The sequence below is a fragment of the Molothrus aeneus genome, chromosome 2, assembly GCF_037042795.1.
Source record: "Molothrus aeneus isolate 106 chromosome 2, BPBGC_Maene_1.0, whole genome shotgun sequence".
Classification (NCBI taxonomy): Eukaryota; Metazoa; Chordata; class Aves; order Passeriformes; family Icteridae; genus Molothrus; species Molothrus aeneus.
The window spans coordinates 25,828,546-26,037,728 of record NC_089647.1 but is presented as its reverse complement, the minus strand read 5'-3'; the positions used below and the strand labels follow the sequence as shown (position 1 = coordinate 26,037,728).

General features: G+C 37.8%; 1 protein-coding gene across 4 annotated transcripts; it reads right to left on the bottom strand.

Annotated features, from left to right (window-relative positions):
- Positions 1-2,875: 2,875 nt before the first annotated feature.
- Positions 2,876-188,036, bottom strand: STXBP5L (syntaxin binding protein 5L). Of its 4 annotated transcripts, XM_066572126.1 has the most exons (28): positions 187,274-188,036; positions 171,293-171,390; positions 120,510-120,591; positions 118,386-118,486; positions 98,078-98,212; positions 87,303-87,366; positions 80,315-80,398; positions 75,474-75,597; positions 73,884-73,962; positions 73,554-73,708; positions 71,886-71,958; positions 70,505-70,652; positions 68,892-68,959; positions 67,700-67,740; positions 64,163-64,380; positions 60,748-60,920; positions 56,290-56,415; positions 52,306-52,457; positions 50,550-50,621; positions 43,785-43,850; positions 36,259-36,309; positions 24,881-25,051; positions 13,153-13,392; positions 11,904-12,264; positions 10,836-11,001; positions 9,047-9,158; positions 8,442-8,662; positions 2,876-7,432 (listed from the first exon to the last, which is right to left on the bottom strand). In XM_066572126.1, the coding sequence occupies exons 1-28, from the start codon at positions 187,460-187,462 to the stop codon at positions 7,391-7,393; spliced, it is 3,612 nt and encodes a 1,203-aa protein (XP_066428223.1). In that variant the 5' UTR covers positions 187,463-188,036; the 3' UTR covers positions 2,876-7,390. The 4 variants fall into 4 exon arrangements, with proteins under 4 accessions (XP_066428223.1, XP_066428225.1, XP_066428226.1 ...); XM_066572128.1 differs by lacking the exon at positions 36,259-36,309; XM_066572129.1 differs by lacking the exon at positions 50,550-50,621.
- Positions 188,037-209,183: the final 21,147 nt, after the last annotated feature.

The following is a 209,183-nucleotide window of genomic DNA, read 5'->3' as shown; positions in this document are numbered from 1 at the left end:
GCCCCACTTAAACCTGCTCAGATTTCCCCCACTCTTTGCCTCAGTGTCTTTGGCCCTGATCCTATGATGAGGCAGAAGGTTTTCCTGGGAGTTTGGGCTTCTCAGGCTGAGCCAGGATCAGATCCCTCAAAAGAAGGGGCAAGGAAGGAGCTTGCAGGGAATTAATCTGCCACTATTTGGCATCACTCTCCCCACTAATGCCTTCTGGTCTGGCTAAATCTCACATCACAAGTTTTCATTTCCCTTCCAGACAGCTGTGATGGTTACACAAGTTCAGCTGCTTTTGTTAACTTCACACAATGCCTGACCTTGAATTCTGTAATTTTCATCGTCTTGCCCTTGTATCTCACAAGAAAGGGAGGACAAGTGCCTCCCCTCATCTTCCTTATGCCTCTAATTATTGTATCCTGTCTTTTTCTGCAGTTCCTCCCTAATGTAATCAATCTCCATCTTTCCATTCTTGCCTCCTGTGAGAAGTTTTCAAGGCCCTAATTATCCTTTCATTTCTGAACTTCTGCTGGCTCCTTTTTGAGCAGTGTACTTTTGAAGTTGCTGTTTCAGCCTGATCTGAGAGGATGCACACTTGGCTTTCAGCAGCCTGAGAGGGGCTCGGCATCGTTAACTTCAAACGCGGCGCTTTGGCAGGGCCCTTATCCTGACATCACCGAGGGCTGCAGAACACAGGGAGTGCTCAGAGATGTTAATGGAGCCTCCTCACAAAGGGCTGCATCCCGGACTCTGATCCACCTTCTGCCTCTTGTGCAGCAAAGCAGACACTGAGCCAGAGCCCCAGGTGAGGCTGCCTTGACTGCCCCTCTCAGCACCGTCTTCTCCTTTGCTGTTCTCTATTCCACCTTACATTGAGGTTTTTTTGTTTTCTTTTCTTCCTGCCTGCTCTATGCCATGGCTTTCTACACCTGTCACCTGATGGCTGAGCTCTTTATCCACAGCATTGTCTTTTTTCTTACTTTATTAAAGCTTTTGTTACTAGCAGATCCCAGCCTCGGCCCCCTGGTGCCTGACCATTTGTGTGCTCTGCCTGTGAAGATGCTGCCTTGGGCTCATTATCAATGCACATGGCCGAATGATTTCCTGTCCTGGGTGTCCTGCAGTGACACACCTGTGCTGCATTCCAGGCCTCTCTGGGGCTGCTGTCATTTGGGCTGCTTGTTCCTTGGCACATTACAGTATTTCCCTCCCACATGCTGCCTTCAGAGTTTCCCAAGGATGGATCTCACACGGATTTCTCAGCAAGCTCTCTCGAAGGGGGCGATGCTAATCAGTAAGGGGATTAACATGTACCCAAACTTATTTTGACTAACAAACTCAATGGGCTCATTTTAATTAAGCAGTAATTTGGAGCAAATGAGAAGATAAGAGGTAGCCACTGTGGCATTTGAGTCGTGTTACAGGGACTGGCTCTGAGCTGTTTTCTGATTGCTGCTATTTACATTTCTCAATTCTCAATTCTGATTAGACTTTAACTGTTAGCAAGACTGAGCAGTGGAACAGAAGAGGGCAAAGTCAGGTAAACAGAGGCACTGTCCAGAACTGCAGAAAAGGGTTTATGTTGTTTTATGAAGGTGTTAAGAAGGAGCCTGGCTGCTCACATTACTTACCTGGTTTTATCTGTGGGCTCCTTTCCTCCCACCTCTGATTGGCTGAGGGCATTTTATTAATTCAGGACCTGATAACCAGGGTGCAGGTGAGTCTCAGTCTGTGTGTAGTCAGGATGGGATGCATCTGGTAGTGTTTGTTCCTCAGCTTGTTTGTTTCTCCCTTCACAGCCCATGCCAGCCTCCTGTCAGCTGGCACAGCCTGGCACAAGGACAGATGAATGCTGCAGAAGGGGTAAGAGTTCTGTTTGTTACAACTTGTTCACAGCCTTGTCCCTTGGTGCACACAGAATTCCTGCTGCAGCCCAGCCCTGCACTGCCCTTGCCTGGCTGCTGCACCAGCAGGGATGTACCTGCCTGCCAAAGGAAACCCAGCTGGGATGCAGTCCTGGCAAACAGCTCTTGTTACTGGGAGTGCCTTGTGTTCATGTGATGGGAACCTGCAGGACTCAGCTCCTCAGAGGGACAGCCTGTGCCCTGGGGCTGCTGAGCAGCCTGGTCTGGTTGGTTCCCATCTCCTTTGTGCTCAGAATGACTCAAATGTGCCTTCAGCTGGCTACTGGTCCGGGGCAGGACTTGCCCAGCCTTGGCAGCAGGAACTCACACCTTTGATGTTTGCTGCAGCCTCTCGGTCCTTTTCCTCACATGCAGACCACAAGCTTGTTTTGCTTTGGCTTTCTGCTGCAGCTTTCCTTTTCTAAAACCCTGGCTACTGGAAGGGGTGACAGGCAGGTGACACATAATGGCACTGGTAATCTGATCTGATTGGGTCCTTTTGCCTTTCTCCCGTGCTGCTTGCATTTCATGGAGAGAGCTGTACATGGCTGACAAGAGGGAGAGGGGAGCTCAGCACCTGTGGCTGACACTTGGAGCTTCTCCTGGCACAGGAATTCAGAGGTGCTGCTGGGAGGAGCCCTTACACTGAGCTCACCCTGCCCTTCCCAGAGCTCACCCTGAAGAGGGAGGGACAGGAAGGGCCCTGGTCCAAGGCTGGTGACATTCCCTGCATGGCAGTCAGGAGCTCCATGTGAGCTCTCTGCCATGGAGCATGGGAACATCAGCTGGGCGTGGGTTCTGTCCTGGCAGGAGCTGCTGGAGGAAGGGAGGTGGCCATCCCCACCCAAGCAACAACCACGACTGCAATTTTTGTATTCCTGAATGAGAAGTGAAAACTCCAACCAAAGGCTTTACACAAACCTTGCACCTTTGAAATACTATAAAGAATGTAGAAGTTGGAAAAAAAAAGAGATTACACCAACTAGTATCAATTCTTTCCTTTATTTTCTTTCCCTCTGTTTTTTTTTTAAATTTATTTTTTGGTTGTTAATGAGGGCTTGAGACAGCCTCGCTGTAAGATGCCTTGGCTTTGTGGTACTGATTTAGGATACCTGTGGAAACAGGACATGGTTAGCACAGGAGTGTGTGGCTCACCCCAGATCAGCCTTCGTTCTGAGACAGGTAATGACTCGTCAACAAACCACACACATACTCAGCCCACATTTCCTTGACACTGAATCTGAATATTTGCTGCTATTTAAAAAAGTACAATGTTTGATTTGTTGATTTAATCACAAAACAAAACACATGAATGGAAACACTCATTTACGTGACTATTGCCTATACACCTAAGAGGAAGAGTTGACTACGAATGTCCACAGCAGTTCCTGCATGAGAGAGAGTGTGTGCTCCTACCAGAGCCTGCCAAGGCAGAGAAACATCCAAGACTGAAATATGCTGTGCTTGGATTCACCTTTGGGCCATGGGAAAAGGTGCATGGGGCTCTTTGAGGGGCATAATTAACCAAAAACTGGGGCTGCAGCACACACAGTTTGTATATGAAGGAGGGCTGAGGCTGGATGCAGCTCTGAAGTGGTTTCTATTGAAAAAAAAAGCAGCTTTCTATGCCCACCTGCATTATGCACACACTGTGGTGTGAAAGGGATTCTGGAAAAGCAGTAGAGACTGTTTTAGAGAAGTATTTATGTGATAATTTTATACAATACATGTAGTAAATAGAGTATTTTTGTTACACATTTTTGTAACAATCCTGGTGCTGTGGGGAATGACTAATTGATGTAGAGAGTTGAACTGTAGAACTGTAAAAAAAACTTAAACCCCCTCCCCCCAGGTAATTACAGAAAACAAAACCTGATTCTCAAAATTTCAATTGTCATGTCTTTTAATTCAAGGTTTGCAACTGAAGTTAAAGCTCTAGGAATAGATTTAATTTTTTTATTAATAAATAAAGTAGCTTGTACTTCATTGAAGACTTGCCAACTCTGCAGACTTATAAATAATCTAATTTAATGCATTTTTTTCTGTCTATCTACAGCACTAGACATAAGATTACAAACATCTGGTCAAACCCAAAGGTGTGTGTGCTGTTGGAAGTTCTGTGTAACTGGTTTTGGATCTGATTGTGACAGAGCTCCTGGAGAGAAGAACATGAGAGAACAAAGTATCTAAATGAACAAACAGCATTTTAAACTGAACTAACACTTCCAGCCAATCTGGCCCGGTGTAGCTGAGGATTGCGAGGCTGAAGAGACATCTAAGCTTGGGATTTTGCTTGAGGTGCTGCTGTCTGAGTGGGAAAGGTGAAAGCACAGAAAGATTTCAACATCCAGTGACAGCCAATGTCCTTGATTTTCCTCCAGCCAGTCCCAGTCCTGCAGTCAGATGCTGTGCTCCTCGCTGGGAATGCTGCAGCTCCTTTGTGCCTGTCACTGACAGCCTTGAGCAGCGTGCAGGGCGAGCCTGGCAGAAATCCCACACTCCCCCTCTTTTCACAATAAATCACCCAGGCAAGAGTTTTTCCTCCCTCATTGAACTTTTTAAGTGATGGTTTTTTTCCACATACATGGTAAATCTTGATAGAAAGCATTTAACAGTGTGCACTAACAAACTTATACAACATATACATTACATATATATATAATATATATAGAATGTTCTATATACAAACATATACAACTTTTTAGATCTCTACAGACTACAAGAAAATTGATAATTATAGTCACAAGTGGTGAACTTAACAGAAATTGTAATTGGTAACTGTCTGGAAATATGTAAAGTATGTAAGAGTGGAAAGCTGTGACCTGATGGAGAGTACTAAAGAAAAGTTGCTTAAAAGTTTAGCATTAAAAATTCTAAGTTTGAGGGCTGCTAAATTCTCATTTCTCTGTTGCATAAAAATGCAAATGGAAATCTACTGGCAGGTTTTTTTTCACCCTGGTGTTAAAGACTGTTGGCAGCCAGAGACAGTTGGACCTTGTGTAAAGACTTGTTGAGGACACTTTTCTCTCTGGGTGAGCTGCAGTGATCAGCAGTCAGAAGTTGCTCTTAAATTTTCTTCAAGGATCCCATGATTCCAATCAGCCTCTGGAGCTGCTTCTGACTGCCACACAGCAGGGCAGAATGGAAAACAAGCTGGCTGCTGGACATTTTGAATGCTGCCCCAAATGATTTTGTTGCCCAGAGACAGTGAGTTTGGATTCCAGGCCAGAGCATGGGCCCAGTGAATGCAGGTTTGGACTGAAGATCAAATTGCCACAATGTTCTCCTTTATTTCTCATTCTCAATGCCTGCTTGGAGCAGTGCTTCCTCACAGGCACAAGTGGTTACTTCTGTGACCCAGCCTCTGGAAGGAATTCCCCAACCCAGTTCCTACTGGCATCAGATTGGCAAGTTTGGCTCATCCTTACACACAGAGAAATCCTCTTGGGTCATGGACAACTCCCAATTCCTGAGCTCTCACCAGAAGCCCAGGCATTGCTCAGGTTTTGTCCTATTTCCCTGCAAGTTTCTACAGTTCTGACAACATGGAGCAGTTTCTCCTGTGCCAGGGAAACTTGTGGAGTCTCATTCCCAGGTGAGTTAGACTTGTCAGGGCCATCATTTTGGTTTCAGCTACAGCAAAATGTAAAAATCCTGTAAATCATGAAATTCTTTTCTGCTACAATGGGAATTTAAAACTTAACACCTCAAATCTCTTCCAACCCTTTAACTTGTGCAGTGGGCCAGTTGTGAGGCCAGACTTGTGGATGGTCCAGCTTCCTGGGCTGTATTTTATTGTAGGTAAAGGAAGAAGAAGGAAAAGATGTCTTTGAGAGGGATCATCTGAACACTGTGATGATACAAACACCAGTGAAATTAAGGTCTAAGTGGGAGTGGGATGGTGCCTGTCTCCATCAGTGTCCATCAGGATTCCTTGAAGAGACAGAAGATGTTACATTTCTTCAAAAAAAAAAAAATTTAAAGGCTGTTTTTCCAGCTTTTCCTCACTTTCTTTTTTCTAATTTGAAATTATGTCCAGACAGACACATGAAAACAAGCCTTCACTGCCTTGTTTCCAAGCCAGTCTTGGAAAAATTTCTAACCTAAGAGTTGACCTGCGTGGCAGTGAGTCTTGTAGGATAGGGTGGAGCACTCCAGCAGGATAGGCAATAAATCCAGCTTACTGTTCTCCTCCATGGCTGCAGGTTGCAGAGTTTCCTGCAGCATTCACTGCAAAAACCAAACAAGCCACTCTGAAGCAGAAGCAAACTACTTTTAGCAGTGTGAGCAGAGTATAAATTGCCACTCACCCATGGTGTCACTTTATATCTGTGTTCCATATATATGTTGGCAATGGTTTTCCATGCTCCCCCCTGGCCCACTCTGTAGTGTTCCTGCTCTAATCTCTCTTTCTGTCACAGGTTTTTGGGGGGGTTTCTGTGCAGGCCTCCTCTCATAATTTCAGCTGAGCACTGAAGCTGCTCCGCAAGCTGCTAAGCAGCCTCTGAGCAGTGCTTGATGGGACTGTGGGTTCCCATCTTGCCTTTCCTAACTTGAAGAAATGCTTTCCAAAGCTGGTTTTCTATTCCTGTTTCTGGGAAATAAGGCAACCAAGTGATACAGACTCCATGGGGATGAAAAGTGGCACGGCCCCCCTTCAAGGACAACAGATGAATCTAGAGCACATTTTAAAAAGTATAGATTAGGATGATGTTTCATGTGCTCTGAATTGCAAATAAACCATCTATGCACATTTCTTAATGATCTTGTTAGCTAGTGCCTGTCCAGCTACCTGCAAAATCGTTAGATTTTGGGGATAGGATTTTAAATTTATTTATTTTTCTGGTAGGAGTTAAAGAGCACTGCCTTGAGCAAGGCTTTTCAAGGGAAATAAATAGCAGATAAGAAAATAATGCAGCTCAACTAATTTTTATGTGGAGAACAGTAGCAAACATGCTTGAAATGTCCTGGCTTTTCATAATGTAACTTTTAAAAAATAAAGATTTTTGTCATTTAAGGTGTTTTTCCTCTTTTTTTTCTTTTTTTTTTTTTTTTCTCAGAGTAGAAATAAATCCCATTTTTCTTCGGTCACAACATGCTTCCTTTTTGTCTTTTTTTTTTTTAAGTTGGCAATTAGTCATGCAAAGTTTTATAAGTGCATTAACATTCGAGTTTGTACAGAATATTTTGAACCAGACGCACTCCCCACAGTTCATACCTACAGCTTCTGAAAAACTACATGCCACAGTGATGGTTGAGTTCCTTTTGGGAAAAAAATTGGCCCCCCCATAAGTCAGCTGTTGGAAAGACCCTCATGATTCCAGCTTCCATCCCACGGTCTGTAAAATTTCTCCTTGACGTCCACTGTGATGAATCCAATAACAGTAACAGGAAAACATCTTCTAGGAGAAAAAACTGTCTCTGGCCAGTGACTGGGAATAAAGGCTGCTTCCCTGAACAGTGTTCTTAATAAAGCCACAAGCAGCTTCTTTGAAAGTCTAAAACTGGTACCACTTTTTGTCCTTGTATTTGAGCATCACCTACAGAGATGGGAAAAAAACCAAACAAATGGCAATCAAACACCACCCTGCATATGAGAGACCACACTTGACCCAGGCCCATCAACTGTCAAACTTTAGAATTAATAAATGCAGAACAATGCAATACTTCACTAACAATGTCAGCAGGTCTTGGGTCCACTGAGATCTCATCATTAATTTCATAGTTATTACATTTAAAAAGTGTTACCTGCTATTGCTGGTTTTAGAAGATTTTCCCTGAGGAACTTTAACTACTTTTCTTCTTCAAAAATTAAAGGAACTTGCTTTCTATAGGAATAAAAAGATACTTCTCTATGGAGCATAGTAGATATGCCCTGACTATATAAACTTGTTGCAATTCAGGGCACATTCTTTCTGCCTCACACTAACAAAAGCCAATAAAAATGTAAAGGTCTTGTCCGGAGATGTGATGCACATGAAATGAAAAACGTGCATTTTGGGAAGTATGCTTTGATGTTTTATCTTCAAGAAAAATCATTTTAGTTTTCCCAGTCTTAACAGCGTGGGATGGAAAAGCTTTCCATTTCCAGCTCCAAGCACAGAAGCTATTCCTATTCCTGGCAAGGCCTATTCTACATAACAGTACCACAGGGCTGTACTAGTAATGTTCTCCTTTTCCCAGTAAGATCTGTAAAGGTTCCTCTGCACTCATCCACCTACCTCTTTTCTGCCCTAGTGCATGGATGTGCTGCATTAAGTGGCTTAAAAAAACAAACCATAACGAATTAGTGAGAAAGGCAAGATGAGAAGTGCCATGTTCTAAATTCAGAGGCTAACAATGGATGCTCATTTCTGGAAACATGAAAGGAAGGGCTGTGTTTATTTTTGGCATTCTGATAATTTGGGAGCAGGAACAATGCCATGCTGACATGAGCACACCTCCAACACCACGACTGGGTGAAGGGAGAGAAGGGCACTTGGCTTTCCCAAAGGGAAGCACACCGGGTTGGCAGTTCCCATTGCAGGGTGGGGGTGCCAGGGCTCCTACCTCGTGTGCATGTTTGGAAAAGGCCTCTGCGCTGGCCATCATGCTGGCAGTCCTTTCATCCAGCTCGCCCAGCTTCTGTCCCCTCTCGTCCAGGGCAATGCGCGCTCGGGTCAGGTCCCCAATGACCCCGCCCGCCGCTCCTCGCACGCCTTCGATCCCGCCCGACCCAGGGATGTGCTGGGCCAGGCTGCGGGAGGCTTTTCCTGCTGTGGCCTCGCCGACTGCACAGGAGAAAAGGACAGGCAGAGAGACGGGGATGAGCTCCTGGCCTGGCTCTGTCAGTGCTGCCCAGTCTCAAGCTGCCTCCCTGCAGCAGTGGCACCATTCCAGGGGCAGGTGGCACATCTGGAAGGTTTTGCTCTGCCACCACCACTGCAGGGCAGTCGTGTGCCCCCCACTCAGCTGATCAAAAGAAGCAAAAGAAGCTGCCAAGGTGAAGGAGTTATGGAATGGCAGACATGGACCCTCCCCTTCCTCCACCAGGTCAACTTTCTCTTTTCATCAGTCATCTAAATCTTGTGTACTGCTCCATTCCTAGATGACAAGGGCAGGAGATCTCAAGAATGAATTGCTGCCCAAAAAACCCCAAGCAATAAATTACTCACAAAGCTCCTCTCTGTCAAAAGCTTGTCCGCTTCCTCCAAAAAGTCCTTTGAGGAAGCCTCTGTTTTGGGCTTCTGGTGTTTCCACAGGAGTAAACAAATCCCCAAGCATGTCCTAGTAAAGCCAGAAAAAGTCCATGTAAAAGGTTAGTGAGGTGAAAGTGATTCTAGGTGTTTTCTTGCTTTTCATTAACAAGCCACATGCACTGGACCTAATCAACTAATTTTAAAAGAGTCTGTTGTGTGACCAGGATGGTGCCGGTAATATTTGTGTACTCTGACAAATGCTTGGGCTAACTAGACTCACTCATGCTTTCAAAGGGACTTGGTTTGTCAGTGCTCAGCCCCATGTTTGTTACCAGAGAAAAAAACCTGCAGCTAATACAGAATGAAAATACCAGTGGTAAGGTCACATTTTGCTTAGAAACAGCAGAAGTGACACTATAATTGAATAAACAATTTGTTGTGTATTACGTATTTTGCTTTTGTGATTGGGGCAGTCACTCTGCTTTCCTTTTATAGCACACCTGAGTTCAACGCTTGCCAGCAATTCAGAGTTTGGTGGTTTGTAGTTTAGTTGATTTTTTCCTTTTTAAACAAAATTCATTACCTTCCTACAACTCTCCCCCACCCCATTAGTGTGCCATCAGCATTGTTAAATAAGCACATCTGCTGAAGGCACTGCTCTGGTGCCACATCTTGGAACAGTCACTCCCAACAATTGTCAGGCTCAGATTGATTTGCAGTAGTATTAGGAAAAGCAGGCTCTCTGGAAAACTGATGGGAAAAGTGTGCAGTGCCATTAGTGTTTGAAACCAGGGGGCTGTGTGTACTGAGAACAGTTCCTGCCCTGTTGCTCAGCTCTGTGTTTGCTCAGCCAAGCCTCAGCAGGCAGATCCAGCTGCTGTGTTGCACACAGCAGGCAGATCCTGGGGGCGAGGACAGCGCTGTGACTCACAGCCACTGCTCCTCTGCACAGTCACCTGCTCTGGGGAGAAAAATTACTGCAGCCCTTGGAGCCTAAGTGGAGCTCTCATGCAGCCCAGCTTTGTTTTCCCAAGTAGCAGGTGACACTGGGTCATCTGCTTTCTGTACACACATAATGACCATGCAAAGCTTTTTTTGCCTAAAAGCCAAGATAAAAGCAGCCATAGTCCAGGAGTACAGAGAAGCAAGGGCCGTGTTTCCCTTTGCTTGGTAGTTGCATGGTGCTGTTAAGGCTGGTAAAAAAACCAATTTAGCTTGTAACAGCCTCTTACTGTAGGTCCATGGTCTAAGATGCATCGGTCAAACCTTTAGATTATTTTAAAATTGGCTCCTTGCAAAAGAATCTCCTCTCTGGTGCACAAAAGCTGGTGTGCAATGCTCGCTCCTCAAAGTGCCTTTTCAGACTTGAGACAGACAGTGCTGTGATGTGAGTTGAGCAGCTCAGCACATGTTATTCCCTAGGGCATAATGAGTGCTGGCAGGACCATTTCTTTTATACTTCCATTCTGGTTCACTGCTAATTATATAACCCAGAACTTATTCCCTCTCTTTTTTTTTCTTTTTTTTTCCCTTTTATTACTCATGTTTCTCCCTGTAACCTCTCACAATTCCTTCTCCTTAGTAAATGACATTTTTATTTGCATTTTCATTGTAAAATGACCAAACCAAACCAAACCAGCCCATCTCTAACATTGTTAAGACTTTTTGCACAGGTGCAGGTCAGAATGCATGAAAAAGCCCAAGGAACAACAGAGCTGCTGACCTCTCTCTGTTGCACGGGCACAGGGTGAGGTGTGAGCCCTACCTGCAGGTTGTCACACATCTCCTGGCTGTAGGTCAGGCGCTGGATCTCTGTGGGAGAGCTCAGGTACAAAGCCTGCCCTTCATTAGTGAAACAAAAGGTCCGTGCTATCCTCATGTCTGTGACAGGCAAATAGTTCATGTCCAGCAGCGGGCGGAGGCTGGGCAAGCTGAGGAGAAGCACATTCCCAGGTTAGCATGGAACACCTGCTCTGTGCCTGCATTTTCAACCAACACTTCGCTTTATGCTCTTCACAACTGCAACAGTTAAAGTACATCTCTAAGCTGAAAAATCCTGCCATAAAAATGCTGCATTCCCATCGGATTTTGTTTGCTTGCATGGAGGGGTTTCAGCTTCTGTCTGGACATGGGATATGCATGGCACGGCTTGTGCCACATGGCTGGGTCGTTTGCAGGGCAAGGCCTGCAGGGACATCTGTAGGAAAGGGCCTGGCAGGGCCCTGCTTCTACCCTGTGGACAAAGGCTCCAGCATCACCTTTGCTGTCCTCCAGCTTCCAGTGGTTTCTGAGCAGTACTTTTTCCAAATTTAAATGGCCTGGCCAGGGAAACAGGGAGCAGCAAGGTGAAGGTACAACTACAGGGCTACTGCACAATCAGCTCCTGGGGGGAAGGGACAAGGAAGGGGAACCAAGTGCTCTGAACAGAAAAGCTACAGAAGTGCCAAGAGTGGGACCTGATACTTCGCAAAGGATAAACAGAACCCATTCTACGGCTGAGTTTTCTACTTCTCTATACCTGACCCACCATAACTGGACAAAATTATCAGGGCTTTCTTTTATCACAGTTAAAAATCACCAGCCATCAACTGTCACAGGTAGGGGACTACTAGAAAACACCAGGAGCTTGCTTTACTGTGCACCTGCCTGCTTTAACTCCCCACGTGGAGACAGCCCAAGGATCAGGTACGGCTGCATCAAGGCAGGGAATTAAACACACCCACCAGGGAGTTAATGCAGAGCATCAGGCACTCTGGAGCAAACACAAGTGGAATATGACAGCACTGTGCCACCTCTTTGCTTAGTTTTGCCCCAAGATTAGTTAGATAAGTACCTCAGTGTCATGATGTGCCCATTAGCACAAAAGCACGCCAGACAGACGCTGTTACAGAGGGTGACCACATCTGCTCGCAATAAAAAGGACGTTTCGGTGATGTTGTGGACATAAAGACATGTTTGGGAAGGCAATGAGAAGACTTTGGCTTGTTTTTCTGAACAAATGACTGCAAATTGATGATCACCCATATCCTGGGAGGAGGAAGGGGAATGCATGACAAGTTTCCTTTTCCTTGCTTTGTCACCGTCATCAGCACTGTGTGGATCCCTCCATACTTCATAGGGCTGATGTGTCAGGGTCCCCATGCAGTCCAAGCACGCGAAGGTCAGCACGGCTCCCTTCAGGGTCAGCACGGTGCCTGCAGAACAGAATTTCCTCTCACTGGCACTGGCACCACAGCCAGGCTGCCTGTCAGCACAGCACAGGTGACACCAGCTTTGGTAAACACAGCACACACATTAATCCAGCCAAGGTGACAAGGCGTGCTTGCTCAGTTCTTTCTGAGCACATGAGAAGGTGAACAAACAGCCTGCCAGTACTGGAAAGGTCTCAGGCAGCTGATATCTATAATGATGGATGGAATACATGCTGTTAAAGATGGCCTGTTGTTTATCTCTACATTATACTAGCAGAATATGTATTCCCCAGCAGTAAAATTGCTCCAAGTCTGGTGACCTTCCAGCATTGTTTTTCTAAACAAACTGGGGGTGGGAAACCTCTGCTTCTGCGCATTCTCATTTTTTGTCCATTTTTTAAGCACATGCTGCCTCTCCTCAGACCTGACCTCTCAGCCCTCTGTTCTCTCTGCTACACCATCTGTCACTCACTCAGCCAAGGATCTCTCCTGGTACAGCAACCTGCCAAAATTTTTGTTTCCTTTCCTGAACTCCCTTCTGCTTCTCTACAGCTTTCTGATACTGAGACAGCCAAACTGCTTGCAGAATCCCAGAGAGAATTGTAAACACGACTGTAATTTCACAATATGAAGGAGCTCTGGTCCTTACAAAAGAACATGTAACTTTGCCTGTAACACAAGGCAATCCTTAGAACTAACACAACCAAAGTGTCTCAGTCCATGAAGCTGTTGGTCCCTCATGAGCATCTTTACCTGTGTGCCCTCCACTCAGTGAGTGACCACTGCTTGATTTTTTGAGACATGTCTGCCCAAAAGGCCATACAAAATCATGCACTTATTGCCCCATAGTACCAAGACAGATAAAAAGCAGGAAAAGAGCTGCACTCTCACCACTTGGAGACACCATGACTGGCTCTGACTGCCGTAAGTCGTCGCTAGCAGGCAGATTGAGGGACAGGATTATGACCATTCCGAGGCCTGTCCCAACCCAGAGGCAGGAGGAAACAGCGGAGTCGTTCTTTCGGGCAAAGGACTCCATGAAGAACAAAGCTGTGATTGCCTCCTTGGAGTCCCTGTCGATGCTGGACACGCTGGAGCTTCGGGAACGGCTGAAGGAGTTTTCCCTATTTTCTGCACAAACAGATACAAGTAAACAGGCATAAATCAGTGCTCCTGGAACAGGCACAAGCCTGCAGCATAATACAAACTCCCTGCAGAGTACAGAAAATAAAGTTTTCTTAACTTGAGCAAACATTGTGACCCTAGCGTGATACCAGCTTGCTGCCAATGTATAAATAAGTGTGGAAAATGCTGTCAGACATCATCAGCTAGATCTGCATTAGAAATAGCTGCCTATTATGGAGATTAGCATGGACTAATTAGAAATTACAACAGCCTTATCTCAAAGGACTTGTTCTAAATAGCACAAAATAATTTTGGACCCATATGTTACCAATGCATTTAGAATTAATCCATGTATCCCATTGCTGCAGGACATGAAGGGAGATGCCATTACCAGCTTCAGAGCATGTGCCCCCTGCTCTGATCTTGTTGCCATCACCAGGACATTCAAGCACTGCGCTCACAACCATCATTTATTGTGAAGGCATTAATAACTGCTCCCTGGGGAAAAGATACCCATTGCTGAACTGAGCCTAGTCTCCAAAACATCTCAGGGTACACATTCATTCTGGCTTCCCAGGGAGTGAAGTGAGAAACCTGCTCTGTGCCCTTGGCAACAACTGCAGAGTGAGCTGGCACAGCCTGAGCCTTAGCAGGCAGCATCGAGAGACAGCTGGAGACAGAGCCGTGCTCTCCCCACTGCAAGAGCCCAGGTACAGAGACTCCCTCTGAGCTTTTCAGAGAGAGGTAACCATGAACAGGCTGAGGAGCTCTGCTTTGCTTTGTCTAGTGCCAGGCAGGAAGCACAAAGCTGTGTGAGGTGGCTCCTGGCATTAGCAAGAACATCAGAGGCTATGATGCACAGAGAGCTAAAAAGTTCCTGAAGAGTCAAGGAGTCAGAGGGAAGATGGGAGTAGGGCTGGCTGCTGCACAGTCCAGTGCTGCCAGTGCTTCTGTTTACCAACCTGTAGTTAAACATGGGATCAGATCCCTGGAAATCCCACATGCTCTTTTGCAACAATAATGACTGGAAGTGGAGAAATAGCTGAAGGTACTGGATCTGAGATAAAGGTCTTGCTCCTGGAACCTATCATTATGAAGCAGATCTGTATCTGGTACAAAACTGTCCTTTTTATAGTTCAGAAGAGTCACCTCCTCAGAGCCAATAGAAGTGTCTAAAAAGAGGAATAGTTTCTGCCATGGTTGAAGAATAAATTTAGAAAATTACTTTGTCACATAGTCCAGCTTAAAACTGAGCTAATCCCCACACTGTATACATGGCTCCTGTGCTCCACCAGAGCAGCAGCTTTGCCAGTGAATCTCTTCCTCAGACAACAAACTGCAGCATTGTGTTCCCCTGCCCAGCTGCCTCAGTGCAAAGTCATCCCTACACTGCAGCTCCCTGGGGAAGACTGGAGAGAACCAGGGTGAAGCACTGCTGGAACCACACCAAGTATTTCTGCATGTGCTTCTGCCTTAAGTGCTGGCACACAGGGTTGGGGCAGATTTTCCTGCACTCTTTCACACTTGGGCCACCTCCTGTCCTTTGAGGGCATTTGTAGCATGTCAAAGGGGAGTTTTACAGGACAGTTGTTCTTGGCACTTCAGTTCCACTCTCATGGAAGAGAATCCTATGCCTACTTGAACTTCCAAGCACTGCCCTCACCCCATTTCCATGTTCATGTAGGCACTGTTGTAGCTCTCTAGCTGTGTCTCAGCACTGCTCCATGTAGGGAGCATAAACTGGGATTGTTGGCACATCTACAGACACAGCTGCTAATACCTTGAGAATTAGTGTCTCCCATAACCCCAAGAACTTTGTGCTGCTCCTGCAGGGAACGAGTTGGCCCAGCTCCTTCCTGAGCACTGACAGCTGCCAGGTAAAGAAAGGAAGACAGTAATTTCAAGGCAGAAATCATCACAAGGCAGAAATCATCAGGGCTCTCTCTCTCTCTCTCTATATGTATATATATATTTTCTTCCAAAGGGTACCTAATCTTTAATAAAAATGCTATTATGTAATTAATCTTCTCTTTAACAGGTGTATTAATATCACAGTCACATAAAATTCAAACCCGGTGGTGCTCAAGCTAAGAAAGATGTTGAAAGGACAAATGCAGTTAGTGTAGGCGACATACACATTACTTTAAATATATGATGTGCCATTTGCATGTGTCATCAAGCTTTCTCCCTCCCTAAATTAACAAGAAATGTTCCTCACTCCTGTGCAGTACAGTTAACTAATACATCTCTGCAAAACTGACACTAACAGATATAATCTTTAGGACACTTTTGGGAACATACTGTGCCATTTTCTATTAAATACACTACTCAAACTGAAATTCTAAAGATCAGCAAGACATATGCCAAAATTTGATGTCATTAAACATATCTGAACAGCAAAGTCTGCAACTGCTATGTGACTTTATTGGCTGGCTCTAAAGCAAGGTAGAAATCTCCGCTCTTTCTAAATTTCAGGATTAAATTAAGTCTTGTTCCCTGGGACTCTTTTCTCAAAAAGATTCTACCCCAAATTCATCATCTAGAAAGCATTCAGTTGTATCCTGGAGAAACACAAAAGCACTTTCCTTGGGAAGTTTTAAAAATTTGCCAAATTATTTGCTAGTATGTTTTCTATGTCTTAAAATGACATCCCATCTTCTCAAAGTTGACTTGCCAGTCTGTAGCAATCCTTAACCCAACCACCATATTCCAGGTTTTATGTTCTATTTCCCTCTTCTTGCTCTGCATGATGGGTGCAGCCAGAATGCTAGCTACATTTTTCTGCAGGAGTCTGAGCTAGGACCACTTCCTTGTGACAGAGGTCAAAGTTGATTTGGATTCTGTGCTGCAGTGAGGGGACAGGACATTCACCTGTGAAAAGCTCCTCAGAAGTTTCTGTTTTCTCCTCTTCTGGAGAACATCCTGCTACATAGCACTGTCTCATAAATGTGCTCCTATCACTAGATTACTTCCTGCTTTGAGGAAGCCCAGTATTCCCTTTTCTCTGAAAGGCACATATCCAGCTCCCAGGATCCATTAGGTCCCACACAGCCCATCAGATCATCACATCCTTGCTCCTCTTCCTCTTGCACACCCAGATTTCTTGGCTTTTCTTTTCTCCTGTATAGGTCTCCAGGCTCCAGAGAGCACCATCAGAGAGGGACCCAGTGGCCCCTGAGTGCTAGAGTAGTGACTGCAATTTGGGAGATGCTGCTGTTGGATGATGAACAGCTCTGAGCTAAAGCATTACTCCCTGCAGTCAGTGCATTCCGTGGATCAAGGCCACACAGAATAAACACCACTGCTGTCCTAAGAGTAGCCTTGCTTACTTCAAAATGTTTTCATTCAGCCCCATCCTATTCACAGTTTGGGTTAATGAGCTGCAGATGGAAACTCAGGAACCAACTTCCTTTGTGACACTGGACTGGTTGTTAAATTTGGGTGATGAGCCAGCAGCATACAAACAGAACCTTTATGACTCAAAAGCAACCAAAACCTCTTTAAGTTGCTTCCCACCTCATGGAAAAACACACAGGACACTTCAGTGCCCAGGCAGGTTAAAAGGAAGATGGTGCTTTGGAGTCCTTTGTTCAACCATGTGTGAGCAGTGCAGTGCCACGCACTGTGTGAGGATGTCCTGATTCCATGGAAGTGCTGGAGCACTGGGAATGCCACCCACTGCCACAAAGGCACATGCATTGCAAAAGGACAGGAATGACTGAGCCAAACATCATCATGACATTTATACAAAAGCAGCCCTGAGTAGTGATTTTCTTTATGAAGTTAGGAATCAGGAAAATAGAAGCATCACTTGTTAAGAGGAATGAAAAAACCTCAACCTACCAGTAACAAAGACCAACATTTTCATAGCAAATATTTACATTCATTACTGAAGAGTTTTGCAATTGATTCTCGGTGTCTTGGATGCTATTTATAGGCCCTTTCCTGGTTTTAAAGTAATGAGTAATTGATCTGTTTATGAAATATATACAAAAGTTGACCTTTTTGACATGGAAATCAATATATTATGGAAAAAAAGAAAGTGGAATGGTTTATGTTCTCCTCACTTGGAGAACTCTAGAAGTTTTAATCCCAAACACCAAACCTAACAGAGGCCAATGGAACTATTTAAAACATTTGCCCATTTAAGACCATCATCTTACATTTTAAGAGAAATCTGTCACTTTCAAAATTAGGTAGTCAGGAAAGCATTCAAAGCTCTGAATGTCAAGGGGAAATATACAGTAAAGGAATTATACTTACAGCATGAATTTGTGCACAGTAACATCACAGAGATACAGAGACCAAACATGGTGCTGATGGCAATGCTTCAGCAACACCGAGGAGAAAGGGGCAGGACAGAACACACATTAAGGTACATTTGCTTGGCTATAAAACCAACATTTTCACAGTACCACTCTGTGCTGCATTCCACATAACACAACTCACTAGAAAGCAGCAGAAGTTGTCCTAAGCACAAATAATGTACTGGAATTTTACTGCCAATGAGTTCCTACAAGATCAATTTATATAAATTACCCTAAAACTATGCTGTGGATATACAGCTTGCAGAGCATTCCAACCACTGGAATGGCTGTGGCTGTGCTCTCATGGAGCTCACAGCTGTGGATGCTTGACCCTCCCTGGAGAAACTTCTGAAATGTATTGCCCTGAAGTTGCTACAATTAAGGCAGTGTAACCTGCAAGGTTTCATGGAATTCCCACTGACACAACACTGACAGAATGGATGGCAAATAAAGGCTTGAAACAGAAAATAGATTCAAGACAGTAGACCTGGATCTTTGGTATTTCCGGAATATAGTAAACTTAAGGCTTATGTTTTAGTTCAGCAACTTTTAAAAACGGAAGGGAACTGTCAAGCCAGAATTATTCTTCACGTTGAAGAAGTAGAAATAATTTCTACAAAAATGCAAAAGATCTTTGCAGTAAGAATCTATCAAACATCCATATTTAATTGTATGAATCACTTCCCTTGACTTATACAAGCAAACTGTCTTTACATTAACCTCACTAAAAGCTCAATTTGGACTCAGTTTATGAGCTTGGACATATGTTCTTTAATTAAAGACATCACAATTCTCTAGAACTGAAACCCCAATCTGAACTATCCATTCTGCTGAAGCATCTTTCATAACACTGATGGTTCAGGAAAGAATAACTTGTATACCTTTTATACATGGAAGTATCCAAGGGTAAGGTGGAGACCAAAGGCACCATGGAAGGTGACGAAGCCATGGCATGGCAACATCCCTGCCTCCACGCCTTTCTCACCTGGGCCACCCATGGTGCTGGGGACCCCAGTCTCATCCCCAGGCTGTCACTGGGGTGAAAGTCCAGAGATCCAAAAATCCTGAACCTCCAGGGGCACTGGAAGTGGCAGAGGCAGGCCAAGGGAAGTGACCATGGATATAGCAAAACACTTTGTGTTGATCTGAAGTGATGGCTAGCAAGGAAAAAAACCTAAATTTGAGTACTCAGGGCATAATCCATCCTCAAATTCAACATGCCTGGAGTACAGTGTGAAATTAGCTTCACCTGGAATCAAATCATTATTTAAATTAAAACTGACTGTAGTGACTGTAAGAGCAACAATATTTTCATTGAGTTGGTTGTTTTAAAAACAAGAAAAATTTGCAGATTCTCATAAGAAATCAAGTCCATCCTAGCAGAACCTAACAGAAAACATAGTCTAAGGAAAGTAAGAAACACACTTTCTAGATCTAGATATAGATCTAGAATATTTCTCTGCAACATTTCCATCTGCTCCTCTGCACAGACAAGAAATATGGTGACAAACATAAATGTTAGTGGGGACTGTGGTTTACCATGGTGTCTCTAATTTTTTTCCTGTTATACAAGTCTTACTAATTAAACTGATGGCAAAGTAACTTCAAATACTAGCAGAATTCAAATGATTTATAGGAAGAATCAACACCATCAGCCCCTCCCTGAGAATTAATTAATTAATTAATCAAGCTAAGGGCTTTTCCACATGCTGTGAAAGTCCAGCTGTGAAAAGTCATGGCACTCAGGGGCCTGGTGAAGCATGGCCCCAGGACTGCTGTGCCAGGGGATCAGGTGAGTGTCAGTCTGGCTTGGCTGCTTGGGCAAGGAAGTTTACCAGCAATGATCCACTCTGTATTGGCAAAGGGAACGTGCTGGAGAACATGAGCTGTTCTGAAAACCTGCCAGAGAAGCAATAACCTCCTCAGAGAATTAATTTCTGCAGTTAACTACCCTTGTGATCAAAATGAATCCCCAACTGTCTTCCTTAAGTCAGGCCTCTGCCTTGGTAATTTATGTCCTGTCCTTTTCTCAAGAGACACAGACAGCTGACTGTTCCCTTCCTCCCTGCAGTACCCAGCCATGCATTTGAATAATTTTGTGCTTTTTTCCCCAATATTTTTCTAGATCAAGCAATCAGGTTCTTTTTCAGTTTCCTTGGAGGCCTAGGAAGCAGTGCCTTAAAAACTATACCAACCATCCATCATTACCTACCTCACATCCACATGTGGGCTTCAGAGACACAAGAGACTCAATAAAAAGAAGAGCCAGTGATAAAAATAGAAACCTCCCTCTTCTATCCCCACCTTGCCACATGGGAAGGAAACCTCATGGCCACATTTACCCATCCAGCGCAAAAAAATCCAATGTGTTATGGATCCAGCACTGCTGGAGACAGCTTAACAGCACAGTCATAACTGACAGGACAAAAATGATATAAATTTTATATAAATTACACAGCAAACACTGCAATGCTCAGCACGACACCAGGTGAATTTGCTTCCTCAGGCAGTGGCCTTTTTCCTAAGATAACTACTCAATATCCTGTTTCTAGATCCCAACTACAGCACACTGAACTTACCTGGAAGTTTCCATCAGGCTACCTAAAAGGCTTTTTTTTAAATGGTAATTTTCACAAATACTTTCAATGACTAAAAAAAAGTTTCAATTATATAGTATATACCAATACTGTGTATTTTCCAAAACAAATTGGGCAGAATCATGTAGATGAGAGAACAACTTATCCCTGAATAACTGTAGTCATCCTATGCATAGTCAGACACAAAAGAAAAACTTCAGGTAGAAAAGTACCCTGGATCAGTTAAAATGGATGCCATAGAATTTTGATAAGGTTATTAAAAATAATAACTACTTGAATGGTTTGTTTTGCCAGCTCATAGTGACATTTCAATTCAAGTGCTCTGTATCAAATTTTAACTACATATAATCAAAAGAGTTAATCCAAAAGCTAAGTGCTGAAACTGAATTGTTTTAAAGGAAAGTGAAAGCAAACTCCAAGTCTTTCTTCTCAGCATTCCTATAAAATTACAAAGCACAGCAAAACCTTGCTGGGATTTCTTGTTCAGAGGCAATTTTGTAACACCAATATGTAACTGGCCTTTACAGAACAAGGTGATTAGGCTGGACTAATTAAAAATTACATAATGGGGAATACAAATAATAGTAAAAAAAGGAAGACAGTTTTCTATCATTGCGGCTGGAAGTAAATGAATTTCCAAACACAACACTTCAAAGGAAAAGCTCCACTCTGTCTTTACTTTCTTCCCATGATGTACAATGGAACCACAGGTGGACATATGTGTGCAGAATGCCCACATTTCTGTATGGATGCAGACAAGGAGGAAAAAAATGGCAGACTCAGCCAACACAAGCCAGAGAGAAACATTTGGAGAATGCAAAATAGCTTTAAAAAGCAGTGTTTGAAAAAACCTCAAACCAATAACCAAGAAGTATCAAATCTGAAAGGCTTCTCATAACACACAAAAGAGAAATCTGTGCCAGCATATGGATCTGTGCACACATCCATGCACCCACCAGCTACACAAGTACAACCACAATGAGCTCCCTCCCACAGCAATTTTATTTTTATTCTTCAATGCCACTGTTTTCTTTAATTCAGGATTTTCTTTAATCTAAAATTGCAATTAAAATTTTTTTAAAAACCGATTTCTTTGTTTTCCTGTGCAGAAAAGAAGCAGATGTTTAGGATCTCTTAATCTGCACTGCAATTCTTTATCAGGCTGGGATTTCTGCAGGGTTAAAAACTATGATGTTAGCTCTTAGGCTGAGATGGACTATTTTGGGTCTGTGCCACAGTACAGAGGGCAAACCAGTCGAGCCACACATTTTCCCCAGGAAGTTTAACAAAAATTTAATCCCTATTTCAGTGTTTCTTCGAAGACCTGCAGAAAAAAAATGGGTGCTAGTCAGAACCCAGAGCTGGAACAGACTGAAACATGAGCAGTGCAAATGGCTACAGCCCTCAAAGAAATCCACTAAGCTTGGAGACAAAACACATTCCCATTCTACACAATGTTATCATGGGTCAGAATCCCTGTAAGGATTTAATTGGCTAAGAATAATTTGCATTCATGTGTATTTTTTATTACTGTTTAAGAGCACAATGTGAAATTGATAATAAAAAAATGTAGTTTATACTCTGTGCAAGAAAGCCTTATCAAAGAAGTATAACCACTAATTCCTGAAATCTCAAAAACTTCTTTTTAAAAGGGATTTGAAGGTCAGCAATGGTGTTTCCTGTATTTGTGGGTTTGTTTACAATGCCCATAAATTCTTATATTATCTCAAGAAATATACTGTTTAATCAAAAGTATTTGAAAACAAAATTGTTTAGAATCAGTGATCATGGGATCATAGAGAAGTTTGGTCTGGAACGAACCTTTAGAGGTCATCTGGTTCCAACCCACCTGCAACAAACAGGGACAGCTTCCACTAGGTCAGGTTGCTCTGAGCCCTGAACAATCTGAACTTGAATGTTTCCAGAGATCACCTCTGTGGGCAACCTGTTCCAATGCTTCACATAAAAAAATCTCTTCCTTATAAATAATAATATACTATTGAGAATTTACAAGGTTCTAATTTTTTGCTAAGATTTGATATAGAATACTGAGGAACTACAGACTTTTTTACTACAGCCATGAGAGTGGTGCATTTCTGAAAGCAGAAGATACTGAGACAACATGCAACATTTCAAAAAGCATAAAAGAGGATGATGAAGAGCCTGGGAAAAACACAGGTTTAGGCAGCAACAGTAATGATGCACCACCCCTCTGCCAGTGCTACTTGGCTTTTGAATTATTCTGCTATTAAAGTGGGAGAAATATCAGCACAGTATGAATCTGAGCAGTTTGCAATATTTCAACCAGCAGACAAAAAGACAACTACCCTGCCCTTCACTCCCCCACCCCCCATTTCCTTCCTATGATTCATCATTGCAAAGACATTCTTCAAAAATGTTTGTCTATATTAGGAGTCCTTGTGCAGAAGTAAAGAGGTGAGAGTCAGCAAAATCTTGACAATCAGCTCACTGGAACAAAGTCAGAAGAATTTATTGTGTGAAAGTTTGTTGAAAATAGACTTGATGAAAATGCTGGGAGTACAGTTCCTATTGTACCAGGAGGTCAGATTTAAGTAAGTAGAGTTTGAAATCCAATGCAAGGGGAGAAGATTCATCTATTATTCTAATATATGTCTTATGATTACTTACCAAAATGTATTATCTTTTTAATCAAATCATATAGAAGAGGTTGTAAAGAACAGGAACTGGAAGCATTATTAAAAAAAATCTCCAAGTATTATCAGTTCCTTGGAGACAGGCTTAAAAAAGGTAAGAACCATTTATCCACACACAAAGGCTTTTTTTTTTCATGTCTAAGAAGTCCTTTTGAGATAGCAAACTAATCAAAATTCTACTCTGGTAGAATAATAAAATCCCACCAAATTCTAACCTGAAATGCTACCTTTCTAGAAAGGATATAAAACATGTATCTTGACCCACCTCATGAGAATATAAAAATAAAGGAAGTAATTTCTTGGGAATACATCTATTTTTTGTTGCACCACATGCTCCTAAGTAGCCAATAAATTCTTAGCAAAGAGGGGATTTTTTTCATTTTATTTTGGAACAGCTCAACCAGAAGGTTTTGATCAAAACCACTTTTACATTAGAGAGAGAATTCTTATTCTCAGCATATTCTGTCTCAAACCTTTTAACTTCTCTTCTTCCTTTTCCCTCACCCAGACTAAGAATCTTTCAAGCATCATACCACCTTCCACCATATTATTTAGTAGAAAAACCTTTAGAAACACATCAAACCACTTGACTAAACTGTGTGTCTAGAAATTCAAGATCCATGAAGAACAGTGGAATGTCAGTCATTCCAGGCAGTTGAGCTAGAACTCAAAAAAGTAATACTGCCTACTGAAAAATAATTTAGACAAGCTGGAGAGAGGGCTTCGCTTTACTGAGAGACTACAGATAATCAGAAAACTATTTTAGTCAACAAACCTACTAAAAGGTGACTTGTACACAAATCCACACAGCCAAGGACAAACTGCAACCATGCCCCATCATGACATGCTGATATAAATGACTCTGGAGATTGCCTGGCTCGCTCTTGCAACAGTCGTTTCACTGACTTTACTGAAAGTTTTAATACTACTTAAGTGATACCTTCAAATAGGAATTTTTAATGTCAATTAATGCAATTTACTTCTCAAGCCTGAAAGCAAGTTAGATTACTATCTCTAAAAGAGATACACGCTTATATTAAACTTGATAGGTATTATAAATAGTGATGAATGACATAAAGTGAATCTTTCATGACACAGGTATGCAGAAAGCACTATGATGCCATTGAAAGTATCACTGTACTGCTAAATGTTTTGTACACAAGAGCCAGTGGGACCTTAGGGGGCTGTTTGTTCTGCCTGCCAGTGACCCTATTTACTCTGGGAGCATCTAAGAAAAAAAGAAGCATAAAAGGATTAGATAATACTGTGGCCTTGGCAGGTACAAGTAGTGCTGATATTGCAGCAATATCAGCATACAAGAATTCCAGAAGAGTTTGGTACTACATAGGATGAACAAAAACACTCAGCAGTAGAAACTACTGTGGCAGTGGTGTATTTTCCATCAGGAGCTGTTATATGACAGTGTAACTTACCATGTTTGTGTAGCAAATAAAGAGAGCTATATGAAAGGCTTATGTTATGTTGATAACCAGTCATTAATGTTGAGGAAAAAATTTGCTACTTTATGTTACCATAAAAATTAAAAAATCAAATCTTCTAGCCATGTGCCACTAATAACAAAGGTATTTGAAACAATTTGCATTTAAAAATACAAAGGTAGAGAATCTGAGGGATATAATTCCCCTTGCTCTGTCTTCATTAACAGGTGTGGAAATCAGGGAGCACTGGTTCCAGCTGTAACTGTGATGCAGATACCCCTGCAGGTGGGTGGCTGAGGATACAAATGCTCCTCACAAGAAGAGGATTAGGACCATGGTGTTGCTGATAGCCTATCACAGTTTAAAGTGTTAGTTAGCTCAAGGCAATAACCCAGACAAGAATCCTGCTGAACTTTTCCCCTTCACACCTGGTGAGAAATTCACAAATAGCTGGCAAAAGAGTCATTGCCACCCACCTTCTGTGGTGACTGGGAGGGAAATCTCCATGCAGGCTGCAGACTGGGCTTTCCTGAAGGGGGGCCTGCCGGGCCCTCGGCGGTTTGCTCTCGACACATCTGCACTGGAAAGGCGTTTGCCTGAACTGCAGCTCTGGGAGGTTGGGCTGGTACAGTGACCATTCACGTGATCTGGAAAGTGAATGCAACAAATGCTAGGTAAAGTGGCAGCTCCCAAGATTCAGAATGGAGGAGAGATGTGCGTTCTGATACTTGAGAATGGGTTAAATCAAATCTTCTGTGAATAACTGCTGATTTGTTTTAGCAACTCATCACACGTATGGAGAAAATAACTCACCATATCCTTAAGGTATAATTTGAAAAAAACCCAAGGGCCACAGAACTGGTACATGTTCTTAGAGATGCAGATCCCACAGCATTTTGCTGACCTATGCACACAGGCAGTTACCAAGGTACTGCAGGTAACACTGGCACCCTGCTGTTTTGTCTCCTAAGAGATTCCAAGTCAATTTGAGTATTTTCTTTCCTCTTTGCTCTCATAAGAACTGCAAGTATAATTTACTCCAGGGTAGAATTCAGAGCTAGACATCTTCCCTGCCTGACTTAAAGCTTCAGGAAACAGGCCACTAGTTGAGATAATTACAAAAATAACCATAATATTGGTAAGTATTTTATTCTTTATATATCACATAGATTTATTTTACTTCTAAGGAAATTGACTGCTGAACAATTGATTTGTCTGCAACAGCTCTATAGAAATGAGGCCATGGTCAATCAGCACAGTGCATGTTGCTGTCTCATGGGGTGGGAAACAAAACATGCCTGCTTCAAACTCTTACTGCATTCATCTGTTCTTGGTCAACAGGTCTTTAAACCACAACATCCATTGATCAGGGTTTGGATCAGAGTTCAGAATTGCACTGGACTGTAAAATATTCATGTCGTATCTTTCTTCCTCTCATGCCGGGCAAGAAAACATAAGGAGAATTACTGACCACAATTTCCCCTTCAACATATGAAAGGATACACACTCAGGTATAAGTGAATTATTTTTGGTCAGCAGGTTATTTTAAGTAAACAGCAGGTAATAAGCAAAACAAAAGTTCAGGTTCATGCAAGCACACTGAGGATTTTGTTCAAAACTGTAAAACCTCAACACTGTAGGTAGGGGTTTAGGTAGGAAATCTTGGGGTTTCTGCCTTAATTTTAAATGTTGGGTTATTTATATCTGAGAAATATCTTAGTCTTCAAGAGTCTGCATTTAAGTATCATATTCAGTCAACTCTGTTTGATTTGTATTGTATCCAAGGAAAAGATGAATGTTCACATACCAAGATAAATTTATTTCTTGGTTACCATGCCACGATAGCACCAGTGTACATTATGAAAAGCTATCTCTACATTCACTGAATATTCTGGTCCTATACTGAATACAGTGTACAGTGTGGTACATGTAGCCTTTGAATGCGCAAGTCACGTCCTTTCCATGTGAAAAAAGTTCACTCTCAATGAACAAAAGTGGAAAAAAATGTTCAGAATTATAGATTAGAAAGCAATTTAGTATTTGTACTGTGTAACAAAATAGCTCTGTAGGAGATACAACTTCCATGATTCCTGTCATTTTTCCTTAATACATGGCTATTAACTGAGCTAACAGCAGATATAAAACTGATATGGATGACTCATTCAATTTTTAGTTAGGAAATTTTCCAAAATTTGCTGGAACTGTTTGTATATTTCAGCAGAAATTCCTTTGAGACTGGGGGCTTTGTTCAAGGACACAGGCTGAGTGTTCAACCTGAGTGCAACAGACACATCCTCATCCAGCTGCTTCCTTTATTCAAAATTCAGTTTGTGGGAAGGTGTTTCAGCATGATATCTAATTATCTCCAGGGAGAATCCTAGGAAGTGGTGAGGAACATAACTGAATGAAAAAAAATCATATTCTATAGAAACATGAAAAACATTTGTGAGTCCTCTCCCCTGAGCATCGTACAGAATGGACACAACACATCCAAACTCCTGCTCACTATGCCTCAGCATAAGAGAAGTGCTGCTATGTTTCTCTAAGTATGCTGGCTTGTCTCAGTTACCTTCAGGAGCCCACATGAAATCATCATTAGGATCTGGGCACCTAAATCCCTTTAGCTGTTTTGACAATGCTTTTTTGAATAAGCAAAGCCAGTTCCTGGGAAGAAAAACAAAAATCAGGCCTCATCCTAGAAGCTGTAGGGGTATACCTTTGAGTACTGAAATTGATGAAATATTAGTGGGTGCTATAACAATGACCAGAAGAGGGATTTTAGTGATCAGCTACAACCTTGTCTGTATTTTAACACTGTTCTGTTCTTCTGATTAGATCCAACTTTTAAAAATGTATACAAGAAGAAATGCAGGTCTTCAAGCCTTAATAAAAACACAGGCATTGTACAACGAGTAAGATAATTATAGGAAACATGACTGCAATTTTGTTTTGGTCGAGAAACTGAAAAGAATCCAGCAGATAAAGACCACTCAATCTATGAGAAAATTCTATGTGTGTATTTAAAAATTCTCTTTTTTTTTTTTAATGCTCTAAGGCCTGTGATACAAAACAATTCTAAAGAAACGTTATGTACTGTTTAAGAAAAGGTTCCTTGCTGCATTGTCTGAAGAAAGATGAAGTGCACAAGAGAAGTGACAAGAAAAAAAAAGTGTACTACTTTCTACAGTGTACTTTCTAAGGGAGAATGAGAATGTTCAAGCTCCCAGCCTTTCAGAATCACTGCAATGATTTACTACCCCTCTGAGGCCTGAGTCACCTGACTCTCCTTTGCCATGACAGATGCATCCCTACCACCCCAAAGAACACCTACAGGAGGCTTGTAAAAACATGGCTTTTTTCCAGCTTTCTTTGATTTGTAAGGAAAAGCAACATTTTCACTTTTGTCCTTGCTGGATTACTGCTTTTGTCACATGGTCACTTGGGCTCTTCTCAGCTCAGAAATATTAATTGATATGGAGCAGTGCTGACATCAGGAACATGAGTGTTGGACTTAAGCAGCAATGCACAGATTGCTTTGTGCTATTTACACAATAGTCCAGCAGCTCCTCACTCTCTCTTCTTCTGAAGGAGGCAGAGAGTTGTTGCTGAAGAAAACACTGCACAAAATATCCCTTTTCTACCACTGCATTTGCCATCATCTCCTACATCCATGGGTCCTGCTGCCTGTGAGGTGAAGGGAATTAGAATTATCCTCCCCAGTGCTCCTGGATCCCTTCAGCCAGTCCCACACTACTGCAATATATTTGGGCACCAGGGTTTAGTGGAGCTTATCCTTGAAGCAGTCTCCAAACTGTGTAAGAACCATCCCACTATGCCAGGGGAGCAGCCTTGTCTACTCCCTGTGGATAGTGAACTAAATGGCCAGGGCTCAGTTTTATAGCTATTCTGAGCATTAATTAAAAAATTTAGGGCTCATGCAAGCCATTGGAAGTAATCATAGGCAATTACCCCTTTAGTCAAGTTATACTAATTTCACTGTATTGGTTTAACAAAGCAGCAAATCATGGTGTGTATATATGATGTATTAAAATATATAACAGTTCATGACATAAAATTCTGTAACACTCTCCATGTGCTGTTTCTACAGTGCAGTTCATGGTTGTATGCCTTTGTCTGGACACATGGAATTAAAACTGCTTACCCATATGAATTAAAAATGCTTTATCTGTCCCTGCTACCAAACACTAGCACCATTCAGTGCCCTGTGCACCCCACAAACTGCTTTAAAAAAGAAAGAGAACTGTGCTAGATGTAAGGCAAGAGTGTCACACAAAATACCGGCAGGATGATGAGATCAAGAGGAACTGAAGAAGTAACAACAATTTCTGTGAACCTGATGGAAGTACTGAGAGATGTGATGAGCAATATGACAGCAGCAAACACACAGGGCAGCCTCAAATTAAACCAAATTTTTTGAGGCATGTTGTGCAGGGAGAATATTCTATATACATATGTGGATTTTAGTTTACATACAGTAACATGTATATCCTACACAACCTGCCTGATTACAAACATAGAAGTTCTAAACAACTTGGTGACTCCTGCAAAAAAGCAAAAGAGACCAACAATTTACCAGTAAAAAGATGGATACTTGTTAAAGTTAAATGTAATAAAAATGTCAGTAAGAAAGAAGCACTCATTTACAGCTAGTGCCTACCAATTTTTTATACTTGACAGAAAAAATCAGGAAAGAATATGAGCAATCAATTCTTTCAGTTCTAACAAAGGAATAAATTCAAACAGAAAAACTAGTTGAAAACATTCTTACTAATGATTTGAGAGAGTCTGAGACAAAAACTATAAATATCCATAATTAGAAGCATTATAATACCATTTTAAGTTGTAAGGAATTAATCAATAAAAGAGAAGATGAGAACCAGAAGAGAACCAGAACAATGCTTTAATATGGAGCAGAAAGAACCTGGGAAATAAGTCTTAGAGAATCTTCTCAACAACTGTTGAAGAATACAATCTTTACTGTTAAAGTGAAGAAAAATCCATCTGTTTCCACAGGGGGATTTTCTGTGTATTACCAGTAAATTAGATTTTGAGTAATGATTATAAGGGTGACTAACCTTTATTTTTACACAGCGAAGAGATACTCATTTGAATTAGGAAAAAAATGTAATCTTAAAACTGTACAAATGGCCCCAAGAGCTGCCTCAGGTTCATCTGTAAATAATCAAAATTAGTGTAATAGTGTGAATATTCATTAGTGAGAACACAGACCGATACCATAACATATAAGAATTTAAAGGAAATTATTAAAAAGAAATTTCCTTTAAAAAGTCAGAAACACAAATTTCCCTTGGTGCAGTTCTGTCAGCCAGGTAGGAGAGAAGGTGAAAGCCCTGGCAGAAGAGCTTACTGCAGATGTATTGCCAACAAAAATGTACCTTTAACATCATGTCTTCATCAGTTTGAAGAGGAAGGCAGAGTTGCCCTAATGACATGCTGGTAGAATATCAAGGTCCACTCTAACACTATAATATGCTGTCATTGTAACATTCTGCCTGTATGATGTAATGGTATTCTGCCTATGGTAACAAAATCCTATCTAACACTTGGTTCCAAATCCGCTATGCTTTTTGAAAGTAGGATGAACAGATGTATTTGTCAGAGAACCAAATTACTGGGAAGAGTAATTACTTCTCCCACTAATACTGGGAAGGCTGAAAACATTAAATGCATTGTCAGATCACTGACAGATTCTCTTTTAAAACTACTAATTTTTGCTTGAAATTATGAAAAAAATGAACTGAAAATAAAAAATAAACACTCTCCAAATGAAAAACATTGAGAATACATTATCATATGTCATACATTATCGATAACATCACCTCTATGTTATCATATCTGAAAAATCAAAACTTTGAAGTGCAAACCTAAAAACAAATCTACCTTTCCTCCCACAGAATAGTGGAAAAATTTTTGACTACTTGGATCTAAGTCTGCTCCTCAGATTCATCTGCTGAATTTCTAGTGATCACACCACACTGCTGGACTGTCTCAAAAAGTACACAGCACTCAAGTGTGCCCCCACAGAATAATCCAACATAAATAGTTGCTATGCTTTGTGCAATATGCAGGAAAACATAAGACAGAAAATTTGATTGAATTCTGAAACATAAGCATGAAATGTGATAAATCCTGGGCTGCGCAGAAGACAACACTGGAACATGTAAGCAGAGTGCATGGACCACAAGATCACCTGGATATCAACAAATTGTCCTGAGCACCCCTTAGTGTAGCACTGCACCTGCATTTTCACCATGGAAAAAACTGGCATTCATTCTCTGGTTTTAAAAGTGAAAAATGTTACAACTGAGAGGTGAACAGAGACTCCAGAATGGAAGAATACCCTGTATGTGTTTGCAGTGCTTGAAAGGAGTGGAAAATGACTTACCTTTGAAGTCCTCAGTAAGGAACTCTTTATGTAAAACCAAAGAACATGGGAACAGTGAGTACCTGTGACACTGGAGCCTAGCCAGTTGCATGTCATTTTGTTATTACCAACTCCTAAACGCATGATGATCTTCACTGCTTGTTTTGTTTTTCCAGCTACCAAATTTCACTGCCTTTCCTTTGTGATGAAATTTAACTGTGTCACTTATAATAATTTCAATTAGGGTATTTTTGTATAGTTTAAGGCGCTTACCTTTCCTTTTAACTACTTGCTTGTAAAATTCCCAAGTAGATCAGCTTGTTGTATTTTTTTTTCTCATCTGGAAACATTAGAAGTTAGAACACAGCCCCTTTCTGCTGTGAAATATAACCACAGAGTATATGTGTACTCTGCTATAGTAACTGAATTATCTTGTTGCTTTTTCAAAATTCTGGTCATTCGGACTGGTAGAGTGCTAATATATCCATTAGATATATAGGTTCTTTTTTAAAAATGTTTGACTATAAACATTCTCCTACTTAAGGAAGGAAAAAACCGGTGCTGTCATACACCTGACCTTCAGAAGATTAAGAGACTTTTGTCTAGTAAGGTCCTCAATACAGAATATCAAAATCCAAGCCTTGAGATGTGAAATAGCCAAAAGACTAAAGTTTTAAAACTATTTCTGTAAAAGTGAAAGACTTTAGTCCACTTCACAATGTTTTGCACCTTCATAGTGATCAAACTTGTAGCAGAAGAGGCAAAGCTCATCCTCCACAGACTCAGCAAGAGCATAAGCAGCTGTTTGAGGGCTGAAATCATTCCCCTGTATTTGGCATTTGCCAGACTGCAGAACAAGTGCTGTGAGACTTGACTGGACACTGTCCTGACCTACCTGGTGTAGCCTGACCTGCTGTGAGCAGGATGAGGGTCTAGACAACCTAGACCTGTGGGGTCTAGAGGTCCCCTCCAAACCTGATTATGCTGTGATTCTGCCTAGAAGCAGAGTTGAGATGATTCCTCAATTCAGGTGGTACTTTCAGACTGAGAAGGGGACAGAAAGTTCCTCTACCCTTCTGGAAGGAGACATACACTGGACAGTCTCTAAAATCCTTATCATGCAAATATACAAATAATTTCCAATGTATACTGCCAAGCATTTAAAGAAAATCATTGGTACAGCTGGATATCTGGGCTGCCTTTTCTACAAAGTCATACCAAGGAGGAAAGCAACTCATAAAGTTTCAAAATTTCTGAAATGTTCTTTAGCCTTGTAAACAGAACTATAGATCCAGGTAAATCAATACAGAATGCTCCATCTAAAATCTACCAGTTTGTCCAATGCAGTAGTAAGCAAAAACAGATTAAAAGCTTAAAAATTGTGTGAGTGCCTAGTGTCTGCTGTAAATACTTTGAAAAATTAAAGCAAGAACTGCTATAATCCTGCTGCTCATTCTTAAAATGGAAATGAGGTTTCATTTATTCAGGTACTGTTTCATAGGCTTAGGAGCATCCAGGAAGTGCTACTTCCCTGTCAATGAAGTGCAAAGGCATCAAATGGTGGATATTTTCATATTATAACTCTATTACCATATACATAAATCAAACAGATTCCACAAACCTCATCCAAAATGGACAAAATGAAGTACAAACCCATAAACCCAGGTCCTTAATTGGATTCTTACAATTATGTTATATGAACTCAATTTTCAGTATTAAAGTTTTTGGGCTCTGATCTTACTGCTTGTAAGTATCTGTAGAAAGCATAGGAAAATATATTACAATTTTGAAGATCACAGCTTAGCAAGAAGAAAAAAAAGACGTCTATTTATATTTGCATTTCCTTTTGTTCTTTCACTAATAAAGTCTAGGTGATGGCATAATTCCTTACAGTCAAACCATCTGTTCATAGTAATTCTAGAAAACTCAACAGTTACTGATTCTCCCCCATCTTTAGCTATGGCTTCTGTCAGGCTCCCTGTGATCAGCTGGAACCTTTAAAAGCTTTTAGCAGAATGAGCAGAAATATTTTATAAAAGGAAAACGCAAGGAGATGCTTGAAGTGGCTGGTGAAGCAATGTTAGAAAGCTCTCATACCAAAGCAGTTCTATGTGTCTGGATATATCTCAGACTCTCCACTTGATTCAATAAAATTAGGATTATCCCCATAATTCATCTCTGTGAAACACTCCAAGGAAATGAAGATGATCTGTTCAGAAGACTTTGAGAAACATTAGGTTTAAAAATAAAGATACTATAATTCAGAGCTGCCTCTGAAGGGTAATAGAGTCTATACAGCAGCATTGCCACATCTCCCTTCTGGTCAACTCAAATAAACATTGGGTTGCTGTGACCTGCAGTAGCAAAAACTATCAAGAAGTTTCAATGTATCCCTTCATGTGCCACATCACTCATTTCTGTGTGGAGATACAGCATCCACAGGTGACAAGTGCTTCAGCAAGGAGAGACAATAATCACCACAGCAAAATAAAAAGAAGCTGAGATCAACTTCATCAGTCATATAAAGGTCAAAATGGAGTCCCAAAGTACCTTTAGGTCATGAAAATCCTATTGAAGTTTAACAAGAACACCCTGAGTCATCAGATCACACATTATTCCCCTAAATGATAGCAAACTACTCCCCAGACAATTTCCAGTACAGGCAACACCTCCACCTGAAATAGATTTAACTTCTACTTAACCTCTACTATTTACAATTCAAAGCAAAGTGAAAGCAAGGACATTCCATGAGGCAGATCACAAGAAGGGAGCAGAACTGTAAGCTGCCAAATGCTAATGTATGTCCCAATTAGCTGCAGCCGCTGCTGAGAGTGGGCGATACATCAGCACTCTCTAAAGAGCCACGAGCCAGAGCCAATGGGATGAATGGACAATATTTTATCATCTCAAAGTGGTGACCTGAATATCTTTACAAGAAATGTGGGCCAAAACTATTGTTAGCCCCTTTATATTCAGACTATGGGGACAGTCTCAGGCAACAGCCAAAGAGTGGATAAATAATCTCCAAGAGCTTTGACAGTGTGGCCAGGACGTTTTGGAGCAGAAGTAACTGAAATGCGGTCATCACCTTTTCCAGGAACTCTCATTTAAATGTAGCTCCTTATGCTGACAAAGAGAGGCTCTTACCAGCCTGTTGTAAACTAAGAAATCTATAATTCAGCACAGTTTTAATGGCTAGAATAATTAACAGGAATATTTTTCCCTTCTAAGACAGTCATGAATTAGAGCTGAAAGTCTGGGGGGTTTTCAGTCCATTTTCTTTTCCTTTTCTAAACTTCTCTCTGCTTGATTATCCATGAGTATCTGCCAGTTTGCACATTGAATGCTTCTTCCACGTGCTTCATCCTTAGCTTCTGGGTAATCTGAGCACAGGATACCTGATTACTGCAGCCCTAACAACAAACAGGATGCTTTAGTGACAATTTGATCACTCCTTTCAGTGTTTATGAACCTTTTGGAACCAATGGCACTCCACTGTTTTCTGCAAGACATTGAACTAGACCTTCTTAGGCTTATTCTAGTTTATACTTAGCTTGTTCTAGACTATTAAAAATAATGAATACAAGCAAATAAAGGAATAATAGAAACATGACTACTCTGAAATCAAAACTACAGGCAAGATTATGCATTCCATTAATCTTCCAAGTTCCCTACATATGTCATACATTTAAAATGGATCATTATGCTTCCAACCCTTTCAGGTTTTCAGGTTGAATTTGTTTAACTTCTGGAGCTTTTTACCCTGCTCCCCTGTCCTTAGGGTTTTCTGGGGATTTTTTTTTGGTGTTTGTTTGGGGTAGTTAAAATATAAATCTGCCTGCAATTTTTCAATATATTCTAGGAAAAGCTTACAATGTCCTGCTCCCAACATGATTACAGGAATATGATAAGGTAGCTTTTTCTCTGATATGCAACATTTTATATTACACAATAAAGCTCTCACCAATTCTAATTACGATGGTATACTTCCTTTTTCAAAATCCTCTAAATACAGTCTTTTGTCCATTAAGTTTGTCTTTTGCTTGTCTTATGCTTCAGGGTTTAAAGTTATTAAATGCTATGTGTCCTTCAAGACAATGTACTTTTAATAATACTAACAAAAAGAAGTTAATCTGTAGAATATGGCTTAGTCTTAAGTTCTATCCTCTGGCTATTTTGATACTGTAAGTAGTCACCTTCCCTCTTAATAGCTACCCATTATTTTAGTGATAAACATGAATTGTACAGGTTTATAGGTGCCTATTTCTTTCACCTTTTTGGACTATTAGGAACATTAAGATTTTCCACTCCAAATTTCGTTTGGGTGTATTTCTCCATTCCTACTTTCTCAAACTTATTTCAACTGAATCATTTTATACTCTGGAGTCTGCACAATTTGGATTGAATTTTCCAGTGATTTTTCAACACTTACTTAATCTTTACAAGGAGCAATTGACAGTTTTCCAAGTTTCTCAGTCATTTATAAGGTGAAAGACATATTTATATCCCTGACTTTTGCCTTGTGGAACAAGTGCTACCTTGGTTAACAGGTGCACATGATTCCCAGTGACACAAATGGAATTCAGCTGTCTTATCCAAGGCCATGATCCAACTTTAATTTTTATCTCTAAAAGGACACTAAGTAATGAGGCATGGCTACTTGGTTTTTTCAGTCATCTTATAAGGGAAACTTCCCAAGAAAGCAAAACTAGAAAGAAGTCCTTGAGACTGAGAATATTTAAAGAACATTTATAAGAATTTTTTGTGTGAACTGCACATTCCAATCCAAATACCAGGAGCAATACCCTTTATGTGGATAGAGTGTTGCACGATCTGCTCCTAGCAGTTTTAGGTTATTCAAGATATAGAAATTTTCATTTTAGCTTTTTAGAGGTGAAATTTGTGCTCTCATTATGCTCTTCCACTGAAATATTAAAGCAGAATTGAGAAAAAATATTACAGTAAACTATGTATTTAACAGCTGGCTGAGGTAAGTCTCAAGGAGAGGACTGAGACAAATGACTGATTTCTGATCTGACTTCTCAGACATTCAAAGACACCATAAAATACAGATGTTCAATTGTCTTATCACTGTGGTAGCACAACTTGTACACCAAATAAAGAAAATAGACCAGCGCATGCATTGGGTATTATAGGCAGAGTTCACCAACAACCAGCTTGGAAAAACTTCTGGAGTTTTTTCAGAATAAAGTATTACACACACAGTGTGTAATGATTGGCAATATATGTCTACATGAAATAAATGAATATTAAACAAGCAAAATGCTGAGAGCTGCCAACAGAACTGTATGGGTTAATAGGTGGTTTTTAGAAAGCCTTTTCAGACAAAGACTCTGAGGTTATTGTGTTATCTCATGAATCAGTTGGTAAAATGTTTTGCCAATGAATGTAAGGAAGTTTAAAGCTGTTGGCTTTCGCCTACCGTACCAAGATCAGTCTTAAGATCTGTTGGCAGACTTAACTTTCTTGATCCTTTAACTGAAACAACAGAAAAAGGAGAAAGGCAGTTGTTAATAAGTAAGAAAGAAAAAGGAGTGAGGGAAAACAACATGCCATCTTCTGGTTAAAACCATGTTGCAAATTTGTAGCACTTTTCTTTTAATCAGCATATAAAGGCAGAATAATGGTTTAAATATTTTCATTTACACCATTCAGCAAAATAAATGCAATTGAACAAAGAAGCACTGGAAAAAAAAATTACTCCAGCTGTCAAGGAGTGAATGATGTTTTACACAGCTTTGGCTGTGGGCTGCAATATCTTACCTTGTGGTGACAGGAATGATAAAAAAAGAAACCACAAATAAGATTAAGGCAAATATTGCAAATGCTGGCTATGCAGCATATCACAAATATTTAAACACCTGCAAACCAATTTAATAAGAGGGTGCAATGAAATTATGAGATCTGATGAAATCATACCTCAAGATAGCATTTGAAAAAGAGAGGGCATATTGTCGAGGTTATGGAGACAGAACATACTGTTGTAATATTATGGAAAGGAAGACAGATTGCACAGAAACGAAATACAGCAGCTTCAGGACATAATGTGGTGTTATCTAGTCATCAAAACTTGCACTCAATTTAGTGAAGGTTTAATTATTCGTTGTGTTCCAATTATGCAAGAAACCGGTAATTTTGCTTCTGTTCAAAAATGTTTTCATTTCCTCACACACAAGCACATTTTCAAACAATGAACATCAGAGAACTGAAATAAAGCATGTCTTGTAGCAGTCAAAATGGCATTAAATTTATCAGAAGAATGCCTTAAGAAATCTTTTATTAATTATTCAGAAGACTCGATTTCCAATTTGTTTATTTCATTTTGTATTCATTATTTTTTTCAAATGGTTTTATGGCTTTTACCCCTTACCCATGCTGTCTGTTATTAGAAGGGAACAATCAAATATTTGTCAACTAATTATTATATTACTATTATTTTACTTCTAAAGAAAGTCCCACGTGATAAGTACTACAGTGACAGGAACATATGAATATAAGAAACAAATTCTTTGCAATTTGGATTTAGTAAGCTTTTAGGTCAGAAGGATGCCCAGAACACACACTCACTCTTTTAAGTCACAAAATCCTTGAAATAAAAAAATTCTGTTGTATTGTTTTGCAAAGCCTGCAATGTGGCAGAATTAAATATCAGCCAGCACCTATGTTAGATGGTTTTCTTTTTCTCTTCAGGGATGAGTAGGGGAACCCATGAGGCTCTTGAGCAATATTTTGTTATCAGTAGAACCAGCACAGCCCTCCCAGTAACCCATCTGTAGCCATAACTTTAAATCAGGACACAGTGAAGAGGTCTCTCCACATCAGCCTGACATCAAAAATACACACCCCTAACACTACGACATAAAAATTCTCTAATTTGGATATCAAGTGTTAGGCACCAATGTCCATTTTAGGCACTCACACAAAGGGTAGTTTGATTTTCAGAACAGCCTTTAAAAACCGATTCCATTTATCTGAGCAGCTGTCAAATACTCTTTCAGACTGTGAATGGGTGGCTACTGCTCCAGAATATCAGTGCTCTGCTATAAAGAAGCATCACTTGTGATATAATCTCCTCTTAGGGGAAAGACAACATCTGGTTTAACCAGCCCTCTGAAAAAGGATAAGCAATTCATAAGAAAAACTGTAGGACTCTTCACTAAAAGATTAGGACTTAGAGTAGCTAAATTAGTGCTGTCATCATGCAGCTTTGAGCTTTGCAAATTGGTAGTCTAACCTCTTCTATTTCTAGGTTACAGGTGTTTGTGTACAGCAGGAATTATGTGTCTTGTGTTGCATGCCACAGCTGTGTCCCAAATGGTGACACATGCCTGAACGCAATAGCTCCCAGCTGTTTGTGTGCAGGCTCATGGAGTATATGCAAGGTTTGGACTTTCTGATTCCTCTGAAGGAGTCTACGCAGGCTTGGTTTGGGAGTTGCCATGTGACAATTGCACACCCTTCACATGGCTATCACACAGCTGGACATTGATGCACTAGGACACAGCAGAGATCACTGATGATAGACCCCATATCTGAGGGTAAAAACAACAGAAGAAGCTGGTTGTTTTCATGCTTTACTGTGATTAAAGCTGTTTATATGAATTTTTTAAACTAACTTTTAACTATTAATAATATCCACATTCCAATCAGTTTATGTAACCTGTTTTCAGTACCTAAATCATGCATGTTTTACTATCTTTACATTTATTATAAAGAAGGATCATGCACATGAGCCTATCTTGCCGACAGAGAGCTTTTGAAATCCAGTTTTATTTGAGAATAGAGTATAAAGGCTTGAGAGGCCAGCAGAGTTGTCTGCTATCATCATTTGTTTACATTCGTGCTGGAGGCAGCCAGCAGAAATTGTGATGCTACAGCATAAGGCAAGACAGCCCCTAACCAAAAGAGCTTCAAGTGTTAAGAGTCAAATTATTCAACTGTGGGATGAGGAAGAGTTCCTAGGTACAGTCTAGCAGCCAGCTAAGCTGAGCACGCAGGTCTCCTGACCTGACAACATCCTGCTCCGCAGCCATCTGGTTCCTCTCAGTCTTTCAAGAAAAACACCAAGGCACAACCAACAAACAAATGTGTGCTCACAGCTCTGGCACTCAATGCTGAGTTTCCCTCAGCTATTACAGCAGCACTGTGGTCACAGATTTTCATATTATTCAAAATGAAGGTGACTTCATGCAGGATTTTTTTCTACTAAGGAGCTTCTGCCTGGCTAACACTCGGAAATATCAGTCCCAGTTACTGCTAAAGCCCCCTTGAACCCTGAGCCAGGGACCAGGGGCTGCACAAGGGCCCAAACCCAGGTCCTCAGCTCACATTGTTCCCTGTTCCTTGCCAATCCCTACACACAAGTCCCTTCTCAAAAACCTAAGCATAAATTCACCTGTTCAGAAACTCCCTTGCTTATGGGAAATAGTGATAAAATGCACCTTGTATCCACACTGCTGAAACTAATCTCTAATTACTGTCCTCTGACTACTTAACATTATTTTTAATTTAACATGGATAAGCAGAAATGGTTTTGCAGTGTTATCAGTAACTAAGTTTCAAAATAAATTACATTCCATGTTTTGCAGACACATTAAATGTTTTGAAACGTTTACTTTCTAGCTTGTTTTCCAGGAGAATACAATTTTCAAATGCAGTCAAATCTCTTCAGGTACTTTGAAGTCACCCACATATTAAGAAAGAGAATGATTGTTAAGAAACTTAACAATAGCTTGAAAGAAAGCTATTTAAAAAAAAATTTCACATAGGAAAGTGGGAGACTGGCATGGCGAAGGCCTAATTTAATTGGTGAAATGAATAAGGATAGCAACGCTTGGAAATCATAGTATGTATAAAAATGCGTGGTCTTGCCATTAGGGATCTGTCTCAAAGCTCATGGGAATTAGTTGTGGGAATCTTTACACAGCCTTCTCTAAGCTTCAAAATCTTAAAAGCATTTTGGATGCAAGTTCCAAATACAAAGGTATTTCTCAAGAAAAAACACAAATCCTTTTTATTTTAGAACAAACATTTGAGAAGTAACTCTTCTATACAGAGACTGAAGAAATTCTTTCCTTCTGGTCTTTGAAAGAAGTCTAAAGTGTCCAATTGCATCTCACACAACAAATGACCTATCCAAAGTTGCATTTTCCTGTGCTCACAGTGTATTCCCATTAATACACTTCAATATGAAGCTCCATATCAATGTTTAAAACAGTAATGGACATACATAATTATATATTATACATTATATTCCTAAGAGCCTCCGAATAAGTTTACCTAATGAGATGATAAAGACAAAATTTACTGGAATGGGTACTGTTCTGTAATACATTACACAGTAATTAACTCAAGCATTTGATACAGCACCACTTACATGAGGAGGCACACTGTGCCACTGCAGAATGAAAGTAGAACAGAGCCCTTCTGACCCTCAAAATCACAAACAAAAATGAAAATGCAGTTTGAAAGAACAAGTCATGCAGGAATAAGAATAGGATCTTCTGAGGCTTTTGGTTTTAAGCCACCAGATACCATGATATGGCATGCCTTGCTGCATTTTTACATTCATGAAACAAGCTTTAGATAGGTAAGAGTTTGGGCGGTTTAAAGTTCTTTTGTTCCACAATTTTTACCAGTGTTATTCCATACATATTACTACATCCAGAATACATTTACAGTGGAAATTGCCACCTCTCAGATATTCAAAAATAAGCAGAGTCTTTCAAATGGTTTTACTAACTTCTTCTTTTCCTTTACAGTGCTGTAAACGCCTCACTATAGCATTTAAATACCAGTTTAATTAAACAAGATACCAGGAAGATTATTCCTGTCCTCTGCCTACCACTCTTAAAAAGCAAGGTTGCTATTTCTTCACTTGCTGCTAACCTCTGTGTGGCACTGTGCATTTCAGAAAACTTTTAATCAAATGGTTTAATTTTATGTTCTATTCTGAACAGTGTTCAGAACAGGAATCTGATTTTTCAATTATATCATCTGCAAAGTCATGTTTTAGTAAGTAGCACAGGAGGAACATCTGAGAAGACAGTCTTGTGAACCAAGTTAAATATTACTTAATGAAGAAGTAGGATTTATACTGAATTATGTACTAGCCCTGCATGTGAAATAAGGAGTACTCCTCAGCCCTGAATCTCTTGCTCAGTGCTCCATCACTCATATCAAAGATAGAACTCACAAATGCCTAATTCTGCTTTGAGGCAGGGAGAAGAAAAACAACACAGCCAAATTACTGAGTTGACCTAGGCTGTCTCTGCAGAAATTTAGTCATAGGTTAAAACACTGCGAAGCACTAGAATGTTACAGGCATAATCAATTTTTCATGGAAACATACAGTTCAGGCACTCTAAGCAATGTTCAACATCAGGCCAAAAGATGAGGAGGCAGGAGATTTTTCAAATTCTCCAAGAAGCCTTTACCAACACTGTTCTTATGGCCTGACTGGAATGGAAATCTGACTAAGCTCCTAATGCCTCTCTCAGATCTAGAACTACTCATGTCTACGCTGGCAATTAGTGTGCCCTGGGGATTCTTCCTAGGCATTGCCTTGGGAGTCTCAAAGTACACAAGTGAGCACAGCAATGCTGTTCCTCAAATCATTGCCCTTCTGATGGAGCTAAGGATGAAGATGCTCACCACTGTGCCATCCATCACGTGTGCAGTGTTTGCCATCTAGACTCATGTCCTCCAGCAGTTTGCACTTTTTGTATGTATTGAGCACACTCAGGGCCAGCACCTGGGATGACCTTCCCTGCTGGGTGAAGAACTGATGTTGATGTGTTCTGGCAACCAGAATGAACAGCTACAAATCAAACTCTGTTCCGTCTGTCTTTGCAACCTCATGTAGTCATACCCAGCAGCCCCTCCTCCACTAGGCAGCAACTTGAACCACTTCACAGAGCACTTCAAGTGTTCTTTCTGGTTTTGCTGAATTTCTGAAGGAGCAACTCTTGGTCTGTTTTCAGCAGAGGAATGCGGTCAGTGGTTTTACAAACACAAAGATCACGGGGCTCTTGCGGAACACAGCACACTTCCACTGCACAGCTCGTGTGCCATGGACTTTAAACAGATAAAGGCAAGGCTGGAAGTGGAAGGATCCTGCCTGACAGATCCATAAGTATGTAGCTGTGCTCTATAAGCAAGAAACATTAGTCAGTGAGAAGGCTGGCGTGGGTGTGAGGCTGTGCTGGTTAAGCACAGGATTAGTTCCTCTCCCAAGTTTTGGAGGACGCAGTTTTGAGGTCACTTATCCAAGTGACTAGGTTGGATTCTGCCGCGTTTTATAGCAGGTATGCAGAAGCAATATTAATTAAATTTTGCAATAATTAAATAAAAATAATTAGTATCAGTCACAGTAAAAGAAACCTGTTTTAAAAAGTAGTTCTAATAATAGTTACTTCCTATAAAACTGCACCTGATTTCACATTTTAAAATATAAATATAGCTTGGAAAACAACATGAAAGTGCTAAAATAGGAAACACCCATAAATATGCCATGTTTTCCCTGCTGAATATCTCCAAAACAGAAAAAAGCAGAATAAATTTTGGAGCAAATTATCTCAGATTTATCTAAGAAGGCTATTTTTGAGCACCACCAGAATGAAAAATTGAAGTTAACTGCAGAAAAAGTAAAGTGTTATAGGAGACACATCATTATAAAACTAAGAATATGCACATATGGTTACCAAGTCAGTCATCTCTTAGATTTCAGTGAAAGAAAAGGTTTTAGCTCATTTCTGAAGAGAAAAGTGAAAAGTTGAATCCCAGTGAGCCACACAATAAATAATCTAAATATAACTAAGCTATCAAATGTTTTATTTTAAAGCCTATATCATGAGTTTCTGAGGCCCTGCTCAAGAGTTTGAGTTCCTAGTTTTATACCAATATTATTATAGCCCATTTCACTTGGATATCTCCATATCTACAGATTTTGGGTTGCAAATAGTACAAGGAAATACATGTTTCAAAGCAGCTGTTTTGTTTCAGCTCTTACTATGTCAGGGAAACATTTTTATTAGTTTCAGCTTTTTATAATTACTAATTAGTGGCTTTCACGATTAATGTATCCTGTTATTATGACATAAAATATGTGAAACAATAACTGAGAATTTGAATAGCATACTATGAGTATTTGTTACCATAACTAAGGGGGAAAAATATCTGTCAATACTTACCAAACTACAAGGAAAAGAATTGTGATATGCATACCACAAGCAAAACAAATGTATCACAGCTACACCTCCTTATTTTCCATAACATTTAAAAGCCAGCTACTAGAAAACAGCTCTTAGCAACCATCTTTAAGACAGTGAACTCACATTAAAGAGATCAATGTAGACTAGGCACTTGCTGAAAAAGTCTCTAGGAATGGATGAATTCCACCTTCTGAAGGACTATGGGCAAAATGGGAAACATTTAGGAATTTTTGTGTGGCCAAGATATCCCTGCCCTGGCTCATAAGCAAATATCTTTTTCTGAGGTTCTGCTTTCACTGCAAATTACATAAATCAGGCACTGGGGTTCTAATGGCTAAAATTTACCATCTCCATATTGCTGATTTCAAACAATTTCTTCATGTACACGTACGCATAATATATACGTATAGAATTACAAGGACTCCCTACTGTAAAAAAACTTAAAAAGCCTTTTAAGAAAACAGAGAAACAAGCTTCTTATAGGAGGTTATAGGAATATACCTGCATGATCCTGTTACTTCAAATGTTTTCACACTGTTCACCTCAAGATGCACCACGTACATTTAAGTTTTCCTTAAAGAAGCAGACTTAGGATTTTACTGTGCTACCTAAAAAGCGCTTCTCCAGTAATATCTTCTCTTTGGAACTATGCACTTCACTTCTTAGGGATTAATGAAACACAGTGATGCATGACATGAATGGCTTATACAGACTGCAGGAAGAGAAGCCAATCACCTTTACCTGAAGTGGGAGACTTGCAACGCTCAAGCTCCAGGGAAACTGGACTGTCACTGAGTTCAGTCAGGCCTGAAAAAATGGAGTTAAAGAATTAAGTTACAATCTAACAGGGCATGCTTCAACTTTCTTGGTTGATGATATTCTGCACTGTAAAGTCAATTTGGAGAAAGGAATGGTGTGAAATGAGAGGGAAATAATCTATTTCAGATAAGTGCAGTTATCAGGCTGTCACTGCAGCAATTTAGGCTTGGTTTAAAAAAAAAAAAAAAAAATCACACCTCTTGTTAACTCAGATTTGTTTTCCGAGTGCCTCGGGATAGAAAAGAGTGACTGTACCTAACAAAAGAAAACAAGTAAGTATAGTTTAAAATTTAAAAGTCTGTGATATGACTCAAACACATTCATCCCTGTCAATCTGATGTGGAATCAACTCTATGCTTTCAACTGCTGCATAATGCAGGGAGGAAATCTTAAAAGAGGGGAAGAAAAAAGTAAGATTACCGCTACTGTGCAATATTAGAATTTTCATGAATTCACACAAGACAGGTCATTTTAAAGGACACAGAAACATTGATAATGCTGGCTGTGACACTGAATTTACTGACAAAATACTTTATATATGGTGTATATATATATATATATATATATGTATATATATACACACATATTTGTCAGAACTCCACCTACATGGAAGACAGCACCAAGGAAAGCAATCCTAGCCTGTACTGCAAAAACTCGAGCTTGTTTCTGTGAGCAAACTAAGATCCATCTTTGGCACAGGTTGAATGTTCCAAGTTCAAATATGCCTTTGGCATGGTGGGGAGGGAAAGTCTGAGCTCACTCTGTCTTTTACCATGGGCTAACTGGGCATGGCCACACCTATTCAAACGCACCCTTTGTATGTATCTGTAATGCCCTGTGGCTCACCCTTGTTACAGGAGCTCAGGCACTCCCTACCATTGGCTACCTGGGACTGACAGGCAGCCCTGCCCAGACATTCCTATGCCAGCTAGGTGGACACACAGCACTCAGGTCAGAGCCCACAGTCAGGGGTACATTACTGTCATACTGATACTGGATTTACACACACTCTGCTTGTGCTGCATCCTGAGAATCAAACATCCTACAAGAATATGCTTTAAACAGGCACCATGGCTTCTGTAAGAGAACGTGTTATAATTTTTATTGCTTTTGGACCCTCAGAGGTGAGGCCCAGAGACCCTCACCACTAAAATTCATGTACACTCTTGTTTTGGAAAATTCTGCCACTCAGTCAGCAGTCCTGCTTTCTTAGAATTAAATCCAGTGGAATCTTAATGTAGGTAGTGACAACTTTATTACAATGTATTTTTGAACTGCTATAAGAACTGGATCGGATCCAGTGCCCCAGCCAGCAAAACAAAAAAAACCTCCTACCATTAATGAAGCTGCAGGAGTGCAAGAATAATGGTGAGAGCCCTTTGGAAAACCAGTAGTATTGATTTACTCTGCTAAGTCAGTATTAACAACATACTTTTTCCTGATTTAAGAAACAAGATCTGCCAAACGAGACACTATTGTTGAAAAACAAATATTTTTTATTTTGAAAAATGTACTTTCAGTCTTTCTTTCATTTCACTTAGAATCTGTGAGAAAAAAAAAATCGTATTTCAATCAATTGCAAGTTCAGTCACTTTTGATGTTCTGAGAATATTCAGAAACTGTAATAATTTAGGAAGCCTCTCAAGTACAGCAGATCTTACTTCCACTTGAACCCAAGATTTCTGTATGCACCTAGAGGTTTGGGACAGAATTGATTTTTTGCTGCAGAACTGTCTGCAAGGTGCAGTGGGAGCAATTTTGCATAGTTCTTGAATAAATAAAACTGATACTGTTTCTTTTGTAAATGTATTCTTTGAGTTAGGTAAGTTTTAACACCTTGCCTAAGATCTTCTAAACATTGTATAATTAGCACTGGTGTTGGATACAATACCAAATCCCAGGTCAGACTTTGGTTCTAAATAGTCTGGGTTTTTCTTTTTTTACTATGGAGTTCATAAAAACAATATTCCATCTCAATATAAATTATGGTGCTATAGACTTAAACAAGAAAATCACCAAACTGCACCACCCAAGAGCAACCACAGTAAGAAAACCACGACTTCTCCATGTTTGGCACAATTTGCAACATGAAACATTAAAGATACATTTCATGTTATGGTATTTAAGAATATTGAACACGTAAACTTCTCTACAAACCTTGACTTGCTGTCAAGCCACGGTCACCCCTAGCAAAGACCACCTACAGATGCCTTTAAAGAAGAAGTGCAATATATCCCCGTGTGAAGTGTAAGTGGTACCATGTGCCCTGCACAAGAGCATTGGCTTAATCTCACTTAGATTTGCTTAAGCACTCCCACTTGCAGATTTTCTCCTGCCATAAATCATTACTGCTTTGAAATATTTTAATGAGTTCTGCTCATCATACTCCCATTTATCCAAAGTCTCTTTTAATCTTGCTAAATTCTAAATTCTGAAGATGTTGTAAGGCAATGAATTGCTCAATCATCATTCATTGAAAAGGATAAACACATATTCGTCAAATTTTTTGTGTTACCTTTAATTCCACTTAATGTTTCCCTTTGAGATAAGAAAGTGAGCTCTCAAGCTTTTCCTTGTACTACTGCTCATTTTTTACTCTCATTTCCTTTTTAAGGAAACTAAACTAAATATTCTCAATAATTAACCATGTATAAATATTTCCATGAACTTCAGCTTCCCTCAAATGTCTGAGAGACTACAACAGCTATTGAAATTCAATTAAAAACTATTTTCACTTTCCATTTTGAATTCTATAGGCAGTTTGTGCCCCAAGATATTTTAGCTATTTTTAGCCCCCCCAAACCACCACCCCAGCAAATTTTAAGCCCACCTAGAGCAAGAGGAATATAGCAGTAAAAATAAAGGCAAAAACCCAAGACTGGCAATGTAAACAACCATCTGAGAGAAGATATACCCATGGACATTATTGGCTTTAGTCTGAGCAAATTATAAATGTGTAAATAGTGCAAGAGGTAAATATATCACATAAGACATTAAAATACTTTTAAAGACTTGTCCTATGGATAATTTTCTAAGTTTAGTGTGATTTTCATTTCCTTTTTATTCAAGGATCAAAACTAGTATGAGGTAACAACTTTAATGAACACATAATTTAAAATTATGTTTGAAATTTGAAATTTCTATCTGTATGTTTGAATGATTCAGACTGATCATTTACTCTAAAGCCCCAAAGCCATCACATCTTTGCTTATAAATAAATGGATTATAAATAAATTGTCATAAATATTCACAAGCCAATAAAATAAGTAAGCTCAGTGTTATCTTAATCCCTCATCTTCACACCCAATTATCATACCATGTTTTCTTTATGTTTATATACCTATATATATCTATGCGTTCATTCTTTGGAAATTAGTTAGCTCAGAATATAGCTATTGACTTAAAGTCAACCTATATTAGCTCCTTAGGTGTGAATTAAAGTGCCAATTACTGATATACAATGACTCATAGCACACAGTTTTCTGTATCCTCCTGTCAGACCAACCATACTTCTGCTCACCCCCTCTCAAGGGACTGGCCCGAGGGAGAAACAAGAACTTCTCACTGAAAAGTCTTCATTATGAAAATTATTTTGCAATGTATCAACATCCTTCGGATTTGACAACACTTTGGATGCTTCATAAAGACTATTTTCTTGTTCTACCAACAGATGGTATGAATTTCTAGTAGGAGATGCAAATTCCTTTTGCATCATTTTGGTATTTTTATGTTCTGCTGCAGACATTATCCCTCTAGATGCAATAAATGTACTTGTTTTAATAGTTGAATGCATGTTACTCAAAACCATGTAATAACACATACAACTTGATTTCAACTGAAGAAGAAAACCAACCAAACAACAACCAAGCAACCTCATAATTCTGCAGTACAGCACAGAGAGTTTATTTTATTTAGCTTGTCATACAGTCTTGCTACAAAGGGAGGTGGCTGTAGATGTTACAGCAAATGGAATATCATCAACACCTGACAGTTATCCCCAGCTCTGCACTTATGCACATCTTAGCTTCTTCTTTTCCTTAGATTATTTCCCCGATTGGACAATTACGTTCCAGTCTCTTCCACTGTGTACTCCTAGAACTGGTGACATTTCTCCCCTCCTTGCTTCCCTTTCCCACTTTCACCTCCCAAACCAGCAGAGAATGTGCTGCCTTAATGCTCTAAGTCCACTCTGGGTGCATTGGAGTCTACTTTACATATGTAACCAGTATCAAGCTATCTATAGATTTATTGGCTAAAATCGAGAACATTTATTCCACCACAGTGCTTTCCATATTGGATGTTCTTGACATTGTCAATTATGTCTTTCCTCTTCTCCAACATATTGCTTCTTTCCTCTTACATGTTCATTCTTTTTTCCCCTTTCCCTGTTCAGTTGCAGGACATCTCAGACTGAAATATCAACACTTTCTTTCTCTGACTTAGCATTTAAAGAGATTATTTTGTATAAACATAGCAATAATGTTTTCAATATATATATATATATATATATATCCCTAGTGATTCATAATTACACATCTTCAACTTGGATTTCTTCCATCCAAGTTAGAGTAGTAATCCTGTCTTTCTAAAATCTATTCAGGATTTTCTAAATAGGAAATAGTTCCAAATAGGAATTTAACATTGCCAAGATCAACTCAACGTATTTTTGTGCTGAAATCTCCTCTTTACTACATGAACAGAGCTATCATCATCACTGTCTTCTCTTGTACTCTAATACATAATATTATCTTTGAATGTCACACTTTAACTTCATAATTAAGCTGGACACTAGATTACATTGTCTTTTCCTGCAAATCACCTCTAAAATGACCAACAAAAATGTAAGTATCTTGCTCATCCATAATCTCTTCTTTGGCTTCAATACCTGTAAGTCTTATTTTCTCATACACATCCACATGAAATTATCTTCCTGCTTCACTACTTAATTGAATCAACTACTCATATATCTTCCTATTAACTTCCATTTTCATTGATATAACCCTTAAAAGTTTAGACCTAATGCTTCTGTTTTCACATGACTGCTCCTGCTTTTGTCATAATAATATTGGCTTTGACTGCAAGATTCCCAAAAATAATTTACTTTTCCCATCATCATCCCTTATGAGAGAAGATGAACTTGTAAGTGAAATCCAAAATTCCCTCTTAATACCCGTTTTAAAATACATCTCTCAGATAAGAGATATATCAAAGCACAACTTGAGAATGACTTGGCAAGATATTTCAGTCTGTGACAGATTCTAGTCCTGTTCTTGATCTTACTGCATCTTTCAGATCATACAATATATACTCCTGTATAAGTATCAAATGACAAAAGCAAGAACCATTTTTGAGGAAAGAAATTAAACAATGCCCTTGCCTAGAACTCAGACAAATACTTCACAGGAAGATTTTTGAGGACTTTTCTGACTATGGGGATGAAGACAGAAACAAGATAATACATTTTCAGCTATGAAAGATTCTGTGGTCTATGTTTGTAATTCTGAATGAAAACACTGGTAATTTTTGCCCTTAGAATTTATTAATTTTTAGAGGGGGCAAAAAAACCCCCAAACATTTGGCTGCTGTCTGTCACTCAGGTTCTCTGTTACAGACTTGAAATTAGCAAGATCAGACTAATAGACTTTGAGATACCATACACCAAACCTTTTAATGGACTGCTGAATTGGTAACTGAACTAGTCTTTTAACTAAACAGACCACCTTTTATGAACTATTATGAAATAAAGTTATAGAAATCAGCCTAGAGGGATGGAACAGAATGTGTTGTGCAAGTGTATGAATGTATTTCAATAGCTACATAACTTTATATTTATGAGAGATGATAAAACAACTGCCACTCTTTTATCCTGTCCATACTGAATATTTTATATAAAATTGCCTATCCTGTTTTTCTGTGAAAAGTACTTTAAAAAGAGGCATCCTAGAGACCTAATTACATATAAGCACTGCAGTTAATTAAGATACGTATGGCTTATCTGTTGAACAGTCATTTTTGCAAAATTAATTATAGCTTTGTTCACTGTATTCTGCAGTGATGAATACTAATATTTAAATTTCATATCAGTATAACTCAAATGTTAAAGATATTAAAACCATGAATTTTCATAGCCCTCTTTGATGTATGTATTTTTATGCCCACTTTACATTCCCCATCAAAGAACAGAGGCATGGGATGGTTCCCCAAAGCCAAATATTTAAGTACCAAACCAAGATTAAAATTTTAAATTTCACAGCATCCAATTCAATGGGTACTCTTTTAAGCCACATTGTTCTTCTGAAAAAAGGGAAGAATTTATTGGTAACTACAGAGAGTGCCATTGCAAAACAAGAAATGCTTCATATTAGTAAATGTACATGGAAACAAATATAAAACCAAAGAGAGATACTGTCACCAAGAACATAACATTGTTGAAAAATACTTTCTAAGGCCCAGTCTGTCCCATATAACTCTGAGGTTTTCTCTTTGACTTTTTTTTTAAAGAAAAGAATTTCTGTATAATAAAGGTAATTGTCAAAAATAAGCATGGTTGACATCACAAAATGTAGTAAGTTTGCATGCATGCTGAATGTGTTTAAAAAAACACATTACAAAGCACAAACACATGGGTTTAAGTCAGGCATAGTCCAATCATGATAAAGCTTTTTGCCTAACCTTTATAGAACTTACTCTGATAGGAAGTACGGATCCGTTTCGTTAAATCTGGATAAAAGTTAGACAGGCCACGCATGCAAAAGTTGTCTTTGGAACATGCCAGTACACCAGCATCAGCAGCAGGCAGAGGAAAGAGAGAAAAAACAGTCTAAAGTGAAAGGAAGTGATATCATAACCAGCATCTAGAACAGCCAAGGTGAAGAAATTTCAGCAGATGCTTACCTTCCAATTGGGAAATATAACAAGAAAAATAATCAAAAAAGTAAAAGATGTGGGATGGATGGTGAGAAAGCAGCTGAGGCTTTTTTTAGATGCATAGTTTCTATGAGCAATCTAGAAGTTGCAATCCTTCTCAGTGGTCATTTATCCACAGTGGGCTCCATTCTGGCAGCAGTGGATAGCTGGAATGATGCCTTAAAGGATTGGCCCAGACTGCCACTGACAGAGAAAAACCCTCTGTGATACAGTGCTTATAACAGCTTTTTCAACATGAGCAATCCTCCACCTTTTGTCCAGAGTTCTGCAGCACCTTGTTTCTGGCTAGCTGCTCACATTTCTTATGGAGCTGCTGTGAGGCTGGCTGAAACCAGACTGAGAAGCTGAAGGTAACTTGAAGCTGAGAACTCGTCTCTTCTCAGCTGTGCCAAATTTACATATTTAACACTTGGCACAGATGGGAACTAAGCTTGCCATGATTAAATGCATAGAAAGTGAGATGGTCTTTCAGGAGCAGAAGTAGGCCTGAAGACTTGTATTTTATTCTATAAATTTTCCTCTAGATTTTACTTTCTGTTTGGAGTGTAAACACATTCCCAATTTAAAAAAAAAATAAAAATTCCCATAATTCTGTGGAGAAGTAGGACTTGATTCAGTGCAGGGTCTGCTGATGAAAATGCTGATGGCATAAACCCACTATCTGTTGCTTTTATAATTTTAGGGTTAGATTTAAAATTCCACATTTTCAAAGATATTTTAAAATCGAATTCTAAAACTTCACAGCTATGAAAAACACATTTCATAATTGTGTCTAACTCTTGCAAGTTACTATGGAATATGTCAAGTGGAAAGACTTGAAACAGATGATCTGACTTTTTCTCATACAAATAATGTTTATACAAGGAAATGTTTAGATAACCAACAAAGTATGGTAAAATTTAGCTCTATTGAAGAATTAATATTTCTAATACACAACACATAACAACAGTTATGACTTACTCGATCCTCTTAGCATCAAATTTTAAAACGGGTTTGTAGGTTTATATTAAGAACTTCACTAATGAAGCACTAATGAAGTGCTTAATTTGAGCTCCTTGTGTTACCTGCATAACATGCCTCCCAGGTGTTATGCACCTCTAAATACAGCTGACTATTCAAATGAATAGCTCCTGGCAGAAAATACATTTAAGCTTAAATTGAAGTCTTACTTATTGGTATGAACTTATTGAAATCAGAAAGAAAATAGCATACAAACTACACATCAAGTGACTGCCAGAAAAACAATTTATTACTCTGCTCATTTTGATTTTTTACAGACTCAGCTAAGGGAATTACTTGCTGACCTCCATCCCAAAAGGAAAAAAACCAACCTCACAAAACATTTTATTTCTGAGAAAATGCCTGCACCTAGAGCATGTCAAGTTTCTTTTGCCAAGTTATAGAAACTCCATTGGCCGGCAAATAGTCATGCATTCCAAAAGCACTAGAAAAAGCCACAGGCAAAAAAAACCAAAGAAACATATCAGGCTCATAAGCACAATGATTTATTTCCTACCTGCAGCAAACTGCCTGCTCTTGCGGGGTGAGCGGGGCTGCCGCTGGTACGGATCACTGGACCCATAGAGGTCGAGGGTGCCCATGCTCAGCAGGACTGTCTTCTGCATGAAATCCACAACTGCCAAACCATTGCAGTTCCCAAAAGCCACTCTGCAAAGAGAAATGTCCCTCAAAAGTGTTAGCAATATGTAATTAAATCCTGAAAACGATAATAATTATTATTATGAATAGTGCACAAACCTTTTCTTCAGGAACTACTCAAGCTCCCGTTTTTTATTTCTTACAGATTTGTAATCCTGAATTTAAAAAAACTGTTTTCTGAATTAATTTTCCAGAAAGCAGTTACAACTTCTACCAACTTTCTGTATCAAACACATTGCAGTAATGTCTAAACGTTCCTTCATTGAACAATATCATTCTAATGATAATGATATCAATTAAGACTAAAAATTGGGACATAGATATTAAAAAGTGGGTATGCATTTATATAAAATACAAATTAAAATATAAATACAAATACATGTAAAAAAATTCTTTTAAAGCTAAATGTTAATGAAAAATGAAATATATTAGGCTGTATTGTGGAGATACCCAAATCTGAAAAGCATTTATAAAATTTCTTCCAACTCTGTCAGCTTATCTACAGCAGAGATTTCTGTTAAAACAGTCTCTACCCCACTGAAATACTTCTGCAAATGCATTTTGATGTTGGTTTGATTTATGGGCAAGATCTCTCTCCTTCTGCATCAGACTGCAATTTTAAATTCCAGACAGAAAGGATTGCAGGTACAGCCACAAAGAAACTCAAAAACCCAAACTATGTTCAATCATATTCAGAATCACTTGCTATCAGGTTCTGTAATTTTCTGCACAGAAGCATAAAAGCACTTAACTCACACTAAAAGTGAGGTGTGCACTCACCTCCACCTGACTCTTCTTAATGTATCTCCAAAATATCTGAAAGGAATTTGTGTGTGGAAAAACAACAATGCAAAAGGAAAGTAATGAGGTGGAGGTAAATCAGGGTAGCTAGAAAATTTTCTAGTGTCCTACCTTTTCTTACACTGCTTCTATTATAAAAAAGAGGGTTCCATATAGCAAATAAAAAAGTAATAGTAAAGAAAAATGAAATTATTTTCCCTCAGTTGTCAAACTAGCAAATTAAGGCACCGTGTGCAACAGTGGCTTGAATTCTACTGGTTGTTACTACACTGTGTTTAGTCCCAACACTGACTGCAGTACAGCATCTATGGAAAAACTATGGATGTACTTTGACTTTTCTCCATTGGTATTTTTTCCCCCATTTGTGTCCCTCAGGGGCCCTGAGGGACAGTACAGCTTAATGTCTTTGCTAGTGACAGAGACAATGGAATGGAGGGCACCCTCAGGAAATTTGCAGACAGCACCGAGCTGAGATGTGCCTGAGGGACAGGAGCCATCCAGAAGGACCTGGACAAACTTGAGAAAATGCTTGTGTGAATAGGGGCAATGGTTTTAGACCAAGAGAGGATTGATTCTATGTGTTCATAAGTTACTGCATTCTGGGAGGAGAAAAAAAAAGACAAAAAACAAAGACAAGTGTCAATCTCATCTATTAATAGTTTAGGGAAAAAAAGATCATTTGCACTTTGAAAATTATTAACCTGAGATTAATTAATTTTCGAAAACATGAGTCACAAGAAGAGCTAGTGATCATTCACACCCCTGGTCAGCACATTAACAAAATGTATAATTTCCTGGTCTGTATTTTTCTAAACTCCTCTAATTTCACACACAAGCATTGATCTAATATTTCTTATACCCAAACAAATGAGTTTAAAAAAGAATCTGAAGTTGCTTATTAATAACACTTCTGAGGATGGATAAAAAAAATCTAGACAGCCATTACTCTTAGCAAGGCTTAAGATAAATTGCTAACAACCAAGTCCTTATGAAATCAAAAACAAAATGAATTTCTCAGTTTTGAGCAATGAACAGAATTAGTTGCTAGGTGATGTCCTATTCTGTTGGTATCTTTCACAGAAATGTCATAAAACCCTCATCAGACATTTCTGGACAATTAATATGCAGATTAGCTGAAAACTGTTACCCCATGAGCCAGTAATAAATTTTCAGTCACTGCTTTCAGTCCAACAGAACCTACTTCAAAACAAATTTATTATTTGTATTTAACCTTGTTCCTCAAGGTTAACCTAATCCTTCAGTTGTAATTGAAGCATTTTGCAAGATAACATGAAGAAATTTTTGATGATTCATTTCAACATAAATAAAACAGTTGTTAATACTTTTAATTTGTAGCCTTGGTACTGTTATAAGTAAACCAATTACATTAAATAAAATTTTTCAGTGTCTGAAATCTTTCATCTTTACTGGGAATAAAGGTTTTTTTGCATCATACTTTATTCCTGTTTCATGGCTGCAGTATAACAGTTCCAGAAATCATAGAAATTTAATTAAAAGAATGCTGGAAACAGACTCTCCAGAACACACACCATTTTATGTCTTTGACCTAGTTAAACTGACTGGTGTATGAAGAAAAATAAGGCAAAAGATGATCCAAATAATTCTACGATTAGCATGGCAAAAACTACATGCTCTCAGGCTTCATGCTGAAGTGGAATAGGTTTCTCCACATGGTGAAGATAGATAACAGGTGACAAAGTAGTAAACAAAAATTCTGATGAAAGAAAGGACTGTGCCTTGTCATAGGCCTGAGGAAAAATTAAGAGTGACAAGACAAAGAAAGAGAGAAGAGAGTCTGCAGAAAAAAATGTAAGGAAAAAGATCTTTCTTGGGTAGATTTTGTAGGAAAGTTAAATTCAGGTTATCAGCCTACTTTATTCATACATGCATTCATTTCTGAAACACTCTTGTACTTAGCTTATGGTGTTTTAAAGGAGGCTGTCCCGTAATCTATTATTGCTCCTAGCAAATGAAACAATTTAGAGCTCTTGATTGAATCAATCAGTGGTTTAGGAAACCACAGTGACCATTAGGAGAACCACAACCTATCAGAGTAGTTTACAAGTGATAGAATGATGTGATCATTCAGATGCTGCCTTGAGGTCTGAGACCTGGAAGGGAGCAAAGCCTAACAATTTGCACAAGTGACAAATGTATCAAGGTACAGTAAAGAGAAGAAACTCCTAGAATTCATTAATAGGAAATGGTCTAGAAATTCAGGCTGAAAACTTGAAAAAACAGGCCCCAGAAGACAGTATTTTTGCAGAAATGTAAAAACTCTGCATTAAATGGCCTAAGTTTCTGAAAAGAGTCCAGTGACTTACTGAAAATCAGCAGGAGTCAGCACCTAACACCAATTACAGCCAATAGTTTTACTGGAGTAACACCTACAGGGAAAACCATTTTAATGTATCAGGGTGACTCTCAGTAAGGGAAAACATTAAAAATTTGCAAATAAACTGAACCTGAGGAAACAATTACACACACTCATTTGCATTGCCATCCAGAATATAGCATTTAAATGCTCCTTTCAATTCTCAATTTCAGGCCACCGACTCTTGTGCAAGCAGACATTAGCACAGACATAAAAATGCTGCTCTCAGAAGACAATTTCCAACTAAAATATGATGTAATGAAAAATGGTATTTAACAGTTAATCACTTCACCATTTTCCATTAAATGCATTTCACCTTGGTGAACCTTTCAAAATAACTTTGAAAATTACAGATTTGAAATGCAATTAGATCTTATTTGAAAGGATGGAAAGAATTATGTGAAAAGATTCAGTCTTTTAAATAGGATTAGTAAAAATATTGGCAAGAATGGCAGTTTAACATCCCATATTACAATCTCTGTGTCAGTTCAAATAACTTTCCCCCAAGAATCTGATTTACAGCATCTTTTGAATACTTTGCTTTGACCTTAATTGTTGGTGGGAAATTTCAAAGTATAGTCGGAAAGCATGTGATTTAGGGCAATAAACAATAAATCAATGCAACCTTAATTCTGAGTTACTTACAGTCCATAAGCAGAGTTTACAGCAAGACTGGTAATCTGTTGTGGAGGCTCACCATCTACCCACACCAACTGGATAACCAGATCTGCCTGGTAGCCAGGAGGCATCCGCACAGGTCGAGCCTTAACGCTAAGAAGAAGAGGTACAAAATAAGAACAAGCAAACAAACACTGGGCCACGAAAAACAACTGCTTTGCATCACTATGAATTGTAAACTTGAACAGAAAACCTAAAATACGTTATTTTGAGACTTTGAAAAAGGGCATTTCCATGTATTTGGAACTTTTGCCTTATGAAGCAAAGCATGACAGAAAAATGTAAAGAGGCAAGAGAAGATGAGAAGATACACCTTTCTGCAGTGGTCCCCACCAGAGCATATTAAAAACTTATGGACTTGACAAATCTATTTGTCCATGTAGTGCAAACAAGTCCTGTTTTACTTCTAGGAGCATAATAACCTATTATGTGAATGAATGGTTCCTACACCAAATCTGATATAACTATTAAGACTTGTTCCTACTGTGTTATGGTAAGTTCAGTGACTTGCAAAGCAGGTAGTGAAGGTGTACATTTTAAGGGGAAATGTAAGAGCTGAACACCTCTGTATGACTGCTTTATGTGCTTTTTTGGGTGGTACAACAATGTGGGATACGCTGGAAGAAATCATTATGCAATAATAGCAATACTTTGAGGTATTCATGTAAGTCATTAGTACATTCATGCTGTAGTAGTATTTTACAGATAAAACCCACTAGTCAGTGCATTTTCACTGTACCTGTTACTGGTGATAGTGCTTGTATTGCACCCCTTTGCACATAGGCATAAAATAGGGCAGTATACTTTATGAGAAAGTCATTCCTGATCTATCCTCTAAATGCATTTCTTTAACAGCAGCTTGGCACACTCACTGTTCTATTTCTTTTCCCTGTAGTACTCTTCAGACCTTACATGTGTCTGGAGCAGTAATCAGGCACTTGGTTTGGATATTGTTGTAGGAAAGACGTGACAGTGCAGTTCAGCAAGTGCTCAACCCACTACAGTTGGCAACAGTTTCGTATTGTTGTTTTCTATCAACAGCAAACCTCTGCTCAGAGTTTTGCAATTTCTGACCTGTTCTGCTGGCACTAAAAGCTTTGCCCTTTTCTTTGTTCATATGATACATAGCCACGAGCATTTTTGAAGTGATGCTATTCATAACCCTAAAGAAGCAAGCTCTGGATTACGCAGGAGTATTCGTGCTGAGAACAAAGGTGTGAACATCTGTGAACTCAAGCTGCCAAGGGAGAGGGGTCCTTTGAGACCAGGATAAACTGAAACTACAGGAGTTGTATACAGTAAAAATGTATTCTTTTCAAAGAAACTTCACAGCAAGCAGAAGCTGAATATTTTACAAACAGTCTTTCAGAGTATCTTTGTGATGGAGCCCTTCAACTTCTAATATCTGTGGATAAGCCTTTAAGAGGCATAATAGGGGTGGTCTTTCCATCTGGTACCTAATTTTCAGCTTTCAGCTCCTGCCCTTAAAAATGTTAGAAAAATATAGACCAGGTAAATGAAATCCAAGAACCAGGACTTAGTCTAATGCCCTTTTAGGTGAGCTTTCCATCCATATTTTCTAATGGGTAATTAATGGTGTGGCAGGACACAAGATGCAAGCATGCTGCTCCAACAAGTATCTGTCAAAGCAAGAATCTGTTTCCTTCTTCTAAAAAAGCTACCATGAGACTGACAATGGCTGCAGAAGTAATTCTGATCTTCTAAAACAAGTTTTTTAATGTGGTACTACTTTTCCAATGTGTTTTTAATGGCATCCTGAAAAATTAGAGAACTGCAAGTACATTCTAAGTTTTCTTTTGGATTGCTGTCACTTGAGGGGAAAAAAGCAAACACATTTCCCTCTAAATATTTTTCACTATAAATTTGAGGATCTGCTTTGATAAAAATGGTTATTATTTCACAGGGATTTTCTCTAAGCATATAATAAACTGTAGGTGGTGAAAGACTATAATAATGGAGTAAAATAATTTCAGATTTAATGATTCAGGTTGTCATTACCATGTTTCTGTGACATCTTACTCCTTAAGAATCTTTGAGCTTTTTCTCTTGTTTCCCTAAGCATCCTGTCTAAACAGTAATGCAGATATTCAGGTCTGCACCTTGTTTTGGATGGCTTTTTATCTGAAGTGTTTATAATAAAAGCCAAAACAGACTGCAGGAGTATGAGCAGAAGGAATGTAGACATTTCAGTGATTCCCTTGACACGTTCTTTTTATGCTACACTGAATTTCATTGTTGCAAAGTTTTGGTTTTTAGTTGTTTTCACAAGATATTCACAGTTCCTTATCACTTTGGAGTTACTTGAAGCTACTGTCAAAACCCCTATTGACCCAATTTTGGGATGATACTAGAAGTCTGGGAACAAAGACTGACATTCTGGGTTCAGCTTTACGATGACAGCATTTACATCAAAAGTATTTATCTGCATAATCACAAATCCATTGGTTTCTTAGGTTATTACAGCTGCCTATTTCACTGCAAAATCTTCTGAAAGAAGCAAGAACAGTATTTATTCCATACTGCTGCCTGCCTCTCCTGGTAACAGTTACTTTTGATTTGAGAAAAGTCCCAAGTTTTCATTACTTCAGTCCCTTCAATTACTTTCTTCCTAGTAGCTATTCACAGACACAAACACATTCAGTCATTCTGACTGCTGGCTAGAAAAAATTGTGTACTGTGGAGTGCCATTCCTTTGCTGTAAAAATGTTGAGAAACAGATATGAAAATAAACATAATGGAGCCAGTTATGTATGTGTGCAAATTTTTATGTGCATTATCAATACAGTTCAAGCTGTGCACTCACCCTCCATGTGCAGCTGGTTGCAGCTTTACATTAATGTTGTTCTATTTTAGATTCTATCCTGCTGCCCACCTGAATGACTTGCATATAAAGTCAACAGCATCACCCTGGTCTTTTCTGACTTTTTCCAGTGTTTTCAGCACTACTTTCATTTTACCACCATAATTCTGTTTAGATCAGAAGTTCTTACATAGACAAGGTCTGTGGACCCAGCCAAGGTTTGGGGGGAAAGTGCAGATATTTGTATGTCTTTCCTGAGAAGGATAATAGCATTCATAAGTATATTTTTATCTAAATGTAGGAGTGTGCCAGCAGTTCTAGTGGTATAATTACTCTGACTTTGAAAAATCACTTCTCAGTCAAAATAAGACTACAGTTACCTTGTCTAAAATTTGACAAAAATCTATTGGCCAGCTTAATCTGAGATTATTGGAGATAAGAAAACTTCTAAAAAGTAGCAGGCTGAACCTCTGTGGGTTCATTACAATTTTTCTGCCTCCAATGTCAACAATTCCTCTCTTTCACAGACAAAATCAAGTAAGAATCTCTTAAGCAAAACTCTTAGCCAGTGAAATGATTAAATGATTGCATTCTTCCTGATATCAATGTCATAAATAGATTTCACATTTGGATTTTTTAAATAACTAATCTCTGCCTCTTCTGTTGATTTTCATCCTTCAAATTAATGATTAAACTGAGGTCTGAAGTTCAACTGCCTGACTGAATGAGATGGACAAATGAACAGAATGCCAAAAAATACTGTTAATTTTTCAGGGACAATATCACAATATTGCTTTTAAATGCTAATGCCATTTTCAGGAGCCAAGCAGCCCAAAGTAGCAAATCAGGAAATGTTCATTTTAACTGCTTTTGAAATAATTGAGGCATTTAAAAGATTTAATAATAATTAGACCAAAATAATAATGAGAGCAATCCTTGTCAGCAATGCACTCTAATTGCTGGAAAATTACAGTTTTTATAGAGTTTTGTACAGAATTACTGTTTTAAGCTATTCAAATCCATAATTATCTGCCTTAATAATAAGAACATATTGATGTACTCCAAAACAGTGACAATATATTCTAGCAGAAAACAATCTGCTTTTTTCCTAAAGATTAAACAAATATACATTTCCATGCTATGCGATTGTTTTATGGTTATACATTTTAAAGAATGTTTCATAAGTATGAACAGTTTCCATGTCTTACCACACCATAAAATGCATACAGTTCTTTAATTTAAAAAAAATCCAGTAGTATATTAATTAATCAAGGAGAGAAAGCTTTGCACACGCCTGCTTTTACAGAAGTTTCTTCATGAACTACCCTCAGAAATTCCTTGCAGATGTACTCCTAGATCACCTTGGAAAATGACAGTCAAACCTTCACTCTAACAGTTTATATTCTTCAAAATTACTTCTATCCTTTTACAATCCCTTGCTGATTATTTTGCCTTAATTATTTTGTTTGTTCCAATTTCTGGTTTCTTCCCATTTTGTGTCAAATATAGACAATTAATCTCTTTTTCTTGGGAGTTGATGGATTGACTAACAGATAAGAATGATTTTTATAAAGATCAATATTTAAACATTGGCATAAACTTACCTAAGACATGGGATACTGTCCTTCATTGTTCCTTCACATGCTACAGTGTTGGTACTGCCTGAAAGGCTCTTTAAAGAAGGAAGCTGGGAGGAGGCATCTGGGAATGGAGGATTTGATTCTGGTTCAGGAGTAATGATGTCTTCTACTTCGCACTGAAGTCGTACCTCTAATGACTTAAATAAATGAAAAAGCTAAGTTATCATTTTATAAGGAAAGCTGCTGAAAAGTTCTGTTACTTTCAAATAAATATCAATATGCCTTCTTTTTTTCTTTAAATAACCCCCATTTATCATTATAATTTGCAGGCAAAGAATCCTGTCATTTGTTATTTATACAGAGTAACAGCATCAGATAGGAACTAGAAGGATCACCAACTCTGCCTCCTGATTACTTGTACAGCAGAGTCTCTAAGAGACAAGTTTTATCCAGGGTGGATAAGCCTGACAGTGTGAATAGTACATAAACTTCATTTATCCATAGGTGGGGCCGGGAAATCAGAGATTACAGCACAGACAGCTCTGTGTTCCTTAGAATGAACATAAGTTTGGTGGATTTTAGAAAGCAAAATTCAAACCAGTTACTTTTTGCTTTCCTTCTGGCCTCTCTAGAAAGGGAAGAAGATGCCAAACCACCCTACAATTCTATCTACTAATTCAGGAAATATTAACTGAGGACTCCAGGGAGGCACTGCACAGGAAGTTCAAATCTAGGTAAGTAAATACTGAACAATTCTTTCTACCTCATGAGTTGTCCAAGGAAATCTGCATTTTGAAAGAATAAAAACCAAGGTACAGCTCTCAGAGACAAGGTCTGGGGGTTACTAGCTGAACAGTAATTTCAGTGCTGCTACCTTCAAAGGAATAGAAGTAATTGCAGAGGTAGACACTACAAGCTCAATCTTCGTGATCTTTCACTGAGACATCATCTGTACCAGAGTGAAGATTAACAAAATAGCTAAATTTCATTACCTATTTTGGGAGAATTGGGAGATAAAGGTTAGTAGTACTGAAGGGATCACCTGTTTCTCAACCATTGTGCTAAAACACACAAGATTTCAGAAAGAAGAGATTCTGTTCAACCAGGAGAGAGAGTCCTTTCTCAAAGTTTCCTTTTTTTCTCCTTTCAAAATCCATGGATATTTTGTGCCTGAATCTTTTAAAGAAATGTACAAACAACATTTGCCTTCAAAGACTAATGAGTGAAATATTGAGTTCAGGAAAATCTAATCTGGAAGTAATTGCAGCTGACTGAAACAATTTATAATGCTGTTTAATCTTTATGCAGGACTGGAGTAACTCTTGAAGAGTATGTTCTTCTGCTTACCATGTCAGAAATGCATCACTCTTCTTTGAATGTTTTTTCTGCATGTATTCCTTTTTCTACTAAAGTTAATTTTGTTAAGTTCTAGCTGTGCATTTGAAGAGAGAAGGAAAAATTCAGGCCAAAAACATGATTGTAAATTTGTCTTCTGTTTTTGTCCCTGCTTTGGCTGGACCTTAGGAGGGTTATAGAAATCTTGAACTGATTTATTTTGACACAGAGTAAAGATATTTTTGGGGGATCTCATCACTGGGCTTATTGATTGATTCCCCTTTCCACATTCAAATGAATGTAAACTTCTTTCCTATGTTTCTTCTCAAGAGATTTGAAGAGGAGCTTCACTGAGGAAAGACTGCTCACTGAGAAAGTGATCATGTTTAATTAATAGATCCTTTTGAGACAGGATGGAGTGGATTCAGATAAGAAAACAAAAATAACAGCAGTAAATGCTTTTTATATAACTGCATGGCAATGACTCCAAGGTTGGATATGAAGCAGAATTTGTCACATGCATACTCCTTGCCTCCAGAATCTGATATGAAATGATGCAAATAATACTTGTGTTGAAGAAATTCCAGGCATAGCCTATGCCCCTGAGGCATATTCAGCTGGAGACTTCCCTACTACACAGAGCAACCTTTGAGCAGCCCCCACACTTCCTATTTGCCACAGCAAAAACATTACAACACTGACATCAGGGCAGTCAAACCAATGATTAGAACTCCACTTAAAATACTGGGATTTGGAGACTGAACTCAAGGTAAATTCAGCCTTACTGATAAGGAAGGGAGGACACAAAGTGCTTTGTGCCTCAGGCAGCAAAGAAATCCTGAGACTGGTCAGCTCAGTCTCAATACAGACAAAAACACACAGCCTGAAGTCAGGTACAGATTCCAACAAAGAATTCCATACTTTTGATTAAAAATCCCTCCCATCATTTAGAGCAAAGACTTGAATGCAAGCAGCAAAAATGCAGAAAGAAAAGAGAAGGCCATTGCAGAGATGCACAAAACCCAGGGGAATTCTGTGAGTATGCCACCAAGATTGCATAATTTAATATTCAGGGAAAAATGCTTATTAATTACAGAAGAAATCTAAGAAAATGTTAAATTGTACCTATTATAACACTTTGGAAAATACCCGTAATGATGCAATTCAGCCAGAGAAGTGAACAACAGGGAAAAAAGACATTAAATTATAGATAATAAAAGATAAGGTGCATTTTCTGTAGAACAATGTAAAAATACTGAAATGGAGTAATTTTAGCAGCATTATACATGAGCTGGTCAGTAATGTGAAATTACTGTTCATCAGTTTTAAACCTTTCCTGAAATGATACATTCAGGCAGCTTAATAATTGCCTTGGGGGGGGGGGAGGAGAAAAGAGTGGAAAACAGAAGAACTACAGCTAATGAATATCATAACTACAGTTATGAATATGCCATACAGAATGGCACATGGCTAGAGGCCAAAAATAACACAGTAACAGGTTTTTTGCCACAGTAGAACTTTCTAAAGAGCATTAAAATAGTGTGAAAAGGAAAAGAACTATAATCAGGGAAGATAACAAGTAATCTGGCATTTCATATAGTTTTCATCTTTAGGGAAACAACGTCAGCATAAGCCAGAAAAATATCAACTCTTTGTTTTGTTAAAGCCACTGATAATTTTCAGTCTCCTTATGAACAGAAATTAAAGAGATTAAATACTTGAGTTAAAAAGAGCATTGTGCACATACATAATGTACATTAACTGATAAAAACATACAGCAGACAGTAATTTTAGACCAGATAAATGCAACAGAGATTACTGTATCACAAAGTCTTAAAAGCAAACTATGTCTGAAAGCTGCACTGTATGTGCAGTATGTATTTTACTAAAGCAAAAAGAAAGTGGAGAGTAGGTTCCCAAACCCTCAGCTTTTTGTCAGTAACTGAAGTAGGATCAAGATTTCCCTGGAAAGGTTTAAAATGGAATGTCCCTAAACCTGTATTTATAGTGATTGCTGTTTCTATTTAAGTACTTGAGCACAGATGAAGCAAGGCAAATTGATTTAGAAATCGTTGTCTTATTAGAGAGTGAAATGAGTACTTACTGCAATTTCAGTATTTACTTCATGTTTGCTGAACCTGTAAACAATCACATAGGCAGAAACTCCTGCCACACAGAAAATTCGGCTTTCAGGACACCAGTACATCATCTGAACAGCAAAAGGATCTTCTTCCACAATCTCAGCTGTTACTTTTCCTTCTCCCACTTTCTGTTTTTCAAAGACCTTTGATGTTTTTAGTTTGTACAACATCTGTAGAGTAACTGGAATATATTAAAACATATAAAAATACTAACATGAAGCAAATCAGTTATAAAATTCCTCAGTTCCCACCTTCTTCTCAGTTGTGGCATAACAAGGAATCTTAAGAAAGCCTAAGAGGAGAAGATATGTATTATACAATCGTCCAAACTAGGTCAACAATACAGATACTGTTCTGGTACACATTACTGGTAGGATATGCATTTAATACTTCTCAGAAGGGTATTTGTCTGTGCAATATTCTTAGTACTTTCTGGGGAAGGGTGTCAAAGGTGTAAATCATTGTGTTCATAATTAGGCTTATAATCAGTGCTATAGAGAGGCTCTGATCATATTGATACTTTCTAAAGAGATGTGAAACTAAGATTTCATCTGTCTGAGGTTATGGTCTTGATAGAATGTAAAGAGTGTATGGCAATTCAAGAAAAAACATTAGGAAAGCATGCTGGTGGCCTGGTCAACACAAAATTCTTCTGAATTAATGGGAGTTCAAAAATTTTTTTAATTTCTTGACTAATATATAGCTCTATATTTATACCTGTATATAAAATCCTAGTGTCCAGAAGCTTTGTCGAGATTAGAACTCCACTGCAGCAAATTCCAGAAGTAAAATGAGGGGTGACAATTCACCCCATTATATTTCAAATTCTTCCCTGTTTTTACTACTTTTACATTGGTTTCTCAGTGGCATTAATCAGTAACTGCATTATGTCAGAGAAAGCCAGTCAGGCTCAGCACTTATAAAGGTGTGCATATCCACAAAGGCAAAGCTGCTGCCTACGTCAGTGTAATTGTGGTAGCTCAGCCTGGCCAGCTTGTGTAACAAGAGCAACAGGAAGATGAAAGGACAGTGTTTTAGTTATGTAACCAGATGATGAACACAGCAAAATTACATTTTTGTTTGGCAGTGCAGATATAGTCCAGGAGGTTTAGCATATACAGTTTTTAATGTTTTAAAAAGTTTTAGCACATAGAGCACTTTTGATTTCACAAATTACAGTAAGGGCTTCTGTAATAAATACATAATTCTTCCTGCCCTCAGTGGCAAATAAAGAGGATTCAGGTTGCCAGTTAGTGCCAGTAGCAAATCTAGAGCGGCACTTCAAATCAGGCATCATGGGTCCATGCACATTATGACTGAAAGAATTATAGAATCAAAGGGTACAGAGTACAAGACAAGACTCTCTATGCTCTATTACTGGGTACCATCTGCACAAGTAAATAAAAAACCAGCAATATCTTTTGAATAAAGATGCATTTTGGAAACAGCTCCAATGGCCTAGCAAGTCCTTGTCTCTCACAGATCTGTGCTTTCAGACACAAGACTACACAATTAAAATATGTCTAAAAGCAAAGTATTTTGTGCCTTCAAATACCGGTAGGATATTATGTTTGCTATATATATATATATATATATATATATATATATATATATATATAATATAATATATATATTATGTTTGCTAGGGAATCTCAAATGAACTCTGAACTCCATGAAAAAGTTGAACACCTTGTAAATAAAATAAATAACAAAACATTGTAATAATCAAAACCTTGTAAATAAAGAGTACCAAGTGCGGTAGGAGTAAACATAGTGCATGCCCTGAAAATCAGGACATCAGAGATGCACTGAAAATACCAGCACTGTTGAAGAGATTGTGAATATTCATGATCATCTAAGCTTTTAATGTTAAGAAAACTTCCTACTGCAGCATGTATATATTGATTAGGTTATGCTTATATTCCCTATGAGAGGTTTTTCTTCTTTCCCCATTTCTGCCAGAGTTCTAGAAGGAATAACTAGCACACTGCTTCCTGTGCAGTACACACACTAAATGCCTTGGGGTCTTCCCACAGTCTGCATTGTTTTCACCCTAACTTTAGAGTCTGTATTTGCACATTCTTCTTAAAACTGAAATATTCACAAGACAAAGTCTAATATCTCACCATACTTCTCTAAATAAAACTAATTATCCAATTATCCTACTTTTGTTCATATCAAAGCCCTCAAAAACTTCTGTTTCATTAGATAAACTGTTGACCTCATTTGATGATTGGTGTTCACCATAACTTGAAGACAGAGGAAGATGTAAATTCTGAGCACAATGTTTCTGTTCTCCCACCATTTCCAAACAGACAAATTACATAATAAAAAACCAACCCATGGCCATGTTCAGTTCCTGTGCCTATTTAATACATGAAATGTATTTTGTGAAATGAGGCTTTGAAAATCCTCATTTTGTCCTTGTCCATCCTGAGTGAAAATATTTGGTATTAAGCAAAAAGGTAGGTACCTGACAAAGTAATCAGGTTTAGCTGACATTAAAAACTTGTCAACATTCCCCATGCTTGGCTGGCAATGGTAGCAATATTAATAATTTCAATTCTGTGGCACCACGTGGAACTAGCAGGTATTTTAAGTACCCCATACTCCATGATCTTGGCACCCATTACAGACTGGTTATTAGGGTCATATTAAATCTCTCTATGCCTAACATTTCATCCAGAATTTTCTCTCATATTCTTTCTTCTTTAACACACTAATACCTCATAAAAGAGAAATATTACCCAGACATACCTGTACCATCAAAGAGACAAGAATACAAGGCAACTCTACAGGAACTTTGGTGAAGTACTGTCAATTATTTGAAGCAGAATATTTTCAATTTCCATCAAAATGTATGTGTATTTTAATAAACATATTTTACTAATGAATACCATATGTATTTTCTGTAGGGGAAAATACTGGTTGCTGATATGTGCAGTTATAGTTAGATTATATGGAACAAGTATTTTCTGAAGCTTTTTCCTGCTAGGATGAATGGAAACGCTTCCCAATTATTTCCTAGGATTTGAGACTGGACAAGAAATGGTTTCAGTATTTTCCACCCTCACCAGATTAAATGTTTTGAAATATATGAATGTATTTTAATATTTCATTTTTACTTAGCTATAAAGAAGACTTTGCTGTACTCAGTATAGAAGTGACATGACAACTGGAACTGAATGTTAGATCTAACTGAGCCCTCTCCTCTATACACACAAGAATGTGCTCTAGGGATTTTTTACCAACACTTCATCCTTCATAGATTTTGGTATGCTGGACCTTGAGTTATTATTCCTCACTCTTTTCTGCCTAATATATCTCATTAGCAGCATTTTTTCTCTTAACTTATTAAACATTTTCTGAATTTCACCCCTTTGACCTAATTATATCAGCCCAGCTATCACTACTCAACCTGTTAAATATCCTGTTTTATATATAAATGTGTGTTTGTGGAATTTATCAGCATTATGTAAAAGTGAACTTTAGAAACTTACTGGCAGAAGCATCCCAAAATTTTACTGATCCATCTGCATGGCTTAAAAAAATATAAAAATTAAATGTGTTAAAACAAGATGCAATTCTAAAACATTATCTACTTTCAGTGACTAATAAAAACAATCAGAAAAAAAAATTGTTTATGTAACTCTCTATAACTTACTGACAATATATTAAAGACATAAGTACAAACTAGAAGAAAATATTTTGTTATTTGGTTTCATTTGGTTAACAACATATTTTTATGCATTTCCTGCAGAGAACTAAGCCCCCAATAAATTTTAAGATTGCAACAAGAAGAAATTAATTCCCATACTAATAAAAAGTTTAAGTCACAGCACTTTTGGCTTTGCAGTGGGCCAGCAAAACCTATGCACTCAACATTGCCATGTACAGTGAACTTTGAAAGGACAGAAGGTTCTTTCATTCTGCTTGATACTTCACAACTGTGCTCCTTTTATTAACATAAAATTGCTGAAGCAAAGCTGGAAAAAGGAGACACTTCTGTTTACAATGAGAATGATCCCTTCATCACCTTCTCATACTACTGCATACATCATAACTTAATGTTTAAAATCAGATCTTTAGTATAATTGATAATAACAATTGAGACTAGAGAAAAACTCATTGTGCATCTTAGCTCAATGAACAGTGTCTGTTTTACAGTGTGATCCCTTGGGAATCCACCAGGCACTGCTCATGGGGCTCCTACTACAATCTGAGCCTTTCTAGGCCTTTTTGCTCTGTTTCTCTGCACACAAGGTGAAATTCATCCCAGTGCACCACAGCCTCACTAATGCTGAGTATTAAAATGAATTGCCAAACTGTCCCCAGACAGAGAGTCCTGAGAGCCAGGGGACAACAGCTGCTCTCCTTTTTGAAGCTATTCTCTGTGACCTTCAAGGCCAAAATATTCTCTTGCAAGAGATTTTTTTTTTCCAAAGACCTCACTTTCACAAGCATTGCTATCTAACACTGGGAGCTCAAATGGTCATTCTTAATTGTAGCTCAACCCTGGGTACTAAGCTCTGCTTTCTAGAGCAAAAGAGAATTTCTGTGGTGACATTACTCAAGTAAAGAGCCAGGAAATGCAAAAGTGGTGAAGTCTCAACTCTTACATATAGGTAACCCACAATCAAAAGGAGTAGACACAAATAGTTTAAAAGCACCAATCCCCAGTTTCATTCTCACCCTGTAATAATGATTTCAGGATATGTCTGAGCTCCAAGGTTCCATGCTCCACCACTGATAGGCCACTCCTAAACAAACAAAAGTGCAGAGATCACAACTTATTCTGATGAACCTTGCTTGGCTACTTTTTAAATTCAGGAGTAGACAACATCTTCCCTCCAAAAAACCACTAAAACTTGTAAAAGAACAAAAATATGTATAATTCAAGGCTTTTACAGTTTATTAACATTTTTGTGTCATCAGTTCAGGCTTTGGAAACTTAATAACCCTTTTATATTATCAACTAATGTTCTATGCTTTAAGAATATTTCCACACAGCTAACATTCAACAACCTAAACCAGGAATGAGAAGGAAGAATAACAAACAATTCTGCTGGTCTTTTGAGAATAGCTTTTCTCTTGGAGATTCCATACAACACTGAATAGACCGAGAATTTATTTTGAATATAAAGACCACTGAAGAAGCTGGGCCAGAAACAAGTATCAGAGCATGATGCCATGAGATAAGAGATTGCAACTTTTACAGAAAATATGAGATCATAATCTCTTCCTTGCCCTTTGTTTACTAATGCTGCCCTGTGCCTAAAGCCCTGACATGTATGGATCTAGAATGCAGAGGGTGACACATGTGCAGAGTGGGTCAGGACATGTGCAGAGTATGAGTGGGTGGAGAAAAACCAGGAGCACAAACTGTTTGTGTGGACACATGGAATGGATGCTAGTGGCTACAGAAATGGGTACATGGGTCTGGCACATGAGTGACCACCTGCCTTCAGAGTGCATTTGTACATGCACAAATAAAGCAAGGAGGCAAAAGAGGATGCAGAGAATACAGGCAGGCATGCAAAGTGTATGAGGTAAGGGTAGATTCAAACAGAAGAAGTAAAAATATTTTCTGGAGTACTTTTGTGAACCAAGATGCAAAAGAAGTAGAGAGAGCTCACTTTTTGAGTTAATGGAAAACAACCCAGCTCCAAGGAGAATACTTCCGTTGATTTGAATAGAAAATTGATGATGTCTGGCTTGTTTACCCAGTATTTTTTTCTAGTTTATTTATTAAAATGCATTAGTTCTAGCCAAAATACAAACCAGTTAAAAGCTTGAAATTTATAAATTAATTGCATTTCCTCTTTTACTTCCTGAAGTTTGTCCTATTTCTAGAGCATTATGGTAAGACTTTGGTAGCTCAGTAAAATTATTATTATTATTATCCCTATTTAATAACAAATCTCACAGACATTGTCATCTCTCACTGAACATCTGCTTAAATCTTTCAATTATAATGCTTTCACTTTTTTCTTTGATAAAGAGAACCTATCCATACAAATTTGAATTGTACACTGCTAGCTTGCCTTTAACACAATCTGGCCTGGAATAACTCCAGCATCTTAATGATTAAGTCCTATCTAATGATAATTAATTGTTCTGCTTAAATGGTCATGTTTCTGAGGGACAAATACTGGACTGTAATCAGGCTGCTAGGCTGTTGGCTGGACTAACCTTAAAATAATTATTAACGGAGTAAAACAAAAATAATATGGTAAGAGGTTATAAATACATAGGTTACACATCTACTTCCTTTGCTTAAAAACAAGAATATTTGTTTTGTTTACCTTATTGCTGTATCCTTGCTTTTTATGTTTTGCTCCTACAGAATAGAGTACAGGGATCAAATCTGGAGGACAGTCCGCAAAATATTCTGTGCAGGTAACAGGTGACTCATGAATGTCAATAGGATATGGATTTTCAAAGATTGGAAAACTAGTTAAGGAAGACAATTTATTAGAAGCACTGTGACACACTGAGCCATAGAATAAAACATATTCTTATATTAAAGTATATAACAGAATCTAAGTTAAATTACTGCTAATTAAATATATTTTCCCTTATTTATTCAAACTTATGTATCATTTTTAATATCAGTAATAATGTGTAGTTACTCAAATAAAGACATAAAAATTCAACAAGTCAAAAATCCTACATAAATAGTCCCTAAGGCTAAAAGGGCTACCTTTATGAATGAACAAGAACTAATTTTTTTCTGACATCTCAAAATCTTATTATACAGAAGTGAAAAATTTTCCATAAGTTTCAGGTTCATGGATATGATATATACTACGAACTACAAACTACTTTTACAAGTGTGGATTTTATATTGAACATCTTAGCTTGGGTTGGTGGACTTCTGATTATACAATGAAAAATTGCAATAACAGATGAGTAGATCTCAGTTTATTTCTCACTTTCATCAGTTTGAACAGCCTGATAAGGAGGAAAACCTCACTTTTCACACATTATACAATGCTATTCACAATTGAAAAACATAGGAAATTGGGTTCTGATTTCAGTTATGTCCATTTTATACTGCTGAGATGATCTGAATTATTCTTTAAAGTAAGTGAGATCTGAATATGATTCACTTAACATTTTCCAATACATTGACAGCAAAATCTGTTCCTTGTTACACCAGTGTGAATGTGGATGTCCTTTACTGGTAGTGTTGGAGGCAGAACAAAATAAATAATTGGATTATGCTTTACATGATGTAGAGTTCCTCTTTGATAGGAACATTGATTCTGATATGAAAGAACTATTTGTCATTTAAACCAGCAACTGGATCATAAAGTAATTCTGTAGATCCATATAAAACAATGCCATTATTTATTAAGAGACTGAGGCTAGACATGCATAAAAGTAGTTGTTGATCTTATTTCCAAGCCACATATGTGTTTTAACTTTGGTGTAGAATAAATGTTTGAGGGCTGTGCTGAAAGGACTGCAGATTTAGATGTATTCCAAAGTTTAAGAACAAATATTATCTTAAGTTCCTGTTCATTAGATGAACTTAGCTCTTAAAGTGGAAGTAAATATTTAGCAAGAGTTATTTATAAGAGTGAAATATATGATTTTGGATAGTTAAATGATTTTGAATTTTATGGTAATTTACTGGACAGTTAAACACATAAATAACTTCATCTAAACCTTTATACTTACTTGGTTTGTGTCAGGTCAACGACAATGAGATCTTTTTCCAAAAGCACAACTACAGCATAGGGCTCTTGAAATTCTGTAAGCAAGGAATCAAGTATAAAAGACATGGAGTTCTCCTATCAGCCATTTGAAGCAAGCAAGCAAGCAAGCAATATTTATGTTCTTTACATTTTCACAGTATATTAGAAGCTTTGAGGTATAAACCCTTAACATATGCACAAACCAGCCAGAGCTGGAAACTAGGGCCAGAGAGGAAGTAGGAAATTACTTTTGGATAGTACTGCTGGCAAACATACAAAGCAGCAGAAGAATTGGAGTATTATAGACTGCCAGCATGATGCTATGTTGAAAGTAAAGAAGTAGAATATGAATAAGTTCTGTGTATCATTGCATTATTGAATCCAATTGTAACACAAAAAAAGTATTTTTGCTGTCCAAAAGTAATACTTCTACTGCGTACAACTGCTTTTCAGAAACAGATTGTGCAGGAAACTTCCTGATACACAATGCCCCCATTTCTGAGGTGACTCAAGAAGAATATTCCCTAGGAATCCTGTTAGTCTGCTCTTTTCAATTCAGGTAATAACATGCCCCTTCCTCCTGCACACTCTTTAGGGGATTATATGGTTTGGTTTTTTATACAATTCTCTTTTTATTTATCAAAATTAAAGAATTAAGATGATGAATAAATGCTTCCCTTGATGCATAGAGTATATTCATTTACATACTTTTTATAATTTACATTTTTTATAAAAATATAAATGTGAAATTATGACTTTTCAACAGCAGCAAATCATTCCAGCACCTGCAAGCTCAGAATAAACTGTTCAGATGGGTGATGCCAAAAGGACAAGTAAATGAGAGCAACTGATTCATCTTCCTTTCAGTCCTGCTATGAATGCACATTATTTTTTTGCCTGTTTTTATACTTGGCTATGAATAACACAAGTTAAACCAAAATGTTCAAATATTGGTCTGTGAGCAGGGGAAGATGCTATAAGACCTAAGGACTGGGACATATTTGACACAGTTAAATGAAGGCCCAAAGCAACTCTGATTACGGAAAATTAAATTTTTGCATTATATTGAAGCACATATACACTTTACAAAATGTTTTTAATGTGTATTTGGTTTAGCTATGTATATAAGATTTATTTTACTTTTCTGCTTGAGGGCTTAAAATGGTAAAGTTAGTTCCTTTTTGACTTACAGCTTTTCTTAATTTATTTTCTAGAACTTTCTGACGACATATTTCAGAACTTGGCAGCCCCACAGTATGCAGTAAACATAACACTTTTTAACAGTTAATTTCATGCTGAAGTGTAAGAATTTTTTGCAGGTAAATGATAGTTATTTTTTTATAATTTAGCGAGATGTAAATGATGAAAAATTTCACAAATATGAGCACCTATCTTTGATTAATAGCAATTTTTTCTCACAGTAGCCCATGGGTTTCAATCCTATACTTGGAGATTTATGCATGCTTTATTGTCCATTCACTATTCACTTCCTACACTGAGAATTCAAACAACTTCCTGGTACTTTCAGTTATGTAGTTTTCTTGAGATGAAAACAAGTATTACGATGGAAGCCCCTGGGATGGGATTAATGTATGAGGAAAGGTCCCTTTGTTTACATTTTCCATAATTGTATTTTTCCCAATAAACTCACCATTTGGATATGGGGTTTCACAAAGAGTTAAAAAATCAACTATAGGATGATCCATTTCAAGAACTGTAATTGCTTTCCCATGCATGATTGTTAAACTTGGCCTTCGACAAGGCTTATCATATGACAATCCACCAGAAAATACCACAAATGGTTCACTGTATTAAAAAAAAATATATATATAAGTCTACATAGTACATACAAGTTTACATTATAGGTTTAGTATCTGCAAATATTAATAAATAGGTTTGTTAAAAGAAAGCAGGAAAAGATTCTAAAAGGACTTAAACTCCAGAATGTAATATTGACTTAATTACAGAATTAAAAACAAACCTGTTTTTACAGGTCTTGTACTCTACTTTAAGAATTGGTTTACAAGATTCAGGTTTTTTTCCATCTCTTTGAACTTTTCCTAGGAAAGAAAGAACATGGAAACTATTAAAACATTAAATTGATCAAACTAAAACATATATATTGAAACAACTGTATAAGAAACAAAAAAAAAGGAACTTTAAAGCTACAAAAGATTAGAAGTATTAGCTCCTATTTCCATAGAATATGCATTTGTCTAAATTAATTACATTTATTATGTCTTTGTGTTTTTACTACCACATCTAAAGAATCACAGAACACACTTCAAAGACATCTATAAACCATGCAGATTTCTGAGTATGAATCTTAAATAATAATGAATGAATCATACTAATTATATGCCTTTTTTTCTGAACACATAATGACCATAAACAGCTTCATTTTTTCCTAAGACATTCTTAGATTGACATAATTCCTGTTGTTGACAAAACATTACACGCTTTGGAGTGTACCTAGTTGAGAGATAAAATTAAATGAAGCATACAACTGAAATTCATTAGTTCTTAGTTAATTATGGCTCAGTACTTTCTTCCAATCAGAGAAAAGTCACTTGCAAACTAAAAAAATATCCATTTTGAGTTTGTGCTTTGGAAAGTCTATGCTTGCTTTGACAACAGCCTGACTGGAGGATACAGTGTAGATGGATCCAGACTTTTCTCAGAGGTGCACAGTGCTATCATGGGAGATAAAGGACATAAGCTGTGCCATGGAAAATTCTGGTTAGATATTAACAAAAAAATTGTGCCACACGGGTCATTAAATATCAAAAGATATTGCCCAAAGAGGCTGTGCAATTTTTTGCTGGAAGTGTTCAAGTGCCCAATGTCCTGAGTTTCAAATCAGGCCTTTTTGATCTGGTCATCTGACTGGCTGAGAGTTCCCTTCTGACATAGAATTACATGACTAAAAATGATAAAACAGAGGTAAATTAAGAAAATGCTAAATCCTTTTGGGCCTACTTAGATCTTGACTTATTCTCCTTTCTCCCTCTTTACCCAGTCAGATTTTTCAGTAAAGTAAATGTAAATGTATACATTTACAATGGTGTCAGTACTTTTAAAAAACCTAATTTGTTTGAAGAAAATTTAGATAATGCCCTACACATAAAGATAAACCCATCTCTTACTATGGCTCCTTTAAATTCTTCATTGCAGTTCTTTGGGAAGCCTTGTACCATCCCCATGACAAACACCACAGTACCTTGTACAAAACGCATTAATTTGTTGTGAAAATTGCACATAAAAATACAAACTATAAAAGAAAGAAAGAGCCTGAGGGTCTCACAGACCAGCAGTAGACTCTTAAATGGAATTGGATAAGACATTAGAGTAAAATAAATCAGAAAGAGGTATTTATGACACCAATTACAATAAAAGGTTTGATCTAAGTTACTGATTTTACAATAATTTGCAGATACTTTGTGGATCAAAATGTTTATGCAAGAAGCAACATCTGGGCTACAAGGAAAAATTAAATAAACATACATATCAGCAAGCAGCATTGAGAACACTGTTTTGCTTCTTAGTTACACATTTTAACTATCAGAATTACCGTGTGGAATTGTGGTCTGGAATGGTCTGTTAGGGCTTTTCAGATTCCATAGGGTCAAGCTGCCATCAGAGTGACTACACATAAACTGCTTTCCTTCATGATGCCAAGCAACAGAATGAATAGCCTACAGAAATGAAAGAAGAACTTGAGAATGGAATACAGTGTTTACACTACTGATAGTTTCATGTATGACTTTAGATTATATTGTTCTAATGGTATATCAAGAGTTGGACAGCTCCTGTTTGTCTGAAGTCCATTACCATCACTTTTACCAACAGATGGCTGTAATCCACATTTCATCATAAAGGCTAATGTAGCACAGTAATGTAAGAAAGCCTGTACTGAATCAGGCCAAAACTGAAGGAAAAGGGTATTAAGGTAAAAAAAGTAAGAACAAGGGTCATACAATGCAGTTGTAATATGTCTGATAGCTCTCCTTAGAAGTATTTAATCTGGTAAATTTACAGGTAATTCTATGTAAAAATCTTTACAGGTACCACACACAGAGTCTTCCTCAGAGGAAGTAAAACACTGTTCTTGGATAATTTCCACATGCATTCTCACATAACTTCAGCTGCAGAGCAAGTCCACAGAAATCTGGGATGTTTAATGTCAAAACCAAAACACTAAAAAATCCAGGGCTGTTTCACTGGTATAGAAAATTACCAAAACAATGATGCAAGATAGTTTTGGAAGAGATAGTGAGTCAGAGGAGAGGAATATCACACTCCTTTGTGCATGCTACAAGTACTACATGATGAATGTTATGTACACCATTCTTAGTATTTTGTGCATAATTAGTGGAACTGAAAATATCCATAGTTACATCAAACTCTTGGAAAGGATAATGGGGTGAGTCCTTCAATTTCCCTGATATGTGCTGGAAACTAACAAAAGCCATATTGTGACAAAACATTCATTCTGTACCACAGTTCCTCACACACTCCTCACAGAAGCACAAACTCACAGAATTCTCCCTTGAATCCATATCCCTTCCAGAAATGTTCACTGCTAAATAGTAAAAAACACAACATAATTTTATGTAAATGTAAATAAAAGAGACCTATTTTTGAATGCAGCTTAATAAATTTCCAGGGTTTTTTCTACCTAGGAAATGTTAAGGCCTTGCATGCACTTAAAATTGCATATAGACATTTACCTGATTTATTCAAATGACTTAACATCATGCCTGGGTATTCATAAGTCAGCACTGCAGCTCTTCATATGAATTTTGCTTAGGTGCTACTGGCCAGTATTTAAAACTCCCTGTTGGTTTTCCTCTTTTAATCATTATATTGATTGTTATGGTTGGTTACAGCTCATGGTCTGGAGAGAGTATCAGAAGAAATCAACCAAAGGGCCACGACCCTTTACCAAAGCTTTACTCATCTCTTGGGGCTGGACAGCAAAGCCACAAATGAGATTGCATTAAGATGACCCAGATGTTTTAACAGCAATCCAACATGCCTTGTATATCAATGCTTGATTAACACTAAACTACTAAAATAGTCATGTCAGAAAGGACACAAAAAACAGAGCTGAAAAAAATTGAACTCTAGGTATTTATTTTTTGGTGACATAAGGGGTATCACCCAAACTTCTACCTTCCTGAGAGGGAGTTGGTACACTATTCCTCTTAAATAACCAGAAGAAACTGAACTATAACTGCAGTAACAAAAGACAACTCAGAAAGATGGTTCATGCAGAGTCCGGTGTTGTTGCCCTCAGGTAGAATAACCTTAGTTCTGTGGGGAGCACTGCTTCACTTACACTGAAGACATGTCTATCCTCATGCAAATTAATTCTGACATGACCTCATTCATGCTTGCTATCATGCCAAATTTGAATCTGGTTTTGATGTGTTGTCACACTTAGAAACATTTCACATGGTTACAGTCACTGACTGTGTCTGAGCAGAAGCTACCAACTAGCTAAAACCTGTACTGAGCTGCTTGTTAAACTGCCTCTCTGTGACCAGGTACCACCTGCCAGCATAAAATTCCCATGGAGCAGAGTTGAGGTGGGATGATCCTGGCATAGCCAGCTGGCATAGCAGCAACTCAAACCGACCTGTTAGACTTTGCCACAAAATGGGCAAGAAGAACAGAAATGCTTTTGGAGGTCTCAGCTGCAAATCACAAGTAATTCTGAAAGATGATCCTGAAAAAGTCCCGAATTTTCTCTCTGTTAGATTATGTCTAGCATTCAGATCCACTTCTTTAGCATCCAAACACAAAAGGAGCAGTTATTTGCTTAGAACAGGAGTTCCTCATGGTGGGTGGCTCATGTGAATGTTCACAGAGTGTAAGCACATAAAGCATCTCACTCCAGATTAGGTATGTTTCTCCTTCTGCAATACCCACAGCGGTTGCATACACATTCCATCTTCTCTCATACTCAGCTTGTACTAAAATTAAGCATGCCTAACACCATTTCAGTTCCTTCCCAACCACAAACCCTCACCATTGAGGGTCTGTAGTACAACTTTTAACCATATTTTGGAATGAGCAATGTTTGTCTCATCTTACTATTTGAATGCTAAAAATTATTTGTGTTCATAGTACTGCAGGACCATTAAAGCAAGGGACACATCCAGTTTGATACTTCCATAGTGGCACAGTGCTAGACAAAGATAGGGAGTTGTCATTTGGCATATGCCTCTGAGAACTCTGCATCTTCATTTTGGGATGTGTTCCAGTGAAAGATGACAACTCCTTCAGACAGTTCTGAATGGGGGTTGATGCAAACTTCTAAAGCCTGCACAGGAAGATGGCTGGATTTTGGATTTGCCAAGTATCAGTAACAACTTGAGAACCATTTGAAAGATCTGTCTTGTTTATGTGCTGTCTTTTTATACCACTTGATGGAAATAAACTTTTGCAGGAAATTATAAAAGAGCTTGGAAGGAAAGCCTTTTATAGAAGGCAATGTGTAGGAGCATTGATTGGAAGGACCTCAATATCTCATGCATATCACCATTGAGAAGATGAAAATCATAATGATAGTAAGAAAAGTGAGAGTGAATTAATTTAATTCAGAACTCATGCAAAGAGGCACTTTTGTACTCAATGAAGATACAGAACACTTACAGGAATTTATCTGATAAATTCCTGCAACTGGATAGATAGCCTGCAACTGGAACTGTCTGGCTCAGTGCCAGAGAGATTGGTCAGACATCATGGGGCACAGAGGCCTCCCATCAGTTCAGATAGCATGGTAAAGGGGAGCAGGAACAATGACTTCTGCACTGTGATCTTTGGTGGCCAACCCATAACATGAGGCTTAGGCTTGATAATTTGGACTGCTGCAAAATACCAAGTGGCACATGTAACCCAGGATTTTAAAAATATCCCTTTTTAGTGGCTCCCTAGGGGTAGTGGCTTCCCTGAGGGAATTCTAGCAAGTCTGGAACATTATGAACATGGAGCCTGAAAGTCTGGAATAAAGTAAAATGGCTAGTCACACAATCCTTTTAAAAACAAAATAAGAATCTTGCCATTATTTCAGTATGTAAGAAGCTAGAACAAGTTGTACAAAGTGGAGTAATGATATAGCAAATAACCACTGAGGAAGAAAGCATGGGACTGATTAAAAGGCAAAAAAAGTTCCTGAGAACAATATTGAAAAAATGTGGAACAACTAAATTCTAAATTGTATGAGGAATTTTCAACATCCACCCACTCTGTCTCAAAATGAAAAAAAAAAAAAAGGGGAACCAGCATTAAGAAGATCCTGCTTCATGTAGATCATTCTGAGTACAAGAGAGGACAGTGAGTGAACAGACATCCCCACCCCCACCCTTCCTGAGGAGACCTCTAAAAGGAAGAAGTTGTTCAGCCTTAAGTAAGAGAAGGGGTGCAATTTCACAAGTGTTTGCACAAGCAGACTGTCACTGAGAGACAATTCAGTGGGCATGTCTTGAGGCTTACGTGCTGGCCTGTTCAAACATGTCCTTTGGAACATTTAGCTATGTTGATGCTCAGAAACTTAACCTTGAAGCTCAGAGTAGCTTTAATGTGCCTCTGACAGCAGGTCTGAAAGAGTACAGGGTCCACATGTATTCAGATTGCTTTTTAGAGGGGAAATAAATGTGTATACACTCCTTATACATAGCAAGGTGACAAGATGAAGAAGGAAAGAGAACTACAAGAAACCAATTACTGCCAGGATCACTTTAAAGAAAATGCCCTTTTCTACCTTTAGCCTAGCTGCATTCACGTTCATCCATGGTGGATTTTAGAGGACTGGCAGAACAAAGAATATTCTTTCCTAGGGCTAGTGCTAAAATCATAATAACTAGGAATATATCTATTTCTCAAACAGCTTGATTATTGATAAAGAACTGCATCTGTGGTTAACACAGGCTGCTTACAAATGACAAGAGACAATTTGTGATAACTATGGCAATATCATTTTGAAAACTGTTTAATCAGATCTTAAATACTAGGCAATATCAACTGCTGTACAAGGCAATTCATCTTCCAATATAATGAATGTTCTAGATATACCCAGTAGAGATTATTATGTAATTCCTATTGTAGCTATATCTCAGGTCAGCTCATTGCTAGACTCTGTTCAACTGAGTATCCCCACAGAGAAGTTGATGAACTTGTCAGGATCAAGGGGAGGACATTCTGTGTCATAGTACACTCATAAGAGCTTAAAGCATCAGAACTAGAGATTTCAGACTTTGATTTCTATTGTCAGTAATTTGCCCAAAAAGCATAGCACAAACAGTATTTCCAGACCAGCAATGCCTTTAGATAAACATCCATCTGCTTGGTAAGACATATGGCAAACTGCTGAATAATGGCTTTGCTGAATTAATGGAAATTGCTTACCTCATCATAATAAGCTCTCAGATCGGCTCTTTTAGATCGCAAGTCCCAGAACACGATGGTCCCATTTTCATAGCCTATCAACAGCTGGAGGAGGGAAAAAAACCACAATTACATTTTCTGATTCAAAAGGTACATATAAATATGGAATAATATAAAAAGAAATAACAAAGTGATGGCCAAGATTGTAATTTGCCCTACACATAATACCTTGCTTTCAAATTATCTTTCAGTATAAATTACTTCACATTGCTGACAATTTAAGATCTGACATGGAAAAGAAAAATGGCTTTATACACCTTTTTTTTCCCTGGATGATTATGCACCTGGACAGTCTTCTCAATTGCATATCTGCTGAAAACCAAAGATGGTAGCATGTTCCTACCATGTCTTACTTTCCCTCCCCTTGTTGGAGAAAAAAAATGTTTGACACCTAAGATACCACCTAAATAACTTCAAACCAAGAGAATCACCAGACTAAACTTTCATTCAGCTACTTATATTCCTTTTATTTATGTTTACTATTGCTTTAAAACAATCTCAAGGACTCCTACAGCAGAGAATAAATTGCTTGCTTTCCAATAATTAAAATAAATTAACTGATACATCAATTTTTACTTCTTATAGAACTGGGACTTCATATCATCATGCACACCAGAGAAATACCATCAAAGATTTCTGAAAATATGAAAGAGAAGAAAAACAATAGTCAGGAGAAAAATAAGAATGAACACAATCATATCTCCTTGTCTCCACTGAGAAGAAGTGAAATATTGATCTGGTACTGTAGAGTTACTCTTCATTTGAACACAATTAATTTCAGATCTTATGGACAAGATCACATCTAGCTTATTTAGGTGTCCTGGAAACTGTTTCCCATAGAATCTGTCTTCTTAAGAACCTGTTCTGGACATGAAGACTGGAAATGGCTAAACTGGCAGACTCACATTTCTGTGATAGAATATTTTATAAAACTGGCAAAGATAGTTGCAGTTATTCATCATCTGTAAACAGATATATCACAAAATGCAGGCAAGGATTTATAGTTTCTATATAAAGAATTTGTGAAGAATAATGACAAGACAATCTCTTAGCTGGAGAAACCTTAACAGCACCTTTACTATCACTCACTTTGGCTTGCATGAGTCCTAAAAATGAAATTTGGCTGGGCTGCTAAACAAAACATCACTTTCTTTCCAAGTATAACTGATACATCAATACTGCTACAAAAGAGCCTGGGAATACTCTCAGTTCTACTGGATATGGTTCTTTTCATTGACAGGAGAGTATTCCTTTTGTGGAATCTCCTAGCTAATCTGGAAATTATTTATAGTTAATATATTTAATACCTGAATATGAACAATAACTACTTATGCTCCTGAAAAATATTCTCCTGAAAAAAATTCAAACTGCCCTGGAAAAATTCCAGAATATTTAGCATTTTTGCTCTGGATGGCTCCTTATGGGATTTTGTGTCAGAATCAGAAAGCATGCAGCTAACTGGATAGCTCTTGTGTCAGGATGCCATATGGTATTCTGGGATAATGGGCTGCCATTGACACAGTGAACAAGGAGGGTCTTACTGCAGACGCTTGCACTGTTGGTATAGCAATCCCAAATGGAAGCTATTTGTACATCCAGGAGTTAGTGATGCTCATAGCAGGTCACTTGACTTGGTGCAGGTCTGTGCTGTGCTGTGCTGCACACAGCACTTGGCTTTCAGGCCTGCACATATTTCTTGGCCACAGGGTAAAAACTTAGCTGCTATTTCTAAAGGACCTTGTAGGCCTCCCCACTTGATAAAGGTAAGGGCAGTACCTCTGTGCCCTTATCTTAATGTAAGGCAGCATGTCTCATGTGAACATCCTTTTGCTTGACAGTGGAAATGGATATGTCGCTTTAAAAAAAAAAATATTTTGGGATCTCCAAAGACCAAAATGTTGGCAAGTGCCTCTTCATAGAGGATGGTGCCATGCCCTTATTGGAGGTTCATCCCATGCTACACAGCTTGGGCTTCCCCTGCTCCTTTTTGTATTCACTCCAATAAATAGTATTTTAGTAAGTTATGGAGTCTGCGTGCCCTCCTTACTGTCATCACAACAAGCACTTGCACCTGGGCATTACGCCGGGTACAAAACCAGTCACATTCAGTTTATATCTACCAATATTCTTTTCACCTCAGCTTTTGTACAAATATATTCAGAAAAGGGAAGGAATTGAAAAGCATTTAGTATGTGGCCCTGTTGCTTAATATGCCTTTCTTCCCTGGGGAAGCAGGCTTGCCTTTTGATTTTTATCCCTCTCTTTTGCAAAGATATCATGCTCCAGGTAATTTCTAAAAGGTTAAATACCTTTTATCAGAGGCTGCATTTCACCTGAACTATTGCTGAAATGCTTAATGCACAACTGCACTAAAGAATTGCAAGTTACAAAGTATGATTTCAGGGAAGAAATTGAAAGGCAAAGAGATTTGCTGCATAGTCAGGAATCTCTCTTTTTATTCAGACAGTAGTCATGCTGCTTTAGTACTAAAACTGTGGTACAGCACTGAAGCCAGCTTGGGTGAATGGGATTAGTCTCATTGCCAGGATATTTGTGATGCTCTGGATTCTGATCTGTCTGAACCATAAGAAACTCAAACATTCCCACTCCTCTTGGTCATAGTGATCACTTGGGAGATCTATAAGACAAGCTCTATTTCTGTAATAGAAGTAAAAAGCAAAACATCCATAACTGAAGTTGGAGAGGAAAACCTAGACAAAGAAAAACAATATCTGTAAAAAGAGTCGAGGATGGAGAAAACTCCAAACATGTATCTTGCCTTTCATGGCACTTCACTTAATTACTCATGCTTAATTAGGTTACAAAAAAGGCAGAACATAGGACAGAATTTGGAGAGAGAAGTCCTGGCAAGATCTTCCTTGTTTAGAGGAGTTGTTTCACATTTTGACTTAAATCGTTCTTCATCAAATGCTTTTGATGATGGGAGGAAATTTCTTTTTCACAGTCGGCTAATTACATTCTGGTACATGACAGCAAGCCCCTTCCTTGTCCTGGTAACACAAAACAGCTGGAGAAAAAATCCCAAACAAGCAAGCCTGCCAAACAGGCTTGCTGTTTTAGGTATTATTAGATCTCAGAACTCAGACTCAGAGATAGGAAGTTTAGCCCACCAGCTAATTGTAAATAACATTAAACCTTTACCTATTAAGCTTTTTCCATTTGCTGGGAAACTGCAGATCATTGCAGTTAATGTCTTTTCCTTTGTCAGCAAGAAAAATCATGTTTGCTACAGATCTGACACTTATAAATGTCTGTGCACTCCAGTCTGTCCCTAATGTACACTTATTAATTGATTTGGCAGACACACTTTTATTTCATGAACTTAATCACTTGGTCCCCGAATTGTTCTTCAGTGACACATTAAATGCCTAAATTCTCTTTGATGTTTGTCTTTCAGCCATAGCTTGTTAGATTCATAAAAGAGACTTATCTCCAAAGCTTACCTAGATAGCTTGCCTGGAAGCCACTCTGGAGAAGTTTTGAATGGCAGAAGTCATCCTGAATTGCATTCACTCTTTTGGCACAAGGAACCCCATCACCAGTCCATGAAATGAACTGGAACTTTTAGGAATTCAAAGGATCTTAATGAAAAAGGTGAAGATACTGCCAGAGAACAAATCTCCCTGGCTTTTAAATAGAGCTCTTATGATTGTCCTAGAATTTGAAAGGTCTGACTATGTTTCAGGACTCTGAACCACTCATCGTTCATAGAAGAAATACTTATTTACTTCAGCAAAACTGTCCCAGGTCTATAACCAACTTTTTAATACCCCAGGGAAGGCTATACCACTGGACTCTTGGCAAAGTACTTGTAGAGCAGTAGTCTTGTAAAGTACAAGAACCTCTGCATTTTGAGTAATGATTATGACTGATTTGTACCCACTATAAAAAAATTCCTGAAACATATGCAAAGAACACTTCTATCTCCTGCCTATCATGATGTGATGTGTGGAGTCTGACTTCTGCCTCCAATACATTTTGGTGGTCTTTGGTTAGCTTGGAGCTGTGGAGATTAGCAAAATATGTGGAACTATCATCAAACGGCTCTTTTATCTAAGAATAACTCTGCTAAATTAGATAAAAGTCTACCTATGAGAGTATCTTGTACTGAAATGGCCAAGAGCAAATACTAAATAATATGGGAAGAAGAGAAGTGTTTGCAACATTCACACATATTCTCTAAGTAATTTTCTCATTCAAGTATAACCATCTCCTCAACTATACATGGTCCTGTTTAACCTCATCTTTAAGAACCTTTTAGGAGAATTCAGCAAATTTCATCAGTTACCTTCACATGGATTTCTTTTCTGTTAACTTTTCTAGTCTTCCTTGTGATCAGTACATTTTCAGCACACACAATAGCATTTGGAAAAAGTTTCATAGGTTCTACCCATTGCACATTTGAAAAAGTACTTCATTGTCTGACTGACCTGTCAGCTTAATTTGGTATCCTTTTAGTTTTTGTATTGAAAGAGACTCTGAGCTGTTTCCATCCTCTTAATATCAATTGTGATTTTTTCAAACTTGGAATCACAATCAGGTGTTTTCCATAGTGAATTTTCCTGTCTCACTAAGTTGTCTCTCATATAGAAAACCCAGTCCCTTCTCTGAATTGCTTTTAGCATTATGTTCATTTTAGACATAGAAGGACAACTATTATACTCAGTAATCAGCAGGCAGGTCAACAATGCATTTCTTTAATAGCTTTGCTTTGTTTTCTATTCGTCTCTGCATAATGCCTAATTTTGATTTTCTTTATTGTTCGCTACTGAGCATTGAGCTGACTGACATTTCCATTGAACTATCAACCATCACTCAAAGCTCTTAATACCAAACAGGAATCATCAGCTCACACCCATTGTTTTATATGTAAAGTCAGAATTATTTTGCCCTACATGTACCACTTGCCATCATTTACACTGAAATACTTAAAAAGACAGTATTTAACCTGCCATTTTACTGCTGAGTTTCCCAGCCCCCTAAAGTCCAGCAAACCAGGTGACATCACTACTTAGTCTATTTTCTAGGCTATATATGACCATGTTGAACAGTAAAAGTCCCAGAAGCTGCTTTTTCCCCCATTTTTTCCTCATTCTGAATAACGATTGATTTATTCTGCATTCTTAACTAAAGTTTAATGAGACTAAGTTGAAAAATGTAGTTTAATTTATTTCCCCACCGTTGACTTTTTTTAAACTTAGAATTGTCTATTGATTTAATGCTCGGATTTTCTCTTACACCTGTGTACCTTTTACTGATATCTTCCTGTAAACACAATCAATTCTACATTCTGTAAAACTGCAAGTATTTTGTTAGTACCAATTCATTCTTTACACCACTCTCAACCTATCAATGATATAAAGAGCTGTATTGAGATGGTTTTAGTATACCTTACATTTTCTACTACTGCTCCCCATAAATATTCAATGTTTGTTTTTCACAGGCATTTGTCTGAATTTGCTGTTGCTCTTTGAATGCTAGTACTTCATCAGTGCCCAGATGTCTTCCATGTGCCCTCTGAGCAACAAGCACTTGTATTCCCAAGCCAGTTCTCTTTTAACTCTCTTGCCTGAGTCCTTTTCATCTTCTCCCTTTCTGCTGAAAAATATTTTTAGGTTTCTGTTTGGACACAGTGCATGGCATTCCTGTAAAAAATCTTCACTGACAAGACCATTTTTTTTAGTACCCTTTTTTCCTACACTATGTGCCTTAGGTAGCTCATCAGCAGCTTCTGTTGTGGCTGGCAAACGAGAATGATGTCTCATCAATAAACCTTTATTCTCATCAGGTATTTTGTCAGAGATAATTAAACTGGATTTCTTGATGGCTTCTTGTTTGAGGCTGCAACAATACACTTCAATATGCTTAATTACTTTATTTGATAGTATTCTAAATTGCTTGACCTATTGTGATTCTTCCAGAAAGGCTCAGAGATGCCAACCAAGTTGTTGGAGGGCTGGTTCACAAGTGCACTGTTTGTGTGTAGTTCCCCTTGCAATATGGGTAAGTCCAAGGACAAGTGATGCAAATGAAAATCAGAAGCAGTCATCAGTGCTTTTCTAGGTACCCATAATTCCAGCATAATATCCCCCATAGCAGCATCAGAAATTCAAACTGCTGCCAGTTTCTAACAACTATTAGCTGTTATGTGAGGCACACTGTCAAACAGATACACCATTTGGAAGTACTTTATAAATACACACTGAAATGCAATTCATAAAAATTATCAAAACCAGTGAGAGAATTAAATACCCTTTCCACGCAGGCAAAATGCTCAAATACCAGTAGCAACACATTAAAAAAAAAAAAAAAAAAAAAAAAAAAGCTGTAATAGAATCAGAATTCTGTCAATCATATTTCATCTTTGACAAACTGCCATACAAAGAAAGCCAGCTCTGATTGTGCCTCCTGGTAGTATCAGTAACAACCCTAATGCTCTGACTGTATGTTTGGTTTCCACTTGTGCACAGTGAACATAGTTGAGAATTGCAAACAGCAGCAAGTTCCAAACTTGGGTTATTATCATGATAATTCTCCTATAAGAAAAGATTTCCTATCTAATAAAAACTTATTATAATGCCTTCATAAGTGCATGTTTATTCAAGTACCAAAGTCATGATACAGCTCTAAGTCAACCTTACTTAGTCAAGCTTTTTTAAACAAAACCATTTAGATGGCTATACATTTCAAGGTACATTGTCTTTGGCATACATTTCAAAGTACAGTATGTTGTCTTCATCACAAATGTTTATTCGGTAAATTTGTACAAAGATAATTTTTTTCTTAAGAACAGTAAAATAGTTAAAATTACTTGCAAACATACAAAGGAAGCAGATGATAAAATCAGTGAGTAAGCAAAAGGAAAGAGTAGCAAGGCAAATAAAGGCTATGAAATGCTGCAAAATTTTATACCATTGGTTGTACTCACTTTTCCCTCGTCTCTTGGGCTGTCACTTAAATGTACAACTGGGCCAGGGTGAGTCTTGGTGGATCTGCAATACAAAAATCAATTAAAATCCCTGAATGTTTTTTGTTGTAAGAAGAGCTAGATACCTCAGCTTCTAGGTGTGCTAACATGTACCTTCAATGGTTTAAAAATAATTGTAAAAAGCCTGACAGAGTAGTTATAGGTATCTTTTAACCTTCTCCTCTATTTCCTTTTTGCCATTCTTTTCTTAATGAATCCTTCCTTCATTTTTTTTCAAATCTCAGTATTCTTCCTATTACAGTAATTTTCCTCCTCTCTCATTCTTACAGCTTTTTTGCCTTTTCTGTTCTCTATTCCATCTCTTTATGACCCTCTCTCCTTACTTGCTCCATTGGAAGGCTAATTTGCCAAAGATTTACAAAGTCTTCACTGGATTCATTTCAGATACTCATAGCATGACTCACCAAGTTCCTATGTCACTAAAGAAAGGGTTTCAGTAACCTCACCTACACTGCCCTGTCAGGAAGTGTTTTAGCATTACTTCAGCAGGGTTTCAGAAATGGAGCAACTTGCCTCTGTCTGATCTGTAAAGCCTTATCTCATCTTCAGACCAACTAACACAATTACACCCACAATGCATGTTCAGTGGGGCTCCTCAGCCACAACACCCATCCTATGAGTCTTTGTAAACCTATAGAGAAATTAATTACTACCCTTGACATCCCCTCCCTTTTTGCAACACGTATCAACCACATCATATGCAACTTAGTATTGAGTTGTTAATGTCCAGCACCTGACAGAAAATGCAAATCATAGGAAACTGATTGGACAGATGGAGATTTTTCATCTTTTCTGAACTGACCTTCAGGCCCTGGCAGTCATAGAGAGCAAGAAGATAAGCACCAGTCCACACTGAATGCCTGCACAGAGGAGGCCCTTTCTCCCATCTACATTCTGGGGTCAGAGTACATGTCCCTTGGAGTTCAGCTTAGGATCTGAACTTGCATGACTGGTCTTGGTTCACCAAATGTCATCAGGAAAAAAAATATGGCAGAGATTGGCAGAACCCATAAAGTGAAGAGTTTATCTGGAAAGCATCCGTAAAATGACCTAGGCTCCAAGTTTTAAAACAATCTGCAAGAGAATTACAGAAACAAACCAAAACAAGCTTCTTCAGCTGAACTACTCAAAGGATTTTTCTAAAATAATGGCCTCTTCCTTTGGCTGAATACTGCACTGTAGCAAACCTGGCCTCTCTTCTATAGGTCAGACTCCTAATCAAGACTGAGAGTGGTCACAAAAATTCTCAGACAACTCAAGTATTAAGACACTGTGGACTGATCCATAGCCTCATAAGCTTCTTCTTCCCAGAACAGTATGCTCCAACTCTCTTAAAAGCATGCACACTCTTCTCTGGCCTCTATACTTTGCCTACATTATGTTTTAAATATTTTAACTATTTAGTCAATGCACCAAATCTGAGTCAAAGCAGAGAGGCAAAGATCTGAGCTGAGGACAATGAAAAATTACTCCAGACATCCTAAACATGCAGCATGTTATTCTCCTACATGAGGTCTCCACCAGCAAGGATTCTGCAAGAGCATTTTGCAGCATATCCCATCACAGAAATGAGATCAGCAGGAAAGCAGTGGACAGACAGTTTATACAGTGATGTTCTATACAGACTGTCTTTGATGGTGCCAGCAACAAGCACCCATTTCTCCTGAGACATGGAACAAAACCATTTTTACAGAGATACAGATAGCAGGAGATCTGGCTGTCATTCCTAAACAAGCCAACTTACCAGAGGGGACCCCTCTGGCTGAGCTTCTGTTTCTGAGTGACCCGTACTGAAATAAAAATATCATTTGCACAACACCAGGCCTTGGAGCAGGCAGGGTAGGTAGGCAGTGACAGGGAATTTGGGGGCGAGATGAGGTTTTGGCAAGCAGTGCTTAGACCTACACATACCTTGTACATCTGTCCTGAGGGAGTACATGTGACAGTTTGGGACAGTTTCAAGTGCTGTTTCTGACATAGATTCACCTGTCTGAACTGGTCAGAGTATTTTGATGGAAAGAACTAGGTCTGTTTGGAGTATATGCTGCCTATGCAGTGATGGGCAAAGGAGGAAGGGTGAGAACAAGTGGAAAGAACAAGATGAGAAGACACAGTCTAAGAATTTTCACTTTTTAGCCAGATCACAGACAGACCACGTAAGAGAGAGTAGAGGCAAACAAACATCAGATATGTTTCCCCAGAAGGCTGGGGACAAACAAAATGGTAGCAGAAGCACATGGAGGCTGACAAAGCACAATGGGTTGGGCAGCTATCCCAGGCCATTGAACCAACCAGGATGCACGGTTGGATGCTTGGCCATTCCAGTCTTGGTACATGACCAGGAATATTGGCAAAATCATGACAAATGGAGGGAGAAAGGAAAAAAGCATAGTGTCTTTCTAAGGTAAAGATTGATTCCATCTAGTCAGTTCTTTGTACCTACTAATTTTAAAAGTCAGGAACAGTTTAGATAAATCTGTGCAACCAGTTTCTTTGAAGGATATATATGACATTGCTTACCAAAGAATGCATCAATTTCTCTTTGGGTAGAAGCAAACCCTTACATGAGCTGTCCTCTACTCTTTAGGCTAAACATACTTTCATAGTATAGGAAAGCTCGTTGTTCCTCTGTAAATGGTAGAAAACCCCTGTCTTTTACTACCAGTCTTATTTTTATCTCATATTCCTGCAGGGTGTAGCCTCAAATGTCCATGCTAAAAACTCAGCTGAAAGAGGAAACCTTCACTAATACAATACATTTTCCAATCTCCTCCATTTCCCTCTTGAATTCATTGTAGTTGGGGGATCCTTGGATTTACTGCACTGTATTAATATTGAAGGGTTTGGGTATTTTTTTTCTTAGGCACTTTTTGTTTCTTTTAGGAATATTGTAATTTAATTATTATGCACCTAGTTACTTCTTTAGTTTTGTTGAATAACAGCTTTATATATACTATCAGCAAAGTTGATACCAAAAACAGCAGTCTGTGTACTGAATGTAGGAGATTTTATTTTTCCCCATTGTTTTTCCTCTATATTTGATGTAAGTATGCTCTTAGTATTCATATTACCTTCTTGTTATTTTAATAATTCAGTTGTTTTGTATAATACCTGGCTTGCTCTGGCTTCTTCCTTTTTCTTTCACTTCTATTACATTTAAGACTGTCAGGTATGCCACTCCATCAAAAGACTCAACAAACCATTCTTTAGTTTTCATACACACATCATTGGTTTAGGAAAAATAAGGATTCAGGGGAAGGGGCTTTAGTTTTTGTCTTTGTTTCTCACCATTCTACTCTATTTTAACTGACAATAAATTAAATTAATTTTTTCCAAGTCAAGTCTGGTTTCTCCATTGACAGTAGCTGGTAAATGATCTTCCTGATTTTCCCATTATTAATGAACTTTTCCATCTTATTTTCTTTCCCTGTCCTGTTGAGGATGGGGAGTGAGAGAGCAGCTGGGTGGAGGTTTCCCAACCAGCCAGGATCCAACCTCCAATTTCCTTGATTGCTTAACAGAGGCCAGCTTTGTTTATACATAGGTAAGAGTAAGTAGAGAGCCTATTAAGTTTGGCAGTCATAACATGGCTTCTGTCAGGAAAGCAGAAAGGATCCTTTTAAAATAGTTGTATGTATTTAATGTGCCATCACAGATAAGATCACCCACAGGTGACAACAGATGTTCCTGAAGCTTTTGGAGTGTAGAGCCTATTCCCTGGCAGTCCTCCTGCACTGCCTTTCCAGGGCTCCAAGAAACATTGATTTTTTTTGTACACAGCAAGTAAAGTATTTGCATCAAAACTGATTCCTCTTTGGACTACATAATGAGGAATATTCACAAGATGCAGCAAGCATAAAGTTTGGTTCTGGATGAACATGCACAGTCCCATCTTGGGGGAGATGTTTGTGGGAGGATAAAGCAATACAAAATAATCCCAGTGCAGGTGGAGCAAGGAAGACAGTATTGCTGTGTGGGAAAGCATTGCAACTTCCTCAGTTCTGCAAGACCTTGTGCTCGTTGATTTGAGCCTGCCTGATGGCTCAATACAGAAGGAGAGCCATGGTAAATCTTCTCTGGTTTGCTTCTCCTGAAGTGATGTTATCTCCCTCTGGGTACAGGACTGTGGCAAGGAACCCAAACCTTGTCCTTTGTGCCACACTAAGACCAGGAAATATCTGCCAAAGGCAGATCAGTGCCTCACTTCTTGCATCTCCTTGTCTCCTCAAGGAAGGTACGTATAAATAGAAATAACAACAATATCTTTTGGAGCCCTAGGGAAGTGCTGCTCGTAAAAGGAGAGCAAGGCATTAGGCTGTACAGTCAATTTCTCTTGAGGATAGACATCATGACTGCACTACATGCAGGATTAAACAAAGCAATTATTTAGTTAACTATATTATATCAATAACATTATTTTATAGAACCCATGAAACACAATCACAGCTACAGATAACAGTAATTACTGCTTTCATACAGTAAATTATACTGCATGGGGAAATGTCTACACACAAACTCCATTTTGCCTCAAGTTGTTTTCATATACATAAAATGTTCTGCTTCCCCTCATTGCTATTACAGTAAAGTTGCCAAGAAGGTTGGGTAGTTGGACATTGTCATTGTGGAACTGTTTACAAAGAAAAAACCTGCATTGAATTACGCTAAATGCAAAAGCAGAGATCCGACAGCTCCTGGAAAGGACGAAGAGGTGCTGGAAAACCAACTAGATTTGAAGCTATTGTGAATAAAGCACTCTACTGTTGATGACAGATATTTGTGTATAGGCATTCCTTCAAGCTGGCCTTGGGGAGCTGCATAAAAACTAACTAGATCCTATTCCTTGAGAAAGGGAAAAATAAAGAAGAATCAGCAGGTGAAAATAAGGCGTAAGTGAAATAGTTGACCAGGGCATTTTTCATTTCCAAATAGCAGTCAGGGTACAGCTGAGAATGACTGAGAAAATAAAAGACACAAAAAGGATAAAACACAAATCCAAGTCAATACTCAGCAGAAAGAAAAAAGAAAAAAAAGAAAGTCAAGTCTAAAAACTATCAGCAATGATTTGCAGTAAAAAATTTCTGAAATGAAAGCTAACTTCAACAGAGCAAGAAAAAAGTATGAGCTAATGATACAAAAACTTTCAACATTTCATAGTCTTCGTTGACCTTTAAGCACAAAAAAACAGACTGCAGAATTGAAAAATGGAACCAAAGATTCCCATGACAGCTGTAGAGAACTAAAACTAGGCATTTGGTAAGAAGATACTGATACTTTTGAGTTGTTTTGCACTTCATCAAAAGTTGTTCCTGACAGCAGCAGGTATTAATTTACTTGGTGTATATTCATTTGGGGAAATGAGAGAGTGGTTATGCTGTAAGACATGACTCTTACTCAGAAGAACTGCACTGAAATTAAGACAGCAGTCATTGTAAAACAGTTTTCAAAAGACTTGTAAGGATGGAAGCTTTTATTTGATTATTTTATCCTAAAATTAGCAAGCGCAAAAAGAAGACTTCAGCAATGGTAGAATCTGAACCCAGCAAAATGTGGAAAATACACAGATGATGTATTCCTCAATCATCCTGGGATGTTTTATGCACTCTAAGAAATTAAGTGACTTAAATACTGTCATAAGAACCTCAAATACCAAGATAATCTTTAAAGCAGGTAAAAGTACGCTATGACAAAATAGAGTCAAATCAAAACCATTTTCCTTTTGAAAGAAAAAATAGCCTGCACAGTTGGAGAAGTACTGTAATGTTTCTGAGAAGGATAAAAATCTGGTGTTAGAACATGATAGAAGCAGTTAGGAGAGGGGAAAAAGAAAGAAAACATCCATATTAGTCATTGTTATGAAGTTGAAGTTGACTGAATGTGCTGAAAAAACATGTGCATAGACAAATACTTCTTCAGTGTCAGTAGTCAGACATCAACCACAGTTCTGCCTTCCATAAAGGTGGAGTGCTCCAGGGTATTTAAGACCTTCTTTTCATTGGTAGAGCTACAGAGAAACTTAAGAGAATCAATAAGTTAGACACACTATTCATATGATGTGGATCAAAGCTGGGAGCTGGAGTAAGCAAGAATCAGTTCAACCTCAAGATGCAACTCTGAGTCTTAGACATCCTTGCTGACATGTCCAGAAAAAGGAAGCCTTGAAAATTGTGCTTTCTTTATATTAATAACTTTCTTCATTTGGGTCTGCACACAGAAGGGGTAGCAGATTCTTCTAGACTGTTACTTCTCCTCCTTGTACTACTTTCCCTTACTGCTGTGGATCTACCGACTCTGAATTTCCATTTAAGGAAATGGGGATGGGCAAACAAAGGGCTAAGAAAGGAGATACCAAGTTATGGCTCTGTCATAGTTCCAGTCTACCCAATTCTTTGATCCCTCAAATCCCATAAATTTTGGCAAGTTTCAGTTATTCATTCATCATATAGTGGGGTGTTAAAACACTGGAATCTTACTGGGGGCTTATAACGCGTGTTTTTCATTTTTGGAATTCAGAGGACACATATAAAGATCTTCTCCTTTCCAACACTAGATGACTTTCCCAAATGTATGATCATGCTGTGAAAATTGATCTCATTGTAGTTGGAGTAAATGGAGACATGCTGGGCTCATTGACTATTTTTCTCTTCCAAAGCTGTTTCCAAACATTTGGAAGGAAAAGAGATAAACTGTTTGCTTAATAGAGAGTAGAAAACCAAACAGTATCATGAGCCTCAAACCCCTCTGGCAAAGGACTAGCTCTGATACATGACAGAGAAATGACAAGTGAAAAAGTTTTGATTTATTCATTCTTAGCTGAGAAGATTGCTTCTGTGTGGCCTGAAGTATTGATGATGCATGAGATGATAGAAAGGGCTGAGACAAGAATTGGTACCCATATGCTTGTGTTTTTTCTCAGCTCTGTTCAAGGACAGGTCCACTGAGACACAGACAGTGCAGATAATTTAAGAGGGAAATTTTTCCTGTTACTTCCAGAATTGGTTACAACTCAGCTCTGAAAATAATCTAAAAAAGAAAAGAAAGAAAAAAAAAAAAAAAAAGAAAAACAATCTGTTTCCTTTGCATTATTATCTGTTCAGGCCGTAATTTCTAATTAACACTAGATTCTGTTTAAGCTCACTGAATGTTCTCTCCTAAGAGAAGACAATAGACACTTATGATGAAATATATATTGCAATCATCTTTCTGACATGTATCTCCACTAGATGCTTCTGAATATGGCATAAAACCACTATCACTCAAAAAAATAATGCTCTAGAGATCTTCCAAATACAAAAGTAGAGAAAAAAATCACAAAAAAAAGCCCTCTGCACCAAATGCCAACTTTGTAAGTAAAAGTAGCTGCGCAGGACAAGATGATCAGATTTCTTGCATCATTTGCAAAGTCTAAAAATGTTGCATCTAAACCTGTTTCCCCTTCAAGCCTTCAAACTACCAAGCCTTTTCACCTCAGTCTTTCACTGCAACAGAATCATTGTCACAAAAAAATTCTTGCAGGCATTTGATAGGCCTCACTGACTCAAACTATTTGGTTGTTTCTGACAATGAAGGTTACATGGAGATTTGATTAGAAGTAGATACAAATCAGTGAAAAGTAAGAGGGGACAATTAAAAGAAAGAGAAGTTATGTTGGTAGACCTTCAGTTTCAGAAACTGGATGAGAATTGCATGAAGAGGGATGAACTCCTTCAGACTTGTTAGAGCAGATGATACACAAGCTTGTCACACTTAAAATTCAATTTATAAACCCTCCATCTAAGCTGAGGACTTGAATACAGCAGCAGAGCAATGGCTTTTACTGGTCTTTTCTTGCCAATAAGCTTGAAAGACATATGATTGCAGCAAAGGTAATCCCTTTCCTTCCAAGCTTTATAGAGAATAGTAACATCTTCAAGCTCACTTCAGACTCTGAAATGTTATCATTGGCTCAGAAGTCAACATAATGTTACAAGCACCATTGCCCCTTACATTGTTCATGGTAAGGCTGAAGATTTTCCTGAATTTTACATACATATATTTTCCTATTTTCATCTTTGAAAGCACCTAATATCAACAGACCCTGTGAACTTATACACCCCAGAAAAACCCGATTTTACTATAAGCAGGAAGTTGGTCTTGAAAATTCTAGAGAAGCCTTACAACATGAATTATTTTATGATTCTATAATACTAAAATGTGAAAAATATGCAAAAATTATATGAAAATAATGTGGAGATTAAAAATATAATAAAATCAGAACATACCCATGGCCCAAAATAAAACTGTTCTTTCCAACATTTTTCTCAATATTATTCTAAAGGAAAGTCTACAATCATAAGCTCATCCTCATGAATTACATTTAAAGGTAATAACATTTCCTCTAAAAGCTAATCTACATTCCATTTTGCATGCAGGAAAGCAACAATACTGGAACAGACATCAGAGTTTATTACCAGAGAGCATTCAAATTACTTTACTGAGTCACCCAATTTCAACTTCAGAGGGACTGTAGCATTTATACAAGTGGCTGCTGTGGCAAACATCACAATTATTCCCACCAGCCTCTTCCTCTAATACAGAGAATCTAATCTGGAGATACATGTGATCCCCTGTCCACCTGCAAAAGATTGACAAGGACAACTTCCTCCACTCCGTATCAAGGAGTACATGGTAAGATTGGATGGAAAGGATGGAGTTTTAGAGAAGCACACTGCTTACATGGATCAATTTATCCTTGTAAGACTGGTAGAACTAGAAGCAGTAATGAATGAATACCTCATGCAATACCTCTGTGCTCACCTGTCAACAAAACAGTACATGGCAAACTTGCATTTTAGAAGAAGAACCCATTTTGGTAACCATGCAGCACCTCCAAGTACTTGAGGTGACAAAGTCTATGTTTATTCTGTTGTTATTACCTTTTACAACTTATGGAAAGAGAAAATTTTGAAATTCTAGATATTTTCCTGCATAGAAAATACAAAGAAGATAGTTAGGAGGGGCTGCTTGCTTCCTTGAAGGTTCTAGATAGGGAGCATATTGCACAGCATCTAGCCTATGTCAACAAATCAGTTGTGAAGCTCGTTAGAAAGCAACCCTTATTTTCCACATAGAAAGAGGGGCATCATTCTACTCTACTTTCATGAAAAATGTTTGTTGTGACCCCTAAAATAATTTTAAAACATTTATCCAGAAGAATTTTGAAATAATTAGAAAGGGAAACTTGGTGGAAGGCTTCCAGTCCATAAAAAACTTTTGGATCTATTTCCTTATAGAATAGAAACATCATAATTTCTGGAGGAAAGAAAATTACAAGTGCACACAAAATGAAAACATGTTGTTCCCAAAAACTTAAAGACATTATCTACTCAATGTAGTAAATGTAGACATTCTAAAATAGAGGAATTAAAAAGCCCTCCAATATGTCAATGTCACCAAAACAAAGTGAGAAACAGAAAAAAAAATAGGATACTTTCCACCTGAATAACTCATCAAAATTATCATACTCTGGTGGAAACCATGTTTTCCAGCAGTACTTTTTTGCAGCCAAAACTACTAAACAGAGCCAAGCAGTCCCACAGGGGCAGAACAACCAAACATTCCAAAATTGAGAAATGGATGAAAGATTTACCAGCAGACTGAATCCTGATTACTATTTGAATCCTTGGTTTTATGTCCTTTGAAGGTAAACCTAGATTTTTACAACTGTGCCTATGAAGTTTGGTGAGGGCAGAGAGGGAGAAAGAAAATGAAGCATCAGCTCAACCTGGGGGACAGAGTGATTAGTAATTAGTAATAATAATAGAGGGAAAAGAAAGGAAGGGATTTTTGAGAACTGGGTTTGCACTGCAGGCCTGTAACCCCGCTCTTAGCTACTGTTCTCTTGGTTCACTGAGATCAGTGTATTTCAGTTTACTATCAGAGGTTACAGGTCCCTCACAACATGAAGCAAATGTCTCAGAAACTGCGAGAAGTACTTTGAGCTTTCCCATAGAAGTTCCTTTTGCTGGAACTTCACAGAGGGACCAGCAGAGAAAGAGTTTTTCATTTCTGTCAAGGCTTTTGGAAGGAAAGCCTTGCAGGAAGCATAAATGTATCCCAGATTTTTGTATGTCTCTTTCCATTTCATACCCACAACACAGGCACCTTGCTTAGCTTGTTAGAAAATTATCATTTAATAGGCACTCATTATATTTCCTATCACTTAATCAGGTTTTGATCTGTTTGAATTAACCTTCAAATTCTCACTGTGTTGAGCAGGAGGCTTGGTCTAGAGACCTCCTCCTGTCCCTTTTCATCTAAATGAGAAGCCTACAGTTCCACAGTTCCATAAAGAAAAATTCTCTGTAGAATGTTAGGGCAAATACCCTCCATTATTTTCTTCACAGGATGGAGGACATGGTGATCAAGCTTTCCTCATAAAAATAGCAAAATCTGAATTTTAGTGATTAAAGACTTTCTGTATTTCATGGAACTTCATAGTTAAACAGTACCAATTTTTTTTCTTTTACACGAAATATAATTATGGTCTCCAACATAAATCTGATTCCTAATGTCCTGTAAAAAAGCACATAATACTGCAAATGCATTCACTGAAATTAAAGGTTTCAAAAGATCTGGTAATATTTGAAAAACCAAATAATTCTTTAAAATTAAATTTAATTTATGCTATGAAAATGGCCACACATACAAATGGAAAAAAAAAATAGATCTGCACTTACAGTTCTATTGCCTTGTTCCACATGATAACATATCCAGAAAGAATGAAGGACTCAATATTTACAATGTGTGTATTTCCTCTCTCTGTTCCAACATAAAGCCATTTACTCTGGAAAGGTAGATGGCAGTAAGTAATCCTGGAAAAGAAAAAAACACAAAACAACAAAATAAAAGTGACTGAATACCACATTAACCATATTTTTAACACTTCTGCAGCTGAAAGAATTATTCTTTCCATTTTATAACTTGAGAAAAACCTGCCCAGAAGGCATTCTGAAGAATGTGCAGGTTCTGGGGGTCATCTCCAGGAAAATGATAAAAGAGAACATGAAACAAAACAGGGCCATCCTGCCTGCTGATATTAAGGCCAGGACAAAAGAGAAGCATCACCTGAGCACTGAATTAAGTCTATCTATCTCCATGAGTATGTAAATTGCACTTTGATGGTAGTCAAGACTCTTAAGGAAGGCTTTCTTATATCCTTTCTCAGAATAAGCAGATTATCCAGTCAAACAGAGTTTTGTAGACATCAGTGGAATTCATGTTTTGCACAACAGAAGAATAATACCATAATTCACATGAGAAAACATTCATTTATTTGCCATTTGGAAGAGCAGGGCCTTAGATAAGAGCATGTATCAAAACTGAACTACCACAGACACACTGAACCCTACACTCATTACAAGGTGATGAAAAAGTGCTACATTAGCTTGGAAAGATGTCATGACAATTTCTCATGATAATACATAAAAGTTTCCACAGATGACAAATGAGTAGGTTCAGGTTACTTTTATATTATATAGATATTACATACACTAAAACAAAACTAAATCTATGAGATGAGAAAACATTTGCTACTAAAATGTAAGTGAATGCATGCTACCTACAGAGACTGAAACTTAATCCAACCTTATGGTACAGACTTGTAAATGTTGACAAAAAACCAGGTATTTTGCTTGGTATGTAACACGTTATTATATTTATCACTCAGTTCCACAAACAGGCTATTTCTGGCTTTTATATACAAACTAAATTTTTTTTCCTTAGCACCTTCAACCACCACAAAAGTACATACAATATTTAAAAGCATGCATATTAAAAAATTTTAATTCTTATAGTATAGCAATTTTTTGAGTTTATTATAAAGGAGCGAGGGGGTGTTGGCAATCTTTCAGTAATTTGGGTCTCTCAGTCAAGTAAAGTCCTCTGCATAGAGCATTTGCCACTCTTTAAGGAATTGATCAATAATTATACAAATTAAATATACTTTATGTAATGATTCCCTGTAAAGTACTCTCAACAAACAAAAAGGTTCCAAACAGATTATACTCAGTATTTGCATAGCTCTGTAGTTTTCCAAGTATCTAATAAACTGTCAGTACATTTAATGCTAGATTCATTCAAGTGAGGAAAACTACTTTTTTGTACTTATGCATCACACTGGATTGAATACAGTTGAAATATGGAGTCGTCACATTTGTAATTTATGGAGAAACTTATTGTGGAATCATGGAATAAGGCTTATCCTTTACAGAAATCTTGTTTTGTTGATTAAAGCCAGACCTAAGTATGAGATAGCCTTTGATCTGTCCTGCTGTACAGGGCTAAATTTTACCATCAGTTGTCTAAGTTTGGCAACAATTCCAGAGCCTTTAGTGGAAAGAGCACCAGCTTTTTCAAGAGAATTGCTTTGAGAATGGGAGCTATATTTTAGAAGGCATAACTAAAAATGCCTTTAAGCAGCAACATAACACTGAAATTGTGGATACAGTCAGACCAACAAAGATCCAACAGAAACAAATGCAGAAGGTATATGCCACCTACATAATCCTTGATGGAGCTCAAGCTATGAGCTTTATTCTTCTGCTCATAACAGGTGCCAGGAACCATTTGCCGTTTTGGCTTCATAGTTTCAAATGGGAAGTTTTGTTCACATCTTTCCTGATCCTTGTCCTTTAAACAACACTTTCTTTTGTTTTCTCTTCTGGTGCACCATTTCCTTCACTTCTGGTTAAATTCTTGTTTAGTCCATTTTTTTGGTTGTTGTTGTTTCATTTCTTGCATTTCTGTGCTACCTCTACTCTCCTTTCCTGCACTGCAAAGCATATGGATGATTTTCTAGGTCCCACAAAAAACTTCTCTGGCTAATAAACCCTCTTAATCACTTCATGTTGAAGATCACCCAACACTTGTTTGTGGTAAACTGTTAAATTACAGGAAGAGGAGATAATTTTGACTTGAAAGTGTTGAAAATGTAGCTGTCTAGTCACTAACAAAAAAATCCTAAATTCCAAAGTGAGCCCTACTTGACTTGAATGCTGCTACTCCAAATTCTTGCAGTAGTGTCATCAGACTAAGCAGGTTCAAGTCATCCTAGGATAAAGCTATTTTTCCGTCCTTTGTTAAACCCAAGCACAAGCCACTACAGGGTACTGCAGAAAACTTGACCTCCCATGTGCAAGAATGAATTCAACATTTTGATTATGAATAAAGTTTCAACATCACCTCACACACTGTTTGAGGCAGCTTTGGGCTGCTTTTCATCCTTTTTGAGATTTGCTTCCATGTCATAATTTCTAAGACACACTGCCACAACAACCAACAGAAAAAGTGGGAGTGTGCATTCCCAGATGTTGCATGTCCTCCGTTGCCTGCCTTAGGTTTAAAATTTCAAGAACATAATGCTTTAAAAACAAGGTCCTATAGCAAGAGAAAAATCAGACTAATGTAGTAACTACCAAAAAGTTGTTAGGTCATAAGTTACTAGACTTAATATCTTGCTGGCCTATCTGAAATCCCAGACACCAGTCACTACTAAGCCTGAATGCACAATATGAAGGACCAAAAGAGAATTAGGTATTGCTAAAGGATGGAAAAAAAAGCACCACAGACATGCCTGTTTTCTTAAGCCCAACTATTTTCTCTTAAATAATATCATTTTGCTCTGCCAAATGTATAGGACAGCCACACAAGAAAGTATCCTGCATGTTCTTTCTTTCACAATGAAAACTACCCTATGAATCTTTATTGTTTACCCAAACTGTTATTTAACATTATGAAATGCATAAATGTCATTATGAAACCTTTTACAATATGTGAGCTTATAAGAAAATAGCACTCCCTTAAAGACAATCCAGGTATGTAAAAAACTTATTAGAGCACAGGGATTACTAGGCATTTTAATACAATATATTGTTAGGCTTCACCAAACAAACCCATATGATTTTCATATTCTCCTAAAACTCTGCACTTCTCTGAAGTAATTTTATTTTACATTATGTAAATTAAATTCAAACTGCTTTATATATTATAGTCTTTTCACTTCTACAGAAAATATTAACTTGACTTTGAGGCTTGGAAGCTTTGAAGCAAGACTCAGATTTTTAATGAACATCTTCCATCTCAGTAAGTACTGAAATTACATAATGATTTCTTCAAGAGAAAACAATGAAGTCTCATACTGTAGTTTTCATTGGGGATGAAAGGTATTCTATTATATGACTCTGTTAGTCATATATCCCACAAGCAAATTAAGATGTCTTTTGATGCCATTACAAAAACGAGTCAATAAGCCAGAAAAAAAGAAAGGCTATTTTTCTTTTTAAGAAGTTAGGGGTTGTACTGAATTATGTCAGTATGAAGTGCTTCTGACAAAGTTTAATCAGATTGTCAATCTGATTGAGATAACATGCAACAAAATTAAATGAAAACTTGAGGATTTTCTCATTGTTGATCACTTAACAGAAAGTCAGCCAGAAATGTGGATATTGTACATTCTTAGCAGCAAACCACAACATAAATCCTATTGATCATTATAAGAAATAACGAAAAATTGATGAATTGATACAAAAAAAGGTGTTTCTACTCTGCCAGAACAGTCTGAAACATCTTATAATTTTTTCCAAATGACAAACCAGGATATAGAATATTCTGTAGGATATAGTAATTTTTAAAAAATCAGAGGTACTAACTAAAATGCTTAAATTGGAATTTAGTAAGGAAAACTATTTTGCTAAGGTCCTAAAAAAACTCCATATTATTTACATAAATTATGTAAGTAAAAAAGAGATATAATGGAATAACTGTAAGAGGCATTGTCAAAACATTGAACTTTATTTTAGAAAGGAATATATTCTGACTAGCAAATCTTGAAAAGGTATATTTTTCAGAAAATCTCAGCACTCTAAAGTCTAACAACCATGGCCAAAACCTCACTGCATATTAGTAGAATACTACAATGTTAAAATAATTTAGAATGCTATAGCCTCTAAAGTATTAGTAAAAACTCTCAGATTACTTAAAATCATCTTTATTATGTTAATTGTATTCCTCTAGGAAAAAGAAAAGATACTTTTGAGAGCACTTTCTGCCTCTGCTTTGTTATTTTTGTTTTTTCTATTTTTAGCACAAAAAGTTTCCTGGAACACTATTGCTGGTGGTGAGTGGGAAGACCTGCTGAAGAGTGGAAAGTAAATTGCATTTTTGTCAAAATGAGAAACAGTTATTCCAATTTAATTATTTAGTCGTGCATTCATAGACATCAAAACTGCAATTAAATTTACACTGTGGTTTTTCCCTTTATACAGATAATCTTAAATATGAACAAGCATAGAAACTGTGTATTCCTTATGCCCAGCACTGACTCTCAGAGTTCTGTTTCTATAAGTTTCTATAGAAAAAAACCCATTAGCTTGAGCTCCCTTTCAGAATCCTACCTAAATAATCTACAGCATCCAGGTTCTCAGGAAATACGGAAATCTCACAAATTTACAGGAAGAGAGAGAGATAAAACATGAAGGAGCAGTAACTAGGGAACATGAGTAGCTGACAGGAAGCAAGCCCAGTAGCTGCAAGACATGCTAGTCACAGTCCTAGCCCAGCCTTCTGCTCTCAGGGCTCCTAAGGGACTGCCACTGTCTTACACCCAATTTACAGTGAGTTGCCCCAGCATGGACGAATTCAGCTGCTGAGAAAGTTCATCACCTTCTGAAGAAGGTTATGGCTATCAGAAGTCTACCTTTTCGCTGCAGTGATTATGGTTTTTTTCCTGACTCCAAGGAGTTTCTGCAGCATCCTCTGGTGCTTTCAGTACTTTCCACTAATTTATGCTATTTCCTTCAGCTGGTCATTCCCAAGAGCTGTTCTCTTGGCACAGCCACCTGATGGACTGGGCAGCATCCCTGGTACTTGCCAATGACTGACTGATCTTACGTCCTCTTTCAAAACAGCTCTTTGAAAGGATTCTTCTAGAGAGGAATCTGTGGACCGTGTAGCCCTCAGTGAATATTCACAACAGGGGAAAAACACTGCATAAACCCTTCCCTTTCTTCTTGACTTCTGCAGGATTTCTTCACTCCAACAAAAAACTACAGCTGCAGAGGGGGCTTCATGACTTTGTATCAGTCCTCTTTTCCCTCCAGCAGCAAGCACAAATTATTTCCACACAATTTATTTTCTTCCCTCCTACTCCCTTAATCTTTTGGTAATTTTTAACAAAAGTAATACAAAACAAAGCACAACAGACTCATCTAGTGCCCCCTCCTTCTCCAGTGGTTGAAAATGGACTGAGGTAGCTTCTGGCTACCCACTATTTTCAGGAAGTGTAAGGTTACTTTTCCATCAGTTTAGTAGAGGATATTCAAGCCAAGATCATTGCTTTAAGTCACAACATGGACACAGGAAGATTTGGACAGATATTCAGGCAAAGTAATTTGTAGCTGACCTGAAGTGCCTAAACAGAAGCACAGGTTAAAGCTACTGACAATGAAAGAAAGGAGTAGTTTCCAGCAGATCTAGCAAAGAAAGTAAATGATGAGCTATTTGGCCTCTGGAGGTATTTAATCTTCTTCCTGGTCTATATACAAATTTGGAGCTCATCAGCACTGTAAGACATGTAACAATAAACAATAGCAGCAATTCATGCAGTCTGCCATCCACATGATGTGATGTGTTTTCAGCAGATGGTTGTGCAGCTCCCCAGATAGATGTGAACTGGGTCTGTGCATAGTAATAACAACATTTCCTCTGCTACAGGAGGTGTTGTTATATACCAGGAAGCCCTAGGAAGGCAGAAACCCAAGATGAATTCCATTATTATGAGTTCCAATGTTTATTTCCAATTTTAACTTACTTGCAGAGTATGCAAAGTCTGTGGGGCCAATGTAAGAGCAGAGGAAATACTTTAAATTACTAACTGGCTGACTAAGAGCCAAATGAAATAGAGAGCAGTTCAACATATCTGGAGAGTTCCTTCCTTTCAGGGTCTTGGTGATACTAATCACAACATGAGTATTTCTCCTATTCACACTAGATTCCCCAAATACCATATAAGACAATTTAAAAAATTTCTAGCAGCCCTGCACACACAGATCCTAGTGGAAAGTTAATGAACCAAACATGCCTTTGAGATTGATACTTGTAGTCAACCTGTTTTTTTAATAATGTGGTTTAGTTTTAATTTAAAATAAGAAAAATCTCTTTCACATCTACTTTCTGCTAGCAACAGTCAACCTTTATTTTGAATTAAAATCAGTTGATCTGTCTTATTTTATGTTTTACTTACATAGAAGAAAGTGAAGTAGAGATAAAAACACCCTGAACACAAACTGCATTGCATCCTGGTGACAGCATAACATGGGATAAACCCCATTGTTATTTAGGAATATCTGGACATAAGAGGAATATTAAGCTAAATTATATTCTCAAAACACTGCATTAAGAATTCTGTCTCTGGATTTTTTCCAGAGTGTTATACAGACTGTTCAAATATTTGCTGTTTTAAGGCTATAGTGCATCCACTGCAAACAAAGGTGATGACAGGACTGGGTAGATGAAGAGTATCTATCTAATGAGAAAGATAAGAACTAAAACTTAATTGCATTTTTCCACCAAATTCAGAGCTGAATGTGACTATTCTGTTTATAAATACACCATGAGTCATCTCTACCAATAAATTTTAACTTAATAATGAAAGTCACAAACTATTTACAATTGAAAACTGTGAAACAAGTCATCATTTAGCTCACATACCACTGTGCCTACTTCCTGACTGAACAACCAATATCTGCAGACAGTAGGATCACCTGAAGACATTACTTGAGCTTACACCTCATATCTGTAAAGATCAATGTTTTAAAGTAAGACAGTAAAATGAAATGCTTTACATGAGGCAATCTAATACATGTTCCTTACAAAGAAACATGAATGAAAAATGGAGTCAAGGCAGTGGTAACAGTTACTTTCTAGACTTCTGCTTCTCAATGTTCCTTTCAAGTTTGGTATCTCAGACTATTCATCTTACCCAATCAGTCCAGAGAGCAGTTTTATTTTTCTTTGTTTTATACTGGTTTAGATACAAGTGTTCATCACAGTCACTGCTGCTTGTACAACAGCAAAAATTTAATTTGTGGATTGGAATGTAAAAAATGAACCTCTAAGATTCCTCTCTTCTGTTTAATACTGATTTAATCTGATTTCTTCAAATTAACTACTACTTGAGCTAGAACAAATTACTGTAAGACACCTCTTGATTTAAAGAATTTCAGTGATGGGAGATTCTCTACAAATGCTGAGTACAACAAATCAGGATTCCACCTCTAAACTATAATTTCAATACAAATTATCCTAAGCAAAGTATACTTCTAGCTATTTGTGAACATCTTACATATAATTAAGACATCCTCCTCTCCTCTCCCCCACTCCCACTTCAATTTCTGCAAATTCTATGTAGAAGAAATGTTAAGAAAACATTTTCACTTTAGAGTTTCATTTAAGGCAAATAGGCTTAAATAGTGCTGAGATATCTAACACATTTATTTTGACAAAACAAAAAAGCTTATTGCTGCTATTTTCCATCAAATTATTTAGGTATGTCATCTGGCTGGTGGTCCACTGCTGCTTTCAAAGTGTTTAAGATACAAGTATTTTTCATGGTGTTCCCTACCTGAAATGTTATAGATAAGAAACTTACAAGAATAAGAAACAGGAATACAAGAAGCACAAAAAAACCCCAAAGAAACACCCATAACGTTTTAAGAAATGCAGCTGGAAAACAATTTATTTCTCAAGATATTTTGGTTTTGTGTCTTTTTTTCATTGGATCTATTGGCACATTCTGAAGCATTCTGCTTTTTAGAAATTGGGACTGATCATTAATCCTTTGAAGTGTTAAAAACGAAAATACAAAATTCAAGATAAAGCACTATTAATAGTACATTGTGTTTCTTTTCCCCCTTTTTTTCTGTTAAAAAAATTGAGAATAAAAGCAGGCTGTTCCTATGTTTCTGCAAAAGCCAGAACTTTCCGTGTAAACATTCTGGACAGGGAAAATAACCCTAAAAGCCTGAATTTAGGCCCATTCTTGACTTGTTCACTTAGTATTTAAAATGACTTTGCAATCACAACTGTAGTTAATAGCTTACAGCACTTAAAAATACTTGTTTTTGGAAATGCTCGTGTCAAAGGACATCAGTGTAGCAACTATATGAACATTTGCAATGGGTGTCAACATAAATTATTTACAAGCAGTTAGCTTAAAAGAACCTATAACAAATCAGAAAAATCATGTTGAGAAATACATTAGATGCATTCTATTTGATTAATTAGTAAACCCAGAGATTTCCTTTGAATGAAGAGTTAATCTATGTATTTAGATAAAATCTTATGAGGTCATTATGAACTATTTACAAGGACAGTCGAAGTCTACAGCATGCCACAGAGACCTTTGGTTTTTCCCAGTTTTATTTCTTTTCTTTCTTTCTTTTATTTACAATTCCACAAAAGGTCACCCTGATCTGTCCAGCATGCCATGACGCGTACAGAAACACAGCTGCACTATAACTTCCTATGAGATACAGGCACTGAAATTCCCACCCTCAATAACTCCAAGGCCATCTGCAGTAGCACTGCAGCAAGTTATGGGCATTATTGGAGCTCAAGAACAACTTAGAAGTCACTCTTGACATCCTGGTGTGCAATGGGATGTACAGCTTTGGTAGCCTGTGCTACAGATAATTTGTTTCATTTTCAGAATGACAGAAAATTACTTTCCTTCCTCTTGGGCAAATGCACAGCAAAGAGACATGCTCTTTTGTCAACTCCCTTTTATGGTTTTGACTGCAAATTCATTGGAGGTCTTACCTGTAGGAGCAGGATCACTGACAGTTACAGTTTCTCCCTGCCTAGATCTTTAGTATTACACAACAGTAATGCTGTGGATCGAACAGGTGTAACATGAACACTTGGTCCCAAGAGAAAGAGATAAGGAAATTACATGGAAACACACTTCCTTAAATAGAAAAAGAGGCTGGAAGAAACCAGCATACTTTTCATTGACTTCTAATTTGTTTCTGATGCTGACTCAAGGTCATTACACAACAGAAGTGAGAATAAAAGTTCCACAAAATCTGTGAGGTGAGCAAATTAATGAAACAGGGTTGAAAAACAGCTCTTGCTCCCATCTTCAGGGGAAAGACAATGTACATGATTTTTCTCTTGTCTACTGGCTTGTGAAATCACTATTTCATATTTGTAATACTTCACTTGTCCTTCATAAATTTCTTTGAAGGTTAAGTAAAAATGAGGCGGTAATACCAAACACAGTGACAGTGATGGGCAATACAGAGCACAGTAAGAGCCACTAAATTACTTAGCAATGAAAGAAAGCCAAATAACAAAGGCTGGAACAGGAGGATGATGTTCTCAAAAGAGAAAGTTTTTGATGTATTTATTTCATTGATTTTGTAGCATCTGCATTAAAAAACCCCAAACACCTAAGGGTAGAGTTTCTCTCATCCCTTCATCCAACATTGAATACATAAATCAAAAATGCAGTTTTTGGTTTCTAATCTCGTAGTTACAAAAAAGTAAACTGGGACCTAGCTTAAAGATGAAAGGTTGAAACTTGTCTTTTGTTTAACAGCTTGACTTCACAGAGCTGTTAGAAAAGTAAACTAAAGATACGTAAGTATTTCACCCTCTGCTAGCTGCAGCAAACACAAATCTGTGTTTATCATACATTCTTACTAAAATAAGTTTAAACCCAGTTTTATATCAATATCAATCAAGTTATTTTGAATGACACGCTAAAATCAGGATAAGACTGAAATACTGAAATTGACTTCAAAGAAAAAATAATTTTACATGTGTATGCTTTTTCTTTGTATGCATGCTTTTTTCCTTAACAGCTTCCATCAATTAAAATCATGTAGACTTATTGGAGACCAGCTGTTCTCATTTGTTGCGCTTCAGTAGACAGGGACTCTGTGATTAATGGTCCTTGTTTTTCTGCAATCTGCAGTCTCTCTTCTCTTCCTGCTCATGTACTGTTTAATGATATAATCTCAACGCTGACATTACTAGCTCTATTTCTGATTTACTGGAATAATGCCCAGAGTTTATTGTGACAGAAGGAAAAGTATCCTAAATCATTGCATTGGGTTCTTGCTCGAAGCTGACATGTGTCAGGGCAGGAAAGAGGTGGTGTGGTTTCCAAGAACCAAATTACTTACTGCAACTGAATGGGTGACTGTTCCTCATTGCTCTAAGAAATGACTGGAAATCTAATCTAACAAAGGTCAAAGGAAAGATCTGAACAGAACTCTGAAAGATGTCTCAAAACTCTAATTTGAAAACTTCAAAAGAGAGAACCATGTAATTCCCAGATCTACATTATAACTGTAACAAGAAAATTCCAATTGATAGCGTAGACTGTTTATGCTGCTTGAACTTTCATACATTTAAAAGACTTTTTCTGTTGTCTGATACGATGCATTTTTGTATTACAGTATTGGGCCTCTCATTTGTTATGACTGAAACCGTGAAACAGCTGTTCAATGGATAGCTGTGAGTATATATTTTAAATTTTGCTATCCAAACCTGGCCTCAGAGCAATTTGGCAACATAGCTGCTATGTGAAAACAACAGAACATGTTACCCTGTGTTTTCGCAAAAAAGCATAAATCCACTGACAAAAATGCTTTATTTTTTACAAAGCATTAGAAACAACTAGCACACTGCTCAGCATATGATGTAAGGTTTGACAGCATATAGAAACATTATGTCTCCTGCTAAGGAATCTTTTCCAGAAGGAAGAAATCCAGGCAAACAATCACATGTGGCCAGGTGGCATAAAATTTAAATAAGCCAGGACACGTTTTTCTTCCCTATTGAAGGAAAAGTAAAACTTCACAAAGATGTTTTTTTTTAATGGAGTTTTGAAGAGATTGTGCTTTTTTTTTCTCAGAGAATAGAAGGAACTACAGCCAGAGAGACCCAAAGAAAGATGTAGATTGGAAGAGTGGGGTTTGTCAGGTCAGAGGGTTCTGTGCTGTTGTTAAGTCCTCAGGTAATTGTGCCAGCTACACATTTTTCTCCAGCAGCTCTATGGGCCATTATGGTTTCAAGTGTGCATGTGTTAAGTGATTGGTTGTAAGTCATCTTTCAGGGTTTTTTTTTCCCTTCTGCTATCAAAGACAGCTGCTAGCTCTAAGAGTAATTCAGATGTATTATATTAGGCATTTTGCCCTCAGAGAAGTTGTTTAACAAACACATATAAAAGCAGATACTGTGGCATTTAAGGACTTTTTAAATTGAAATGAAACTGATGATAATAATATTGGCAGAATCCTGATGGACTAAAAGTTACTTTGGGGAAAGATTGTAAAAGCCACCATTTAGAAAGAAAAGAGATTCTTAAATTCAAGTTTGGATCTAGGTATAAAAACAGAGATCCTTCTAATATTCTAGAATGAAAAATATGACCAGGACTTCCGTGATCTTCATTTAGAGTAACATTTACCCTTGTGTAATTTAAGCACAAAGAAACCAAACTGTTTTAGAATAGCCATCTTAAGCTCTTGCAGCACTTTTTCTGCAGTGGCACCAACATTCAGATTGAAATAGAAATCCCACCCAAGATGGTAAGCATAAAAACTAAACCTGATAAAATTAAGCCATGATGTTATCTCTGATGTTCTGACTCTAATGTTATTACTACTTGCTCACTTATACTTAAAAATACACCCTAACCAAAGTTTGGTGTCCTTCAAAATGTTTGTCCTTCAAAAGGAAAAATTTTGAAAGTTATAGTAAAATATGGAAGGTAAGTTCACCAAAGGTAAGCTATTCCAGAATGTTCCAATTATAGGAAATACATCATATCTCAATATGCTCAATATTGCACTTGTAAAAAAACCATCACTATAAAATTCTATTTTTAATGTCTAATTTACACTGGGTTTTACTGCAAAAGGAATTTTTTTTTTATTGAATATTTGAGAGATTCTCAAGAATTAGTTTTACAGCTGTTATAATTTCACAAGTGATCTTGGTACTAATACTAATGAAACCTCTGACGGACACAATATTAGAGAGGAAGGACAATCTGCATGAGTAAATTACAAGAAACTGAATTAAATTTAAAATGTAATGGGCACAGCCTCAAACTTCAAAGAACTTCCACTTTAGGGTTAGAGCTCACGATATGGAATTGATGGAAAAAGATCATTTCAATTTTGCTTGTCTTGCTTTGCTTCCACTATTAAAGCCTTGCACTGAAAAGCAGCACATTCCCTGTCAGCTAGATATACATCAGGGAAGAAGTGTAATGGGTGTATTAGTCAATCACAGCAAGACCACAAACACTGGTAAGATGAAGCCACATGAAAGGAAGATGCCATTTTTGCATGCATCAGTAAACATATTCCTGCAGAGATTACAAATGAAAATGGTATTGTCAATGGCCACAGCACAGATGGGACCCTATCTAGAATGTGCTTCCTTGATGAATCATCAGCTCAGAGATAATTGATATGAGGAAAGAGACCCAAAGAAAAGAAAAGGTAATGAAGACAAAAAAATTATAAAGGAAAACACAGAATCTTGATTTTTGTAGTGAAAAAAAAAAAAAACCAAAAAACCCCAAAAACCAAATGAACAAACAATTTTCCTGCAGAGCAAACAGTGGATTTCAGCTTGAGTAGTTACATAACAGTGCAAGGTCCTGGCTGGGAGACTGTTGCATGTGGAGGAGCTGGTGATCCACACATGAGTGACCCCAGGCAGGCACCAGGGGCCACATGAGCAGCGCGGTCTCCAGGCTGTGTGGAGCTGCATGCACCCCTCCAAGCTGCATAGACACTGAGAAGCCCGCAGGCAGCTCCCGCTTGGTGCTGCACCAACAGTGCAGAAGGAAGTTTTAATGTCCTTTCTGTTTGATAGTAGGAATCACGCACACAGCTGTCTCCTTACAAGAAAATCCTGCAATAACTTGGATGACAAAAATGGGGTGACACTTTCTATGGATGGGTTACCTGCTGACTGAAGGCCTGTGTGATGATGCGTAACTCAGGACTCCCAGCATCTACAGGGATGCAAGATTCCCTGTGCTCTTCTGCCATTCTTTGTAGTGCTAGTTCTAATAAATAGCATTTTGAATGCTAACTTCTAAGGCCTTGAGTGCCTTTCTTCCTGGGATCATAAGGGACAGGCAAACCTTAATACAAAGCATCATCAGCTTGCTCATTTAACACAGGGAGGTATATGAGTTCTCTGGTGTGCAACTGAGGGAACCAGACCAAGGAGGTCCCTTCAGCTCCATTCCTTTAGAAGGCTCACATGTCTATCAAAAAAAAAAATTTAAGGATCAATTGAATTTTCATTCTAGTTCAGTAGATTGCACAGTCTTAAAAATCCATAAAATCAAAGCTGTTGATTCTTGGTATCAATGAGCAATTCTAAGTTTTGCATTTTTCCTCTTTGCTGGTTGTTTAGCTAACCTGTGTTGAAGACAAAAAACCCCAAAATGCTTTTGCTTGATTTCTTTTTATAACCAAGACAGTCTTCTTTTCAGCTGGGTTGCATGACACTTTCCAGGATGAGCTTATGGCTCTCATTGATTCTACAGGTCAAGTGCACTACAAAATTTTCTGTAACATGATATAAGATGTGAAAAAAGAATTATTTTTGTTTGATTTGTTGTTTTGTTTTTGTTGTTGGGGTTTTGGGGGGTTTTTGTTTGTTTGGTTGGTTTTTGTTTGTTTGTTTGGTGGTTTGTTTTTTGGGGTTTTTTTAAACAGAGATGCAGAGGCATGTGGTAAATAAATACATTAACAAGATTTGGGTCAGTCTCACTGAAGAATATTGCCAGCCTTTTGTCTTTCAGGAATCTTTTCAAGCTCAAGAATTGCATGAAAATATTGGGTTTTATAACCTTGAGCACTATTCTTTCAAAAGTGACAAATGCTGATGTAAGACCACACTACACATAAAACCAACCAACCAACCAACTGACCAACCACTGCCAAAACCAACCACAACAACAACAAAAAAAAACCCCAAACAAAAACCCCCAGAAGAATGTTTTGTAAAATCTTCATCAAGATGTGGAAGCGAATGCCAATCACATCACTTCTTTTGGTTTCCTCATTTTTTTTCCATCATCAATCTGAGAAAATTTACATCCTTTCCAGAAACTGGCATGTCTTTATGGTGAAATATTGCTTTATATTTGGTTTCTATGGTTCTTTGCAATAGTTGAATGCTAGACCACACCATGTAATCAGAATCTGTTTTGTTGTATAGCATGACCATGCAATTGTACAGAACCTTGCTTGATGACAGCCTCTGACTAATTTGAAAGTACATAAATAGAGTTTGCAGCTACACAATATTAACCAGGAGGTTCATTTATGAGCAGGCAAGCTATAACAGGAATCCAGTTCCTTGAACAGGCAGTGAGACAGAGAATCTACTTTAACTAGCCCTTGTAAGTTCCCTAATACAAATGTACAGACACAGGTACTGCTGTGACTGCACAGCCAGTCACCAGTATTCACTCAATAGCCTCTTGCTGTCATTTTGATGAGGTTTATCTGAAAAGGAGAAAGTATTTAAAATGCTCTTAACACAGGACACAAAACCCTGCAAAGATACAGTAAGGCAAATAAGATTCCTACTGTCAGGAAAGAATATAGACTCAAGAAGTTACCTTATTTAAAAACACCCATTTTTTTGTTTGCTTTGGGTTTGGTTTGTTTTAATTTGTTCCAAGCATTTGGAGTAATACTCTCAATCATCTTGTTCAAATACTGCAAGATCTCAACTGTAGGAGTCAAATTTCTAATTAATAGTGAGTTACAGTTAACAGAACTGCTCTAAAAGTCACCCACTTAAGAGGCTCCTCTTGCTCTGTGCCAGCATACCTTAACACTGAAGAAAGTGCTAAGAGTCTCAAAGCCAGTTATAGAGATTGTGTCACCTAGTGACTCCCCTCAGAAGGGCATTGGTATGGAGTGCATGCAGATGGATTTTAAAGACCCAACAATCTGTGTCACACTGTGCTCATGTGTGCTGCTCTAAGTCACTGGCTAAGCTGCTGCAGCACTGTTGGCTCCTTTGTCACACACCAGTCAGCAATGGCTGAAAGAAGAAAGAGAGGAGGACTGTCCCCTGTTTCAGCCAACACACCTGAACCAGCTCAGAGGAGATGAACTTATGAACTGATGTGTTCGTAAGTGAAACGAGCGCCTGCTGGCTTAGACCTGGATTTCACCCTGCAATCCTTGCTGGTTTCCTACCCCAGCTGCACTTATATTAAATGGGAATCTTTAAGCTGTTGTATATTTAAACCTGTGCTTGCTGAATACTGCTCTGATTATATTAAAAATAATGAAGACCTATAATAGTTTCCAGTGGTTTTGCTTAATCCTAATGTTCTTTGCAGCAGGTAGAGACAGTGTCTAGTTCCAGTAGCTTGATGCCAAAAACTGATGCCTTGTGAAGGCTGACCTAGAACAGAGACTAGACAGAGCTAAAGAATAAAGTAGGTATTCATTAAGAGGCCTCAATAGATCCACATTGGGCAGCACAACCCAAAATGGCCACAAAATGGACGACAGGTCCCAGGGTTTCACACTTTTATAAGTTTTGGTCCATTAGCCTATTGTAGCTAATTGTCCAATTGCAGCTTTAGCCCATGAAGTCCCATCCTTCTTGTTTTCTCTCTTCGGTCCACCATTGTTTATGTTCTTAGGCCTGAGATCTGGATCACCTGTCCTTGGTCCCCAGCTAGAGAAGGAATTGTTTTGTCTACCTATTCTGTGGAGAGAGCTTTCTATCCGCTAAGATGAAGCCTAGACTTTACACACTAAAGCAGAATAGAACTTGAAAAATATAAAAGCTAAAACCTGAGGAATCAGCTGAGTTATTTACTTTGCCTAAAATGCCTACTGAAGATCAATCTGGCATCTCCTATGACATCAAGGAAGGAAAAAGAGGTACTAACATATGGAAGGTGTCCGCAATTTTGACCTTCAAAAACACTGAGGCAATTCTTATAGAATGTTTACAGAGTTTAAAATGTTTTACCTGTCTACCCTATTTGTAAAAGAAACCATAAATCATGTATTACCAACCATATGCTACTGTCAAATATGTCTTTGAGCAACTGTCTGATCATTACAGCTCTTGGTATGGAGCCAAGCACTGAGACACATTGCTTACAGTTGTATTTTCTTGAAAGTTCTTAATGCATTGTATTACATTCCAATTATAGCAATAGAAATCTAAGATGATTACTTCATATCAAATAAATATATACTTTTTAGCAAAAATGAATAATTTTCTTAAGTCCAAAAAAGTCCAGAGCATTACACCATAAAACAGAAAATATCTCTTTGCCATTAAGTCTCTTTAGGTTTCCTTGTTGCTCCAAAGAGACACTTAGTAAAGGAGCAGTGAATTATGAATTATTATTGGTAGTGCTGCATCATCATTAGTTTAACAGTAGGTCAGAAGAAGAAAAAACTAAATCTGGAGAAGCTGCAAACTCTGATTTAATGGCTATAAAGGTGCACTTTGTTAGTGAATTATTATTCATAAACCATTCAGTGTCTTAATACTATATCTTGCCTTTTAAGTCAAAGACTACTGCTTTTAAGTGTTCTTTGCTCTTTACAACTAGGTTTTTACCAACATCCAAAGAAAAGAACAAACATTTTTACTTTTGTGGGAGGGAGAGAGGGGATATATGTATGTATGCACCTGGGGAAACTTCACTCAAGTAATTACAGAAATCTACAAAGAAACACTGCTAAAGAGTAGCTTGTAGTCCATTATCCTGAAATCTTAAATGTCAAGAAGCAGAAGCAAACTGCAAATTAAACAATTCAACTCCATGATGACTGGTGCATTGTGAGTAATAGCCAAAGACTTAAGTAACACTCATCTGTCTAACAGAAACTACCAGCTCTACGGTTCATGTACCAAATAACATAAAACATCCGAATAAACTGATTCTACATGAAAGTTAATTAATCAATGTCAAATAAAACAAGTATTTTGAATAATAAAATCACCTTCATCATCACAAGCAGATAAAATATTAGAATTTTAAGTGCATTATACGACATCACCTCATAGAGTAAATCTGCCATTTGTTAAAAAAACCAAACAACTAAACCAAACAGGGTAACAAGGAGACAAATATACTGGATGAATAAAACTAATTTTTTTTAAATCCTGAAGAGAGACATGCAAATGGAAAAATTTGAAGGATTTACATGTTCCATTTTCAAAGATGAAATGCACCTGAACAATTAAGTGGTTGGCCCTGTGAAAGCTACCTAAATCTAAAATTAAGTTATATTATAAATAATCTTATAAGAACTAGCCTTTCACTTTCTAAACACTTCCCTATATGGCATCTTTCAATACCTTACTATTTTTTGAAGACATGCATTCATATTTTCAACCTATTTTATGTCAATGAGTATTTTAAGAAACATTTAAAAACCAGCTTGTTCACTGGTTCACAAACTTAAGACAAAAGAATCTCTATTCAGTATGAATCTTGCTTTCTCTTAACCCTCCCTCTCCACAAGAGGAGAGGGGAGGATAAAAAGAAAGTATTTTTAACTGTTCCTACGGTGAGGAAAACATTACTTTTTGAAGGCCAGACCTTTGAATTTCTTGAAGAAAATCAGTTCTGATCTTATGACTTTATCAGCTTCTCAAGTTCCCCTTACATCCATTTAGTCATAGATTTCATATAGCTACAGCAACCATTATTTCATTCACTATTTCTCTGACCATTCCATAATTTACAGCTTCTGTTCTCTAATGCCAAAAATATATTCAGAAAAAAAAAAGAAAGTTCTCTTTTAGACTTAGCACTATTAGGCGTATAAATGTTCCAAACTGAGAGGGTTAATTAGAGCTTTAGCCTTAGGTTTTTGTTACTTGCCCAGAGGATTATGTTGAATTTTACATACTAAATGTGTAATTGAGCTTAGAAAATTGAAAGTTAGATGATTTTAAATAAATTTATATGGATGTAAAAAGAAAATATAATAAAAATGAAGAGATTTCATTCTGAAGCCAAGTGCTTGAATAATAATTTAAAAAAAAACCCAAACAACCAGAAGCTTAGAGCAGTGCTAGAGAACCCTGAGAAGGAATGAACTGCCTACAATGTTATTTTTTCATATTTATGGAAAATTCTTTTTTAATTTAAGACTGGATTTATTTCTTTGACAATATTCTATTGCAGGATATTTGCCTCACAGACTCTGATGTCCTAATAAAAATTATTTAAATGGCAGCAATTGAACCCTGTACAAAAATATACATAAAAGAACTAACAGTATTTTTTTTGTTCACAACTTACTAGATTTTGAAGGCAGTATAGTTAGCTATGTATTTGTTACAAATAACTTACATTCTCAGATCCTACTTGCACCTCCATTCAAAAATGTCATTAGAGAAAATTTGGTTTTAAGCAAATTTTCCAATATTCTAAACAACTTGCTTGCAAATATTTTGCTCAATGTTTTAGGGTGTCAGACAAAAAAGAAAATTAGGCAGGTTTGATGAGAAATGTTTTGCTCTTAGCAAAGCACAAATGTGCGTGAATTTCTCTTAACAAGAAATACTGATAAAATTTTGACCAAGATAACAGGTTAATATCTCTAAAGAGAAGGCAGAGATGAACAGAGGCTGCATTCTTATAAGCAATGATCGGTTAGGTTGTGTGTCAGATTGCTGGCTGGGAGAGCTCAACCAAGATGTACTGGAATAATTTCTCTGATATTTAGATTTATCAATGACGAATTGTGAATAATGCACCTACCTGATGAGAATACCAAGATTCAAACATTTTACAATGTTTGAATGATAACTTATGTCCAGAAGCAGCTAGAAATGCACACCTAATTTTTCATTTTCATCTTCTCTCACGCAGTCCCAAACCACTTGATACACTTCTGCTGTAGGTTATAAACTCACTGGAATCGGGCTATGTATTTCCTAAATTATTACACAGTACTTCCCACTACAAATCATGCACCTCAGTGACATTTTAGTGCAAATATGATTTGTATCTGGATAATAAACAACAAAGAAAAATGTATTTCCATAATAATTTTCAGACTTGCTACAGCTAAAGATTTGATGAGTCTGTTGCTCTGGTGAAGTACTGGGATCTTTTCCCATTGCACAAGCAAATATAAATATATATAAAAAAAGTTGCTGCATCTTAATAAACACTGAATGCACACGCTAAGAGAATGAACATATGAATTAAATTTCCAGTTAAAAACAACTGCTGCATTTATGTACTCCATCTTGGTCTCCTGACTACTGTCCTAATTCCTTAAGAGAAACTTGGAACTTTTTCTCACTATTAATAAATGTGCAGCACTGAAGTTCCCTAACATCATATCAGGTTTTACTTGGGTGACTAAATACAGATTGAAGTGCTCAGTTCCTGTTTGAGTTTGAAAATTACAACCACTCATTGAATCCATTTTCAGTAGGGTTTCCTACAATTAGGTACTGATAAAGTAAAATTAAGAAAAACACTCTGATTCACTTTACACTTACCAGAGTTTCCCAAATTCACAATCTATTTCTACTAAACTTCCAGTATTTTACAAAAATAAAATTATTTCAAGGTAAAGAAAATAATTATTACCCTCATATAGCCAGCTGAAATACTCTATCTATTACTGAACAACAGTTCAGCCAAAAGTGAGTGCTTGTGTCCAGTCTGAAGAAAAAATGAATTACTGTTCACAGCAGTTAATACAAATAGAAGTAAAATGAAGAATATTTTAGCATAAAGAAGACCAAGTTTTTTTAGTTCTGAGAAGCTGCAGAAAGAGAAAGTGAAGTTTTTGTTCCATAGATACAAACCTGAAAGAAAAATATTCAAGGCAAAACTATACCCACCTGTAGAAAGGCAAAATATATTATAAGAAATCAGGAAGTGTTGTTTTTGTAATGAGATCTCTCTTTTGTCTCACATAGTCTTACCTTTCCCTGTTAAATTTCAGAGAATGTAAAATAGCTGGTCGTTTCTGCCGGAGGTTCCACAAATGAAGTGCATCATCTGCACACGCACTGACCAAAGCACCCTAGAGCAGACACAAAATACAGCAACAGACTGTTTTTCTGCAGGCTTTGTATTATTCTTACATGATCCTCACTGCTAAAAATCTACCTGTCAAACTGACAGTTTATGAAAAATCATTCCTTTCTTCTAGAACAAAAATACTCTACCACAAATAATACACAATTAAATCGATCTGGTAAATGTAAACATTTTAAATTAGTACAAGATCAGCCAAAGTTAAATTAAAACTCCATCAATTTAAAACTCAAATTAAAGCTTTGTACCAAGGTTACACAAGCCAACTCTCAACTCCTTCCACATAAGCAGGAAGACTAACAAAATAGGAGACAACACTACTTAAAAAGGTGAGTGTGAAAAATATAACTGAAGGATAAAGGGATTAGTACATGATGGGCACACATGTGACAGTGCCAAGCACAGCTTAGTAGTCATGTCAAGGTAAAATGAAAATTCAAAACTGGAACTGCGAAAAGAGGACGCAGGTAAGAAAGTAGGGACAGGCAGCAAGAGGATAGGATGTAGGAAGAACTAAGAGATGTAGACAGAAGGACAGAGTCTTTATCACAGATCAGAAATACTCTGAAGATTGGTTCTGCTTGTGGTGTCCCAAAAATGGCCATCTTTCAAAGCCCAGGCCTCTATCTGACTGAGAAACTTAGAGTGAACTTATTCTACCTGCTTTTAACTGCCTTTCTCCTCACCACAGAATATTGATCACATGTGAAACTTACCTGCACAGGAAGTTCTCTACTGCTCCTGCAGTGCTTTGCTACACTAACACCTGACATCAGGCCAGGCACAGATCTACCCTTGTGTATTACCATCACAGAGGGGAACAGACTGCCCAAAAACAAGGCAATGCTTTATACTGAGGAAGGGCAAGCAAGTAACTGGAAAGATTCGTTCCTACAATCTATGACTGGCTAATAAACTTCTCTTATCCTAGTAAGTGTTCTTTTCAACATTGACCTATGCAAATAAAATATATGGAGGTGAGACTTCTCTAATACAGTGTAATCCATGCTTTAATTCTCATCTCCCAAAGAGTCAGAAAGACTATCCACCACTGAAATCAAATTAATTTTATGTATTATAGGGTTTGCTGTTCACCCAATGAAAAGAAAGAATATTAATTCAAACTTTGTCCTTCCTGTTCTCATCCCTGCATTACTCTTAAGAATTTCACCAGACTGTGTCAGCGGACTCCCTCCTCAGTGTCCACAGTTCAGTTACTTTCTCCAAATAGGTGTAGGAAAAAATTAAAGATTTTTCAGGTTTAAAAACCCCATAAAACTAAAACTCTTTCCTGAGAAGTTCTAAGATCTCCCCATTTACAAAGAGGACTTGCAACTGTCAAAAGTGTTTCCTTATGTCATGGGAGAAAATTAATCAAAACTGAACTAAGACTGGGCCAACTTCTAAGGTCCTCAAAAAACCCCCTCTGATTTGTATTGACCAGAAAGTCTTCTTGGCTATTCCCATCTTCAGAACCTTCTGCAAAGAGCAAGCTATAATCTGGCACTGTTTCTTCATGTTGTCTAAATTGGATTTTGACAAACCATTTACAAAGACTAAGCATGATGGTTTAATTGATGATCCCTGCAATTGCTTTTCATTGCTTCACATAATAGCATATCCCCAGCAAATCCCTGGAGTTTTCAGCCAATAACCATCAATATATTTTGATAGAAAGATTTAGCTCATTTATTAATTTCTATTTGAACCAGAACTGTGCAGCATATTCAGTAACTTAATGGATTTTACATCATTTTACACACATTCATGTATTGACTGCCTTTTGTTCAGTACTTTAAACTGATGTATAGGAAGGCAATAGTTTTCCCTGAGTGCAGTCCCATAAATATTCTTCTAAAAGGCTGTATGTTGAATGTTCTCTGGATGTACACCACTTATTTGTTGGCACAATTTGTCAATGGGAGAAGTTATATCACTCAATTACAATAATATGAATTGACTTATTAAACTAAATTTATGCAGAAGAATCTGAGTAAATATGTTCTTACCTCATTGATTAGGAACTGGAGCTGCAGAACTGCAGCACCACTTTCATGTTGGCAGTAGCAATCAACACCAGGCCTGCCCAATCTGTTGTCATCAAAGTCAAGGATTCTAACATTTCTGTTATCACCAGAAGTAAAGAGGGAAAGAAAGAACTACCAATTAAACTCTAATTAACCTTTAATTAACCTCAATTCTTCCTGCTTTCTGTAAAACAAAAGAATTCATGCTGACATTCCACTATTCTAATTAAAGTACCAACTTCAGCAGCCTGAAACGTGCAATTGTGAGTGATCTTTTCTAGCTTATTTTTTTTTCCTGCGAGACAAAGTACAAGAATTAACAGATAAATTCAGCAGGATGCATCTAAAATTTATTTTTATACATTATTGGTTTATATAACACATGAATGTTCCAGATTTTTGTACTTATCAAGACTAGACATATAATGAATGTAGCTTTTTATCTGTTCTCTTCAGGTCTTTTTCTGTGCATGCTAAATTGTCATCTCCCTAACTTAGAGGATGATGGCCTTTCTCATCTGAGTCAGAGACTTCAGCAAGAAACTGTTGCTCCTGAAAATTACTGAAGATCAAAAGTAAGGCAAAAGGAGAAATATGAAATATATTATTAGCAATCATATTGTGTGAAACATATGAAACACCACATTTTAAAAATATCAGGATTATGATTAGAAACAATATTTTACAACACAGAGCTTGATCCACTTGTAATATACAATCATATTAGCATATTGTAAAACCCTGACCAAAAAAAGCCAACTGTCCACTTATTTTAGCTGCAGGTAAATGTCAGAATCTTTACTTCCCTTTTCATAGGAGAAAGATGTACAGTAAACCATTCCAATATTGGCCTCCAGAAAGTATAATCCATTAATTAGCAAATTTGAGGTTAAGATGCTCCAAGTATGAAGCAATTGCTCTTCCAACTGTTAAACAAGCAGCTTAATGGATACCACTTACCTTGAGACTTGAAATCTACTCTTGATTTTGTCACCTGGTCTAGTGGATAACCTTTGGGGGAAAGAAGTGTTTTTTCTTACCTGAGCCTTCTTTTCTCTATTTGTAAGATGGAGATAGAGTTTTACAAAACTGGTTTTTATAGATGAAAAGTTGTGTATAAAACACCATAACTACATTACAGATCATCAAGGCAGAGAAAAAGAAGTAACTCTGTTTGCTGCTTGCTCCTAAGCTGTAGTCATGGATACAATCATAACTGATAAAATAATAAAAACCTGCATCTTTTAAAAAAACCTATTCAAAATGGACAAAAAAGATGTATTGTAGTCTAAGGCACTTTCTAAGTGTTGATGGTAATCTTCTGGTCCATTCTGAATGACTGTTCTGTGGCACTCTTTTTTAACATTTAACAACCACTTCTTGTAACATGAGAGAAAGCACCAAAACCAACCAAGCAAGTCACCAACCCACCTGGGATTTCAAGCTAACTGGAACTTTTAAGAGATAAGTGCTTTCCTTTTAACCTGAGTTTAATACTCAGTGCAAATACATGGCACTACTTAATGAATGTCCTTAATGAAAATTACAGCTGCATTGCCCTGATTAAGCATCTGTCACCCTTCAGCATCAGTTCAGTATCACGCTAAGTCAGTTTTCTAGGAAACATCCTAACAGAGTAGATGATTTCACTCAGCATATCCCAAACAAACAAAGCACTCTCCAAAAATTCACATTTATATGCATCAGTGTTCACCCTGAAAAACAAATTACTAAAGTACTCACAAATTACTAAAATAAGAGAGAAATTGTGCTGTCTGCTTCATTTTGGCCAGTTGCCCTGAAGTGAGAACTGATGCTTAAATAGCAGCATTAGCACTGACTGCTGGTGGTTTTCAAACATTCTGGGAGCTGCAGTGAGGTCCTTCCAGCAGAAGGAGCTGAAGAGATATGATGACTTGGCACATGTTCTTGGCACTTGAGTCCATCTTCTGCAAATTCTGTGTTTTGCTGCCAAGCATGGACAAGTACAACCTTACTTCATCAAATCTTTTCATAGCAGTGTATTACAACAGGACATGCAGCAGAAGTACCTATAGTTCAGGCTTTGGACTGACTTTATTCTTTTTACTTTTGCCTTTTCATTCAATGATGACTCTGCTATCAGGGAGAATGGAGTATCTCTGAGGATATTAAAAGGGGGGACCAATACATCTAAATACTACAAAGTAGACACCATGGGCTTCAAGAATAAAAGCTAGTCACTATCTTCTCTCATCAGTATGTTGGATCTCCCAGGGGCCTTCAAAGCCATGCCAGATTATCCTAATTTATACATAAAAGGGAAAAGATGAAAACTAAGTCTGGATGTCTTTTGGGATCTAGAGCGAAACAAGTAGAATTAGAATTACGTGCATCAAGCAGTGAAAGTGTGACAGCAATAACATTCTAAAAGAAAAGTGTTCTTTCTGAAAACTACACTTAATCCTGGCTTTAATATCTGTGAGAGCAAAACAGGATTTTTTGCTCTTCATTCATTTGTATGCAACACTTTTTCACTGAGTATTTTAACATCCCGATATTCCAAAGCTTATAATTACTTGGGAAAAAAATCAGTTGCTAAGATGCCTAATTTTAAATACTTGGATTCATCTTCCAAGATGCAGAATTCCATGACAGCATAATACATTAGTAACCAAGAATTTACACTCTCACATACTGGAAATTAAAGTTGTCAGTGAATGATTACATTCATGATGAGAGGTAACAATGACCAAATCTTTTCATAGCATGATCTATGACCACTTTCCACAGTACCCCACAGCTTTTTTATTCCATGACTCATTTTTACTATGTGATGCACACAGATCTGATGTGTCTCATTCTTCTCGGAGGTTAGTACTAATGGAATCCAAGGACTTGTAAGTCCTTGGTGTTCACTGAGAACCAAAAGCGCAGATACTTCAGAACTGACTTGTGAAGTTGAGGCCAGTGTCACTTGCAGCAGGTATTTTTCTTCTTAGGATCAGAAGGGGATAAGGTAGGACATGTTTTCCTTCATTAAGACAGTGACTCTTTAGTAGTGTGAGATTAAATTTTTTAGCAATAACAAGGCCTGCAGTGTGATTCATTCCTCTTTGCAGGGGCAAGGAAGTGAAAATACGGTGTCATAAAGAACCTCCTTCCAAGGCAGATAGCAGATATCTCAAGTAAAAACTCCTAAATCACATATGGCACCTTTTTCAAAACCAAAACTCTTCCATAGAAGAAAATGACACCAAGCTATGTAGATAAGCAGCTCTAACTTTTTTTGGGTACTTAACCAACTTTTTCCATGACTAAGAACAATCTATGTACAGAAATTAACATTAGAGCAGAAACTATGATCTCACATATACTATTTTATTAAAATGATGCATACAGAAATGGGAAATCTCCATTTAAAGATTCTCCTTTAAAACATTTGGGAATTGTGGGGTGCTGCAAAAGTAGCATTGCTGCTCTGAGTCCTTGTCATCTGATCTGCACTGACTGGTACATGTTTGAGTAGGACTATGCAGCACCCTAAGAGCAGATGCTTGTGGGCTGGTGTTACTCCATTACATAAACCAACTGCAGAACTGACTTGGGGTGTAACTTGAATATAGGACAGCTTTTTCTTGCAGAAGACTTATCCCATTGAATTGAGTGATTTATCAGTTTAAAAAGCACCAATGGATTTATCTCAATAGTCAAGTACAAGAATGATCAAAGAATTCAACCACACCTCTGACCACCGAAACCAACCAGAAGGCTTCTCAGTTGTATTTGTGTCGCAGGGCAGATCTTGTAAAAAGATAATTATGGAAACAGCACCTTTAGCACCTAGATTTGCAGTTCTGAACATAGCTACTTGCAGTTCTTGGAATACATATTTTTACAGTTCTCTCATGAAGTTTCTCCATGTCTCACACACAATTATTTTCTACTAAGGACAGTGCATATTCTGGTACAAATAAATGCCACATTCCTAAGTCCTAAATAAATGCCTAAGTCCTGAGTACAAAATTGTGGTTCAAACTGATTTTTTCTCTCTTTACATGAAACATTCTATATTTTGACTTCTGAAGTGTATTGCTCCGCTGTTTTATTATCCTCACTATTAAGAATGTCATGCTATATGTGGAATCAATAAATTTAGCTTTAGTTTCAAGCTTTTGCACATCATTACATCTTTTTTATGTGAAATTAAATACCTTCATATTAGCAGGAATTTCCTGCTGTATCTTATCTATCTTCTTCATAAATAAAAGAAAAAACTCTGAGCTCCTTTACTTTCATGTCACCAGCAATTTTCTTAGCTTTGAATAGTTCCTGTCTGTTTTCATACATAGTCTAGAATGTGCACTCAACTTCTTTCAAGTCTCAAAACGAAAGCCACACATGTCATCTTAGTAATGGTTTCTTTATAACAATGTAAAAACATAGATTGCATTTTGTAATTTCTTATATTCAATATAATTTTTAATGCATGTGTGTACCACCTATTTATTACAATAACAAATTGGGAAATCATATTGGTTTTGGTTTTTGAGACTTCCTCATTGCTCTTCAAAAAATAAGCACTCCCTAAGAAGTTCCATTCTGTCAGCTGCTTGTAGCTGAGTGCACTGAATTCCTTACAAAGGACACACAACTCCTTCCTACCTTTATGGCCTTCTATTTGCTGTAGATTCACTGGGCACTGCTTCATTGAACAATATCTTTCTGGGTTTTGTTTTGAACACAGGGGATTCAGTTTTACAATGAGCTTCATTATGTCTGGAGTTCATTCAGCTGGTTAAATAAATAGCTCTTTTTTTTTCTTCTCCACTATGAAAAAGTGAAATACTGCTGCACTTGGCTGCTATCTTAGGATGCTACATGTGCAATCTTTCATAAATGCAAACTTTTTTGGCACCAATAAACATGAGATTTTGGTCTACAATGACCTTTATCTTGTTTATTTTTCTTGACATAGATTTCTCTGTTCATGCATACAAATTATGTAAGAGTTAATCTCAGGAACAGTTAAATATTCATTATTATCTTTACTGGCTGAAAATTTTGCTTTTGGCAAATCTTTGATTTCTTCCATGTTAAAACTTATAGATAGCTTCTATTTAATGGCAACTCTATACACTAGAAGCCATTTTATTTACCAAAGTATATGCAGGCACCATGAGAATAAGCAAAACTCCTAAGGCTACATATTTTGATCTCTTCTGGATAAGACTGCCTTTCAAGGTCTTTGTCATTTTGAGAATTATCTGTTCCAGAAACAGAATACAAATAGAGTCAACATGTGACTGAACGCAATCAACCCTAAACCTGAAGCAGTACATTGTGAAAAGCAGTTACTCAGAAGTACTGACTCTAGCAACGTTTCACAAATAACACAAAATCATAGAATGGCTTGGGTCGGAAGGGACCTTCAAGATTATCTAGTTCCCATGTAGGGGAAGAATTTTATATTTCATTTGTGGAATATGAATAATTTTAAATGTCCTTTTGCCTATGCATACACACACACACACGCAATGATTGACAGAAACTACCTGGTGTTAAATTCACCTCCAAAGTGAAGCAATTTAGTTATTAATCTGTAAAAGCTCCATATTGCCAGGCATCTACACTGAAGGATCTGTATTTTGAGGCTGTAATTCATGCAGTAGTAAAAAAAAAAAAAAAAAAAAAAAATTAAAAGGTTGCATTCACAGTGGGCTTCGTCTTTTTTTCCAGGTAGTCATAAACCTCAGCAAGTTAACTGACACATACAGATAACACCAAGAAAGGCAAAAATGAATGAAAACTGGAATCCATGGAAGTAAGTGAAGAGTATAATTAATTATATTCACAAGTGCCAGTGTTTCAGAGCCAGTGCAGACACCAGTTCAGTCAAAAGCATGACAAATATGGGGATAGCAGGAATGTATCTGTTTACAAACCCATCTGGTAAAAAGCTGCAGAGAGAATAAGCTGGGACAGAATAATACTCTTGCCCTAATGCACACTGGAGGTTATGGAAAACTAAACAGACATAAATGAGAGGGCTGTGTGTTCCAAAGCCAGAAAGTTACTTGAACATAACCAAGATCTTGAGCAAGAACCTGCAGAGATATAGACCAAAAAAAATTGATAAGACCACAGCATTTGATTCAATTTACTGCCTTTTAAGATGACTATGCAAATCATACCAGTTGCTGCCCATCTGTTTGCAGTGGGCACAGATGGTAGTCTAACACACTCTGTCTTACCAAAGACACCAAGCAGGTAGCCTTAACTGAGCCATTTTGATTTGCTTTCCATCTCAGCCTTCAGGCATTAATATTTAACACAGTATTTGCTTCATGTGGGTCTCACACCCAGAACACACGTAACAGATGCAGGTTATCACATGTGCAGTCACTGATGACAAATGCATCCATCTACAATGGTTTCATACTAAACTCAGCTGAATTTAAAATTTAAGCACCAATGCTATGTTAGTATTTGTTTTCTCTGGTTTTGTACACTCTGCTACTGGATTTGCTAATAACAGATTTAAGAAAGTTTAAGGAATTTTTGTATGGGCTCTTCAAGCAAAAATGAAAGACTATATAAACTCTACATAAGGTCAAAACTTAGTATTTTTCATATTGTTCTTCAACAGATTTTTTCTAATGTTTGTTGAACTTTTAGTGATTAGTAACAGTGATTACAAGGCACAGATTGTCTTCATAGATGCCAGTTATGAAGAACAACTGGTGACAACAGAGGATAGAATGAAAAGTGATCTCATAACCAGTCTTTTGTAAAAAGGTTAAAAGATCTGTTGAAGTAAATGTAACTGAAAATAAAAATATATTTTCCCAAGTATTAATTCCTCTCAGAGTTGCTATGGAAAAGTTAGACAAGTAAAAGAATACATTAAGCCTTCATCCATATAGTGACAGAGCTTGAGATACACATTATACTTTCTCTGTTAAACAGAGACAGCACTTAGCCATTACTTGAAACCATAAAAGTAAAACTGCTTGTTTTCCCAAATGCTACTTCCAGCCCCAACAACCAGACTAGGAACAAGGTGATGAAGGTCCTATGGCAAATTATGCAGTCTATAGGAGATGGGAGCAAATGATGAGATAATGTTCCCTTTTACATGAAATTGTTCCACTGTTTTGGCTAGTACATACAGGGGAAAGAAGAACTTCATTGTTCAAAGGTGATGGAATAATTAACAGTTGTTGCAATTACTTCTGGCTAATTCTCTGTGCCAGGTACATCACATCAATGAGTCCCACACAACACTAGTTCTGTGCTTCATGAGCAATTAAGGAACTTTAAGACTAACACTGCCTTGCACCCTATTGTGTTACTCCAAAGGCAAAGCAGAAGCAATCAGGAGTGCATATATGACTGGTTTTCATGAGAAATTTTGTGCTCTGTCCTGCAATAAGAATGTCCTACAGTTTACTCTTATCAGGTGCCAAGACCCTGCCAAAACTGCTTTTATCAACCAATCAACACTGAACTGAAATAGTGAAAAGTTTCTACTGGAAAGGTGAGAGAATTCTATACTTCACTGAAAAATTACAAGCATCTTTATAAGGTATTCAAAAAAGTCAATACAAAATAAGTGCTTTCTATAGGCAACTTACTTTCTTCAAAGTTAAATTTACAATTACCTGCTAAAATAACAACAAAATAATCGCAGAATTACTTTTAAGAAATTTATTCCCTGAAAATCTCCAGACTATCAGCTATCAAGACAGTAAATGGATTATGAAAGTGACCTGATTGTCCAATAATAGATGATGAACAGAGCTTGTGTACTGATTGACATATTTCTTGTCTGAACTCAACTTTTCAAATAAAATTAAATAACCATTCTGTTAAATTTTCTGATTATACTGGAATATGCAGTAAGGAATACTGTGCAAATATAACTCTGAGGCTCTAAAGTAAAAGTGCATGGTTTGAGGATACATTTTTTTGTCTTATTTAGTAATACGTCAGAAAATTTCCATGCATAACATCACAGATCACTTTTGTAAACTGAGACATCTAAGTATACTTAGAGAGATATATTATGCAAGGAAATTTCAGTCAAAAAAAAGTGCACCAACACACATGTACTAATTGGGAAAGACAGCACCTGATCCTGACTCAAGCTTTGGAAATGGTAAGTGGTAGAGAGATTTGTTTGAGTGTTTGAACATTTCCACTGTTCCAAGGAATGTGCCCTTTAACATCAATATGCCTATGGAAATAATTTAATTTCAGTGTTTATCCAACCACAAGATAATACAGATGCTGAGGTCATACACCATCTTCTTTTTAGGCAGAGCAGTGCTGCCTAAAATATTAAATAATTCCATTACTCCACAGGAAACTGCTCACAGCTTGTTAGTCAGCTGATGAGCAATTCCTTAAATTCATCCACTGCTTCAGCTCTATTATCATCTGTTTAGTATTGGATGATTCCAGGAGGTCTCTGGTACAACACAGAAAAGTACTTCATATTCAAAAACTTATTAAAAGGAAGTTCAATATGTTACTAGGCAATAATTTCATTCCTGTCCCAGAAAAACAGACAAATGATATTGCTATAAATTTCATTTACGCTATATTAATATTCAGCTCTTTTGCCACTCAATATATTTATTTTGGCTCTTAATAAAGGAAGATGTTAATCTAGAATTTCATTTGTTAAGCAAGAATGGTCATGTAAAGCACACAGGAACACGTGCTATCAATAAAAGCCAAAACTGACAATGAAGCTATTCAAATTTGAATTACTAAAATTAGAAAAATGTAAGAATTTAATTGAAGTAAATTTAGCATTTGACAGAATTTCAATGAATCATCTGGCAAGTTTTATTCTTAGGTTTAGTTCCATATAATTGACACTATAAATATGCCTATGTTGAAAGGCATTTTAAGTATCAGTCAACCTTAAATAGTTTTATTTTCTACTATCATAAAACTCATGTCATTTTAAAGAAAGTATTTCAGCAATGAGCTACATGGAAGAGGTGCTCTTTTTTCTAGTCCAAGATACAGGTTAAATGATATCTACATTCATCACTTTTATAACCCTCCTGAGCCACATAATTATTCCATCTGGTTTTGAAATAAAGTACAATATAGACCATAGTTAATCAGCCCTTCCATTCAATATACATGAAACAAGTAACCAGCAGCTGGCTAAAATGTATTTCAGGAAGTCTTTTTGGTGTAAATGAGTATGAACTATCATTTTTCCACTTTAAACACACACTTTCAGATTGTGTTATACAAACTATGTTCATGTTTGATGAACATAGCTGTACAAAGCATTTATGCTTTATTTGAATTAAAATTTATAATCACATTAGTTGATATGGGTTAAAACATGTGTAAAGGTTTAAAAATGTAGTTAGTGAATACTGAATAAGTTCCAAAGAGCATTTGCATTTTAAGAATAGACTGACTACTGCTGGGAATAAAATAGGACATACCACAAATCTCCCAGGATCCTAGTTTTTTCATGCCAATTACTGAAAATCTGCATGTTTCAGTGAAGCAGGATACTGTTTCAGAACTTACCATACTAATACAGCATTATTTCAGAATAACCCAATTCTTGTTGGACAAGAATCAAGAAGGATCAAAACTACTTCCACATTTCCTCGGCAATTCTAATTTAAAAGACTGAAAGCTCTGCCTCCCTTGGAGGGATTATTCTTTGCAGATTTGAAGAGAACTGAAGAACTGCTGCAGCTGAAGCAGATCTGGCTCCCCCAGGTAACTGACAACATGGTGGTGCTGCTGGGGGTGCTGGCTCCCAAAAAACCCAAATCCCTCTCAACAGAATAAGGAGATCTGGCAGAGACTGTAGAGGCTGGATGGTTCTCAGCTCAGTTTTCCCACTGCCATGATCTTTGGCAAGATCTGCTGAGTTTGTTGTCTCATGTCAGGAAGCAAGCCTGCAGTAACAGCTGCAGATCCAGCCCAGCATGACAGGACACACCACCAGGGCCCTGGTCTCTGCTCAAGACAATGAGAAAAATGCCTTAAGCTCCATCTAATTTGTGTTTCTGCAGTGTGATGTCAGGCAGGAAGCCTGCAGGGAAACAAACTGGGCAGAGGAAGCAAGATACAGTGTAGACAATCCATTCTGCCTCCTGGAGAAGTCCCCATTATAATTTTAATTATTAAGATAGGCTTCATCTAGGGAGAGACAGCTCTTGCAGAGTAACCTATCATACATGTTGGATGAGCAAAAGAGAGGAGAAACCTGGAGTAAAACAGGGATAAATCCAGCTTCACAGTATACACACACATCAATTGCATGAGCTTCTCCCCACATTGATTTTCAGCAGTTGGAGATATTACTCATATGGCCATAATGAAGTTTAAGTATTTAAACTGTAGGTAGGATAAGAAAGGGAACCACCAATAAGTTAAAGCCTTTGACTCTCACTAATGTGAAGGTCAAAACAGAAATATTTGGGAAGCTAAACATGGAGATGTAGTTAGCTTTGATTTTGTGAAACCCTAACAAACATTACTGACTATTCAGTAACATAAAAGCTGTATCTATTCTTTTCATTCCACAAACAATAGTCACAAAAGTCACATTTCAGTTATCTTATATTGTTTGCAAGACTTGATATATAAAGATCACCTTTGCATGGTCATTGTTGCTGCACTTCTATATTCCCGATTTGCCATTTTACTAAAAGAAATTTAAATGGGGGAATTTAAATTAAATTTAATCTAAATGGGGGGAAAAAAGTTTTCTTTTTCCAAGCACTGTTCTTCCAAGTTCAGCATAGAAACTATGACCCAGATTAATATTAAGATAGATAAAAGAATATAAATACAAAAGGTTGAAATGGAGCAACTGGAGAAGAGCGTTCTTTATCTCCATTTGACTTCAGTGCACATAAACATCACATTTCTTGGGATGTCTGTCTAGGAAAACATTAGGCTCATTCTGAATTTGGAAACTGGACAGCCTATTTTCTGTTGTTGCATATTTCCTTTTGACTTAATTTACCAAAACGAGCAGGAGTTTTCCAAGCTTGAAAGCTTGAGTCTATCAACTTTCAAAATGAATATGTATTTATTAAGGGATTTTTTTTGTGTGACCACAATTTATTTGCTAAATAAGCCCAAAAAAATCAGACTGGAAAAGACAAATCCACGCACACACACAAAAATACTGGGATGGAGAGAAATGTCTAAAAGAAGGGGGAAATGTGAAGATAACAAGGCGAGAAGGATGTAATTGATTAGTGCTTGCAAAAGGCAGAAAAATGAGATCATTCCTACCAGAAAGTCATAAGGAATGGCAGAGAAACAGAAAGTTTACTTTCTGACATTCTCCAGACAAAGTGAGGGGGAGGAGGAACACCAAAAAACCCTAAACAACCTCCCAGTTTTCTTCAACAGAGACTTCTGATGTTGTAATTTTAATACTTTGGAAGGATTCAGAATTTTCAAAGAGTAGGTAAACAGATTTAGAATTTAGGTTTGCCCAAGGAAATGCCAATATCTGTACAGATAAAGCAGGAGCTGTACAAGGTCTTCAGAGAATACTGATTTATTAGAACAAGCATTGACAAGATATACTCACAGCTACTGACAACGCTTGGAGGCTTTCTTGTCCAAATTTGCTGATGGATTTCTCTTAAATATGAGATATACTTGCATCCTAATATGTGATAACAATGTAAGGCCATAGCTTGGGTAAAGTTACACAGTTTACCTGTTTTACATCTTAGCACTCATTTGTAACTTGAAAACTGAACTGATTAGTAAGTAAATAGAAAGAGAAGAAATGCCTGTGAAAGGGATGATGTCAAATTAACCATGTTTAGAGGCAAATATTTATTCTTGCTGAGTGTCCCAGCTCCTCTCTGCCAAAGACAGACATCAGAACTTGAAACTGATAGGTACTTACAACAGCTGCTTTCGTGCAACCTAAGCTAACATTATGTACAACATGATATTGAATATCTATACACATTTTTCCACAAGAACATGAAAATCTCACTAGAAGTCCTCTGCTGTTGCAGCCCACAGTGAAGTTTTCTTGCCAGGTTTGGCTTTGCCAAGAAGTTCAGTTCTATATACTCAAAAGAGGTTAATTCCTAAACTGACTTTTGCTACCCAATTTGGTGTCCCCTTTTTCTTGTGGCTTACTTTCAGTTTTTGTCTGGTTTCAAGCAATTTTGAGAGAGAGCTCTAGCTCTACCTTATCAACAAGCATTTCCCATACTGATCTTGCCATGAATAAGAGAACTGCAAATTCAACACACCAAAGCTTTTTCAGGGACTAAGACCTGCATTTTCCTGCCTAGTAAGATGGCATTGGTTGCTCAGTATGATTTCTCTGATCCCATAACAAAGTTACAATTTTTTGTTGGCTTTTTTTTGATTAAGCAATTTTAAATTCAAATCACCCAGGCATTTATATTTCCCACAGCCTAGTCTAATATTTAGCATTCATATTCATTGCACACTAATCATTGGTCAGATTTATTATTAATGGTACTATAAAATGATAGTGATAGTGTCAAATTTAAGTGGTCCCCGACATTAAAAAAAGAATAGATTCAATAATATTTATCAAAAAGCAATTAAAGTAGCTGAAATTTTTATCTACCTAATAACTCAGCTATATACTTCAGATTTCATACATTTTTGTTTTAAAAATCAGTAACACATCTAAGTCAATACATTGAAGACAATAAAAGAGGTTGTGTTCCAGTGTAAGGAAGATTAACTTTTGCATTGAGGATCCCACACCATGTTAAAATCAAGGGTTACAAGTGAAAATATTCTTTTCCTTTACTACACCTCAGTAGTAATGACAGTAAATACTTGTCATTTTCCTTCATTTCTTCTGAATCACATCTCTTCAACGAGGGTACAGACAATCTATCCGTTGCTCCAGCTACTGCACTGATTTTATTTCATCTGGAAAGTACAAGATCTTCTTTTCTTCATTGAATATACACATTACACATTATTTCCCTGCTGTATTTGTTAATCCAGAAATAAAATGTGATAAGAAATTAATTTAAAATTCTAAAAATTTCATATTTCCTCCTTTCTGACCCATTTTTACCATAGTCTCTGGTGTCTGAAAGAGCAAAATAGCTTTTTTGATACTTAGAGTTTCGGAGGAAAGGACCCTGAATTGGTTGGTTTGGTTTTTTTTGCTGCTGGTATATTTTGTGGGTTGGGGAAGAGGAAGTTTTCAAACAATACAAACAATACCCTAAATTTCTTTGAACTTCAAGACATTCATACTTGTGGATAACCAATGCATTATGCATCCTGCTTTACCTAACAGAATCCAGACCAATGACAACAGCTTTAATGCACTCTATTCCACTGTTTTTAAAATCCTGATTCCTGTGACAAACATCTTTTGATACAGAATACTCATATTCTGGCCATATTTCTTTTGCAGTGATATTCCCAAGAATACTGTTCCTCTAGAACAATGCAAATGCCACAGCTGGACCCCCTGGTTTTAATGCTCTGCTGAAGAATGGAAATTCTTCAAATGAAGGAAATAGTGAAGAGCAAAGTGACTGTAATTGTTTACTTAGCAAAGGCCTGGTAGAAAATCAGGTGGAGAATCATAAATCAGGGCAGCTCCTTTGTTTTAAGCCTTATTTGAGTCAAATACCACAAATTCCAAGCTCTGCACTAAGGCACTTTGCATATCAAAGTGTACTGCATTAATTTAAGTATGTTTTGACATCTTTGCATGACAGATTATGAAACCTGAACCAGATTCATTCTTAATTTTCCAAGACTCTCTCATTTCTTCTGGTGCTGAATCTATTTCAGATCACTATGTAGCATATCATGGTATTCTCAAGGTACAGGAAGTCAACTATTGATGGTCTAACCAAAACTCTTCCTAGAACATTCTTTCAGAATTAGCCCTCTTCTATTACCAGGTCCAATTTTACAGATATGCCAGAATTGCTGGATTAGCATTAAAACAAATCATAAGAATAAAAACCCCAGTAGACAAAATACGATAAAAGAAGATTCCTCTGTCTGAAATTAAATTTTTAGAACTACAATTCTCTGATAGTTAATGGAAAAAAGCAAATTTTCTTGGTTGTTGAGCATGAAAATGTCTACTCCAACCCCTTGTATTACCTCAATGAACACAACACTCTTTAATAAAAACCTGTCTTCCAGAAAGACAATAAAGTTTAAAATTTCAAGAAATGAAGACCCTATGACTTTCCTTGGAAATTAATTTCAAAGACTAAAACATATATTGCTAAAAATATTAAGACAATTTGTCAGACTTTAATTTTAAGCCACTAATATATTTCTCTGTTACTTTAGAAAATCTTTTCAATAGCCATTTTATTCCTGTGGAAGGGCACGTAGAAAGCAGTTAAATCATCATTCTCTCTCCTTTTTCATAAACTAAGTCAGACTGAGATCCTCAAGTCTCTCATTATATCACACTTCTTCCAGCCAAGTAATTTTTGTTTCTCTCCTGTAAATCTATCAAGATTTCTACAGTTGTCTTTTACATTCACAAAAACAAAAAGACAAGGCAAGCAAAAAAGAGAGAAAAAAGTGAAAGCTTCCCTAAAAAGCACTGCATTCTGGTTGTTCAGCCCTTATCTAAATTTCACACACTGGTAATTTATATCTCTGCTATAAAATAACTCAACCACCAGTGCAGAACTAAACTAGTAATGTAGCAGTCAACTGTTAAACTTCAGTACCATTAACACACACTCCTGTTTGTAAGGCAATTAACCAATTCTCTTAATAACCCTCACATTAAGGTACAGAGTCATAAATAGAGAAGCATAACATGTAATCACCTCTCCAGAAAATGAGACTGTAAAATGCATTCTGATTCTTCAAGGGAGATAATTTCATTAATTTTCTCTTTATCTAAATTGCTACCTGCTTCATGAGAAGATACTTTGTCTCTGAAGACAAAGCAGTTTTCCTGTCTCCCAAATATTAACATCATTAAGTCCTGGGGCAGGGAATGTGCCTCACATAGGAAAAAGTAAACACAACAGTAAATATTCTTTGTACCTTCTTTCCTGGTAAAGATCAGTCTGAGCCATGGAGTTGTATGGCAGCAATGAAGTCTAGCTGATGCTACTCACAGAAATAATGGAGTTTCTGGGATGATTTGGGCTGCCACCTACCTCCACACTTGTGCACTTCCTGACTAGGAAGGCTGCCAGAACAACAGTGATCTGTAGCCAGTTGGTATGGTCAAAGTCTTTGTTATTGTGCAGCAGGGAGAGAGAGACTGACAGATAATTTTTTAGGAGATTTTGGGGAGAAAAATCTGTCCAAGCAATAGATTTTTCAATGTTAATTATTTTGCTGTCTCCTCCACCTCTCCCCAGCCCTGGTTTCTAAAACAACATGTTTAACATTGGTATAAGGTCAAGCATTAAGAAATTGAGGAATGTTTTTCTCAACTCTAATAGAACTCTTATTTGGAGGATTTAACTGAATGGAAATAAGAATGTGATTGAGGATTTAACTGAATGGGAATAGGATTGTGATTGTAGTTTAGTAATTCCTCTATTTTTCCTGATTACTAAGAAATAAATCGATGAAACACACAACTATTATTTTATCATTACAAAATTGCCTAATTTTTTTTTTCAAATAAAACAGCTAAAAATTAAAAAAAAAAACATTTTGTCTATACACTAAAAAAAAAATAAATATATCACCCAAGCACAACAGTGTAATTTTTCAAGAAGTGAAGCATTAGTTACCAGTAACAACTGTAATCAATTTTTCATTAGATATGGAGTTCTCATATAGTGCTGCTAATTCCCTGGCTTTCACTAACAATTTAAGATAACTTATAAAATAATAGAGAAATAATTTCTTGTGCTTTAGATAAAATGCTTTTGATTCTCTAACTACATAAAAATCTAACTATACAAACTATATCTAAACTAGAACTCTAACTATATAAACTGCACTAAAAAAAAAAAAGGAGAAAGATTACAGGTGGACAAAAGGACAAAACCCCACACAGACCATGTCAGGTAGGCAACAGCATGCAAGATTTCCTGGTATTTTTTTTAATCTGAATTATCATCACCTCTCATAGAGCATGAAAGCATACTAGTATTCTGCAGGTTAATGTCATTTGGTTGTTGACCAACACAAATATAGAAGTCAGAAGAGACTGAAAAACATTTTTCAGAGCATACATTCCACAACATTGGCTGTTGTGTTTGTTTTTTTAAGCAGAAAAGACTGTGTAATGAGGAAAAATCACTTTTTCAGACTAAAACACTCTTAACCCAATAACTAGCCTTTTAAATAGCTTATGAAAAAATACATTTGAAATGACACAAACAGGAAAGCTTGTCATCTCATACTTAAATTAGTCTCCCAAGTTCTGATGTCTGATACAGAGTCTGATCCAGAATCTGTTCCACACGTGCATAATAAAAAGGTCACTGAAGGAAAAATTGACACAATCTGTGAAGACTCTGCTTGGTGACAAAGACTGTGAGACTAAGACTAATTTAATTTGTTTAAAAGCCTGAAACTGTAGGGAACTCAGGACAAGCCTGCAGAGAATTTTGTAATCACAAAAGATAAGGAAGAGCAGGAGTTCTTCCAATCCTTCAGGCCACATTTGCCTAAAGCAAGAAGATAAGGGAGCAAAAGGAGGTGGCCACTGAGTGGGAAGAGAAGATCTACTGAATTATGCAAAGCTACCCTAAGACAGCAGTAAAGAGAGGCTTACATTTGTGGAAAGCACAAAGCACTGCTTCAGGCATTTCCCCAGAGTGGAGGGAGAGAACACAACACAGCCTTGCCCCTGAGCTTCCTGCACATTTCCCATCCTGATCACAGAAGAAACATTGCCCCTTGGCCCTGCCATGATCACACATTTCAGAAGAGCTACCTCCTTCTTTTCCCCCAAGTGGGCAACCTCCAGAGTTCCCCAAGGGCTCGGGATCACTGACATGAGCTCTCATCAGGGCACAAAACATGGGGAAGGATAAAAACTCAGGCACGTTGGGGGTGAGGCTGCTCCAAAAACGAGTTAACAAGAAACCTCCACACTGCACACCTGCAAAGGGGCACATCACCCCGGGATGGCTCCTCTTTGGCACTTACAAAAGGTCTCATGTTTTGTCTTCCCCCAGAGCTGCCTGCACACCAAGCTCCCAGGAATGTTGTTTTCTACTCCTTACTCTTCCCTCCTCCACAACTGGAAACTTCCCATGGCTGAGAGGATTTGACAGCAAACCAGGGATATCAGCTTTGCCCTAGAGATCCAGCCAGCCAGCAAGGAGTGAAGATGGAGCCACCATAAGGCAAATGGAAGACCTCTCTTTCAACTGACCCAGATAATTCATGATTTTGTCATTTGGCATCTGAAAATAACTTCGGGAAGCATATGGGATATTTTTAATATTTTCACTTATGTCATGCAATAAGTCTTTCCAACAGTTATTTTTGTTGTCACATGATATTTTTATGGCATTAGTCCCATGATTAATAAGCTGTTTTAAAAAATGTACTGATATATAGTGATTTATTATTTTCCTTGGCTTTAACAAAAAGTGATGAAGTAAAGCTCTGCAAACAGCTTGATATAATTATAAAATGACAATATCTGGCATGCATAAATATGAGTTAAAGCATGATATACATAATTACTACACTATTTTGATATCTTTATTTCCTAGACTCAGAAAGACTCCGTTTAACTAAATATACTTATCCTCAAAAAGCATCTTAGATACCTATTTAATATTACTAAAAACTAGGAATTTTTTTCCTGACTTCCATGTTTTGAGGTTTTTTTTCAACTGGCTGGATTTTTTTTTTACAGAAAATGATCTTCTATTCTTCACAGATTATGTATCTGGAGGTAAACCAAGAGATTTCCTCAGATTCTACAGATAACTATTTATTTTGAATCATCCTTACATACGTATAGCTTTCGATCTATCAAGACATCTGTCTTACTCAATATGCAGAACACTCTTGGTCATTACAGCTTATATGTGTATATATATCTATATATATCGACACACACAAATATAAATACAATACATATGCATAAACAAAATACAATTACATACTTATGTGTATGTACCAAATATATATGTTAGAAATTCCAGTTTTCAGTGACAAATGGTTTGTGGCCAGATTCCCATGAAAAGCATATTCCCTTTGAGGTATTTGGGAGGTACCAACATCAGAAGAACAACATCTGACATATGAAAATTATACACAATATACATAGCATACACAATATGCTACATCAATAAGGCAGTAAAACCAGTAATATTTTGAAAATTCAAGGCCATTTTAATAAAAGAAATGTAAATCTATAAAAGGAAAATACAGTGATTGTTTATTGCTGCATAAGAGCTGTAATCTTTTATAGTTCAGTCTACAGTAATAATTTATAAGTTAATTAGTTGCAAATTTTAAATGGTTGCTACTATTGCTATTTGTACATTAAAATGTGGACTATCTTGTAATTTATATAATCAGAAAATCTTAATGTGGTTCTGTAACTGAATAAATACTTCTTATTAAATTAGCAAAGGGTGCAATTTATCTTTCACTATCAACATGCAGTTTATCTTTATTTCAGTTTTGGTAAAATAGCTCACTGTGCTTATTTCTTCAGAATGAAAAAGAAATCATTAAACACAAGCTATTCTGACACTATGTGAAAACTTCCATGGATTCCTAAAAGAGAAGTGGGAATAATGTAGGAGACAGAAGAGGAAAACAAGAGTATTCAGACATTTGCACTCTGCAGGGCAAAGCAAGGTAACATACTGAGAAGCTACAGAAAATATTCTAGTTTCACTTTAGGCCTGGCCTCCCTAAAAACATAAGCCTGACTAACTATGCAAATGTCAAGCTGTAGTATTTTTCTGCAGCTCTAGGCTGAAGTCTGAGGGAATATTGGTGATCATGAACCTTACCTAACCCAGATCTAAAAATCATGTACTAATGCTTGTAATGTGGGTTGTCTTTTCAGTAGTGTTAGAATAGTACTATATATACAAACATAAACTGATTTTTGAATATATTTAAAATCAATGAACTACACATCTCTGAGCTGTTAATGAAAAATGTCTTTCACTTTACACTATTTAAGGCCATTCATGTCCATTAGGGTCTGTACATCTGCCTCCAGTCTGAAGAATGCTGCATTGATAACATAAATATGCAATACTTTTATTCTTTATGAGGCACATTCCAAAATTCTCCATTTAACTGTGAAAGATACCCCATCCTTTCTCCTAGCCAATTTATGAGCCTAAGCACCTGCATGCTCCATCCTTCAGCCATAAGCCCATGCACTTCTAATTCTGCCAGAATTAGAGCCCTTCCTGCACACTCCCCACTTTCTCATCCTGCTTTGTCAGTCATGCACTGTGACTCTCTCTAGGAGTCAAGTGTAAGCAGAGCTGATGAGATCTCACAGAACTGGCTCCTCCAAAACAGGTAGCATCCTTGACCCTCCATCTCCCCATTTCAGTTTCTTATGGGTTGCTGTTAGGAAGATGTTGTTTATAAAGTTCTAGAAGATAAAATTAAATGCCACACAGCTTGGAAAAAAGTCTCCAGGTAAGCAAACTTGTTCACTGCTACATTTGGCACATAGTCAACGTCTGCTCAGCGAGTGAAGACACAGCCTCAGTCACATTTATTCTTTTACAGAGGACAAATGAAGACCATGGAACATTTAAAGCTTCCAGATAGCTTAAGTGAGGCTGCACAATGCATAATGCTTGTATAGGCAATCTCCAGAGACAGAGTTTACTCTGAAAAATGTCAATGTCACTCTCAATAATTGCAAAACCCTAGAAATCGCTAAAATGTTCTTTCATTGTGTTTAATCTGACTCACCCTGCAGTAAGTTTTCAGTGCTGCTTCTCTGCAGATGCAGCAGTCATTGGATTTTTCAGAGACCACTTTTACAGCTCTGGAGACTCAGCTTTTACCAGAACTGATACTATTAAACTGGCTCTACAGTGCTGATATGGTCACCTCTCATCCACAATGAACAAAGATCTCATAAACATGAGGGAAAACCAATAATACAAATTCTGGCAAAAGGTGGACCTCAGAAAATACTGAAAAAATACAAGAAACTTTTTTTAAAAAAGAGGCAAGCCAAACATCTGAAAGGATGGGGGTAACATGAAAGTAACTAACTATATAGTCAGTGTGTGTGTGTTCTCCTGAACCAGCTAAAAGAAGAGTGACCAGAATGCTAATCAAAAATGAAAAGAAACCCAGTAAGAAATAAACAATATCTGGTCTATGAAATTCTGTTTCTGAACTACTGACTCCCTATGTCAGACTGATATTTACATATATGTTGCTAGCATGAAGAAGAATTTTACAGTGAAAACTCTTCCATTTACATGCTTGAGACCTTAGAAACAACATGGAATTACAAAGACAAGACATCAGAAAATCCTAAAGGAGGACAAAGAAAGTTAAAAGACTTCTAAGAAATCCAAGAATGCATAGTAGTTTATTTATCAAAACATAGCAAGAATTGCCTAGTGCTTTTTTTTCCCCCTTGCAACATGTGAAAATAATGAAACTGAACTGTGTAGACAGCCTCAAGAAAACTGACAATGTCAGTTTCATTGTCCTTGTTCTGGTTTTCAGATCCCACCCCATAAACTAACACAAGGTTTGAATGAAGCTTATCTCACTTTATACCTTCTTAATTCCTTTTCAAATGGTGCCAAACCCTTAGAATTAAAAGCCAGCCTTTGGATTACATACATATATATATATGTGTATGTAGATAAATATACCTATATCTCCACACTTGCACTTAGACTTACATATAAACCATAGAGTCAATCCAAAAATGCCTTGGGTTGGAAGAGACCTTAAAGGTTATCTAGTTCCAAGACCCCTGCCATGGGCAGGGACACCTTTCAATAGAAAAGTTGCTCAAAGCCATGCCCAACCTAGCCTTGAACACTTCCAGGGATGGGGCATCCACATCATCTCTGGGCAACCTGTGCCAGTGCCTCACCACCCTCACAGTAAAGGATTTCTTCCTAGTATCTAATCTAAATCTCCTCTGGTTTAGTTTAATATTATTCTTCCTTATTCTACCACAGCCTGTCTGTGTACAAACTCACTCTCCCTCTATTTTATAAGCCCCTTTACATACTGGAAAGTTGATATAAAAAAGGCTCCAGAGAGCCTTCTCTCCTCTAGGTTGAACAACCCCAGCTATCTCAGCCTCTCCTGATATGAGAGATACTCCAGTCACCTGATCATCTTTGTGACTTCCTCTGGACCCATTTTAACATCCACCAGAACCCCCACGTCCTTCTCAGCAGTGCTGCTCTCAATGAGTTCATGTCCCAGTCTGTGCTCAGGTCTAGGCTTGACCTCACTGAGGTGCAGCAAGTTGCACTTGGACCTTTTAGAACTTCACAGGGTTCTCATGGGCCCACTTCTCTAGCTTGCCCAGGTCTGCTGGGATGGCATCCCTTCAATTGACAGAATATCCCTTCTATACTGGAATTCTGGACTTCTCCTAAACCTTACATTATTCCCATTGTTTGGTTCAGCACTCAGAATTGGCCTTTTGAACTCAGTGAAATAAAATAGAAACAACAATTTCTGCAGAAATGGCAGCTCAGCTTGCAGCTAAAAGGACAATATTTACTGAACCACCTTTACTAACAACCTCCCTCTAAGTCAGTGGTCTTTTGCTTAGCCACTTTCTCTTTTTAGCAGTCAGCATGACCTTTGGTCACAAGAGGAACCAGATCAATAGCATCAACACAAACTAATCCTTGTGGAAGCATTTATGTCTTTTTTGTCCTTTGTAAGACCAGAAAAAGCAAGAATTGCCCCAACTCTCAAATTATAAGCCTAAAATGGTACACTTCAAGTTATGTTCCTAGACAATTTAAAAAGCAATCTGATTTTTTAGAGTTAAGCAAGTTCAGTTTTCTTTGTCTACTGATCTAAGAATTTCTGTAGTCAGAAACAGTGTGAACTCAGTGTTTGCAGTAATAATGGTTTATAGACCAAATACCTCTAAATGACATGCTGATATAACTCAGTTTGCAAAAAGTATGTATGCTAAGACGAATCCAAGTTCCCTGAATTTAATCCTAATCCATATTTCTTATTGGTAATTTTACTGATGTAAACAGAAAAAGTGCATAAAATTCTTATTCAGGTAAAATGTCCACAGGTTAGCAAATAGAATGTTGTTGGGTTTTTTTTTTAAGTTGGAAAGCAAAGATATCATGAACAAAGCTGACTATATTTATGCTAGACGTAAATCTATAATGTCTAATTGCATATGCCACGCATGTAGGAGAGAAGATCTGTTCACATTTCATTTGCTTTCATTTTGAAGCAGTAAAAAAACTATTCAGAAGTGGCATCTTAATTTTCTAGACTTTCAAGGCTCCTTTTTCATGCTTTTCTCCAACACTACCAAATACCTGTTCTGTCCCACTACAGTGCAGCATCCCACTTGTGTTGGGGAGAGTACCTGCTGTGTACTCACCATGGTGATGTGAACAAAAGGTGAAACATCATTTGTAAACCCTTCTCTGTTGCTGGTGTGCAAAAGGATTCAACATTCCAACACAACTGTGGGCGGACATTTTAAGCCCCAACAATTCTACCTTTGAGAGAGGGTAATTAAATATGAACAGCAAGCTAAGGACTGACTGTAGAGTGTAAGCAAATGGTAATAACAAATCAAAGGAAGAAGAGAAATGAGAATTTGTGCCTTCTTGATTTCTAGTTTATTTATGAAAGCAGAAAAGGGCAGACCAATCCACAGATTTTTGGATTCTTGGAATGTTGTATTTTGAGAGCTCATTTTAATAATAACAATGAGATAACCTAAAAAGATGAAACAAATTATTACAATCTATGCATTTTTCCCTTAGAAAGAGCAGCAATTAAGGAAAAGGCAAACTCTGCATGAGATTTTTAAGATGCCTGCCAAAATTCTGCTCATTTTCATTCCTCAGCTATTTAATAATTCAGGCAGTTTATTGCAGTCAAAAAATGCCCATTTGCCATTTCTGCATTTATATAAAGCATAAGTCAGTGGGTTTTAATCATCCTGCCTATCTTTGGAACTGTCATTGTCCTTTCTTATTTCTCTTATTTGAGGAGAAAGATCGGGGATAACAATTTCCTGCTTTGAAAAGAAACATGAAATGCTATAATTTGTAAAACTGTAAATATCCATTTTAAATTTCATCCACATACCTTTCCAAAATGATGATTTATCCTCACATTCCAGCAATGTGAAGATATTTCTAAATAGCTTTGCTAGTTCTATTCTGCTACTCTTTCCACTTGAATAATTTTTTTTTCCTTCTCATTCTTTTAGGATAGCACTTTCAATAAATGAGTATCTAAATGTTAATGTCACCCTTACACAATATTATACCAGGTTGCCTTTTGCACATGTAACTGTACACTTTGAAATTCAAATTGCAGAATTTTGAATTTATGGTGTTTCTGCATGGAACAGACTGGAGGATATACAGCACATGATGCCACATACCATATCCTTACAAACACTGATCTTTGAGGATGCTTGAGTCAAGAATATTAATTTATGTACAAATCTTGATAGTGGCTTCCTCTTAGCTCCTGGACAAGGCAGTGATGAAGGAGTTGTGCTACCAGGGCTTCTAAGAATATGCCTCAAACAAATACACGGTGATCAACTTTTTTTTTTTTCCTTCTATCTTTTTACATTAGAACATTAGTGTAATGTCCTGGCCAGAAACTTATGAATGGGAGCAATGTTCACTACTCACTGGAGGTGTCAGGGTGGTGAAGTGGCAATCAAAGATATTTAAGCAAACAAAATCTATTGAATTAAAAAAGACAAATAGAACAGGATAAGAACTCAGAGATACCTGAGTAAGTAAGATTACCACTCTCCCAAAAGTCTGGGTTAGGGTTTCTTTTATAGCTGTGCTTGGCTACCAGTCTAAATCACTGCTGCTGTGCTTCCCTGCATAAACCCTCTCCTCATTTTCTCTGCTGGCACCGTGGAGTATAATTGCTTGGGAGATCAAACTGGGTCATGAATGGTATGCAAGTGAAGTTACAAGCTTCCCTTGCTCCTTGGTGGGTAGGAGGCTACTGGCCAGAACATGCTGGTTTGAACATAGCTGATTGCTGCACTCTTTATTCCTCAATAGATATCAGCAATGCCCCTCTTATCTCCTCTTTTAATATGTTCAAAGCTCATCCAGAACCTATTGCTAGTTAAGACTATTCAAACAGATAACAGCAGTAACTCCTCCAAGATATTTTGGGCTGCAGGACAATATGGATGCCGGACCCATATCTTGGAATCCATTTGGCAGCACTACAGTAACAGCAAGCTTGTTCTGACAGCAACAAACTGTTTAAAAAGAAATGTGAAAAAAAAAACCCTACGAGTGTATTCTTCACAACTGAACACAGGACAGTAACTATTATTGTGGCAAGAACGCAAATGATGTTTGTAGAACCACTGAACGGATAGCTTATCCCAAACAAATCCATTAGCTAAGTTTAATGGCATTAAGGATCCTGCAGAAAAAATATTGTGCATGCAGGCAATTAAAGACCACCTCTAGAGTATTTTCAAATGAAAGAGTTAAAATTACAGTGGCAAAGACAAGCATGACAATGTTTTATTTTAAATACATTGCTTCCTGAATTATGTTCTGTTCTTCCTATAAGAATAAAAAACTATCCTGCCAGTCTCTCTAACTTAAATCCTTTACTGGATATAATATTGCCATTAGGTAACAGGTATATGAACAATGGTCAATTCATTGTACATAAACTCATTGAGAGAACCTTTAAATGTTCCCTTGAGTCAGGATAATTCTAAGCAATGCCCTGATTTATTGCAGCATGCCTACAAGTTTGCACTCGGCAACTGTGTGATAGCTTTCACTCTTAGAATCTAAGAACCTCAAGGAATGATACTAGTTTTAAACTCTGAGCTACAGAAAAACAAAAGGTCTAAACAGAATTTCAAAAAGCCACTCTGAAACCAGGACCAAAAATAATTCAGCTTCAGTTTAAAGCATGGTAATTTTTATATATCAAGTTATGGAGCATATTTTTGGTGCTATTAAATTTGATAATATCTTGCTTGGAAACAGCAAAGGAAATAGTTTCACCTAATTAAATTACTTGCTAGTAGGACCTCTGGAGCATCTTCAAAAGCCATATGAACAAATTACTGGAAAATGCAATGGCCTTCCTAATTTTGTGTGTGATGATTTGTTAATGATTACATTAAGAAGAAACTGATCTATATCAAGCTATTAAGGCAAAAGGGGATAATTTTATCTTTCACATAACGCAGGTTACAGGTTTTTGTTATGTGGTTCTTGCATTATTGTGTTTCTGTTCCAACAGGCATTTGTAAGTTAGAAAGGGATGAATGATGCTTTAAAGATGTCAACACTAAGCCCTGTTCAACAGTGCAGACTACACATCCCCCCTTTGTGCACTGAGCCACAGAACACTTATGATGCTACATTCACACAAGAATCTTGCATGATGATGAAACCATGATGATGGATGCCCTTCCTTGGTTCAGAGAAAAACATTCCTATGAGGCTTTCTACAGCCTCGTTCCAGTCCCCAAAATTCCATGGTCACACAAAACACTGACATGGAGGGCATGATTTGCTTATTGTCTATAAAAATTAAAAAAACCAAACCAAACCAAACCAAACCAAACCAAACAAAAAAAAAAAAAAAAACAAAAAAAAAAAAAAACAAACCCAACCAAAACCAAAAAGCCCAACCAAACCAAAACCAAAGCCAAACATAAAAGAGCCCAAACAAACAAAAAAAGCCTACCAAAGAGTTCTGTAATCTGAGAAAGCCATAATAATAGGCAATACCTGAAAGTTAAACTCAAAAAAAGAAGGTATTTTTTTACAGATTTAAGAAATAAGTAAAAAAGGGTGAATTGTGCACTTTATGTCTTCACATCAAGATTTATGTCTTACTTACAAGGTAATAAGAAATTAATAAATATCACATATTCATTTGTTACTATGATACTTCACTGACAATGTGGGAAGACAGGAAGAGTAGCAAAGATCATTAAATATATGCGTAACAGATATCTTGCATAATATTTCATGTTACTGTATTGGTGTCTTTAGTGATTTAATGCTTGAAAAATAAAACATTCATGCTGGACAACAGCAGCTGGCTGACAAGCCATGAACACAGTTTTTAACTATGGTGCCTGGTTCCAGAAAAAGACCTCAGTGGCTTTGCCACAGTTGCCACAGCTCCTGGTTAATTCAGTAGGTACCTTTAAGTAGCCAGACTGCCTGATTTGACAACTGTCATAAAATGCATTTCTGTCTGGTGTTTAAATCCAAGGGAATAAAAATGCAATAGATGAATGTGGAACTAGTCCAGACCGTAAGGAGCAGTTGGAAGGCAGACTACTGCATCTACTTTGCTAAGTAAAACAATTCCCAGGAGCAAAGTGAGGAGCAGATTCCATGATTATCCATGTGATGTAACTGTTACTCAGCTTCCAGGCTGCTTTGAAGAGATGCATTTAGCTCACTCTGACCTAACCCGGGAGTTATGCAGAAGGAGGAATATTCCATGCAGCACTCTCCATATACAATGTGAAAATGTTGTGCCTGGTTTGGGTTCTTCTTCCCTATACAGTCTTCCAGCTCTATCTCCAAAGGTTTTTCATCCTCAAATATCACTGCATACATTCCTATCACACACTGGAGCTTGAAAGACACATTCTTTGTCATGTGTTACAAAAATATTGTGCTGTAGGGCTGAGACACAGATCTTACATATTTAAGAGGTTTTGAAGCAACAAAGGAAAAGGAAACAAAAGGATCAGAGTCCCTTAATGGACCCCATTCAAGTGCTATGCTGGGTGAGATCTCAGAAAACAGAGACATGAGTAGTTTTGAAGCAAGATATGCCATCCCTGGGAGTTCAACAAGCATTTCCTCAGATGGACACCATTTTCATTGGCCCATACATCCTCTGAGTTACTCTACTCACACTTAAAGGTGAAAAAAATTAGTTAAAGAAAATTTAAAGAGGTGAAGAGACTCTGTAATTAGTAGTGATCAGGGGGAAAAAAAAGACAAGAAATAATCAGGTGCAAAATATGATCTTGTTCATAAAATCCTGAGCCAGAATTTAATTAGATTTTTAGTTAGTTCAGCTAACTAAAATCTTTGCTTTACTTAAATCCTGTAGAATGATGAAAAGCAAGATGAACTATAATAAAAAATGGCAAGATAAGAATGCTCTGCCTCTAGAGGTTAGGAAAAAAATCTGAAGGATTTGCTTCTATGAATGTTAAAAAGAATTGTTTAAGAACCTGAGGATGTGGAATCCTCTTCTGTCTGCAAAAGGTTAGGGGGGGAACTATGTAGATTGCTCAAGCATTTAAAGAGAAGTATAGACTGCCAAAATTTGCACTGACTCCGGCAAAATTCTGAAGTATGACAGATGTCTATCCTGAACAAGTCCTGATTCACCCCCATATATCTCTTTTATCTTTACAGACCAGAGGGCAACATACAGCAAACAAATGGGCTAAGATCCTTCCTGCTTGTGCAACAGAAAAGTGCTCCCTTAGCTACACACATCCCATGTTCTGAGGATACAAGGGCATGTACTCAGTGAGTTCCCTGGCACTGTCACTTGAAGCATAAAACATATGCATAACTTAGGTAATGTAATCTCTTTTGACTATTTGAGTTCAGGAACCTTTTAGTGCTTATGAAACAAAACTTGAACATTGCTTCAAGATACAGCATTTTTGAATTTAGGCCAATTCTGAAGTTAAAAGACTCATAGTACTTGCTCCATTCCATGTGTATTTTCCCATGTATATTGTTTTGCTTAATGTACCTGTATATTGTACAGCTGTTAGATGCAAATTTATTTCTAACCCTTGTTAAACTAAAATTATGTCTGATTGATCAAACATATTTTTATATAAATTCAAAAAAGTACTTTGATTGAAATACAGACATATATATATGTAAAATATTTCCATCACCAATAATGACTGCAACATGGAAAAGAAAGGAACACACAATCAAAGGACATATTCTAAAACATTTTTAAACTCAGCCACTCAGCAACTGTTATGAATAACATCATACTCAGAAAAGGAAAGAGTTCACTTAGAGATGGAGTACAGTGAAAGAAAAGGAAAACAGAGCAAAGTCAGAGTCATAACACTGAGCTCTTCCATGACAAGCTATCAATAATACAGTAAGATCTGACAAAATTAGCTAAACAGAATAAGGAAAAGGTTGACATGTGAAAAAACAGTTTGCTTGAATGCTATATATCATTATATTTCATTCTAAAGAGCATCTGTCTCAGCCACTCATGGTCATTTTTTAGAAGAACTGCCCTTTATATTTCTATAGCATATTTCAAGCATAAAGATCATGCAGCAGCCAAAAACCAATGCACTGTCAAAATTAAACAGCAAATCTCTGCATGGCTTAATTCCCAGGACCGTTTTTTCTATGATTATTATCATCACTGACCACACAGAAGCTGTAAACAATTTGTACACATGCAATATTTGCCCTGTGGGAACCTGCTTTTAATGGATTCAGAAATGATGTCAACAGTACTTCACTTCTGCTAGCAGAGTGTAAAATGTTCATGGTTCAACACCAACTCCTCAAAGCACTGGGAAATGAAGGGGTGAAGAGGTAAAGAATGCAAATCAGATGATCAGGCAAATATTAAAATTATGGATTAAAAGTTATTTGGGAATTTTTGGACTACCTGTATTACCTGACAGTATTATAAAGCAAAAATGTGATTACAAGTATTTATATAAATAACTTTCAAAGACAGGAAATGCACATTTTCCCAAAACATGTGAATGGGGAAGTGAAATCTTACAACTATAGTATAATACATTTATATTTAAAATGAATCAACTCATTAACTTGTGCAGACATCACCCTTTTGAAGATGATGGCAAAAAGCCATTTGGAATTCTGCGCTACTTGTACAGATAGCCTTCGGAAACAAGAAAAAAAAATTGTTGAGACAAAGCCCTATTTGTGGAAATTTTGATTAAAAATAGCCATTCTACAGTTTTCAGTGATGAACAGACATGTTGATAAAATCCAGACTGTTAGTTATGTAATTGCACTATACAATAACTTCTGAAACATGTTATTGTACCTGGAGCTCTGTGACCTCACTCAGTCCAGTTTGTTCGTCTGATCTTTCTGCTCTGCCTCGTTCATCTTTTTGATGTTTGCAAAGATGACTGACAAATTGAAAATCAATCTAGTTAATACCTTCAGATCACCCATAACATCAACTCTTAAACAGCAAAGGGGGAAATGCTGTGGTGTGTTTCCATGATTGGTCTAAACAAACTTAAGCCCAGAGCACTGACCAAAGTGATCTCTGGACTTTCTCACTCCTGCCTTTGGCTGAGCAGTCTGATCTTCCCTGTGCTGACAGCATGGCTCATTCCACTGCCACACAAGCACAACAGGGAGGCATTTGTGCTGAAAAGCAGCTACACAGAAAAAGACAAAACAACTCCTTCCCCCTAGACTGAATTTCCCAGCTCCCAGATCTGGCTCACCAGGCAGCAAGAGGGGGAGATGGCAGTGCTGGCTGGTGGTGGATGGTACTGAATGGGAGCAGTCCTCAGAGCAAGAACACACAGAGATTAGTTTAAATCAGCTGAGCACCTGCACCTGTTGAGACAACCTTAAATAAATATTCCAACTTTTTACAATTTTTAGTCCTTAACTCCTCATATAAAGGAATGGATTTAAGAAAAAAAGAGAGAAAGAGAAAATGGCTAATTTTCTCTGTGTGTTCATTATTAAAAAAAAAAAAGTTAAATTACGTTGAGTTTGTTAATTCAGAGAAACGTATCAAGCCATTCTTATCTACCTAAATAGATCAGAAACATAACACAAGCTATCCAGCCTCTAAAACATTGCTAGACTCTACAATATTTCAGTGGCTTTCCCCACTACTTTCTTTTGTATATTTAATATCCCTTTGGCAGTTTTGTTTCTAATTTAACTTTGTTTCTGGCGATCTTGAAACTACCGTAAGATTAAATTACTTTCTGACAATGGGAAGTGAAACTGTAATGCAAATCTCAGTGTATACTAAAACCAAAATGGCAGCAAGCAAAAGCAACCAGCAAATGATTCTATCTTAATTTTATTCCCTATTTCTAGTGTCATTTTACAAACGAAAATACTGTAAATTAATACCTTGTCTAAAGGAAGCGTATGCAGACAGAGAAAATAGTCTTTTATTTTTTCTTATTTCTTGCACTGTTTGCATCAGCACAGAAAGAAAGGGTTTTTGGTGTTTCAACAAAGGGACTTCCAGTCATTCAACCCATCAACAGAGTAAAACTTCAAGCAAAGCTTTCATTGCACTCATGGAAGATGGGGAGAAAACTGAAGCTCTAGGAAAATTTATAACCACTTGTATGAGTTTTAATGGGTGAATAACCTTAAAAGCAAAACATATCTTGAAGTGTTTAGTTCAAACCAAATTTTATTTAATGTGAGAGTTGGCTCTGAACACATTAAAGCAGCAAAGAGGAGAACACATTTTTTGCTGCAAGGTTTTGGTTTCTTCCACAAGTTTCAATTTAAGTAAACACAAACACCTGGAATTCCAAATTTGTATCAGGTTTATCAAGTAGATATCTAGAAGAACATTTTAGAATTTCAATAACCATGTAGCATAGTATGTGCTGGATTACATTTCAAAATTGCTCAAGTTATTTTGATCCTGGATTACAAAATAGGCATTGTAAGGGGAATCCAATTACAGGACAAAAGAAGTGGATCTGCCTACTTAGGAACCTACTAAAGTGAAACAATTTCATGATTTTTATACTTTTTTCTGGCCTTCCCTGTAGAGCTGCTAGAAAGACATCGTTCCTAACCTTCCCCTCAAAGCAAAGGAGTAAAAAAAAGGATAAGAAGAACCAATTAGAGAAATTTAAAGAGATAAAGTGGCAGTGAAAAGTTCCAGGAGTTGCAGCACTGCTCTTCCTTAACCAGTTCAAGGACATAGCACAGATCCACCATTTCCAGATACCCACATTGTTCCTAGCCTGGGCAGGAGACATCCTGAAGGAAGATGAAATAATCAGCTTCATCTGCAACCCAAGAATTCATAAAGGCACAAACCCTCAAGATTTCTAGGAAGTATATCAAGCCCATATGATCCCATTCTGAGATGGGAATGATTACAGATAAACATGTAGATGTATTTTCCAACTTGATAAGAAAAAACGTGACATTTGTCCATGGTCACAAGTCAAAAAATCATTGCCTTAAATAGCTTTCTGATGGGGATTTCTAAAAATAAAACTGCATCAAAATCCTTCTAGTGTTGCTCCTAGTATTTTGTCTTGGGAATGCTTTTCCTCTCCACAAACCACTTCAATCTGATAGGTCACACACAAAGGAAGAATAAGAAACACACAATGGTTACATCTCTGAGGAGGAAAAGCCCCTAAACTGCTTGTAAAAAACCAGATTTTTAGTCCACCAGATTTTTTCACATTTTTATAGCTGTAAAGAGCAATTTGTCTTTAATCATTACAAAACAAATGGCATTCAAGTGTAAAGTCTCTTCATAAATAGGAAGCACTAGTGTGGGGACCCAGTGAGCCACTAACCAAGGTAACCCATGTGTAAAGTACTTTTCATGATGCATTAGATGTGTCAGCATATTTCCAGGCTAAGAATAGAGTAGAATAAGTCATTGGTTATTTTTTTCATGAAAATAGATTGGAATTCATATTGCATATTATTCATGCAACTAGAAAACTGCAATCTTACATGTTTTCAGTTTTGCTGCTTTTCTTTGCCAAACTGACTGAAATAAATTAAGGTGACACATTATGAAAATCATTGCACATAACAAATTCATAACTTCTAGAGCAGAAACAGCACTAATTGCTCAAAAGCTGTCTTAAACATTTATGAGTTACTGTAAAATATGAAAAGAGTACAGCCTCTAGTTACAAAAAGACAACCATACAGCCAGCAAAGATGTGACTACAGTTCAGGAAGGTAATTCCCAATGAGCTCACGAAGCCCCAGTATTGTAATAATGTGCAGCAGCCAAAAGGTCATTGTGGGCTGACCTCCCAGCATTGATGCACATTCCCAGGCACAATGTGAGCTCACCAGCTGAGTTCTTTCCTACCACAACTGTAATCCAGTCACTCAGCTTAGGCATGCCCACAGCTGGCAAAGTCTGCGGTGGTGTGACACCCCTAGAAGCTTTAAAGTTTAATAAAAACTGGAAAAAAACATTCTTCAAAATGCAAGAGTATTTGAACAATCTCTGAAGACTTGCTGATGAATTCAAAGAATTGTCCAAGTCAGATGATATTTATTCTCCCTCTCCTTTCAACTAACCCAATTGCATTGAAAGAAGTTAAAAACTGTACTGGTCTGGTTTGGTTTTTGTTTCTTTGGTTGTTTTTTGGGGGTTTTTTTTTAAGTTTTTTTGGATTTTGGTTTGGGTTTTTTTTGTATGTTCCATTTTTAGCAATTGCTGTAGCTGTCCCTAGAATAACTTGTAAGTTCTTTCTGTTCAGTTACAAATATTAGTATATATGGTCAATATATCCTGCAGCAAACAATAGCAACAGAAGACCAGAGCTCTGCAAAGCTTGGAGGCTCTTACAGATGAACAAAAGGGGTAAGATGTGCTGGGTGTGCTGAGAGGCTGTGAGACACTGTAGAGGGAAAGGCAAATGCCAGACCTGAGAAATGTGCAGAGGAGTGCTAGGCAGGCTGGAGTGAAGGACTCCTGGGTTTGCTAAGATAGCTTTCATGGGAGAATCTGCTGATACTGAGAGAATGCAGAAAGGTGGCTGCAGATTTCTGAAACAGCAGAAATACCACAGTATATGAAGACTAAGTAGTCTGAAGATGCTGGAACTGAATACTGGAATTTTCTGCAATAGCAGGACAGTATTCCACAGCAGAAGATTTTGAAAAGACTGTGTCCTCTCCCTGAGATATGATTTCAGTTTCCCTCTCTCCTGTTCACCATCTCTTGTTACAATCTCAGTGAAATAGTCAGATGCTGACACATAAGCTTCCAGTTCAGGATCTATGACAAACATATATGAAGACCAGGTTCCCCAAACTTTTCCAGAACACAGGACTGCAGCAGAACAAAAGTATTTCTGGGTGCAAGATGTGGAGTACCACATAGCTTTACAATTTAGTGGCAAGGGAGGTTGCCCAAGTGATTGAAATTAGTAACAAAACACAGTTGGAGACAAGGAAAAGGAATAGCACTTTCCTATTAAATTTTTTCCTTTAAGATGTGACTCACACCAATGAGCTTGAGGACTGGCTATGGCAGTAGAGGCAATGTGAAATTTTCATGTATGCACTCATTGTTTCAGTTCAATAGTTACTTGAACTCATCCTTCAGAGAGAAAAGACAGGGAAGAAGGGACAAAAGAGGATCTGGAAGTTTCCCAACCCCTCTTTGTGAGAAAGGTGGTAAGAGAAACCAACAATAGAATTCTATATGAATTTATATTCATATATAACATATATATATATATATATATGGATGATATAGCTGGTGGTTGTTTGAATTCCTAAGCAAGAGTGATTATCATTTTGCCACTGTAACTGAAATTAAAGCAGTGTTAGTGAGCTGGAAGAGAAATGTAAACAGAGGGTTTTAATATGCAGCCTTACAGAACCTAAAACCTAACATGCACACAGATTTCAAGAGCCAGTTCTGTCTGCCTGAGACTTTGATATTCTGATACACAGTACAAAGAATTTATTTGGCCTTTTATTATCTGGGTAATAAATAGTTTGTAATCCTGTTAAATAGATCAATCCATCAACTGTTTTCACTTATAGGGGTATCACTATTTATCTGTTCTTTTAATTTTATGAAGGACTAAAATCAAGATTGGAGACAGGTGGTAATTTTCCTGACAGGTGGCCGCATTACACAGCATTTTCCCAGCTCCCCCCCATAAAATACAAATGCAATCTGGAAGCATGCAGTTGCCAAAAGTATCTTCTTTTCTCTTCTTTTTTGTCTCCTGTTTCATTTTTCCTCACTTCAGATAGGGACTAAAATAACACATAGAGACACACATTTGGGTAACGAAATTTTTACTTCTTTTTACATTTGAGGAATGTGCACACTGAATCTATTTATTCCATGATTCTACATGGCATTTCTGTATGTGGCAATACATTAAACAAATGCCTGTGTATTCATCACAGTGCTCAAAACCTGACTGTGAGAACAATTTCCATGTTTGATATATATGCCATTCAATGATTGTAAAAGGCAATCTAAAACCTATTGATCAAGCCACAATAACAGTAAAGTAAATGGGGAAAATAAGATAAAGGATAGTTAACTTATGCTTAATAAGTTAACTTATGCTTAATACATTACATTATTTGGCTGCTATTACAGCACCACAATGCAAAAGGGTAAGGGAATCAAATTCTAATTCCTTATGACCTAGAAGACAACATGTAAGAGCACCATCAAAAACATGCACACAAACTTTCAGGCTAAATGCCATTGAATTGTGGTTGAAGTGCCAGCCTGAAAATCAAAGGGCCTATGCTCTTCAAGCATCTCATATTAAAGACTGGGTTAAATCATTTTAGTGCTTCAGTTTCCTCACATCAGTAAAACTGGGATAGCTCTGTCAATATCCATTTTAATAATTTTGATACTTGGTGATTAAAGTTCTCCCTAAGAAATACTGCTTTTTCCCCATTCTGCAGTGTTGCTTTTTGTAGTTTTAATTCATATGGGTATAGCTTTTAAAATACTGATCTAGAACTGTTCTATTTGCAGATCAGTTCAAACATGCAAATGTAAAATGGAAGTATTAAAACTGAATGAATTCCATCTTCCCCCATATTAAATGTTTCTCAAGAGTGTTTAAACTTCCTTTTTAAAGAAATTGATTGAGATCCATCAGAACTATATCATTCCCTGCAGTTTGCTTGGTGTTACACCCATAGGCATTGGCTAATAAGAGGGATTTTCTTGAAAAACTAAGAAACTAAACCCCAAAGCCTAAATGCACTTCAAGTAAAGACTATGTTACTTATAAAATATGAGGGAACCGAAATGGATATAATTTTTTCCTGAGAAAGGCAGAAGAAAGACTTTACAATGGAAATTTTGTAAGAACAGTAGCTGGGCTAACAGTTCAAACTTCTTTATGTAAAACCAGTTTTTAGCACAACTCCTTGCCCATTATCATAATGAGCAAATATATGTTCTTGCTCATACATTTTATTTTTTTTTTATTTTAATAAGGAGAATAAAACCTGAGGGAAAGTGCTGCCAGGCTGTGTGGAGGTGGAAAGTACAACATCCATCTGGAATAACCACATTCAGCTCCAAAGGGTTGCTCTAGATTTATACTATTGTACAGAGTATTAAGAGAGAAAAAGGTAAAAAATCCTCAAATGTGATATGTTTGGATCACATTGGAAATGGGAAACTTAAAAAACAATAATAACTACAACAAAACCTGATGAATCTCTTGGGTTCCCCAGGCTACAGGAAGCAATCAAACAAGAATATTTAAAAAAATTAATTATTTCTTTGATTCAGCTTTTAACAGAGTATATTGGCAAAGGTTTTTTATGCTGCTGCACACTCCTTATTTGTGTGTGTGTTTGTGTGTCTGTTTAAGTAAGATTATTAAAGATGCAGGTATCAGAAATGTAGGTTCAGAAACCTGCAGCTCAAGTCCCAAGTAAACTACTAGTAAGTCTTAACAATATTTATTTTATGCCCTGAAAGGAGCATAGGAATGAGGCAGAATGGATGCTAGCAATGCCCACTCCCAAACTGCATAGCTAAGACTTCTAAAAGAGACTTGAGATTATCCAGAAAATTATAAGACAGTAAATCTTACACTGGAATCTTGCAAACACCTTTAAATTAAAATAGGAATATAAAAATAAAAAAAATTAGTCTAAACATTATTTTCCAAAAACTAACAATAATTCCTCCCAAAATATGCATATGATACTGATCTCTTGATACATCTTGGCCCTCTGAAAAGTAATGAAATTAGAAAAAAACTTTCTCTGTTATCAAAAGGCTGCAGAAAGTCTCCTTAAACAGAAAACAAACTAACTGAAGACACAAACTAGAGAAAATACCTACATTGATTAACAGTTATGATAGAAAAAAAGGGTATGACTTACTGCCAATAAAAATCTGAATTCTAATGGACTTCAAAACTTTCCAGTAGGATCTTCCAGTAACTGAAGAGCATTTAAAAAATGAATGGGAGATAAGGGAGCACAGTCCACTTTCATTAGTGATTTTGACATTCTGAAGATAGTCACCAAAAGCAATGGCATTTTGGTAAAGTCACAGTATCACAGGACACATGTGATAAAGTTTGCTATATTTCTTAATCTGTTAAAGATCTAAAGAGTTAAACATGTGATAAATCCATTTGGTTTAGCAAGTTTAGCAAGAATCTTTAAACAGACCAAAATAACTTGATGAAAGAGCAAAATGATGGCTCTGTGCAAAATTGACAAATTCAGTATAATTTCCACGAGAAGAAAAAATCAGTTGAGTTGCTTATGCACATCAGGAGAATCTAAACTTACAGCAGGAATTCTAGGAAGAGATGTATGATCCTCTACAACCAGCTCTATATGCAGTGTTGATGAATAGAATTGTTGCAATAAAAGAAGACCCATGAAAGATCCTATATGATTACAAGCTTCAAGCTGACATGGAAGATCCACAGCTCAATTTCTCTTTAAAAGATAACTTTACAAGATTCTGTTGATAAAAATACCCTGCCTGAATTTCCAGAATCATGTCTAAAGAATGACTGCAATGAGCAGTGACAACAAGGCTCCAGGGCAGACATACTATGATTACATAACCATAAACTGACTAGAACTAAAGAAAAAAAACCCAAACCACTGTTTCCATGGACAGTATAAAATTCTCACTTAAATAACACTTGCTAATTTTGTCATTGGTCTTGTAGTTGGTTGATAAACAAGAAGCTAAGTATGCATTTAAGAAAGTTGATGAGAAATTTGTTTTACTTTTTTTTTTTAATGAAATATGCTTGCATGAGTCTGCTCCTCCCAAAAGCTTCTGATGGTTTTTCAGGCAGTTTGAAAATACTTCCTATGAAATTCTCAAACTATCTAGTTTGGGGGAAGCTTCTTTTGCTCTCATCCAAGATGCTTAACCATGTCATAAGCAGCAACACAGGCATGTTTAACTTAATTTCTATGTCTCTGATACCTTCTATGTCTCTGAAGGCTTAACTTCATTCATAAAAGCCACTTACAGCCTCACAGAATAGTGACAGACTTCCCCTTATAATCATTGCTGGAATGATAGACAGTATCTGTTCTTTTCAATCTCTACTAAGGAAGAAGAGAAAGCAAAAATGAGAAATACTGAATTGAAATTGGATTCTAAAGGTAAGTCTAGCGAGCAGGATGATAGTTTTAATTAGGAACATAAAGCTGCTATTAAAAGGCAAATAAACCGATGGTTTTAATATATTTGGCTATTTCTAATTCAGATTTTGAAATAGTTTATACAATCTGGGGTCTTTTTTCTGAAATTCAACTGATTTATGTAGTTATTAACTCAGTATTAGCATTGATGTTTTAAAATACATTTCAATACATTTACAAGAAAATAAGTTGTGATTCCAAAACTAGCGCAAAACTGACCCAAATCTTGAATAATTATTTACTATATGATCATACTGAAGTGATAAAGGAATGCTAAAGAATGTAAATTAAAGCCAAGAATTCAGAAATATGATCACCTGGAAGGGTTAAAGTTGCATGTGAATCCTTGATTTGTATTCCATTCTGTCCTAATTAAAATCCTGATGCCAACATCACATCAGAGTCCAGAAGTGCAACATATTTATCCTGAGACGAAGCCCCAAAACAAAAGGTAACAATCAGCCATTGCCTGGTTTTTTGTCCATGCACAGATCTTGTAAAACTAGGAGTTGATGATAACACAGGTGATGTTCTAAATATGGGAAATATCAGAAGCAAGGGCAGATAACACAACCCTACTTAACTATTGGTTCCTTATCTTTGCAAACCCAGAGATCTGTTTATACAGGTTGATAGCAGGAGCCTCATCTAGCGGTGCTTAGAGACAAACCAGTAGCCAGACAACCATTAGGTCCCAGTGGACGTTTTGTTTCTGGATAGCAAAGATAACACTGAGCACACAGATTGTGAAGATTCTTTCTGACCATCTCCACCATTCACAAGTTTCACCTGTCCTGTGAGAAACTGCACCACATTAGCAGAAATTGCTGGATTTGTTTGGTTGCCCACATTCTGATCCTGTTCTAATCTAGGGAAGCAGAAGAAATCTTTTAACTATTCAGTGGGAGCAGCTTTGGTGGTTTTTGCCCAGGTGAATAAATTTAGCTGTACCTGGTGCCCCTCTTGGGAGAACAGAAGAACTTTCAGTCCCTGTAGCCAGTTTGAAACATGCCAGGGAAACCAGAGCAGACAACCAACTAGACTGTTTCATGAAACCACCAAAATTTTCTCATTTTTCTCCTCATGACATAACATCAGTCTCACAGGAGATGAGACAGGAAACCAACAACAGAGAAATGCAGTAGTTCAAAAAAGCAGTATTTCATTCTTTCATCCTAATTTCCTCTAAGTGTAATGTCTGTGCTTCTTCCTTTCTCTACAACTCACAGTATGGCAAAGCAGACAAGGACCCTGACACAGCCTCAAAGCAAAAGGTTGGTGAAGAATCCTGACATGAGTAAAGTTGAAGTGTGAGGACAGAACTGATGAAGGACTAATGAAAAATGAATTGAACATGCAGACCTAATTGTAGCATATTTCTAAGGACTCTATGTTTGAGTTCCTTTGGTTAGGGTATCAATGTAGAAGTAAAAGAATTCACTTTAATATAAGCTTTTCTGTGAAGCTCTGAAAAGGGTTACGGCCAGCTAGAATAGGCAAGCCCTCGCAGTGGTTAGCTGAAATAGACAAGTAAGGTACAACATTCTACCTGCTCACTCAGAATTACACTAATTAAGGAATTTCAAGTCAGAAAAGAATCATTCCTCTAAAGAAACAAGTAAGGATTCAGTGTTCTTCTGTCCTCTCTTACCGCAGAAGATTTAGTCTACTTCTAGGAAAATGTAGCAGGTAGCCTTATATAAATTCTTTTTAAAACAGTTAAACTTTTCTTTTTAACAACTGAAAACAACAACTTATCTTTAAGTTGCTCAGAAATCATGAAAACAACACTGTTTTCTTATTGCATTTACTGATTTCCCAGTGATTTAATTTACACTTTAAAAATAGAAAGTTTCTTTGCTGTAGCAAAACTACCAACCTAATGAAGTGATTCTTGTAATTTCAAGTCCAAAATAGTGATCTATCAATTAAAACTGAGGGAACCTATACAATGAGCCAGTTTTTCATTAGTCTTTCCTTTCATTTGAGAGTTGCAATGCTAGAGAGATCCTAAGGTACAAAATTCAGGAGCATAGGAGAAGACATTCTTAGGGGTGATTTTCACAGGAGAATTTGCTTCTCCTCTTGTTTCAGAAAAGACTGGGGTTCTCGTATTGTTTTCTTATTAGCTGGGACATCCTACTTGAGGAAGTTGGCAGCTTGAAAAGCTTATGGTCTGGATGATGATAATTTAGGTAAGTTATCTTTAATTTAAGGTCCATTTTATAGAAAATTTTTATTTTTATTGAGAAATACATACTCAAGAATGGTTATTAATTCATATTATTCAAAGCACACACTGTGGAAGCATAATTAAAGCACACCTGGTAATTCACAGATGCTTTTAACAGAGCTCATCACTCTGATGTCAATGTATTTATGGATTTTCTCTGTCTGTTGTTCTGGAAAATATAAATGTGGTATTTTTCATCTTAAAAGCCTTTTAAAACCATGCATTACATTTATTAAATCTAATGACTTCTTGACACTGGTTGATACTTCACTATTTTACAGCCACAAACAGCAGGAATCAAGTTAAAAGCTCATTTTATTAAAGGCCAAAGGACTTGAAAAGGCAAGTCTTGGCTCTTGCTGAAGATTAGAACTTTTCTCTCAAAAAATCCATGTGACCAGTTCTAAATTTGCAGGTGTCTCTATCCACTAGACACCTTATTGTATGAATGAAAAGGTGTACTGACAAAGGATGAAAAAGCTTTCCCATTAACAGTACAATATTTTTTGTGTCTCAAAATAATAAGGAAGAAAAAAGGAACAGCTATTGTGCTTAAAATAAAAGTGCTATAAGCATAGTGTCCTGACCACACCTTACTTGGAACTACAGCAACTCCTGACTTACTCAGCTCAGGAGGGCAGGACATGGGAGTTTGAGACAGGAAGGAATACTCAAGAGAGATGGAACAAGAAATCATGGCTGGCAGGTTTTCACCTAGGATGGGGAGGTCTTAGGTTCCACCCCTATTATAACCTGTGTACGCTATCCAATGATCTGTTTATATAAAATAAATTAATTTACCAAAGACAAGAACAACGGGTGCAGACAGGCAGCTCTGAATTTAAGTGCTACTTTGAAATCACCAAATCTACTGGGTACCATTTGATCTTCTACTACAAACTAATATTTTATGAACAACTTCTGTGACCCAAACATATGAAGCTATTATGAAATAGATATTCCATCTGTCTTGCTAACATAACATGATCTACAAAAATGAGAAGGACTTCACAGGTTATAACTATTGCATCTAGTCACTGTTCCAAGGAAAATTTATAATCTATCCTTGAGCACAGACTGGAATGCAAGATTCCCCCTTTAAAATTATGTGACTAAATCATTATCCTATAAACACTGGGTTGCACTTGCTTTTCCTATGAAGTGCAACACTTTAAGGTGAAAAATACCTCACAGGTATATATGGTCTGGAAGGAAAAATGTTGTGTGCAATGGGATGTGTAGGTTTAAACATTCTGCTATGAATATTGAACTGACAGTCCCACATCTCAATTCTCTACATCCACAGTAAAAGGGAGTGGATGAGCACAAACCCTTAGAAGTAACACCCACTGCTTCATTTTACATTCAGTCTGACCTGCTACACTTTCTCTGAGGTGGTCTGCCAAATCCTAATCCTGTAACAGAGGTTGCTGGAGAAGATTGATCAATCATTTTAGTGTTCTATCATAAGACAAAATTAACTTTTAACTTCATTTTTATATATGAGAGACTGTATTCTTGGGTTTCAAAATGATGCCCCTCTCATGAATTTTGCCAGTTAGATAAAATATATTAGTATTAAAACTATGCAAATCATCTACTAAATAGAATGCAGGATGTTTGCAGAAATTTTACATCCAGTCCTTCAATGATAAAGTATTGATGCATTATATTAGTCTCTCCTTAGTTCTCAGCATTTAACTTAAAGTGGAATTTCTCAAAATCTACAAATTAGGATTAATAAAACTGCTGTGAAAAAGAAAGCCCTGCTGTTATAATCTAATGGGAACTGGGGCACACATCTATCCACACCTGAAATAGAGAAATTATTTGCAAATGTGAACTCATGTATTGCAAGTAATTAGGGAAAAAATATTGAGATAAATATTTTAAAAGCCTAAGTTGGTATGTTCTGATCATAGGTTTCCAAGAGAATATTGACTAAAGCCACTCGCTTGCCTACTACATGAATGTACTCAAATGTATTCTTCCACCACACATCTCATATTGATTCATCTCATAATAAAAGCATGGTGCTTTTGAAATCAGTGTGTGTCAGATCAGACCGCATAATTCAGTCAATCCTTATTTATTTACTGAAGCAACTGAAATACATTAATATGTCACAGAGCTATCAATTCTGCATTGCAGAAAATACAGCTAAATAACATAACAGAAAGTCAAACTCCTCTAAAAGTCACAGCATTTAAAAGGCACTTCTTGTAGCTGTTCAAAATGTAGTGTATTCAGTGACTGGGGCTTTGTTGGAGCAACCACACAAAAAACCCAACCAGAAATCAACTATAATACTAAAGAACCTTATGCTAATATTTCTTTCTTATGCTGTGAGAATTTTTTTAGGGTTAATGTTGAATATCAACATATAAATATACTATATATGGTATATCTATTTTATACCATATAAATATATGCTACTTTTTATTCATAAAATGAAAAAAAACCCAAAAATCTGATTACTGCAAAGCATAGTTATTGCCAGTAATTACAGAGAAGATCTATCCTTTTTCTGCTCAAATTATCAGTTTTACAATTAAAGCATGTTAAGAGTGCTGAATTTCCACTCACCATTGTCTGAAAACAACAACAGTTCAAACAAACAGTACTGCAGAATCTTTGAGAAGTGTGATGTGTCTGGCTGAAATGGAGCTGATTTTCTTCATGGAGGCCTGCAGGGTGATGTGTTTTGAGTACAAGACTAAAACAGTGTTGATAAAACACCAGAATATCTCCATAACAGCACTAAAGAGGAGCAGACTCAAAATTTCTGTCATTTCTCCTCCCTGTGCTCTCTCTGGACAAAGAGATTGATGCCACACTTACATTCTTTAATGCCCTCTAAGACTTGGCTACTTCAGCTATTCATTTTCTGATAGCTCTTGATCCACAATCTCTTTTGGACAAACTTGGCTTCTTCCATGATGGTCTTTTTTAATTCTTCCTTTTGTACTCAAGTGTGGCTTTGAATGTGCTATCTGAAGCACCTGGGAAACATCTTGGTTCTTGACTTGAAAGCCTCCTTAGAAAAAGATGTAATTCAGAGACTGCTTTGCACAGGTCAGGTGCAAGATGGAGATTGAAAGAATATTGCTTGCTTAATGCCACTAAGAAAAGACAGGTCAGGGGTGAGGAATAGAAATCTAAGAACTGTAAGAACTGGAGTGAAACTAGGTCAGTTAGGGAAAGAGGGCTGACCATGGATGAGGGAAGAGAACTTCTTCAAGAAAATCTTTCCCTCCCCCTCTCCTGAATGAGATCATAGTCTCTGTTTTGCTCATCTCCCCATTTCTTGAACCTCAGGAAAAACTGAGCTTTTATCCTACACCTGTTCTTGAGGTTTAGGCTGAAATAGTGTGTGACTGTGTCTGTCCCATTTCCTACTGAATCACTCATCACATGGTTCATGTTCTTTGCTGTGCAAGGTCCTCATGGGGGAACTCTTTGGTTTCAGAAACTTCTTCTTAGGTATTCCCAATGCAGAGACAATTATTCAGAGTCATTGCAGCCTTTCTACCTCATAATGGGCATTCAATCCTCCACAGCTCCCTTTCATCCCTGGTCTCCCTCCATTAACAACACGTGCAAGAAAGGCACCTAACTTCAAGAAGTCATCAAGAATTTAAATTGAATGAGTGCCTGTAGCTAGAAGAAAATAGGTCTCCTTTCACAACACTAAAATGCTCCCACTGTATGTGTCTGTGTACTTTGGGTTTGTCTTTTACTAGATATTAGCTTTCCTAAGTTATTTGGAGAAGTATCAATTCCCTCTACCATCAAGAGTATCTGCCAGATAAAAGCAAAAGAAGAAAAGTGTCAAAATAACTAAGTGTGTAGTATGACTACAAATTTCTGTGGTTTAAGGATGTCTGCCAAATTTAGGTCATGGATATTTGTCTAAAAAAGATAATTAGCAGACTGGAAAGGAGGGCAAATTGATGTACTTTATTTCCTATGCACATCAACACTTCTGTTGATGACAAAGTTTGGAACAAAGAAGGTAGGGAAAGCTCTAAAGCTGACACGAGGTCTAATTAAGACACATCACTTATTTGAAATAGTTATCACCAGTAGTCATAATTTCACTATGAGAGTAAGTTGAGGGGTTTTTTTATTATGCTCAAAAACCCCCTTGTAAGAGATATCCAGAAAGCATTTTTTTCAGATATTGTTCATAAATGCAGTCATCAGCTCCACTTAAAATGCTGCCAGAGTCATCCACCTGTATGCCAGTTTTACATGCATCTCCAAATATATGAAAATCTACATTTTCTCAGTAGATTTGTTTGCAGATGTCAGATTCCATTTTTATCTCCTAGATAAACAGCAACTGAAAGTGAGGAAAGTCCAGTACATTTAACTGTAACATATTTAGTCTCCTTACTTAAAAAGCATGGAAGAGGCTTGGGAAACTAACAAACCTGGGACCCAAATTTATGCATGTGTGCAGAAACCTAATATATATCTATACCTATATATTTATATATCTGTATATGTTTATGTGTATATATATGTGAATGCACACATAACCAGATGCATAGTAGTCTTAGCATAGAAAAAATATCCAAACTCTGGTTCTGTTAGATTTAGTAATAAAGGTAAATTTGATTATTTTGGTATCTTTTACAATATTTTTTTATTCTTATAGATTGACAATAAATTCATTTCTGTAATAACCTATTTAGCTATCTATACACACAAAAATAGACATTTGTATGTTGATTTCCAGGGGAATTTTTAAAAGAACATATATTAGGAGTACTGACTCTCAGTGAAGTTTGCATTCCTGATTAGCTCAAGTTCTCTAGAAAAATCTCAAATACATTGTACAATGAGACAAAAGATGAAATGTATCAATGATTCCTCCAAGTCAAACAACAGAACTTTGGGTTTATGATCTTGTCTGTGCTACCCCCATTCCATCTGCCCAATAAATCACACAGAGTAAACAGCAGAGAACACAGTTGGCTTATTTTAAGGATAAAGAACTACTGACACCTTGTTTAGATTAAAAGGCAGCAGTTCCAGGGAGAGTAAATCTGTCACAATTTATATTTAGCTTTTATGACACCCTTCTCACAGACCAAAACCCCAAGTTACATTCTCCTCTTTTCTTTTAAAGTACATCCAACCTGATGTCAAACATTCTTTACCACATTTCCTTTAGCTACTGTAAAATTCCATGCCTACTCAGAACTCTGCCAGCAATGATTTAATTAGCGCTATTTATCTTCTTTGCCAGATTTTCCTTTTTCCAGAGCACACAAACAGCCTCAGTTCTACCTCCCAGGAATACAGTCTCTCGGTGTATATCAGCAGCTGAAGATCCATGATGTTCAACAGAGCTATCTTGGCTTTAGATTTCACCTTCCCCTTTACTTGGCACAGTAACTCTGGAATTGAAGATATGATTACTGTCTGTTTCACAGAAAGAAGATGATCTTATAAAATCACTTAGCTTGGAAAAGACTTCCAAGACCATCGAGTCTAACCACTAACCCAGCACTAAAAAGTCCACCACTAAATCATGTCCCTCAGTGTCACCTCTGCATGACTTTTGAACACTTCTAGGGCTGGTGACTCCACCACTTCCCAGAGCAGCCTGTTCCAGGGTTGGACAACCTTTTCAGCAAAGTAATTTTTCCTAAGATCCAATCTAAACTTCCCCTGCACAATCCAAGGCCATTTTCTTTTGTCCTTTCAAGTACTTGAGAGAGTGATAAGGTGTCCCCCTCCCCTCCCCCCACCAGCCTCCTTTTCACAAGGCTAAACACCCCCAGCTCCCTCAGCAGTTCCTTGTAGGACTTGTGCTCCAGATCCTTCCCCAGCTCTGTTTCCCTCCTCTGGACACACTCCAGCACCTCAATATCTTCCTTTTAGAAAGGGGCCTAGAACTGGACACAGGATTTGAGGTCTGGCCTCACCAGTGCTGAGTGCCAGGGGACAGTCAGTGCCCTGGTCCTGCTGGCCACACTTGCTGACACGGGCCAGGATGCCATTGGCCTTTTTGAAGGCATGTTTGTTTCTTCACAAAACACACCTGTTAAAATAAGTGTTTCTGCACCTTATTTGACATTCAAAAATCACTCTTCCTATTAAAGCATTGGAAGAAGTATATAAAACAGGCCAGAAAAAGTTATTCCAAATACGATTCAAAAGCAAAATCTCCCTTGAGCAAAACCTGTAGAATTCTTGTGATTTGCAAATGGCTTTACACATAGATTTTTTTAAACATAAGTAAAAGAGATGGTATCTTCTATACCACTCAAAATTGAAAGACTGTTTTGTAGCAAATTTCATAGATAGCTGCAATCTGCCATCCCTGAATTTTTCAGATGCAATTTCATCCACTAAGACAAGTCAATTTAATGACCTGCTCCTTAGTGCCAAAATTTTCTTACTCCTCCATCTCCCTCTCTATCCAGTCCCAACTGCACTCCTTCCACTTTCTTTATGCATCATTCTGACTAACATTGGAGGTAAGCACCAGATAAATCAGTTTGTTAATCTGGCAAAAAAAAAGTAGAACAGCAGAAGAACTGATATTTTTTCAGGTTAGTGCATTGCATGGCTCACAGAAATAGATCTGACAAGCAGCAGATTTGGAGCAAAGGAAGGGTCAGGACTGGGCAGCTAAGCTAAAGGTGGGGATAGAGCAATGCTGCCACTGGCATGTGTTAGCAAGTCAGAATAATGTTTTGTTCGTCTAGGTATAAAATGGCCACTGTATTTTCTGATAACATGGATAACAAATAGCTATGCCTACTGGAAAAGCCTTGCATGGGTTGCAGATGCCTTACAGCTTTCCTCAAGTACCTAACAGTGAAAGTGAAGATCTGCATGCCCCACAACCTCCATCCAGACAATATGGAGCCTGTAAGTCTAAAGAATATGTACCAATAACAGCACCAGATCACACTATAACACATACAAAACCATATTACTAATTTAAGCCTGTTTGATGGTGACTTTTTCAGTGGTGTGGAGACCATTCTGGACCCAGTAGGTTGTTTTCTTTGCACTGGATTTAAGACAAACTTCCTCTCATTTCATGATAAACAAAGATGGTAATACATAGAGAAGAGTTTCTTCCAGAATTTCTCACTCCAATTGACCACTAAATAGTCAGCAGTTTGATTAAAAAAAAACCCAAACCAGTAGATGTTGCATTCTGTATGTTTGAAGTAGAGAGCTGTAATGGATAAGCACAGCTCTGATGCAATAAAAGAACTCCAAAGGAAAGGTCTCGGTGACTCCAGGAAGTACTCAGAATGAATTTTAACAAGAATTTGTCAGCTGGATAAATGACAATATAGAAATATGCATCCTAAAATCTGAGCACAGCATGCTGCTTCTTCAGATCTGTTACTGGAATAATCACTGTTAACAATACTGATTTTAATCTATTTATTCAGACTGAGAATGTGAAAAATCCCCAGACCTCTCCTTTTCCTCTGAAATCAAGAAGAGACTTCAGTCTGACCAAGTATCTTAATTTCTGACCTCCTTATATGGTGATACAGAGCCTTCTCTGACAGCAACCTGAGACTGCACAGTTGGTTTTATTGTGTCAGAAGGTTCTTCACACTGGGACTAGAGAAGATGGATATGGAGACAATAAGAAAAGGAATTCCATTTCATAGCCCCTCTTCAATAGAATGCATTTTCCTGAAGCAAGGATATTCCACTTAGAGTGGTATCAAGCAATGATCTGAACAATGATCACAAGTATGGGAGCTGGGAACAGGCTTCTGACAGCAAGAATAGACCTCAAAGGAAAAATGATATTTGCTGTCTTTAGGACAAAGGTAAAGAATGACCAGATGCCAGAGCAACTGTTTCAGGAGCAGGGTTTTGGCCCTTTATTTGCAGACTTTGTTAGCTTGTGTTGGGTGTTGGTAGTAGGGATACTCCTCCATTGATGGTTTGCAGTGCTGGAGGTAGCCTACAGTTGTTTGAACTTCCTTGAGAAACCCACAGAGACTGTGAAGATCAGTAGAGCATAGCAACAATTCCCAGTGCTACAGAAGCTAGAGAGAGCAGTTGCATCTAAGCACCTTGAAAAGAAATCTAGGAGAAAAAAATTGACTGCCATACCAAAAGGAACTTCCATCTCTGCACTCTAATGGCAGCTTATGAATAATACGCTCTATTTCAGGACAATTTAACTATTTGACTATGTTAGTCAACTTCAGTACTGCTGCTGGATCACTTGAAATGATCACCTGAAGGCCTGATGTTAGACATTAATATTGAGACCTGTTAACTTGTGACCAGTAGAAATACCAATACCTTGTGAATCTTTCAGAAAGTCAAGGAAGCAACAATAACATCATGTGACTTGGACTCATCCTGGGAAAACTTGTTCTACATCATGACATGAATATTAAACATAAATTCAGCCTTCCCATCCTTTTCTGTTCCCTAAAGAAGAGATCCAAACCAATCTCTTCCCGATCCAAACAAGGTGCCTTTGGCACCAACAGTAAATGAACAAATAAATAAGGGGGTGAATTTCTTTGGTGGCAGCCAAGTAGTCTGTCCTTTCACTCCATCAACAGTACTGTTTAGAAGCACAATGTATGTATAGAAAGAATTCCCTTTTTCTTACATGACCTACTCATAGCAGAAATTGTGCATTTCTGTTAAATGGTATTTCACAGGATACTGTGGAAAACTCAGAGCCACTAAAACCTATATTTTCCTTAGTTTGCTAAAAAAACCCCACATTATGAATTGTACTTTCAGATGTAATACTTAATCTGTTACATCATTACTTGAATTTTATTGCCTGATTTCAACAACTACAAACATCTGCAACAAGACTGGCTTAAATGAGTGGTGTTCTGGGGGTAGTCTTAGGGCCTGTTTCACTGCAAATTTACAAGTCCACAAGTAGGTTTTTTATGTAATATGTTCTGCAAAACTTACAGCCAAGTGAAGAAACCTCAGTTAAAATGAATAAATAAGTAATTCTTTTTATGGCACCCTCTGTCTTCAAAGCACAGTTTCCATTAACTCAGGGCTCAAATAAGCAAACCAGGCTCTCTGTGACTAAGCTGAGAAGCATTTATGTTATGACATATCTTCCAAAAAAAAAAAAAAATCAAATTCCCTGGTAATCCTACTGCCCTTGCTTGATTAAGATACTAGAACTGGTAGAAATTTTTCCATGAATGAGGTAGGAGTTTGCTAGCAAACAGGAGAAGAAATGTTAAAAGGCAGGACACTTTGAAAAACATTCTTTTCTCTTCTCCTAAATCTTTATAATCTATTTTTATAGAAAACATATAGAGAATTTTATATAAGCTTAGGGGTATAGCTATTTTTCCATTTCATGTTCCATTTCCTGTATCAGGAGACATGCAGGTTTAAATTAAATCTACATGAACCTGTATTAATTCAGGCTCTGTACCTGAATTTTCCTCAAATGAGGGATTTGTAGAGATAAAGGATGCCTAGCCAGTGTCAGCATCCCAGAAAAGCAACATTGCTGAGATGGAAAGAAGAGGTGGGCTCAGGAGTCAATCTTCTGCAAGATCTTCTTCCTACTTCTACCATGAAATTCCCAATACCCTCACTCTGAAGATATCAGTTAAGTTTCCAGGGACAAAGGCCCAGATTTTTAACCTTGCATACCTCTAAAAAGAAGAAGAAACCGTGACTACTAGACTTGTACTTCCCAGAGGTACACAAATTCACAGACACTTTTCTTCTTTGCATTTGAACACAACATATATAATCTACTTCACATAGGTACGAAATAAAGAGTAGAACTATCAAAGCAAAGTTTGTCACATAACTTGAGGTTTAGTTGAGTCTGGTGAGAAATTCTGGATCAGACAGAAATTGAGGCTTATGAAAATGCAACTGTTCAGACCAAGAGTACCCAAAAATGGAAGAACCAAAGTTTTAGTAATGTTACATGAGGCATAGGCTTGCTTTCCACAAGGAGATTTTTCTTACTTTGTAACCTGCCTTGGGTTCACTACATTTACAGTTACCTTGGGAACAGGGATAGCAAAAGAACCAGAAAATATTATATTGCTGTTTCATACAGCACTGTCCCCTATTTTAAACCCATAATTTATTTGGCTACAAAAAGTTTGTAAAAAACATTAGTTTATTAGTTCTGTATTCTGTAACTTTTAAACCTTCTTGTCTTTCTCCTTTTTTCCTTGCTTTATATGTATTTTCACTGAAGTGGAAAACATTGGAACCATGCCAAACTAAGAAAATTATTTAGAGAAACATTTTGAAATACATCACATTTAAATATTCTTAATTTTTTCTTTAATTTAAGTCTTCAAATTTTAATTACCTTGTAATTAAATTTATTCTGTATAGACTTCTAACTTCAAAAATCCTACTGTATTAAAAACAACATATAAATTGCTGGCACTGAAGTACCTTTATAATTGATAAAAAGAAATAGGCACTTTTATAGTGCTTCACCTTCTCCTCTGGGAAGAGATGAATTCTGTCCTAAAATCACCTATTTCCCACCATTCACTTGAAAGTGTCCAAATAATTTCATACACAGCCATCTAACTGCAATCTAACATTGGCTAACTGCATTGCAGCAATGAATTTATTTATTGCTAGCACAACATTCACTACTTGCTCATTACCACTTTGCTGTCCACTTTTACTTTCATGCTGAAAAAGATCAATTCTGTTTTATCTTAACCAATATATGACAAAAACATATGCTAAAAATGCAATGAGAAATTGTTCTTTGAACCCCTTAGGGACCTGGTTGATTCCTCAACAGCAGATCTTTTTCCAGTCTGTCTCATAGAGCAAAATGAAGTAGAAGGTAACAACTGTAGCCTTACCTGAGAGCTTCAGGAAGGTAATTCCCATCCCTGTATTACAAATACACAGAAATGGTGCAAATTCTGAACGAGAAAGGATACATTCGTATGGCTCCTGTTCTTGTTCCAATGGCCAGAATTTTCTGAACTGGGTCAAACGCTAAGGCGGTGGGTAGGTAAGGAAAACCATGGCGAACCGTCTGAAACAGAGCAAAGGAGCAAAGTGACTGAACTGCAACCACTGACAACAGCATGAATGCTTCATGCTTTTGTTTTTCTGTATGTTCTAGCATTTTCAATGCATTTCAAGAGAAGTATTTAAAAAGATACAGTATTTCAAATACAGAGGTAAATTTTGTTCATACGAATTTCTAGTTATGCTTTTCACTCAGTAATATTTTAAATAGTTTTATTGCAACAAAGTAGATTGCAAAGTGTATGCTATTATACAACTGGTATATATTGCTGAAGTGGTATACTGAAAGATAACCTTGATATGCAGGGCAGCTGAACTGTAAACTGAAAAAAAGACACATAATATGCTTTCAAAACACTCAGCCTCAACAGAACAGCTCCAGCAGAAAGAAATGGAATATGTCCAGGGGAAAAGATCCAATAAACCAATAAACTGAATCGAGTCTATGAGGTAAAAACCCTTAATATCAATTTAAAAAACAAAGACGCCAGAGAAAATGTTCTCAAAATGAGCAGCTGAACCACTCACCCTTTCTTAATCTTTATTTACAATACTGTGCTTTTAATTCTAATTTCTGCAGAGATACTTTGGGGAATAAATAAACTGAGCAAGATACAACACACCCTTGAAGACTGTCTCAGTATTTTAAGTTACCTTAACCTGGAGGTTATGACCAACATGACTTGCCCAATTCTTATGAGGAAGAACACTAACATAAGAACGAAAGTGAAAATAATAAGACACATAAAAAAACCCAAGACACATAAAAAAATACACATAAAATGAACAGTAATTAAATTTTTGTGGGGGGCTGCTTTCCTAAAAATGGACACAAAATGCTATTTTTCAGTATAAAAATAATGGTTTATATTATTTAACAAAATAAAACCTTGACCTCTAGGACTGACTCTTTTTTTAGTAAGTGGTTGGGATTGGAGAGGAAGTATTTTGAACTGAATGAATTTTAACTTTTTAAGCTGTCTTCCTCTTCCTTGAAATTATCTAGTTCAAGAACTATGTCTGCTGAAGCATTCAGCAGTCCCTAGAGAACAATGTCAACAAAAGGGACTCCTTAATTGCAGACCTGTTGAGTAAAAGGCAGCTGATGATTCCACAGCTGTATCACTCCAGCTCCTCCATTACAGCTGGAAACACTTGAACTGATATTCACAAGCAGTTTGGGAACAACCAAATGTATGTTTTTCAGCAAATAACCACTTCCTTAAAAGAGATCTTACTTGTCTCATATATTAATTGCTGCTGATAAGGGAAGTTGTTTAAAGAATGTCTAATTATTAGTTTCTAGGCTGAAAAAACCTAGAAGCATATGCTACTTCAGTAAGCTGTAGAAAAGTAACTCACTTTTTATGTTAATGTAGGCATTTATCAAAGATCTCAATTTGTATCTGGTTTGTTTTGGAGTTTTTTAACTTTCTTATCTTCTTAAGTATCAGGATTACTCAAATATAAAGTTTTTTTATTCTGATATCTAAGCTGGGACCAGACTTACACCCCCAGAAGCGGTTTTACCTCTCATGTCACAAAAATAGAAGCAACCATGGATTGTAGCATTTTCTAGTGTGTTGAACATGTAGCATTACTAATCTGCTATTATATTTGAAATTTCTGTATTCTGGTGAATAAAAATTCTTCCTTATCTGAAAAAAAAATTTCTTTTCACCAATTGTCCTTTTCCAATTATTGATTTTAGAAACACTGTCTATAATAAAGTTTGAAATCCTATCAGTTCCAGTCACAGTAAGCTTCTCTGATGTTTAGCCATGACTGGAGTTTTCAGTAATATTTTTAAGATCTAAAAATGCAAAGATAAATATTCTTAAAGAGCTATTTGCATCCTTGTCTACATATTATGGATCTGCATTGCATTTTCAGTATTCTGCAATCTAGAGTCAGACTTCCCATTTGGAAATTTTAATTAGGTCCTGTATTTGAGATAGAACTATGTTTTAAAACAACAGTGATATACATCTTTTCAGGATCATAGCTCAGTACAATTTTTGAACTCTAGGATTGACTCAAAAGTGCTCTTTCTATTTTGCAGCCATTTTCCAATTTTGAGTATTTAGACTAGTCCAAATTAGCAGGTTTTTGTGACTGTAAAATTCTGCCATTTGTAAATTTTTTTTTTTAAATTTGTTGAAATCCACTGAACATCCAAGTAAATTACACCTTTCAATTAAAATATTTATATTTATTGAGATTCCAAAAAAGAACAAAACCATTTTGGAAGGAAAGCCAAGTAATACAGTACAGAGTCAGGGCAGAAAAAGATGTCTCTATAACTGAGGGTTTGGCCCAAATTCGTGCAGCCTCAGAAATTATTCTGAAAATTAAACCTATTACAAAAGAACATGGAAAATCTTTAACACTCCAAACTCCCAGGTTCTTGTCCTCAGCTTTGGTGTAACAAAAGCTTTTTGGTCCTTTCTTTTTCAAAGGACTGTGAGAAAGATTGACATGAAAGGCCAGAGCTTGGAGTAGACTTTTCAGCTGTGCTTTGATACAGCTCGAGTGAACCTGAGTGTAAGGATGAGCAACAGTTCCAGAACTGTGGCTGGGCTTCCTTACAGCATTTACTAATACATATGAAAAAGAGAAGGCCACAAAATTAACTCGATCCTAGAATGACAAAAAAAAAAAAACAACAAAATATTCCTATTTTATCTGAGTTATATCCAGTAGGAACAACAGAGAACAAAACTATCAATGATGTTCAGAAACACAAAACAAAGCAGTTGGGGTCAATAGCAGGCAAAAGTAGAAGTATGGTTAAAAATCAGTCTGTGATCAAAGAAATATAAGGCAGCCTAACTACCCCAAATACCCCCAGAAAGAAGCTGCCAAGAAAATAAAAGGGAGAGAGAAAATCCAGACAGCAGATGGAGCCAGGACTGCTTTTCTCCTTAATGTCTCTTTTTTGGGCACGCTGTCTCTAAAGGCAGTCTGTGCTCCCTAGGACACACAGTTTCCGTGCTATATGCAAAACAATTTACTTGAAACAAAACAATTACAAATGCAGATACAATTTCAGTATAAATCTCTGTTCAGCTTAGTTATTTTCTCTTAAATTCTCTTCTAAATCATTTTAAGCAGTGAATTGCATGTATTTATCATTAAAGTAATCTTTACACAAACAATTTACCTAAATTAATATAGGAAATTGATTATTTGGGCTTGCTAGTAATCTACCAATGAACATTTTAATATCCTGTACAGAACATAATGGTCTTTTTCAGTCAAAAATACCATGATAGATTTCATTAGCTGAAAAAAAAATTGCACTAGTACTAATATGCAATATCCAGTACAATTGTTCACAGGGTGCATAAGGCAATTCTTCAGTATAAGTTTTCTTAACGTTTATTCTGTGGTAGTTTATATCAGATTTCAAAGACACCTTTTTAATAAAAGTAATTATAACATTCTCTCACTCCAGAAAACACAGAACTAGATAAAATTTTCAACTGTATCAACTAATAGAGTTTATAGGCAAAAGTGTTTCTGAAAATTTGCATTAACTGAAAATTTGTAACTTTTCTACTAATATTTTATAGATACTCTGTTTCATTTAACATCTGACAGCAAAATTGATTTACTTTGGTAAATAATTTTTGAGAATATGTACATTTGCTAAAATTTAACTACGTAGTCTAAACCTGTGGCTCAATATGTAGAATCTACTTCCAAATTGTCACCAACATGCCATACGCAAAAATGTCATTGAAGAATAATTGATTGCTTTACAGAATAGAGGATGAAGTGTTGACTGAAACCTCTCCAGCCTCTATGTCGGAAATTAAAAAATGACAATGATTACAGCATTTTCCCCACTTCAATACTATTTTTAGTAATGTGGTGCTCCAAGATTGTAGTGATAAAAATGAGTGCTTACACAAATGAGCTGCCATGTATTATATCACTACAAGACCATGACATCCCCCATTTATGGATCACTGTGTCTGTAATCTCTGATTGGTAAGACTGATCCCTTCTCATTAAAAATGGAAAGAGGACAAGGTATCAGCAGGCTTCCAACCAAAGTAAACAACACAGGAGAGATAAATTTTTTATTAGTTAAATTTTCATTTTTCAAAGTAATGCTTTTTGTAAAAATCACAGCTTAGCTGCAATTTTCAAACCCAAGTTATTGATTCCATCTAGCTCTCAACCTCTAATAGGAACGAGACCTTCTGAGCATATTCACAGAATATTCTAAAAAATTACTTTTTTTTTTTCTTAGATAAATATACCCACAGATAGTTCTTTTCCTTGGTGTAAAGCTAGAAACAGTCATCTGGAAAACGCCATTTACAAAAAGGACTCTGGACCTGTAGACTGGGAAAGCTGATTGCTGTCCCTGACAAGATGATAAAATAAAGACTAACAGAGCACATAGATAAAGATTGTTGCAGAAGTCAGCAGAGTTTCTTCAATGGGAAATCATGTCTGACTAGTTCTCTCTAATTCTATGAAGCTGTCAGCATGCAAGTAAATAAAGGGAATATGAATATACATAAGTTTTCCAAAAGCCTTCCAATAATATTCCACTGCAATGTTATTACAGAAACAGAAGTGTCATGGGACTGAAGAAATTTCTTTGTGGACTGAAAGCTGGTTAGATCACAGAAGACAAAGGACAGAGTTTTATGGATTCTTACCAAGAAGAAAATTCACAAGTAGAGTTCTCCATGCTTGGACCAATTTTATTGATTGTCTTTAAAGACCTATAAAAGGTAATGAACCCTGAAGTCTCTGAGATCACAGCTAATAGTAAGCTCCTTTGGATAGTGAAATTCAGTACTACCAGTGAGCAACTCCTGAAAGACTTCATTAGAGTGACTTAAGTGGGCAAGAAGTTGATAAATGAGCTTCAGTGTGGATATATATAAGATATCTAGAAGAAAGAAAAATCTTAACTAGATCTGCACAATGCTGAAATTGGAACTAGCATTTACAACTCCGCAAAGTAATTTTTGGCCATGGTTTTCATTCCTCTGAAATATTTGGTTTAATGTTCAACAGCAACCCCAAAAAGCCAAGTAATATTGGACATCATGAGGAAGAGCATAAGGAATAACACAGAGGGCATCATTCTGCTGCTACAGAAAACCTGTGTGAACCCATTGCTTGAGAGCTGTTTGTGTTTGAAATAAGACTTCCATAAATAAGTGAGTGGGTAAGCTAAACACATTTGGCAAAGCCATGGAGGCATTTAAAAGAAATTAAAGATTAGTTTTAAAATGGGGGGGGGGGAATAGGACAAATTCATTGACATGATTGCTAAATTGATTTTAAAAGGACCAGCTAAAGATACTCCCTCTGACATATCAAATCCAGTGATGGTGAATGATGGGAGATTGGAAAGGGAATGGACTGCACAAAGTGATGTAATTTATTACCCTCCCTAAGTGACAATTCCGCTGCCACTGTCAGAGACTGACTGCTGGGAGATATGGACCATGGGTTTGTCTCAGCAGGCCATTTCTTATGAGCTTATTATCCTCACCAGTAGCAATGAAACAGAGAGGAAGAAAAAGGAGATCAGTATTGGTGGAGAAAAATACAGTAAAGAAAAAAACATGGAAAATGTGGGCACAAAAGAGAAGTGTTACTGAAATAGGAATATTGGGGCAGGAAGAAAAGATATGTTTAAGAAACAAGCAGAATTTCATAATATTCCCCTACAAAAACTTCTGCCATAGAAGAATAATACTTTTAGTAATAGGCAAATTTGGTTTGTTGTTTAATTTTTGAAATATGGAACTTACTTTGTTATAAAATGTCACCTAATTAGCTATGGTAGAATTTTGAGAAAGTAGCTGTCCTGGACATAAAGCAGACTTCAAATACAGCCTGAATTTTAAAAGTTTCATTTCACAAATATTACACACTGATAATTTGAAAAATAAGAGAGATTTTAGAGGATTTGAAATTAACTGACTTAAATATTATACATTTTTTGTACAATAAACATACAAATTTTTTTTTCTGTAAAAAAGATCTCTGCAGGTACTTCAGAGATGTGTTTTTCCACTGTCATTTTCAATTCTGCAAGCTAGATGTTAGACTATTAAATAAGGATGGTTCTATTTAGATGTGATTCATATAGATACAAACAGCCAAGCTAAGCAAACCACAGGGGAAAAATAAGGCCCTCTGAATTTCAAAAAGCATTCTCCTCATGCTTGTCCTTTGAAATACACTGTTGTGTATCAAAAATAAAAAATTAATATGATTTAGATAGGAAAATCCACAAATAAAGAAAATTACATTATCCATAAGATTCATTATCACCAGCTCAGGTGAGGTTGGAGGGGAACTCTGCAGACTGTCTGGTCCAACCCCTCTTGCCAAAGCTAAAGGGGTTGAATTTTAATATCACTTTCTGGATCTATTTAAATCAGTGCAGCTATGGCCAAGCAACTGCTTGGCAGCTGCACCATCCTGCTACATCCACCACAGCACTGAGTTACAGCATAATATGTTACAGGGTAATACATGAATATAACCATCCCAAGAGAGGCATTATGCCCTTTGGAGAAATCCCAAGTCCAAGGGAGAATGATGTATGCAAAATTCTTTCACCTCTTCCCTTCTTATTTTTTCTAAAAGAACTCTCCCAAGTCCAAAAACAAACAAACAAACAAAAAACCACAATAAACCCCAGGCAAATATACAAAAAGGGAAGAAAAAATGAGAGCACAATGAAGGAATTGCACCCACTGTACAGTTAATATGGTATCATGAACCTCCCACTATTGCCATGTAAACTGGCAAGAAGAAACAGTGCATCAGCATATGGAGAAATATCTTGATTGTTCATAAAACTATATCTACCCTTGTCTTTAATGGAGAATTATAAAAAACCCCCAACCCTAAACTACTGATTGCAAAGTTCATTTTGGCCTACCTACTTCAGCAAGACTTCAGTCCACCAAATGGAAAACCTTTATAATCAAAGTAATTCAAACAGCAGTTCCATTGATTTTGTCATTGCATCATTTAACTGTATCACTCTAGAACCTGAGACAGGCTGGTTCAGAATATCATCTGCCTGATGGAGATCTGCTTCAGGGGCATGTACAAGAATTGCAAAATCATTCAACTTATCTGATGGCCCTGAAAGGGAAATATTTTGTCTTCACCGTGACTGTGGATACAGGGAATAAGATAATTTTGTAACTTTAATAAGAAATTAAACAAAAAGAAATCTGTTTTTATTAAGTTTACATCAGACCAACATAACAATAACACTAATTAATTTTGCATGACTTCCCATTTTTGGATTTTCTGAAACTTCACTACTTTAGACTAATTATGTTCTGTTATGGCTGATTGTGATTTCTGCTCTGAAAAAAATGCTTCGGTTGATGCTTTCAAAATATTTTTGTTTTAAAAAATAAACCAGCCATACTGGGGGATTGAAAAAATGTTACTCCTGTGATAAAGTTCTTGAAGGGTGGGGAGTTTGGTCTGGGGAATGGCAGGGGAGGAAGCTAGAGAAACAGAGTGTTAAAACCACTTTGATACAAAGATAATCTGTATTATTGGTCTATTTCTGTGAAAATCTGTTTTGCAATATAATTTCGCATTGTTCTATACAAATGCTATTACCAGATTTCATTACTAGCATTTACAATGTTGTTCACTATTTAATACTAATTCATAATTAATCTTCTCCCACCTTCTTTCTGTATACATGCTGTATTCAATTTGAATTTCTTTTTCTGATGTTGAATTGAGAACTTAATCTGAAAATAACAGCCAGCATCTCACCCCACACAGGGTGAAGGTATATTCCAAATGAAATGCAGGTATTTTGTGGCAGGTTTTTACACTCTCACAGCAGTGAAATCCAGCAGATCCTGCACATCACTGTCCCCCTCTGCATTGCCTATGGAGCTACCAAGGACACAGCTCAGCCACCAATGAAGGATCCTAAGAACCAGATCCCTGTTTACATAACCACAGGCCACTTCTCCTGCCCTTGCCTCATTCGGGGAGCATTTCAAAATAGACGTAGGGACAAACAGGAATAAAGCAGGGATCTGTGGACTCAGTAAAATCAAGTTTCATGCACAGCTACATGGAATGTATCTGTAACACAAGTGATGATGGACAGCTGTAACTGAGAGCACATCTCCACCCTGAAGGGATACAATAGATGGAACAGGATGAACGAAGCAGAGATGAGCATTCATTAATTTATTATTATTTACTATTTTTGTCATGTCCAGTGGATAACAGAGATCTTCTCACAGGAACTGTTGCAAAGAACACAAACAGAATAGCATTCATCCTCCTCACATGTTGTATAGTGTTCAAAACAAATGTGAGGGAGGACAGGAACAAAATATAAGCAAACACTTCAAGAAAATAAAAATATGCAGTAAGGACTAGATTGCCTCACATATAGACATAATTGGATACTAGCTGAATAAGGGACCTGACTTCTGACCTCACAGCATTCTTATATAACAGACTTTTAAATGAAACAGAAACAATTATTTTTAATTTGTTGGATTCAAATTCTGCAAAAAAGACGTGCTACCATACGCACATACATCTACTTATACACACCACAGAATTCAGTAAGGCTCCTTCTGAGTCCACGCATTCACCAACTCAAAGACTTGAATATTGAGGTAGGGGTTTTTTCAGTACTATATACAACTTAACTTCAAAGGAGCCATAAAGAGTGCACCTCCTCAGACTTTGACCCTAGCTACAGGTGACAGATTGTGTCTAGTATTTTTATTATTCATAGTCTTTGCTGGTGATCTGTTAGGAATGGACACAGCACTGCACAAAGATAACATCTTATTACATTTGAGCACACTTGCCAGCCATCTGTACCTAATGATGTTGCTTTCTCTCCTCTCCACAGATGCACATTACTTGTATTTCTAATCCTACAGTCCTCTAATTTTCCCCTGTAATGACTCTAACACACATTGTGACAAATTAATATACTCCACAAGCTACTTTCATAAGCACTTTTCCTTAGAATAGCCATCAGACTGCTATATTCATGTATTAGTTCACTCTCTACTGCTTCCTTTTCTCAGTTTATAAAGTGAATACACTAACTTTTCATAGTATTTTCACAGAGACTTCAAAAAGTGTTTTGGGCATAAATCATACACCAGGGAGTATCAGATGTCTCAGAATAGGAAGCAGATATGACTGGATATTCATCTAAACAAAGTGAGAATGGGGTCTGTCTTGGATTTAGTCCAGCTCCACTGAGAACATCTGCATGTTTTACAGAGAATATGTATTTCTATCTGGAAAAAAAAAATCTTTATATTTATAGCCAAAAACCTCTAAGTAATTTCTTGGTAATTTCTTTAAAAAATTAAGTGTAAGTATTTTTCTTCCAGAAGTAAGTTGGGGGCAAAGCGGCTTATGCAACCAAGTTTTTATGTGACAGCTCCTCAATCAGAACACTGTGAGCCAACCAGTCTGAATTTCCTGTATCCCTCCTACAAGAGATTAAAAATTGCTTTTCCCACTGCAATAGTGAGAAAAAATCTCATTAACTACCTGGTGACCCTCGGGTGAGGAATAATACAGCCAGTGTTCCCACTAGAGTTGGAGTTGTTTAGCCTGGAGAAGATTAGGCTCCAGGGACACCTTAGAGCACCTTCCAGAACCTAAAGGGGGCTAAAATAAAGCTAGAGAGGGACTTTTTACCAGGGGAAACAACTTCAATTTGTGTCCCATTGTCCTAAAAGAGAGTAGATTCAGATTAGATATTTGGAAAAAGTTCTTTATTGTGAGGGTGCTGAGGCACTGGCCCAGGTTGCCCAGAGAAGCTGTGGATGCCCCATTCTTAAAAGTGTTCAAGGCCAGGTTGGATGGTGCCTTGAGCAGCCTGCTCTGGTGCAAAGTGTCTGTGCCCATGGCAGTGGGGTTGGGACTGGATGATCTATGATCCCATGAATTAAGGAAAAAAACCCAAAAAACTACCAAACCAACAACCAAGAAAAACGCCCCACTTGAAATGGGACACAAAATTAGAGCAAATGTCTTAACCTTTAGGTTTCCCTTTGTGAAATCAAGAGTTGAACTCAGTGATCCTCAAGGATCCCTTGCAACTCAGGTAATTCTTTGATTCTTATATTGTTAAAAATGCAAGGTCAACCATAAAAAGCAAAACAAATAAATACATGAAATAAGTTAATCTATGCAGTATGAATTTGTTCTCCTCTTGTAGGAATTAATTAAATTATCTTCTTCTGCCATTGTACAGTGGAGCCAGAAATCCATCTGCAGTCATTTGAGACAGAAAGGAAATTCAGAGTCATTCTGGCTATCTAAGGTGGGCATATAAAAAGAACAACTAACCTTAAGATCACTCTGCAACTGTGCAGAATATGTGCAACAGAATGTGAACACAATGGGAGGCCCAATGGGAAGACGTGGGATAAGTTAAATATGCTAAAAAGAAAAACAGATGCAAAGCAGGTCAAGCTGGAAACTCAAAACAGAGGACCCTGAACATTTTGGATTTTCTCTGGCATCTATACTGCAGGGATAATATAATTTCCATCTCACAGAAAGATTATGAAGGTCAATTCATTAATGTTTATAAAGCTTTCAGAACTACAGTGGTGAGCACTTCTGTTGGAAAAGTCCATGGGGAACTTAATATTCAGGCATGCTCTGAGTTTTAAGTATGCAAAGAAATATTGAAGTACTTTCCTATGAGCAAACACTATTTGTTCTGCTAAATTAAACCTATAGAAGAAATATAGGATCATGTAATTAAAAGTTGTCTGTGCAAACAAAGGTATTTAAGAAATGTGGAACTTTTCGACTGCTTTATTCAGCAACCTTAAAGGTCTGGAAATAATTTTGAAGATGCAATTGCATGAGTTGGCCATGAAGGGTGTGCATTACTTCATTTAGGATTAATAATACAAAAATACAGATATTTGCACAAAAAACCCCAAACAAGTAAATCCAGTTATACTACTAGGGGCACCTTAAAATCTTCAAAATTCTTTCAAAAGAAGCTTTTTATGTGCTATGCTCTTTCCTATGGGTAAGTCCTATTTCTAATTAATACAAACAATTAAAGAAGAATAGATTATGCTCATCACAAATTTCACAAAATTACTATATTCTAATTTAGAAGTGTCATTTATGACTCTGGAGTTTTAAATAGAATAAGGTTCTGCATGTAACTTTAGATCCAAACTCTGGTATAGAGGAAAAAAAATTCCCCACACTATTTTATTTACCACTTAAGTATTAAATGAACTCTGAGAACTTACAAGTAAGAGCTCATGCTAATTTTAAAATAGGTTTTCACTAGAATGTACCATTTTTCAAACATTTTAATTTTTGCTCTCTGTATGACCTTAGCAAGGAAGCAAGACAGATTAACCAAACAGCTCAAACTGACTAAAACACTGTGGATAGCTTATAACAAGGTTTTTTTCGTTTTTAATACTTCATAATCAAAAATGTGCTCCTGCAGCATTGTGCTTAAATTGCCATTCCAAAATTCATCCTCTCTCTGTCATCACTGAACTATAGTGTCATGTTGCATTTGCAGCTAAAGTACCTACTTGGCTGTTGTCAGAAGGATTACACGTTTATCTTCATAGGTTAACAAAATAAAGTATTATAATCTATAAACTCTCAGAATTAAAATTTAAGACCACCTGATAGGAAATCCAGATAATTAAGGTATTTAAGTTGGCTATTCCTGGACTGTATCTTGAAGTCCTGTTTTTGCCAAACGTAAGCAGGATTAGGAAGGCACACTTGCAAGTGGCCATGAGATTCCATATCAGTTTTAACAAAAGCCTAAAACTGTTCTGGTCTCCATGGGTTTTGCAAAAAGCCTGGGTAATGAACATACTGAAAGTATGACTATACTATCAATATTAACAATACAGCAAGAGTTAAAGGATGTTTATTGTGTTGCAAGACTACCCAGTAATAACACTGAAGACCAGTTTGGAAAAGAACAGAAATCTCATGCTTTGGGGTTTAAAGGTAGTCCATAACCATTTGGGAAGAAATTCTTTGAGAAGATTAAATTGCCAGTTCCTGGACCTTTTCAAGGGTACTCAGTTGCTGCCCACAGCAAAAGAAAATGTGTTAGAGTAGATTAATTGTATACCTGGTAAAGTACAACTGTTACTGTGCTCATAACTGAGGTCTTGATTTCAAAGTTATTAACCTCACGCTCTACAAATTCAATTCAACTCTATGATTGTTCTCCAAGAAAACCCTGAGTAGTTCTACATGGGAGACCTGTTTTCATGAGGAACAAATACTTCACATACCAAAAAAATGTACATCTTCATTCTTACTCAGTTCTTCCCAACTGTGTTCCCCTAACAAGCAACCTTCTGAAAAAGTAATAAAATCACTCTTTTCTCATTTTATGTTCCATTTGCTCAAAGTTCTAGTTAAATTATTTAAAACATCCTAACTGTGAGCTTCTCACTTCCTTTATTAATAGCAGATCTTTCTCCAGTGCCATATTCTAGTTTCTGGATGGTCTGGACAAACACAGGTGAGCCTAAAAATGCTTGCCAGAGAAAAAGAAACAACACATATACAGAGGGAAAATACAAAGAACCAAACCCAAGGAAATTAAGTCTATCCCAATTAAAATTAACATAGACTTTAGTAGCATATTCTACTGGATCATGCCTAGTTTTAGGACGATGCTGCTATCTCACATATTTAATTCAAGTAATGTGAACTATAATCAATAATTTCATTATTTGCACTTGGATATCAAATCCCAAGAGCAGCCTCTAGATGCAGTCTAAACTGTACCTCAGCTTCCTGCCGTCACAAAATAGGTAAAACAATATTTCACATTGCTTGATACTTTGAAAATGGTGCCACTGATTTATTATTACATCTACCAACATATAAATTTATCATGCTTAAAACAGGACATAGCTATTTCATACAGAATAGTTTCAAGAATATTTCATTCTTTCAATATGGAAGATCACATTAATGATTTAAACATAAAGGCCAAAAGTAACTCATTGAGCATCTCAGTGTAAAATATTCAGTTTACTTCTGTTAAACTCTAATCTGTATCTCAAAAAGACACTGTGGTCATAACCAATCTAAAAATGCCACAAAATGGAGAGCTGGCTTTCAAGTGTGTTACAAATGAAAGCAGGAGTGTTGCCGTTCAAAACAGCATTCTGCTAGAGGATTGGATCTGTATTTTCAGTCAAGCAGACCTCCCACTAACTTCAGAAAGGCAACTTATTTACATAAAAAACTGCAGGGAAAGGCCTTTTAATTCTTAAGTATGAGTCAGCTTTTATGTTTCCCTTCTAAACGAGGATTTTTATAACCAGCAAAGAAAGGAAAACCAGTCTGAGGTGCTACTTAGGCTGTTAGCCCAGATGCCTCGACCCTGCAGATAACAAACCAAAATTGCCATTAGCTTTACCCAGTTCTGCGTGCAGCAGGATCACAGATCCTTGAATATGCAGCCCGTGTAACTTATGTAACTGAACATGCAAATACCCAACTGAAATACCAGAGGTGCTGCACAACAAAAGCTCAGGGAGGACGGAATTTGGGTTATGTGTGTGTGGTGTACTTTTAATCTGATGCAGACTGACCGAGGTACAAATTCTGGCAGGGCTCCGGCCCCTGGAGCAGGCAGGGGGAAGCTGTGCCTGCATCAGGCCCCACTGCCCCGGTTCCCTTGCAGCAGCACAGGGCCCTCCCAGCTCCTGGGGCTTCCTTCAACCACGCTCCAGGTGCTCCTGAAGTGCGGCAGAGCTGCTGAGATGGAGCCCGTGAAATAAACACTGCGGAGTGTCGGGAGCACACGAGCACCCAGTGGTTGGGAAGTTTGCTTTTGGCATACCTTTGTATCTTGGAAAAAGGAACCTGGTATTTTGTGTACCACAGACTTCTGCAGTGACATACATTCATAAGCAAGCGCTGCTGCAAGCAACCAAAAGGTTTCCTACACAAATATTTACTTTGTTGAGAACATTTTAACCTGAGAGCTAAGACAGGCAAATATTAGCTACTGAAATCTTCTTCAAATGACATATTCCTTTACACATATTCCAAGTAGATCTATCAAGGACATAACACTAACTGTCTTCAAGTAATATCAAAGCAGACAAGATAAATAATGGAGACTAGGAAAAAAAAATTCATTTCATCTTATGTTGCTTACTTTCACAAATATGCCATACAAAATAAGAATATATACCTCACTAAATACAGATCTTTGTCCTTATCACATGACTTAAACATGAAAAAACCATGCTGAGTTTTAGCCTTATCTAGAAATCTCTGAATAATGTACCTTGATTGTTTGTGTTATCTTTTTACTGACATGACAAAAAACAGAAATCACTCCAGAATACCTGGAGCTTCACAAAATGCTAAATTACTGTGTACCCAAGCAAAAGTAGTCAAATCCAAGCCTGGCAAGCAGGTATGATTCTAATGCACTCATCACTGACACTCTATTAAACTACAGAATCATTTGAGTCAAAAGGCTGGAACCTGTTGTGGTTCAGGATGACAAACAACTATAAGAAAAAAAGAATTAGTATTTTGTAGAACCTATCTAAAGGTCTCTGAGTCTTTAAGCCATAGGGGCTCATTCTTTTCCCCTTGAACTCTGGAAGAGTTTTGACACCAGCTGTAGCTGCAAGCCAAACAGAATTAGAAACATGGTATCTGAGATCAGGGAAGCTGTGTGTTTCACAAGGACCAGATCTGCACACAAAATGTCTCATAGGCTTGTCTTGGTTATTTATATTTCTTTCTTCTTTCCAAACACAAAAAGTAATAATGATGTGCTGGAGTTGACTGTCACCTAAATTTCAGATCAATTTGTATCTGTTTAATAAAAGTATACTTAATAGGTGAAGTCCATTTACTCCTAGTAATGCAAATTGCACTAATTAAAAATTCTGGTTTTGAAGCTTCTAATCAAAACAAATAAGCAAACAAAATTTCTAGTAAAGCCACCAGAAGTCACATAAAACTGACAGGTAATAGTAGAAGACGATAATCTCCTTTCGTATTTTGTCTTCACTACAAAAGTATGATTTTCATATTCCAGAGTTCATCAGAAGTACCAAATAGTTTGTTCTGTTTTACAGGTGCAAGTATTTAAAACCACCACTAAAAGCTTTGTTGCAGAAAACAGATACAAACCAAAATACATACAGGGATATCTTATACTTTCTACTCACAGAAAATTCCCACTTAAGGAAGTGATCAACACATTAAAAACCAGAACAGATTTGGCAACTTTTGGTATTTATGCTGTCCCACTAAGTTTGCTATCATGCAATCAGAAACTTCAGTCCTAATGGTAAACAGCCACCTTGAATCTACATCCAGCTCCTCACAAATAATTGAGGTCCTGGGTTCAGTAGTCACTGCACTGTTTTTTATTTCTAGCTTGTGCCTTTTTCTTGAAATAGAGAAGGAAAAGCAGGGAGGATGAGAAGAGAGAGGAGGGGAAGTAGATGCATACAATCTTCAATTTCTAATGACTTGTAAATGTTATCGGTACTAGCACCAATTGATGTGCTTTCCTGTCCACAATCCTGTCAGCCGTTTGGGGTCCAAGTGTGAACTTGGAATTCAGCCCTGAGTGCTGAAATCAACATTTCTACGAATTTACTGACCACCCCAACTCTGCAGCAGGAAGAAAAAAGCATCCACTGGATCTCTGTCTTTTCATTCCAAAGTCCTTATACAACCACTGCAGTTCTCAAGTAAAACGCTTATTGGTATCATATTACTACCCCACCCCCCCCACACACACACCCCCCACCCAGGGTAGATTTTATTATTTCCATAGAAAATAAAAATACAGCTTTTACCTTACAGATCTGAAAATAATCTGAAGTGAGCGTCTCCTGGATCTCCTCTCTGGGTGTCCCTGCAGCTCCCGCAGTCCCTCCTGGGTGCACGGAGCCACCAGCCCCACTTCCACTGCCACCGCCACTGCTTCCAACAGGGGATGCGGCAGTTAAACCATCCAAAACTTTGCGAAAATTAAATTTCTTCATTTTGGAAAAATATTTAGGAAGATTTGAAGGGGGAGAAAGGATGTGTCGTAACACATTCAGCTACATGTAGCGACCGAGAAAGTCTTTAATGGTCCTCTGAGTGAGGCAGCACTTTAAGTCTCTTGTACCAAACAGAATGTCAATATTAGGTATAATTGATCGAAAAACACAAAGGCTTCATTTTGTCAGACGCAAAAGCTACCTGGGATGGTCCTTTCCAAAAATAAATAAATAAATAAATAATCCACAAGCAGCAGGACTAAGATTTACGTTCAAACAAGGAACAATGGAACAACCGCCATCGGGTTCGCTCGCAAAATCCACATTTAGCAGTGGTCAAAACAGAAAAGTAAATAAAAAATTCAAGCCGGCATCCAAAACAGTGGGATCCATCCCTCTACCTTATCTGCCTAAGATCTGCCTTCGGCACTTGATTATTTCAGCAAAACTACCGAAATGCGTCTACATTCAATTGCCCCTTCCCCTCAGAACCCCTTGGAGCCAGGGGTATCTCTGCCCCCGAGGTTTCCGCGGAGCGGATTCCCCGCTCCCAGACGCGGGTGCGACTCCTGTTCCCGGTTCCCTGCCCACCCCAGCAAATGCCGGCAGCCGCTGCCGCACTCGGCGCTCCTGTCTCTCCCCTCGGGCTCCGCGGCGGGCTGCGAGGTGCGGGCTGCGAGCCCCCTCGCTCTCCTCGCCACCCCGGCCGCCGCTCCGTGAGGAGCGACGGCAGCGAGCGACCCCCCTTAAGCCAGTCCGGCCGTCCCGAGCTGACCACCCGTCCCGTCCCTGCGCTGACGGACCCCCGCCCGTCCCGATCACCGAGCCTGTGCCGCTGCCGTGCTCTCCCCCGGAACCGCTCCGGCGGGACCGGGCTCCCTCGGGCGCCGGGGGGGACGCGGGGCGGGGAGGGGCGGGTGAGGAGCGGGGCGGGTGAGGAGCGGGGCAGGTGAGCTGGCAGCAGAGGGTGGTGGTGGTGGTGGCTCCTGCCCGTCCGGCGCGCTCGCAGCCGTTCTCCGAGGTACTGAAAGCTCCGCCGGAGTCAGCCGCAGCTCCTCCTCCTCGCCTTCCTCCTCCTCCTCTCTTTCCCTGCCTCCCGCCCCCGTCCGCCAGGCCCCGCCTGCCGCAGCAGCGCGCAGTCCGCGCCCCGCCCCCGCTGCCGGCTCGGCTGTGGGCGGGGGGGAGGGCGGAGAGACGTTAGTGATTGACAGGCACGCGCGCGTTCCTATCCCTTGCTGCGGGCCGGCCGCGGGAACGTGACTGGCGGGCAGGGCAGAAGGGGCGGCTCCAGACAGGGAACAAGAGATGTTTGACGGCCCCCGCGATCCGCAGCCTCTGATTGGAGCGCTGTGAGGATGGGCGCCCACTCTCACCAATAGAGGCGCAGTTCTGCGACGCCCGGCCCCCCAGCCCGGCGGGATGGGCGGGGCCAGGGGAGCCCCCGCCCCACTGCGGCGAGAGCGGCAGCGGCCGCGGAGCTGCTGAGGGGAGCAGCGCCGGGGCAGCGGGGCTGGAAGGGAGCAGGGTTTATGGCGGTGGGGGGAACTGAAAGTTGGTGTCGCAGCTTCAGCTGCGTGCGGGACGTCGAACAGACCCAAAATTCGGCATGAAGTTGTGTCAGGGGAGACTTGAGTTGGATATTAGGAAATGGTTCTTTCACCCCGAGGGTGGTTGGGCACTGGAACAGGCTCCCCAGGGAAGTGATCATAGCACCCAGCCTGACAGAGTTCAAGGAGTGTTTGGACAGTGCCCTCAGGCACATGGTGTGACTAATGGGGATGGTCCTGGGCAGGAGATGGACTCAGTGATCCTTGCGGGTCGCTGCCATCCCAGGATATTCTGTGGTTCTGTGCAAATGCCACGGGAGGTGACGCTCTCGGCGGTGTCAGGAGCGGTCCTGACAGGAGCCCCCATTACTCGCAGCGGCTCGGAGGGGTCTGAGTGGGTCGGTGCTCAGCCCTCACACTGACATTGCCTCCTCGGGGGCAAATCCCTTTTTCCTTCCCGGGAGGACTACAAAGGACCCAGGGCTGCCCTTCCCGAGGCTCGCTCCGAAGCCGTGCAAATCGCTGGGGGCAGCTTTGTGGCCTCTGAAGCGCGATCCGGCACAGGAGGTGTTACACTGCACACAAGCCTCTATAAAAAGGTTATTCAGGTCAGGAACAAATGAGGCAGCGATTAAAAGTGACTCATGGCACAGCGCTGTCAACGTGGTTGGAAGCCGAGAACTGAATAAAATGGTGTAAGGAATAAGCAGATAGCACCTCTCCTGTATAGGAATTAATCTGTAACACCTCACCAAAGTGTTGTACTTTCTTCACACTTGAGGTGACCAATGAGTGCACACTGGTCACCTAATTTTTCACGTTTTAGGGGTGCTTAGTGTAGTTCTGATACCCACTCTAACCCCAAATTTGGTTTTTAATCAAATAGAATACTACAGTTCCATGAATCCTAGTTTTTATTTCATTATCTTACACTGAGATTTATGCTTTTTTTTTTTACACTTTAGCTTATCCCTTTGTGTTCACAGGTACTCCCCATCTCCATGATAAAAAGATTGCAGTGAAGTTCAAAGAATAAGTGTAGCTTCACTTAATGCCCTCATGAAAAATAAAGGGTACATTGCTGATGAAACTGGAAAGGTTGATAGGTTTCTGTAGCCAGGAAAAAATGGACAAAACTTTGTATGGGAAACAAAATATATGAGGACTATGGCAAGGAGACAGAAATGAAAAAGGGAATGGAACTGAGTAAGCAAATCTGTAAAGATAAAAGTACAGAGTTTTGAAGAATGAGGAAAAGTCAAAACCCAGTTGAAGCTATTTGAAGAATGTCATGTCCTACTAATACTATGTTCACCAGAGGCAATGCAAGTTTAAAAAAAAAGAAAAGCTAACAAAGCCCAAAAGAAACATAACTACATGAATTGTAAATAGGAAAGGGAAAGATAAGGTTAAAAAATGAAATAATTAAGATGAAGAAAATATCACGGAGACTTACAAAAAGTCTGTCTGGGAGTCAGAGGGTACTAGAGGAAGAAAATCTGATAACATAATAATTTTACAGTTCTAGGGAGGACAGAGATAAGACAGTTTGTTTTAAGTCAAGAAAAGGATGAAAATTAGAAGAATGAATTATAACTTTGGAGTTGGAATAAGGTGCAGACATTTTTTGAATACCAACAACATTTCTCTGCCAGAGAATCGCTATGGAAAGCGGGTTATTGATGATTAGATACTACCTCAGAGTATCCAAAAGGGTGAGCAAGGATCCTTACACTGCCAGTGTGCTGTTAGGAAAACTGACTTGTAGGGAAAAAAACCAAAACAAAAACAAACTGACCAATAAAATACAATCAGTCCTGTTTATAAACAACTGTGAGAAAAACTTGGTCTCACTACTGGTGCATGTAAGGCATGTATGTTCCTTTTGAAAGTTTTTCTCTAAGCTGGACACAAATCCAGAAGCAGAGAGGGAGTGATGGAAATGAGAGTTGTGGGATGGTGCAGAGGGAGACAGCACAATGCAGGACATAGGCAAACTCAGTTTTGACAGGCACAGAAAGAAGCCCCATTGAATGACCACATTGCTGAGAAGTTTTGTTGTATAACAAAAACAAAAAGGGGAACAATTTGGTTTTGACACAGTAAAAAAACCTATTGCTTCTTTTTTGTTGTTTTCAGTGGAGAAACAAGCAGTAGATATGAGGCATTCTGTTGCTGGCTTGTACTGGTTTAGATGATATTGGTGTTTCATAGGATACTTGTGAGATTGCCACCACAATCTTACACTTTTAATAAAAGTTGATAAAATTAGGAAAATTTGGAAAGATTTTAGATATTAAATTGATACATAAATGAAGTTAAATCATACATGCCAGTGCATTGTGGGAAATATGTATCTGGATCTGTATTTTAGCTAGAAATGAGAGGGTATTCTCCTCAGTGTTTTTTTTTTTTAATAGTATCCTTTACATTTAGTAGTCATCTTGTTCTGCAAGGTCAAACAGAAACCAAATGTTAAAAGGATAACAGTTTACTACAAAGATTTTGCTGAGAAAGAGGATCTTTAACAGTCCACACCATCAAAATTCCTATGAACTTTCATTCTGATTTTTGCTTAAGGAAGCTTGTGATTATGTGCAGTAATATAAAAAGATTGGTCACAATAAAACCTGGCAAAGGAGAGGGATATTAATTCAGTGTTCTCTCAATCTGATTCAAGAACTTACCAAGAAAATGAAGAATCAGGAAAGATGCGCTTAGATCAGCTGACCAGAAAGTGACAATATTAGAGATTGGATATGTTTTGATCATTAATGTTCTGGTCAGTTCTCTGGCTTTCTTGTTTAATTTTTCTTAATAGCAAATCCTGCTTTATACTGTGGACTAGAGTTTCCTGACTTCAAAGCTGCAAACATACTTTAATCTCAGTTTATATTTTTGGTAGTTTAAAAAAAAATACATGCAGAACTGTGCAATAAGTGATGGTTTCACAGTTGACACTTTTTAAGTGATTCATGTGAGTCCCTTTGATAATCCATGTGTCAGCAGTTAAAAGCAATGACCCTTGAGAGAAATCACTGTATGCCCACCAGCAGCGGACTGGACCACTGCCTTGCAACGACACCCTGGCAAAGAACTTCAGTGCTTTTAGAGAAACTAAGGAAAAAGATGTAATCAAATCCCAGAAACACATCTATGCCAGTGCAGGCAAAACTGTGACTTTGCACAGCTACCTATTCCTCATTGCACTGTGGGACATTTGCCAGTGTTATCCATGTTTCTGTGTAATTCCAGAACATCGAATGGCAGCAAGCATAGTGTTCCTGCCTGCAGAGCTCCACTAAAAATATCCCCAGTCAGTGCTGAATATCTGGTTAGAACAGCTTGCTGAACTCTATCAATTAGCTAGATCTTAATCTATTTAATGTGTTTTATTAAGGCCATATAATGCTAATGTTTTAATCAAAATGTCAAGCAGTACTAAATCAGATTCATTAGGAAGGTCCAAGTCTATCACATCCATGTGGTTACCTTGATCAAACAAACCTGTAATTGCATCAAAAATTGAAGTCAGGCCTGCTTGTCAAGTCTTGTTTCCATAAAGCCATGTGGACTTGTTTCATTACATTCCTACCTTTAACTCTTTATTGATTGAATCACACATAGCATGACTGCTTTAATTCACATAACATCACTGTTTTGTCTAGGATTACCAAGGATGCCAGGTCTGTTATTACCTTGGTCATTCTGCTTGATTCTTGGAATAACATGAGCTTTCCTTTTGCTCTTTGAATATTAGCTGTAAAGAGAGCTGTTAAAAATTAACATAAGAAGGCTGGAAGTCTCCTACTCTTTAAGGATCTTTGGATACTCAGGTGCCATAGAGACTGCTGATTGAAAAACAGCAGTGCCATTCTCATCCTACAGAGGTGTCAATGGATAGAAAGATAATTCATCATCCTCATGTAATATTAATACATTATCATTTTTCTTTCTTTTCATAAGAACAGGATGGAAATATTTACCATAAAAATGAGATCTTTTATGCATGCTCTGAAACCAGCTTTCTTAATGAAGAAGCTGTGGAATGTGTCTGTACAAAACTGAGAATGTAATTTTGTAATAAGGACTCCATTTTGTGCAGTAGGCAAAGTACAGGTGTAAATTAGCCCCTGGGTAGAGTTCCCCATGGATAAATCACCTCAGCTTGAGGTGATCTGTTCTCATTGCTGTTGAAAAGGAAGGTCCTGCATCCATTTGAACTCTTGGGAGGGTTTTGTCCCTTCAGCAATGCATTCATTTGCTAGGGAAGTCAATAGTTTTATTTTGGGTTAATGAGCTGGATTAGCTCTGCACAGAGTCAGACAAGCCCTAGAGCCAGTGCAAAGGGAAGCAGACCTGGACAGAAAGATGAGGGTAGCCCCACTTTTGTTACATGTTGTTCAGCTCTGGTGTACACTAAAAATTCATTGTGAGGGTGGCCTATTGAGCTGCCTTCCAAATACCTGCCCTCCTCAGGAAGGGCTGCATATCTCAGTGAAGAGCTGTCCCAAGCCACCTGAAAAGCAGCTGGGGGCAAAGAGACTGCCCTGTCATGACAGAGCAATGGGGCTTTCTGCAGAGGGTTCTCCCAAGGCTCTGGCACTCAACCTAGATTTGGTTGCTCTGAAGCAGGGGCCCTTTTCTAACAGGTTGAGGGGTCCAAGGTGATTGCACAGCAGCAACTTGCTTTTTTACTATAGCAAGTCTGCAAATATCTGGGATGTCAAATTAAGATAACTTGGGTTCTAGTCAAGACAATGTCGGGCCATGCCTGGGAGGCACAACTGGTCTGAGAGGCTTGATAAATTCTAGGGTAGTTAATATATACCATGTACCATATTGCCAGAGATTTCTTATCCACCTTTATTGTAGCTCTCAGACTGACTTTTTGGTATTCTCTCTGCATCCGACTTGCATTGTATTCCATGCACAGTTTTCTAGTGCTTCCTCTTAATCCTTTTGCCTAACACTTCATTTTATAGATCCCTGTCTGTCACATAGTTTAGTTCCCTGTTTCCCCTCTTACCCCTTCAATAAGGATTAGATAAAATGGTCTGGCTTTCCCAGGTCCTGCTGTGAGCCAGGCTGTTTGAACTCCTAATGACCCGGGCTTGCAATCCAGCCTGTGCACATCCCATGTATCTGAAGGTGTACTGGTTCATTAAAATATTTTTAGTAACTGGCACAGGTTTTTGGAAAGCAGAGTTGTTATTTTTGTACTCTGAAGTTTTCATTTCCATCAAGCATATGTCTGACTTTTGATCAATATATGCATTTCTAAGTTTTTTGGTGGATGTTTTCCATTCTGTACATTTTCATCTTCTCTAGGAGCTGCATTTTCATCAGCAGGAGCTGATGCCTTTTCAAAGTCAGTTGTTAATAGTTCACTGAACAGCTTTCCAAAAAAAGACATCTACAAAAATGGAATAGCCACTAGCTTTTCAATACCAGGGAATGTTGGGGTCCTTGATCAAATGTGTACCTATCTAGGTAACACTGACCAGTCACCCTCCCAAACATGTTTGCAAGAGATCACAGATTTCCCAGTCATCAAGGATAAGCTTTCAGATAGGGAACTTCAAGCATCAGTTAAGCATGTTAGATAATCTACTGTATTTAAATCCCTAGAGAGGAGAATATCCTTTATTAAAGCAAAATCAGTAAGAGCTTTAGCAAGTCAGGAAGACTGTAATTCACAGTGAATATTCTTTTTGTTGTCAGCTTTGCTACAAATTTGACATTTTATGCCTTTTTCCATTATTGCTCTGAGTGTTTTGCAAATTATCACTGACATTTGAAGTGACAGCCAATGTATTGCAAATTGTTAGCTCACTTTACTAGATTCTGCCCTAACAAAGGTCTCAGCTAGGACTGGGCTACTTGTCTTGGTTGCTTTCAAACCCACACAGTCTTGCAAGTTTGAAACATAATCTTTGAATTCATTTAAAAGCATAAGGAGTTTGAAAGGAAAAAAAAAATATGTTTAATGAGTCTGCACTTGCTCTATAGAAAAGCCATCAGCACAGTTTGCATTTTTGGGCAGGTTTCTTCCAATGTTCACAGAAAAGAGACTTCTTAGTTGGGGAAAATTTCAGCTGCCTTTCAATATCCTTCAGTTTAAATTGTAGGGTAAAAATGTCCATTCACTCAAACTAGTTTGATGAATCATAGGAACCAAAAATATAATGCGTCAGTTCACAAAACATCAGATATCACATTTCTGGTCTGTTTGTGAAAACCTTCATAGAAAAATCTTCTTCCAAGAGGGAGTGCCTGCATTTTGTATGGATGTTCCTTAATAGTGTAGATATTTGCATTAGAAAGTAGTTGGAAAGATCAAAGTAGAGAGAGAAAAGAAAAACAGAGGTAAAATGGAGCCCACATTCCAGCATTTCAATCTTTTGTTATTAAGAGCACTCAGTTTTATGTCTGCACCTTTCATTTTTAACAATTGATATATTCTGCAAATTGCTGTTGACCTGCAAGACCAATACCCTTGTCTCTTTTTGACTAAATAATTCTTCATAATAATTCAGCCTAAGCAGAAGACTCCAGGGAACAAATGCTACCTGCAGTCTGACTGCCAACCTTCTTTTGAAGTTTATGAAAAAATCCGTGCTGCTACTCTATAGAATCACCCCCGTGTCCCAAACCATCCCCCAAACCTGGACCACATCCTGACCACAGCCAGGTCCTTCAGCACAGGACTGCAAACCACCTAATCAGCTGTCTAAGAATTAATGTCATGTTGAGCTATTCCATGGGTGAATCTAATCACTGAAATGGCTCTTATGCCTTCCTTTCCCCCCTTTTAATCTTAATTTAAGAGCGAAGTGAAGGCAGATGCGACCATTCTATCTCCTCTGCAAGTATTCTATGAAATAGTCCATCCTAGTCCTGATACTTTGTTGAAAGGAAGTCTGGCAGAAATGTTAGCAGTGAAAATCCAATCAGTCCTAAAAGTTTAAAAAATGTTTCTTCATGCCAGAAATGACAGCTGTATTATTCCTCAGCTCTTGTTCTCTCTCACAGTCAGGGATTTTCTTTGTGCCAGTGTGATATATCAAATAGGAATTTATTGTGTAGTGCCTGGATTGGATTGGATTGGATTGGATTGGATTGAGTTGTCTCAGGGGCTTGGCATCCTTGCTGTCCCATCTGCATCCTTTAGGTAGTGGATATTTGCAGAGTGCTTTTCCACCTAAGAAGTTAGTGCTGTGCTGATCTGCAACACAGTGCTGAACACAAAGTCTGTCCCTCTGCAATCTGTGTCTGTGCAACCCTGGAGGAAATGAGAATCCACCTCAGTACAGATCTGAGTTTAATTCTTCAATGTATAATCAGTATTTAAAATGGCAGGAATTATTTGTTTTCCAATTCAGAAGCTCAAAATAATGTTTATATATTTAAAATATATTGAAGTAAATATCCAAATGTAAATTTAAAAAGGAATTACCTGCTTTGAAAATATCAGAATTATTTTTAACAAATATTGCTTGCATTTTATTTCTACTAGAATCATCTTCTAAACCTGACATACTCGTTCAGTCTTGCCATCGACTCAACCTAGTCCAAAATAGCTGTCACTGACTTCCACTTCTATCCTTTGTAGAGATTTGAGGCATTTGTCAGTGGAGAATTAGGCATAGCTGTCCTACATCTCAAGTTCTGTGTGATGACCATTGAATCAAAGCAGTTTCCCAAAAAATGCAGGAGGATTTTTCTGAAATACTTGGTAGAGACCATGGTCCCCATTGCAAATTCAGGTCTCTCTCAGGCAGACCCACCACCTCCCAGGTGGAATGCACCAGACTGATGGGCTTGCTTATCCCATCTGTGTCACCAAGCCATGCTTTATTACCCAAATCCAGGCAAAGAATTGAAAAAAACATTCTCTCTATTGTTCTACTAAGTGATTAGCAAATAATTGCATAGCCCACTCATGTACGTCACATCATGCTCATCTCTATCCACAAGGAAAATCACTTTTAATCTTTGACTCCAGCGTTAGGGAAGTGTTCAGAGTGATAAATCATATGGAACATTTTGATAGTTTCTTCCTAATAGAATTCAGTTTTCTGTATTTTTGAGAATTATTTTCTCTTCTCTGTAAAATAAATAAGACTATAAATCCTGGTCTAAAGGATAACACCAGGAATCTGGCAGTTATTAAATAACATGCAGCCAAAACGAAGTATTGTACCTCTAACTCATTTGTCACGTATTTTAGTCATTTGTTTCACCTGTTGGCAGGTTTGAAGGTGAGTAGGTATAACGGATACAAACAGTAATTTATTTGGTATTTAAGTTTGCTTAGTGGTGCCTGGGCTATAGGAGTTTGGGTGATTCATCAAAGGCTCTTGTCCTCCAGACAGCACAGACCCTGTTTCATTACAAGCCCAGCATTTTTTGAAAAACCAAGAGGAGGAGCGTCTAAGCTTTCCATTCTTGGTTAACATGAACACAACATCCCAGGCCTTGCTTTGCTCACAGACAAGCTGTAAAACCAAAGTTCTCACTCATTTTGAGTATTAAGATCCCCAGACATTTTATGGATTGCGTGCCTTCTGAAATGCTCAGTTTTGATCAGGTGTACGTTCACATCCTGCTCCTCACTCAGCAACATAGCCTGTGGAGGATGATTGGCATTCATACTAGAAATGCCCTGTGCTTTCCTACCACTATGAATTACTGCTTTCATCTCTGAATTTACATACACTGATGCTTGGACAGATTCTAAATGCATTTGGAAGGAAATGTGTTTTGAGTGACTGATGGAACAGAGAATGTTTCTACTTCTCATCAGACTACTCTTTAAAATATATCACTGACTTAGTATTTTGATCACTGCATTTAGTTTAGCCTCACCAAAACTCATTCTGTCAAGGTGGGTTTGTCTTTCCAAAGATTTGTGCTAAAATCTAATCCGTTCTGCATCCACAATGTTTTAAGATTTTTCTATTTTGATTCTACTGATGCCACTGTGTTTATTTAGAAAGAAAAAAAGGCTTTAGTTTTTTACAAAGAAACTAAAAAGGGGTATAGTTCCTCACATCCTCTTTGCTTACATAGCTGGGATTTGACTCCTCCATGTAAGAAATGGTTTTGTTTCAGTGTTGCGTTGGGGTTTGTGTGACAAGATTTTGGTAACAGGGTGGGAACTACAGGAGCAGCTTCTTTGAGAAGCTATGAGAAACTTCCCCAATGTCTGACAGAGCCAAAGCCAGCTGGCTTCAAGATGGACCTGCCATTGACCAAGGCTGAGCCCACATAACTTATTTAAGAAAGGAAGAGAATTATTGGGCAGAAGTAATTGTGGCCAGAGAAGACACAAGTGAGCATGGGAATATGTGAGAGAAATAATTCTGCAGATGCTAAGGTCAGTGCAGAAGGAAGGGCAGGAGTGCTCCAGGTGCCAGAACACAGATTCCCCTGCAGACACCAAGGTTGGTGGAGAAGGAAGGGCAGGAGTGCTCCAGGTGCCAGAACACAGATTCCCCTGCAGACACCAAGGTTGGTGGAGAAGGAAGGGCAGGAGTGCTCCAGGTGCCAGAACACAGATTCCCCTGCAGCCCATGGTGCAGCCCATGGTGAGGCAGGACACTCCTGCAGCCCATGGAGGTCCATGGTGGAGCAGAGATGCACCTGCAGCCCATGGAGAACCTCAGGCTGAAGCAGGTGGATGCCTGATGGAGACTGTGACCCCATGGGAAGCCCACACTGGGGCAGAGCCCTGGCAGGACCTGTGGCCCTGTGGAAGAGGAGCCCACGCTGCAACTCATTTGCTGGTAGGACTTGTGGCCCTGCAGGGGACTCACACTGGAGCAGTTTGTGAAGAACAGTAACCCATGGGAAGGAGTCCTGCTGGAGAAATTTATGGAGATCTCCTGTGGGAGGGGCCCAGTGCTGGAGAAGGGGAAGGACTCCTCTCCCTGAGGAGAAAGCAGCGCCAAAAATAACCCTTTCCCTGTGCTGCTAGGGGGGAAGGAGGTAAGGATTTGGGAATAAAGCTAAGCCTGGGAAGGATGAGGGGGAGAGGAGAAAGTGTTTTTAAGATTTGTTTTACTTCTTATTATCCTGCTCTGGTTTGATTTATAATAAATTCAATTATTTTCTCCAAATTGAGCCTGTTTTGCCCACAACAGTAATCAGTGAGTGATTTCTCCCCATCCTTAACTCATGAGGTTTCATTATATTTACTCTCCCCTGCTCTCTCCCAGGGGGGAGGGGAGTGAAAGAGCAGCTTTCGTGGGCACTGGCATCCAGTCCGGGTCAAAACACCAGAAGTGTTAAATTGCACATTTTTCTGTCTCTGTAGATTTTTCTGGCTCTGTTGCACTGGAGGACACTGCAGATGCAGGCAAACACTGTCCTGTACACTAGTGACAGGACTTAGCACATCAGCATTTACCTGCTCACAAGTGTGGAGCTTCTGTTAGCTCTGGGAAGTATTCTCTCTCTTCACCAGCTCATATTCATCTTTTGCCCTGTAGAGTTTCAGAAGGTCTCCCCTCTCCCTTGATTTTGGTTCTGGTGTGAATACATAAAAACTTGAACTCTGGATACATGTTGTATTTGACAGGCTAATTGACCCATTTTAATTAATTGTCTTTGGCTCACACATAAGAGATCACCTTTCCCATAAGTAGCTTAAGGAATCCACTCATTAATCTTCTTAACAGCTATTCTGTTCTCACTTCCTCTAAGGCATTTGCTCACACAGCCTCCACACTAGACTCATCCAGCAAGGAAATCCCCAAAGGCTCTTCCTTGAGCTCTGGGAGAATCCTACCCCACAAAATCATTCCTGGAAGAAAGGGGTCATTATATTTTATTTAGATGCTCTTTTACCTCAGGAAAAGTAGCCAAATTTAGCTGATGTCAACTTGATTTTGAAGTTTTTCCAGTTTCTAGGAATTACACAATTACACCTGGAGATAGGGAAGGCCCTCTAAAACCATCTTTCTAGTACTACATTAAAATCAGAAAACACCATATTTTCAACCCCTTGCTATCATGCTGAGATGAAGATTTGCATTAATTTTAAGTAAGCTTTGACAATGTCAAGTATAAAAACATACTGAATCTCAGTTTTTGCCTGGTGTAACCTCACAGATACAGAATTCATTAAGCAAGAAACTCTTGTGCTTTTTTTTCTGACTGCATCACAAATGTTTTTGGAAATGTCTTGTTTGGGCCACATTTTCTTCTGCCACACAGCCTGCTCTGGCTTGTAAGTAGAAAGGTAATAATGTAGTAAAATCTCTGTTCTCACTGGCATAGTAGAGACAGGAGCTGACAAACTGATTGCATTTGACAGATGTAGTTGAGTCAATGAAAAGGACAGGGTGGATTTTAGAATAAGCAATACAAGGCAGCAAGGCGTAAAAAAAAGACAGGGTGAGAGATTTGGGAAAAAGCTGATTTGGACTAGATACTGGTGTTAGGACAAAGCCAGGTTTTCAACATTTTGGGGAATGTTGAGACTAATAGAGAAGGAGAGGAAAAAACATAAGGTGGGGGAGAATGGGAAAAATCAAAATCAGCTTTCTGTTCTGGTCATACTGAATTGAAGTTGACAGCTATTTAGCCCTAAAATTATGTCAGATGAAAGCTGAGATGTTAGTTTGGACAGAAGAGTGACACCAGTCACTACTGTGTTTGTCAGGATCGTGATGCTTGTTGAATCTGTGTGGATGAAATTACCCTCAGGGAATGTGCAGAGGGAAAAAGAGTTTTAGGGCCAAGGATATGAAATCACCACAAAACATGTCAGACATAAAAGCCACTTTGAAGGGTTGGAAAGTTTATGGCATCCTAACCAAATGTGGCTGATTCTGCCAAATGAGGCACAGAAACCAGGATACTTGTGCCGTCCTTGGAGACACCACATGATGAAATGTACTTGGAGGTGTACAGTGGATTGTCAGCAGGATAACTCTGTCCTTCCCCGCGGTGAGTGCAGAGGAGTCCTTAGCACATCTGTGTCCATCTCTGTGGGGCAGCAAGCTTAGTATAGGGCTGGTTTGACATTATTTATGGGACTGGCACCAGGCCAACTACACAGCCTTTCAATCAATCTTCCCTTTTCTTTATAAAGAGGAAAAGAAGCCCAAACAACCAGACTCCTGCTCTGAGTGTCTCAGAGCTGTCATGGGTGACCACTCTGTGTTGGTGGTGACAGGTCAGTCTTGGCCTGACGTCCTCTGCCCTTACACCAGCCATCTCTCCCTTGCCTTGTGCTCCATTCCTTGTACCAAAACTTGTGAGATCATATGTGTAGGTCTGATCAACGTACCGAAACTATTTGCTTTTTGGCAATGTCAGTTTTCTGCCAGATCAGCTTGTTCACTCAGCCCACCCTGCTGTTTCAAAACTTCTACAGCTTAAAACTAAAGCAGGGGAGTCGCAGGAGCACAGGCTAGGGCCGGGAAGGCACCTCCTTTCTGCAGGCACTGGGCAAGGCACACCAAAAAGCATCACTGGAGCTGGTGTCCCTGTCATTAGGGTAGAGAGAAAATGTCCTTGTGAAAATGAAGCAGGCTGTGCTCTAAACCTGAGTCACCAGAATGCAAAGCTCAAGTTTTCTATTGCATTTATATGTACTAACAGTAAAACTACTAATTGCCTTGTCTTGCTGGGTTTTGGTTTTTTGCACGTTCCTCTTCATCTTGTACTAAACAAACACTGTTCTGATTCCTTTCCATAGGCAGACTTTACATTGAGGTCTGCATGTAGACACCCTTTTGGATACAAAGTGTGAGCAATCATTTTTAACCTCTGAGATGAACAGATATACTCAGTGGTATTTTGTCACCACCTTTAGCTGAGTTTTTAGAATAAACAAATTTAAAAATCCAAGTGCAGGGTACATTTCTCAAATGTAAGACCAGTCAGTAGGTGGGAGGTGGGTCAGATCTACCCTGTGACCTGGGGGATAAGAGTATTTTGACACTGCATATTTCTCTCTCACATACTGTGCTTGCCTCCTCTCACCTTGATTATAAAGTTTAAAAAAAATCCAATTCTTCACCACCTACACACATGCTATTAAAATCATGATGTGTATTAACAAAAAAACCTTTCCCAGCTGGATGGGAAATTGCTGATAGTGTTGCTATCAACAGAAGCCAGCTCTTCATTATGCAGCCATCCACCATGATGCCATAAAACCAAAGCCTGCCAGGTTTTACAGTCTTAGAAATTGTTAGCTTCTCATCCACTCCTCCATCTTTCCTTTGGTTTTTTTGTTTCGCCTCCTCTCTCCCTGGATAAATATAAACTGCCAAGATCATGGGTAGCGCTGACAGAGCACGATGGAGAGGTGACCAAATTACTCTGTCTCGTGTTCCATTATTTTTGGGAATGAGGTGGGAAGGAGCAAGTGGATAACACAGGCAGACCTGCATTCTAGCCTATAGCTCCAGAGCAGCTGCAATTACTGATGCTCCCTCCTGACCCTCCCTCCCTGATTCTTAGGGTAAGCTGTTTTCAGGAGAGTGACAAACTCCATTTAACAAGGAGCAGTTCTGAAACAAGTCCCTTGGACCACAGTAGCTTTCAAATTCCAGGAAACTCAGACCTCAGTTCAAACTTCAGTGCTTTCCTGCTCATAAGGCAGCACTTGATAGCTCTGCTTATACATTTTGACTGGGGTTAGGAGGTGACACCACAACTTAAGGCCTCTTGTCAATCTGAAGTTATGCTGTGAGCTATGCTTTATCTGTGGGAAAGACACCACTTTACAACATCTTAGTACTTAGTCTCTCACTAACTCCTATTATTTTCTGTGAGATTTCTTCAAGACTTGCAATAGAAAATACTGGACAAGTGAAATAGAATGACAAAGCTGGTCTCCAGGAGGAGAGGTTTTCTCTGGAATTCAGTCAGTGACCAGCTACTGCTTCATTGTGCTTTCTTTTTGGTGTGAAATTTAGTTGTTGAAAATCACAAACCTACTTGGGCTGGTAATTAACAGTGTAGCCCTGAATGACTCCACGTATGCTGGCAGGATTGCTCCATTCTCAGTAGTCCTTATTTCTGCTGTCTGTGAAACACCACGAAACATGAATGATTGACATGTGGATTAAGTACAGTCTCTAGATAAATTGTAGGTAATTAATTCCCACACCAAAAGGAAACATGTCAAAAAACATTAATGTATAAATAGAAAACACATATCTTAGTCAAAACAAAGCCCACAGCTGCTAACAAAAGTAATTCTATTGCTGCTGTGTTCTGAGCCCAAAGGGGACTAAAGCAAGTAATTAATGAGACATCTCCTTGTGTCTGGGTATTGTGTGTCCTTTTCAGCAGTTACTGAATATTTCCTCTGCTTTCATATATCTTCTCCCACCACTTCAACATGAAATAACAATTTTCACTTTGTAATTAAGACCTGTCTTGCAAGCATAACAGAGCCTCATCTTCTGCACGGCTGTAGGACCTGTATCACACCTCCTCTCCTCAAAAGGAGCTGATCTGAAACATGTGAGGTGAGTCACTATCTAGGCAAACAGAGCTGGGACTGGAGAATTTAATGCCTCCACCAACCTTCATGGCATGTGGCAACTTAAAAACAGCTGGGCCTGCAGCACAGAGCTTTTGTTTTAACACACACAGAACTGAGAAAGAAGGAAAGAAAAGGAAAGAAGGAAAGGGTTTTGTCCCTAGGCCCTGGGAGCTCCATGGGGAGTTGAGAGGATGCCCAGGCTGAGCATGTAGACATTCTCTAGGGGGACCTAGCACCAACCAGGGGACTGCTCCACTCCAAGACTTGACTTGGAAAAGAGAGTAAGCATCTCTTAAGGTGGATGGCCTTTAGCAGTGTAGGTGTAGCTGTGGTAACTGGGTATTTCTCCACTAAGCACCATCAAGGAAAGAGTTAACAAGTTCCCAAGAGCTGAGGTACCAAAGCCCAGCAGTAATTTGTTTCCACAGTTAAGTTTGCTTTGGGCTGTTGCTGTTATATTTGATTGAGAACAAGAAGCCAGTGGTTTGTGTTCAGTTTTTCTGCAGTGACCAATGTAACAAGCTCATTTTAAAATAAAGATGAAAATTTTTCAGTGATGTTTACAGTGCCTATCCTGACCTGTAAGATATCCTGGTTGTGTTCTATCTTTAAATTTATTTAAGTTACTTGTCCCTTGGGATTTTTTTTTCCTCTTCCATTCCACTCTGTTCCTTTGCAGGGTGGTAGCCCATGCTCACCTCCATCCTAAAGTGAAACTGTAGTGGACATCTTGACATTGTGTAGCAGCTGCTACTATGTAAGTGGAAGAAAAGAAAGTTGTTGCCACTTACAGGTATCAGGGGGACACAGACTTTTCTTTGCTTCTCCAATTCAATTAAATCTGTGCCTTCTGGTGTGGCTCATCACTTTTGGCTTTGTCCTCCTTCTGAGTTTGGCAACGCCTGTTTAAAATCTGGCATCACTGGTGCTGCTTCAGTCAGGTATCACACATCACCTGTGCACCTTTGCAAAGGGTCTGACTTGCTCTTTGCTGTGAGGTCACCTTACAGTCACCAGGCCAGCCCTGAAGAATGGGGGCTTCCTGACAGTGATTTAGAGGCTGGTAAGCAGAGCTCTCTTCTCTTTTTTAATACTTTTGCATCCCTGTCCCCAGTCCAAAAAGTTTCTGCGTAACTGTGCTTCAGCCTCTCTAAAGCCTGTGTGTGTTCCCTGTGCCCTGCAATGGGCACAGCCACAGCAGTAACATGTCATTAGTTAGGAGTTGTTCTGCTTGGGAATAGAGCAGAAACACACAGCACGTGAAACCCCAGCATGAGTGAACAAAACTGTAATTCCTGAAAATGTGGCTAATTAGAAATGGCCAATTCCATTTTCCCTCATGAAAGGGGGAAACAAGGTCCTGTTCTTTTAAGCTCTATAGGCAGGAGACTTACTCATATCAGCATTAAGAAAGCTTTACACTGAGGCTTGGGTTTTTTTAAACAAACAAAATAGCCCCAGAGTTGCCGATTCTTTCATTCTTTCATCTCATTTCTATCCATTTGGCTTATGTTTGTTTTGAATTGTGCTGATCAAAACATGCTTCAATAGTCTCCAGCTACATTACTTGTTTAAAGTCATGACACCTATTAATCCCAATATCCATCTGATAATACATTTTATGCATTTGTGCCAGGCTCATCTAGCAATTCCCCCTTGACTATGTTCTCATTAACCCTAGGACTCTTTTCTGTGATCTCTTCATTTCTCTGTACTCATGTTTATTCATCCTTTCATTTATTTGTTGAGGTTGAACTTCTATTAATTGATTTCAGCTCATTCTTCTAGCTTGCACTTTGTCTATTCTCACCTTCCAGAGCTATGTACATGCTTCCCTCTTTCTATTCTGCAGGTATGAGCAGGCTCTCAAGCTGAGAGGGGTTGCTTGGGCATGATAGGAGTCCTCCTTGATTAACTCTCCACCACGAACACTTCTCCTGGCTGTTTGCCTGTTCTTCATCAGGCTTTGTACAAGGCAGAGGTATCATCAGTTAACACTCTTGCAGCAGAGACTTGTTTGCAATTCTGCAAAGAAATAGCTTCTCTTGTTTCCTTGTCATTCAACATAAAGATAAGAGAGGACTCATCATAGAATGGTTTTGGTTGGAAGGGACTTTGAAGGTCATCTAGTTCCAGGTCCCCACCAGAGCACAGGTGCCACCCACCTGGCTGACAGAGCACAGAGTCATGTAGAATGCAACTGACAGCAAAAACCAGGAGGGGATAGGGAAGTCAAATACTTGCTCCAGATCTCAGGAGAAATGGACCAAACTGTGTTCTTGTGTGACCTCTCCCAAGAAGATGGACTTTTGTCCTCCTCCAGTAGCAAGACCACAGTGAGGTTCAGGAATTTTCTAATACCTGTGTGTTAGCAGATTTGATCCATGTCACCCCTTCCACACTTGGATCATGTTTAGGCTCCTAGCATTGATACTAACAAAGTCCTTGTGCTAACTATGCTGTTTTTAACCACTGGAGCCCATGGTGTTTGTAGGTTCAAACCCAGGACAGAGGGAACAAACACCTTTCATTGCAATAATGCCAATACACCGACCATGGCTGGTGTTCCAAATGGAGCTCCTCTTCAGAGAGCATCTCTCATAAACTGACACCCTTCTATCCCTCTCCTGGAGCCCTTTCTAGTTGCCTGACAGAGAGCCAAGGATGAGTTCCTCCCATGCTGGCTGAAACAAGTCAGGATGCTTGAACAATGCCACCTCCCAGCATGGGAGACCAGGCAGGAGAGTGGGTGACAAGGAGGGAAGAACGCACCTTTGAGCAGCAGCCTTCGTGATGTATTTGGATGAGGGTGTTTGTTCACAGCTCCAACGATTTTTCCACCTCCAGCAAACTGCTGACTACCATCTGATGGCAAAATAAACCAAAATTGTGTGCATCGCCTCTACTGCCTGCTCTGACAGCAAAACATCTGCATAGCTGTGCTCCTGAGCCCCTCTGGTAGCTTGAAGTTGAGGATTTAGATCCTCAGAGCCTTCATATAAAAAAGGATGTGATGGAATCCACTTTTCATTCAGTGGCTTTCATAGATGTGGAGGGTGAGAAAACATGCTTAGAACAGCCATGGAGTTTAAAATGGGTGTGTTGGCTTCAAGACACTGTGTGGTGGGACACACTTCCCTGCATTTGGCACATGCTGGAAGAGCTGGGCTTTGAGAAGGACCATTCAGATTTCAGTAATCCACATACAAGCTCATCTCAGGGAACGATAGACATAGCTACTGTGGAGTATTTTTTGTCCACTAGGCTTGTTATCCTGTCAAAGAATATAATTAAACTGGCTTCTCAGATGCACTATAAGCCCCAGATGTCTGCTATTAATCACCTTATTTTGCTGTAGCTGCTCACACAACAACTATGTTATTAATTCCTTACCTATTTTTTAGCAATTGATGTAGTATTCTTTGTGTTCTAGCTCCCTGTCTTCCATTACCTATATAGATTGGAAGCTATCTCATTTCTGGGAAGGAAAAGTTGGCTTATATTCTTTCCCAGCAGATAACATTTAGGGTCACACTTTGCTTTCAGGAGTGCTCATAAGTAATCATCAGCAGTTGTGATTATTCAGCTGGTTACCCAGTTCTACATTTAGTAGTGCTACACTGAGTAATAGCCTGTATTTAAGTTTTCTGTGTCTTCATGTTGAACTTCATAGATTTGTTTTGTGATTTGGCTTGTTGCTTCCTTCCTGCTATCAGAAAAGGCTGACTAAGGTATTATGCTTTTTGGTAGAAAATAGGCAAGAGTTTCAGTCCTCATACAACCACAATAAACCAAAATGTTCTGTGTGTCTTTCCTGTAGTAACTGATTGATATCCACCTGCTTTACTAACATGAACTAATATGTTCTCAATGGCTCCTCTGTAGCAGAAGGATTTCACTCTTGCTATCTCTTAGAAAAGGCAAATTGGGGTTCAGAAAGGGTGTAGATTGCTCCAAGTTCATTGAGAGCCACAAGCTGTGATTGAAATCTCTAACCCCTGCCTGGAATAGCTACCCTGCAGCATGTGTAGTACAAAAGCTGCTCAGAACCAGCTTCCTCAGCTCTGTAAGACACTGATAACTCCGTGCAGCCCTCACTGTCGTGCATGCTCTCTCTTCCTGCAATAGCCAGAGGGACACTTTGGGTGAAATGCTCTCCAAATTTCTCCTGGTTTTTTTACCACCCATAGGAAAAAACATGTGGGTCTGGTCCCAGGCTGCTTCTGGATGCAGCTTGTATCCTGATCACCCTAAAATCCTCCTAGAGAGACTTCTGCCAGGATATAAGGAAGAGGGGGTTCTAGAGGTAGGGAAGGTCTTGTCAACCAGGACATTAGGCTCTTAGGGGTAGAAAAGTCATACTTTTTAGCCTACTTTCCCAAGCTGTGGCAAGACAAGTTACATTGTACTAATGAAAGAGGAAGCCTGAGTTTTTGGAATTGATGGGGACAGCAAGTCTTGGAGGTAAAAGTAGCTAATCTCTTTTCTTAGCATCAGTCTCTCTGGGAGTTTCTCCTACTTCTTCCATCCAGGCCTATCTTTTGTTCTTCCTCTTTTTCCCAAAACCCTAAACCCTGGAGTAGTAAAATTAAGTTTTGCCAAAGTCACTGAAGTATTGATCTTCAGTTCCCAAGCTATAACCTCTCTGTGCATTTCCCATTTTCCATGCTCCAGTATCTGAGGTAAAAGCTTCCATTCTCAAAGAAGGAAGTTTCTATCAAATACAATTCCAGGCCCGGAGGGGGAAGAGTGAATACACATTCAAAATTAATATTCTTAAATGTAATGAATTTTAAAGACAATCGTGTGTTTTGAGACCTGATGTGTGCTTTTTTATCATTTGGAGCTGGCAAAAGTACAAGTGTCTGGGGAAGTTTTAAGACCTGTTTACATTATAAACAGAGTACATTGCTCCCATTCCCCACTCCAGATCAGCTGTACTGGGTTTTTAAAAAGTGCCTATCAGAAACATCAGCTCCCCTCCTTCAGGGGTAGCAAGATCTTCTCTAAGATGATCGTGTTTGCCCTCTAGAAAATTCAGCCTCACAGGTGGAATGAGGCCCTGACAGAAGGGCACAGTGACGTGGGGGAACAGCAAGAGGGATAAACAGCTCCGGGCTGCCCTTACTCACGCAGGGATGCAGGTGCTCAAGTGCGAGACACTTGGGCGACGCGCTGGGAGAGGAAGCTGGCTCTCTGCCTGAGCATGGCAGCAGCTGAGATATTAATTCCATGCTGCTGAGAGCCTGAGTTCCCTCAAAATGAAAATAAGGCAGTTGTAAAGAGAAGTGGAGACCCAGGGTTAACTGTGATATCCTGCAGGAGAAGATAATATTGAAGCGTTGTCAAGCGCTTTCACACGCCCCAGCCATTTCATCTTTGTGTCCGACACAATGACCAGGAAGGGAGCACAGCACTTAAGGCTCAGAAAGGAGAGCAGATGGGGCAGAAGTAGCTAAAGGGCTTGGAAGGTCAGAGACGAGAAGGAAAAACATTTCCATGTTTCTCACAGCAACCTGAGCAATAATCCTGGGACATGGATGCAGCTGCAGCTGGCAAAAAAGATGCAAAACCAACAACAAAATCCTCCTGGGATTAGCAAACAGTGAGGAGCTAGACTGAAAACCAGACGCATTTCAGAATAAATTCAGTGTTTCAA

Excerpts from the sequence above, each read along its gene's own strand:
- STXBP5L (XM_066572126.1), bottom strand. The coding sequence starts at position 187,462 with ATGAAGAAATTTAATTTTCGCAAAGTTTTGGATGGTTTAACTGCCGCA. Across the intron at positions 98,213-118,385 it reads CTGAAATTTAACAGGGAAAG|GATTACTTACTGCCATCTAC; the intron begins GTAAGACTATGT and ends TTTCTTTTCCAG. Across the intron at positions 73,963-75,473 it reads CCAGACCACAATTCCACACG|GAAAAGTTCAAAGAGATGGA; the intron begins GTAATTCTGATA and ends TTTCTTTCCTAG.